The sequence below is a fragment of the Dermacentor silvarum genome, chromosome 1 (assembly GCF_013339745.2).
Source record: "Dermacentor silvarum isolate Dsil-2018 chromosome 1, BIME_Dsil_1.4, whole genome shotgun sequence".
NCBI lineage: Eukaryota > Metazoa > Arthropoda > Arachnida > Ixodida > Ixodidae > Dermacentor > Dermacentor silvarum.
The window spans coordinates 163,038,490-163,320,907 of NC_051154.1; the positions used below are offsets into that span (position 1 = coordinate 163,038,490).

The following is a 282,418-nucleotide window of genomic DNA, read 5'->3' on the forward strand; positions in this document are numbered from 1 at the left end:
CTTAGCTTCCCTGCCAGCGGAGAGACCTCAAGCGACCTTTTAAAAAGTGATTAGCGCCCATCAAGAGTGTATACCGTCATCGTTTACACCGGCGTCAAAGCCTTCATCTCCCCTGTGGTGCCTGCGACAGCCTCAAGTGAATTTTACTATTCCCGGATCGAATCACCAAGAAGGCCGATCATCCATCGCTGGCTCTGAAGCAACTGACGCTCCTATTAATGCACCAGACATATCATGACTACATACATATATATACCGACGGCTCGACCTCACCTACCAGCTCAACTGCCGCGTTCGTCGTTCCAGCCAAGCAAGTTAGTTAAATTCAAATTGTCACATATGACTACATCTACGTCGGCAGAACTTGCAGCCCTCCATGCAGCTGTGACCTACGTCACCGAAGAGCCGGCACAGAAATGGGTCATATTCTGTGACTCTAAGGCAGCCCTTCACAGTATCAAGTCAGCCTTACATCACAGAACTTACGAGCAGATGATATCCGACATCGGGGAAGTACATCACCTTATGGTGATGTACTTCACATTATGGGTACATCAATAATGTACCCATAATGTATCCTACGTCTGGATTTCACTTGGGTACATTATTGCGATAAGCTAAAGGTATCATCTGCACTGCATTCAGAATTGATGCGTCCCGATTGAACATTTCAGATAAGCACATATTTTATGCAGCAAGGACAAAGATGCGGATTTGAAGCTTACGTCATGACTCGGTGGCGACGCGGTAGCATGTCTGACTCGATATCAGAAGGTTGCGGGTTCGAATCACGGGGCGGTGTAGCACTGCACTGCATTCAGAGTGAATACGTTCCGATTGTACATTTCAGAAAGCCATATATTGCATGCAGCAAGGACAAAAATGCAGATTTGTAACGCTTTCACTTCTCGCGATAACGATAACAACCTTTTTGCAAAGCCAAAACTGCACACGTTCAGCTTATCCAAGCCACACATCCCGATTTGCTCACAAGGAACAAATTTTGTTCCACTTATTTCAGGCTTTAAGGTCGAGATTGCAAAGTTATGCAATTTTGGAGCTGTCTATAAAGGTTTGAGTAATGTGCGGTTAAACAATTTTATTTTAACCTTGTGTTAAAAAGAAATCCTTCTTTTTTTGGCACAAAATATAATTTTCACTCTTTTCTTGCATTCAGGGGTGGGTGGGTGTGTAAACTTTATTGATTCACGAGATAATCATGTGAGGCGGGGGGAGGGGAGAAAAGGAAGCAGGACGACGATGGGCCCCTCGGGCCACTCTTGATGGCCGGGCACATTTGTGCTTCGGTGACCCCTCTGGCCCAGCCCAGTGTCCGAAGCTGTAACTCCGGTTGCGAGCTGCGCAGAGCAGCCTCCCATCGCTCCTGGTGTTCTGACCCTCGCCACGGGGGCTTGGGCTTGTTCGGGCAATTTAGAAAGATGTGGTCAAAGTCGGCTCTGGTGCTAGGACACGAAGTGGCAGTGAGGAGAGCTTTCACCGCGGGTAATAATGGATAGAAGGAAAGGGGTCGTAACTGTGGCTGTTTGAAGTCGGCGCCACAAAGCCTGGTCACTTCTGGGATAAGATTTACGCGGGGGGGGGGGGGGGGGGGGGGTAGATTATGTTGGAATTTCTGTAAAACAGGGTGAGGTCATGGTAGCTGAGGAGTCAATCTCTGGCACTGCGAGACGAAGGCGGGTCGCTCTCAGCCCGGTTGACGAGTGCTCGGGCCTGGGTGTGAGCGGCCATGTTGCCTGGGTGTTCGCTGTGTGCAGAGACCCCAAGTAGGGTGATAAGGCGATTAGGAGGGGGAATTGATTCGTGTGGCATTCAGGGGGTTTGAGTTATTTCCCACAATATTTCTGCATTCGAGTGCATGATTCTGTTTTTCGAAGCTGCCAGGTGACTTCGCTTCATCCTTGTGCCCTTCTTGACGCATTCGGTATGATGTCTGTCTGTTTGATCGCACACTAAATGCAAACTCTCCTTGACTTTATCGTTCTGCTTCTGGTGGCTGATCCTGAATGCTACACCTTATCTCAAACAATCCTTGTCTCGTTTTTCCGCAAACTTCGTTTTTTCAACCTTCGTTTCGCTTTTTTGTCTTTGTGACACATGTGTAACACCTCTTTAGCAGTGGTGTCCGATAGATGGATTATCAGTCCCAGTTAAAGGACAGCTGGGGGTGTCTTCAGGGCAGAGACAGCACCCACTGACCGACACAGCGCAGCAGACCAACTGACAGGGAACAGAATTCCACATTGTAAAAGGGCTCTTGTAGCACAATTATTCAGATTTGTCTCTGGATTTCGGGGATTTTGGAGCTAGGACTGTTGCCTCTGCCATGAATCTGTTTGCTGTGACAATATCACTAATCAAGTAAGAATTTCTTGCAGCGTTTTTTAGACTGAGTTTCTTAGCTTCGTCATTATCAATGGGCATCCACTCATCATGTGAATAAACCCAGCTCAGTGACCTACTTATTAAAGTCCCTGTTGGCATATAGTATACATTCCCAGTACATATATATACAGTGGTTTCTTGTCTAATTTGGCCAATCAAACCTCAAGCTTCGCTTAAGCGCAGCATATGTCCAATTCAAGGTATTCACAAGCCTCTACGTCACTCTAGTTGACTAAATAAATAGTGTTATGAATGTGGTGGTCTAGTTTGTTCAACTCCTGTCGCATCAATTCCATATGTAAGCAAACTCAGTTAAACTTACCAACAATTAGTGACATAGATGAAAGTTCTTCATCACTTTTCTTCGCGACTTCTTTGATGTCAGCATGCAAGAACATTCGCATAACTCTCAGCTGCTCAATGTCCTGCATTTCAGTCTTTTCTCTCCCTAGGGCACCCGTGAGTCCACAGCCAAGGATGCTACATAGTTCATTTGTAAAAATCAGTAATCGTCATGGTTCCTCTATCTTTAATACTGCTGTGACAGCACTGGCTGCTCGAAGGGCAAAGCTTCCGAAATTCAGATTGGAACACCTCAGCGCAGCGTTCCAGCCTTACAAACCTTGGAGTGGCCGTCAGGCTGAAGGTCTAGAATATCGGCAGGCACACAGATGGTGATATCAAGGGCTAGGCCTACACGATCAGTTTTCGGATGAGACTCACTATCCCTGCCTTGCGAGCTATGGAGCAGTCATCATTGTGATGGCAAGGTACGTCTGCATTATATGTGCTGTTAACTTTGAGGGCTAGGCCAACAGGATGGATTTCAATGAAGGAATTCATCGCCCAAGCCTTGCAAGCTTCGAAGTTGTCATTGCAGTTGTCCTTCACATCAATAGGCAGGCCATCAGCTCCTCTGAGGGCTGGGCCAACAGGTTGTGTCATTCATCTGCGGGGGCATCCCAGCCTTGCGAGCTCGTCATGCTGAAGGCCAAGGTCAGAGAGGAGCTGAAGCAAACAGAAGGTGCTCCCGCCTCACGAACCTGAAGATGACGCCGGCAGCTGCAGTATGAGTCCTGTGTATTACGGCACCAAATTTAAAGAACCGAGACAGATGCTATCTTTCCAATTTTCCTCCTGAATGGAACTCTAATGAGAACCGTGATGATAGGCGAGAGATGTTACCTTCTTCTTTTTCAACAGGCACACAGGATGCAAGGCAATAAAACAGGAAAATTAAGGAACCTATAGTCGGGTACAACTTTATCTTGCGTCGCTGGCACGTGGAACATGATCGAACATACTGTCGAACATAACGGTACATGCCACGCCAGTAGTACCGAAGCCGAATACGTGAATACGTATTCAGGAAACCTGCGTGACCACATTGTGGGTCGTCGTGGAAAGTGGAGCAGATTTCGGAGCGCAGATGGCGGGGAATGACGAGGAGCCACTTACGGCCGCCGGGGGTGTAGTTCCGGCGGTACAGCACGTCTTCCCGAGTGGTGAAGTGCTCAGCCTGTCGACGCAACGTCCGACAAGTGGGAGCAGAAGTCCGGCCAGACTGAAAGTCTCGAATGGAAGCCATCCACGGGTCCTTGCGCTGCTCAGATGGCATGTCAGAGATCGCAAGAGCGGTGGTATCACAGGTAGTATTTGTGAAGCAGACAGGGTCGGGAGGCAGGGGCGAACGGGAGAGGGCATCTGCATCCGAATGTTTCCGACCAGAGCGATACACGACGCGGATGTCGTATTCCTGGAGGCACAATGCCCATCGAGTGAGGCGACCACTTGGATCTTTCAGTGACGACAACCAGCACAGGGCGTGGTGGTCGGTAACTACGTCGAATGGGCGCCCGTACACGTAAGGACGAAATTTCTCTATGGCCCAAATTATGGCAAGACATTCTTTTTCAGTGACAGAATAGTTGCCTTCGGCTTTGTTGAGAGTTCGGCTTGCATAGGCAACGACATACTCTTCAAACCCATCTTTCCGTTGAGCAAGAATAGCGCCTAACCCGACACCGCTGGCGTCCGTGGGGATCTCAGTGGGTGCAGAGGGGTCGAAGTGTCGCAGTATAGGAGGCGACGTAAGGAGACGGCGCAATTCGTTGAAAGCGTCGTCGCAAGCAGGAGACCATACTGAAAGGTTATTAGTGCCAGCGAGGAGCTTGGTCAAAGGGTTGATGATCATAGCGAAATTGCGAATAAAGCGGCGGAAATAAGAGCATAGGCCGATAAAGCTTGCGAGATCTTTCATGGTACGTGGTTTGGGAAACGCTGAAACGGCTGTAAGTTTGGCAGGGTCGGGGAGAATACCGTCCTTCAAAACAACATGCCCTAGAATCGTAAGCTTTCGAGCGGCGAAGTGGCATTTCTTCAAGTTCAGTTGTAGTCCTGCAGCTGAGAGACGAGCGAGCACTTGTTCGAAGCGAGTTAGATGGGACGCAAAATTGGAGGAAAAGACCACAATGTCGTCTAAATAGCAAAGGCAAATATGCCACTTGAGGCCTCGAAGGATCGTGTCCATCATGCGCTCAAAAGTAGCTGGCGCGTTGCAGAGGCCGAAGGGCATGACTGTGAGCTCGTACAGGCCATCGGGCGACACAAAAGCCGTTTTTTCGCGATCGGCCTCCGCCATCGGTACCTGCCAGTATCCCGAGCGCAGATCTAAGGACGAGAAGAATTCTGCTCCCTGTTGGCAGTCCAGCGCATCGTCGATGCGTGGTAGAGGGTACACATCCTTGCGCGTTATTTGATTAAGACGTCGGGAATCCACGCAGAACCTGATGGATCCGTCCTTTTTCTTCACCGGCACAGCTGGAGAGGCCCAGGGACTGCTGGAGGGCTGGATTATTCCACGTTTCAGCATATCGTCTACCTGTTCATCGATGACACGGCGTTCTGCAGTCGACACACGGTATGGGCGCTGGCGCAATGGTGCTTGTTGACCGGTATCGATGCGATGAACAACTGCTGAGACTGGCTGTGGTCGAAGGAGGCTCGAAAACGCTGCAGGAGTTGCACGATCTCCTTGTGCTGCGAAGGTGTGAGGGCGGAATAGACGGCATTTAAGAATATGCCGACAGGATCATCGGTGCCAGCGGCAGGAGCGACGGCACAAATCTGTAGTGATGCCTGATCTCTAAGCATTGCATCCTCGAAAAGGCAGTCAAATGTCTCGAAGCTCCCCAGACACTCGCCGCGTAGTAGAAGTGACGGACATGCAGATACACTGCACACGTAGATAGCCGCAGAACCATTGCAGAAGGTGATGACAGCCCACGGGAGGAGGAAGTTTCGGCGACGAGCAGGAGCAGCAGATGGCGAAAACAAAACAGGTGAGTTGGTGGCGGCAGGCGAAAACACGGGCACCAGAACGACGGACAAAGGGACGATGTGGACATCAGTCGCGGCAAACACTTTAGGGGGAGTGTGGTCGTCGAGGTCAGGGCACGGCGTCGTCAATGTGAGTTCGGCACGAGCGCAGTCCACGAGGGCTTGATGAGTAGATAGAAAATTCCATCCTAGGATTACGTCGTAGGATGATCGGAGCAGGGCGACAAACTTAACGGCATACATAACATTTTGAATAATGACACGGACTGTGCACTGAGCGGTAGGCTTGACGTGATGCGAGGTCGCCGTACGCAGGAAACATCGGTCAGCCGAGTGGTCGCTTTTCTCAGATCGCGGCACAATTTTTCGCTAATTATAGAAACAGCTCCTGTGTCGACAAGTGCACGTACGGCGATACCTTCTACCAATAAATCAATTTCGTTAGGCAGGTAAAAATGAGATCTTGGAGAGTTCGATGACGGCGCAGTTCTTGCCTCGGGAACTGCGGCTGTTAGTTTTCCTCTCGTGCGGGGCTAGGTCGGCGAAGCATCGGGGAGATTGATCGGCGACACGGAGAAGACGACCGGCGTGAGTCGTACGGGCTGCGTGTAGAAAACGGGTCGGTGACAGGAGAAGAAACTCGTGGTGAATGCTGAGCACCTTGATAGGTTGGTGAAGCCAACCTATCAAGGTTGGCTTCACCAACCTATACACCGTTTTGAGACCGGAAGCTGCGACGGTGACAGTGGCGGGCTATATGGCCCGCAAGACCACATGCGAAGCATATGGGCCGGTTATCAAAGGTACGCCACGGGTTCACAATAGATGGCCCGGTGGGCGAAGAAGGATGCGGCACCGTGCGTGAGGGTGGCGGCGACGTGTAGAAGGACCCGGTGGCCCGGTAGGCGCCAGAAAGAGATGGGGACTGTGGTCTGGCAAGAACGGCAGCGTAAGTTAGTGGCGTAGTGACAGGTAAAGCCGGAGGGGCAGCTGGTAGTGCCTGGGCGACTTGCGTCTCAATGACGTGACGAAGAGGTTGGTCTAAAGATGACGGCGCAGGCTCAGGTGTGTGGGCGACAAGGGAAAGTTGACGTGCAACTTCCTCGCGGATGAACTGCTTTATCTGAGGTAACAAACGGTGTGATCAGAAGTGGCGTCGTTGGCAAGGCTGGAAATGTCTGCCGTATCTTGAGCAGCACGGCGCGTCGACGCACGCTGCTTTCGCAGCTCGTCGTAAGTCTGGCAGAGTTGTATCACGTCGGCTAACGTCTGGGGGTTCCTAGCGACAAGCATCTGAAATGCGTCGTCGTCGACTCCTTTCATGATGGGCTTTATTTTTTCCCCTTCGGCGAGAGATGGGTCGACGCGCTTGCACAGGGAGAGAACATATTCGATGTAGCTTGTAAACGTCTCCTCCCTGCGTTGGACTCGACTGCGCAAGCGCTCTTCCGCACGAAGCCGGCGCACGGCGGAACGACCGAAGACCTCTGCGACGGCTGCCGTGAAGGTCGACCAGTTCGTGATTTCGGTTTCATGGTTTTTGAACCAGAGGCCGGCTACATTAGTGACGTAAAAGTGAACGTTCGTGAGCTTGGCGCGGTCATCCCATTTATTACAAGAGCTCACTCGTTCGTACTCGACGATCCAATCCTCGACGTCCTGGTCGTCGGTGCCGCTAAATATAGGTGGGTCGCGTTGTCGGGGCACGCCAGCACAGTGGATTGTCGTTGGCACGGGAGCAGCTTGCGATGGGCCAGGATCAGTCATGGTGAAAGCTGATGGTAGCGTCCGGCTGCGAAGTTCCAGGATGAACAGTACCCCGCACCTCCACCACTTAAAATGGGGGTGTTGGTCTTCGAGCAGGCTTGGACGTGGCGTTGGAGAAGGCTATTCGAAAAGCAGGTCTGGTTACTGGCGCGCGCGAGCTAGAGCGTCAACAACAACCACCACTCATCGTCGTCGTCTTTTCCCAGACATCGAAGCGCGGTCATTCGCCTTCAGTACAATATATTTATTTTGCTCTATATAAAAGCTCGTTCCGCGCTTTTTGTGCCTTCATCCAAGGTTGTGACCCCAGGTAAGCAGTAGTTCCCGTATGAAGCTCCACCGGACGGCACCAGCTGAAAAAAAGTAAATTACAAGCATGTTACATTTACAAGCACGTAACAGCATGTTACAAGCATGTGTCATTTTGGTATTTAGACATAGGAATACTGCGTGTAGAGGCGAAACGTGCGAAAGCGGTGAATGGGTGGCATAACAAACAAAAGCAATTCGCTTTTACACACATGGCGTAGAAAATACCCGACTCATCCCAAACAATACCATAAAATATGAAAACATCTGACTTCCAAGCATTCCTCCATTTCCGGGCATTATTTCCTGCACTTTAGCAGCACAAATACAGGGGCGACTTCGCGTTTCCAAAACTTGGCCACGGGCGACGCGACGGTGCGCTATATATATATATATATATACAGAGACGGACGCAACAGAGGCTCCCAGACGGACCATGCTATACTCGGCGACAGCTTTTCTTGACAGCACTGCATGCGCGCGCGCCAGGAAATAGTACCTGTTTTGTTTTCTGATTCTAAGAGTTACTTGGCCCGAATAAATATAACTTTCTTAATTATCAATATAGAACAAGTATGGACAGCTGTTCATATTTTTCTTTCTTTTTTATTTCTAGGACGGCACCACGTTTTCGGCACCGCCTGCTGGTGGCTCTCGCAGTAAACATGGCGTCCCCGGTGCCGGCGGTACCGTGTGTGGCCGCAAACTCTCCTTTTCGTTCTCCGAGGAGGCTATACTCTAAATGTGACAAGAAGTGGGTCTCCAAACAAACCAAGCAGGTTATCTGCAATGTCTATGCTGGAGTAAGGCGCCGTCAGCCCGAGCTGTCGACGAATACGTTTTGCTAAACATATTAGCCCTGCGAGCTAGCGAAAACCGAAACTGGAACTGAAATCGGCTGCAAGCTGCCGGACTATTTGCGTAGTAACACAAATGTGCGGAGGCCCCGCCTCCGTAGCCTTCGCTCCAATTTCAAGAAAAGCTGTCGCCGAGTATAGATGTTCGCAGAATGCCCTCTATTCGCACTCAAGACAAATGCGTGGGTGCAAAGCGCCTGTTTTCAGTCCTTTAGAAGACGGAATTTTCGAATGACAAGTTTCTGATATGTTCCTCGGCGTTATCTTTTGCGCGTTCATCCGGCGCCAGCAACACACTCCCATATGTTACCACTCTTGGCAATCGCCCATCGCGTTTTCAACAGGCGTGAGTACCGAAAGAAGGTATATGTTTGCGGGGCCACAAAAAACGTCACAAACTTGTCCCTCTATAAGATTCATTACACGCCAAACTAACTTTGTCACCACGGCCGAGCGGCTTATCGCTAACTGTGTCACAGCGCGCTGTGCGGCCAGCGTGCCTCAAAAGTACCTCAGAAAGTAACGAAATTACTTTTCAGTAATGTCTGGCGTCAGAGAAAGCGGCACGAACTTATCCTAGCAAGATGCACTATAGACTACGCACCACGGCTGAGTTGGTTCTCGCTAACTGCGTCCCAGCGCCCTGTGCGGCCAGTCCCACGAAACACACAAGCAGCTATTTGATGTCTAAAAGATGTCTTGAACGGATAATTCAAAAGTCTAATAGCTGTCCTGGTCAAGACATTTTCTAGCCGTGGACGTCTACAGGTACTTCAGTAAGCCGTGCTAACGTTACGCTAAAAGTTGGCTAATAAACATCTCGACAATAACAACTAAGAATTGTATTAGACGTTCCCAGAATTCTGTAATCATGGCTTCGGAAGCATTATGCAGGCTTTTATAAAACATCTTGACAAGGACAAGTTAAGAACTTTATTAGACGTTCCCAGAATGCTGTTATAAATTATAGCAGAATTCTGGGGACGTCTAGCAAAATTCTTAAGCTATAAAAGCCTGCGTATTGTTTAAGTCATCAAGCATAATGGCTTCAGAAACAATATGCAGGCTTTTATAGCTGTGTTTAAAGCAGCATTTATAGATTGTCATCCTACAGTGACGTGGTAAGCAAAATTAATGGCCACTTCAGCATACCATGCATCCGTATGCTAGCTTCATTGTACATATGTTACTATATAGAACTGAAAAATAAATTGAAGCATTACATTATATTATTTATAACTTGCATTAAATGTTTTAACATATATCAAATGTGCATAACAACACGCAGAAAAAATTACAACCTGACATTGTGAGAAAGCGGCTTTATTGACTAATAAATTAAAGGACATGCAGAATGATTTTACAAAATTTTTAAATACAGTAGTAAAGGTGACCACATAAAATAAGACGCAGCTGCAGTAACCACAGCAATCCAGGTCCCTTCCCTCTTGGATACTACTGGCTGCCCACAGAAGTTTGCTCTGTAATACAACAGTGAAGAAAAAAGTGAACAAAAAGCACGTAAACTAGCTATATATCAACACCACAGTTGTCAGTAAACAGCAAGCATTTTCAACAGCCATACAATTATAGTTAAGCTCTGGCTTACCATGACTAACAGAAATGGCAGCCAGGCAGCCACATGGTGCCAAATAAGAAATAACAATACACAAAAGAGGTGCATAGAAATCAAAAGAAGCCACTTGCATGCTCCTACAGGTTTCCCTTAAGATTAATTAGGTATGCATGAAACTGTGCGAAACAAACACCATTTAGCCCCTGTTCATCTGTTTGCAGAACATATGCCCTACAGCAAGATCAACAAATTTGTAGCAGCATACACATGGTCAAATGCCAAAAGTAGGGAAACAATGCAGAGATTGTGCACGCACATAAACAAAGTGACCGAATAAGCATACATTCAGGCTCTGGCTTGCAACCATGCAACTTACCTTGACAGTCTTGACTAGACAAAAACAATGGAAGCCAGCAGGCCTTGTGGTTCCGTTAAAGAGTAAAATTGCTCCATAGGAAATAACAGGAGACAGCCAACAAAACAGTCAACGTCTGGCTTGCAACCATGCGACTTACCTTGACTAGACAAAAACAATGGAAGCCAGCAGGCCTTGTGGTTCCGTGAGAGTAAAATAACTACATAGGAAATAAAAAGAGACAGTCAACAAAACAGTCAAGCCTAGCATGCTTCTATATGCTTCCCTTAAGTTTGATTGATGAGCACAAAACTGTTGAAAAATATGGCTGCTTAGCCACCGTTGAACTCTTTATTTCCGTTCCAACATGTGCTGTACAGCAAGATAAAAAACAAATTAATAACAGCATACAAACCTTGACAACGACATATGGGTGACAAGAATGTAAGAAAATTACATTTCATGACCTCCTTCACACTTCAAAAGATGCTCAGCAGTTTGTAAAGTTGCAGCCCTGATGTTTATTTTACGTGTAGTTATGCGGATTAATTTTTAATTGCACAAAATCTTCATAACACTATTGAAAATATATCTGCCCTGGACACACAAAAGATGCACGGACCCGCAAAAGCATAAGTGGCGTGTAAGTTGCAAGTTGTAGCAGGTAAACGTATACGTACCGTAAGGAACTGCACCGTATCTGCGGGCGCTGGTCAAGGCTTGAACGTAACCAAAAGAGCCACGAGCGGTGCACACGCTATGCAGACTCGATAGAACTCGGGAAGAGAACCATGAGCACCGGCGAGCGAACGCTTGCGAGCCATGTGCACGGCCCTTTGAATCGCTCGCGGTTAAAGCATAGAGTAACATACAAGGATAAGAGAGTTAAAGCATAGAGTAACATACAAGGATAAGAGAGGACACTTCCATAGGCCCCTGCGGCCGATTTTGCCGATTTTGGTTCGCAACGCACCTAGCGGGTGTGTGGAATCTACGCAAACTCAGATATTGGGACCGCAGAAAAACTAATCTCGAAGGCTATCTTCTAGTGATTAGAAAAATTACACTGCCTCCAAGATCGCTTCCGTGAGAGTGCTCGTCCCGGAGGCTATATTTCGATTCTTCTAACGCGTTGCTTGCATGCATCGAGTAGCTTCGTGTAAGCTGTACCGCCAGAGCAGCAAGCACACGATGCCATGGCGTGTTTATGCAGACATTTTAAATAAACATGACAAGTGTTGGAAGAGACGAAACATTTTATTTTTAAGTCATATTCTCAGTTAGCACATACACACTTCTTTTTCGCAACGTTCGATGAAAGCAAGCACAGAAAGTATTGCACTGCAAAGTGCAAGACATGTCAATACAGGTGCCATATGTTGAGAATAAATTTCACAAAAGGAATAAACAGGCGATAATATTGTTACGACATCGGGAGAGGGTTCAGGGAGCGTTTACTGATTGAGACACAAAGATGTAGCTCCTTGGGCTATGCTGGCTGGAGTCAATCGAAGGAGCAACGTCGTCTTCTTCTTTCTCCCTCCTCGCTTCCCTCACTTTTCACTGGCAGTGACCACGGCGTAACATTCCTCCGCTCCCAGACGAAGCCCGCCGGGCGAGTCACTCCTGCTTCCTTCGTGTGAACGGCTTCAAGCGGGCGACATGCGTCACCTCAGTCTTGCATGAACGACGGCCATTTGAAGTGAGACGTGCAATTGTGTAGTTCACTTCGCTTAGACGATCAAGGATAACGTACGGCCCGGCATAGTCTGCAAGTAGCTTTTGGCTCAAGCCACGTCGGCGTATTGGAGTCCACAGCCACACGAGGTCACCGGGAACGTAGGTAACATGCTGGTGTTGACTGTCGTAGCGTGTTTTAGAGTGGTCTTGCGCGGCCAATGTACGTAAGCGCGCAAGTCGACGAGCCTCTTCTGCACGACACAATGTCTCTGCGATAGACAAATCGTCATGGATCACAAAAGGAAAGATAGTGTCCAGCGTATAGCTTGGCGCGCGTAAAGAAGGAAGAAAGGGCTGAAACCAGTCGTTTCGTGTTTCGCAGAGTTGAAAGCGTACGTCACGAACGGTAATACTTTATCCCAGTTCTTGTGGTCCGAAGCAACGTACATTGATAACATGTTGATCAACGTTCGGTTTGTGCGCTCGGTGAGGCCATTAGTTTGTGGATGATAAGCTGTTGAGTGTCGGAACTTGGAGGCACACGAACGCAGCAATTCCTCCACAACATCGGCAATAAATTGGCGACCACGGTCACTTATTATCACGCGAGGTGGCCCGTGTCGGAGTATGATTGCATGAAGCATAAAATCGGAAACCTGCGCAGCAGTGGCGGAGGAAAGGGCTGCGGTTTCACAATACCGCGTCAGGTAGTCGGCACACACAATTATCCACCGGTTTCCTTTCGAAGAACGCGGAAACGGCCCGATCAGGTCTATGCCGACTTTTTCAAAAGGGGAACTGGGGGGCTTTACTGGCTGTAGGTGACCGACTGGAGCTGAGGTAGGTCGCTTGTGGCTCTGACACTGCGTACAACTGACCACATAAGTGTCAATTGTTTTGCGCATTTGAGGCCAGTAGAATCGTTCCTTTGTGCGACTAAGTGTTCGCGCGGTCCCTACTCTACCAGACCACTACACTACCAGAGGTCGGGTCATCGTGCGTAACGCACAGAACAGATGTTTGAAGAGACTGCGGAACCACAAGTAGAAAACGGGCGCCCGTCGTTGATAAGTTCCTCTTGTAAAGATCATCTCGGACGCAAAATCGGCCTTCGGATATAGGCCCTTGGGTGACAGAGAAAAAAGCGTTCAAGCTTGGGTCTTTGCGCTGCTCTGCGGCGAATGTCAAGGCATCGGGAAAGTCAGGCGACAGCGAAGCGATAAGGTGGTCAAAGTTGTCGGCTTCACAGTCCGTCGTACGTTGTGGCATCCTAGAAAGGCAATCCGCGTCAGCGTGTCGAGAACCACTCTTGTACGAAATAGTGAACACATATTCCTGTAGATGAAGGGCCCATCGCGCGAGGCGACCGGATGGGTCACGAAGATTGACCAGCCAGCACAGAGAATGGTGATCTGTGACGATGGTGAACGGGCGACCATATACGTACGAGCGAAACCGCTGCACGGCAAATACTACCGCTAGGCATTCTTGTTCCGTCACAGTGTAGTTGCGTTCCGGCTTGCTTAAAGAACGGCTTGCGTACGCGACGACATGTTCTTTGTTGCCAGAGCGTTGAACGAGAACGGCACCGATGCCGACGCCACTTGCGTCTGTGTGAATCTCCGTTGGAGACGAAGGATCGAAGTGTCGGAGTATTGGCTGTGAAGTTAACAAAAACTTCAGCTGGCGAAAAGCGTCTTCACACTCAGGAGTCCACTGAAACGGAGAGTTCTTACGCAGAAGATTCGTCAGGGGTTGAGCGACATCCGCGAAACCGGGTATGAACCGACGGAAATATGAGCAGAGGCCTACGAAGCTACGAAGCTGTTTGACAGATTGAGGTTGCTCGAATGATTCAACGGCTGCCGTCTTCTGTGGGTCGGGTCGAATTCCATCTTTATCGACGAGATGTCCTAACACCACTGTTTGGCGCTCGCCAAAATGACATTTCTTTGAATTCAGCTCAAGACCAGCTTTTTCAATACAGTCGATTACAATATTGAGACGAATGTTGTGCTCCTGAAATGTCCGTCCAAAAATTACGACATCATCAAGGTAGCACATACAAATCTGCCATTTTAAACCACGCAGAATAGTGTCCATGAACCTTTCGAATGTAGCCGGTGCATTGCACAATCCGAACGGCATGACGTTGAATTCGTACAGCCCATCCGGCGTAACGAATGCCGTTTTTTCCTTGTCATCTGGGTGCATCGGAATTTGCCAATAACCGGCTCTCAGATCCACGGAAGAGAAGTAGGAAGCGGAATGCAGGCAGTCGATGGCGTCATCAATACGGGGCAGCGGATAGACGTCTTTCTTGGTTACGGAATTCAGTCGGCGATAGTCAACGCAGAATCTCCACGTACCATCTTTCTTCTTCACAAGAATGACGGGAGCGGCCCAGGGACTCGCGGATTCTTGAATTACTCCCTTTCCTAGCATCTCCTGCACTTGCTCGTTGATGATGTTGCGCTCAGATGGTGATACCCTGTAAGGCTTCTGCCGTACGGGATGCGCTGAAGCGGTGTTGATCCGATGACGTGTTCGAGACGCTGGAATTAAAGGCATTTTGCCGCTTTTTGAAAAGTCGAACACTTTCAAGTGTTTGGAGAGAACGCCCAGGAGTGTGTCACGTTCGCTTTGGCTGAGTGACTTGCTGATCATTTGTAAAAGTTGTGAATCGGCTGAATCTTGAGAACCGACACGTCCATTCTCGCCTGTAGTATCAACAAGTGCAACCAGCGTGGTAGAGGATTCTGGTTTGAAGACAGCAAGTTTCATGCCACGAGGCAAAACTGCAGGCTCCATTGAACTGTTGATTGTCCACACACCTGCGCGGCCCTCAACTACAGACACCACGCAATGGGGAACTAAAATGTTCTTTTTCACACAGGTCGCATGAATCGGTTCAAGCGTCGCGTCGAACATGGCAAGGTCGTTACTGCAACAGATTACTGGAACGCACGCAGCAGAGAAGGCAGGAACGACCGTGTCCTCGGAGACAAAAAAGATGCCTTCATCACGGGATGAATTTTCCAATAGAGCAGCTGGGAAACTACCATGCACGGAAAGGTGACCACTTCTACAGTCAACAGTTGCCCCACACTCCCGCAAAAAATCGATTCCCAAAATAACGTCATGCGTCGATCGTGCAATAACCGCGAATTCTGTGGGAAACACTTTACCGCACAAACACACGTCCACAGTGCAAACTCCCACCGGACACAACGCATCACCACTCACACCACGGAATGTCGCACCACGGCTTATACAAAACATCACTTTCAGTCCAAGAAGGTTCTTAAAATTCACACTCATCACAGAAATTGTCGCGCCTGTATCCACGAGTGCCATGGTAGGTACGCCATCAACAAGTACATGAACTTTGTTCTTCGGCATAAACACTGACGGGGGTATATCTGTCGAAAGTGTCTGGTATCTTGCGGCCTCACCCCCATTGGCCGCGCCGACTAGTTTTCCGGCGGCGGTGACTGCGTGCGTCGCCGCGGCGATGGGGATCGTCGAGCACGTGGAGCTGGTGGCGGCGTTAAGCTTCGATCAGAGGCCGGTGAGGGGTAGCGTAAACTGGTGGGCGCGCGTGGTGGCTGTGACGTAGAGAACGGGCGGCCGAAAGGCTGGGGAGACATGAGCAAGGGATCTCGCTGGTATGTAGGGGGGTTGTTGCAATATCGCGAGATGTGACCCGGGACGCCGCAGCTGTAACACACCGGCGGAGGTCGAGACACCCGTGGCAGCTCGGAGTGACCAGTCCTGTCAGAAGGCATTGGGTAGCAGTATCGCTCTTCATGGGGACGGTAGCCAGCCGACGTTCGTTGACTGAAACGAGGTGAGCGAAAACGCCGTTCGTAATTGGAGGGTGTCCGATCGGAGTACTCAAGTGACCGCAGTGTACCTTGGCATTCATCGACGTGTGCTACATTAACTGATGGCTGCCATGGGGCCGGAGCGGCTGGCGTTCGCGCGCGTGCGGTCTCGCTTGCATAGCCGTCCTGAAAGCCGCTGGGGCAATGAGAGACTTGCTGACATCGAAGCAATTCTTCCCGTACAATCTGGCGTATTGTCGACGAGAGGTCATTAGGCGACATACTGTCGACACTAGCCACTGTTGGCACGTTTGACAGACGGCCAAATTTCGGAGCTATCCGTCGCATCTTCAGCGTTTCAAATGTGCGACAGTGCTGCATCACGTCAGACACGGAGTTCAGGTTTTCCTTGCCAATCAAGAAATTATATACGTCTTCGGCTATTCCCTTCAGAACGTGTCCAACCTTGTCCTCTTCAGTCATCCTAGGATTCACTATCTTGCACAGCTTCAAAATTTCTTCGATATATGTGGTACATGTCTCCCCTGGAAGCTGCGCCCTCTGAGCCAATGTCTGCTCCGCTCGCTTCTTCTTCGCGTTAGAATTGCCGAAACACTTCTGTACTTCCTCAACAAAACGACCCCATGTGGTGAACATGTCCTCGTGGTTTTCATACCACATGAGAGCAGTGTTTGTCAGTGCAAATACAACATGGCTAAGCTGCGCTGCCGAGTCCCAGCCGTTGCTTCTGTTCACCCGCTTATAGTTCTTGAGCCACTCGTCAACGTCCTCCCCTGAGGTCCCGCCAAAGTTTGGCGGCACTCGGTAGTACGGCCAGGGACCCGTAGGAGCCGTAGGAGTTGCCCCCGATGCATCAGAGGTCGGGAGTTGGGACATCATCTCGATCGGCGAAGGCGGAAGTCCGGCAAGGCGGCGGCTGCGGCGAAGACCAGGGAGTAGAGCTTCCGTCGTTGGGTTCGTATTACCCAGCACCGTCCACCAATCTGTTACGACCTCGGGAGAGGGTTAAGGGAGCGTTTACTGATTGAGACACAAAGATGTAGCTCCTTGGGCTAAGCTGGCTGGAGTCAATCGAAGGAGCAACGTCGTCTTCTTCTTTCTCCCCTTCTCGCTTCCCTCACTTTTCACTGGCAGTGACCACGGCGTAACAATATGAAAAACCCCACAGAACAGTAAAACTGCCGAAGACAGCATTAGCATTAAAGAGGAAAATAACGCTCGTCATTTGAAGCCTAACCTTCTTTATTAAGTGGTAGTTTCGGGCTGTATAGCAAACAAGGAATGAAGGCTGCTCACTGCAGTTGTCAGCCAACCACGCTCTCTCCCTGTCCTGCCGATGTTACTGCACCTCGCAACACAGCAATAATTCCCGTAGTACTTGACTATGGTCTTCATGACCTGAAAAAAAAAGTATTGGTTATGTCTTCTCTCCCGCCGTCGCACAAATTTTCCCCTACGCACTTCAGATCGTCCTTTCGCGAAAAGTGTCACGTGCAATTGTCGCAGCTAAAAAAAAAAAGAAAAAAAAGCAACCTTCGGTGCCATGCGTGCGCTACTGAGGCAGGAGTATTTATTCAGAATACGTCGTGGCCACAGCTTACAAACATTCTTCTCAATTCGCAAGTTCGCTCTAATTGCGCTCGTAACAAAGGCTTCAAGCAATCTGCGCATGCCACGAATAACGATCCTAAGCATAACTGCATTCTTTCACACAATTGCACACACGTGCATTGTATTCACACTACGTATACCGGCATGTGCCGACTCACTTTCTCGCGCCAAGAAACGATTTTCTCGTAAACGTGCTGCGCAGCATTCCAAATTGTTGTTTCTTACATAATGTGAAGCAATCCACAAGCATCATGCGCGAAGTGAAGAACACAAAAAGCTCTCTGCGCCGAACAGCAGAATCTAACAAATGCCAACTTACGGCTGAAGTGACAAATACATAAACAATTTGCAAAGTAATAGACAGTTTTAGTATTGCGGAAATGGCACCACGCTAAACGCAATAAAATAGCGGGGTCAGACTGCGCATGCTCAGAACGCTATTTCAGTTTTGCGGATAGCGTGCGTCCGCTATTTCTGAAATATAGCGGAGACGCTAAACGCTCGCTAAGTTTTTAGCGTTGCAAACATGGTGGCACCCTCGGCTCGAACGCTTGACATGCAGGCTCGTTTCAAGGCTTGGCGTGGATCAACACGGCTAGTTTGGTTGTCGAGCTGCTCAGTTTGCTGCTTTGACTACTCGCAGCTAGATGGTTTTGCGCTTAGCGGCGCATCGTTGTCTTACGCTATACTAAAACTCTATCGAACAGCGTTCCGCAAAGATTTAGCGTGCGTAACACGCTAACGCTAACGCAAGCATTTTCCGCAATACTAAAAGTCTCTATTGAAGGGAAAAAAAGAACGTAATCAAGGCCTTCTTACCAGATCTTCTTACCAAGCAGCAGCCAAGCAGACAGACGTTCTGGCACACGAACCCAGCAAAGACCACGCAGACGTTATCGCATATCTTTTGTAGCGTCGCCTTGCCTGATCACACCACGGCCGATATTTTGTAGCGATGCGTTATTTTTTTTACTAGTCTTATCATCCACCGCTCACGGCCGGCTGATCCCGTTGATAACGCCTACATCTACAGCCACATAGACAAGTAGACGTATAGTGCACTATAGAAAAGTTACTACAGTAGATAACTAGTACGCGGGTTCCCTTGGAGACAGGGAGTGCTGTATTGCCCTCTAGCGGGTGGCATGAAGCTGCGTAGCTCGGCCGCTTTTAGGCTGGAGTGGCCACTCTTGTAATCCGTATGTTACTCTATGGTTAAAGCCCCTGGAAGCTCTACTCGCGGTTAGGGAGCCTACATGGAAGTAAATTCCCTATATAAGAAAAGTACCGCCATCTACTCTTTCCTCTGCCTCCTCCTCTCCTAAAGCGCTTGCTTTTTTCTTTACTTTTTGCTAGCGAAAGCCAAGTCGACGGTGGCGCACCTGGAAAGTCCACGTTGAAGCTTTCAGGCCGGGCGCGCGCCGCCGCCGCCGCCTGCGGCTGCGCAGAGGACTTTCAACATGGCTCTGGGGCGGAAAAAAAGGAAGATATAAAGAAGTGAAAAGCGCGCGCTATCATCGTCCAATCGGAGATACAGGAGAGAGAGAAGCGGCGTTTATCAAAGGATGGCGGTACTTTTCTTATATAGGGACTTTACATGGAAGCGCTGGTAACGTCAGCGCGCTAAAACCCCTATATATAAAAAGTAGCGCCACGCTTTGAAGAATGCCGCCGCCTCCTCGCACACCCTGTCCGAGGCCGACGCCGCGTTGGTATAGGCCTAATGGCATCACGTGGCATCACGTGGAAAAAACTATCACGAAACATCGCTACATTCCCTTTCTTTTATATAGGGGCTTTACAGCAGATCTGTTGCGCGCGGCCAGAGATGTCGGCGACGATAGCTGGTATCGCAATTCCGGCTTCACCGCTTGTTCACGCAAAGGGAAAGGGAGGCACGGCTCTGATAAGGACGGTGAACGGGCGCGCACGTGTGCGCCCGGCCGTTTTCTTTTTCTTTTTTTCTAAACTTTGACTGTCGTGACAGACCACGGTGTAAGATATATCTTACACCGTGTGACAGACTCACCCGTATCATGCATCGCGCCGTGGCACGGATGAGTTTTGCTGGCCGCGCGGCAAAACGATCGGAAAGGAATCGACGCAGCGATCGGAAAGGAATCAAATAAAATAACCCCACAGGATTTTTCTGCTTATTTACCCAAAGGGGGAAAGGAGCGAAAGGCTACTTTAATGGAATGCATATGGCTTGTTAAAGTCGGGCACGCGCATTTTAAATCTTTTTCACTTTCACGGCGCACGCCCAAGCATGTCGCACATTTTCTGACAAAAACATCTAAATAAGTTCTTGAGTTAGACGCTCTCAAGACGTTAACCACTGTGTACTCCGGTGACGCCAGAGGTGGGATGTTACCACAGCTGAAACACAATAGCATATTTGATAAACCGTACTTCCTGCTACACAATGTTTCCAAGAACATCTGTTTAACGTCTTCGCGTAGACCAAGACGTTTTTAGCCGTTTGAAGCCGTTCCAAGAAGTCTTTAAGACGTTTTGTCTTTCGTGGGGTGTGCCTCAACAGAACCGAAATAAGTTGCAATAATCCCCTAGGAAGCTTAGAAACATCTCCCAGCACGATTCGTTAACTCAAATTAACTGCGCCAGGATGGCCGAGCTGTTTTTCGCTAACTTGGTCCCATGCCGTAAGCCTAATTGTGTAACAAGATTTCACCTTGCCGTAGCCCAATAGTGCAGTGGTGTCTTGTCCCATTGCAGAAGGAACGCAAGAATACGCTGGGAGCCCAAGAAACCAGGCTACATTTTAAAACAAGGAGACAGACGGGTCGCGGCGCGCGAGCGCTCAAACGCATGCGCAGCCGTCCTCGCTGGCTTCGGGTACCCCCTTCTAGTACACTGTACCATAGAGTAGCGTACGGATTACAAGAGTGGCCACTCCAGCCTAAAAGCGGCCGAGCTACGCAGCTTCATGCCACCCGCTAGAGGGCAATACAACACTCCCTGTCTCCAAGGGAACGCGCGTACTAGTTATCTTCTGCAGTAACTTTTCTAGTGCACTATACGTCTGCTTGTCTGTGTGGCTGTAAACGTAGTCGCTATCAATGGGATCAGCCGGCCGTGAGCGGTGGATGATAAGACTAGTATATAGAATAAAGCATAACGAATCGCTACAAAATATCGGCCATGGTGTGATCAGGCAAGGCGACGCTACAAAAGATGTGCGATAACGCCTGCGTGGTCTTTGTTGGGTTCGTGTGCCAGAACGTCTGTCTGCTTGGCTGCTGCTTGGTAAGAAGATCTGGTAAGAAGGCCTTCATTACGTTCTTTTTTCCCTTCATTACTTCGCAAATTGCTCATGTGTTTGTCACTTCAGCCGTAAGTTGGCATTTGTCGGATTCTGCTGTTTGGCGCAGAGAGCTTTTTGTGTTCTTCACTTCGCGCATGATGCTTGTGGATTGCTTCACATTATGTAAGAAACAACAATTTGGAATGCTGCGCAGCACGTTTACGAGAAAATCGTTTCTTGGCGCGAGAAAGTGAGTCGGCACATGCCGGTATACGTAGAGTGAATACAATGCACGTGTGTACAATTGTGTGAAAGAATGCAGTTATGCTTAGGATCGTTATTCGTGGCGTGCGCAGATTACTTGAAGCCTTTGTTACGAGCGCAATTAGAGAGAACTTGCGAATTGAGAAGAATGTTTGTAAGCTGTGGCCACGACGTATTCTGAATAAATACTCCTGCCTCAGTAGCGCACGCATGGCACCGAAGGTTGCTTTTTTTTTTTTTTTTTTTTTTTTAGCTGCGACAATTGCACGTGACACTTTTCGCGAAAGGACGATCTGAAGTGCGTAGGGGAAAATTTGTGCGACGGCGGGAGAGAAGACATAACCAATACTTTTTTTTCAGGTCATGAAGACCATAGTCAAGTACTACGGGAATTATTGCTGTGTTGCGAGGTGCAGTAACATCGGCAGGACAGGGAGAGAGCGTGGTTGGCTGACAACTGCAGTGAGCAGCCTTCATTCCTTGTTTGCTATACAGCCCGAAACTACCACTTAATAAGGAAGGTTAGGCTTCAAAGGACGAGCGTTGTTTTCCTCTTTAATGCTAATGCTGTCTTCGGCAGTTTTACTGTTCTGTGGGGTTTTTCATAATATCGCCTGTTTATTCCTTTTGTGAAATTTATTCTCAACATATGGCACCTGTAGTGACATGTATTGCACTTTGCAGTGCAACCATCTTTATGTGCTTGCGTTCATCGAACGTTGCGAAAAAGAAAAGTGTGCATGTGCTTGCTGAGAATATGACTTGAAAATAAAATGTTTCGTCTCTTCCAACACTTGTCATGTTTATTTAAAATGTCTGCATAAACACACAGTGGCATCCTGTGCTTGCCGCTCTGGCGATACAGCTTACACGAAGCTACTCGATGCATGCAAGCAACGCGTTAAAAGAAAATCCAAATATAGCCTCCGGGACGAGCACTCGCACGGAAGCAATCTTGGAGGCCGTGTAATTTTTCTAATCACTAGAAAATATCCTTCGAGATTAGTTTATTCTGCGGTCCCAATCTCTGAGTCTATGTAGAGTACCGCCATCCTTTGATAAACGCCGCTTCTCTCCTGTATCTCCGATTGGACGATGATAGCGGGCGCTTTTCACTTCTTTGTATTTTCTTTTTTTCCGCCTCAGAGCCATGTTGAAAGTCCTCTGCGCAGCCGCAGTCGCCGGCGGCGGCGGCGGCGCGCGCCCGGCCTGAAAGCTTCAACGTGGACTCTCTAGGTGCGCCACCGTCGACTTGGCTTTCGCAAGCAAAAAGTAAAGAAACAAGCAAGCGCTTTAGAAGAGGAGGCGGCGGAGGAAAGTGTAGATGGCGGTACTTTTCTTATATAGGGACTTTAAGATCGGCCGCAGGGGCCTCTCCTATCTTTGTATGTTACTTTATGACTGTACTTCGGGGGAGTGTCTGGCGGATGACGCATGCATCTGGCGCGTAATTGGCCTGTCGCTAGGTAAGGCAAGAAAAATAAGTCGCAAAGTTTAAGTTCATTTATACGCAAAGCGTTTTAGTTTTCGCGGCAAAGAGTTTAAAAAATAAATCAATGTCTGTTAACTCAATTTCACTTTCTTTTTTTTTCGATGCTCGCGGCAGCTAACGTTCGGCATATGGTGACGTGTTTCCTGTTGCCAGTTTTTGCCGAATGTCCCCTCTTGTTGAATGTCTTTCTCTGTGATTCCAGAGTAATCGCTGGTGCCAGCGTGTCTTCCAGAAAGTACTACACGATTCGCGTCGCGCATACATGCAATCAGATCACGCAAGGTTCGCTGACAACAGACAGCGAACAGAACCATCGACAACATTCGAGAAACTTCCGCTACATGCGTCCTAGCTGCGCGGAGCGATAACGTTTGTTAGACAGTGAAACGTAGTCACCCGAGAAAAATAAACGAGTACACGCTTTAGTATAATACCTTTCTTCATTTGATTGCAGTTCTGACGAAGGCTATTGGTAGATATTGTATGCAATCAGAATCCTTATTCGAACTGCAAGAAGCTTACACCTACCTCGCAGCTGTACCTAAATGCATGCGAAAAAAAAATCAATTTGCTCGGCATCCACTGCACCGTTCTTGATGGGCTAATTTGTTGCATTTTGAAAGAAAACTTTCAAATGATCAAAGTGTAGGAAGCAGAATCTTTATTAAAGCTGTCAATCTTTTTCATACAAATATTGTGAAACTAAAACAAAAGGCAAGCATTAAATTTAACTATAAGTACTAAACAAAAATGTCACAAGTTTTTATACTGCAATAATCTACTGGGATATCTACAGTGCGCAAAATTGATGTTTTATACACTGCTCTCAAATACACCCAAAATTTCTTAGCAGGAATTTTCCCAAATGTTCGTAAACATTGTAAATATTTCTTCTAAGCTGTACATTGATATATAACATTTTCCCGCTCGAGATGCTCTAACAGATGCAGTTCACACAACTGTGATATCTGTTTTTAAAGCAGATTAACATATTTCTAAGCTTTGTTCCGTTTTTTCTTTAACGCGCTCTCCTTCGTGGGTTTTTGTAAAGAGTACAGCTAATGTCTGAAATCATAATTCTGCTGCTCACAGTTGCTTTCAATCAGCATTCTCTCTTAATTGCAGCTAATTTCGCCGTCATTATCGATAAGACGCGAACTGACGCCGTTTCGTCAGTGACCGCGGTGCCGGTGTTTTATATTGGTTAGATATCAAGGCACATTCGGCAAAATAGTCGTCACCACGTCAGGTCGAAGAATTGGTTTCATTCTTGGCACTCTAACTTCTGTTCCGTTATGTGCCCGTAATCTCTCACGATGAAATGAGGCTCAAAGTGAAGCTCGCACATAGTGCAATCAGTGCCAACGAGCTTATTAAGTCTGTATCCATTTCTCTCCCACACAAGTCGTCGCTCTTCATCTCTGGGAGTTTTAGAAAGCGATACCTTGCGCCCTTGGTCCGTGCGAGCGTACCCAGTCTTGCACCCAGGAGCATACAGTAAACGCTGCTCCCCCACCCCTTTTTTTTTTTTTTTTTTTTTTTTTTGAGTCACAAATGTACGGCAGAGCTCGCACGCGCGCACGCACACACCCATCACAGGCCGGAGCGCGTCAACTTGCGTCAAGAGTGGGCGACGCCAGCGCCACCGCTAATTTCTCCAAAAGAGGGGACGTGGTATGCAAGGTGCGCCGGCTTCGGTCGCGCCCACTGATCTCCACTATAGTACAGATCAGTGGTCGCGCCACTCTAAATCGAGTACTAGCACGGGTACGGTGGCTAGATGGGTAGGTGTGCCGACCGGCGCCTCTGGAGCGTAGTTCACCGCTTCTCCGCGTCATGACGCAAACTTGGCGCTGCGGTCAGTAGAACGGTTCCGCAGCGCGCGTCGTCTGCTACAGGGGGCTGGCGGACTGGCGGCGAGCAAAAAAAAATAAAGCCCGTATTGGAATAGTTGTATGTCGTCTGTTCGTGTCAGTTTCAAAGGTGAAGAGCTCCGCATCTCTCGTACTGTTTGTAAGTTCCTAAGCGATGTGGAATGTTCCAGGTCGGAAAAAATGACCGGCGAGATTAGCGGCGGCGTTGCTCCACCAAAGAAGACCACCAAGGAGACCTACTGCTTCGCTCCAAACTGCAAGTCGAGCTCTAAATTTGTGAGAAAGACAGCGGAATTGTTCCGCTGTCTGACAGCGGAAATGTTCGCCCCGAGCTGCTCAGTAGCTTGCTCAGTATCGGTACGGTGGCTAGATTGTATCGGCGACGTTAATGAGCAAGCGGTACACCGAAAAGCGTACGTCCATGAGCTCCTCGACGTTGGAAATTTGTAAGCCGCACATGAGGTGCTCAGTGCGTGCGACATCGAGCACCGCTGCGCTGCTACAGGGAAAAGAAAAGTGATTCTAGGCTGATATTCTATATAGCAGGCTATGTAGCAAGGAAGTTCCTGCAAAGAACCAAGTGCTCCGATTGCTCAGGGACATTACTGAATTCAACAGAATCAGTAGGTCAGGGCTGTTGCTCCCTTCTGAAGCACTAAAAAAACTGGTAGCATCGCTCGAAGACGCCTTCAAGCTGTGCTTCAGTTTAAATGAGTTACGAAGGAACAGTGTATCGCCGACTTTGCATCCTTTCTGCAGCTGAATCCCCCGAATTTGATCGGCTGTAAGCGGTACAAGAAAGAGCTCACAAACGATGTTGTGAAGTTCTATTCAATTACAAGCCTTTACTTTCTTGTCAAGGGCAATAACACGGCGCGCGAAAGCAACAGGGAGAAGAAGAATCACCTGAAGTGGAGGCGTGTGCTGTGAATAATGTTATGATGTGGTGGACCAACGTTGCGGCCTTGCTGGCGCTAGGCTATTTATGTTGGTGCGTTTGCTGACTCAAGTTATGAGAGCGTTTCTTGTATTTTAAATATATTAATGAATTTAGCCCAAGACGTATTGCTTTATTTTATTGCAACCAAACAGTGAACCATATGCACTTACCAACACAATTCGTCTCGTAACAATTTAAATACAGTAACTGAGGCAGCAATAAACACAATAGCTGGATTTCTCGAAATTGAAACATTAGAACTCACTAAATATCACGTAAACACGTTTCCATGTATCGTATAAAACCACTGCAGTATTGTTTTATGCATGGAAAAAATGCATCTACGTACTTAATGCAATGGGCTGGAGCGCCGCGTTTATACCAATAAATGTGACCAATCGCCAAGCTAGAAAATTAACTTCAGCATATCATGTCTTCTGACTAGACGACAGCAACAAATTCTTCATTCTGGCTTTGCCTACACTGCTCAAAATGGCATTGTATAGCGCGTACTTCAAAGCTAGAGCAGAGGCAGCGATACTATCAAACACGCGGCTCGTCTACACAGCGCAGCCCACGTTGCGCGCAGCTCAGCCGTTATATAAAGCCCCTATATAAATATAGGGGCTTTACCGTTATGCTGTCCGCAGCGCCACTTCTGCGTCATGATGCGGAGAAGTGGTGAACTACGCTCGGTCGGCACACCTACCCATCTAGCCACCGTAGCACGGGTAAAGACAGCGGCAGCCATCTTGCGGGGGGCAAGAAACGGCCTGCCAAGGGCTTCGCAGCGCTGTTCGCCGACTTTTCCAACGGTTTTTAATTGCTTAACGGATTTTCAAGAGGGAGGAAAAAATAACTTTATTCAACCCGTTTTACAAAAGAGTGGGGGGGGGGGGGGGGGGGGGGTCGAAGTCGCTCCTGCCCCCGTCACCTAGGAGACGGCCGCGATATCTTCTGTCTCGGCGGCTCTGCTCGTGGTGGTCTGAACCACGGAGTAAGACAAGACATGAGCTCCGACTCCGCTCGTCTAGAAGGGACACATTCTGAAACGCCGGTTCCTGCTTCACAGCGTGTTCGCCAGATGGCGCTACGAATGAGGAAAAACTAAAATCCCTATATAAGAAAAGTACCGCCATCTACTCTTTCCTCCGCCGTCTCCTCTCCTAAAGCACTTGTTTTTTTTTTTCTTTTTTTTTTCTTTTTTTTTTTTCCTTGCGAACGCAAGTCGACGGTGGCGCACCTAGAAAGTCCGCGTTGAAGCTTTCAGGACGGGCGCGCGCCGCCGCCGCCGCCGGCGACTGCGGCTGCGGCTGCGCAGAGGACTTTCAACATGGCTCTGAGGCGAAAAAACAAACAAAATATTGTTCCGTCCGGCGGTTTGGCGAGGAAAAGCGGCGAGGTTGGGGTGACGGGGAGCGACGGCTATGAGGCGACGGCGATCGCCCGGAGGAGCGGCTGTTAGGGGCATCAGAAGTAGGGTACGGACGGCGAGGTGAGTAACGGCGAGCGTCGGCGTATGGGCGAGGAGCAATATAAAGAAGTGAAAGCGCGCGCTATCTTCGTCCAATCGGAGATACAGGAGAGAGACAAGCGGCGTTGATCAAAGGATGGCGGTACTTTTATTATATAGGGACTTTAGGAAAAACCTAGACACTTTAGGAAAAACTCTGCAGCAGAGAGGCGGGCCCAACAAACCGAAGGAGCAAAGGCGCGGGTGAGCTAAGCCTAAAAAACATAACAAGTTCGGGACACTCTCGCGGCTCCTGCTTGCCTACCCGTTTTGTCACCTGCTCCGCGCACGCCCTGACGCCTGTAGCGCGCATAGCTCTTGCGGTTCACGGAGTGACGTTAGCAGGAGAAACAAGTGATGTACCATTTTATTTATTTTATACAGGCAAAATGTAGGGCATTTGTCAGGTGGCCTACATGGAACTTTACAAGGCACAGGAACAGAAAATAAACAAATTACGGAAACTAAGACGGAAAGAAAAACTATAGCAAATGGTAAGGCGATATAACGGCAGTTCGGGTGGTCTCAAGCAATGACAGACGACAGCGAAAAGAAGCTTTTATGCAAAAGCTGACGTTTATCATTCTTTTTTATCTGAGCACGCCAAGTGTTAAGATGCTTCGCTTGCTTCTTTGTTTCTCGCGGGCTTTCCGTGTCGCCCGGTTTTCTTGCGAGCAGAATCGCCACATTCTCATTAAACATAATAATTGGGAATTCCTGCCAGTGTTTCCTTCTTATTATTTCACAATAGAAGCTCTGATTATGTGTCTGCATAACTGGGGGAATCATCTCGAAGGCAAGGCTGAGAATTTACAGGGTAGCTGCCGGTATTTACACTGGCTAACCTTTTTGTCTTTCTTTCCCTGTCTTTCTGTCTCTCTACATTACGGCATGTCTCTGGACAAGGAAAGGCACCTGCACTGCGTGTAGCTGTAGACAAATTTAAATTGAGCTCCTCCCATCCTTCCGCATTGGCGTCTTCTGGTTCCTCCTGGCATTCAGCATCATTGAGCTACGCCAGGCTTCCTTAAACAAATTAAAGGAACGGCTCCGCTTGGAAGTCGAGGCACTTTCTTTACATCTAGTAGGACATCGCCTTTGTCTTTGCTGAAGTAGCTATCAAAAATAAGCTGTTTCTCGAAGTGTCACGCACATATTTTGTCCATTGCTTTAAGCGCTCGCTTACTTTCAGGAATTTTTTGACGCCACTGGTGCAGTAGTTGAAGTTCAGATGGCGCCGCGAAGAGCGAAAACTTCTCGCGTCCTTTGCCATACCCAGATTTACAGCCGGGAACAAAACACTGTCCTGTTGCTCATTCTCTTCACGCACAAGTATCAAGATACCTTGTTCCGTCAGGCATGAATAAATATACTGCAGACATGGTAAACAAAGCGAGGAAGACGAAAATTTCGCACCTTCGCTTCCGCGCAGACGTTGAGGAGTAAAAAACAAGTGCTTCTGTTGTGTCTTTTTGTACGGCATCATTTATCGTCTGTTTCCTTTAAAAACATGTAAAAATGTTTCGCATACGTGCATAAAACCACTACCGCGTGTTTATTATTTGTGCGCATATATATATATATATATTATTGCTGTCACATTGAGGCGAACGAGGGCCCACGTTTCTAGCAGACGACAAGCTCTACGCGTGCCGCCCTGCCGGTTCCGTGCTACCGTTATGGTGGCTACCGTCGCCACCGGCCTCCGCCACTCAGCGAATGCGCACATGGAAGCAAGTTGTTGAGTGTTTTCCACGTGCCTCGACAGATGGCGCTACGCGATGACTAATTTAGCGTTACACAGTTTGTCCCGAGCGAATGCGTTGCGCGGCGGCGGAGTCGGCGCTCCTGTTTATCTTACTCCGTGGTCTGAACTGAGCAGCAGGGCTTTTCAAGTTCTGATGTGACAGGCGAGCCGTATTGGAGGTCTCCGGATCGCAGATATCCGAGTACTGGGGCATTTTTACATTTTATCGGAATCAATATTCAGCTGCCGCAAAGTAGAAAAAAATCGCGTAATAATTAGCGTTTATTCACCTTCTTTAATGCAGCGTATAAATTGATCACTCATGAAAGCTGTCAGAACAAAAAACAATTAAGAATTGAAAATGTAGCATCAGAAATGTAGTACATGCAAGAAACATAAATTATCTTCATTAATGATCATCAGGCGTTGCCGGTGCTTCAGTATGCGCATTGCAAGGAGGTTCTCAGAGCTTTGGTGGCGGTCGTTTCCTTCTCGGCCGAGATATAAAATTTTCCTTTATTCTAGAGCAAGGCAATGCTAATCTGCAACCTTATTTATATGAGAAGGATAACGCTAACATTTCAAGTGCTTGCACGTCAACTTAGAGTTGACTAAAGCGAGTTAGAATCTAGCTCACTTTAGCTGTGGCGACTGGCGTGCTTTTGCCGCCACAAGATGGCAACGCGGCGGCTTCACTTGAAAGGCGCTCCTTCCACTCCAGCAGTTTTTCTTAACCTCCTTGGCCGAAAAACGTCACGGACGTTTGGTTTTGTAGCAACATAAACAACGTATGATAAAGATAAAATCATAGTGTTTCATACAATTGTAGGAAACTCTACGGATAAAACAAGCGCTGGATAAAATCTCTAGCATAGAATAAAGAACACCATGACCTCCGCACTGTCCACTTGTTATTTTGTTCACCTCCTACTGTACTACTGACCTGACCAGCGAGCAGAATGCCAGCGCGCCTGTTCTAGCTCATATTTCTGCCACTACGAGCATTATGGCGCTACTAGTTACCCCATCTGCGGCGCACTTTTGCTGTCGTCTGCTCGCGCCAAGCCGCGACACTTGCTTGGGTATGCACTTTGTACGACGAAGAGGAGGAGGAGGAGGAATAAACTTTATTTGAAAAGAAAATTAGGCGAGCGTGGTTGGGCCCTTAGTCCAGGGCTCCACTGGCGCGAGCGGCTCGCTGGGCTTGGTCCAGGAGAGCCACTTGGCTCTCCTTTCCCTCGTCCGCAAGCCATGCCTCCCACTGCCTATTTAACATGAGTGGTTGTGATGTTATGTACGGGCTAGTAATATGTGAAGGCCTTTCCAGGCATTCCCATGTGATATGTTGTAGTGTGGGTTTGTTGGAACACCATGGACAGACGTCCAGAAATCTTGTTGGCTTATTTTACTGAGTTGATGCAGGTTAGGGAAGCTGTTTGTTTGAATGCGCCGCCAGTCCCTACTCTGCTGTCTGTTAAGGGCCTTGTGTGGATGACCGTAGACTCTGCGTTCTTCCGTTGTTGTAGAAGAATATCACGAGTGCTTGGAAGAAGTTCCGCGCAAGGCCCGGCCGCAGCTCGGTTGTTGAATCCTCGAGCTATACGGTCTGCCGCCACGTTACCTTCCAAGCCCTCGTGAGCCGGACACCAGATAATGTCGTGGTGTTCTTTCAAGGTTTGTCCCAGAATTCTGCGTACCATTTTGGGTACCGTCCCATTGAGAAACAGCCGACATGCCGTCTGCGAGTCGGACAGTATGACTGCCGACTCTGTACGACGAAGAAAATGAGCAAAAGTACGTTGATTGAGTAAAATCAACAATAATTCCGCACTGCTACGTGACTTTGTGCAAATCACGGCAAGGTAAGACGCCTGGCATACGCCTTACGTTGAGTTCCCGATTTACGCACCTGGGTGAAAAAAATGGATCAAGGCATGCATTTTCTAGAAAAGGTGAGGCTGTCCTAGTGTTATTTGGCGGCGTGCCGAAAATGCAGCTACATGCCTTAAATTGTTATACGTAGGTGTTATATGGTTAAAGAGATGTGCCCGTACGTTTATTGTCGCTTAGTGGCACTTCCCGAATACCTTTGCCACCGGTATCAAATTTGCATTGCGAGCATGCGAGGCAAGGGTTGTACGGAATATTATTGCAACAAACATTCGTGCAAATAAGTTGTGCCGCAGCAAAAAGAAACTATTACCGTTAGTGGCTTATCGCGTACGTTTTCATTATTTATTCGCCTCTTTTAACGGCCCGACATATTCCCACAATCCAGTTAATTCGGATTGCAGCGATATAGCCTTTACTCCACCTAAAATGGTTTTAGGCCAGAATATGACATAAAGACTGACGGCAATCCAATTCTATCCATTGTACCCTAGGTGCACGTGTGGTGCCTGCCGTGCGAAAAGCGAGCCGCATGTAATCAGCAAAAAGGAAGTGGAACGAGGTGCAAGCACGTACGTTATACAGTCCAGTTTTATACAGTATATAAACGGTCCTCAGTCGTATACATTACGCGCGTCGCAAAGCCTGTCACGGAACGACAAGTCATGAATTGGTACAAACAGATGCACCGCTAATCATCAATGAGAGTTTAGAAGATTGCGAAGTTGACGGTGCCCAGACTTGGCCACTGGGCCTTGGAATTTTATTGCAGATTGTAGACTTTCCTGAACAGTACAAAACACCAATTAGACACTCTCCGGGACCCAAAATATTTGTTAAAGGGTCGATCCCTAACTAATCTAGCAACATGAAAACATTCAGCGCCAACTTTCTAGTAAGAGTCGCAGAAGATACAGCGATATTTCAGTGGTGTGTGCATGCTCTACCATCTTAGCTGCGACTGCGGGTATCATTAAGACATGGAAAGGTGGGCTGCCGTAACCGAGACAGGAGTTCTCTTTTGTATACGCACGTGCATGAGGTAGATGCTAAAGCTTATGCGGATTAAGAAAGACAGAAAAGAAAAAAAAAACATTTCAACTGCTCTCAAGCGACAGCTGGAAATAGTATTTACACACGATAGCTCAACTGAAGAGCGCATAATAAGGTTCGCTAAGATCGTGCGCGACAAATAAGTCCATTTCTCACTTGCACGATCAACAAAAAAAAAAAAAAAAAAGAAAAGAAAGAAAGAAACGTGCGCAACATCAGTTATTTGCTGAAGAACAGAATAGTGCACCAGTTTTGGTGCAGTCGCTTCTTTTGTAAATAAACGCTTTGAAATGTTGACTGAAGTGTACATAAACATTCTCGCTATCACAAGCATTGCAATAAATCAAAAGCACGTTGCGTGAATGAAACACTTGTACAGCGCGCCCGCGTGTGCTGTAACCATTGCACAATCGACCTTGCATTGCACGCTCAGGATAGATGGATGGATGCTATGAGCGTCCCCTTTGAAACGGGGTGGTGGATTGCGCCACCAAGCTCTTGTTATTATTTTGCCTAATGCACTACCTTTACTTTTGAGAAACACACAAATACAAAGAATTCCAGGCATCAACCTTTTTGATCCAATACTGGGAACTCTGTTGCTGTACGTCGCTGTTGTTTGTGGTCTCCCTACTTTCCTGCCACCAAACCTCCAACCGCCTCTTACTAATCCGATCTACAGCGGACATCAGGGGCGTAGCCAGGGGGGGGGGGGGGGGGGGGTTCAAACCCCTCCCGAAATTTTTTCCGCAACCCCCCCCCCCCCCCCCCCACACACACACACACTTACCCACCCTTTGTTCTCGTCGCTTCGCGCTGACATAATTCATGAAACCGGTGATACTATCACAATTTCATTCCTGGGCGCTTCCGTTTGGCTTGGTAATTTACAGCGAATCATGTCTGCATATGAAAAAACTGTGACGGTGTTTGTCAAGGCTTTGACACTCTGTGAAGTTTTGGGCGAGAATGTGGCGGCCGCATTCTGAAGCAACAAATGCGCAACAAATGCGCAACAAATGAAGCAACAAATGCGGCAGCCGCATTTTAGATGATGGCGAAAACGCTCGAGGCCCGTTTACTTAGATTTAGGTGCACGTTAAAGACCCCAGGTAGTCGAAATCTCCGGTATACATTTCCGCCGCTTCCCTTCAGGTGCCGGTTAGGCCGCGCTCGCGCAGGATCTTTTAGTCTGCGCGAGAAACGTCTCTTGTTTGCGATTGCGCCCCTACGGAAGGCTGGTAATTACTGTTGTGTTGTTGAATCCCAAACCAGCAATTACGGAAGGCTGGTAGTTGCTGTTTTGTTGTGGAATCCCAAACCAGCAATGTACCCACGAAGGGGTTGATGACAGCAGTGAAATTCCACCGACTCGCAACATAATACACGAAACAGACAGCCGACAAGCATGAATTACTGCTGTGCGCGCAGTACAGCGTAAGTAAACCCTTGTTGCAGGCGCTGACAGTTCTCGTCGGAGTTCACGCGTCCTGAGAAATTTATTATGTGCACTATGCACTGAACAAGACCGGAGTTCATTCCTGCATCACTAGTACACCAATCAGTCGAGATTCTGTGAGGTACAAGGCCGCTTCCTGTTTGCACCGGCGTAAGTGAAGCAGAAATGAGTTGCACGCACTACTTAAAATGCGTACACATGCCATATCTATGCTCTGCGGTGAAATATTCTGTGCAATTCTGAATCTGTTGACGTAAAGGCAAATGACGGCTGCACGCTCGCACACAGCGGAAGACACAGCGGCCCATGCACTTGCCGCAGGAAATGCAACCCTCTCGTATGAGGGAGCAGGGCGACGAAAGATTCGGAAAAAAAAGAACCTTACGCGTTTTTGCGCGTATTTAAGTTTTCTAGCGCAAAGACGCAGCGAACAAGCTATTGCTATGGGAGTATATAGGTATAGCCTGGTCACACGTGCATTTTCACGCGTATAGCCGTCCTTGACTTGTGAAACGCACTTCGCCCCGACGAGGACGACGCCATCTACGCTTAACGTAAATGAACAATTAATGATGTCTTCTCCGATCGCACGGGTCGTCTCAATGATGCGTTTTTGAAGACTGGTCCATTCAGTGGCGCGATGAGAGACCGTTGCTCCAAACGCCCACTGTACCTGTCGTACTTACTGTATTTACGGACCTTACTTTTTACTTCATTTCTTCACAAGCACACACGTGAGGGGGGGGGGGGCAGTCCCAAGTCTTAGATATACATGTATGGAGTCTGCTTAAATTACCGATATTTATTATCGATCACGTGACGTAGAAAAAAGCAGAAGCTTGCCCCCCCCCCCCCCCCCCCCCCCGAGAAAAATTTCTGGCTACGCCCCGGGCGGACATGTTTACTTTGCCCGTGCTTTCCCTGAACCCAAGGACTTCAAGGAGGTCAGAGGAGCCTAGACTTGCAGCTGCGTAGATTTCTTCACATTCCAATTAAACATATGCCACCGTTTCTCTAGCTTTACCACAGCAAGCACATGCGGCGCCGTTCTTGGTGTACTTCGCTTTATAACTTCGCGTTCTAAATCATCCTGATCTCGATTCGAAAAGTAAGGAGCTTCCCTTTGAGTTATCATAAATTGTTTATTTCCTGATTTCCTTTTTTCCTTTGAGGTAGTTAGTCATAGCAGGTTTTTTTTTTTTTTTTTTTTTTTTTTTTTTTTTTTTTTTTCCATTGCCGCCACCCATAACCTTGTCTCAGCCTCTCTCACTTTGCGTTTGACGTTCTTTGTTGCCGTGTTGCTGGCCATACCGGTCGCATATTTGCTGGTAAGCTTCCTAGTTTTTTTGCTCCACTCTGAGTCAATGTTTTGCCTGTATAAATACCTGAATACTCTTGCACCCCATCTACTTTCTTCCATTTTCCTCAGGATGGATGGATGTGTGAGGCTGAACCCTTTAAATCGGGCGGTGGCATACGCCACCTAGCCATGACTATTAACATATTTTGTACTTTGTGGTGGGTGAAATTTCACCCCTGCCTTGATTTTAGCCACCAATCAGATAACCTCCGTTTGGTTATTTTTACCCGCTTAAAGTCTATACCTGCATTGATTTTAGCCACCAATCAGATAACCTCCGTTTGGTTATTTTTACCCGCTTAAAGTCTATTTTGCCTTCACTGTCCCTAAACGCCAATGCTTTGAAAAAATCAGCCCCGTTGCTTTGCACTGTAGGGTTAAGCTCTTTACAGAAAAGTATGAGGTGTTCAGCCGTTTCCTCTTCTTCTCCACACGCACCGCACAACGTGTCTATACCTTGGTACTTGACTCGGTACATCTTAGTCCGCAATACTCCCGTCCTGGCTTCAAACAACAAAGAGCTTCCCCTAGAATTATCATAGATATTTTCTTTCGCAATTTCTTGCTTGAAAGTTCTGTATGTTCCCAGTGCTGATTTTGTCTGCATCCCTGTTTTCCACAGACCCCTCTCTGTTTCCTTAACCTTTTTCTTAACCGCTGTTTCCTGGTTTGCACCCCTCCTGCAGTCCAAATATTTGATTTACAATTTTCTGGTCAGCTTCCTCCATTTTGTGTCAACATTCCTCGTGTACAAATAACTGAAAACTCTCCTTGCCCACCGCTTTTCTGCCATTTCTCTCAATCGCTCCTCAAATTCTATCTTGCTGCTAGCTTCCCTGCCCTCAAATGACGTCCATCCCATGTCACCCTGTACCCCCTGATTTGGTGTATTTCCGTGTGCTCCCAGAGCAAGTCTACCTACCCCTCGCTGCTTAACTTCCAACCTTGCTCGAACCTCTGATCTCATGCACAGGACCACATTGCCGAAAGTCAAACTAGGGACCATCACCCCTTTCCAAATCCCTCTCACCACTTCGTACCTATTGTAATTCCACAGTGCCCTATTTTTCATCACAGCTGCATTTCTGTTACCTTTAGCCGTTACATATTTTTCATGTACTGTTAGGTACTCAGCCCCATTGTTTATCCACACTCCGAGATATTTGTACTTATCCACCACCTCCAGCGTCCTCCTGTATCCTATGCTCGCTGCACTGATTAGAGAGGTTTAGCTCGTCCGGTAATCGGGTAAACGTGAGCGGACCGGGCGTTGGGGCGTTTTGCCGGAACCGTAAACCTGAGCGGCCCGTATCGTGCTGCCACCTGGTGGCGCAGAAATCAAACAGACAAAAAACAGCTAATATTGCAGTAACCATGTGTATTCTACTTCTCTGCTGGTGTAAATTTTCGGCGGCGACACGATTACGCCACTGTCGAACATTTACACCTGCAGCGAAGTAGAATACACTTGGTTACTGCAATATTAGCTGTTTTTGTCAGTTTGAGCTCTGCGCCACCAGGTGGCAGCACCATACAGGCCGCTCACGTTTACGGTTCCGCTAACACGCCCCAACTCCCGGACCGCCCGCGTTTACCCGATTACCGGACAAGCTAAACCTCTCTTATCATTAAAAATCATGACTGCCGATTTTTCTTTAGTTAACTTCAAACCTAAGCTATCTCCCTCTTTACCACAGATGTCCATTAATCTCTGCAAGTCTTCCTTGCTGTCAGCCATAAGTACAATGTCATCCGCATACATCAGTCCTGGTAATGACTGTTTAATCCATTCTCCTTGCTTGAAAAAGGAAAGGTTGAAGCCAAGTCCGCTCCTCTCTAATTTTATTGCGATAGCAATTATATGAACACTTCAACCGGATTTCTGCCGTCGTCGTCGCCGTCGCCGTGAGGTTCCGTATAGATAAAATCTTCGCCGCGCGCCGTATGCCGGAGCATAGCCTCCTTGATAAACTCTGTGCCTGTCAAACGGCGCTCGAGTGGCCGTCGCTTTTCCCTCTCCCTATTGGTCGTTTCCACCGAGAGATGGCGCCACCGACGTAGACTAGCTCCTGACTCCTGCCGCATGCCCGCGTCTCAGTCTCTACCAACGTCTCTGCGTTACCTCCGCTGGGATCGCAAGTCGGGTTCATTGCTTTTGTCGGTTTTTGTCGTGCAGCATGGCCCACGTATTTTAAACCTTCTTGGTGCTGTGGTCGTCGACCTGAGCTTAACGCTGAGCGACCGTGATTGCACGATGCTCTTGAAGTGCAATCACGTCAAAAAAATGCGAGAAATGCAAAAAAAAAAGATTCGAAGAGATCACGCAGGTTCCCAGCGCGGGTAAGTACCGTGAACTTGTTCATGTGGATACATGTAACTTTGATCAAAGCATGTAGTGACAGAAAAGCACTCGGGATTTTGTATGTCTGAGCTGCATGCATCGTTCAACAAACCGTTTGCAATAAAATATTTGCTCGCATATTGCTTATTCAAGGCATGCGGCACTTTTTCTTGGTCCTTAAATATTTGTTTCTATTTTTCCTGGTCGCCAAGGCACACGGACGTGGTAGAAGGTGTAAAGGTTTCTGGGCCGGTATGAATATTCACGTCGGCCACAGCGCTCATCTGATGCAAAAGAATGTCGGGAAAACTTGTGTCAAAGTCGTAAAAATAGTATGCTACTAACGTGCGCCGATGCCCAAAGGAAGGCTCAATCTCAATCTTTATTTCGCGTTCATTCATTTAGAAAAATGAACGCTGGGACAAGAACTAAAAGCTGCTTGTTTGCAGCTTGACAAGGTTCTTGCCGCTATTCATGACAACGGGGACATAATAAAGTTTGTACACTTTAGTGTGTGCAGTGTACAATCAATGACAGAGTATAGGTGAAAATGTGCAAGGTGAAATGTGCAATAAGTGTTGCAAAGCGGTGTATTTAGTCAGTACAAATGGCATGTATGGATATACAGTATATAAGAGACATACATCATTATTTTCATTTGCTGAAGGTAAAAAAAATTATATTACATTCCGTTGACATACGACAACACAGACAGAAAATAAAGGTTTCTATAAATGTCTTGCAGGTTACATCCTATGTGCGAAAATGTTATACACTGTAAAAAAAGTAAAAAAAAAACATTTTTGTTGAGGTACAGATGTGAAATAGTAGTATTCTAGCTTGTATGTTATTGAAACGCAAGAACACACAAGTAGTGACTTCCCATAGCCAAACGTATTTTATGCAAATAATTATTCAGTTTGAATTAGGAAGTCTAGTATCGTTTTCCTGGTAATGTCAGTTATCTCGACACCGTTTTCATGTAGTTTATTTAATAAGGATGAGACGCGATTGGGATGGGATGCTCACTATAAGAATGAAGGAAGAAGAATATAAGCAGGACGGCTGACTTATAGAGCAGCTTCACAAGCAGTTTTTGACAAGATATAGCTGCAAGAACGCTGGCCGACTTCCGTATTTTCTGCACTTTACTACGGTAACTAATGGCGTATTAACCGCAATGAACAAACTCGCGTTTTTTTTTTTTTTTTTTTTCTTCTACCGGCGAAGCACAATCCGCTTTGACGCTACAGTTGCTGCAAGCGCGCTCGCACTTTCACAGACTGCATTCGAGACACTACTATAGTGCTCTACAGCGTTATAAACAAGGCTATGGTCACCCAGTGGATCGTTGTTCCATCATCTAAGCAATTAAAGCAGCCGGCGTCCTGCCGCCGCGCAGACGGGATCTAGTCGCGGCGGCACTCTACGTCGGTGGCGCCCTCAGCGAAATGAACGGCGGCAATTTGCAACTCTGCCGACGGCGCCTCCCTATTGTTGTCTAGGCGTCTTGACAGGCACAGAGTTTATCGAGGAGGCTACGGCCGGAGCGGAAGCGTGCGGGGACGCGCGCTATCACGGAGAGCGAACGCACTCAATCTCCCACGCGCAAGCAAGGAAGCGGGAAGTCAGCGCCGGAGGGAGCGGGGGGGGGGGGGGGGGGGGGCACTTCTACTCTGCCAACAACCGCGCTCGTCGCTCGCCCGCACCGTCTCTTATCTCCACACGGCTCTGACCTTCGTATGCGCTGTGCATTCGCCGCTCAGTTTCCGTTGAAGCGATAGACCGCACGTACCTTCGCCCGCTAGCTGCGGCGTATGCGCTTGCTGCCAGCGTTTTGACAGTCGTTGTCTGCAGTCATTCAGTGTGATCTATTCATGCTTGTTTGTGCGCGCTCACACCACGCTTGTTCATTCAGTTAGTAATAGTCGGGTCACATTTTCCAACGCACGCTACACATGCCATGCTGCCCGGATCGGCAGTGCAGCGCTACAGGTGTGTCCCTTCGCACGCGCGCTGCCCACGGGAAGCGCTTCTCATCAACACCACCGTTTCACACGCGCCTTCTCGTGGTCATCGAGTCTCTCTTCATGTCGGCCTACTTACGCCGCAGCACACCTGATTACTTAATCAGCTCATGTTTACTACAATTCATATTGCTACCAAAGCCGCTCACCTTACTTCGTATGACATTGCTGTGTTGCTATCGCATTCATTGCTTCGCCCTTAGGGCGAAACTGTGACATTTTTTTTTTTTCTTTCTAATCCTTGTAAATACAGCATGAACAACAGAGGTGACAGAGGGCACCCCTGCCTAAGCCCCTTCTTTTCCCATTTTATAAGCGCCATGTTACTTTTATAGATATCTTTTAAAAGATTACTTACTCCATCTTCCACATCTAGAGCTCTAGAGTGCCCAGTATGTCCCACAAATCCTTTTGGATTACACTGTCATAGGCTGCCTTGATATCCAGAAATGCGCCCCCTTAGCTGTGTGAGCGCTCCCTTAGCGGCGAAGTCTGGAACGAGAACTGGCGCAGGCGGCTCCATAGAGAGCCGCCAGCTGACCAGGTCAGTATTTGAGTAGGTCGTGATGTTGTTTTTCTGTGAGATGGCGCTGTAAGCGTTCGCAATGGAGGACGCCGCAGAGCAAGCAGTTCGTAGGAGGGAAATTAGAAGAAAGAAGATATTGGAAAACTCTGATGCTCGATGGATGAAAATTATGGGTCAAGAAAAGCACCGTAGTCAAGGTTAATGCTCCTCTTGTAGTGTACTTTGACGTGTTGCTCATTAATTAGATGGTTTTGCCTTTACGATCGTGTAAGCCTAATAGTGGCCCCAAATCCAGAGTCGCATCTTCGCAACCAAACAGGGGCAGCCGTACAGTGGCTTGTTTGTGCAGCATTCCTTGCTGTAAATACGTATTCTGTTCCAAAAACATTCTTGCACACGTTTCAATTGTAGAAGCTAGCAGGGTACTTTTGTACGAACGTTGCAGGTTACAAACGGTACGGCTGTTCGATCATCTAGAGATGTTCTTTTTCTCCCCAGCACTTCCTTACAATGCAGGCCAGCTTAAGAAATTAAGGTGTTTTTTGCGTACTGTAGATTTTACAATAGAACGTTGTGTGTTGCTCGTATCGGCAATGGGCTAGAAATCATGATACATCGGAGGTTCTATACAAGAGATGCGGTCTTGCTACGTAGCGGTATTTTATTTATTTTTTTTAAACATGGATTAGAAGCTGGTTTGTTGTTCTATCTTGTGTTGGGGAAACCGTGGTGTCTTTGTGTTTGTGTATTTGAACTTTAAAAATTTGCCCTTCATGCGGTTTGAAAAATATTGTAGTGTTTAGCAATGGGGGAGGGGGGGGGTTCATGTTGAACGTCCCGATTCTGTGTGGGCGCTATTTCTCTCGATTGCGCTCTCAATTGATAGTTGAAACAACTCGGACACGTGTTGAAATTTGCACGCATCTGATTGAGATTTGAAATTGTACTTTCAGAATTAAAAATAATTCTTAAGCAGGATTCTATGCTTATTACTCATTTAAGTGGGTACATTTATGAGTACTTGCCATGCGGGATCAGTTTAATAGCATTATGTGACACTTTTGCACATAGGCGACAGAAATTCACCTAGTTTCCTAGGTGAAATTTCTTTTTTCGCTTTCAGGCGTGCGCGCTGATTGGCTGGTTGAGCAAAATTTAATGACGTCGGGCTCAACCACCCAATCAGCTCATCCAATTTTGCTAAAACAGCCAATCAGCGCACGCCTGAAAGCGAAAAAAGAAATCTCGCCTAGGGGGGGGGAGGGGGGACGTTTCAGAATACGGCCCCAGATTGCTCATTCTTGTGGCTTGATCCTTTGGTTCTGGAAATCTAGAATTCGTCGCCTGAAAGTGGTATGAGTGAGTAGCCAATATCGCAAAGCCGCAACAGTATGTACATCAGTGACATATGACCGGTTGTCGCACGGAACAAGGACCCTGGTTACTCAGTCACTGTGTGTGCCACGTCTCTTCTCTGTACTTCGTCTTTTGACTGGTTTTTACTATTCAAATGACCAAATTTTGATATGTTTAAGGGTAAAAAAAAGCCTGCTGCAAGACCTTCAAGAATATTTTATACTGCTCTTTACAGCAAAACAGATCATGCGTCACGCCAGTTTTAGTGTGTGCTTGCTGCCCTCATAGCGACAACACTGGGGAGACGTCGCTCACATGGGGTTCGACTTGTAGGCGATGAGTGGATGCGACAGCCATCTATATTGTGTTGCTTGTTGCTGTCAAGCTCAAGGTCACTTACATGGGGTTTATACTTGACTTGCGTTCGCTCCCATTCACCGGCACTCACTCACGTCCATATTAGCACCCATTCAAAATCAGTCACTGACATTTGTTCGTGTCAAAGTTAACCAACATTCACTCCTGTTTATGCTCACATCCACTCAGTTTAACTGGCAATCATTCCCGTTCATACTGTGTCTACTAATTAACACCTTATCTCACGCTTGTGAAATGAGCGAGTATTAGTCAGTGTACTCGTGTCTGAGTATGTTGACCTATGCTTGCTCAATTATAGGTGACACAATGAGGAGGCTTGCCTGCATTTAAACTTGCTGCAGGATTTTCGAAAGGTAGCAAAGCCCTGCTATGTGAGCGCATTGTATTATGCAGTATCTACTATGTTATTTGTTACATGCACAGCCCTTGCCAAAACTATTGAAAAATATATTTCTGGGGCCTTACTTGCCAAAAGCAAGACCTGATTATGAGGCATGCCGTAGTGGCGTATGCTGGATTAATTTTGACCACTACCATCAGTGGTTCTTTAATGGGCACTTAAGTACATGAGCATTTTTGTGTTCTGCCCTGTTGGAATGCAGCCACTGTGGCTGGGATCAAACACAACCTCGAGCTCAGCAGTGCAAGCCATAGCCACTGAGCTACTGCGGCAAGTGCCAAAAGTCATGAAGGCACTGTATGCATGAACTGTAGCTGTGTGCTATGTAGCTATGTGCTAGGGCCCAGAGAAGTTTGTGAGTGCTTGAGTACTCTTGATGAGTGGGGGACAGTTGTCACTAACTTTAGAGCATCAGGAGTGCTATGGAGGCCCTGCAGAACAAGGGGCTGTATTCTCCCCTGATCACTTTCAGGATTACTTGGGTGATGTAGTGGCTGTCTGTGTCTCACAGGAGAGATGAAAAGAGACAAAGTGTTCTGACTGCTAGCTTAGCCAATGACAATCCATTGAAAGGGATTGATCCAGAATACAGAGCCCAGCGACAGTTTTTGTTACTTGTGCGCTGGCTTCAGAACTTTTGGCAAAGTGCATACAGACCTCAACAACTGAAACATGATATTAGGGAGTTTCAGATTTTTCTTACCCAAACAGCTTTGGGGTACCCAAAGGGAGCTTTGCACACCCAAATCGCCATGTCCTGCTTACATTCTTCAGTACCCCTTTTGCTTTCTTTTGTATACCTTTTTGCATTCTTTTGTAAACCCAGTGGCTTGTGTCCCCAAATTTGAGTACGCAACATCTAAAACTTCCTATTGAGAGTGCATGGACTTCTGTACCCTGCACATAGACCTCAATAAATTAAATATATTGAGGGTGCATAGACTTCCTTGCATTGTGTGCCCCGAGTTTCAGGCATACTTAAAGGACTACTGACAAATTTTTTGTCCTGTTTTTATTACTTTATTAGATAGCCCTCGACCCAGAAATTACGTTATGGAGTCTCAATTCCTTAAGAGCGCAGGAAATAATTAATTACATTGGCAGTAAGTACAACCATTTCAAAATGCACACCAAGAGAAGCATAGCTTTGGACATGAAATAGATTACCTATTTCACACACACACTGTGGCCGTGGCACCTAGAAGTCCATTCAGTACTCGATGGGACAATAGGGGAGAGAGTGTCCCCCTGCGTTTCCAAGAGAAGCCAACCCTCGGAGGGGTTGGTTTGGCAGTTTTCGGTGACACAGTCGTTGTATGGCCTTAAACCACCACACCCTGCAACCTCTGTTTTTGGTGACATGAGAAGTAACCTTTTCATGTCCGAAGCCGCGCTGTGCTTGACGAGCGTTTTGGGTAGGGCGTACGAAAGGTGCTGTAATTATTCATTTATGGTGCTCTCGAGGAATTGATACTTCATACTGTAACTGAGTCGACAGCTACCTAAAAAAGCAAGGGAGACAGAAAATTTTCGTGTCAGTACTCTTTTAAGGTGACAGCTGTAAGGGTGAATGTGTTAAAAACACTTCAACCATCTTCCAAGACTTAGATTTCACTGCATGATAGAATGTAGCAAAGGTCTTTGCTGCTTCCTTGTGTATCTGGCATTCACTCATGCCATAGGAAGAGAGAGTTGGACTGTGCCTAGTACAGCAAATCGAACACCTTTGCTATGTGGCCAATCATGCACAGCCACAATGTGCTTATTGTATTTTTAGCTGACATGTCTTTGACCATGCTCTGTTTTCCTAGTCAAGAAATCCTGCTAATGGTGACTTTAATTTTTAATAGCAATGAAACATAACGAAGAATTGGGAAGAACAAACGGGCATTGCATGGCATCACATAAGTATGGATGATCTATCGACTTACTAGGTGGCCTTAGCTGGCATTTTTAATTAAGTTAGCGTGAATCCTTTGTGATTGTTAGCGTGAATATTTTTGGGGGGTTTCCTTTTTTTCATACTAGAAATTTCATTTGTGTTTGGCTGTTGATTCTTTCGATTTACATTATAATGTCACACATACGGAGTATAAAGACGTGAAGCACCATCGAAAGGAATAAGTTTAATGACATTTCAGCTCCCATATAGGAGCATTGTTCACAGTCATATACCAGTTGCTGCATATCCAGTCAAACTCAAAGCTTAAAAACTTAATGGCGCAGACTTTTAATGCCGACTGGTCTGTTTATGTCCATAAGGACATTATCTTGGGTCTCTTGTAATTTGGCTATAATTGCACCTACCCTAGCAGTTAGGATGTCTAAGATTGGTCACCACTTCTGTTCAGTTTCACATTTGTCAAGCTCATTCACAGTTTATTTACAAGCTTTCTCCAGCTCCTTGTGATTATATCCCAGGTTCATTTGACATGACCACATTTGTTACTGCAAAAGATGAAATTCGTGTATAGAAAGCATAAAGCATTTATTCTCTGCCATGAAGCAATGTGACATCTTTGTTACTTGAAGTATTTCTCACTATGTGCAGCATGTGTTATTGTGCAGGCCAAGGAAAGATTGTTAATGAATTGCTACAAACTGAATACAGCACTGCTTGTATTGGTTAATTGAGGAGCCATCATTATTTTTTCAGCTAAAGCTTTTCTATGAGGAATATCTTTGTGAACAGTGCTTGGGTTAGAGGGGCATATGTAATGTCTAGTATTTGCTTGCAATGTTCTGAACACTCCTAACAGTGTTCAGGAGTATGCTACTGTGACTCCTATTGTTATTTGAGACTGCCTTGCATGATCTGGTTACCCCGTTGCTGTATTGTGAGTGCTGACCTTGCACATGTGTGTCATTGAATCTTTATATGTTTGTCATTGGCTTTAGTTTAGGTGGCAGTTGTATTGTTTCTAAATGTCTTCTGGGGACCAGTTTTTGTTGTTCATGTTTGTGGTTGCAAGGTTGCAAGTTTTCAAATATTAACATGATGGGCCTAAAATTGGCAACATTTTGTGAAGACTAGAATTCTGGTTTAACAGAATTTAGAGAAATATGTCTATTTAAAAATGCATTTAAATGGCTTCCAGCTGCTCACTGTATTGTGCTTTGCTATCTAAATTCTATGTGTTGCTACCAAGTCTAGTGACTGTTGAGTAAAAGCACAGCAGTTAAAGTGGCCATGAAGTTATTATACAGATATTGCGACTCTTGATAGCACATCTTTGATGCTTTCACTGCCATTATTTATAATCACTTGTGGTGCTTGTTTGACTACGTGTACACATGGCAACCAGAGCCTAGCCTTCGGAGTGCCAACATGTAACCTTGCCAATAATGGCAGTGGTTATTGCTTGACAATGCTGAAGGTATTTAAGGTATGATGTTTCTTAACAGATTTGAGGTCTGTAGACTAAAAATCTTGAGATGACTTTTTAATGGAGGTTGTATGCGTATGTGTATTGGTTGTATCTGTCATCATCTTGACATTTTTTTATTCATTATTTCTAGATACTCCGAAAGAGGCAAGCATTTCTACACAGATACAAACAAAGCAGGAACCACTTCTGACGTCATCTGAAACTAGGTGCACAAGCTTAGGAGACCAAACGAGATTGTCCTACTCGCTGGGCGATGTAAGTGTTGTCACCACATAAAGTAGCGCTCTTCTTGCAAGCTTTTTTGTTCTTATTCTTTTTGTGTTGGCTAAGGTTCAAAATTTTTGAGTCATGTTACAAGTGAAGGGTGTGGCTGATGTTAGGATGTGACTGATCCTGTCTTGGTTAAGTATATGGCTTCATGAAATTTGAATGCCTGGGTGTGTCCGATTGTACTACCCAGTCTTCAGAATTCTTACTGGATTTTTTTCATCACTTTGTGTGGTTTCATTGGTTTGTAATAAAGGTTGATTTTCTTTTTATTAAAGAGCAACTCTGGCATTTTTTTTTTTTACCATATATTGTCATTTTCAAATGGCATTGACAGTCCTGTCACCGGTAGGGGGGTTCAGTTTGCTTAGAAACTCATCAGTAATTTTAAATAACTAATAAACAAGGTGCTTAAACCTGCTTCGTGTGATGTCTACGATGAGTCGATGACATCGGATCCTGCACTACTGTAATGTAAACACGCAGCACACTTGGTGCTAACGCCAAAAAAGTGAAGCTGACGATGTCTTCTGATAACACAGGGAGCTTTTCCAGCTCTTTTGAACTATACAGCGCCGATTTCAGCGACAATATGAGCGCTGAAGGACCGCCATTTACTTTTGGTCTGCTGCCGCCGCGTGATGTAGCTGACGAGCCCCAAGCTCAACACATTGTGCTGCGGCATGACAGAGAGAAGCACCGTTCATCACGTCTCAAAACGATGATTGTTGACTGTCGTCTTGGAGAAAAAGGAGCCAGCTTTGTCGTTTATGGGTGAAGTGGCAGTGCAGACTCTGATGTCACATGCACATGGTGGCCAGTAAAAAGTCATACATTCGTGGGCATGAGTCGGGAACATGCAACCAATCTTTAAAATTCATGTTCAGGAAAACTAAATGACTTGCAGTCATATCGTTTGGCACAGATAATCTGAGTGCAAAAGAGAATGTATATGGTATGGTATGATAAACTTTATTCAGGTCCTGAAGATCAACCCTTAGGATGACGCAGGCAGCTCCCACGTCAGGACAGTAAGGTTTAGTGTTTTCAAAATTTTATTAAGGGCAGTGGACATCGAAAACTCACCAGAGTTGCCCTTTAAGTCACTTAGCCAATCTTGTGCTGAATTTTTGAATGGACGAAATCTTTACACTAAAACTTAACAGTGCCTGCAGAAGCTAGAGGAGGAAAACAATGGTGGGGTTTTATTGTGCAGCCATGTAGCACATGAATTGAAACTGGAGGTTGAAATGCGCAACATTTTAGACGAGACACACAGATGAGGAACACACACGACAGAGTGCTACTTGCAACAATTGATTTATTCCCTTGTTAGCGGAATAAATACTGTAAGATACTCAAAGGGGGAGAGCGACAAAAAAACTTAACAGGGCCATCCACCAATACCAAGCCGGCTTTGTTGCGTGATCAAATTTTTTCCTGCACTCGACATCGCAAAAAAGGAACGGTCTTCAACCTTGGCGGATGAACTGAAAGCAGACAGCAAGGTTTAAAATTCAGTGTGCGTTGAGGTGCAATATTGCAGACTTAAAGAGCTGCGTTATACACACCATTTCCAAACAGTACATTATGCTTTCGAAATCTCACCTGATCACATCACGCGGCTTGAAGATGTCCAGACTTGCTACAGAGTGAAGCGTCTGAAGAGCACATGCTGTCCTAGTGCAACTGTAACAATCAGACAGCAGTGCTTGTCACGAGAAGCATAAAAAAGCATTACTAAAGGAGATAACATAGAAGCCTGCATGGATTCCATCTTGGAGCCTCAATGGCTACAATTTATTGATTTGTGTAACTTTTAAAGATGCAACCCTGCTAGGTCTTGGCTCTAGTTCAGTTTTACTAGTACCTGATTCTGTTCGATTTGAGCATTCAACACTACTGTAATTGACAGTTTTATAAGAAACATCAGGATAAGTAGGAACTTTGTGTTATGGAATTTCAGCTGTGCTGTACTTGTGTTTTTGTGTGTTTTTCACATAATGACGAAATGGCAGTGGTTTTGTTGCACAAGTGTGCGGGTGCTCCAGGTAGGTCTTGCTGATGCTTATTTGGCAATGACATTAAGGTGATAGCTGGCCAGATTTGTTTCAAGGTATATATATATACATACATACATACACACAGGGTGTTTCAGCGAACACTTTCAAAAATTCTTAAAGGTTGCCTATGGCATATAGCACAATCCGAGTTCATGAGCTGGTCTACTCGAAGAGGCGGACATTACTTGAACAAGAAATTGAAATGCATAATCGAATAAATAACAAAAATTTACTAATTAAGTTTTTAACTAATCACCTGATGGCCCATATTGTAATTTACAAATTGTAGCCATGCAGTTCTCATGGCAGATCCACTTGGAATTAATTCTCAGGGTGACACCAGTTTCGAGATATTAATTCCCGAACTTTGCAGAGAAATGCATTGGCGTTCCAGTTAACCTTGTGCTTCAATGCATAAAGCGACGTTTCTTTAAGAAACTTACTGGAACGCTATAGAATATAAGTTTCAGTTCGAGTTCAGCTACAAGATGGTGGAAAAAAGTTCGGTTTGGTTCTGGGGCAGCTCTGGTTCTTGGTGCTATTATGGTTCGGTTTGACACCCTGCTTCTGCAGGCTTGCTCAAGTTCACTGTATTGCTGTGTTTCTTAGTTGTGAAAACACTGATTCCTCCGAATATAAATTTGGCGTCACTACAAACCTTGATACTTACTTGCCCATAGTCTATATTATAAGAAAATTTTTTATCTCAAGATTTCTGTGCACCATTACATGTATGTTGTATTGATTACATTGCGAGTGTAAGCTATCCTTTTTTTTATTATTTAATTAATGTCATGGTTGATGCAGCAACTGTTAAGTTGGTTTCTGTTGTGGTAGCAGCCTTAACAGTGTATCATTATGCAGGCAGCATCGCAGTTCTTGTCTGAAGACATCTCTGGGACTGTAGGTGGCAGCACTGTGAGTGGCTCTCGGTTGTCTGAATCACGCACACGGTCATTGGATGAAACAGCAGCAGCAGCAGCAGCAACAGCAACAGCAGCAGCAGCAGCAAATGGAGCACCACGACTAGCATGCTCACAGCGGTCAGCCTCGTATTCGTTCCCCAAGAAGGTGTCGGATGCAGAGTCACGGTCCTATGCCCGTTGCCGATCGGACACCCGAGGCACAGATGAAGGGACATTAAACTGGCTTTTAGAGCTGCTGGGCCCCTGCGGCCCAAGTCTGGTGCGAGCCTGGCTGCTGGGCCTGGTAGCTACATGCACACGGCTCTGGCTGGCTGTGGGTGCTGCTGCTCTGGGTGGCCCACAGGTGAGCCTCAACATGTGATAGCACTGCACCTAAGCTAAATTTTAGTGTTGCTGGGTGACATCTGTCGGGCTGCATTACCACTCGTCAAGCTCTCCTTCCCTTCGGATAAACCTCGCGAGGAGTTGGGGGGGGGGGGGGGGGGTTACCTCATGGACTCCAAATAAAAGCCCTTAGCAGATTTGTGCAAACTTTCATAAGCATATCACGTCAGCATCAACTGTTAAGCATCACTCTTCCCAACTTCCCACAATCTGCCGCTTTTGTTTGCCATAAGTACTGCAGAGACTGAAATTGCGAAAGTTTTCATCTTATCTACTTAACCTGCAATCTGCGCGGGGGCATGAAGAGTACTTTTAAAAAGAGCCTGCATGCCATGCACTACGAGAAAGGGGGGGGGGGGGGGTGAATAGCCATTCTGCTGCTGTCGTGACCTATCGGCGTGAATGAACGCATGTTTAAGAGGCAATATAACATTTCTTGCAGTTGCATTTGTCTAAAGTCTGCCCTGACATTTAGCAGCAAGGTGCAACCAGTACACTACGTGAAATATGTAATTGGCTAAAGTATGTTGGCGGGCTAGTCGGTTGGGATTCATGATAATAGTGCAGCGCAACTAGACAAAGGACAGAGAGGAAATTGACACATGCACAACGCTACCAGATAATTGAGAGTGGTTGTGTGTGTGTGTCAATTTCTCCTCTGTCCTTGTCCATTTGTGCTTGATTGTGTAATCACATGAAACATGGTATGCTTGATCTGTCATAGCCTTCTTGTTGTGCCACTCCTTTGGCATGACTTTTTTTTTTCACAGCCAGGAGGTCTTGCCCAAAGCATGACCAGTTTTATGCCTAAGCCTGAGGTTTGACATCACACGGCTACCTGAGCTCCGTCGTGCTGATGTCAGTCATTTAAGTGCTTATTGTCTTAGTGACAACCAACATACCATATTTTCTGGTCTATAAGTTGCACCTTTGTATAAGACGCACCCCCCTCAAAACGGCAGTTTTTTCTTTAAAAAAACGTAAATAAGTCGCACCGGTGTATAAGACGCACCTGTTCGTTCGGTAAGTGATAAAAAAAAAGTGACGTTTCACTCCGTTAACGCGGGTCCCGTGCAAGTGTATGGGTGCCATATATTTCCACTCCAGGCACATTTCTGCTGTCGTGGTTGCCGCGATGTACCATATAAATTTTTCCAAGGGCATTAACATCGTCCCCGCGCGCCGTATGCTGTATGTGCGAGTGAAAGCGTGCGACGGTGAGCCGAATCGCACACAAGAGAGGAAAGCAGCGCGGAAGGAGGGGGCTTGTACTCTGGTAGCAACTGCGTAGTTTTCGCAGCGGCGCACGCCGTATCTTGACAGCGATCTGCAGAAGCGACGACTTCGGGGTCGGTCGACCCGCCGCTTGCGTTGCTGCTCCGTCCTTATCGCACGGCGCTCGGGAACTCGATCACGAGAACCCGGCACCTCGATAGCGCGCACAGAACCCGTAGCAATTAAGTCAACCAGCGCACGTCGCGTGGCTATGACATCGAATCCGATTTTGATGGCAGTTTTCCACACAAAAAAAAAAAACGTACATAAGTCGCACTGTTCTATAAGACGCACCTACCAGCGTCTCCTCTATACTTTCAGTGCCCGGCGAAAGAGCGGAGAACAATAGCCCACCGCCGTCGCCGATAGTACAACACATTGCCACTAGGTGCCTCCACCTAAACAGGGTTACCGACGCTGGTTTACCAGGGCAGCGGAGGGTGGTGCCCGTGGTGGCAAGTGGCAACACAGCGGATAAAAACACAGCAACATGTATTCTCCCGCTTTGTGTGCCGCAGATCTGGATAGGTGATGATGTTTATTTCAACATATCTTGGAGGCCCTACGAGGAGCACTGAGTAAAGGTATCAAAGAAAAACACAACTGAGAAAAACAATTAACCGAAAGACATCCGAAGCAGATACAGGATATTACAGAATGTGAATGGATATGAAATGCAGCTGTCTTTTTCTGGGGCCAGTTGATCCATAGAGAATTTAGATTTACTGCATTTCTAGCAGCAGAAGAACAGACTAAGAATACTCAATTCAATCATCGATGTCGGGTTAGAAGAATGCACACACCATGCTTTAAAGCTCCTCAACAGAATCTATTCAGTGAATTGTCAAGTTTACAGAATCCGAACAACATGCAAGGACCTTCTAGAATGAAGTCATATAAAAATGACCACCATGTAACATATAGTGTGTTCAGAAAGAGCCTCTCTGGCTTCTTCAGTGGCCTACCTGAAAAACAATGGAAAGTGCGACACTTATTCAAATCTGCAGAATAGATCCACTCAGAAGTGTTTCAAGTTTAATGAAATACGTACAAGGAATGTTTATTTTCAAACTGCTTTCGCTTTTTATCTTTATGTGCACAATTGTGCAAAGATCACCTGAATAAGTGTTACACTGCTTATCACAGTTTGGACTCTTTCTTGAAAGTGGCTTTTGAGCAAAGTACTTGTAAGCGTCGTACTTGTCTGTGATGCTAAATCCATAGTTTGCAAGGAGAGGCCTCACAAAACGCATTGCAATAAGTTCCATCAGCTTCTGTTGGTGCATCATGTCATTCTCTTTACACTGCAGCAACTTTGAGGCACACAGAGCTGGAACAGCGTGTGCCACTAAGGTAGTCATGGGTCTCTGAAGAGCTGGATTTTCCATCGGGGCTTGCTCAGAGTAAACACGCAAGCTGTCCAAGACAAAAAGCAGGTCGTCAGAGGGATGGATATAAAAGTCCCCACGGTCTTGGCTGCGAGTGAACGTCTGCAATGGCTGATTAGTTAGTAGCTTGGATGGCGATTGCCACACAGTTCTCTCAGTTTATCTGCTCACTGATGACACGAACAGTATAGCCACCGACATAGACGGTCGCAGGTATCTGCAGGGAAGGCATGTACACAGGCAATGCCAAGGCAATCCCTCAATGCCAAGTCTGATGGAAATTCATGAAATGAAAGTCCCCGAGTCTTGTTTTGTTCATCCGACTCGCACAAAGGCACGCAACAGTACGCCATGTCAGTCCAAGCGAGATGTGTCGCAAAAGCACGTATTTGAAACCAGCAGAGCACGTCGCCAAATCCCAAATGGCCAAATCGCGCAAGCCATCGGGAGATAAGCAAACCCTGCTTACGTGGCGCCTCCTCGCGGCTGCCAAGCGCGCTACGTGAACGGAGACGCGACGGCGCTGAGAGCGTGAATTGCCGGGCACTGAAAGTATAGAGGAGGCACTGTACCGACCAAAAATTCTGAAAAAAAAAAACACATCTTATACACCGAAAAATACGGTAAGCATCTGGAGGGACCACCCAATTTCTGTGCGAAATTTCAGCCCAGTGACTTGTTTTCTTGTAACAATAATTTAAGAACGCTCAGTGCTATCTAAGCAGTGTGCTGTGCAGTTTCTTGATTTTTAGCATTTATTAACAGCTTTTAGATCTTAACTCAAGCTTGATGCAGCTTATGATGCAGCTTATGAATTTCTACTTTCAACAATGTCTGCACAAACTCTAAAACCCCCGGTTTTCACTCCGATGTTTTGTTTGATCGTCCCAAAACAAGTGTATGAAGATTGAGCATCTTGAACCATTACAGTTAAACCTGCTTATAACGAACTTCCATATAACGAATTCCTGGATATAACAAAGTTTTTCTGCGCGAGCAGCAACCGGAAGCACCTTCTCCGCCGCAACAGAATGCGAAGCGAGCGCACGTGCGTGTGCGAGGGGGGCCTGCATCCCTCGACCCGGCGATCTTGCCACCGCGGGCGTGACCTTTCCCCCTCCTTTCATTCAAACCTGATCCTGCCACTTGCTGCAGCTGGTCTAGCCCGCCAAGCCGGCACTCTCTCCTTTTCCAGTTGATGTTTCCAACGCGCTGGTACACGCTGTGACACATCACACTAGATGAGCGCGGACACATGCTCTCAATCGCCGGCGGCGTGTGGAAGCGCCGCTGGAGAAGCGAGCGAAGTGACCTTCGTGCTGTTGTCTATCGCTTCAACGCAAACTGAGTGCCAAGAACACACGGCCCGCACAAAGCTACGAGCCGCTGACGCATCTACACTGCTAGACTCTGCCCCAAAGCAGAACGCTTTCAAGATATGGCCCGCGCGACCGCACGCCGCCATGCAGTTCGCAGTTGATGCCCGAGTACAGTACAACACCGCCCCGCTATCCCTCCCCCCTCGCTCCCTCGCCGGTGCCTCGAGCGCAACGGAAGAAGGCGCGTTCCTCTCTACTTTTCGGGTACGGTCACGGTCACGGGGTAGATTTAGGGTACGGCCACGTCAGCGGCAAAAGCGGCAGGAATCGGGGGTTTTGCGGCGTGCCGCGCGAAATGGGTTCGAGACCCATTTCTGCGGCAAATGCCGCGTGCCGCGAGATGAAGGACCAATCAAGGAGTGACGAGGGTGCGGTCACGGAGCCATCACAACCGGACCGCCGCCGGTCCGTGCCGGGTTTTCAATCGACGATCGTCGTCTCTCGCATGAAACAACGAGCGCTCGCGGTGTTGCTTGCTCGTTCGGAGAGCGTGGGAGAACTTATCGTGCTGCCGCGCGGCGAGGCGCGCGCGTTTTTTGCCGCTAGCGTGGCCGTAGTACCCTTAGACGCGGTCGTCGGCTCCTCTCGCACGTTCTCACTCGCACATACAGCATACGGCGCGCGGCGACTGCGTTATCACCCTTGGACTTTATACCGAATATCTATGAACCAAAACCAATTTTAGGGCCACAACGCGTCATAGACACCATCTTTATAGCAAACACGGATCTCAAGGACCATACTTTTGCTGGCGGAAACCGAAAATACGTCATAGTTGTCGCCCCCGGCACTTTGGGCGGCCAATGCCATCGTCAAGCCACCAAGCCAAGCGACATGAAAAGTCAAAATGGCCGCTCGGACCGGCGCGGGGTGGCAGTTCGCAACGTATTATGCGGGAACGGTCCCACAGTTGCGACGCAACAGCGGGGTTACCAATGCATTGGGTTCTATGGGAGCTGTGCCGGGACAGGCTGAAAACGATGTAACAGCCGGGAAAACGCAGCAGCCCCCGGGAACGTAACAGCGGGGTTCTACTGTAACACTATACGACGCTACGACGCCATCGTGATGCTCGCTCGTCGTTTCCGATGCCTTGCGCTTGTGCGAAATGACACGCGTCCACGCATCCGGTACCTGGTGTGACATTCCAAGGATGAGTGCTTCGACGAAAACTGAAAACAGGTGCGCGTTACAATTGAGGGTGCGTTAGAATCGAGTAAATACGGTAAGCGTTTTTTTTCCCGAATTTTCGTGCCGAACCTGCATATAACGAAATCCTCTCTATAACGAATTTTTTCGGGAATTTGTCAATTTCGTTACATCCAGGTTTAACTGTACATGCTTTCACAGTTTAAGTTAAAAACTTGCAGATCTCTTTTTGTCTTTCATTTAAATTATTGGCACATAATCTGGGAAACCGTAATGCAGATAAACCTGCTCCGACTCCTGAATGCTCAAAACAATATTTTATTCATGATTTCTTACCTGAATTAGTGAATTAGCTTATAAAGCAAGGACGGAGTTCTGGAAGGTCCCAACATGTCATTCAACATACGGCCTGCAATTTTTGGAGAATATTCTACTTCATTAAATGGAATGTGATGTGGCAGGTCTGGACATCACTCAGGTAGGGATGTCAGATTGAGCTTGTGTACTGTATTCACTCGGGTGTCAGGCGTCACGCGCATGCCCGTGTGCATGGCCTCTGAGATAGCACCGGTGCGCCGTTGCGATATTGGAGGCCACAAACGTGTTGGTTAATTTCTGCAAGGCAGTATAGCAGTGGCACTAGTTGCTGTCCTGCTGACGATGGCATCGTCACAGTATCCCTCTGGATCACAGTCACGCAGATCACGTGGCATAGACTGTATAGATCCAGCGTGCTTCAACGGTATCTACTGTGCTGACGCATATTGTTTAGCTACATCGTGCTTTAGGCTACATTATGAAGACACTACTGCAAGAAATCTGCGCGTGGATTTTGAATGCGGGGCTTGCAGTTTTGTTTGAGACTGTCGAGAATCTAAATGGGAATGAAAGCACAGAGCTCAGCCAGCTTTGGGAGAGTGCCAATGAGGCAAGTTCATCAAACAATGAGGGCAGAAGAGGCGAGGGTGGGCTTAACCTCAGTATGGATGATGAAAAGGCCATGGTGTGAACCCGAACACTGTGTTTTATTTTTTAATCACGCGCATTTCCTCTTGCTCATTCGCGGTCATCCTGTTGAATGACTGTGAACAGTCACATATATATGAGCTAAATTCAACAATCTTATCTTAGTGATGTCCAGACCTGACATGTCACATTCGTTCAATGAGGTAGGTTATGTTCCAGCACTTGCAGGTTGTACGCTGAAGTGCATGTTGGGATCTTTCAGTACTATGTCCGGTGTTATTCTGTATAGAGTCTGAGTGCAGTTCGAGGCTTCAGTGTGTAGCCATAAGCCTGCCTCATCTGAGGCCCTCACTCTGTAAAAAAATGCCCCCCCCCCCCCCCCCCAAAAGAAAAGTGCAAGCACTGCATGAGTAAATATGGCATTTATTTCCTAATGTATTGCTGTATAGTGCGTACAGTGCTCAAAGAATGAAACACGTCAGTTGAGGCCTAACTAATATACACATACTTTCATTTCCCCCTGTCTCCATTTCGTGTTTCATCAGCGTAGATTTCGCCCTTTTGCTTAATGAGAGTCCATGACACTTTTAGCGAGCAAATGCGTATTGGTGTGACATGGTACTCTCAAATAACTGCACTTATTTAGTATTCTATTCAAAAATTTCCATGTCGCATTTCATTCCTTGAGTATAGTACACTTGTTGCTACTTGTTCTCGCCTCTATACATCTCAAGTTGCTTTTTGCTGCAACTCTCTGTACTGCTATATTTTGTGTGCTTTCTTTTATTTACTTTTTTTTTTCCATCGCAGATGTATTTGACCACAGTTTCAGGTTTATGTCTGATGTTTCTGGTTCTTATGAAGCTATGTATAAGTTGTTTTCGTAATCTTTAGGGGTGTGCGAATAGCAGATTTTGAGACCACATCACATACGAATCAAATAGGGCCATAAGCTAATTGAGTAGTGTCAGATGTGAACTGAATCGAGTATCGAATACTTTTCAATAGTTTGCAAATGATGTGCAGCCTTCTCACCAACAATTTTCACATCCTGGAGTTCCCAACAATGAAAAATTTCTCTTATTACTCTGCACGTTACAAAGTATGCTTAATTAAAAGCACAAAGGGAGCATTAGAAACAACTAAGCAGATTGTTCGCAAACTCGGGGCTCTTCACAACATGCGTGATCATGCATTGTCATATAAAGTTTATGAAGGTAACGTTATGGGCCAGTTGATGTCTTTGTATACCTTCACGACCAAACCAAATGTGTGTCATCTGTGGCGATGGCAGAGTAAAAAAAAAATAAAAGAAATTGCTTGTTAGAATGGTTACGGCAGATAGTGCCACTATTCTTTAAAGTATGTTGCAATGAAAGGTGTCCTGGTTTAATCTGATGGGAGGACACAGGTGGTGCATTTATAAATAGGGTTTTTTGTTTTTGGATAAAACCCGATATTTCTCCATTTTTGCACCTCGAACAAAAGTTATTAAAATTGGGTTAAACCTGATTTTTCCCCGAAGCACACCTCTCGTAAAAAAGTATTAATAAATACTTGTATTACGAAACTAATGAAAGCTGCCTACCTTTTGTGAGCAAGTTGTCAGGATATATCATGTTTTAAATATTATTGATATGTGATAATGGTATAAGCCTCGTTTTCGCTTAAAACTCGAGCGAAAACAAGCATATATAAAATATTATATATTCAGCGCCTTGCGGCGTTGAGTGTTGAAAGCTTGTTGCTTTTTTGGTAGCTGTGTTTACGTGAATACGACAATAGCACACTACATCTGTCACAGACCCCGTGAACGAGGCGCAGACGCCGGACTAAATTCCAAAGCCGAATTATCAGCTTCCGAAAATAATCCCACGAAAGCAAGGACAATTAAGAATGGGCCCTCTGGTGCGCCAGCGAACGCCGGTTGCTGTCCAAAGACCGAGTCAGAGCCCAGAGTTGTCAAAACACAACAAAATATATTCTTCACACAAGGCAGTTACACACACACTTGCACACTTAGGCTAGACACAACACAATACAAATAAGATGGGTATTAAACACAAGAAAATAATTCACGACAAGCACTAAGAGTCCAACACGTGAAGTACAAAATAAATAGGAACACTAAGTGTCCAATCGTATTCACCATGCTAGTTGGTCTTAGAGTCAGACGATCTCGGCGTAACTTGGGGGCAAATCTCGAAGAAGGAACTTCTTCCGGAAATGCAGACGCTCGAAGAACCCTAGCTTGCCGGGGAATCCCCTTCTTCCGCAGACGCTCGGTCTTCACGTTACATCACTTCACCAGTGCGGACTGAACTCCTGAATTCCTGGATTCCACTAAACGATTCTCGCACGGCGGTTATATAGCTTCCACAGGCGTTCTCGAACATTCTTATCGGTGTCGTGATCTCGTAGCACGGCCAAAGTTTGGGAAGCTTCAACTCTTTTCTCGTACCTTCGACCGCAGCTGTCGGAATATTCTCGAGGGGGGGTGATGATGACTCATGCTGTTGGCGCGCGCGCTCACGCTGTAGTTATCTCTCTCGACTCGCCGGGTAAGAAGGTGTCTCGGCGCGCGCGTGTCCTCTCTCTCTCTCTCTCCGGTTAACGTCGCTCCGTCGAGTCTCTTCCAGACGTTTCGGCGCCGTTGTTAGCGTTGCTGTTTGAGGCGTATGCGCTGTCCGCCTCTGTTGAAGTTGCCGCGGGGCCGGCGTGTTCTTTCGCTGGCTTGCGTGATATGCGGCGCGCGCTTGGATTACGCGCTCTTTTGTGACAGCATCGCTTTGCTGTATGTTGCATACATGTAAATAGTGGTACTGTGCTAGCTAGCGAATTTATACAGTCTTAACGTTGCTCTGCATTGTAGCTTTGTTATGTTATGTTACGGTAGCTTTGTTATGTTCAAAGAAGCATGGCTAATTCGTTTAGTTGGTATTTTATTAATTTTGTTGCAAAAGCTTATAATGGGAACCAGTAAAGCAGGACGACAACAAACAAGGATGAAAGGCCGGAATGTCTATGGACAAAATGCTCAAAATGAATATGATATTGATAATGTATGTAAGCAAGGGCTCATAAGACGAGGAAAAACATCTCACCTCCTGCAAAGGAGGCCTGTGGGTACTACGTTTCATACTTTTTTTCTTTGTTAAATAAGTACAGAGAACATAGTAAATTAGGGATCGCCAAACCCATCTTTATTTGTTGTTTTTAGTAATGCGGTTTATTTTAAGTGTTATAATAATGCCTGACAACAAAGATTTGTAGATATGAGTTTGTCACATAAAGTGCAAGCAGCTCTCTCTAGCATTATGTGTTCCTGTGAGGGATTTCGCTTCTTTAAATTGAATGTTCGAAAGGAGACCATTGCCTGTGTTAATAGTTTGTAAATGTTACCAAAACAATCCTGGACTTTGGGTGGCCAGATAATACTCCCAATTTCTCCCCGGTTTTCCTCATTAAAAATAACACCCGATTTTACCCCCCCCCCCCCCCCCCCACTTTGCAAAATATAAATAGTACCAAACAATAGCAACTGCCGAATGCCGTGTCTAAACAGCGTTTTATTGCAAGAGATCGTATTTAGCTGGAAAAAATCTGGCTGTCTGAGCGACATAGCTTGCTCTAGTAGGATATGTACACCCGTGAGCAAAAGTATACGGACTGGGATTGCACGATAAAGCCATTTTTTTCCTCTGCCTTTGAACGCAACTTGAAATTGAAGACTGTAGTCCAAACTTAGCATTGCGAACTTTCCAGTGTACTCGTCAATTTCAGCTTGTGCTTGTTAATTACGAAGAAAGTCAGTTTTTTCGGTGATCCTGTGGTCCGTATACTTTTGCTCACGGGTGTACACAATGGATGGGATGAAGGTTATTTCACTTTCCCTTCAATTTCATGCTTGATTGTGTACATTTGACGATGTAAAGTATTTGAAAACATTTGTATTTTCGAGTGGCAACTATTTGATTCGAGGACTGAATCAAATAGGACAATATTCGATTCATTATTCGAAAGTTCTGCATATTCACACACCCCTACTAGTTTTGCTTCTATCAAGGCAGATATAAGGTGTTCATGTTTTTTTGTTCTGCCATGTTAAAGCTGCCATAAGGAAGTTTGATTCCTCAAGCATTCATTGTGGCTTTTTGCTCAACCCCCTCAATTGATTTATGTAAATTGCAAAAAAAAAGTTTATTGATTTGACTCAAAAGTGGTGGGCCGGAGACCAGAGTCTGCTGGCCAGAATATCCTAAAGTGAATGCTTAACAGTTGATGCTGTAAAAAAAAATCTGCGGTGCAGAAATAGAGCATTAATAACATGAATACTCTTCAAACAAAAGTAGCTGGTACCGAGTGTTGCAGTGTTGTCAAACTTATCCTAAGTGCAGCTGCAGCTAGGTTAATGGTTAGCTGTATAAACACTGTTTATCCTACTGCAGTAATATAGGTCATTTATTGAGTGTATTTTTCACGGGACCACAGGAAAAGAGTATAAGAGACGAGAAACATAACATAATGACACGTGTCACATGTGATACACCACATTTCCAGTTTAACAACATAAACGCCTTTCTTTCCTTTAAAATTTACTCTATGCAGCGTGAAAAACCACAACGAATGTAAGAAAAGTGCACGAACATTAACTGTCAAGTGAAAGATTTTACTGAAAGCACAAAAATCTACAGAACTTGGAAGCGCACATGACGAGGAACGAAAAAAACAGTCCAGCAACTAATGTCAGAAAGCAGAGTGAGTAAAAAGTGGTTAGTGGCTTGACATAGCATTTAGTAACTTTGTAGCCTTATTCATAAAGCTAATTTTTGGATTGTATGAGAACGCAGAGTAGCGAAAAGGAAAAAAAAATATTCAAAGAACAGTTCTATTGCTTTGCAGATGCAGTGAAATCTCATTATTGGAACACTACAAAAATAAAACTTTTCGTATTTCAGAAATCCTGTGCTGAGTGCTGATAGTTTTAACGTAAAATTTTTGTCAGTACTATGAATTTCAAAATGCTTGAACTTGTTAGAAAAATTTGTCTTACATCAGAGGAGCTCCCCGCATGGAATCTCCAACCGCTTAAAACTCCTCAGGACCTCAATAAAGTTCTTGACTGACTCACATAATTTCTGTGGTATGTTAACAATGCCTCAGTACTACACTCGTATTATGGAACTTTGGGATTCTTATATTATTGTGCATCCTTCATGGCAAATGAAGCAGTGGGCTAGCAGGTGACAGAAAGTACAAAACAGATGCCTTTCAAGCACCTGAATTTACATACTTATAATACTCGTAGGCATGTGCAAATAGTGATTTTTGAGACAATAGTGCCAGAAGCACCAACACTGGCCTGCCACATCCAGTCAATGAGAATAATGGCAAATTCGGCAAACCGCACCGGTGCACATCGGGGTGCCCCGCTGAGCCATTTCATCAAATCATGGTCACACCCGGCGCCCCTAAAGTCCCTAGATATTTTTTCTAGGGACTTTAGGCGCCCCAGTGGGCACACGTTCGCATCGGGGCGAACTGCGGCTGGCGGTCTGTAGTTCACGGACCGCCGGCCGACAGCGAGATCTGCCTCTCACACAGCACAGAGGATTTCCCTGCAGCACAGCGACGTGACCACTCGGCGACAGAGGAGTGGTCACGGCTACGCTTTGGCGTCGCCGGCAGCTTCACCGCTGCTAATCACTCGCCACCGATATCGTCGCTAGGCCTTTTCCAGTTCACTTCGAATCTGTAGCAGACGGCGCTTCAGAACGAACCGCTGAGGCTCCCAAGCATCAAAGTTTTGTTACCGTCATTGCCGCTTTACCCTCTCCTCGCAATAATTTCACACGATGAAGAAAACATGCTGATATTTGCGCTGCCACCAGCTGCGATGCGAGCTTGGCCGAGCCGCGGTTCGCTGTCCGCCGTCGGTAGCCATGCACTGCAGCTGAGCTTGACTTGTATCGGAACTCTCATTAGTGCTAAACGTTTCACCGTGGACATGGTTATTAATAAAGTGAACATTACGCGTCACTCTACTCTAGCGGACATAATTTTGCCTGAAATAGAAGCTGCATAACCAATGTTCGTTTCGCCGGTCGCGGCGACGCGTCAATGCAGCGTCGATGCGCTCTTTCTGTAGTTGTTTCGGTGGTTTCGAGAGTGATAAACACCACTATCAAATCTTTGGCTTAATAAAGTTCATGTTCGAAAAAAATTTAATGCCATTCTCTCTGCGCTTCTCTTTTTTTTTTTGGCGGGAAAATTTTGTCGTTGCCATCTTGAATTTTGGTGCCGTTCCGGGATAGCGCCCCCCCCTAACTTTGCCGGTAATTTCGACTTGCTTGAGGGGGTGCGTTTGCTCGGTATTTTACGGTAATTGTGAACTGCACATTAGAAAGTTCAAATATTTTAGCATTCAAACCCTTTAGCTATTTGTAACTCTCGAATCATAAATCAAATATTGTACTATTCGATTCAAGGACTGAATCAAATATAGTAGAATGTCTTTGGAACAAAATGACCTATTTAAGGAAGGATTGATTATGCCCCGGCCAAATTTCTATATTTCGTATGTATTGTGAACTCCTCTACAACATAGACCACTACAACGAATTTGCCTGCACAACAAAAGAATTTACCAACAGCTTATCTGTTTCTGTACAACCAATGCCATGTACCGTTGCTGCCACTGCCCTCTGCACACACCACTTGGCTCAGCTGCGCTTGATCTAGCTCTAACGGCAGAGCTAGCAATGAACCTGACGAGTGCACCAATGTCTAGCGAGTGTTGCAGTCCTGCTGCACTGGTCCAGGAATTGCTTAACTTGTACGCTAACGGTACTTGTAACCTGGCGGCAGGTGTGACGACTTATGAATAAGTTGCAGTTAGGCATCTACCTAACCCGCCCCCGGTGCGCAGAGCGGGGGGCGGCTGCAGACCAATGAATAATAACACGCTGTTACTGTGAATTTTTTTAATTTTATGCTTCGTTGTTATAGACTCTCTATCAGCCGCTGTGATTGTGTTTGGACAAAAGTTAAGCGGCAGTTCTCATGTACTAGTGTGCATTGCCATTGGCTAGAGAAAACAGCAAAGCGTGTGCTCCTCCGTAGTACCTAGGTGCAGTCCCCACATTTTCCTCTTGCAACTCACACATGCACACAAGGGTCAGGCAAACACTGCGTAGCTCTCGTGTGTCTGGGCCCATAAGAAGACAAAAATATGAGCAGTAAAACGGGTGTTTGGTTCCGTGGGCAACCAGCTGGCAATTACCACAAGAGCATGTACCAAGTTTGTCTGTTCACTTACTGGATAGAACAGGTTAAGCCCGTGTGTAGGCAGGAAGCACTGAGTTGAATTTGCACAACAGAGCCGAATCCAGAAAACGGGAGTTATCGAAATGTCCCCACAGCCTTGGCTGTTATTAAATTTTTTTGATGTAAAAAAGGATAAAATATTTTTTGCATCATTTTTTCTTTCACTGATTATATTTGTTCATTTCAGTGTACAAAAAATCGGTTTTTGACTGTATTATGGTTTGTTTTCATGCTTTCAATACAACATTTCAGAGTAATAAAAAAATTTTCATGATTCCCTGAAGTTCATTATATAGAGATTTCACTGTACCGATTATTTTGTGTACATGTTATTCACGCTGGAAAACCATTTTGGTTTATTTGTACTAATGCAAATATAAATTGATGGCTGCAAGATTTTTTTGCTTGAAGTTGTGTAATGAAAAAAATTGCTGAATTGCTTACTGGGGGGGTATCTAAATTATCTTGACCTTTCGCTGGTGTATTAACCGTGCATATGTGTTTTTGATTGCAGACGATACTGCTGCCTTTCTGCCTTTTGGAAACAGCGATGTATAGCTTTCACAAATTTGGCTCAAAAGTGAGTTCCTGCACGAACACTACTTTGACATGGCTATAGTCTGAATTGTAATGCCGTATTTGCATGAATATAAGAGAAGCTTTTTTCCCTCTCAAAATTTTTACCTCGGCATGCACCTTGTGTTATTTGTATTCAAGTTCGTGACACAAATATAACATGTTTGGCAGAGTGGCACAAATATAATGTGACACAAATACTATAATGTGTTTTGCACATTACAAAGTATATAGTAATGCTTTGTAATGTGTAGTATTTAGAGTAAGCTTTTGAATACTAAGGTGTTAATACTTTCCTTTTATCTAGTGATTCAAACTGCAGTGAGCTAAACCACCAGACACCACTGTGATTCTACCGCGTACGGAGCCCTCCTACGCGGTAGTGTTAACGCCTTTTTCCCTTTATTTTCTCTAGTGAATCAAACTGTAGTGAGCTAAACCACTAGGCACCACTGTGATCGTTACAGCGTATGGAGCCATCCTACACGTGCCACCGCCGCCCATGTGCATCACAGTCCACGTGGGCGAGCACTGCGGATTGTGCCAGATTGCGCTGCCATTGCAAAAAGAAAATACCAGAACGAAATGGACTTCTAAATGTGACCTACAACTTTCGTATTGGCACTTTCTTCGTGAAGCCAATATTTAAAAAGTTAGGCAATTAGTTTATACTAATTAATTGACTTTGAAAAATGAAAAAGATATCGCAGACTAGGACACGCGATCCTCAACACCACTGAGTTGGTTTGAGCCTCCCAGCACACTCCGTCATTTTTAAAACATTGGCTACTTTTGGCTGGGACACCCTGTATAATTCATTGTTGTACCCATGCCACTTACCAGCAGGGAAAGTCACCGATGGGCTATCAGAATTCGCAGTACACCCAATGCTCACCATTGAAGGCATCATGCATCCATTTCTTTCGCGTAGACCCAATTACGATTTTTTTTCATGCTAATATCAGTGTGTATGCCTATAATGAATATTAAGTATAACGATGGCATGGCATTTTTGTGTCAGATACGACTTCGTTGTAATTAGGTTCGAGTGTACATACAGCATGTCGAGACAAGGATAGAGGCAAGAATAACACAGGGTGCATTGCTAAAAACTGTTACAGTGGAATCTCGATGATACGAATCTCACGGGGTCACAAAAAATATTCATATTAGCCGAAATTCGTATCTTCGAAACACAATTAAAACTAGCTAAATTGAAGAGTCAGAGGTGAACTCACTCACGCTCACGTACGTAAAAAGCATTTACAGTATAGACCTCTTCTAACGTAACTGTTTATAGTGCAGAACTGGCTACAACGTAGCCTTTTCCGACTCCCCTTTACCCTCCCATAGAACTCCATGTATACGCATACCGCTTACAGTGCAGCCGTGTGAGACGAAATACCGGTTATAATGCGGCTTCCGCGGGAAAATCTCGCCGACAAGGGCGGTAGCAAGCACGCTTCTCAACGAAGTGCACCCACCGATGGGAGAGAAGATCAACGAGGGCGATGCGGACGAGGAGCATGAGACATGGAGCATGAGTCCAAGGCCGATAAATTGGCTGCCGCGCGCCGTATGTGCAAGTAAAAGCGCCAGGGGACGCGCGCCTTCACGGAGAGAAAACGCGACTTCCGTACCGCGAAAGGCCGTGGAGGTATGAGGGAGGGAGGGGAGGCAACGCTGTGCTGCAGCACCAAATGCTTATCTTGCAACCGGGCGCAAGGGTAACTGGCGACGCTATCTCCCCCGCGAAAGGAGCAAAGCGGGAAGGCAGCACAGGAGAGAGGGAGGGAGGGGGGGCTTCTACTCTGCCAACAAATGCGTTCTTGTACTTTGCGCCTGTGCCGGCTGTCGGGGTTGTCGCGCGCACCGTATCTTGAAAGCGATCTCCACACGGCTCTGACCATTGTATGTGCTGTGTTTACGCCGCTCAGTTTCCGTTGAAGCGATAGACCGCACGAACCTTCACTCGCTGCGGCGGTCGCGCTTCCCCACGCCTGCGTGGAGAAAAGCACAAAAGCAACAAAAGCGCCACCGCTTCAAACTCTTCGCGCCGTCGCAGAAAGCGCGTGACTGCGTGCTGTTCTCTTTCGCGGCCGTCGGTGGGGCGGCGTTTATTCGTATCAACCGACTGCGGGTCGAAAATCGATTCGTAACAACCGTTCTCTAGCACGTTGCAAAGTAATGGGACTCGGCTGGGACCACAGAAAAATTTGTATCATCCGGAAATTTGTATCAGCCGTGATTGTATCATCGAGATTCCACTGTACTTTATTCAGCCACATCCCTGGCTACCCAGACAATGCAATAACATCCTCAGGATGTCCTGAGTATGTCACCCTGAGGACGTTATGATGTGCTCGGGACGTCCTCTAATGGTACTAGAATTGCACTAATCCAGTCCTGTTGTCCAGCCTCATAACAACCTCAGGCCGTCCTGGAAACAACTTTTCAGGACTTTTTCAGTTTGTTTTGAGTATGATACTTTGCAGGGCTGGTTTGGTACTGCATTTCATAAAATCTTCTGTAATTGCTGCTTATAATCTGTTTTCAATATTTTTTTCAGTGCATTAAGGGTCAACGTGTTTCCGGAAGCTTTTGTTGAAATAAGCACTGCCCCTAGAAACGCACGTAGGCACGGCTCAGTTGCTGACATAAACCGAATTAAATGAACATAATCATTTATTTGTAAATTATGACATCGATCGTGTTGGCGACTTCTTTGCCCAGCGTAGTAGTCCGCAAAGGAACGTAGAAAAAGAAAGCCAATAATAAGTCAGTACAATCAAAAGTAGAACAAGTGTATATGCTGTCCCTGAACTTATAAGATTGTGTGTACTACTACTGCAAGCAATTACATTAGGTTGTTCCCGTCCTTATGGTAAGATGATAACATGTTATGAATAAACACTGCACTGGGTCGGCTGCGCCATGGAACGAACGAAGTTCTACCATTATGCCTGCAGCTTGACCCGCAAGTGTAAAGCAAAGTTGTGGCAATGTGATTGATCAGCTGGCACCACGCCATTGCTATCGGCCGTTAGCACACAACTTACACGTTGGCATTGTTCCAGTGAATGCGGTGAAGGGTCCAAGCTTATTTGCTCAACATCCGGCTATGGAATTTCGCCGTGCATGCTACAAATCTGCCAAGGAGCCCAAGGTGGAAACATGGCGAACTAAACGAGTGGGAGGATCACACAAGTGCCAACTTCAGTGCCAACTGAAGGGTTCATTCTGCACTCAGCAAAATGCAGTATGATAGAGACAGAGAGCACCCAAAAAAACTCGTGGCAAGTGGCAGTCATTGTGATCACGAACACCAGCAAAGACGGCATGACACAAACAACAGTCGAAAATGGCGGCATTGCAAGACAGGCTTCCGTGTCAAGGATGAAGCGAAAAGCAAAGAAAAACAAAGCACAAGTACACACGTCTGGCGAGTGGGAATCGGGAACGAGACAGGAGATTTTACCAAGTACAAAATAAACCCCTCAGTTCCCATTCAGTGCTTGCGCCGTCCAATTGCTCGAGCGTCCATATCTTTTGCGCTGAAAGTCAACTTTACTTAATGCTGTAACATTGTCAATGTGTTTTGGCACAAAACACCACTCGACAAATTCTCGAAATAGAGCTCATCTATCGGCAATGTCTAGCATCCATAAACGCTAATCTTGCTGATGCATAGGAGCTTACTCTTCTATCTTTAATACACAAAGAAAATATGAGAAGACTCACCTCCGCCTATGCCTCAAATGCATGCTGCCATCTCGATTTCGACAGTTGCTTGGCTTGGCAGGCTTGATCCAATACTAGCTGTGACAGATTGGTAAAATGTTGCTAGCGACTAGTTTCCTCTTTCGTTTTAAACTTACGGCCCTGCTGTTTCAGAATGGAATGCGGGCGCACAAACCGCTTACCCAAGCAGGGGAGAATTAAAAAGAAAAGAAAAAACTTTTGACAATCAAAGGGCGCGGTATGATTCTGATAATAGCCAACGTATCTACAATTTGACTTTTTCATAATACGTATCTGCTTGCTAAACAACGAATGTGACAAATCGTATTTCAAGCTGTTATCATCCCCAGTACGTCCCCACAAGGATGTTTTCAGGACATTTCATTGTCCTCAGAAAGTACCCGAAAAGATGTTCCCGAGGACGTTGTCCTCAGTACGTCCTAAAGACATCACAAAATGTGCGAGGACTTTTGTGCCATTTGAGGACGTCGAGTGCTCTCTGGGTAAATACAGAAAGTAAAATTAAGTAAGTAAAGGGGAAAGACTGTCATATTTTCTGATGTAAAAGTCGCACCTTTATATAAGACGTGTCCCCTACCGTGCTTCAGAATCTCATGGGCCTTTATTGTTTACCTTGTCAGCTGATTTTGCCGCTTCAATAAAACATCATTACAGTTGAACCTCGTAACAATGTGGCATCGGATATGAAACTACCTTCATAGAGATCGACAAACAAAATTATTGCAATCATATCTCTGCTGAAAAAACTGTTCTAACGGGCCAGCAAAGGGTCTCCTGCGGACTTTGAGGACCCATCAACATCGTGCCGTGCCAATACAAAGCACGAGAACAATAATAAATTAACATACAGTTAAACCTGCTTATAACGAACCTCCATATAACGAATTCCCGGCTATAACAAAGTTTTTCTATTCCCCGCCGTTACTCCATAGAACCACATGTATTTGAGACCTCTGTGTAAAGAAGTGGCAGCGGGAGACCCCCTGGAAATAAAAAATTTTCCCCGCCAACAACCTAGAGATTTCGCCCCAAATTTTGTCATTTTGCGCGAGCAGCAACCGGATGCACCTTCTCCGCCGCTACGGAATGCGAAGCGAGCGCACGTGAGCGTGTGCGAAGCAGGCCTGCATCCGTCGACCCAGCGATCTTGCCGCCGCGGGCATGACCTTTCCCCCTCCCTTCATTCAAACCTGATCCTGCCGCTTGCTGCAGCTGGCCTAGCCCGCCAAGCCGGCACTCTCCTTTTCCAGTTGATGTTGCCGACGTGCTGGCAGACGCTGTGACACGTCACACTCGATAAGCGCGGACACGCGCTGTCAAAACGCTGTCAGCGTGTAGAAGCGCCGCTGCAGAAGCAAAGTGACCTTCGAGCTGTTGTCTATCGCTTCAATGCAAACTGAGCGCCGAGAACACACAGCACGCACAAAGCTACGAGCCGCCGACGCTCCTACACTGCTTAGACTCTGCCCCAACGCAGATCGCTTTCAAGATACGGCCCGTGCACCGCCGCGCAATACACCGCCCCTCGCTCTCTCGCCGATGCCTCGAGCGCAACGGAAGAAGCATGGAGGAAGGAAAAAAAGAAGACGCGCTTCCTCCCTGCTTTTCTTCCTTTAGATGAGATGAGATTTAGACGCGGTCGTCGGCTCCCCTCGCACGTTTTCCCTCGCACATACAGCATACGGCGCACGACGACTGCGTTATCGCCCGTGGACTTTATATGGAACGTTTATGGGCCAAAACCAATTTTAGGGCCACAACGCGTCATAGACACCATCTTTAGATAGCAAATACGGATCTCAAGGGCTATACTTTTGCTGGCGGAAATCGAAAATACATCATAGTTGTCGCCCCCGGCACTTTGGGCGGCCAATGCCATCGTCAAGCCACCAAGTCAAGCGACATGAAAAGTCAAAATGTCCGCTCGGGCCGGCGCAGGATGGCAGTTCGCACCGTATGATGCAGGAACGGTCCCACAGTTGCGACGCAACAACGGGGTTACCAATGCATTGGGTTCTATGGGAGCTGTGCTGGGACTGGCCGAAAACAACGTAACAGCCGGGAAAATGCAGCACCCGGGAACGTAACAGCGGGGCTCTACTGTAATACACTACGACGCCATTGTGACGCTCGCTCTTCGTTTCCGATGCCTCGCGCTTGTGCGAAACAACACGCGTCAACGCATCCAGTACCTGGTGTTACATTCCAAGGATGAGTGCTTCAACGAAAATGGAAAACGGGTTCGCGTTACAATCGAGGGCACGTTAGAATCGAGTAAATACGGTAAGCATTTCTTTTTCGAATTTTCGTGCCGAACCTGCATATAACGAAATCCTCTTTATAACGAAGTTTTTCGGGAACTTGTCAATTTCGTTATATCCAGGTTTAACTATATATGCACTCTGCACCACCGCGAATACACAACTGTGTGATAGGTGTTATCGTAAGGGATCGGCAGGTTGGCTTGCCAACTGCGGTCCAACCAAGCCAAGCTAGCTTGCTGGCCAAAACGTGCATGTTGCCGACAGACTTTTTGGACACAGAAAGGACCACACACGGATTCATGCTTTGCTACTATGACCATCAGTCTAGCCTGTACATCTGATCTCACGCTTGATTGCCGATAAGGCCTATGAGTGTGAACACATTGGTGGCGAGCTTCCTGCGACAGCTTGTCACAAGCCGCTCCGCCAGCTGCTCTGGTTAGGCCTAGTGGCCTAAGCAGTGCCACTTTGTCAAGAGTTGCCAACCAAAGATATGGTTTTGGGTCAGTTGACACAGCGGCAAGTTTATTCATGGCCGCCATGTTTGCTGCATCACACATGCGCTTCATGCTTGAGACACCGTGCTCGATTTGAAATTTTGGTTATTGTCGCTATACCCTGGTGCTAAGTTTAACTAGCGATGCCGCAGGAATTGTACAGGTCCAAAAAAATCTAGACGTCTGAAAAATCAGTTGGGTACTGCATTTGGCATTTTTGTTGCCAAAACATATATTTTAAGGCATGTGAAAACTAAAGTTTGCTTTGCTATGACCGATGCTGGTGTCAGTTCCGGCATTTTAGATTTTGTTGTAGCACGAGAATATGCCACTTAAATAACGCATGACCAGCCAAACATTATATTTACTTCGTTATATCTGATAATTCGTTATGTATGTGTTTGTTATATCCATATTTAATGTCTGCATTTGATAATTAACTTATGAATGCCGCAATCGAATGTGTTTTTGTCCTTTTGGGATTGCGTCGTATTTAACTCAAAACAAACGATTGATATATGCCTTGAGCATTTTGTTAAATGCAACAGTCAGGATTTATGAAGAATAAGTTCTCTTAACAAAAAAGTTTTAAAGGTGTTTTAAGATGGGGCGGCATAGCAAGACAAAAAAATGCAGATAGAGAAGGAAAAAAAAAATTTGATTGTACGTGTGCTACCCTTTTGTGGCAGTGCAAGACACCATATGGTAGAGGGGTGCTTGCTTCAAAAAAAATTATTCGGACAAGTTCTTGAAGCAGGCCAAATCGACAAAAGCAGTGTTGCTGGAAATGCCACCGATTTTAAAATAATCTGTTGCTTGTCAATCTCTGCTGTTCCATCTTCGCTGCTGCTTGTGTGCTGTATCTAAAAAATTGTTGATGGAGTGTGTATGTATCCTACAGAATTTGCATGTTCAGTTAAGCTTTAAAAAAGGCGCACTATTCCCACCTTTTCCTAACTTCTTCCATCTGCCAGATTTCTACGAATTGCCTCAAAAATGCCTTCGAACGAGTATGGGGCCTCCCAGGAATATAATCGTTTTCAAAAAGGCCTAGTAAAAAGTATACACCACGAAAGCAATATTCACCTTTCCCATTTTCCCTCAGCGTTCTCTGTTCCGAAGGAGTGGGGCAGTGCCAGTGGTGGCAAAGTTCCTGAGAAATAAACTTTAGTAGTACCATTCTTTGATGTGGTGTGTCCGCTCTCCTGTGCATTTCATTGGTGGCTAATTAAGTTAGGGGGGAGGGAGCGCAATCACACAACGCAACAATGCAAGAGACTTTATTTCTGAAAATGCAGCTTAGGGGTGCTATTCTGGATACTTGTTAAAATCCGCCATATTGTTGAAAACTCAAGGTCACCTCATCTGAGGCTCTCGGGCTGCTCAGCCAATCAGATTATGCAACCTTGAGATTTTAACAAGGCAGATTTCAACAACTGTCCAGAATACATTGAAAGCTGGTTACTGCAAACACCACATTAACAAACTTTTCAGATTAACATACTTATCAGAAATCCCCTGCTGACTGCTTATAGTTTCAATGTAAAAATATTTCGTTACTACGAACTTCAGAATAATGATCGCTGTTTAGTTTCCGTGTCAGGTTAACAGCACCTCAGTACTACGAACTTATATTCCAAAATCTGGGGATTCTTAGATTTCCGTGTATCCTTCACGGCAGCCGGTACGTTAGGCTAGCAGACGACTAGGCGTAGAAAGTGGACGCCGTGGCGTATGATCTCGGAAAATCCGAGGTGGCGCCAAAGAAAAGAAAGAAAAAAATGGCGGGAGAAGACTTTTGTGGAGGCGTTGACGCATTGGGTTTTGCAAGCACATGCTCCGCCTAGACAAGTGTCACCTAGCTACGAAAGCGCGACCCTTCCTTCTTTCGCCCTTATTTTTGCGCATGCCTCTGCGCGCGGTGAAATGTAACCTCCATGCTCCGGGGATGCCACACGGTCGCACTTTCCGAGGTCTAGTGCTGTGATCGTCTGCGTTTACCGCCAGCTTCGCGGCCTGCGTTTGTGGCTCGTGAGCATATGCGGCTGTTTCTCGCTGGCATCCATCCTTACCCTAACAACGCGCTTCTGGAAGCCGGTTCCTCGCGCTCGTAGCTTCCACTGCATAGGCACAGAAAGTTGTCCCTGAGTACAGCAAACTTGAAGCTTAATATCAGGTGGGCGGTGGGCGGCAGGCGGTCATAGAGGTGGGCGGTCGGCAGGAGTGGTGGGTAGCAAAACCACCGCCGCGCGCTGTGGGGAGAACCCTGGCGGGGGTTAGAAAATGGCGCCCGGTGAAAAGTGTCGCTCCAGCAGATTGGACGGGCTGATTCTGAACCGGGGTCATTGCAGCTTTGTGAGGTGTGGGGAAATGGGCTCCATAGCCGCAGAGCCCACAGCTCCTGCTAGTTCTTGCAGCCGGATTTTCTCTGTAGACACCCTAGACAGCACTGCGGCAGCTCTTAGGAGAGGAGGCAGAGGCGAAGGGGTGCAGTTGGCGTTACTTTATTTTTCAGGGGCTTTAAGTGGCAGTGCCCTGCCTATAATGTTGCAGTGAGAGGGCTCATCTAGGCACCCCGTGGTGGCCGCAGTATTTACGCTACTCATTTACGTGCAACTGTAGTGCACGGCAGGGCTGGAATGTGTGCTCATGCTCGTGTGTTCCATCCAGTCTGGGCTTGCTGCGTGGTGCAGACCGGCTTTATCCTGCACAAATAGTTGGCAAATCCAGATAGCACATTTTTAAACTCCATCAATAGCTCAATACAAAGCATGTTTAGCCAAGAGTGACCGGTAGTTAGCGCACGCTGGCACGTATCCTTTAAGTGCCATTCCTAACTGCCATTCCTTGCGAGGCGCGGCAGACAGTAGCGTACATGTGCTCTGGATTTAAGGTTCATATGTTTAGGGGCTAGTTAAATGTTTAGAGCTAATTGAAATTAATAATACTCTACGGCTACGACACCAATAAGCAGTGTGCTAAAGTTTTATTCGTCCGGTGGGGGATCGCATAAGTAGACAATAATCTGCTTCTTCAGGAAGTGCATACTTCTTATTGAAATTCGAAGTGCAGATTTTCGCTTATTTCAACCTGTTTAGTAAACTGTTAATTAATATACGCAGCAACAGCAGGAATAAGCACACTGATCCAAACACCCTTCTTCATTGATGTCAACTATCAATAGCAGCCATCAGTGGAAATCTTCCATATGATGACAAGAGGCCGGATTATTAATCATTAAGAATGTGCTTTTTAGGCGCCAAAAATAGGCAGGGAAGACAGCGTTTTAGGCGTCCCAACTTCGTAAATATAGGCTCCATAAATTTTAGCAAAAATGCAAATAACTTCAAACCAAGACGTGCGCAACCTATATCTACAACAGGAAAAGCAAGAACTTCATGATTAGTGATAATGCAATGGCACCATTAGTTGAATATGGCTGTTTAATTGTTTCATAATACTGTTAGACTAGTAATGGCCAATTGGCTTAATTCGGCAAATGCACTGCTCACATTCATGTTCAATTGCCACTTATTCTTGCTTGATATGTTGCATTAGTGAAACAGACTTGAGAAAGAATGCTTGAAAACTTTGGAAATATTGTTTGAGAAAAGTGCAATTTTATGTCTACCTGATGCAAATAAATATCAACACAACAAAAGCAGACACAAATAATAAGCACAGGAGAGACGACAGTTTACTAAAAAATTAACAGGTTGCACGATGACTGTAAGGTACATCTCTTACAATTTTCTCACCCACAAAAATAATATCTGGATTGTATACACTCGAACCTTGTTATAAGGAAACAGGATATAACGAAGTAAATTTAATTCCCATTGAAATCCTCATAGAGATCCATGTATATAAAACCTCGTTTTAACGAAGTGAAATTGTTCTGCCAAAGGATATAACGAACTAAATTCATATCCGAAACCAAACAATAGCCTACTGTTGCGCACCAAGTACATTGCTTTCCGCGGGATTCGGCACTCGTTCGCCGCGGTAGTCTCGCGTCGTCGAGCAACACTGGTCTTTCTCACCGCCTTGGTAGCTGCGCACCTGTGCACAAACCACACCTCACTATCGCACTTCTTCATAGACCTCTCTCTCATGCCTGTGCCTGGCTGCGCAAACCCTGTCACAGTGCGTGGTGGTGCGAAAGATTAGTGTATTCACTTCTGGGCACCGCGCAGCTGGGCGTACCTCCAAGATCTCCCCAGCGCAATCTTGGGGATGGGAGGGGGGGGGGGGGTCACGTGCAAGCCTGCGCGAGTTGCACCATGCTGCGCGGCCACATGTCGCGGTGCGAAAGATTAGTGCATTAGCTCCTTTCTCTACGGTGCATCGCGTAAGCAGCCGCAGCTAGGCCTGTCTTCGGAGACCTTCTGGCGCAATCTTGTGGGTCACACCAAGGCCGCGCATTCACTTCTACCTCTCCCTGCGGTGTGCTGTGCGGGCTGGCAGCTGGGCTTGGCCTCCGAGGTCGCATTAGCATTGGTGCAATCTCGGAGGGTGCGGCAATGTTCGCTTGCCTCCTCAATCACGCAGTGGAGTTCTGTGTTTGTGCCACGGGCTGCTCGAGTGCGACGAGTAAAGTGGAAAGCGGACACGAAAGACCATCACAGTGGAACAGAAGGCAGCTCTCTAAAGGCTATCGCGTCAGGTGCTAAGTCGTGTGGCACACGCCGAAGACTCTTGTTTTATTCAAATTTCATTGCATGCATGGCCGTGTAGCGGTTCCGCGGGCCGCAAAGCCGACTCCTTATTTTAGTGTTTACAATTGTGCACCCCATTGGCCATATATTGCAGTAAATGGCAATAATGGACATAACGAAGTAACAGATATCACGAAGTAATTTCGGCTCCCCTTCAACTTCGTTATAACAAGGTTCGAGTATAATGCGTTCCAACACTGCCGAATAAACTATCACATTTTTCAAAAGATGTTATGGAGATTTTCGATGAAAAAGCGTATTTTAGGTCCCATCGAGCGTGTGCATTTTAAGGTGCAAAGAAATGCAGCTACACAGTGATGTTTCGCCATTGGGTCTTCAACTCTGCTGTGATTCCCTCAGAGGCATGTCAGATATTCAAATGCTACGTCGAAAATAGACTTGGATTTGAATATGCTTATAGTAACAAGGCTGCAACTGCACTTGTGTGCAGAAATCTGCTTCGAAAGCACGCGGAGCATAGTAAAAAAATAACAGTTCAAATTGTAGAAACAATAGCAGACCTGCACCATCTCCAGATCCTTGGATTCAAAGTTATGCTTCTTGTCCGCTGAGAGCAAGCGTGTATGCCAAGAATGAACACTCTATGTCAACAGATGTTATTGGAGTGTAGTTATACTTGAGAACATTCGTAGCCTTAACCAATATCGGAATCCTAGAGTGCTCACTGGCAGGAACTCCCGATATATTCTTTCAGGACAAAAATCCTTCGTTTTTGTCTAATACTGATTGTAACTTCGACACCTACCTTTTCAGCTGCTGGTCCTTTAGGAACGGTGGCGATACGTTGCTGTGCATCGAGAATTAGCGCAAGGTTTTAGTTAGAGTATTGCCAGAACTTTCATGTTTTTTAGATTGTTTGCGAGGGATGTGAAGCAAGCGCACAAGTACACAAGGTCACCTTGGAGGCTATCCTCGGAGAGGGCAGCTTGAGCTTTCCTAACTGAAGCACTCTCGTCACCAGAAATGGTGTTGATCACTGCCTTGACTTCAGAAAATTTGGACTTGTTATACTCAACAACTTCTAGCCATGTTTCCCAACATGTGATGATGGGCTCTGGTGGAAGAGGTACGTCCAGCAACTCCTCCTTGTACGAGCACACGCAACAGGGCCGCCTTCAGGAATACAGCCTTGGCTGAAGCAATAAGCTTGTTAACGTCCCTGAGGTGCTTCCTCACTTCTTCACAAATGCAATGAAGTGCAAGTGCTAGGCATATGGCATGCACCATCTGCGCGTAGAAGGCCTTCAGCAGATTAACAGGCTGTGGCGTCTATGTAGAGTAAGAGAACATTAGTGTCTTCAACTCCTGCAGAGTAAACTTTGAGGAACTGGTTTACAAAGTATGCTATAGACTCCCCATTTGTTCTCTCCAAAGGCTTCGACCACACTAGGAAAGGCCTTGTCTTCTCCTATGCTGCAAGCTTCCTAGCTACAAATTGAGCGACAAAGCGCTTCTTCACGTTTGTAATCTCATCTACGAAAACTCAAATGAAGAAGTCACCAAGCTCTTCTCTGAGTCTTCCTAATATTTGATCATACATGGGCTGGAGGTAGTTCTTCCGCAATGTAAACTCGGATGGCTTGCTGTGGTTGCAATATTCCTGTAGGAATTGTTTCAGCAAAGGATTTTCAATTCAACTGCACGGTTTGCAGAACAAGGTCTCTGCATCTGAAATGTAGCACGGTGAGTCAACTGTCCACTGCTGAATGAATACACTCTTGGGTGTCTTTCTTTTCGGCATGGCTGAGAAGTGCAGAGCAGATTGCCAGACCGCTATACTACCATAACAACAATAACGCAGACTGGGCTGGAGCGTTGTGGTTGAACCCGATAGAGTTCTGAACAACCAATGTTGCTAGGTAACAGAGTCTTGAACTGCACTCGAAAGCGAAACTGTTAGCTAAATATTGTTTTATAGACGCCAATGTTGAAAATAGGCATTTATAGGCCCTAATGCCAGAAATAGGCATTGTTGTGTCTGGCGGTCCCTCGGGACAAAGGAAGCCTCATCGATATATGTGAAGCTATCAAGTGCGTGAATGCTTGTCGTTTCTCGTGGCCGGGAAGCGTCACTGTCACCTGGGACTGATGGATGAGGAATTAGTCCCCAGGCTTCAATGAGTCATCGGCCTCGTGAGTTGCTAAAACGGCAACGTCGCTCTTGGTGTATTTCCGTGAAGCACCAGCGCCCGCCCGAACTACGACGAGGCCCGGCGCCGACTGTGACGTGCCAACCTGGAGCCCCCTTCCGAGACAACAGCCACCGCCCTCCCTGGAAACGGTGGCTTCCGCAAAATGGCCATCACAGAGAGGTGACTAATTCTTGAAAGGGGCCAGCGTCGACCATTCCCGTGGGAACCACATCAATGTTTGGTTCCCAAGGTGTCACCCGTTGCCTGGTGTGCGGGGGCGATCATGCAACATTGGAGGCGGAGCCCGGTGGCACGGGGACACATCACAGGCGGGATGTGGCAAACTGGTCGAAGATGGTTATTGGCTAAGAACTAAAGCACTTTCCCTCGTCGAGTGAAAGAGGGAAACGAAAGGGATAAAAAAGCGGGACTTGAGTGTTGTGGGAGACGCTCGGAGATGTAAACGCTAGAACATGCAAAGACGATAGCATGTAGACTCCACCAATATCATGGAGTCCTTCGTGTAAAAAGATGCATATTTGCATATAAAACCCGTTTTCTGATCTCCCTGGACCTCTCCTCCTCCCGGTACCTGGCACATCACCATCCATAGAACCTTCGTGGCTGCTCGGACCTCGAACTTCGCAACAGCATTATAAATACAGTGCTAAAGGTTTTCTTGTCACCCAAATTGTGCTCATATAAGAAACGCTTAACCTTGCACTCGGCCGCGCAACGCTTGAAACAGTGAAGCTGGGCGATCATAGCCCAGCATTTTCCAGAAGTGCGCACGGACTTTTCATCTTCTTACTCATGATGTTGATAATTTCTTTTCGCGCATCTCGGACTTACGGCCGTCACTGCGCATTGCATACCGCAGCTTGCAACACCGACACCGTGTTCTAGGACCCGCTCCGTGAATGCGTCTCTCTCGCTCTCATAGCACGCAAAACCTCTTCAGCTCGCAGAGCACGAGCGTACGAATGCGCCAGCTGTGGACAAATACGACGATGCTCGAACGCAATCATATGGTTTGCATAAATGCATGTTCTGCATGCATGGCTGTATAGCCTAGTGGTTACGCTTGCTTTGGGGCTGGGGATACGTGGGTTCGAATCCCGCCTCTACAAGAAAGTTTATTTTATTTTCTTTCTTGGTAGTTTCTTGATACACACCACAAATTACGGCTGGCTTAAACAGCTTCGCTGTTAAAAAAAAAGGTTGATTATGAGGCAAGGGAAAAAAAATAGGCATTTGCCTTAAATCTGGTCTGTAGTGATGACATAAACAAATCCCCGGCAGCTTTAAAATGGGTGAGGAGAAAGCCTCCGTATGAAAAGAGGGTGTTTTCAAAAAAGGTGACTTCACACTCACACTCAGCTTGTGAGCTCTACGCATTGCACACGAGGGCAAAATTTGGCTGAGATGTTCATAGCAGTGTACACTATCCACAGAATGTTTTTTTAACCAAGTTTTTCACCAGGTGTGCCAATCAAAGTCAATACTCATTCTGGTAAATACAGAGTAAAGTGCAGCTTCCTTTAAGTGCAGTGAATGGTGCTTGTAGATGCAAAAGAAAGGCCTGTTCTGGAGAAATACTATGCACCAGTACAATCAAGTTAAATTTAACCTTTTTGCACTTAGCATTTTGTGGTGGGTGCAGGAGTGTAAAATCTAGTACTACAGCGAATGTTTTAGGCCTCTATACAGCCATAGTGCAATTACCATCTGCCTTTTACCACTTCATACCATTTTTCTTGGTGCTCTTTGGCCATCCCTTGCCCTTGTGACAATAAAATCCATATATCATCATCATGAAATCTAGTATTTTACTGTTTTACTGTTTTTCATGCCTTTATTCAGTGGTTAGCTGCCTCTGACACTAACTTTATATATTTGCAGCCCAGCGTTTCCCAGCGGCCTATGCGATCCACAGCTGCACCGCTAGCGTTCCTGGCTACAGCCTTGGTTCTTTGTGGTATTTCCCCAAAGGTCTCGTCACGAACCACGACCTGCTTACAACTTGTGGCTGATGTGATGGTGGACCTGATGGTGTACACCTTTTCCTTTGTTGTTTTTCATGTAATTTTGGACGATTGGGTCGGCTGAGCAGTGCAGCTGAAAGGTGCCATGAAGTACATCTAAACTGTGCAGCTCATCATTGAGGCCAAGGAACAAACTGCATCAGTGTGCCTACTGAATGTCTGCAGGGTTTATGGCTGCCATAGACTACCACAGGCCAAGGTGACATCTGTGCTATGTTGCAGCAGAATTTGACTTGCAGTGAAAGAACCGTGAGATGTTTGTGGCAGCCATGAGTGTTAGTGTGTGTAACTTGTGTGTCATGACTACAAGAAGTCTATGTGCTTGCAGCATGTGGAACAGAATAGTGACTGATTACTGTACAGCCACTGTTATGAGGATTGTTGCAGGGCATTTATCTTTTGTGCTAAAAAGAATGAATGACATGCATATGGATAATGTCAGCAGCTAGTCTGTATTTGTTCTTGTCTATGTAACATTAAAGAAAAAGTTCTCATTTCCCCATTGTGTTTTGAAGACCTTAAAATACTGTTCTAATGTGTATGGGGGACCTCATGTGGTTCCTGCATGCTTCAATGTTCCAGAAAACATTAGCCCTAATTATTGCAAATGTAGAACATTTCAGGTAGTGAATTTTTTCCACAGCATTCGCTCTAAAATAATGGTTGTAAAGTTATATACAATGAACAAAGCTGCTGACATGATCCCTTGACATCTCTTGCTTAGCACAAATGAGATTATGTACCAAGCTAATGAATAATCCTGAAGTTCACTTTCTTGCCATTGTCATTTGCTCTGCAGGTATTGTAAAGAAATGATATGTCCTTTCGGCATTGTGTAGCAAACATGATTATTCCTGAGTGAAAAAGTAGAAAATTGTGGAACTAACGAATAGTCATGCCTTGTTCATTTGATTTTGCTGCCTGTTTCTAAGTGATGTTTCCCATCTCGTGCAGTAACATTGAAGGACGCTTGTTCTTGCAGGCAGCTTACTGCAGATTGCCATAGGCTGGACAGGCAACAGTAACAGATGTAATATTCAAGGCAATATGTACATTGTTTTGAAAACTCCTGTGTGATTTAAAGTGAAATTAGTGTTAATGAACACTGAAGCAACTCAACCTCTAGAAAAATTTACTCTGAAAAAAAATATGCTTTGTGGTTGCAGTTTAGAGTTCACTCATACAAATGGATCCACTTCTGGCCCTCATGCTCACAACTCTGCGGTGATTGATTCAATTCGGAAGGAATTTTGAAAGTTGACAAAGTTTTGAGTGGATGAAGTACGTTGTAAATGAATGAGTGCACAATTGCATGAACATGCTTGAATCACCTCTAGGTGAAATTGTGATCTAATGATTAGACACAAGAACTGAGTGGTTCCATAATTAAGTGCTCTTGAATACGGCTTAACTCTGAAGCCTTTGTTGTGTGTGCTGAATCCAAGACGGCACCGTTCTGCCTTGCAGGATAACAAAAACAACATCATTTGAATGCATTGTGGCTTTGCTATATTTAATGCTTCTGGTATAATGTGCCACTAAACTGGCATCATTTGCAGTGCTGTGATGTGGGACCAAATGAACGAAAGAAACCCTTGACAGTCACGTGGATTCGAAACCTGTTCTAAAATGAGAGTATAAGTTCAGCTGGAGAGTTATTGGTGAGAGAATTCATGATAAATTAATAAGCTATTTTGGGTGTATGCATTGGTGTATGTCAATGCTGTGTGTCTCTGGTTGAAGTGTTAACACTAATTGAAAGCATTACATGTGAATGAATGATATACGAAGCAGGATATGGGAGCATGAGTGAAGCTGCTCTTGGTCTGCCATAACGGAGTCCTGTCATTTCCCAATAATATGCTGGCTAATTGTTTTGACAGCTTCATAGTAATTGTGATAGAATTTCCATAAATTCTTTCCTAGCATTGATTACTTGCAATTTATTTATAATGCAGGACATGATGTGAAAAATGTTAAAGCTGTGATTTTTTTGTCGTGTGTGTTGTATATTGCATGATATGGTTAAGCTTCTTGATAAATAAGGTGCTCTCTAAATTCTGAGCCTGAGTTTTTGGCGGGCTAATTATTTTTTTGGAGGCATGTTAAAAACCTTACCATTTTTTTTCAAAGGCACTTATATGTGCTACAATAATGTGGAAATAGCTCACGATATGAACTGCTATGTTGTTTGTTGAGCGCGAAGTGACAGTTGTACGGGTTAACTTTTTTTTTCAGTATGTGATTTTTTTAAATATATTTAATAAAAAAGGGTGAGTTGATCAAGCACCATTGTAAGCACTGCGAGAAGTGTGCATGTGTCTTCAGGCAGCAAGCATAATAACTTGTGTTACAAAAAATTGCTGGTCATTCCAATTCATTATTTTTTTAAACTTGTCACACTATTGGTATGGTTTTGCAAGGGAAAACCGTCTTTAATTAGCTTAAACGTCCTTGCCCAGTACATTTGTGTGCATTTGGATGTGTGTGTGTGTTCTTTTCCTCTTTCTTTTTTTGCTTGTCGGTGCACAGTTTGCTGTCATGCAGTATAAATCAGGTTTTAGGGATGACTTCAGTTGTTTTCTTTAAAATTGTTAATAGAATTTGTTATTTGTTACACTAACACAGGTCTGATTGGGCAACACATACCTTTAGTTTTTGTAATGAAGCAATATTCAAAGCACATACTCGCACAGGAAAAATATGGGGTGGAACTTTAAAAAATTAGTCGCACCTGAGGCCCTCCATTTGCTGCAGCTGATCACTGTTAGCACTGTCTTTCTGTATTAAAGGAAAAACATAATCTCAAGGGCTTCATTAAGATTATGTTTTGGTGCTTCTATTATGCCATATTTATTGCCTGTATACATGCAGATCACTAGAAATGCTTATTTTTTAGTGAACTGTTCACAACAGTCATAACGTAATGAAACAATGAGATGTTCATCTTGTAATAAGTAAAGTAAAAGATTCATGAAGACAACTACACAACTAAATTCCTTTCACTCCCCATAATACATGCTATAGTTTCTGTGACACTCCAATGTCTGAATTTGTTGCCAAATTGTGCAAAAGGCAGTGTGCGTTGCAACTGTCTCTGCATGTGTTTTGTCATTCATTCTCCTGTCCCTCACAATATGAAAGCTTAAGAAATAGATGATGATAAAAGTCATGCTATCACTTGTATTCTTGACCAGTCTGATTTAGCAATTCCTCCATTTTTGTGTGATGCGTAGCATCAGCGTGATCTCCTATTGTATCTAAGAGCAGTGTGCTTTGTTTTGGTTGGCCACTTTGTCTGTGCTCATGAAAATTGAAAAACAATGTGAAAATGGCAAAAGCTGGAAGTGGTCATGCCATGAAGTGGTTCACTTCTTTTTTTTTTTTCTGTGTCCTCTGTTGGTTGGTTTGGCCAGCAGGCCTGCACCGCAGTCATATATACAAAGTGGCTGGCCAAGGTTATAAGCACAGTATTGTTTTATTAATTGGACACATTTAACCACTTCAATAAAATCAATAAATATTTTTGTTCTTGACAAAGGCAAAGCAATATTTAGTTTCGTTACTTTATAAGATTGGCTAGGAGTAATTGGCTCCTTGCAAATGATATTGCACAAGTGTCTTAATGCAATTCAGTTTAAGATATTCTAAGCCATTATAATAGATATTTTCATTGGGAGCTTATATATGTTATACGTGTAATGGAATTGCGCTGGTATGTTCGTGTAGGAATCGCGTTAATATACTCATGAAATTTTTTTAGTTATCTTAGTGCAGTGATTATGATACACTAGATTTAAAGCAGTTTGAATAATGTAAAAAGCCTTTATGTGATTTTTTTTATGTTGTATTGTACTCATTAATTTACCCTCCAGTAATTGACAGAACAAAAGGAAAAACTTCTTTTCCTTAGTTCACCCCAACATTGGTAGCCACTAGGCATGTAATGGTTACGTTTAAACTACAATAATGATTCACAGAAAAGCAACACAGCCTTTCCGTAGTGTAATTAAGATAACTGCAAAGCATGAATTGCTTTTTTTTGTTTTGCCCATTTTTCGTTCCTTAAAGGGAAACGAGTGTTTTTTAAATTGAAGGATTTGTGGTGTTTTGGGAAGCTGCCGCATTATTAATCACGGAATAAAATGATAGTTGTGTGAACTGGGCTCCAAGAGAGAGAGGACTTCAATGTTACGTGCCTTCTAGGACAGATGGCGCGGGACAGCAGGGGCCATTAATTTGTCGGGGTCCTGCCGGCTTCCATATATGCATTAGGAACATAGGTCGGTGCACTCACTCACTCGCACTCATTTCAAAGACGTGAGTGTGAGTGCAGGTGAGTGCGTGTGAGTGGAGGTGAGTGCTAGTGCAGGTGAGTGCTAGTGCGAGTGAGTGCCTGTGAGTGCGAGTGGAAGTGAGTGCCAGTGACTGTGAGTGGAAGTGAGTGCGCGTGAGAGTGAGTGCCAGTGAGTGTGAGTGGAGGTGAGAGCCAATGAGTGGGAGTGGAAGTGAGTGTGAGTGGAGATGAGTGTGAACATGACTGAGTGCTGTGTGAGTAGAGCTGAGTGTGAACGTGACTGAGTGCTGTGAGTGTGAACGTGAGTGTGAGTGCAGGTGAGTGTGAACATGAGTAAGTGGTTGTGAGTGTGAACGTGGTGAGTGCTTGAACGATAAGCAGAGGTGATATCGGTTCACCTTGCTTGCGGAAAAATGGAAGCACGTTGTGTGCACAAGCTCACTCGTGGTGATGACTTATCGCACTAGCAGATTGTGCACGCCAAGATTGAAACCACTCACTAAGGTCGTCATAATCCAAGGATCAGGCATGAGTGAGACGTAATGAGATGAGCGGATATATTATATTGCCATAGCAATTATATGGACACTCCAAGCGAACTTCTGCCGTGGTCATCGTTGTGAGGTTCCGTATAAAGACCAAACACGGTAAAATCGTCGCAGCGTGCCGGCGGTACGCTGCGTGTGCGAGTGCAAGCTTGCGAGGATCAGCCGACACTTGCTGCTCAATCTCGCGCGAGGGAAAAGGCGGGGCGGAAGCGCCCTGCTTCTCTCACGCGTCAGGCCACGGTGTAAGACCACCGTGGCGTCAGGCATTGAGGGGGCGTCGTCTTCCTCCGGCGGCGGCCGCGTGGGTGTCGTATCTCGAAAGCGATCTGCGACGTGGAAAAAGGGCGCGCGCGCGCCTCCTCTTCAAAGCGATTAGCGACGTCAACTATTTTCAACCAGAGCCGGTAACTTCGTATGCATCGTGTTTTCGACGTTCAGTTCACTTTGAAGCGAGAGGCACCACGAAGGTCAATTCGTTCGCGGCTATAGCTGTGCCTCCTTACTCCAGCCTTCTGACAGCGAGTTTCCGCGGTCATCGAGCAAGATGCGTTCATGTTTACCTGATCACGCATGACACCGTGCTTGTCTATTTAGTTAGTAGGCGAATGTTTACAAGTTTATACGGCCCATTAAACTACCTATCCTTGCTTCGTATAGCTCTCTACTAATTTGCTATCGCAATCGATGCTTCGCCTTTCGGGCGAAACTGCTACATTTTTTTAATACACCAGGGAATATGTATGGGCTGGAGCGCTGATGGCAGACATATCCAAATCATCACCAGCAAATTTTGCCATGACTTCCACTGAGTGAAGACGTTTAATACCGTGTGATTTGCTACAGCTTCCCTGGTCATCCGCCTTCAGAGGGTGGAATGGCTCCTCATTTTCTTCCTGCTTCCCTCTTAAACTTACATGTACAGACTCCTTATATAAACAGGCAGAGCGGAAGAGGGACTAGCCAAGTTAGCACAGAGTAACAGACATGCACGCTCGCATACATCAAGAAAAAGCGAAGATGCAATGATAGATACCGCTTTGTTCTCCCTTTTGTGTTTGTTTCAGCGTTAAGTGGCTGACTAAGTATACGGACAGTCAGTCTCTCCCTCTATTTCCCGCTCTCTTGGCTCAATCCGACCGAAGGCGAGCTTAGCGAGCATGGGCGGCAAGCTTGCACACCTCTAATGTCAATGACAGAGAGAGTTTGGGGCTGACGTCAATGTTTATGTCACCATGATAAAATTGAAAAGAAAACTTTAGTAGTGTTAGTTTTGCTCTACTTTGCAGTGTTAATAAACCAGCTCTCTTTAATAATTTAGTCAATGAATCTGTTAATTTGTATTTATTAAAACAACCTTATTGCCTTCCTCTGCACCCCTTCCATTCTTGCAATGAGTTATTTTGTGTACGGAAACCAAACAATATTGGCGTGCTCCAGCACTGTTCGAACAAGCATTTTGTAGGCCAGCAAATTTTATCTGGGGGCGCAAGACGAAGGTGTCTTCTCAGAAAGAAGAGTCGGTTTAGTGCTCAGCATGTACATTGATTTCTACTTGGTTATTTTGTTAACATGGCTTTCCCATCGGAGAGCATATGTTAAAGTGACACCGAAATATTTACGCTGAAATGCTCAAGTGAGAGTTGTGTCATTAATAATGTAAGTAAACTAAGATATCTGTTTCTTTCTTACTGTTAGTGTTACAGATTTTTCGGCATTTAGAGTCATCTGCCACTCCTGACACCAAGAAAAGCAGAATTTTGTGTATGGTGATTATCACTGTGTATAATTTCGCGGTACGAAATACAATAGTCAGCAAATAGACTGATGTTACCATGTCATCGCGAAGGCAAATCTTTTATGTATATTAAAAATAAACCTGGGTCCAAAACACTGCCTTGGCGCACTTCCGATGCAACAGGTGCTAAATTAGAAGCTTCGTTATGAATATACACGAATTGTGAGCGGCATAGATCGGCACAGTGACTCGTGAGTGTACTCACTCACACTCACACTCATTTCAAAGGGGTGAGTGCGAGTGAGTTCCAGTGAGTGTGAGTGCAGGTGAGTGCGAGTGAGTTCCAGTGAATGAGAGTGTAAGTGAATGCGAGTGCGAGTGAGTACCAGTGATTGTGAGTGCAGGTGAGTGCGAGTGCCAGTGAGTGTAAGTGGAGATGAGTGCGAGTGAGTGTCTGTGAGTGTGAGTAGAGGTGAGTGCGAGTGAGCGCCAGTGAGTGTGAGTGCTGTGAGTGTGAACGTGAGTGAGTGCGGGGCCTGGAAAAAATTATGGTGAGGTGAGTGTGAGTGAGTGTTCTCCCACACTGTCGACCTATGATTAGGAAAGCACGCCGAAGTATAATAAGTAATAAAACACATTCCGAAACTAATTTTCTTTCTTTTTGAGTGCTGGCTATGGACATTTCATGCTGAGAAAAGTGTTGTGGCAAATGTATGTGTGCAAAATGGCCATAAAAAGAAAAGATATCCGGGTGGCTGCTTCACTCGATGGTTTGTAATATGTTAAGTTATCCTCTGATGTAATAACGACGACCGCAAAAAAGCTAGAAACACAAATTTGAAGCAACCAAATGCCTATGCTAGAGCCTTAGTCACATGACGGTTCCGGGGAATCGCAGAAAGACACATTTACACATAGTGCAACATGCAGATGCCACATGTACTGGTGTGATCTTGTGCTGCTGCAAGACGAGGCAAAGAGTGCTTTATGCAATTGTTTATGCGGAGATGTGTTTTCTTTTTTTAAGGGGTTGTAACGGCCAAATCTATGCTGTCACTTTTTGCATTCAATAGCTGTTCCTGCATCTTAAATTATTATTATACGTCGAAGGAGCCTGGTGGGCATTTATTGATCAGTATTACCTGTAGTCTATCCCGTATTGTTGCGTAGATTTGAACACCTGCATGCTGGGAAACTCACATTCGCTGTTGTACAAGGCATTGGCTCAAATATCTTTTTTTAGTTATGAATGATTAAGTCCCCGTCATCAACAAAGTTGGGAATTTTCATTTTCCCCAACCACCTTCGAGTCCGACCTATTAAATCATGCATGGCTACTCGCACAGTTTCAAGGAGGGTTAGGCTGTCGTTACATAGTTTAGTTCACGTGGCAATCAAATTAGCTATAGCCCTTTCAGGCGTATTCCTTATCCATGCCAAACAGGGCACTCGCGATAACAGAAGTATCAATAGTGTTCAAATTGAACTTGTGTGATTTGATGCGACGACCTAAAACCACTACATCGCGTGATTGTTTCGGGGGCACCTAGGAGAGTACAAGCGTTTACTAAACATAGACAACATGGGTGTTTGCAGATGCACCCGGCGTGCGGACACTACAGAGAGCTCCAGAACATCTACAAGGTGATTTTATTGGTGCGGTAAAACGGGAAAATACCTTGCACATTGTAGCAGTATACTAGATTGTGCTACGCTCTCCATTGATTGCACACTGCTTGGTTCTCGATTCCTTCAGCCTGTCGGCTGAAAGAATCGACCCTTCCTCGGGAGTGCACGCACTGTTCATACAATCATTGTCTTTTGGCACCAGAAACAACTTTTCCTTGCACGACTTGCACCCCGTATTACGATGTAGGACAAATATAACTTTTTCCACTTTATGTGCAAAATGACCATGTGCTCTCATTTTCCTATAAGATTACCGTATTTTCTGGGGTATAAGACGCGGTTTTTCTTAATTTTTCATCGGTGCGTCTTATAAAACGCCAGCGATAGACCGCACGAACCTTTGTTTGCTGCTGCTGGCACGCTTGCTCACGCCAGCATTTTGACAGCGGTTGTGTGCGGTCATCGAGTGTGATCTATGTTTGATTGTGCGCGCTGACACCATGCTTCTTAATTCAGTTAGTAAGCGAATGTGTCCAAGTTTATACAGCCAATAAAACTACTATCCTTACCCCGTATAGCTCTCTACTAATTTGCTATCACAATTGATGCTTTGCCTTTTGGGCAAAACTGCGACTTTATTTTTTTTTTAATCGCTTACCGAACGAACAGGTGCTTCTTATACACCAGTGTGACTTATATACTTTTTTTTTGTGTGTGTGTGTAGAAAAAGTGTCGTTTTGATGGGAGTGCGTCTTATACAAAGGTGCAACTTATAGACGGGAAAATATGGTAATGTAAAAAAGCCGGCAGATCCCACGCTCTCTGGGAATCGATGTTATTCGAAGCAGTGTGCGGGGAGGGGAGCCTACCATGTTAAAGAAACGACCACGAGAGCACCAAGACATAGGTGGCTGTTTCATGACCTACATGACACACGTCATGATGTTCATGTCGTGACCTATCATTAATGTTCGTCATACACTCTCTTCATACTATGCCAATTTCGGTACCCACCAAGTTAACGAAACGACCATAAGAGCAAGACGTAGGCGGCTGTTTCATGACCTACATGTCGTGATATTCCTGTCACGACTTATCATTTATGTTTGTCATACACTCTTGTCATACTATGGCAATTTTTGTACCCACTGTTAACGAAACGACCATGAGAGCACCAAGACGTAAGCGACTGTTTCATGACCTGCATGACCACGTCATGATGTTCATGTAATAACCTATCGTTTATTTTCGTCATACACTCTTGTCATAATATGCCAATTATGGTACATACCAACTTAACGAATCGACTATGAGAGCGCGCACCAAGACATAGGTGGCTAGATAGATGGATACTTTCAAAGTGGCAAACGTTCAAGAAATGCTTCACATTTAAAGCCCCTGCGGGCCCCGAACTACTCGCGCGAGCTACCGGCTGAGCGCCAGAAATTATAGCAGGTGGCGGACACGCTCTGCTCTCTCCATGGTTTCGCAGCGCATTCATACTCGTTCATACAGCTCTCGTATTCTTCCACGTTGATATTAATCAACTACTGAAATTATTTTCTCGTTTGTGCGTGTCGCTGCGCAGATATCGCTGATCAAATTTTCGTCTCATTTTCGCGCCTCTTGCAAAGCAAGCCCAGCGGACATGTAGGAAGGAAAGCTTAGGAGAGGCCCTGGGGCCGTATTCTAAAATGTTCCACTTCGGCTATATTTTTTTTTCGCTTTCAGGCGCGTGATGATTGGCTGTTTTAGCAAAATTGGATGAGCTGATTGGCTAGTTGAGCCCTACGTCATTCAATTTTCCTCAGCCAGCCAATCAGCACGCGCCTGAAAGCGAAAAAGAAATATCGCCGAAGTGGAACGTTTCAGAATACAGCCCCTGGCGAGCTGGAGAAAGTGTGGCTGAAGTCGCGTGCCTTTTGCGCAAAGAGCACAGTGGGCCTCTTCGATTATGCTACAGTGTACTAGAAGTTAGTACACTAATTTTGCAGTCCCGGACTGCCCGCAAACCGTCCGTGGCTTCCGGTCTGACTAGGCTTGACTATAGTGTCTTTGGTCCAACGTTGCTTTGGTCGCATATTTTCATTTGTATTTTTTCTGCTAGGGGCGCTCAACCCGGCTCAATATTTGTCAGAAGTAAACAGAACAAGGTTGTGAGAAGTAAACAAGAAGGACAGACAAGCAGCGAAGAAATTTTGGAAACATCTCAACTCCTTGAGCAATAAGACTACCTAGAGCAGAGGTTTATACAGTGGAATCGATGATACGATCACGGCTAATACGAATTTCCGGATGATACGAATTTTTCTGTGGTCCTGGCCGAGCCCCATTACTTTGCAACGTGCTAGAGAACGGTTGTTACGGATAGATTTTCGGCCCACGTCGGTTGATACGAATAAACGCCGCCCCACCGACGGCCGAGAAAAAGAACAGCGCGCAGTCACGCGCTTTCTCCCTTTCTCTTTTGGTGCGGAGGCGCGGATGCGTCGCCGGACAACGCGGAGGCCGCGACTGGGCGTGAAGAGTTTGACGCTGACGCGGTGGCGCTTTTCTTGCTTTAGCGCCCGGCCGCCGCAGCAAGCGAAGGTTCGTGCGGTCTATCGCTTCAACGGAAACTGAGCGGCGTAAGCATAGCGCATACAAAGGTCAGAGCCGTGTGGAGATCGCTTTCAAGATACAGTGCGCGCGACAACCCCGACAGCCGGCACAGGCACTAAGTACAAGAACGCATTTGTTGGCAGAGTAGAAGCCGCCCCCCCCCCCTCCCTCCTTCCCTCCCTCCTGCGTTGCCTTCCCGCTTTGCTTTTGCTCCTTTCGGTAGGAGATTGCGTCGCCAGTTACCCATGCGCCCGGTTGCAAGATACGCATTTGGTGTCCCGCAGCACAGCGTCGCCTGCCCCCCCCCCCCCTCCCCTCCCTCCCTAGCTCCCATACCCCCCCCCGGGCTTTCGCGCGACGGAAGCAGGGCCGGGCTCGACTGGCCCGCCCGGCCGCGACGGAAGTCGCGTTTGCTCTCCGCTGTGCGTTCGCTCTCCGTGCGTGAAGGCGCGCTTTCACTCGCACATACGGCGCGCGGTGACGATTTTATCGCCCTTGGGCTCATGCTCGACGTCTCATGTTCCTCCTCCGCGTCTCCTTCGTTGATCTCCTCTCCCGTCGATGGGCGCACCTCGTTGAGAAGCGTGCTCGCTACCGCCCTTGTCGGCGAGATTTTCCAGCGGAAGCCGCATTATAACCGGTATTTCGTCTCACGCGGCTGCAATGTAAGTGGTATGCGTATACATGGAGTTCTATGGGAGGGTAAACGGGAGTCGGAAAAGGCCGCGTTGTAGCCAGTTCTGCGCTATAAACGAGATTTCACTGTAGTTACAGCTCAAGGTGTTCGGCTAGAAGGAGATGAGGCAATAACATATAAGAACAATGATGACAGAGAAATTTAAAGAATGAAACGTAGCCTGTGCTCAATCAGCTGGCGAGGATAGAATAGTTATTGCAGTGGCTGCACTTGAACAAAGCGAGTGGGAAAGGACAGAGAAGAGGGTTCCTAATAGCACGTCGACAGGTGCTGATGGTATCCCAATTATGTTAATAAAGACATTGGGCCCAAAATCTAAGAAAGCATTAAGAGAGGCAGTGAGCAAAATGATAATGGACGGCAAAGCCCCTGACGGATGAAGACTGAGCAGGATGAGCATGATATATAAGGGAAAGGGGACAAAGACGACATAAACAACTACCGCCCCAAAACAGTGACGTCAGTGGTTTACAGGGTGGTGATGCAGATTATAAAGGACAGACTGCAGGCCTGGATGGAAGGCGAGGAGGTGCTGGGGGAACTACAAAATGGGTTCCGGAAACAAAGAAGGTTAGAACATAATTTTTTCTCATTGACGCAGTGTATTGAAATAGCAGAAAAGGAACACAGGCCCCTATGGCTCGCATTTCTGGATATCAAGGGAGCCTATGACAGTGTAAAATCCAAAAGGATTTGTGGGACATACCGGGCACTCTAGATGTGGAAGATATACTAAGTAATCTTTTAAAATGTCTATAAAAGTAACAAGGTGCTTATAAAACGGGAAAACAAAGTATCTGAGCCTATAGAGATACAGCAGGGGCTTAGGCAGGGGTGCCCTCTGTCACCTTTGTTGTTCATGCTGTATTTACAAGGATTAGAGAAAAAATTGGAGAGGAGCGGACTTTGCTTCAACCTTTCCTTTTTCAAGCAAGGAGAATGTATTAAACAGTCATTACCAGGACTGATGTATGCGAATGACATTGTACTTATGGCTGACAGCAAGGAAGACTTGCAGGGATTAATGGACATCTGTGGTAAAGAGGGAGATAGCTTAGGTTTGAAGTTTAGTAAAGAAAAATCGGCAGTCATGATTTTTAATGATAATCAGGGCAGCGAGCATAGGATACAGGAGGTTACGCTGGAGGTAGTGGATAAGTACAAATATCTTGGAGTGTGGATAAACAATGGGGCTGAGTACCTAACGGAACATGAAAAATATGTGACGGCTAAAGGTAGCAGAAATGCAGCTGTGATGAAAAATAGGGCACTGTGGAATTACAATAGGTACGAAGTGGTGAGAGGGATTTGGAAAGGGGTGATGGTCCCTAGTTTGACTTTCGGCAATGCGGTCCTGTGCATGAGATCAGAGGTTCGAGCAAGGTTGGAAGTTAAGCAGCGAGGGGTAGGTAGACTGGCTCTGGGAGCACATGGAAATACACCAAATCAGGGGGTACAGGGTGACATGGGATGGACGTCATTCGAGGGCAGGGAAGCCAGCAGCAAGATAGAATTTGAGGAGCGATTGAGAGAGATGGCAGAAAAGCGGTGGGCAAGGAGAGTTTTCAGTTATTTGTACATGAGGAATGTTGATACAAAATGGAGGAAGCTGACCAGAAAACTGTCAATCAAATATTTGGACTGCAGGAGGGGTGCAAACCAGGAAACAGCGGTTAAGAAAAAGGTTAAGGAAACAGAGAGGGGTCTGTGGAAAACAGGGATGCAGACAAAATCAGCACTGGGAACATACAGAACTTTCAAGCAAGAAATTGCGAAAGAAAATATCTATGATAATTCTAGGGGAAGCTCTTTGTTGTTTGAAGCCAGGACGGGAGTATTGCGGACTAAGATGTACCGAGTCAAGTACACGTTGTGCTGTGCGTGTGGAGAAGAAGAGGAGACGGCTGAACACCTCATACTTTTCTGTAAAGAGCTTAACCCTACAGTGCAAAGCAACGGGGCTGATTTTTTCAAAGCATTGGCGTTTAGGGACAGTGAAGGCAAAATAGACTTTAAGCGGGTAAAAATAACCAAACGGAGGTTATCTGATTGGTGGCTAAAATCAATGCAGGTATAGACTTTAAGCGGGTAAAAATAACCAAACGGAGGTTATCTGATTGGTGGCTAAAATCAAGGCAGGGGTGAAATTTCACCCACCACAAAGTACAAAATATGTTAATAGTCATGGCTAGGTGGCGTATGCCACCGCCCGATTTAAAGGGTTCAGCCTCATCCATCCATCCATCCATCCATCTGCCTGGTCTTTTGGGTCACGTCAAGCTACATATGTAGCTTTTAGTCCAAAATGACCGTCCAGCATGTAAACTGGACAATAAATTGATTTGATTTGATTGATTTCGTCGGACACTTTGAAAATTATTATCTCGAAACTGGTTTAGTCCTGAGAATACGTTTCAATTAAGTGGATACCCCTTGCGAACTCGGCGGCTATAATTCGTAGATTGAAAGATGTGCCATAAAATAATCACTTAAAACGTTAATTAGCGTCATTATGTTAATTCTTCAATTAGGCGTTTTGATTTCTCGTGGAAGTAATGGCCACCTCATCGAGTAGTTTAGATCAAGGATTATAACTGTGCTATCTGCCACAGGCAATCTTTAAAAATTTGGTTCAGCTAAAATGAAACGCCCTGTATATTTGCATGCTAAATGACATCATAGAACCATATCGTACAAATCAAGGTAAGTGCATGCATGCCAGTAGCGCACCCAGGATCTCTGCCAGGGGGGGGGGGGGGGGTGACAGTTTGCCAATACCACCTAAACAGCACTAATTTCGATTCTTTCACAGGAAATTGTCAAAAAATGCGCTTTTTGCGAGTGTGCAGACGATTGCGCGTCTTACATCTTAGTTGCAGTACTCAAATGCGCAAGGAAGAAGAAGAACGTAAACTTTATTATCAAATCGATAAGATTTGAGTCCGGCGTATTTTTAGTGGGTCTGGGCACCCACCGCGGACGCGGTTCCGAGACCTTGTCTCGAAGCGGCTTCCTCAGCTCGCTGGACGGCCCAGAGCTGTACTGTCAGGTTCGAGCTGAGCAGTGCGGTCTTCCAACGCGAGCGGAGGCTGGCGGTGGAAGAGACGGAGGTGTCGACACTGCCCGAATTGTTTGTTATGTCCTGACATTCCCATAACATGTGATTAAGTGTGGCAACCTCGCCACAGGATGTGCATCTGTTTGTTGTGTACATATGTCTGGATACAATATGGCGTGCATGAGTCTTGGGTTTATGTAAGAATCAGTTTGTAATTGCCTGTAGTGTAGTGTAGTGTAGTGTACAAGGAAAGAAAAGGGGTTAAACAAAAGGGGGGGTTAAGTCAGCCTCAGGGGGGGGGGGGGGGTTACAACCCCCGAATCCATTGGCCCCGTCGGTGCGCCACTGGTGCATGCGCACCACCAGAAAAATAGTAGCACAGGTAATGGGCCGGATTACTAGCTGATGTTCCCGTGGGAGAAACAAAGATTTCGGCCTTTTATTGCTTATATGCTGCAGCTGATTAAACCTCGAGAAGGTGAGCTAGGCTGACAGATACGGTACAATCTGTAAGTTAAAAAAAAAAAAAGAAGAATTTTTTTCTTACAGGCCGGGCCTGGTCATGCACACGCGGGCCCTAGCTAAGCTTATATAATGAACGCGGCCCGGGCCGGGCCCGGGCTCAATAACACGGGCCCGGGCCGGGCCCGGGCTGGTTTTGGTACGTCATGTACGCCCGGGCCCGGGCCGGGCTCTGTATTACGGGCCCGGGCTGGGCTCGGGCCTCGTAAAGCGGGCCCGGGCCGGGCTCGGGCCGAAAAATTAGGCCCGTGCGGTGCGTGTGGAGAAGAGGAAACGGCTGAACACCTCATACTTTTCTGTAAACAGTGCAAAGCAACCGGGCTGATTGTTTCAAAGCATTGGGGTTTAGGGACAGTGGAGGCAAAATCGACTTTAAGCAGGTAGAAATAACCAAACGGAGGTTATCTGATTGGTGGCTAAAAGCAAGGCAGGGGTGAAATTTTACCCACCACAAAGTACAAAATATGTTAATAGAAACGGCTAGGTGGCGTATGCCACCGCCCGATTTAAAGGGTTCAGCCTCATCCATCCATCCATGGAGGTAGAAAAGTTTTTCCTTCCTTCATGCATCCATCCACCCATCCACCCATCCTATTTTATCTATTAATGTTCATATAATAACCGACAAACATAGTTACGGTGTCAATTTTTACAAAATAGGGTCTTTATTGTTTTTATTGGACTTATGTGAATAAAGTCTGTGCTTTGTTACTTGAATAAAGGTTTTGAGCAGTTTTGAGGCCTCACTAACGTGTAATAAGCAGCAGCCCACTGGTATCGATTGCAGTCCGCGCCGTTTGTTGATTCAAATCGTACGGCGGTAACATTTGCGAATGGGGTGGTCGTTTCCTTAGATTAGCATCACGCAGGTTCGTTTCAATTAGTAGATATCAATAATATCTCAGCCAGTTTATGCGTCCAACATTCGATAGCTGCCGCCAAGAGAACGTGTTTAAGGACGGTGAACTTTATCAGCTGCGGCGTTTCACTGGCATAACCGCTGCATGCACGGTTTCCGCCGTTAGTGATCTGCCGCGTCACGACGTGTTGCTTGTAAAGAAAAAAAAAATGTGTTAGCCAGCGCGAAAATTCATCGCTGGAACCGAGCACAGTCTGCTTGAAGACTACACCACGAAGGTAGATTAACCTTGCGACCCCTGGGCGTGTGCGCCGGTGAGTAAAAAAGCAGTGCTTCGTATTTTCAACTTTGAATTTCCTTGCGTGTAAGGCGCATAAAACAGATTCCTGTAGTCATTTCTTTAAAGTGGAAAATAGTAATAATTATAAAGTTATTGCTCTTCAAAACCAATTCAAACGAGGCTCTAGCTATTTTACCACACTGCTAAAATTCCTAACATGGAGTACAGCATAAAAAATAAACAGTTTTGGCTGTTTCTGCATAAATGATGAACCACGATAAATTCACTGCACATTAGTGGCAAATGTACTTCCGGCAATACAGTTAGATTAGTTACATTTGGAACATAATACATTTGGGACATAATAAAATGACTGTGTTTGACATAATAAAATGACTGACTAGCATCTGGCAGAAACAATTGTCATCTAATCGAGGCTTGACTAAGCACAGCCCACATAAGGACATCATTGAAAGAAATGCACACTCAAAACAGTGTTGTGTGCGAATGGGCTTTTCTGTCATGGAGCGTTTTGTGCACTGTTTTTTGCCATACATGAATCACAATCTCACCCACACTTCCACAGTAGTAATTGAAGCTCTTTAATTTTTCTTTCCACTCCAGCCTCCAAGACGCTGCTCATATTTGTTCAACCCTGTGGACTCTATAGTCTCTGGACGTACAAGTCAACAATAAATGTGTCACCACTGGAAATAACATCAAGGGCCAGAATCCTCACAGGGTATGTTTCCAAACACTTCAACTAGAACCGCAATTTGTTCATTTATTGGACTAACTTTTGTTTCACCATTCTTTGCTTGCATGTTTGTCATGGCTTCGTCATTTCTCTTTTCAGGAAGACTGACAAAAGAGAGATTATTGGTGTGCAAGCTGCCCACAGCCAAGCCATAAGAAGCTGAACGGTCACTATATAGACAACAGGTCCTCTTGAACTACGTGCCTCACCATGAAATGTTCGCAAGTTTACCAGGTAGAGGGGTGTGAGCCCTAGCAGGAAAGCAGCAGTCTATAGTTTTGTATCGTGCCGACTGGGAATGCTAAAATTTAACATACAATCGGAGAAGTAACATGTTAAGTCCGAACTTGTTTCTTTCCCGGTCATTATACCCATGACGACCAGAACAGAAACACTGTAGCAAGCTCCTACACAAACTCTGTTGTCTGCTCTTTGCAAATCAGCTTGACGGGCATTACCACCACTTATCACATGCTCCCTCACAACATTAATTTGTTACATGAAAATGCTAAGAATTTTAAAACGATCAAAAGTGCTCAATGTAATTTTAATGCAATTTTGCAGAAATGATACTTCATGTTGACTGAAATTGTAGCAGTCACTCTTCATTTTATTATTTTATGTTTTATTTAGAGTACCTTCAGGGCTACTGGCATTAAAGAGAGGATTGGTTACAAAGTAGTAGAGTAAAACAAACAAATGAAGTGAATTCTGGTAACGTAGCGATTCTCCTGATTATACAATGTTAGCTAATGTTCTGCAAAAACATTTCTTATCTGTGATGGCTACGATACTTGGTGGTTCCATTCCTGAGGTGTACGGTTGATGAAAGATTAGAAGAAAGTCTTCATATATAACATAAATCAATTCCTACCTTACTGCGATGATGGACCAGTTTGAAATGTACTGAGGCCGCAGTATGAAGTGGTCGTGCAGTGTGGTGTGATCGAAAATTTTATGAAATAGCAAAACACGGGCGACTTTGCGATGATTAACTAGTGGAATAAGTGCTAGGTTAGTTTTCATTGAGGTTATACTTGCGGTACGGTAATAATTAGAAAGAATGAAACGAGTAGTTATTTTGTACAAGTTCAAGTGAAGTAATAAGATTAATGTGACTGGGATCCCATATTGCAGATGCGTATTCAAGTTTCGAGTCTATTAGAGTCTTGTAAAGCTGTAGTTTTAAAGTAGACGGTGCTATGGAAAAGTTGCACCGTAAGTACCCGAGCATGTGATGAGCATTGTTAATGACGTCCAAATTAATGGTCCAAATTAAGTTATTTGTAAAGTGTACACCAATATATTTATAAGACATGACAAAATCTAAGGAAACGTTAACATGGTAAGTGCTAGGATTAAATCTGGACACGCACATTATTTTACATTTGTTAACTACAAAATACTCATGTACAGTTTGCATGAAATCAATAACTAGGCTAGCCCTGTACTATAAAAGATAGCTAGAAAAGGCAAGCTCACACAACTGGCCTATTTCACACTTCACAAACTGGAGAAATCTTTAAAAACAATTTTTCTTTCTCTTCAAACAGCAGATAACAAACCTAGCTGAGCACAGTGTGCTCCCAAAAATGTTTTGAAATATACTCGCAGAATAAGTTCTTCAGCGTGGGAACTTCGTCTCGGCCCTCACAAATATGTTTGCTTGTTGAAATGTTGGCTCCAGGCTGAGGCTTCCCTTGCTCACCTCTGTTACTCAACTATAGTGTTCGTCTCCTTGTAACCTCTGCCTTGTTTGAATACATAAGCCGAGATTCTTTTTCAACATGAAACCACAAATTGCATGTTCCAAGAATCTGTCAACACTAATTGGGCTTGCTTATATGTTTAAGTGTCGTTTATTCAGAAATCCTTGTAAGCACTGTTGTCTCCATAACATTCCTTGGTTTCCCTACGAATACTCCACTTGTGTCAAAGCATTTACTGCCGCACCCGGACACTACATGTGCAGCAGAAATATCAAGAGCAGACAATATGTGATGCAAAGTTTATCTTAACGTTCCCCCCCTACACTTTGTGCCTCTTGCCGATGTGTTATGAAAACAATGGGATTGCAGCTCGAGCTCATCTTGCTGACAGTACATCTTTGCCGAGCAATTTTTTATGTTTATTTCTTTAATCTAATTGAAATCGTCGAACGCATACAATATACGTATAGTATGAAATATGTCAAGCAGCACTCTACGCAATATAAGTACGAGGGGAGCTCAGCGTAAATATCGCTGTCTGAAGCTTCGTTCACCCTGCTTCAGCGGCACACCGAACACGATGAGAAAACTTAGCTTGATTTCAGCTTTGGATTCCACTAAATAGATGGCTATCTATGTTTCTGTATGTTGTAAACTCAGTGACGGACAACATTAAGACCACCTGACCTGTACGAAAATTGTGAGCATGTACTGCTTCATTGACCATTGACAAAAAACAATGTAAGCTTACTTGTTTGAAGTGTTTTTTTGCCAGTTGAGGCCTCTCGGTCACCTGGCGACATAATAAATATATCTGTAGTCATGTTAGAGTACTGTACAGACGAATACCGCCCTGAAAGCAGTAACAAAACGCCCAAAACCAGCGAGCCAGCAGCAGCGCGACGAGTGAAGCGGCCACCACTACTCTTATTTTCGTTTCACTGTGGAAGGTATAGTTTCCCTTCTCCAAGTTTGTATAGGTGTTCTGTCGTTGCATACTACGATGGCGGCCTTGACACCGGCTCTTCCGAGCGTGAAAGCAGCGACGATTCCAGCAATGCGACGTTGGGCGACGAAGCTGGTCACCGTCTGGACGTGCCGTTGCGCGAACCGTTCGGGCGTCCCGCGACATCACATGGATGTGGCATTTCAAGTGCGAGTTTAGCGAACCAGTAACACCAGTGCAGCAAGCACTACGCGATATCGGAACTACTGAAACTCGAAAGCGAGCGGCGCAGAGTCGAGCGAAAACGAAACCTTTACACCACCCATGTTGTTGAAATTATGGGGTTTTACGTGCCAAAACCACGATCTGATTATGAGGCACGCCGTAGTGCTAAAGTGAATTACTAAGTAACCAAGAATAATTACGATAAATTAAAAGTAATTAATGGTTGTAAAAAGTAATAGAGACTACTTAACATCAACTCGAGGCTCCGTGTTAAGACTGGTCACGCCAAATTAAGACTAAGAGTTTAAAAGAGCAGTTACATACTAATTAGGATCAATTAAAGACTCCGTAACAACAAGAAAACAATAAAACGAATTACGACCAAACAGTAGTTATTCAATTAACCTACATAAGCAAACAATCACAAATGAAGTGACGTCAACACATTAAAGCTTTCGCCGTCAGTCGTCTAAGCAATCGATATAAGACCCCAAGGAATATCGTTGGGTGCCCTTTGGCGTTGTCATAGGGGGCTGTGCGGATGCGGTCTCTAAAACGCTGTGTGCGTGCATGTGCACGCGATGGAGCATAAGCTTTGCTGTGCGTGCGGGTTACTGGGCATCGGCGCCTTTTAAAGCGAAACGCTTAACTGGCTCATTAGTCGCGGAATGTGACCATCGTGGACAACACTCCGGAAATTTGGACCACCTGGGGTTCTTTAACGTGCACCTAAATCTAAGTACACGGGTGTTTTTCGCATTTCGCCCCCATCGAAATGCGGCCGCCGTGGCCGGGATCCTTTACCCATGTTGTTATCAAGGGTAACGCCAAAAAAATGTTTTTCTAAGAATCTAATAGAAGTAGGCAAGTAGCATTTTCTTCCGTCTTATAATCCAACAAAATTACATTCTTAATCTGAATGGTTGCGTACTAGTGACAATTTTTTTAGCAGTGCCTTCGTCACCGGGTAAGTACCTGAATGTCCCTGGGGAGTCTCTTATCGTGTCCTGGATTTACCTCAATTTCTCGATTACCAAAGCTCTGTTTGCGATAATATTGACGCCTTAGGCATTCTAGAGCATTACTCTATCACTTTAGCTTGACTTTTTATTTGTCTTTAGTGTCCCTTTAATGTACATTACATCGGTACACAGGCATCTGAAATGTATACATACAGCTGCCAAATACACCGAATAAGCCGAAATATGCATAATAAAAGGCATTGTGTATTAACTCAAATAGTCATCACAGTTATTGTAGATATTAAGCTGCATCAGCGTGAAGTGATCCATATGATGATGATGCGCATCAGTGTGAAATGATGCAAAAATGATGCATATAAGCATTTTAATAAATCTTGCTCAGCTTTTTATGATGGCCTAACTGAGGCATAGACGCATATAAACAGCAGAAGCCCGATATTTATTAAAAAGCATACTGTCTTACACATCATTTGTGTGCATAAAAACATTTGGCATAGCAAAAGCTAACCTGAGCCTGAACACGTTAAACACAAGCCCACAAGAACCATCAAGAATTGAAAATCACAGAACAAGCCAGCAAGAGTATATGTTAACTTTAACAAGATCAGTACAGGGGCACACAAGAGAAACTGTAAATGCGTATTGAAGTGACCTTAACACAAAAATAAATCCTAATGTACAGGTGCCCACAATATAACTCGGAACGCCGGACCGGTGGCCTTTCGCCGGCGGAGCGCGCCGGTGAAAAAGTAGTGCCAGGGTCTGCGCATTCGCGGTCTCCCTAGCAAGCTCGCCTCGCTCCCCAGTGCATCTAAATAAGTGTTGCCTTGCACCAAAGGAATATCGTTGGGTGCCCTTTGGCGTTGTCATAGGGGGCTGTGCGGATGCGGTCTCTAAAACGCTGTGTGCGTGCATGTGCACGCGATGGAGCATAAGCTTTGCTGTGCGTGCGGGTTACTGGGCATCGGCGCCTTTTAAAGCGAAACGCTTAACTGGCTCATTAGTCGCGGAATGTGACCATCGTGGACAACACTTGCGGCAGCAAAAATCAGAAAGCGGCATACTACATCTCTACCGTTCAATAAAGCATGTAAAAGTGAATTAAGCACCCCGTAGCTAAAAGTAATTAAGAGTAATTAAAGAGTCCCAAAGACTAAAAAGTCCCAAATGTAATTAGGATAATTAACAAGACCAGAACACGGACATCATACGACACCTTTATTAAAGCGTGCTAAAGTGAATTACTAAGTAACCAAGAATAATTACGATAAATTAAAAGTAATTAATGGTTGTAAAAAGTAATAGAGACTACTTAACATCAACTCGAGGCTCCGTGTTAAGACTGGTCACGCCAAATTAAGACTAAGAGTTTAAAAGAGCAGTTACATACTAATTAGGATCAATTAAAGACTCCGTAACAACAAGAAAACAATAAAACGAATTACGACCAAACAGTAGTTATTCAATTAACCTACATAAGCAAACAATCACAAATGAAGTGACGTCAACACATTAAAGCTTTCGCCGTCAGTCGTCTAAGCAATCGATATAAGACCCCAAGGAAGTTTTTTTTTGTTAAACATTCAACTCGCACAGCTGAACACCCCCTTGATTAGCAACGTATCACCACACTGAACGAAAAATTGAATGTTCGCGCCAATCAACGCAAACACGCGATCAAATGTTAGAGTACTCCCTATTAAAACTGCAGTGAAGCGGCCAGAATTCGTAAATAAATAGCGCACAATATATAGCATATGCTATGTTCATTGTGACTGCGAAGCATTGAAGAGAGCTTTATTACAGTGCCGCATGCATAAAATTAATTCCTGTGCATGAAATTGGCGTGTTGGAATACGCCATATGTTGTCATTGTGAAAACGTTTATTACTACACGCAGTCATCCTTGTTGAAGGAGCCGATCGTGTTCTGTCAAAGTTCTGTTCTTATTATCAAGTACTAAATGCGGCTCGGAATACAATTGCACAAGGACTAAAATAGATCGCGCAACACGATAATCCGGTTGAAAAGTGCGCTATACAGTGCTATTATAGGCGAGCCGTGGCGCTCGCCCACATGAAAGATAAGCTATGAATTCATAGTTTCTTTAGGCGAAATGATTTACTCAGATATGCAAGACATTAGGTATAGTTAAAAGTTATAAACGCTTATGGATTCCATCCATGCAAGCTATCCAGAAAGCATGACTATCTTTTTAGAATGAATGCAGATTCTGACGAGAGTACGCCACAAGGATTACGCGTGCGTTTAGAGATTACGCTGCATAGCCCGCGAGCACGCTGTAGCATACAGGCCCCTCCCCCCCCAGATGTGTTGTCGCAGCGCTAAGAGGGACAAACCGCAAGTTTTTTGGCGCAAGGCAATGCCTATTTAGATGCACTAGGGAGCGAGGCTTGCTTGCTAGGGATGCCGCGCACGCGCAGACCAAGGCTGTATTTTTCCGCGGGTGTGCTTCGCCGACGAGCGGCCACCGGCCTCGAGTAATGTACTCCAGCCTTCTCCATTCATTTACTTGTCAACTTAATTCAGTGATGTAAACATGTTTTTATGAAGGAAAATAAATTGATGATAAAATGATTGCATTAACACCTCAACTATAATGTAGTTGGTAAATCTGGTAAATCCATAAGCAAATATTCACTAGAAGTCCACCGTATCAAACTGTGCAAGAACTATGTCCCCTGTTCGTACCATGGATATTGTTTTCTGGACGTGGACGTTGGGATCTAAATCTGGTTTTCACTGGATATCTGTAGTTCATTGGGTTCACCCTAACCCAAATTAATTATGATTACATTAATTTCACCCAATAAGATTAATTCCAACTAATTAGGTTGACCAATTTGGTAATTGCAACAGGTCATTGCAACACTTGCAGCACATTGCGTCATCTTGAGTGCAAAATGAGCGACTGGAAATAATGCTTACACATTATCCGACAAGTCCCATTGGGGAGTTTCTGCAGTAGCTCTTATAGAGGTGTTATTTGTTTCAATATTTGACGGCATATAGAACGTATGGTGGGTGTACCTATGTGCTGATCATCTCAAATTGCCTAATGAACTCATACAAATATCAGCACTGCTTAGTTCAACTTTTTGCCAGTAGCACTATGTGTTATATGGGGAAAAGCCATGCAGTGGAAAATATTGCTGAGGCTAGTCAGTGACACGTGTACGTAGTGCGTGTTAATGTCTACTTCTGTTTTGACGTTCGGTTGTTTTGCCGCTGAACACAGCTTAGCCGTCCGTTCATAATTAAGATGGTGCGGTTTCATTGCTATAACAGCGAATTTGTGCGCATTTACAGTTTGTGATTCTACAATAAATGAATTGGCCAAGCAGGGAAAGTGTACTAACAAGGAAGACAGCGAGATAGACCATATACATGCAAGTAGCGACGAAAACATTGTACAAAAGGTTGATGCTGTAATATGCGTCTCAGTTCTGACTTATGACAAGTTACGTATAAGCAGTCACGGAAAATGCCAAGATGTCCCTCATAAACGCACAACACACAAAAAAATACGTATTCTGTGAGCTGCGACAGGCGATAACAGCCAGAGATTAACGTACGGTGATATGAAAAACTTTCCGTCGGGCACGCTGCACTGTGATGCAAGCAAACTTATGATGCGAACATCAGCGCGCGCCTTCACAGTAGCAGGCGAAACGCCGTAGGCCCCTCGTTTGGCTCTCCAACGCGCATGTGCAAGCAGTTCGTCCAGTGGATGCATGTGGCGCTCCGCGGAGCACGACAGTGATATGTAGAATGGCAATGCAAGCCATAAAATTAGAACTGTTGAAGTGGGTGGAGAAAAACGATGTATTGGGGGAACTAGAGAATGGGTTGAGGCCAGGCAGACGCTTAGAAGACAATATGTTTGTACTAACTCAGTGCATAGAGATTTCAGTAGCTCAGAAAAGACCTTTATGGATAGCATTTCTAGATATTAAAGGAGCTTATGACAACGTAGACAGGGAATTGTTGTGGGATATTCTTCAATACGAAGGCATAGATGACGATTTCGTGGAGCTGCTGAGGGAGATATATCGAGACAACCAAGTACAAGTGGCATGGGAAGGCCGAAAAGGAAATGAAATGGTGGGAATTCACCAATAATTGAAGCAAGGATGCCCTCTGTCACCATTGTTGTTCACGCTTTACGTCAAGGGCATAGAAAGACGACTGGAAAACAGCGAATTAGGTTTTGGTTTATCTTACATGCGTAATGGACAAATGGCGCAACAGAAGGTCCCTGGACTGATGTACGCAGACGACATTGTGCTACTAGCGGACAATAAAAAAGATTTACAGATACTTGCGAATATCTGTGGGAATGCAGCGACAAATCTAGGTCTTAAGTTTAGCACAGAGAAATCAGGAATTATGATCTTTAATGAACACACGAGTAACTTCGTGGTGTCAATTCAACAGCAAGTAATACCCATAGTGAAGCAATATAAGTACCTCGGCGTACACATAAACGAAGGAAAGAATTACTCAAGCAACCACCAAGATAATCTGAAAATAAAGGGGAAGCGGAATGCAGCAATAATGAAACACAGAGCACTGTGGGGCCACAATAAGTATGAGGTGGTGTGTGGAATCTGGAAAGGAGTAATGGTGCCAGCGCTAACATTCGCAAATGCCATTATATGCTTAAAATCGGATATATTGGCGGGTTTGGAAGTTAACCAAAGATCAGTAGGCCGGTTGGCTTTGGGAGCCCACGGTAATACCACAAATGAGGCAGTGCAGGGTGACATGGGTTGGGCCTCTTTTGAAGTCGGAGAAGCACAGAGCAAAATTAGTTTTGAAGAAAGGCTCAGGAACATGGATGAAAATAAATGGGTGGCTAAAGTGCATAAGTATCTTTACATGAAAAGGACACAGAATGGAGGAAGAGGTCAAGGAAGTTGACAACCAAGTACAGGATAATTGAAACTGTAAATAGACAACCAGGAGTCATCAGAAAGAAAGCGAGAGAAACAGAGACCGTGAATTGGATGCAAAGAATGGAAACAAAAAGGACAATGAAGATTTACAAGAATGAGAAGAAAGCAATTAGAAGGGAAAATCTGTACGATAACACAAAGGGCAGTGCCTTGCTATTTGAGGCTCGAGCCAGTTGCCTAAGGACGAAAACATATCGGAACAAATATTCGGAACTAGATGAGACATGGGTATGCTGCAGTAAAGCTCCAGAAACCACTCGGCACATCCTGATGGAATGCTACGGGATCCACCCAGCGAGAACCGTAGGTAACGTGCAACTCCCAGAAGCGCTTGGGTTTAAAGTGGAAGGAAACATAAACAGATCAGCCGTAGAGATCAGCAAGAGACAATTAGAGTACTGGTGGAAAAAAAGCAGGGAAAAGATGGATACGACCTGATCTGTTAAAATCATAGGCAGCGGTACAAGGTAAATTTTTGAAAAAGAAAAATAATAATGAGAGGTATACAAAAATGCTAGATAAAGAACATGTATAGAATACCTGATTAAATCAAGCAGGCTAGGTGACTATTTGTCGCCGCCCCGTTTCAAAGGGAATGCCAATAAATCATCATCATCATCCGCACGCTCGCATGTTTTTCTTAAGAGTGGACGACCCTGTATGTACACTTTGTGTGCTGTCAGAACCGTCTTCCAAATGGCGACACAAGCCAATAACGTCGCACTTCACTGAAATCACTCGCCAAAACTTCTGATGTGCTAACATTGCTTACAAATAACACCTGCGTTAACTGCATTAATAGGGGCTGCACTTTCTGATTTTTTGTTCGCACGAACTTAAAAATGAAATGAAAATGTGCTCCAAGCTGTATTTGCTATTGATACTGTTGTGTTGGCAACCCTGTGTACTGAAGTGCAGACTGTGGGCAACTGGCAACCAGTACTCCTGTGGCCAGTATGGCGGACAGAGCCTCGCCTAAGCCTTCCTGGCGAAGTTGTGTCATGAACTACATTATGTAACCTTGGTCTGCCGTAAGCTAGCGGCTTGTTAATAAATATATAACAGATACCTTACAGATGATACCTATGAGCTCGCAGCAATGTAATCTACCAGTTATTTCGAGTTAGAATTTTTGTGTCAGTACCCCTTTAAGGGTATAATGGTGTTAGCCATGATGAAACTAGCACCCTTGGGTGTAAAAACTTTTAGAATATGGGTATGTGCCACTTTTCAATGCACCTCTTTGATGCCTATTCGGGTCACTGGTGCTTGTGTCTGCAAGCAGCAGTGCAAGCTCGAAGAGGAAGTAGATGACTGTCAACATTAATTCAATTGGATTACACATCACATTCATCTGCTGCACCCCAGAAGTAACCTACAACATTCTGCTCAGCTGTACTAAGCAGTAGCGCACCCAGGATCTCTGTCAGGGGGGGGGGGGGGGTTGACAGTTTTCCAATACCATCTAAACAGCACTAATTTCGATTTCTTCACGGGAAATTGTCAAAAAATTCGCTTTTTGCGAGTGTACAGACGATTGCGCGTCTTACATCTTAATTGCAGTACGTAAGAAAAGAAAAGGGGTTAAACAAAAGGGGGGGTTAAGTCGGCCTCAGGGGGGGGTTCCAACCCCCGAATCCCCCCCCGTCGGTGCGCCACTGGTACTAAGTGTACATTGGCCAAACAGGCCACTGCCACAAACAGTAGCAGGAGCCCAAAGAGGAAGAAGACTCGTCCAGTTGTAGATACGTCTCATACATGACATGTTTTGGCGGTGGCAATACACACACCTGTGTGGTGTGTTACTACATTGCTTCAATGCTAATCGTATTAATGTTGACTTTTCTTGTGGGATGGGTTCTGCCGGAAGTTTTTTGCATACTGGTTAAAGGGCATTTCACGCTATAGAAACTGGTTCTTTGTCATCGATTTCTCAATTCATCAACAGTTCATAAATCTCTCTGTCTGTCAATGTGCACTGACACACTGACAGCACTAAGACATTGTGTCTACCTGCAGTTAGAAACTGAAATGTGCTTCCAAATGGCGACACAAGCCAATAACGTCGCACTTCACTGAAATCACTCGCCAAAACTTCTGATGTGCTAACATTGCTTACAAATAACACCTGCGTTGATAACTGCATTAATAGGGGCTGCACTTTCTGATTTTGAAATGTGACAGCATAACTTACAAGTTTTTGTGTGTATATGACTCTCCATACATAGCACAACAGGTGCGCAATGTTTTTTGCCCGAGCTGCTTTTAGAGAGGAGTGTGAAAGTAGGTGCCCCGAGTTATCTCGGGAGTGGCAGTGAAAGGGTTAAGGAAAGTAAAGACGGGCACGGTTCGAAAACTTGCGAAACTGGTACTCTTTTCCAAATTTACGAGTTCTGGTAAGGCATATCTACAGATTGCTATTTGAGGTGCAGCACCAGAAAGCGAGCCACAGCCTGCACCCAGCACCGAAGCAAGTTTATAAGCATGCTACTCGCTGCCCTCGCAAATTTTCAGCAATGGATGGGGCCAAGTGGAGAGCACAGAGAACGAATAGTAGACTCTCTCTTGGAGACTTCTTTGTCAGTGGAATTTCGAATTGCCCTACCCAAGTTCCCCTCCCTCTTCATTCCTTCCTAGATAGTCACCACCAAAAAAGGGAGGTCCATGTCCATTTATTTTCAACAAAAAATTTCAGAAGTGACAGACAGAGGTGACAACTTGTAGGCTCAAGCTAATCGTCTGAAGATCCTTTGAAGCATGGTCAACGTCGGCACTTCAAGTTAATTATTCTCAAAATGTCTGGTAACCACTGTTCAAAGGTGCGGCCCTCAACTTGGAAGTCGATGACGAAAAAAACTTCTAATCGCTTGTTCCTGAAAGAGAAAAGAAACAAAAATTGAAATAGAATTGTGTGATCTTCAAACACCATGTGCTGGCCTGGGTTAGAATAAAAACAAGAACAGTAGGTACGCACAGGACAGCCAAGCTACGCATAACTTCTGTTGTAGCTGAAACAGGATCACGCTCCACGATCCACTTTGCCGCCGTGTTGACTTCTGCTTCTGCCATGGCAACTTTGCTGGTGAGTTCTGACAAGAAAAAGCAAAAGACAAAGTGCTTCGACACAAATCAACCCCTCCCCCCTCCCCCCCCCCCCTATTTTAGAGGCAGTTCAATTTCACAGACACGTATGTATTTGGTGCTAAAAGAATGCTATACAGTGGGGAGCATTAAAGATCATGACTGCTGATGGTCATTTGTAATTAAAAGGTTACTAAATGCTGCCTTTCACATTTCAACAACTTGGCATGGCCTTGGCCACCCACAGAACCTGGTCATTTGTAATTAAAAGGTTACTAAATGCTGCCTTTCACATTTCAACAACTTGGCATGGCCTTGGCCACCCACAGAACCTGGTCATTTGTAATTAAAAGGTTACTAAATGCTGCCTTTCAGATTTCAACAACTTGGCATGGCCTTGGCCACCCACAGAACCTGGTCATTTGTAATTAAAAGGTTACTAAATGCTGCCTTTCACATTTCAACAACTTGGCATGGCCTTGGCCACCCACAGAACCTGGTGCCCTATGCCGTCAATGGAAAACCTGGCACCGTAGTCAATGTGATGTGGCATGAGGACTCAATCACATGGGCATAGCTGCCGTATCAGAACCTTTAGCAATGCCAAGGCAGCAAACCACAGTGTCTAACACTGTGGTTTGCAGCTCACCTATAATAAATAATGAGATATCAAAAAGAATTCAGAAGTAAAGACTGAATCATTGTGAAGGGCTATCGCATGTCTCTGTGGGTGACGAAGTCTCTATCAGCATATCAAGAGTATTTCAAACAGCTCCAGAAGCATTCACACAATGTTTGCTTTTGTCCAACCAAATGCTCATACGCTGCGACCTAAAGCCCACAATAGGGTGCAAATATGTGTGTTACGTATGTACCATTGTGGAAAACGGGAGAAGAGCAGACAAAACACCGCAGTGTCTTGGTGGCTCTTTATTGTCTACTGCTTCCTCAATTTGCACGCATGCACAAAAAAAGATAAAGGATAGGGGGGTTTCATGTGCCAAAACTACAATTTGATTATAAGGCATGCGGTAGTGGGGGAGACTCCGGATTAATTTTGACCACCTGGTGATCTTTGACATGCACCAAATGCATGGCACACGAGCGTTCTTGTATTTCGCCCCCAACCAAATGTGGCAATGGCGGCTGGGGAAACAAACGTTAATGGTACACACGCACTGAAAAATAGTGAAATCTCCTTGCTCTTAAGTACAATTTCTTGCAGTGAGCAGCTGCTGAGTTGGACACACATTTCAAGCTCTTCAGGTCACTTTTTGAAGTTTAATTTCCCGTTGTAATCATGTCAATCACCTTCTGGCATGATGGTTAGTAGTGTCCGCCTTAAACCAAAGATACTCATCGTGCATCTTTCTGTAAGTTTCTTTCACCGTGTACCTTTCGCCTAGCATTCCTAGAGCTTAGGGCTCGGAAATGTAGCCATAATGGCTGTGGTGTGAACCAACTAGCAAAACAACAAAATGCTGGCACGGCTTGGTTGTTTCATTTGCCTTGGCGAAGCTCCACGATGGCAACGGTGATTTAAACGAGCCTGTGGTTGGTGGATGTGGACTCACAAAATACTAGGATTGTTTATCAATGGACAGTGTCCATGACATAGCCCTTATGCAGAATTTGTTACTTTAAAACTGCCTCTTGATTTTTTTATACATTTTTTCTTATCTATTGTTCCCCCTTTCCCAAATATAGGGCAGCCAACCAGATTCGTTTCACATACGACTTTCCGCTTTTTGGGCACAAATTTGTCGATACAGTTGTGAACAAGTTTTCTAAAGAAACACCATAACTGTCAACGGACACAACGTGGGATTCAGAAAGAGATGCAAATTCAGAAAATTTTTTGTCTAAGGCATCAAGTATGCCGACATCGCTAGCGCGCGAGAACTCGGGAATCGAGTACTGAATTTTAGAGGGTTTTAATCTGAAATTTAGCTCTAGTGTAAGGCATATCATTCTATGATCTGAAATTCCCTGGAATATGTCGACACTCGGATTACGACTGAGGACTTGGTCATTTACAAGAATGAGATCTATATGTTTTGTGCGCGAGTTGGTTGTTTTACCAGTTGAGTCAGAGCATGGAAAAGAACGATGTCAGTTAAAGGTTCTGCTGCTGCGCAAAGGGCATCAGGGAAATCAGTTGACCAGTCCACTGACGGGACGTTGAAATCACCAGCAAGCAAAATATTCTTGCAATGTGTGCCAGTTGTACACAAAAATTCATTCAGAGCATCGAAAAATACATCGCAATGCGGTGGGCGGTAAAAACCAGCAATTATAAGATAGAAATCGTCCAAAAACACTTTTGCGACGACGCATTCAGTGCCGGCAATATCAGGTAACCTTTGCACTTGCAAACAGTCTTGAAACAACAAGGCGACTCCGCCTCCACGGGAATCTCGATCTTTCGTGTACATTTTGTACCCTGGTGGTGTTATCTCAGAGTCCAGGATACCAGAATGCAACCAAGTTTCAGTTATTATCATTACATGTGGCTTATGCGCCACTGCAATGCTTTGCAAGTCGGAAAGTTTGTTTACGATACTGCGAGCGTTTAGATTAAGGCAACGGAAGCTTTTTGAGTGCCCAAAGAAGTTCACTGTTTCTTCTTAGATTTTTTGGTGGGTGCTGAAACGGTAATTCTTTTCATTTCAGTAGCATCCCAGGCATACACATTTCTCCATTAATGACGATTTTGTCATGTACAAGCTTCACTCTTTCGCCGCCCTTTCTGATATTTGCAGAGCTTTCCCATACATGCCTTCCGATTTGCCTAGTTTCCGCCGAAAAGTCTTCTGCAATGGATATTTCCTTTCCTTTTAGCTTAGAGCAGTTTCTGAGTACGTTTATTTTTCACGGTGATCAATTAGTTTGAGCACAACTGGCCTATTTTTGTTTCGCTTCTTTTGTCCGATTCGGTGAATTCTTTCGACTGTTGACACCTTTACCCTGAGTGTATTCTCAAATATTTCGGAAACCACAGTGTTCGTTAGTGATTAGAACGTTTCATCAGGACGTTTCGGTAAGCCGGACACGAGAAGATTATTGCGCCTGCTCCTGTCCTCGAAGTCGATCAATTTACTTTGCATGGTTTTTATGGTTGTCTCAAGGCTAGAAATGTTGGCCGTAAGTTCTGTAAATACTACTGTGGAATTTTCGACCTTGGATTCGATAGTGCTTGCATGGTTTTTTGACCATCAAGTATTTGACACAACAGTTCCTCTGTGCTCGGCCCGGGGTTCGATTCTATGTCACCGCACAGCATGAGTAATGAAAACGCAACGTCTTTCACATGTGAAACGTGAAAGACGTTGCGTAACGTGAAAGACGTTGCGTTTTCATTACTCATGCTGTGCGGTGACATAGAATCGAACCCCGGGCCGAGCACAGAGGAACTGTTGCGTCAAATACTTGATGGTCAAAAAACCATGCAAGCAAGACTTGACACTATCGAATCCAAGGTTGTCGCAAAAATTGATGGTTGATTGTAGCATGCAGGATCAAAGTTCCAGGGTGGATATTTTCAAGATACCCAGCATCTCTACCAATTCTTAAATGGTTTATTTACTGGGATTAGCACAGCAGTCAGGAACAGCACACTGAGAGCGAGCTCGAGCGGCAATCTCGTGCTTAGCGCTGGCAATGATCTTTGGTCAGCACTCATATTCTTCACTAAAGACATATTTAATGCATTGAAGGTATCACAGATATTAACCTATTTACCATCAAATGAGTGGAGGAACATGTTCCTGCAGCCAGCTGACACTTCTGCTCTTGACCTAAAAATAGTGCAGTGTGCCTGCGTTAACTCCAATTCTAATACCTTGAAATATCGGTTAAGTCGAACTTCTTCCTTGCTATGGTGTCAACCCCTATGTGTTTTTCACTCCTTATCTAGAAATGTTATTGTGCTGGACTCGAGGTTCTCGAAATCTTGGCTGCGAAAACACCAGGGAAAAGTTGTTACCCAGAGGTTTCCATACTTTTTGTGCAGCTACAATATCACCAAAAAGTGTAAACAGAGTTCTGCGGCCACGGCAACTACTGATTGAAGGCGCCAACAAACCTTGGCACACACCTTGTGGTTGCACCGAGCAGCGCATTCTCTTGCAGGAAAGGCCCTGACGTCACTCCCAGCAAAGCATGTCTCCGCACTTTACACTGTACATGTTCCACTATTTAACAACATACCACGGCCCTAATTTTGAATAGAACAGATCTTAGATATAACGAACCTTTCACGCTGGATTATTAAGCTCCATTGCAACAAGTGTCGGCTGTATATGTGATCTGGCATAACATACATCCACAAGTTGTAGTTGCAATAATATAAAACAGTTATTCCGTACAAAGCGACACAGATCAAAAACAACTGCACTACAAAGGCATGGAACTAGACTGCTATGACTGCACTCAAAGCAAAGATTCCAAAGCATTTCCTGCTGAGTATGAAATGGAGTACAGATTGTGCCTCACTTTCAAGATCAGCATCATCCTGATCCTGGTGGCTGTTCTCAAGGGACTGGAGGGATTCTTGGAGGATTGCAACTTTGTAGTTATTCATCATATCAATGCAGGCTGGTGGCTTCTCAGCGGCTGTGGCCATTTTATAAGGAACAAGACAGTCCCGTGCTTCTGTGTGTAGTTCTTGTAGACTCATGTTAAGAGTTTGAAGTTCTGGCATCAGCTCCTGCAGCTCTGTAGCGCCGGATGTCTTGACCTGCACACAGGATACACACAAGAGTCTCCAAATGCCGCCCTTGCATCATCGTCATTATCATGATGGCTCAATACAGCATAATTCACTGACATGTAGGAAATCAAAATTAAATTCAAGGGTTTTACATGCTAAAACCATGACTTGATTATGAACGAGAAGAAAGGAAACTGAGGGCCTGGTTTTTATTAGTTATATCATAAGAAGCTTATGACTTGATTATGAGGCACACCATAGTGTAGGAATAGAAGCGGCCAAGAGTTTTGGAGCAGCTCTGAGAGCAGCAAACTTGGCGGTATAGAGCAGGATTTGTCCATTCTGGAGCAGAAGATATGCATTTTGGAGCAGCTTGTTAAAGTTCAATATGAATGAATTACATGTACATAAAGAAAAGGTGTTTTTTGTTTGACTGTGTAGAACACTATTAGGTGTTCTAGACAAAATGACGACTGATATTCTGGACACCCAACGAAGGTTTATTCCAAGTTTTTGGATTCAATCTGCACAAGTCATGCCGTGAACATTGTTGCGGAAACGCAAATGACAGAATGTGATTTTTGTCGTTCGAGTTTTCGCCGACCTTTTACGACCGTTGTTTCACCGCTATGGTTGACTAAAACCAAAACTTTACATCATTAACTTGCATTCTGCGGTAGCAAAAGTCTGATTTTTGGTTGGTGTGGTTGTGCAGTAAATAGAGTAGCCAGTTTAAATTTGAGTGACGATTATGCTTGCCATTGGATAATTTTTGGTCAAGAAGTTTCACGGATGTAGGCAGGTAGTTTGTTGGCATGCTGCACTATCCTCCCAGTAACCGGACATGGTGCATGTGCAAATTAGATTTGGTACAGTTAAACCTCGATATAATGAAGTCAGTAAATTCGTCAATTTGCTTCAGTACATCGAAAATTTTTTTTATATTGAAATTTGACCTTTTATGCAATTAAGTACAGCCGCCAGTGGATTTTTCTTGCATGGAAGGGGCTGAAATATTTTTCAAATTATCGGGCAATCGGAAAAAGTAAACTTAATGAGAAAAAAATTCATTTTGTTTAATCTGAGAGTACAAGTACGGTTATACGGTTACAAGTAGTGTCGATGATATCTTCACATTGGCGAAGCCAGCCACGCTCTTGTCTCCACTCTGCCCTCGCGGCTGATACTGTCGCCCTCAGTGGGACGACACTATCATGAAAAGAGCTGGAAGTGGGGAGCAAATGCTTTGTCTGCCTCTTGCTTCAATGCATCTCTGAAAGTCGAGATTACGCAACCTCCAATGCTAAACACACGGGAAGACCACGCCATCACGGCACACCCACTCTTTGCAGATGTAGCAGATTACCTCTATAACAGGGCACACTTGCTGTGTATGAGCTCAGCCGTGCTGACAGCCATGCGAAGATACGACATTAGTGTTTTGGCACAGGTTGGTGCAGCTCAATGGTTTGGCACAAGATGGCGCAATTGGCACAGCACTTCCATCCCTGTAGTGGGGGTCTCCAGACTTTTGACCACCTGGCCACTAGAGAAAATGAAGGCTAAGCTTCTCTTTTGCGAACTTTATGCCAAAGCCTCAGCGTTCGTACGTCAGTGCGATGTGGACTATTAAGTATGTATTTTCTCGTACCTGGCTCTTTTGTTTCACGATAGTTATCAAAATTTGCTAGATTCACCATTTTGTTCACCTAGGTTCACCATTTTAGAACACAATTGAATCTTTCATCAGCGATAAACAGTTAACTAGACCCAAGTAGATGCTGTCAAAATCCATGACATCACAGCGAGCAGGAGCTGGAACTTCAGGGTGGCATAACCACCAGTCTTCTGATTTTGCATCTTTTCTGGCTTACCTAGTCTCCTCTCAGAGTAAGACGGGCCATTTTGCTATTGCAGAAGCATAATTTATGAATACTTAACTTCATATTCTTCTGTAGTGTCCCAATTAGAAAACATTCAGCAAGACCACACTTGTGTTTTGGGAATGCATCACTGTAAACATGGAATCTTGGTTTCACATTTCATGGCACCACCTCACAGACATAAACATGACAATAATGCAGGGGACTGCAAATCTTCAATTAGGTAGAACTACCCATCTTTTGTTAGTTAAAACTTTCAGGCATGAAGCAGCATGCAATATCACCAACACATTTAATCAACCGATTTTTACAATGACAGCAAAATCTTCTACACCATTATTAGAGATTCATTACATACTGAAAAGGCATGCACAATGAACAATCAATGCTGACAACACAATCTGTTGTTTGCCCTCTCTCTTTTGCTGTCTAGCTGATAAAAAGAAGACAATAAGCACTCGGAGGTGATGGTAACATGCAAACTATCCTCTCTAAAAGGTATTGCAAGCAGCATGCAAACAGACCACGCTTCAGTAATTTTATTCCAGTGAAGCCTGTTCCAATCCAAAGGTCAAGCATTATGAATCACTTTCCTGGAAAGCATATGCCTAAAGCATTCCACTTACATGTATAATTGTCTCATGCATTCTGTCCATGAAATCCTTGTTTGTGGCTGAGAGTTTTATGGTCACCTTTTCAAGCAAGGCCTGCATGTTTGCAGAAGCGCAGATTTAGTAACCTGTGACAACTTGCGAACTTTGGAATGAAAATCAGTGGCAATAGTGAACCCGGAGGACACCACTGCAGGGACACCAACACAATGTTTATAAACTGTCCATCTAAACTTCAATCTAATGAGGTTCATGAGACACAATAATTCGTTCGGTGAATCAAGAAGTTTGTTAAACCAAGAACATTTAAAAGACTTGTGCAAATTACATAATTATTCAAGAGTGAAAGAAAGTAGCTATTTTTGCTTCTGGGAGCTTCATCAGGCTAAAGAATTGTGGACAAGTACTGCACTGACAACAGATGTATTTCAATTTGACGGTTACAGAGCAGCTGGAGCCATCTGGTAAGACAACTCTACCTCGCAATGCTGAGCCACTACAAGCTTTGTAAAAGCAAAACTGTTCGACCAAAACTGGCATGGTAATGAATGTACTGTAGCAATACTTGAATTAATTCGATGCATTTTAAACATTACAGGTTTCCTGTGACCAAGGGCGTCGGAACAGGGGGAGCAGGGGGAGCGACGGCTCCCCCTCATCTACAAATGAGGGAGCATGGCTCCCCCAGTGAAAGGGTAAAATTACAAACACTTCTAAAGAAAATTTATGTGGTTCCACACAAAATATCTGTTATTCTCCTTTAACTGAAATCTGCAGGTGAAAAAAACAGACCATTTCCATTTTTGAAGTCAGCGCTCTACAGATGATCGATCATGTGTATTTTTTTTACACAGAGTATGGTTTTAAAAATGCATATCATTAAGTATTAAATTAACCATATTTTTCAAAGTGAAGTAACAATAGTTCCCCCTGACTAGCAGCGTCTCACGTCATTGAAATTTAAGTTTTTATTTTCTGATGTGTCATAATATTGCATGTTTTGGCTGTAGCTTGGAATATGTTATTGTCGCTGCTGAGGTATACAGATTATAACGCCGAAGAGCGAACAAGTGAAAAGCAGCCGTACAGGTTTACTTTCCTCTTTTCTGCACTTATATCCATACACGGGTGTTTTTGCATGTGTGCTCTAGTTTGCTGTCGCTCCCCATGCTACCTCAGCGACAGGCATACCATGCCACAGATTTATTTATATACAGAGTGTTTCAGCGAACACATTCAAAATTTTAAATATATCCTGTGGCAGGTAGCACAAGTCTATTTCATGAGCGGGTCTACTGAAAGAGCCGGACATTACTTCAACAAAAAATTCAAATGCATAATCTACTAATTAACAAAAACTCACTAATTAAGTTTTTAACTATTACCTTATGGCCCATATTGCAATTTACAAATCCTAGCCGTAGAGTTCGGATCCACTTGGAACGAATTTTCAGGATGACACCAGTTTCATGATTTTAATTCCCGAACTTTGCAGAGAAATGCATTGGTGTTCCACTAACTTTCTTAAATAAACGTCGTTTATGCATTGAAGCACAAAAGTTACTGGAACGTCAATGCATTTCTCCATAAAGTTCGGGAATTAATATCTCTAAACTGGTGTCATCCTGAGAATTCGTTCTAAGTGGATCCGCCTTGTGAACTCCACAGCTAGAATTTGTAAATTGCAATATGGGCCATAAGGTAATTAGTTAAAAACTTAATTATTGAATTTTTGTTAATAAGTATATTATGCATTTCAATTTTTTGTGCCAGTAATGTCTGCCTCTTCGAGTAGACCAGCTCATGAGCTAGAATTGAGCTATCTGCCACAGGCAATATTAAAAAAAAAAAAAAAAAAATGAAAGTGTTTGCAGAAACACCTGGTATTCCTCAATGCCAGCTCTCTTATGTTTAATCACATTGACATCTCGTTTACCGCAGGTAAACAGAATCGCGTCAAATGATGAATGTACATAAAGATAGCCTGGCAATATCTATAGAATAACGGTAACAAAAACTTCACAAAACGTCGCACAAAACGTACAGTTCAGGCACTATGTTTTTAATTATTTGCTGCAGTTAGTAATTGCCGCAGGTAGTTGTAGTTTGTTTACAATATTGCCTTTATGTATGTGTGTTTATTGTGTTTATTTATTAAATGTTGGGCACTCAAGGAGAATAAATGATGATGATGATGATGTTTTGGCAGCGGTTTTTCTTTCGCGCCCCCAGTCAAAAGGAGGTTCCGACGCCAGTGGCTGTGACGTTTCTTTACCCACACTTTCCCCCAATTAAACTGGGCAAGAAGTTCACTTCATTGTAAGGATTTCAGTGTATTAGGCTCTATGAACGTGAGTTGAGGTTATGAAAAGCACTTTGTCAAATTTAGTAAAGTCAGGTTAGGTAAAATTGAGCCAAAATTGAGAATTTATCCTTGAAGTAATATATGTGATGTAGGTGAGTTTTTTTCTCGCACCAGTGTGGTCATGATGACAGTGCCACTACACTTGCTAGTTTTGTTGCCAGATAACAGGTAATTTCAGTATCAAAAGTGTACTATTTCCAGCACTCGCTGTGCTTCCAAAATAGACCAAAATTGCTGAGTAGGCAATGATTCCCCGCACAAAAAATCTGACACATGCCTAGAAGTCACACATCACAACCAACAATTGTGTCTCTGAACACTACAAGCAGAAACAGATGAAAGCTGAAATGTAAGCACATTTGCTTCTTTGACAGTTGCAATTGCATAAGATGTGGTTTGACATGATTCAAGCAGCATGAATAACAAACAGAAAGCAAACAAGCGTCAGGATGGAGCGCTGAGTATGCTTACTTGTCTAGCCCAGCTGTCTTTAACATTGCAATGCTTGAAACCCTTCTTATTCTACAGACCCTTCTTATTTATTGTTTGGCTGCATTATGTCCGATGCTCGATTAAAAAAAAAAGTTACATACTGTAAACAAATAAGCTTTTTGCCATTTTTGCAAGCGGTCTATCACTTACAGGAGTTTTTTTGCACATAGATCTGTGCCTATCTCAAAACACACATTCTGATGATTATTTCAAAAGTTACATACTGATGATTATTTAATGAGCATGCATTTACAGTACACAATGTGTGGCACTTGCAGTGCTGGTATTAAAAATGATTGGAAGCTTCAGTTGAAGAAGTTGCACTTACTATGTCCTGCTGCAACTTTTCTTCCTCCCTTTTATGCTGATCAAGACCCGACATGTGATCTTTTATTTGCTTGCAGACCTCGCCTCTATTGTCCAACAGCATTTTTCTACTGTGACAGTTCTTCGAGGCCCACACCGCACTCAGCCTGAATTTCCGCCTGCAGGAGACGTGCATCCAGTTTCTGTTAGTTGCTCAGCTGCAGCCTGAGGTGCGTTGAAAGTCTTACACAGTAAAGTTTAAGGAAACAGAGGGGCTCAATCTTTTCTTAAGTACAACCACACGAAGCCAGCAGACACTGAAGCTACAGAATGCATAGGGGAAATTAACTGCTCTTTTTAATTTAAATGCAGAAAATAGTAGGAAAAACAAAAATGAAAAACGGTAAGCAACTTGCTGCAGGTAGGAGCCAAACCCACATCTTCCGCATTACGCGTGCAATGCTCTAGTGCAATGCTCTATCAATCAAGCTACTGCAGCAGCCATTCTCCCATCTACTTTCTTGGGAATTTGTGTAGGTGTAGTACTAGATTTAGCCCTGAAAGTGCTAGCCAGCGTCACCACTCACAACCATGGCAGCGGATGTGGAACATCCTTCCAACCACAGGCGTTAGCTTAAGAGAAAGCAACTGGCCAATAAGCCCTCATGTGCTATCTCATGGCACTATGTGGAGACCCTCACCATGCAATGAGTCAGATGAATAAGGGGAACTGAGGGCTTTGATTTTTTGGTTGCTACAACTTCATGAAGTCAACAAACAATGAAGCCAGGAATATCACAGGAGAAATGTGTTACAGGAAGAACAGTTCACAGACACTTTCGTTATAACAAAGTCAAACTTTATAAGCGGTTTCTCGTTGAAATTTTAGAGGCTCTAAAAGCACTATAGTAAAGCGGGAAAGTGCCCTCAACAGTGGGGGAACTCTTAAAATGAACATACCATATTTTCCGGCCTATAAGTTACACCATTGTATAAGTCGCACCCACCTCAAAGCGGCAGCTTTTCCGAAAAAAACGTACATAAGTTGCACCGGTGTATAAGACGCACCTGTTACATCAGTACTCTGTACTGATGAGCAGATCATTCCATTCACTGGTGTCACACCACTGAAACAGTACGTACCACGGACGCCACACGCTATGTGTTAGAAAAACATTCTGCTTGTTAGCCCAAGGGCATGGTGCTCTGCTTCGAAATCTATCAAGGCAAATCATTTCTCAGATATGAAAATTGCAAGCACCTAGGCGTAGGACCCAGTGGCATCCAACGTTTGGCAGAAACACAGTGATGTGATCGGCCTGAGCCACTTTGGAGCAGCCTTTTAAGCAGCTAAAAGTATGTTTGGTAACAGAAAAACATGCTTTCGGAGCAGGCATGCGTGCATTGTGAAAAGTTACGACAAGTCACTTGTATGCAAAGCAAATAAAGATGTTTATTTGAGAACTGCAAAAGTAAATGAATCACAATAAGAGGCTCCCACAGTACCACGGGAAACTTAATATATTAACTACTAGATCCAGAGTAACAGGCTCCAACAATGTTTCAATGTGACAGCATTCCTCAATAATGGCAAAAAAGACTAGAAGCACAAAGTGTACATAAAAGCACATGAAAGCATAAAATTTACAAAATAACAGACATCCCTCTTTTTTTTTTTTTTCAGAATAGGCATCCGATAAAAGCATGATAATATTAGGAATCACAGTAGTTGCAGGAACTGTAGCAGTTAAGTGCTATGACTCGCATCATGAAATGAAATGTTTCAACAGGCTGCCTCTGATGACTAGCTTGCTCTTTTCTTAACACGAAGCCAGTCTTGTCAACGATGAATTAAGCCTGGGCTTGCCTTCTGCTAAAAGTGAGAGACCATTTTCGATATCACCAAAGTCCTTTGGCTTTAGTCCGTGACCAATAAGGAGTTCCGCATTGGTTATCATTTTTTTACCGTCTCCATTTCCGACATTTGCAGCCTTTTCATCGTCATCGTTTTTAGATGTTACAGTTGAATTGAAATGCCTCCGCTTAGCTGGGAGCTCTTCTGAAGCAACATGCTCTCTCTACCTCTTAGAAGATCCTTGCACAGCATTTATGACACTAGGTGTGACCACAAACTGACTTGGGTCTCCTTCAAACCGCTTGGCATATGAATGAACCTGTTGTATGCCGTTAACACTTTGAATCGTCAAGCGAGCCCTTTCAAGGAGTATGCGGCTGTTCTCACTAAAGCCTCTTTCAAAGTCTGCATTACCGCGAAAATGCAGAGCAATGCTTTTACTACCTTGCTGAGCAAGGGAAACTGTTGATCTGTCAGCATTTGTGAGCTCAAAAACTTTCTTCCAGTGTTTATCAAGACTAAGGGACAAATCTGTTCCAACTGGCTCGAGCTGAATCTGTCTTTAGCTTCTGGGTGAAGGCAACGGAGGCTTTGCAGATTGGCATTGTCTAAGGGCAGGCTTGACAGCAGATGCTCCGTGCATTTATTATAAAAACTTCTAGCACCCAACCTGACAGCTTTTCTTCTGCTGCCTCCCAGCTGGCCATGGCAGCTTCAGTATCATCTCCTATCTCCACCTTAGACTTACAGTTTGCAGATGACTGAGGCTGCAGAGAGAGTACATTCTTTCCAATCTTCGAGTTGTACGAGTCCATTTTCATGAAACGCCCCAAAAGTTTGTGAACAAGTGCCAATATTTCACCAAAAAGACGATGCACCAAAGGTTCACTGCTTTGAAACAGTGACAAAAAGTCACTGAAACGATTAAAAGCATTCGTCACGAACATAAGTTTAGCATAAAATGCTTTGTCCAAAAATGCTTCTGCCAAACGTGCATGCATTTTCCCTCCCGACCAACATGCAGAGTCAGACAAGACAATGTTTATGACCGCATTAAACTGTTCGGCACGACTCCATCAAATCGGCACGACTCCAAATGCTCCACAACAACTCCTTTTGTCAGAGGTGAGAAGTAGCTCACCACGACAACTAGCTGCTGACATCGCTGCTCCAGTATGGGTGTTTCATCGACAGCAATGTTGTAGAAAGTAACTGGTTTGTTCAACTCATCAACGATGAGTTGCTTTAAGTGAGGGCTGAGATCATCAGAAACAATATACGGAGCCTTCGTTCTTCTGCAAGAAAAACTTTTTGCAAGTTCAGAGACAGGAAACATCTTAGGATACAGTGACGTGGCGGTGTCAGCCCAAGAGTATGGAATCCCCTTCAGAGTGACCTCGAGCACAAAAAGAGTCTCTGCTTGTGTTGCACGGTCACTTGGTGATGTCACCATTTTAAGTGAAAAGTCCAAACTTGACTGAGTGGTCGTCGGTGTGTTGAGAAGCCCAGAAGTATGCCGATGTTCTTTAGCACATTCAATGTGCCGCTTGCCTGATGCATGTCTTTTAATGGCTGTGACCCCATGCTGTCTGCAGTTGGTGCTTTGGCTGCACAAGATGCAAAAGCCAGTGTCTTCAGACATTTGACAGCACCACATGCTGTCACCATTTCCATCCGTGTCTTTCAGGACGTCTGGTGAACTTAGTGCACTGACCTGCAAGAAAAATACAGTACATGGCTAACGTGAGGGTGTTGGGAGACATGACTATGCATGTTCATAAACTTCTGAAACATGAAGCAGTGGCAAGAAGTTCCAACCAGCTGAGTAAAAAAACAACTGCAAAACCATTTAGACGAGTATGATTAGCTCAATGTTTTAGCCGAAAAATCAAAACTGCGAACATTCAGGTTTCCAAAGTGCGATTCAAGGAGGCCCTGAGCTATGATTTCAAATACCATGTGTGTGTGTACTAAGTGCAGCCGTTGAGCGACCGCACAAAGCAAGCTAATGCTTTCTCACATAGAACGTAACAAAATACTGTTCCAAGCAGAGAAGTACGTAGCTTTCCTATTTTCCCGGAGGGGGCGACCCAGATGATGATGATGCCCCCGTGGTACTGGGCAGGGGGGAGGGGGGGGAGGGATGGTGAAGGAGGGCTGGAAGTCGAAGTAGCCGAGTATTGAGGGAGGCGCACACAAAATAAATCAGTGTAATGATTAAAACAGTCATTCCAGCGGTATACTACGTCTGGAATCAATTCAGCCGGTAATTAGGGACCTTAAGGCTTTTGGCAAAGAGGGGGGGAGGCAAACGCTTTCGGGCACGTCCACACGTGCCTTCAAAGGCTAGTGTAGAGGTGCCTTTGGCACATCCGCACTAGTGGCAAAAACGGGCGCAACACGCTGCTCACTGTGAGCGTTGCTGTCGCGAGCGGCAAGATTCATGCAAAGCGGCAGCAACGCGCGGCCACAGCGCAAATGGGTACAAAAACCATTTTTCGCGGCAGCCGCAAAATAAGCACCAATAAGAAGCAAACCGCACAGTCGTGGCACCATCTGTATCACAAGCAAACAATCATAATGTATGGCCTCTGAACTCAACAGTGACACTCTTGTTGTTTCGAGCGCATGCAATCATGACGCTCATAAAGGTGCCAATCAGAATAACGTACACATTTCATTAAAAAGTAAATAATACCGTATTCGCAAATATCGTGACTTAGCACCAACACCGGCAGAATGACTTTATTTTCGCCGAGCGGTTCCGAACAAAATCACACAGCTCAATAGCAAAACAAAGAGGAGAGAAACGGAGAGCAATTAAAATTGTTAGGCTTCGACACCACACTCTACTTCGTTCTGCTATATACCACCTTCCGCTCCATTAAACTTCCAGTTAACTAAACCATACTGTATTGCACTTATGTTGAATTATTTTTCACTTAAGCACCAAGTTGGTGCTGAACCTTAGAAACATCATAATGAAATGATGCAGCGCAAGTGGTTTCTCTTACCTTTAGAAATGAATGGCGCCATTTTCGATGTCACATGTGACGGCTATCCAAGGAACGGGTCGTTGCAGTTTCGCCTTGGTCCTGACCGTCCTGACAACGCACAGTGGCGTTATCCAGGCAGCAGCGATGCACTGAACATTGGCCTCAAAGTAGAGCACGCCTCACGCTTCCAGGCCTCGTGTGCTTAACCACACTAAAGAGCAAGCAGTCCTCGCGACGCGGCACGCCAGCAACAACAAAGATGGTTGTGTCATTTATACGCACGAAGCAAATGAAGCGAACTTCATGCCACGAGCCTGAAAACAACCTTGGCGGTGAGGCTGAGGCTCTAGTTTAGGTTTTCCGCGTGCAGGAAAACGAGTACTCCAGGCACTGGCTTACACGAACTCATGGCGCAGGCTTCGCGCAGATTTCTCATATTTTACTGACTTGTAGCAGCATGTAGCAGGATTTGCCTCTTGGCGTAGTTTGGCACAAGTGGCGCAGCTATCACATCATTGAAATATTGAACTTTTGGAAGAAACATTGCCAGAGGGGTCATCAGTGTTTATCGACAGATACTTTGAAACGCTGCCACTTCTAGAAGCATTGGAAAAACGGAAACTCCGTGCAATTGGGACAATCATGAAAAACCAGATTCCAAAAAAAAAAAAGGAAAACTATAACGATAGGTCAATGACCAGAAAAGGGAGAGGCTCAAGTTGCCAAGTTTTCAGTGCCTTGTCAAATGCGAGCCTTGTGAAGTAGATAGACAATAAGCCGATGACACGTGCCTCAATCACACCGGGAAGGAGCCAATGTAAAATTGGCGGTGATGGTCAAAGAAAGAGAGCCTACAAAGATGTTGCACGACCAGCAATACTTGAAGAGTACAACCAAAACATGGGAGAGGCTGATCTCAAAGACGGGATGGTCAGCCTGTACCCATGAACATCATAGACCTTGAAGCCGTCAATTCATGGATGCAGTACAGAGACGACTCAAAGCTATTGCAAAAACCAAGAAAAGACATCCTCGGCTTCCTAGAGTTAAAGATCAATCTAACCCAGCACCTTTTGGCCCAGGATAAAGGGGACATTGATTCAATTGATCAGGCACCACAGAAGACGAAGTTGACAGTAACACCCCTGCTGACCATTTATTCAATTGATGAGCCACTACAGAAGACGAAGTTGACAGTAAAGGCCTGTTTATAGTCCGACGCTATTGGCGCACGAGCCAGCGTCGTTTGCGGCCAGTCACACTATGCCGATTGCGCTGCGCCAACCGAGATGCCAACCCCTCTATACTTCAACGCGCACGCCATCCGCAGCTATCTCGTGCAACTGCTCGCGCGATTACGCCGAGGGACGGCAACGAGGCAGCTGTGGTAAAAGACGACGACGAACGCGCGAGCAGTGGCATGCTCGCGTTCGCGCGGTGATGCCGACACTTAACCCAGAAACGGGCGCCTACGAGCCAGCTGTGGCAGAAGATAACACTCGCGCGTTCAGGCGGTTACGCTGAAGCTTAACCCAGGAATGGGCGCCCAACAGCTGCGTTCTAAAGCTACTTATCCAGTTTGAATAGTAAGGAGTAGTGTTTATTTCATTCAAAAATAACACGGAAGGGAGGAGTTAGTAAAATGCACAGCAGATAAAATATCTTCAAGAGAAATGGTAGTTTCACTGCTTTAAAGAGTTTATTTTCGTTTGGGTGAGCGACACATGCATCTCGGCGTCAGCCAACACCTTTCTGTTCTTTAAGCTCAAGCTCTTTCAAAGAAGCGGCGACATGCTTCCTTTCACGTTCATTCCTCAATGCGTCAGCCCTTTCTGTTCTCGTCCTCTCCAGCTCCTCCTTCCACCGTGCGTTCGCCCCATGGACCATTTGAAGCATCCTCTTGGTCAACTGTACACTGGCAACTCCTCCAGCAGACGACACAGCGTCAAAGACGATTCGTTGGGCGACCAGAGATTGTTCCTTCTGATTTTCGACAACACAGCCCTTGTTAATAGAAAATCCCCTCTTGACAGATGCATTTCCGTGCGAAAGAGAGAGTAATCTTGGCAAAAGTGAGTAGTTCCTTGTTTGAACCACAGATGCCTACCCAAAGGGCATCCAGCCGATCGGTGCTCCTGTCAAAATTTTTCAACGCTGCTTTCAAAGTGCACTTGAACGCCGTCATACTTGTCACAACAAACAAAGCTTGCCTGCGGCGCCAGTGCAGTGATTAAAACTAAGTCGGCACAGCACGGCATCACTAAACACTCGACATAATTCGTTACTTGAACCTCGCCAGTGTCGGCAGATCGCGGCAGCGCGCGAATATTCCACCTCTTCTGCGCTGCCCGCGTGCGCCTCCTGAACTTTTATAAATGGACGCTTCCATCAAATCATTGCGCAGGAAGAGTTCATTTTGGGCCCGTAGTGGAAAGTGGAAGCGCCGCAACTAGGCACGTATTCTGCGATGGTACTATTGCCATCGCGTGACATAGCGCTCAACCAGCGAATCAACTCATCCGATTTTGTTCAACCGGCAAATCAGCATGCGCCTCACGGCGATACTACCGCCTAAAGCGATCGTCGCAGAATACGTCCCCTAGTCTAACCCGCAACGTTTTCTACCGCCTTGCTTGAGCTCTCTACAGTCCGAGAAAGAAAAAAAGCAAGGGGGGCGGCGGCCATTGAAGAGCTCACATGCGAGCCGTACGAAGCGCGTTCTCTGCATTACATGGAGTAATCGGTGACGGTGAGGGTGCGCTCTTTTCGCCTCTCTGCTGGCACGGTCTTTAGACAGCACAGTGCAGAAGGCCGGCGGTGGCTGTGGAGAGGACGCGCTTTTTTACGAGCTGTATAAAGTGTGTCATCTCTGTTACTCGAGCCAGCATTACCGCAACTTTCGTTCCCTTTCAATAAAATTACAGCTAATTTTCTCTGATAGAGGCACAAATTCCCCGAGTTTTCCCTGAGTATTTCCAGAATATTCAAAATCCCTGAGAATTCCCTGTTTTCCCGGTTGGTAGACCGGGAAAACAGGGAACCGTTGCTTATTTCGTACCTATTGAGACCCAGTGTGTGTTATAATGCATATCGTGCTGAGTGAAAACTACTGGGCAAGTGGTGCAAATTTTTTCCCCGCATTCATCCTGTCATAATAGCTAAAGAATTGCCCATATTTTCTATGTGACCTAATGCATTCTTTCTCGGGTCTGACGAGGAGATGGCTCTCTGCAGTGGACAATATGCTGTTTTCACCATAGTGATGCATACAGTTACACAGCTAGAAGCAAGTGAACCACTGAGGCGTACATTAGCCCTAATTTTTTTACTACCTGAAAGCAACCCTTCTCTGACAGCGTGTCTGTTGCTCACTTTTCTGCCTGTCTTGCATTTTGCTGCGTGTGATGGGCTACAATTACAGTTATATGGCCGGTTTTAAGTTAAATGCCGTGCAATATTGATTGGAACATGGGAATTGTGCTGCCGGAAGCCACTTCGGTGTTGAAGTTTGCATGCGCTACTGGCGGAAGCAGCACAACATGCTGCTCACTATGAATCGAACATACCGCGCCGTCCGGGGGTCCAAGACCTGAAATGTTATGTGGAAAAAGAAGTCCTCAAATATGTCAGGAACCTGAGAAAGGAGGGCTGTGCTATTTCACCCGAAATGATCAGGAGGAATGCACAAGCACGGCATCAATCCTGCAGCCTGCAGATGTGTCCTGGATCAAGCCCTTTAAGGACCATTTTCGACACATACGGGCCAACTTCATGAAGGTAGGAGCAATCAAGCCACCTCAAGAAGCCCTCCAGACAAAACGTGATTAATTTGTGGCAGAGGCTTGGGCTGCAGTTTCCGAAGACATAGTCCATCAGTCTTTCAAGCGGTGTGGTCTCTCCATTGCCCTCGATGGCTCGGAAGATGGCGGGCTGAACGAGCAACTGGCATCCACAAATGAAGCTACAGCTTCAGCGCTTGAGTCGGAACACGGAGAGGGGTTAGGGAATGAAACCCTTAGCTCTCTTTTTGATTCGGAAAGCGATTTTTCCTTTGATGGTTTTTTGACGAGGACAACGAGTAAATAAAGGTCTTCTCGGATGCCAAACACAAACGTTTTCTTCCAGTTCTTCCACGAAAGCCATTCATGATTCGTCACGCTTGGTTTAGGTGGAGCCATGTGTCATCCACGCCGCCCAGACACCCAGTCAGCCACCACTATGTACACATCGCACGCATGCATGCCAGTTTTGTATGCTTACAACTCTCTTCCTTACCTGCTTTCGGCGCTCGTCACTTTGCTAGCTTGTAACTCGGATGCATTTCTCCCTCGGCCTTTTCCCGGTTGCTCATTCCTTTTTTCCAAATTTTCGGTCGACGGTTTTCTTTTTGTTTTGTTTTTGTACTACGCTCGCTTTCGGGCACACGTTGATCGCAGTCAACGCTTCAAATTGTGCTCTTCTGGAGCTGCCCTCGCGTGACACAAGCAGTGCATCTTGCGGACAATAAAATATCGTTTTATGAGTCTTATGAGCAAGATAACATCCCGTGATAAAAGTTGAGCGGATCTCTTGTCAAGCCACACTAGATGCAAACAAAAAAATGCATATTTTCTAGATTATTCTCATTATTTTTTGCTTGGTCCCCAAGACATGGGCCACCCAACTTTTTCTATGAATTTCAGGTGGCAGGGGGGGATGGGGGGGGGGGGGCAATGACCCGGGATAGTACAGCAATTGTTTGAAAACATTCTGTAAAATATTATTAAAGAGTGCATTTGTTCCGACACTTTCAGCAAGAAAAAAATTAAATTAAATTCTGGAGTTTTACGTGTCAAAACCATGTACAATTGTGAGGCACGTCATAGTGAGGGACTCCAGATTAATTTCGACCACCTGGAGTTTTTAATGTGCGCCTAATGCATGGTACATGGGCGTTTTTGCATATCGCCCCCATTGAAATGCAGCCGCAGCAGCCGGGATTTGATCCCACTACAACGCAACGCCCAAGTCATTACACCACTACAGTGGGTTTCAGCCCGACACACCTGTTGGTTATGGTGTAAGGTAAGCATGAGATAAAGCAAGTACTAGGAGGTAGACTATCATTTCTGCCAGCACCAAAACTGGGGCAGCATTACTGCATGTTGATGACATGTTTTGCAACTTGTCAATATGACACAACAGGAAGCAAAGATTAGTCTTGGCATAGTAAGGCCCTAAACAGGAGGAGCTCAACATTTTCTCACCAAGGTTTTTTTCTCTTGGTTCTTCTTCTGCTGTGCTCCAGAATCGTGACATACTCCATCCAGCACTGCAAAGTTGAATGCATTGATCATTAGATACGGAAAACCGTTTGACAACTCTTAACTGCAAGAAGTGAAAAGAATTGAGAAAATTGAAGGGCACAATTTCTAGTAAGAATTACAGTAAGCCAACCAACACCGGTATTAAGGAAACTATGCACAAATTGGCGATAAACTTGTCCATGGCGGGAGCTAAACCAGAACTTACTGCATGACGCATGTGGTGCTCTACCACTTGAGCTTCGGTGACAGCTGTCTCGTATTTATGCACATGTATACACATTCGAACCTTGATACGCAGGCATCACCTTTAGGCACAAATTAACAAATACACTATAGGAAATTTTTATTATCTGTTAGATTATGCAAAATGTGGTCTAAATGTAAACAGAGATAAAAACATGCAGCATAAAAAAATTTCATGTAGCGTACACAATTGTGCATGTGGCACGTTAACTTAAGCCAGCACTTGCACCGTTGTGGCAGAAAACAGGACTTTGAATGCTTCCTTGGCCCATTTTATATTTTGAAGCTATTTTTCTTTTTACATGGCAAGAGCTGCAGTGCTCTACTTTTTGTACAGAAATCGAAATAGCAGTCTCAGCCTGCGCACAGGCACAGGAGCAACTCACACCTTCGGCGATGAACCAGCATCCTGCTTTCACCAACTTTTGCGTTTTCGACAATTCTGTTTGAACTTAGAGTCCATATGAATTGGCCATTGAATACTACCATCAAACCTGGTAGAGTTTGTTGGCATTGTCCTTAAGTTGTGCATCTGCCTCGGCGGTGCACGATGATGATGATGATTTATTGGCACCCCCTTTGAAATGAGGCGGTGACAAATAGTCACCTAGCCTGCTTGAGTTAATCAGGTATGCTATACATGCTTTCCATGCTAGCATATTTTGTAAATGTCTCCTTAATCTTTTTTTGGATGCACAAGCAGTGGAGCTAGAGTGCCCCCTTCTGGGTGGCTCAGACTTGTTACTTGCAATAAAGCTTTGCACTATGTTAGACTTAAGAGCCACAAAATCTTTTATCTTTTTTTTGGGGGGGTAGACCTGTGCTGGCTACGTGGATGTATGCGATCCAACTGTTGTACTGCAAAAGAAATGACATAGGAGATGACCACAACTGGACACTTCCTTGTCCACGAGGACAACGAACAAAGTGACATCAGAAAGCCTAGTTTGTGAACATCTCCCATGAAGCAATTAGAGTGGACCTCTGCACAGTCAATTTCAATACATTTCTTTAGGGATCTTTGCACTTTCGGTTTTGTGAACCTCTTCATTGGAAAAATTGCCTTTTAAACTTTGCCAAGATCCCATCTTTACTTCTTGTCAGTAGTGCGTTGGTTGAAGAGACAGAAGCCTTGAGATGGCAACTGCCATGATTAGAGCACTGCACAAGCCCTGGCTGACCCGAAAGCCCAGGCCGGGCCGGGCCATCCGAAGCATTCTTCGGTGGGCTCGGGCCAGGCCCAGGATTGAAGCCGCGGACCCACTCATTAAAGGGCCTAATTTGGGCCTTCGAGCACATACAAATGTTATGCATTGCATGGTGCAAGGCATTCTGAGCCAAGCTGAAGTAACACGTGCAAAGAGCTGGATCTTAGTATACCTTAGCACAGAAAATAGGAAAACAGACGAAGTTCATATTTTTTTCTTTTCCACTAAAACGACCATTGTTTCTGTGTCAGGAAATATAAATGGTACAAAAAAAAAAAAAAAACGCTCTTCAAACCGTTTCCCTGTTACCACTTTTGCAATTGCAATATTACCACTATTATATTACTTTAACGCTAATACAAGAGGCGTGCATTCTACTTGTGCATTTATTTTATGCTATATGCTCTTGAATGAATTCGCCTGTTTTTAAATATATATATTTGTGTGCTAAATGAGCAGGAAGAGGCATTCATCCTTCAGTGGACATAAATATAGGCTGATGATGATGATGCTAAATGACCTTATAGGACCAAATTGTGCGTTCAAGGTAAATGCATCTGCACCAGCGGAAAAATAATAGCACAGGCAATAGGCCAGATCGCTGATGTTCCCATCAGAGAAACAAAAATTTTGGTATTTTATTGCTTATACACTGCAGCTGATTTGACTTCGAGAAGGTGAGGCTGACACATTCACTACAATCTGTAAGTAAAAAAAAAAAAATATTTACTATTACTTTTTTTTTTTTACTTACAGGCCGGGCCTGGTTATGCACACGCGGGTCCTGGCTAAGTTTAGCAATGAACACCCGGGCTGGGCTCGGGCTTCATAAAGCGCACGCCCGTGCAGTGCTCTAGTCGTAATCATTAAGCTCTATAAGCCACAAATGTTTAAGTACTATTACAATACTGCAAAGCACTACTCATATACGTAATGAAAACGAACACCACTGGTGAGACTAGACTGCCTGAGGCACTACGTACACAGTTGTGTAAGCAAAAGTAGACAAATAGGTATAAAATGTTTGCGAGCATAAAACAGTTAATTATTACATCATACGAAGCTTAGGACTCGCCCTTAAGCACCATATAATTTTGCTGAAATGAATATTGCACTGACACTAAATTTAATAAAAATAAAAGAGGTTACGCACACGTCTTCTCATAGAATGTCTAGGAGGCGACCTCGATTGAATGTTTATAACTGAAAGTCCTGCTGCTGACACGAGATGGCACTGAGAAAGCCTTCGCTGAGAAAGTGAGCAAAAATGTACAGTAAAAGCTCGATGATACGATCACGGCTAATACGAATTTCCGGATGATACGAATTTTTCTGTGGTCCTGGCCGAGCCCCATTACTTTGCAACGTGCTAGAGAACGGTTGTTACGAATCGATTTTCAGCCTGCGTCGGTTGATACGAATAAACGCCGCCTCACCGACGGCCGCGAAAGAGAACAGCGCGCAGTCACGCGCTTTCTCTCCTTCTCTTTTGGTGCGGAGGCGCGGCGCCGGACAGCGCGGACTCCGCGACTGGGCGCGAAGAGCTTCTTGAAGCGGTGGCGCTTTTGGTGCTTTTGTACTTTTCCTCCTTTTCTGCGAGCAGTCAGATGGAGTGGCTGCTGCGCTTCGGGCCGCGTTCTTCGTGTTTGCGCCATTTTGCCTAGTCGCAGCGAGCTATGTCTCGCAAGCGGAAAGCACTCTCCTTTAAAGAGAAATTAGACATTCTTCGAAAGGTCGATGAGGATCCCAAGAGGAAGCGGACGGAGTTGGCTAAGGAGCTAGGCCTCGCAACGTCAACACTGAGCACAATTGTTGCACAGCGAGACTATCATGAAAAACGTGCTTTCGTTCCAACGTCAACGCGAAGCAAGCGAATTCGAACACGCTTATTTCGAACATACCGCGCACCGACACTGCTCTAAGCAGCGCGCCAAATCACGCGGCGGCGCCTCCGACCGGCATTGCTCCGACACCGCCACAGAGCAAAAGCTCAGGAGAGACCCCTCAATGCCGCTGCGCGAAGGAACGGGGAAAAAAAAAAAAAAAAAAAAAGAACTCGCGGCGGAAATTTCCTTCTCTCTCAAATTGCCAGGTCGCCGTTTCTGCATCGCGCCGGAACAAGAGTGTACGACCGTACGTGCCGACTAGAGTGTTCTAGACAACCGTATTCTAGCACACACTAGTGCCGACGTCTCAGCCCTCAGCCACGCGGATAAAATGGCAGTGAACCCTTCTCTATTTTCTAGTCACATGTTGACCTTGCACGCTGCAGCAGCAGCGCAGAGGGAAGCAGCGGCGGAGGCACAGTCGGGCCAACGAAACTGCCACGCCCGCAAACGCTCGCTTCCCGATAACGGCAGAAAACAAAACTTCAGGGGGCGGCTAAAATAAGCTGGCGCCAGCACGGCGGCGGGCGCGCACGGAGATGTGCGCACGGAGTCGAAGGTGAGAGCTACAAGGGAGTTGAGAGGGAGGGCGAGGGGAGCCACCGAAGCGGCGGAGTTGACGCGGCCAAATCCGCTTCCCGGCCGCCCTCCTCCCTCACCTTCGACGGTCTCCGCGCGCACCCGTGTGCCGGCGCCGCCCGCTCGCTCCCTGAAGCTTCGTTTGCTGTCGTTATCGGGAAGCGACCGTTAGCCGGCGTGGGCAGTTTGTGGCCCGCGCTTGCTATGCGCTTGCGCGCCGCGATATTTCACGACTCGCACCGTTCGTGCGTCGTACTATGGTGCACGAATACCTCAAAAAGACGTCCTTTTAATTCGAACAAATTTTCGGGCCCCTTCGTGTTCGAATTATCGAGATTCGACAGTAGTTTTAATTGTGTTTCGATGATACGAATTTCGGCTAATACGAATATTTTTCGTGACCCCGTGAGATTCGTATCATCGAGCTTTTACTGTATATCCGGCACCTCAGAGAAGTTGAAGTAGATGGAAATGCAGCTCGTGTCTCCATAGTTTGCGTACACAATTGTGTAAGGCACTGCTGAAGGGTATATAACGAATTATCACATCTGACAGTAAATCTAACGGGTGGTTGGACGTGCTTTATTGACCAGGGATAATATCGGCTACAGCAAAGCAAATATTTGTTTGGCTGCAGTTCGAAAGTATGTATTCTGGCAGTGAAAATGATGTCAAATACTCAGCAAGAGCAACTTGAAACGGCAAATTTTGCATGTGCATGCACATTTTAGCCAACAGCTTGGTTTGGCTGGTCGGCAGCTGGAAAGAGAATGTGCTGATCCCACGTGACCACACCTTTCACACGGATGCATTTTAACGATGGTCCAAAATGTGTGTGTAATTAAGCATTCATTGAGTAATCGAGCCAACAAGTGATCAACATTGACAGGGGACCTTTTCCTGGCACTACACTTGCCTTTCTATGGCACTTTTTTTTTTTTTTCGCCGATATTGGCATGTACACACTTATATAGGACAGCAGAAACATCTTGGTTTTGGAACAGAATATTTTGAATTCGGAGCAAGCCAACGGGGGAAATAAGGACATTTTTAGAGCTGCAAATCACAAGTTTGGAACGGCTTATTTGGAGCAGAACACACTAAATATGGAGCATCTCAATAAAGTAAATGATCACAAATTTCATTCTAGTGCTTTTTTGCATTAACTTCTACAGTCATAGATACTACTTCAGAGGGCACAAAAGACTGCCGTCTTCCGATTTCTAGTGTTTACCAGATACAGTAAAGTCCCTGTAATTCTAGCTCTGAATAGGTAGACTTTAACAGGCCATTCAAACAGCATTTACAGCCCCAAATTGAGAAAAACTCGGTATTTGAACACAAAGGTGCGAGACCGTTATTTCAAGCAAAATTCTCTTTTCAGCCTGCTGATTATCACGGAATCACGATGCCTGAACACGAATTGAAATTCTGCTTGAACACTATGACGAATGCAGTTGTCTTAATTTTTTTTTTAATGCAATGACTTTCCAGAGCATTTCCAGGCTTTCCAGTGAATTTCTGGCATATTCTAGAGGAATTTCTGTGTACCGCATATTGACGAGCACACCCCATGCTGCTGGCTACACCAGTAACAGCAGCGTGCCTGCTACTTCGTTGACGTTAGAATACATGGTTGCTTTGTACACCGCAAGCATTCTTCCAGTAATTTGAATCATAATTTGTCCAAGAATGCTTTGTAAACCAATATGTTTTAAACCATCAGTAAAGATTTCGCGAATTTACAAACATGCTATTCCCCCATGGATGTAGCTGACGTGCAGCAGTTTGACATTCATGCCATGAAAGACTGGACATGCTTGCCGTTACCCTGAATTCCTTTATCAGCATCACCAATGCATGTGTTAGTAACCACAGTCAACATGGTCATTTGGGGTACATTATCAACCCAGTCAGGTTTTCAGTGAAAGTTCCTTCGCGCATTATCAGTCTCAATTGGCAACGTGTTCATGCACTTCGCTCTTTTCCATTTGCATTTCGACGTTAAACATAATATTTCTATGGCTTAATGATCGTTGCAACCACCGCTTGGCCAAAACATTTGCGGAGAGCATTTGCGGAGCATTTGCTGGCACACCAGAGGGCCCCTTATTAATTGTCCTTGCTTTCTTGGGGTTATTTTCGGATGCTGATAAGTCCGCTTTGGAATTTGGCCCGGTGTTGGCGTCTTGTTCATGGGGTGTGCGACAGTAGCCAATAAGTCTGCGACAAAACACAAACACAGGTTCACGGGGGTACTAATATGGTCGTGCATTATTGCACTGAATACAGCGAAAGGCACGTTGAAATGGTGCAGTACTCTACAATTGTGACAACTCCCAATATCCCGAGGCTGAAGTTAAGAAAACCCTGGCTATTTGCCTAGCTGCCACTTTCCTCTAAAACTGGCCTGAACATGAACCCTTGGTGGTTGTGCTCAGTGTTTCGGAGTGGCTCTTGCGCAATTCAAGGCACCTTTACTGTTTTGGCGCAGCAAGTCACGAATGTAACAATCTGGCAAAATTGGCGCAAGTGCACCACTCATGCTTATAACAATTATAGGATATAACGAAGATATTACACTTGAACCTTGCTATAGCTAACCGGGATATAACGAAATAATGGATACTATAATGAAGTAAATGAAATTCCCCTTGAAATCCCCATAGAGATCTATGTATTTAAAACGTCGTTTTAACGAAGTGAAATTGCTCTGCCAAAGGATATACCGAACTAAATTCATCTCCGAAACCCAGAAATACCTTACCGTTGCGCGCCGAGTACATTGCTTTCCGCGAGGTCCGGCACTCATTAGCCGCGGCAGTTAAAAACTCCTGCGTCCCCGCGCCTGCGCACAAGCCACAGCTCACTATTAGGGTGGCTAGAATCAATATCGCACTTCTCCATTGACTTCTCTCTCGTGCGTCTGCCTGGCTGCGTGAGCCGCCTCACGGTGCACGGTGGTGCGAAAGATTAGTGTATTCACTTCTGCGTGGCGCGCCGCGTAGGCATGTACAGCTGGGCGTAGCCTTCGAGATTTCCCCGGCGCAATCTCGAGGAAGGGGGGGGAGGGAGGTAACGCACAAGCCTGCACGAGTCGCACCAAGCTGCGCAGCTACCCGCAGCAGTGCAAAAGATTAGTGCATTAGCTTCTTTTTCTATGAGGTGCCGTGTAAGCAGCCGCAGCTGGAACTATCCTCAGAGACCTCCCCGGCGCAAGCTTCTGGGTCACGCCCAGGCCGTGCATTCGCTTCTCCCCTTAACCTGCGGTGCGCGCAGCGGGCTGGCAGCTGAGCGTGGCCTCCGAGGTCGCACTGGCATCCGTGCAATCTCGGAGGGTGCGGCGAAGTTCGCTTGCCTCCTCGATCACACAACGGAGTACTGTGTTGTGTACCACGTGCTGCTCGACCGCAACGAGTCAAGTGGAAATCGGACGCAAAAGGCCATTACAGTGGAACAGAAGGCAGCTCTCTAAAGGCTGTCGAGTCAGCTGCTAAGTGGCGTGTTGCACACGCCAAAGATTCTTGTTTTATTCAAATTTCATCGCATGCATGGCCGTGAGCGGTACCGGGGGCCGCAAAGCTGACTTCTGCACCCCATTGGCCATATATTGTAGTAAATGGCAATAATGGACATAACGAAGTAACGGATATAAAGAATTAATTTCGGCTCCCCTTCAACTTCGCTATAATATGGTTCAAGTGCATTGTGTCAAATGCAACTTATTTATAACGAGGTTCGACTTGTAACCTAGCGTCTTAACCTAACCTACATCTACAGTAGCGGATGTAGAATATCTATATCATGGATGCAAAGTTGGGTTGCATAGTTTGAACAGGACACATACGAAGCAAATCATACGTTTCTTAATGTGTCTTAGAACTATGCAGCACCTACTTCACATCCATGATCAAAAACCAACTAGCTTACATGGAGCCATTTATTGCAAATCTATACTTTTACACTCCAACAATACTATTTCCTTATGCTTTCCTTGGCTTTACAACTTGTTGGCATCGTGTAGTCGTCAAATAACACTTTTGCAATAATAACATCACAAGAACAATTAGACACATTTGTGTACTAATCATCATTCCCGCGGTAGCTGAACGACTACAGCGCCATAGATTCCTCTAGTAATTTTTGTAGAAAGAAACTGGTTGCCACTATGCGAGAAGTTGTTCCGTCGCCATCTTGTGATGGCAAAGGCAATGATGCTGTCTAGGCTAACTCTGACAGTAGGGGAGTTGTGAATGTATTTTTGGTATGCGTCCGAATGCACCACATAGGCAATTTTCGGATAAATTTCTTTGGGAAAAAAAATGCACTCACTAGAATCAACTAAATACTGTAATTATTCACTGTGAGCTACCATTCTTGCTTCAAAATGGTTTTAGGGCAGGCTAAAAATAAGCATTTTCTGCAGAAAATAACATGTTCCTACACATTCACTTTCCTTAGTGCCACCAAGACAGGCACTGCAGCCATCAGAGTCACTAGTTGGGTCACACCAGTGAAGCCCCAAGCGCATTCAAAAATACCACTCAATTTCGAATTGCCCGGTGGAGGCCTATTTCAGGATTGAAATAACTGAAGTTTTAGCCCATAGAAATGATCAAATTAGCCGGAGTTGAATTAATGAAAGTCTACTGTACTCTTAGAATTTTTCATTAGATTAAGCTAGACCACAAGGTCAACAAAAGGTCGACTAATACCGCTGTCACACTGGAGGATTTAATGCCATTGCAGCTATGCCATTTATCCAGTTCCGGTGCTACGCATGGAAAAAATGTGATTCAGTAATGACAGCAATAACGACCAGTTTAGAAAAACTGGCGAGAAAAGCAGAACAAAGTAGGTGTAAAGTGAAAAGGTAATTCATTCACTTTAAATCGGAGCACTGCTTTATTGAAGTAAAACCTTTTAATAATGCATATAGATGTTCCATATTGAAATTTCTAAAAATTTATATCCTGATAAAATGGCCAAGTTACTTGGCCACTTATGGTGCTTTTTTTTTTGCTTCTTTGCAATAACAAGAAGACTAAAGCTCGGCTATGTTTCCACTACCATTGTAGATTATGAAATTCGTGTCTGTGCCACAGATTTACAGAATTGGAGGCAAAGAACGCACCTCAATTAAAATAGCCAGTACACAACAAGAACTGTACAACAGGGACGTAGCCAGGGGCTGATGGGGCTTCAGCCCCCCCCCCCCCCCCCCCCAAAAAAAAAAAAAAAAAATTTTTCGTGCTGTCATGCACCACCGACCAAAACAACCACCGGCACCGGGAATCATTCTGGATTTTATCTACAATGTCTTTTTCATGCTCGAAAAGACATTTCGGAACGAACATTGCGAACTCGGGCTGGATTTCGTGGCAACGCCCATGCACCTGGAGTTGCATAACGCAAGGAGCCCCATCCGAGCACAAAGTTTCAGGGCTTTTCGATAGCGAGCGGGCACGTCGCGGCGTCTCGCAGCGGTTGCGAAATCTACGGAGGGCATGAATTTCAATTCCGAAACTTTATGGGTAAAAAGTTCTCATTAACTCTTGACTCTAAAGGAGTGCTTTAGATTTTCAAAATTCTGGAACTTTATGGGTTTAATTTTCCTTTAAACTTGGGCCAACATGCGCGCACTGGAGAGCCCTAGTGTTCAAGCCGTTCCAGAAATGGAAGCACGCGCTCGCAATCTTCCACACACCCATAAATACTAAATATCACCGTGACTGTCAGCTTGTAGCTGATAATTTTCTCCAAACATTTTCAGGAAGCGCGCCCAATGTGATCGATCAGCTTGATCAGGGCATGTAAAGTAAAATAAGAGAAAACAGAAGAAAGTTAACGGCGTATTATTGAGACAGTTCTTTTTTGGGGGCGACAAGATCTGGTTCTCCGTGGCCATAGCAACAGTGGTCCTATGGTTTTAAGCAAAGCCCCCGCTGAAAATACTGGTATTTTCAGAGCACTTCTTCGCATGCGAGCTGATTGTGGAGATACATATCTGAAGAACCATTTGGAAAGTTGCACCTAGTGCCTCGTATTTAAGCGCAGATGTACAAAACCAAATTATAGAAATTTGTGGTGGTGAAATTATCACAGAAAGGCTAGACGCAAAAGTAAAGACTGCAGGCTGCTTCTCCGTACTTGTTGACGAAACGAGGTATATTGTTGGAATCCAGCAGCTTACTGTTTGTCCAAGGTACCCAAACAAGGATGCCAATGACATCGAAGAAATGTTTTTAGGTTTTAGCACTGGAATAGATGCTCTCAATGCGACTGCAGGTTCTATGTAAATGTGTACAAACTGCTGAAGATTGTAGTCACCCTTCCAGTGACCACTGCCAGCGCAGAGATAATATTTTAAAACATGAGATTACTATAAAACTATTTGCGCTCTACAATGTCTGAGGAAAGCATGGTTAGGCTGGTGCTTCAATGCGCCCACAGAAACGTCGGCATCAACGTGTGCGAAGTCATTGACCGCTTCGCTTAACTTCTCCGCCGAGTGAAGTTTGTACTTTGGATAATGAAGCCGCAAAAATCGATGCAAGTAAAAAGCTCTGTTCCTTCAGGTACATAAGCTCGTAATTATGAAAACAGATGACTGTTCATTAGCTTTTAAAACCGCAGAAATTTTTGCCATTTATTGTAATAGTTAGCATTATGATTAAAATTATCATGTGAATTTGAAAATTACGGGGACATTAATAGCCGATTTTGACCGACCTTGCTCATTGAAAGCCCGGCCCACGCAGTGTTTCCCAACAAACACACTCGGATACTGGGTAGTTCAACTTGCCGCATCACGTGTGGCTTTCGTTTGCCCTTTTCTTTCCTTTTTAACTACCTGATTTTACTTCTTTTTTGAAACGAAGCAATACCCTTCTTTAATTTTGGGTGCAGAATAATTGTTGCCGCTGTGCAGGCAGTTAAAATACACATTTTCGTACTGATTTCAGCATCTTCCTCTATTATTCTACCCATATAGAGCAGGACGGTCCAAGTACATATCACGATTTCTGCTATTATAGTTTTCTTCTTGCCTGGATTGTCTGTCTTTCTATATGTTAAGTTTACTATCCGTGACTGCGCAACATGTTTATTTGTTTTGTTTGACGCAACATATACAGTGACGTTTGCTTAGATACATAGATTTATTGGTGACTTATACGTATATTTCAATATCTTGTTGCGAGATTTTGTGTATACAAGCAGTGAACTTTGTTTCCAGCGACACTTTCTTTGCCCTTTATCAAATTGTACCTTCACATTTGTATAGTGCATTTTATCTTCGCATTTCTAATGTATATTTTGCAGAACTCCTGCTTTTTATATGTACTCACTTTTGCAACTATAATTTCAGTGCAATTACTCACAATACACGGCCGGTAACAGCTGATCCTGCGCAATCCATTGCAACGAAGGACAGCATCATTGGCCGTTGCATATGTACAAACACGGTTCTTGAATGACATATATTCATCAAAATATTTCTCCTCAACTTATTAATTTTATGGCCTTTATTTACGTTTTTCATATTAGCTGCATGCACTGCTTTGCTGGTTTCGAACTGATATAGGTTTGAAGTTCACGTGATGTGTTCTTTGCTTATTAAATAGACACGAAAACGCGGAAGCATTGATACCAGTTATTTCAGCCACAATTTTTGGGAGATAGGAATATATTGTTTTATGAAAAAATACATATTTTACTTGTCATGAGCGTGCGTAGCGTTCAATAATTCATTTGCAGCATCTAATATAGAATGGCATTGGCAACGGCAATGCAGTTATTATTCATATATTTGATCCCTCGACAAATTCTGTAAGGATGAGGCCGTGATGCAAGGTGAGCCCCCCACCCCGAACAAAATTTCTGGCTATGCCACTGCTGTACAAGTAAATTTACGCTTTGAAGAACACTGTAGTGGAGAACTTTCATTACCTTAAGTTGGCAGTTCTCTCATACAGATTGAAATATACACTTCCAGGCATTTTTCCACTTTGCCTTTATAAAAATGCAGCTGAGAATAGCATCCCGAAGCTTTCCCCACCAGTGCATCATCATATACTTTCTGAGCCACCGCAATAAAACAAGACGCACAAAGCATTTAATGAAAAAATTGAACTGCATAGTACCGGGTGCAAGGGATATTTGAAGACATAATGAAGACTTCACGAATAGCAACAATATTTCAGGCAAGATTCGATATATTCTTTCCAAATATTTTAGTGTTTCTTTTGCTGCTTTTTTTTATAAGACTGTTAAATAAAACCATCTTCAACCTCAATTATTGACTGACTTCAGCTTTGATAATAGCTGCATGCCCTCATCAAATAGCACATGTTGCTGTTGGGCAGTGCTTCCACAATAGCAGCCTTTATCGAGTTTTTATCATTGTGTAACTGCTTGTTAGTCTCCCTCTCAGTGACTCCTGCCACACATAGCATAGCACTGTACAGGTTTAGATATTCGGAACTAGGAAGCTACATTAAGGGTGACGTCACCGCACAAGTTCACAACCAGACATCCTTGGGTTGCGCAGATGCTGTGGGAGCAAGAAATCTGTTACTTTAGAGTGGTGCTCAATGAAATCGTGCATAGGAAGCTTGAATATTCACTGCAACTCGAAGCCGCTTTGGAATGCCCATAATCGATTTTTCAGGGTTCTCACTCATCATGATCTCCACCTGCTGGAGAAACTCAACTGCCTGAATGGCACCTGACTATGGGCAGTGTCAATTTGTCATTTCAGATTATATTGACCAAGAACTCTTGTCTCACGCCAAAAACAACTGATTTCGCAACATTCAAAGAAAGTGGTAATCTCCAAGAAGCTGTGGTTGCCATGTAAGGAGATTACGGGTATGTACCGCTTTATCTCAGGCGTCATACTGAAAGCTGATATCCTGGAATAAATGTGCTAGATAGATGGCAGAGGGGTTGGCATGCATGAAGTAAAGCACTTAGACACAAATAAAGAAAATGTTAATGTTTATGGCTTTTCCAAGTCGTGTTCTCAAATACCCTGCGCACCTGGTTGGAAAAAAAAGCGTGCCTTGTCTATATATCAATGCTTTCAAAAATGCGGTCACACTTGTGCCCATACGGTAAACAATCTGCAGCATGACAGCATGCAATACAGACTCCCTATTTTAATTTTTTCACAAACATGCACAGCATATTCGTAAAATTAATGAAATAACACAAGCAACCCATACTTATAGGCGCCCAAGTATACACAATATAGGTAACAAGCGGAGAAGCGGTGCCCAAATGCCGCTGAGACATAGAGTAAGAACTTTGTGATAGCCTGCAGTATACAGCTTTTTTTTTTTTTTCCGTGAAAATAATAAATGCCTTAAAGGATGCAAAAACTGTTACCTCTTGCCATAACACAATTTTCAAATGACATACTTTTTTGTTTTAGTGTGTGTGTGAGGTAGAGGTAAACATTCACTTTGAATACAAAAGGGAACGAGTTTCTCTAACTTATTCGATTCTAATTGCACTAAATGTATCTGTGTAGCGATCAATTATTCATCAATCAATTCAATGCCAATGTCATTTTAATCTAATGACATTAAATCTTCCAGTGCGACAGGTATATGAGAGCCCATCAGCACTTACACTTTTTTGTTCCTGTGCATTGTCAACAAAAAGATTGCACTACAGGTAACTTATTGGATCAATTATACAATACTGATAAACATGAATTGTGTGCCACTCATGACAAAGCTACCTAAGCACTATTATTCTTGTGTTACTTAGAACAGCAAAAACTAAGGCCTGATAAACAACCACGGAAGAGGCATTGTACAGATATGAGGTACTACACATATCAGTGAAGGAAAAAAAAAAACAATAATAAACTTGGATGCAGATAACAACACATACAGAGGAAAAATGGCAAGCTTTTGCGGAGCTAAAGTAGTCGGCAAGAAAAGCAGGTTTTCATTTTCAGACAACTCAAATAAGGCATGCTAAATTCAAGGGAAGAAAGCACGCACACGAAAACGAAGACACTGAACAGAGCCCAAGTAAAGTATATATAGCACATATGTAAATCACATTGCTTTAGTAAAGTAATGCACATAGCTCTCTGCTAATAGCTTCAATAGCTCTCCATGTTAGGCTATTAGAGAGTTTTAGAATAGGTTTGGGGTCCCAAAAAGAATTGCGGGTGCTAATATTGGGGCATGAATGAGTGAAGAGTTTTAGAATAGGGCTTTGCGTTTGCGGATAGCGTCTTGCGCTTGCAGCGTCACTACAGCGTCAAAGAAAAGCTATGATAAATATTAAAATAAAATATACCATTTTATGATAAGAAGAGTAATTTTGACTTTCGTGTTTTTGCATTTGATTCCAATTTAGATGTTATTCTATTAGCAGTAAGCAATTTGTTGCGCTTAGTTTTGAGTAACCAACTTTACATGCCTTCACTAGCAAAGTCAATCCATGTTAGGCCTACGAGCCATGAAATTGACAATCTATTTCAGAATTAGCAGCATCTGATGAATCAATGTTGATTACACACATTAGTCGAGAGAATGCGATAACCGCAGTCACTTCTCCTAGCCTACAACCATCACGGGTTACCACTAATCGAGCCCAGTTTCGTGCTAGGTTAGAGCCGTCGCTTTGATGGGTGCCACCATGTTTGTTGACACAAAGCTTTTGGGGCAGCTTTTGAGGTTCCCACTAAATCAGTGAAATAGCATGCCCAACGCAAAACCTAAACGCAGTTCGCGTCTCGTGCAGTGGCTTCGACGCTATTTATTTAGGGCCCCAATACGTTTGGGGCCCCTATTCTAAAGCTCTCTATTAACTGTAAAAGTACTGAAAGTTGGGCGAGTTGGTAGCTATTCATCTTGAAACTGCAGCGCGCACACAAGAAACGAGGACAATAAGGCAAAAGTAACAGACTGTTACTAAACAAACTGTTAAAACACTGTTAACACTGTTAAAAGTAACAGTCTGTTACCTTTGCCTTATTGTCCTCGTTTCTTTTGTGCGTGCTGCAGTTTCAAGATGAATCTCTATTAACCATCTGATTAAGAACTAATGATCAATGTCTAACATAAAAAGTGGAACACACTTGAAAATGTAGTACCTACAAGGTCAAGAAAATTTACACCAACCACAGTGCACACTTACTCTAATGGATGTCTTCACGGAATTTTCAGGAGTTGCTACAATGCTGCCTTGACAAAGGTGACGAATATGTGTGCTGCAACAGTGGTGCCAATAAATGAATGACTTCATTGAAAGCATAAGGCTGGCTTGCAGTCTAACTAAGTAAGAGGAGGTGGATTGTTTAATGAGAAAAAAAGAGGGGGCCCCACTGACGTGGTTTGTATGCAAAACATTCAAAAGCTATAGCAAAATATTTTGACCTCTGTATAACACTTTCATATCAAAGGAACAAGGAAAGCTAAGGCTAAAGCGCTATCCAACATATACTACAGTGAGCCACTTAAGGTTACTTTATTAAAGAAGAAATTTCACTCAGTGTCAGTGATGCAATGAATGCCTTTCTTTTTTCCATAAAACAGCTCTAAAGTGCACTGAGAAGTAGGCATGTGCAAATAGAGATTTTTGAAACCGAATCTAATACGAACCGAATACTGCCAGAAGCGAATATCGGATACTATTCGAACGGTTTTCGAATAATGAACAGCCGTTATCACAATTGCTATAAAACAATGTTCACATTCCAGTATTCTTAAAGTTGGCAAGCTTCTGTCATTACACAGTACGTTATGAAGCGTTGTTTACTAAAAGCACAACTGGAGCATTAGAAGCAATCGATTAGTTTCTTCACACACGCAGGACTCTTCAGAGAGTGCGAATGATTGCTGTATAGCCAGCAAAGAATGGCTGCCTAAGTGACGTAGCCTGCTCCACTATGCAAGTTCTCAATGCTTTATGTCTATACTATGAACCGCGGAGTTGAAAATTTACCATACTTTTGCTCCAATTCTATTTTTATTTAGGCGCAGTTGGCATTCTGAAATTTTGGAAAAGTATTAGAAAAATATTCACATTTAAGAATAGTGACTATTTGATTCGAAGACCGAATCGAATAGGACACTATTCAATTGGTTATTTGAAAGTACCGAATACTCGCACACCCCTACTGAGAATAAGAGGATGCAACTTTTTGTCAGTTACAACCATGTGAAGCAAACAGATAATGCAGCCAGGGAAAGCATAGGAGAACTAACTTATTCTTTAATTGAAATATAGAAACAAAGAAAAGTAAAATGAAAGTTGGCAAACAAGACAACTCGCCTGCTATCGAATGGATGTTCCACATCCACCACCATGGCCATGTGTGGTGCCACACTGGCTAACACTTCAAGGGTTATATCTAGCACACATACGTGAAACCCAAGAAAGTGGAGAGGATAATGACTACTGTGGCAGCTCAATGATGGAGTGTAATGCGGAAGATGTGGGTTAGGCTGTCACCTGCAGCTAGTTGTCTTTCTGTCCACTTTGTGGGGATTGAGGGAGGCGCCGGTGCCATTGCGCGGGCTCTGCCATCCCTCGCCATCGTTCCCCGCTGGCCTCCTTCTCCGCCCGCGCCGCCTAACCGGTTCCCGCGGTGGCGCTGCGCACGCGGCGGTTTGCGGTGAGGGTGGGGCGCTGACGTCACTACGCGGCCGGTTTTCGGCCGCTAGCGGCGAAGCGTGGACTTCTCTCCGGGACCAGCGCACGGTACGTTCATGCTTTCCTCTCGTCCGCCAACACCTTTGTGACTAGGACTGGAGCTCGCGCACGGTGCCTTTGCCCGTGCGGGGAGCGCGTACTTTGTGCTGATCCTTTCCCGACGCTAAGCCGACGAGCGGTGCCATTAGTGCTCGCGCGAGGTCGTACCTCGCCGAGCCGCACTTGCCGAAAGCCTAAGCCGAAGGGTATTGCCCGTGCTCTCGCGAGTGACCCATTCGTTATCGCCAGAGCAAGTAGCATAGCCGCCGGGACTTTTCCTAGCGGCGTGTCCCAGCTTGAGCCTGTGCTCTCGCCGCGACGTGCTATAGGCACCTGTTATTGTATTTTCGCCCTGGTGCGGGACCCCTTTGGCTCCCCTCCGTGCGGGCGTTTGTGCAGTGCTGGTGCCGACGGTTTCAGTAAACGGTTTCCGTCAACTCAGGGCTTTACTGTGTTTTTGCGTGCGTCGCTCGGTAGCCCCTTGCGGCCTCTGAGCTCGCGCGCGAGCGGTGCTGGAGGCGACGGCTGACGCGGCCCTGTGGCTCGCTAAGCTCGAACCCGCGGTGGTTGGTCTCCTGTGAGACACCAAGAACCCACAACTTTCACGCCCCTTATCCATATTTCTACATTAAAAAAAAAAAGAAACTTTACTTTATGCTTACCTTAGCTGAATTGTATGTTTGCTTGATATGGCTGTACAGTTGACATATTTTTAACCTGACAGGTTAATTTGATCTGCTCTTTAGTTTGGGCACCATTGAAAAATTCCAAAAGGCACCCACACATGCCGAACCATTCATTTAATTCAAACATTGGATAATTCAAACAAGTTTTTTATGTCCCATCAGTATCGCATCAATGGAAGTCAACAGCAGTTAAAGATTCTGCTGGCGTCATGTAAGATAGCAAAGCCTGTTGCCTTATTTTGCTTATTTTGCTGCTAGCTGGATTAATGAGATGGGACTTCATATGGCCAGCATCTGTGTTGCTGCCAACTGCGAGTAACAAATGCAATGCCAGAAGTAAGGACTTGAATAGTGTTTACCTTTGCTCCTGTTGTTGCCTCAAGACTAGGTCTCCAACAGTTTCGAGTGTTGCCATGTAAGCGTCCTGAAATGTATCACATCATGCGAATTTAAAAGTGTCAGGTCACACAAACTACATCAACACACAAGCCTATTAAATGAGTGCCAACAAACCTGGGTAATAGTATTTTAAAAAGTCCTGATATAAAGTACTTGCCCTATCTTTTCTTTTCCTTCTACAAGCCATTAACTGAGTTATCATGCTAGGCAGGCTCAACTGCTCCATCAAGAAAAGAATCGTATCATTTAGAGTGACAAGCTTCAATTGATGTAGCAAACCTTTCTCTCCATCTAAGATGGTTTTAGTGGGATTCTATTGTGATCATCATGGGCTCTTTCATTACTGAGCAAGCAGATGCTATTACTTTCAACGTAACGTACCGTATAACTGTCACTATGAATGACTTTCATTAGCAATTCTAAGTATTTCATTCTATTGACGTCAGAACAAATAATTGGTAGTACAGAAGGCTAAGACCCATAATTGTAATTGCCAGGTAGGTTCCAGATAAAAAAAAATAAAAAATTATGGGGTTTTGCGTGCCAAAACCACGATCTGATTAACAGTCAACACTTAAAGCCACAAATATACCTCTATTCAGCGTAATTAAGAGCTGTGTAGTTATAATCCTTTACATGCCCCCTGGACGGCAGTGCTAAGAACTGAACTAACAAAAAAACACATATGACGATTTTGACTTGACCATGTTTTTCGCACTTCGAATGCTGTATAAACAATAATAAATTATAGATCACAATACAGAATCTGTCAATCCATAATAAACTGATGAAAATATTGCTTTACAAACTAGCTTGAGCTGTTTAATAAATAAAAATAAAAATGAGTCCACTGCAATTAACAGAAGTACGCCACAGGAAAATGTTGGCAGTAAGGTTTTGGGCAGCACAAAATTAGCTGCTATAACATGTTCAAGAGGTGAAAATGGCTACCAAGGTTAAAGCAATGTCATAAGTTAAGTGAAATGCCTCCATTCCTTGCGATCACCTGCAGCACAACAGCCATTACTTTAACACGCATGGTGCCCTGATCTTGTGACGTCACCTGGCTGCTGAAAAATGAATCTACATTGAAGGAAAAGCTCCAGAAGTGCAATTAAGGAGCATCTTAGGAACTTCTATGTCGTACTCTACAATTAGCAATGGTCTTTCAATCATGACATGATTTTAGAGAAGAAAGCTGAATATTTTTTACTTAAATTTCAAACTTCTAGTTTGTAGCAAAGAAACAAGCCAGCATTTGACATTCCACTCAGCTTGATGCTTTTTTAGAAGCAGGTGAGGACGCTGATCCTCCTGAACAATGAGCAAGGGCAATTTGTGCTGAACCCTGCATCGATCATTTTTGTGCATCTGCAAGTGGCGCAAAGTCTTGTGCTGGCTAAGAGCAGATGAAGGAGTCAAAAGCAAGCACACTGTGCCCCACAAATAGCGTTGTACTCTGCTTGGCTCAGAACCAAACGTGTTGAACCATGGCATGTAACAAAACAGATTTCGCATGATGTTTACAGCCGCAGTTTACCGCTCACTGAGAAGGTAACAGCAATCATTAGCGACCGCGGTGTTGTGGTTAAAATAAGTCATGCAGCTGAACTCGTTGATATCTCTTCTCGAGGACATCGTCTTTTCCGCTCTCCATGTTTATCTAGATTTAATGACAAGTTGACTTAACAGCCGAATTGGGTGTGTCAACAGAAATGCTGATTCAGCAAAGCATCTGAAACAACTTTTCGACCGCGGAACAGAGCTGGCATGGCTGACTTCAGAAGTGCAAGCGTCTCTGCCAAGGTGGCCGTAGTTACCAGCACATACGCATTGTTTATCCCCATTCTCACATACTATGCAACTCGTTAGCAGTAACAATCTGCTTGTAGGATGCACCGACTGAAGTAGTAGTTATTAGAAAAATCCTGCAACAATTAAGCACTCGTGGTCGCCTTATATGCTTGACCCGCTTCGTGCCGAACCGGTAATCACTCCTATAATTTCTTTTTCTGGTTCAGGTTTGGTTAGGGTTCAGGTTCAGTTCAGCCCAAAATTGCAGTTCGGGTATGGTTTTCTGTTCCGGTTCATTTCGACACAAAAAGGTTCATTGAAGAGCGGCACATACTCAGTGGCCCCAATGGCACATACCCAAGTTGGTCTAACGAGGTTAAATGAAGAGCGGCACATACCCAAGGGAACAGCCCAGATTTTTGACTGCACTATCTTCGAAATCGGCACATGAAAATGGCCAGAATTGACGCAGAGTGCATGGTGTTGCGAGTGATGGTGTTGTTTGTTGTTGTCGTGATAACCAGTGACCCAAACAGGCATGACAGAGCTTTATTGAAGAGCGGCACATACCCAGTGGTCGTCCATGAGGCACATACCCAATCACACATACCAAAGTTGTCATCAAAGAGGTTCATTGAAAAGTTGTGCGTACCCACAGAAACGGCTCACATTATAAGGTTGCACTATCTTCAGGGCTGGCCCACAAAAACGGCCACTGTCATATCAAGAAACTGGGTTGAACTAAGCAAGAATGCTTCACATTAAAAGACTTGCATGTTGCAGTTCCTGAAATATATTTTCAAAGCCTATTTGGCACTCACCAAAGCAGACTGCTCTGTATCACCAACAGCGAAGTCTGGTTCCCTGCACATGGATGATGAAGCAAAAATAACTGCATGCGCTAATGGCCATTGCTGTCAATTTGCACATCCTGCCTCATTAAAAGTTTCAAGATGTATGCAAATCCAAGCAATTCATAAGGAAAAGACAGTGAAGCTGTATAAGGAACTTTTTTGTATCACCAACACAGTGATTTTATTGGCCAAGGTCATTTTGGAGCAGCAGGAAAACAGGCATCTAAAGGCACATTTAAATGTCAGACCATTCCTTTGAGAGAAGCAAGAGAGCTTACAGAGGAGGAGTCCCATTTTACCAGGAAAGAATCACATTTTTACCAAAAAACATTTGACTCAAGATAATGTTGTGGTGCTGAAAAATGAGAATCCCATGTATGACAATGAAGTAATGATGACAACGGTGTGACGACGAGTCCATGATGGCAATGGGATGACAACTGACTGCGAAAACGAGAGTGTGACCAAAATTAGATGAAGTTGGAATAACGATAGAAAGACTACTACAGCATCATGATGGTAGTATGACTACAAACCTCTCTAATCTCTATTTTAGCTTACCAGTTTGCAGGAGGCTGGGTGCAAGAATGGCTGGAACTGTAGAAGGGTGCATAGAGACAAAATTTTGAGGAAATTGGCCATGGAAGAGTGTTAGGAGCGTGCAATGCTCACTCACACCACCCACAAACAGCAAAACGGCAGCAGTGCAACAAAGAGAAACAAGCTCAGTAGCATGGGCAACGACTAGCATTTAACTAAATTTTCTGCCATAACATGCCCATTTGACCAAACCACCGCAAAGTCACATCGCAAAAAAGGCTTCACTGTAGAGTGGAATGCTTTTCCGTAAAGCATTATTAAGAAAGTTGTATGCTCTCCCCTCTTCGCTTCAAAAGCGTCATTTTAGCAATGAGCGGAGCCACCACATTTCAAGCGCACAGTAGCCCTACATTCGCGCCCACGTTTTACTTTTTACTTCCTCCATGCGCGCTCATGATGAGTGCATGTGATGGATGATGATGCTTGTAGTTAGTAGGGCATCTCGAACTCGAGAGATAAGTTTTGTTTTTTAAAGTAGAAGAAAACAATTTTTGGCGCAACTTTGGAGCACATTAGTGAAAATGTAGTAAAATGTAGCAGGATTTGCCTTTTAGAGCAGTTTGGAGCAATTGGAGCAGCAATCACATCACTGCCAACTGCACCAGCTCAAGTCCACAGAAGGACAACAGTCTCTCCCAGAGCTCACAAACGACCCTATCCTACACCAACCAAATACAGTTTATACAAACAAATTTCTTGGTCTCATCACTACATCTAATGCTCTGTTGCCTTTAACTGAATTTGCCTTTCTAATATCAGTATCACACGGCCACTTTTAACAGCGATCGAGCCCCATCGAATTTCTCGACCGAGATTGGCTCCCTCCCGTAACTTGCGCAAAGAAGCCAATTGTGACCAAGAAATTTAATCCCTATTGGGCTCGATCGCGATCGAAAGTGCACCGTGTAACACCAGTTAGTGCCTATGCTGAACATAACTGAAAAACTCACTTTGTTCCAAGCGTTTCATCTGAATCCTCGAGCTGTGAAGAACCAGACATCTGAAAGAAAAAAAAAAAAAAAAAAGATTCCCATGTTGAAGTTTGTGAGCAAAGCTGTGCAAACACTCAAAAATTTTGAATACCATCGATTATTATATTTTTTATATTAGTATTCAATTCGAAAACTAGGAATTCAGACATTTTTGAATGTTCAGTAGGATACAAATATTTGAAACAAATCAAATATATTGCTGGCTATGTGGGAGGAGACACAATTCTTAGTGTTTGTTTCTATCTGATCTAAGGATATGTGTCTAATTTTGTGATGAATTGTGTGATGATTTCGTGCTGGTGGCTGAATTAAGCTCGTAAAGTGCACCCATCCACCTAACGTCGAAGCTTTGTGGGAAAGCCACACCCGGACTGCCGAAGCGATCCTTTTTGCCAATGAGCATTGCGTATGTAGCGTCTTGAGCAGTCTGGGCAGTCTGGGATGACAAACCAAAGAGGCCCAGTGAAGGTTCACTTAGAGCTCAGATGAATGAGGATAGGGGCGATTGTACAAAGGAATCAAACTGCAAGAAGAATGCTTTTTCTGTAAGTGTTGGTTCAATGGGGCGATCCTCAACAGCAATACCCATCCATGTGGCCTCACTACGTGAACATGCCAGCTCACTGACGAATTCCCATGTCACGCCTCAGCACAGCGTATTGCATGCGTGTTACACTTCAGCATAGAGCGACGGGCAATTCAAACCACGATACGCACCTGAGTGGGACACGGGACGTATACAGACCTCGTGGGTGATGGGCATTACCACAAAGTCTATACGCATCACAGTATGCTAAAAGGCATTACTAAATGAATACAGATGCATAATGTGCACTTACTTAGGGTTACACTCAAAACTTCTTTTCGCGTGCAATCAAAAGCGCCTTCTTCTTCACACTTCGCATTATTTTTGTAGCTGCTTTATATTCTTGCAAATGCAATACTTGGACAACAGTGAGTGGGTTGAATAAAAACAGTTGAGAAAAACAAATGAAGGAGCTTGCCACACAGGCTGTGCTGCAGAGGTCCTGCTTGCATGTGGCGTGTAATGGAAAAAATAAAAAGAAGCACTTTGTTCTAGCAGTTCTTTTCTAAGCAATGGTCATGGAAAAGAGTACCACTTTGTTTTGGTTGGGTGCAAGTGCAGCTTTTCCCCGTTAATTTGTTACTTTTGCAGGACCACCCAAAATACAGAATTTATTGCTTGACAGCAAGTGTGATGAGTGACAACTGGTGCAGGACCAAACGCCTCTCAGTATATGGGCATTTGATGCTGTACAACAGGCAGAGGTTGGCAAGACCAGGCAGATAGTGTGAATTACTCAATTACAAAATTAACATGAGTCAAGTAAACAAGTGTATACGGTATACTGTAATGAATCACTAGTTGATCTCTTACCTTTGACAGCATATATCCGCAACATCTTTAAGTAACCATACATGCTAAGAAATGCATGTGCACATCATTATTTGATATTCTAAGATAAGTATTCATATTCGATTTGTATTCAAAAATGTTCATATCCACACACTCTTATTTGTGAGTCATATTTTCAAAGCCACTCACCAAAGAAGTCTGCCCTGCATCGCCACCAGCCAAGTCTGGTTTCCTGCACAGAGATGATGAAGCAAAAATAACTGCATGTGCTGATCGATGGACACTGTTGTCAATTTGTACATTTTGCCTCATTAAAAGCTTCGAAGGTGTATAAAATTCAAGTAACTTGTACATAAAAAAAAGTGAAGCTCCATAAGCGACTTCTCTGTATGTCAACATCACCAGCACTGAAGGTCCACTGAAGGACAAGTCTCTCCCAGAAGTCACCAACTACCCTGTCCAGCACCAACCAAACTCATTTTATACCGGGTGCACGAAGTATTTGAGAACACAAAGTTGCCTTCGGGCAGAGAAGAATACCTCCAGCAAAAAGAGACATATTTTCACCGAACTTGGGGAAATACAGTGTAGACAGCTTATAACGTAAGTCGCCGGAGTCGCGAATATCCGCACTATAACCAAAGCAACAATTTTTAAGGCCCGCACAAATGCAAAACATGTGCACTGAGCCACCACGCATATGCGACAGTCAAGGAATGCAGCTAGAACGTTTGCATTCAATTTACAGTCGAATCTCGTTAATTTGAAATAATTCACGTGGCGGCGCCTCCGACCGGCATTGCTCCGGCACCGCCAAACAGTAAATGCTTAGGAGAGACTACTCAATGTCGCGCGCGAACAAAACAAAAAAAGAAAGAAAAAAAAAAAATGCGGCGGAAATTTCACCCTCTCTCAAATGGCAAGGTCGCCAATTCCGCGTTGCGCCGGAACATGCGTGTACGTGCCGATGTCTCAGCCACGCTACCGTAGCCACGCGTAGAAAATGGCAGTGAACCCTTCTTTCTGCTTTATGCTTCCTTTACTTTCTAGTCACGTGTTGACCTTGCACGCTGCGGCTACGGTGCAGAGAGACCGAAGTGGCGGAGTTGCCGAGGCGAAATTCACTTCCCTGCCACCCTCCTCCCTCACATTCCACGGTCTTCGCGTGCGCCCTTCGCCGTGCCGTGTCGGCGCCGCCCGCTCTCTGAAGTTTCGTTTACTGCCGTTATCGTGAAGCGAGCGTTGGCCGGCGTTGGCAGTTTCGTGGCCCTCGCTCGCTATGCGCGCCGTGATATTTCCCAACTCGCACTCAAGATTCTGGTTTCAGCCTCACTGGCTGTTCGTTCGCACCACGTGCCCTTCTCCTCCACTTCGTTTCTCTTTCTTCCTCGAGCACTCCTTGGGGTGCCCGTTTGAGGGGAGCGTTCGCCATCTCCGCTGACTTCCGTACTCCCAGGCAGCCGCACTGTAGCCGGTATTTTGTTTCCCGCAACTGCACTATAAGCGATCGTGTATACATGGAGTGCTATGGGAAAATTAACGGGAGTCTGAAAAGACCGCACTATATCTGGTCCTGCACTATAAGCGGTTATGTTATAAGTGGTCTATACTGTACTTCTCTTATGGTTTATTTCCACAATTACTCAGAGAATCCACCATCCACAGCAATAACCGATTCAATTCGGCTTCAGAAACGGCTACATGCACGGATCAGGTGGTCCTTAGAGATGTTGGCCATTGAGTCAGCAATGGCGGCCTTCAGCGAGTCTTTTGTATTATGCGGCTGTCTGTTGGCCTCTCTCTCAACGATGCCCCAGAAGTCGAGCAGATTTAAATCTGGGGAACTAGGATGTTGGCCATTGAGTCAGCAATAGCGGCCTTCAGCGAGTCTTTTGTATTATACGGCTGTCTGTTGGCCTCTCCCTCAACGATGCCCCAGAAGTCGAGCGGATTTAAATCTGGAGAACTAGGAGGCCACAAGTTGGGCGTGACATGGTCACAGAAGTTGTCAGCCAGCCACACCTGGGTGACGCAGGCGGTGCGGGCGGGAGCCACATCTTGCTGAAAGACATAAGGTCTTCCTTTCGAAACAGTCTCTATACAGGGCTTTACAACGGTGGCAAGCACCTCCACGTACGCGGCAGCATTAACGCAGAGTTGTTCTGCAAAAAAGTGTGGCGCCATGACGTCCCCCGACGACGGCATCACAGATGCCTGAAATTTTGTGCGCATCACTGTAGGCACCTCATCAGCACTTGCGCAAAGTCACTTGTCGTCACGGGGGTTAACTTTTTGGTCCTGGTCAAAGTTCTTTTCATCTGAAAAAAAAAAAAAAAAAACAGAACATTCCAGGCTTCTCAGTTCTCTTCAACTTGCTTAGCAAGTGCTTGACGATTCTCCCGAGTTTTATCGGACATGAATTAACCCCTCCTCATGACATAGGAATGGTACCTCAAGTCCTCATGCACAGCGAGCCTGACAGTTGACTCTGCGACTTGGAGCTCCTTTGCAACGGCCCGCATTGACTTCCCTGGGTCGTCACAACTTGCAGTCGCCTGAGAAAATAAGGGGTTCCGACGACGTCTGACCGCTGACTGTGCTTTTTGCTTTTTGCCACAGATGCCACGTCACTGCCAGAACACATCAGTTCTGTCCGCACCCTGTAAACGAAAGACTTCGCTACGTTCAGAAAGGTAGCAATTTTCAAGTCGCTGTGGTGTGCGGCCAGGGCGACGAGTATAGAATGGTGTTTCATTTCCTGCATCAACTGGTACGCTTCCATCTTTAAAGAAACTGCGCAGTATGAATGACAAGGGGTCAACCAACAAGAAGCCGCACGCCTAGATAGATATGATGAGCCTGCTTGTGTCTATGGCTATAAGGAGTAGTGTTCTCAAATACCTCGCACACCCGGTATGTGCAAATTTCCTGGTCTCATAATCACTGCATCTAATCCTCTATTGCCCTTAACTGCATTTGCCTTTGTTGGTGCCTATGCCAGATATAATTGGAAAACTTACAATGTATGCGGCTTTTCATGAGAAGATGTCTCGAGCTGCGAAGAATGAGATGTCTCGAGCTGCGAAGAATGAGATGTCTCGAGTTGCGAAGAATGAGACATCTGCAAAGAAAAAAAAAAGACCAGCTTGTTGAAGTTTATGAGTCATATTTTCAAAGCCCATTTGACACTCACTGAAGTAGCCAGCTCTGCAGCACCAGCAGCCAAATCTGGTTTCCTGCACATAGATGACATGAAAAAATAACCGCATATGCTGATAGTCATTGATGCGAATTTGAACAGCCAGCCTCATTAAAAGCTTTGAAGATGCATAAAAATCCAAGCAACTTGCGCATCAAAGACAGTGACGTTGTATAAAGGACTGCTCACACCCTTTGGAAGTCCTACCAGTCTGATCTACCCAAGACTTTGCAAAGGTTTCACAACATCAGGTGCAGTTAATTAGCTGTACCCAAGCTTTTCCAAGTGCTTCCCTATATCTAGGAAGGAAGGGAACAACAACCAATCGTCAAGCACTCCCCTTTTTTTGGTGCAATGGCAAGCCTACTATCTAAGTATCTATACCCACAGCAGTTGATTCAGGAAACATGGAAATTTCTAAAACATATTTTTTCGATATACAAAATCTCTTCTACTATAACTGTATATGGACACCAGCAACAGTGATAACTCATATCAATGGCAACAGCATGCGACAGAAACATGCTGGTTAAGCAGCAGAATAGCTCTTGTATATAATGCTGCAATCCCTTTCATAAAAAAAAAAAAGTCGCAGTCTAGCCCAAAAGGTAAAGCATCGATTGCGACAGCAAATTAGTGAACAGCTAGACAAAGTAAGGATAGTAGTTATCAGCCATAAAAACTTGTAAACATAGACACACGAACTAAATTAACAAGCATGGTGTCACACGAGCACAAGCAAACATGAACGCATCTCACTCAATGACCGCGGAAACTGGCTGTCAACAGCCAGCGAGTCAGCACAGCAGCAGCAGCGAGCGAATTGAGCGTCGTGCCGGCGCTCGCATCAACGCGATCTTAGCCGCGAAAACACAGGGAGGGCGGACTCTGCACCCGCCGCAGATGGCTTTCAAGATACAGCCGCACGCGGTCGCTCGCAGCGCATAACGCCTCCCCTCCCCCCGAAACCTTCCGGCCCGGCGGGAGCGGGAGGGTGAGGGTGGCTAGAATGCTAGCCGCAGTAAAGCGTGGCCCCTCCACCTACCCACCTTTCTCCCGGAGAATTCCCACGCGGCGGCAGCACACAGCGCTGAACAACCAGCTCGTGAACAGCTGTTTACGTCCGCCATGTCTCCTTGTATTGAACTTCATAAACCGCTGTTGCGCACTCCAAAACAAATTAAACTTTGAAGCATTTTTATAACACAAAACATGCGTATTATTTTCTCCTATTAAAGACTGGTCAATAATTTTGTAACGCACATATGTTTCCATTACATTTGAAATATTACACGAGTTATGCCACAAAATTTGGCAGCAAACAACCCTAGGCGTCGCATCAGTCGCATTGTTGAAATCGCAATCATGTGAATTGAGCCCTCAAAAATCGCATTGCGACGCGTGCGATCGCACCGATTTTTTTTTTTTTTTCGCTCCAGTCGCAGCATGTGCAACAGCCTTTAGTACAGAGTTGGAGCGATCGGACGGCCACGGCCAACAGCTCAGATTGCGCGGGCCTATACAGGCGGCATCGCCATAGGGTCGGTACCTCGCCGGTCCGATCACCGAGGCGATCGCTTCTATTGTCGCTTACAGTGACTTAAAAATCACCCGCCGCGGTTGCTCAGTGGCTATGGTGTTGGGCTGCTGAGCACGAGGTCGCGGGATCGAATCCCGGCCACGGCGGCCGCATTTCGATGGGGGCGAAATGCGAAAACACCCGTGTACTTAGATTTAGGTGCACGTTAAAGAGGTTAGGAAATTCGCAGGCGCAAGTTGGAATACGCTAGCGCAAGACAGGGGTAATTGGAGATCGCAGGGAGAGGCCTTCGTCCTGCAGTGGACATAAAATATAGGCTGATGATGATGATGATGAAAGAACCCCAGGTGGTCAAAATTTCCGGAGTCCCCCACTACGGCGTGCCTCATAATCAGAACTGGTTTTGGCACGTAAAACCCCATAATTTAATTTTTAGTGACTTAAAAATCGGCTACAGCGGGTTTCTAAGATGAAACAGTTCTTGATAGAAAAAAAATATTTCGAATTTATGCGTGTTTCGCAAAGCTGCGCCTAGTACTAAACCACTGGCGTGATCGGGAGCAACGATCCGACGGAATTTCATCTCGCAGACGGAAACCAAGCACCGGCTGTCTCAGCCAGGAGGCTCGGCTGGATTGCAAGTACTACGTTTCGTTTGCTATTCGCACTAACGACACCGACAAATCCAATTAATTTAAACCCACGTTAATCGTGTCGTCAAAAATGTTGCAGTTTCACCCGAAAGGCGAAGCATCTATTGCGATAACAAATTAGTAGAGAGCTATATGGAGTAAGGATAGTAGTTTTATCAGCTGTATAAACTTGGACATGCAACAGCACCAGCAACGCGTAGAACTGTTGTCGCCGCCGTCGGCATTTTGCCCGCGTTCGAACGCGTGCGCCGTTAGTGACTGTTGCCGGTGCCGTATGCGGACTGCTGACAAACAACGATTTCTTTAAACATGGGTGGGACAGCTGAAACAATGGAGCAATTTCTGGAGAAAGAAAAACTTGGTTTTGAAGCAGAATACTTTTATTATGGAGTAGGTTAATGGACATGAATGAAAAAAACAAAACAAAAAAACGGACATTTCTGTAGCTACTTTACTTTTATTCTTTTACTCTATAGTCCTTCCTTTTGGCATTAGTTCCCGCTGTCATAAATCACGGCTTCAGAGGGTGCAAAAGACTGGTGTGTTTCACTTTCTATAGCGTTTACCTGATACAGTGAAATCCCAATAATTCCAGCTCCCATAATTCAAACAGAATTTTGGGTGCCGTCATGGCACCAGAGATGTAAGTTCAGAACAACTCAATATTTGAATACATAAAAGTATGATACGGTTATTTAAAGGAAAAACTACCATTTCCGCCTTCCGGTTATTGCGGAAGTATGATGTCCAAACACAAACTGAAATTCCGGTCGAATGACAGGTCAGATTCCTATAAACTGAAAAACTGTTAGTGGTACCAATATTTAAAGAATGTAACAGGAAATTTAATTAACTACTGGCCTATATCATTAACATGCATATGCTGTAAAATGATGGAACACATTATCACGTCCCATGTTTCCATCACCTAAAATCTAATAACTTTTTTTCCATAATCAGCATGGATTCAGTAGAGGTTTGTCATGTGAGACACAACTACTGGAATTTATGACAGATTTTCACTTTAACATAGACTCGAACTTACAAACTCACTGTATCTCTTGATGTTTTTAAATCATTTGACCGTGCAGCCCACTGTCGCCTATTTGTAAAATTATCAGCATTAAAATTGAATTCACTAACATTATCTTGGCTTTGCAATTTTTAAACAGGCAGCAATTCATCATTGTTGACAATTTCTCTTCATCCCTCTCTTCCTTAGGGGAGAATTCTAGGTCCCCTACTGTTTATTATCTATATTAATGTCCTTCCCAAAATCATATTATCTGGCCTCGCGCATATTTGCTGATTGCATTATATATTGTCCCATTAACTCTTTAAGGACAAGACACATAAATACCCAGAAAGAAAAGGTTTATTTTCTAACTAAATGTGGAAAGCACATTGAGAATAAGCATAATCAATGAAAATAAAAAATATTTTGTGGAAAACATTTCAGCAATATTGGGGAAAAAAACCTGGAAGTGGGCTTCGCCCTAAGCCATCTATGGCTTCGTTTGGAATTTGTACAGGCAGCTCTTGTTGTCGAGACGGGAGGAACGACGCGACCTTCGGCTGAGCCGGTAACAAACGAAGTGCCCGGCGGTGTTTATTCTCATGGTATATATACAAGAATGAAATGGAACCACTTCAATGGCGCCCTCTGTTAGAGGGGTAAGCAGCGTTAGTGTTAGTGGTGTTAGTGGCACCACCGTGGGCTGGAATACAACACAACACTACATCTTCCTTTCCGAGGTCACATTTACAAGTTCAGACTTTGGGTGGCACCACACGCCTTCCCGACCTTGTAACCTTTTCGGGGATGTCACTCGTGTCCCGCCTGGCACTACTCTCGTGCTTGCCGGGTGATGCTTGTTCCTGGCTTGGCCCCGGGCTTGGAAATAAGGTGGGAGATGTCAGATTTGGTTTATCAGGGGATGATGCTCTTGAATCTGGAGTGGGCTGTTCGGTTGCAAAAGACACCAGATGTCGTCGGTTTCTCTGCATTACACCCCTGGGTGTTTCCACGATGTACGAGCGTGGCCGCTGGGCTCTGCTGAGAACCTGAGCACGGCACTCGGCATCTGTTACCCACACTTCGTCCCCTGAAGAGAGGTCCCGAAGCTCTCGCACCCCGTGGCGACGGTTAAAGTTCCGAGCTTGCCGTTTCTTGGCGGTGGTGTCCTTTTGGGAGAACATGTCTGGTGGTGGTATTTCTGGAGACAGCTTGCCGTGGTCCCTGGGTACGCGTGTTCGTAACCACCGACCCATGAGCAGCTGCGATGGGCTGTAACCCGTGACGCCTGGCGTGTCGCGATACGCTAGCAGTGCCAGGAAGCAGTCATTGCTCTTGCGGAAGAGGTCCTTCACAGTGTGCACTGCCCGTTCTACTGGGGGTATCCAGGACTGCTAGTAACGTGACTGAACCCATAGTTTTTCGCAAAACTTGCAAACTCGTGTGACGAGAACTGGGGTCCATTATCACTTCGGAGCACTTCCGGTATGCCGAATCGAGCCATGACACTCTTGATAGCCGAAATAACCGCCTGGCTGGAAGTGTTGCGTAGTGTGATGACTTCAGGGTAGCGTGAATAGTAGTCCACAAGCAGCAGAAAATTTTGTCCCTCCAGGTGGAACAAATCTGCCCCCACTTGTTGCCATGGGCGCTCCAATGAAGGTGTTGGTAGCAAAGGCTCAGCCCGCTGAACTCTAGTAGTTGCGCACCGTTCACATGATTGAACCATTGACGCAATATGTTTGCCTATGTTAGGCCACCAAACAGAGTCGCGGGCACGTGCCCTGCACCGGTTCACGCCCTGATGGCCTTCATGGATTGCATCCAGAACGTCCCTCCGCAGAGCTTCCGGAATCACAAGACGCCCTCCTTTAAGAAGCAATTCCTTGCATACCGTCAGCTCCCCTTGGTACTTCCAATACTTCAAGAGGTTCGATGGAACCTTGCTCTTTCGGGGCCAACCTTGTCTGCAGTATTTCACAAGAGCGACACACTCACCATCCATCGACTGGTGTTGACCCACTGTTTTAAGGTCGACTGGTGTGTCTTGCTCGATGCTGCTGACAACCTCACTCACATACAACTCTACTTGGTTTCCCTCAGCGGTGGATGCTGGTGTGATAGGGGCTCTTGAAAGAGTATCAGCCGTTGCCAGCAGCTTCCCCGGAACGTACAGAATCTTGTACTGGTACCTCATGAGCTTCAGTCGAATCCTTTGGATTCTTGGCGGTAGAGCATCGACATCCATGGAACCCAGCAGTGACGTGAGCGGTAAGTGGTCAGTTTCGACGGTGAAGTATAGACCACAGACATACTCGTCAAACCACTTGACTGCCCATGCAACGGCCAAGCCTTCCTTTTCCGTCTGGCTGTACCTTTGTTCCGTTGGTGTGAGGGAGCGTGATGCGTAGGCCACAGCTCTACGTTCCCCACTCGGCTGGTCTTGTAGCAAAACAGCACCTAAGCCAAACGAGCTAGAATCTGCGGATATGATGGTCTGGTGCAGTGGGTGGTAGTTCGCCATGCAGATGTTGGACGACATCAGATCCTTCAACCTCTGGAACGCATCCTGCTGGGCTGGTCCCCACGCTCATTCGCTTTTCTTGTTGAGCAATCCACGAATGGGTGCCGTTACCTCTGACAAGTGTGGTAAGAACCGTCCCACGTGGTTGGCCATGCCCAATAGTCTGCGAACACCACCGACATCGACCGGAGGTTCCATGCGCCTGATAGCGGCAAGCTTGTCTGGGTCTGGCGAAATACCACTGCCACTAATAATTACCCCAAGGAACTTGACGCTTGTAACACCGAATTTGCATTTAGACTTATTGAGGGTCAGCCCGGCGTTCCTAAGACGACCCAGCACTGCTTGAAGCCGGCGGTCATGCTCTGCCCTGTCTCGGCCAAAAACCAAAATGTCGTCGATCATATTCACGACGCCGTCCTGGCCTTCAAGAATGTAGCTCATTTGGCGCTGGAAGTATTCTGGGGCGGACGTTATCCCGAATGGCAGCCGACGGTAACAATAACGTCCAAACGGTGTGATGAATGTCGTTAATTCTTGAGATTCTTCTGCCAGCCTTACTTGATGAAAGCTGGATGTTGCGTCGAGCTTCGAGAACACTTGCGCATTACCCAGAAGTCCCAAAACTTGATCTACGGTGGGCAAGATGTGACGCTCTCGCAATACTACCTGGTTCAGCTTGGTGAGGTCGACACAGATGCGGTATGAACCTGACGTCTTCGGTACAATTACCATACCGGCGCACCACGGCGTAGGCTTTCTCAAGTGCCTGATCACGCCCTCCTTTTCGAGTCTGTCGAGCTCTGCCTTGACGGCACCGTGTAATGGAATGGGCACCCGTCTTGGGACTAGCAGCGAGTAGGGGTCTGCGTCTGGTTTTAAGCGTATAGTGTACGCTTCCTGTAGCTCGCCTAAACCGCAAAATAGCTGGTCTGATGTCGCCTTGTTGTTTTCAGTCTCGACCACGGGATCTACAAACTTGACCACACTCAGCTCTTGGATTGCAGGAAACCCCAGAAGAGGCACGATCTGTGACCAAATTACGTACAGCCGCTGCTTCACCAGCTTGTGCTTCCATTGCAGAGTGGCTACAAACGTCCCTAGCACGTCCAATGGTTGCCCCGCCGGTCCCGCGAGCTCCCCTTCTGGCGCCTCGAGATGCGGTGGAATCCCAGAAAATGTACTGGGGACCACTGTGACCTCTGCGCCGCTGTCCACTTTAAAGCATAGAGACATTCCGTCAACTTTTACGTCGACAAACTTGGCCCGGGCTCCGCTGCTCGAACCGACTGCACTTAATTCCACAAGGGAAAGGTTCTTGCCAGCACGGCACACTGCTGCGAAGTGTCCCTTCTTACTGCATTTGTTGCAGGTCGCTCGGCGCGCAGGGCATTCTGAGCGCGGATGAAAAGACCGTCCGCAAAATCTGCAAGGCGAAGAAGAAACATGCGCTGCGTGGTGCGTCTCTCGCTCCTGTGGGCGGTTCTGCATGACTTTCGTCGCGTCCACATTTATCAGCCCGGGATGCGTTATCACTGCTGGCGAACATGTCGAAAGATTTGCTCTTTCCCTTTCTGCGTCTTCCGCCTGACGAACACACATGAGCGCTTCATCTAATGTAAGTTTCGGATTCCGGCAGAGCTTGTCCGATAACTTCGTGTCACGAAGGCCAACAATAAAGCGGTCGCGGACCAATCGCTCTTCTATGACACGTGAAGCGTAGTTGCAGCGCTTCACCATGTTTCCTAGAGCCGTGAAGAACGCATCAGCAGTCTCGCCTGCCTGTTGAACGCGTCTGTGGAACTTTGCGCTCTCGTACAACTCGTTGGCGGGGTGTACGAAATACCCGTCGAGCTTACCGACGATGACACTGTATTTTGCGGAATCTTCGTCCGGTACTTGCAACGAGCACAGGATGTCCCGTGACCTGGTTCCCATGCAGTACAGCAGCGTTCTGACGCGAACTTCGTCGCCTGCTGCGTGAAGACTCGTAGCGAAACTAGTCCTCGAACTGTTGGCGCCATCTTTGCCAAGCTGCCGGGTTCTCGAAGTCGAATTGAGGGGGCGGTTGCAAGTGGGGTGCAGCGACTACCATGACTCCCTTGCCGGCAGCCGCAAGTGGCTCGCTGTCCTTGGTGTTGTCGTCCCGAGACATCGTCGTCAATTCGGAACAGATCCCACTTCTGACACCATGTCGAGACGGGAGGAACGACGCGACCTTCGGCTGAGCCAGTAACAAACGAAGTGCCCAGCGCTGTTTATTCTCATGGTATATATACAAGAATGAAATGGAACCACTTCAATGGCGCCCTCTGTTAGAGGGGTAAGCAGCGTTAGTGTTAGTGGTGTTAGTGGCGCCACCGTGGGCTGGAATACAACACAACACTACACTTGTCATACATGAACCATAGTCTAGATGTACATTGCATTTACTTTACATCATGCGTGTGATACCACTGGAGCCGGAGATTTTGCATCAGTCTGTCTCCTCTGACCACGCTTTCAAAAGAATGCAAATTGCATGCCAAACTTCTTCCTCATCCTGTGTTCCTGCTCTAAAACAACAAATAATGCTTGCTGCCTGTCATTCAGTGCTGGCTGAAGACATTTAGCCAGAAACTTTGTACTCAACACCAAAACTCGGCAAGTAAAAACATTTTTTTAGGTATGCTGCCTGTAGACAACACTCGTCCATAAAGGGTTAACAGACCTGCTGACCACCACTCTTCAAAAAGACCTCGACCTAATTATTGATTAATGTGGCCAACTGGCTAATGAATTTAAGCTCAACTAAATGCAAATTAATGTATTTTAGCTGAAACAGTTCTAATTCTATATTATCCTACGACATAAAAAACACACTATCTTGGGCATTATCACTTAAATATCTCGGTGTCACCTTTACACCGATCCTCTCCTAGATTACTACAAGGTGCGCCAATGCATACAGATAATTAGGGTATTTATGCCAAGACCTTCAAAACTTGCCTTCTCTTATCTGCAAGCGAGCTTATCAAATATTAATCTACCCACAACTTCAGTTTTCCTCTCCGATCTGGTCCCTTTAATAAAACTATCACGGTTGAAGCAATTCTAAATAGAGCCGCTCATTTACTTTTTCAAAATTATGACTACCCCTGAAACATAACCCAAATTAAACTTTCTCTTTTCCTTTAGCTGCAAGGTAACTGCCGTGATGTAGCCCTTGTGTCATTTCATAATTACCCATGCGTCAATTTACCCACCATTTTTTATGCCTGGAAACAATGTTGTACACATCACGTAGATTACACAATCACCTAAACTCCATGTGCATCTACAATAATACTGCATTTATCTCTTCAGCACTTTCACGTGCCACATGTTTGTGGAATGACCTTCCCGAAGCACAGTTGCAGAAACTAACCCCAAAAAATTTTTAGCAGTTCCTCAATATGCATACTATCAGTTTATAGTCTTTATGCTGTATTTTTTGCTGATGTTGTTTCTAGTTTGTTTCCACGGATTCAATTTTCATTTATTTATATGCATTTTTTATGTTACCTTTTTATTACTTTTATTTGTAAACTTGTACAAAGTCCCTCTTACTCAATGCCCAATAAAGGGTAAGGTACTTTTAAATAAAAAATATAAAGCACTACAATGAAGAGATGTCAGAGAAACATTTTCGTAATGTCTCTATATGAAACAATTTTTATTAGTAATACTTCAATTAAATTAAACCTCTTTTAGAGTTTTTGAAAATACATAATTTAGTCCTTGGTGGGTGTGGTTAGTCCGTATGCCAATATTCATTACGTCATGTTTTGTGATGTATAAGATTTAATTGTTAAATAAGAACGCAATTCTATGATGCATTTGTGCCTTATCCTTTTCAGTCAGTGTTTTCTTCATTGACGTTTTTTCATCAAAAAGCGAAGCAGTCACACTGCACACTGGTGCGACTAATATTCGAGACACAAATAAACATAATGAACGCCATCTAATATGAATTGGCGAAACACTACTGAAGAAAAAGATGTTTCAAGATAGATGCCTCCACGTTTTACAGGAGCTCTGGTGAGTCGCTGTTCAAATTTCTCTTTTACCGCAGCCTGTTTTATGAAAAACAGGAACTCAATACTTACAGTTCTGTTACTGAATAGTTTTCACCCCTGTTTTGATCCATGTCTCCATACGGACACACAGTGACTTACTCACTCTTCCTTTACCACGCCGGCGACCCATACGCACCGCGCGAAAGTTTAAAACTACTGACACTTTTATGGAGTTGTTACGCCATCTAGTTGACTATCAAAGAAATAATTTTTTGTTTTTGAGTACTCTTTTTATTTTCGAGTGGCAGCAATTTTAAAATGTGGGACAAAGATCGCCGTACACACTGTTTGATCGTGTAGATGGTAGACGCTCTTGTTGCCAGACCAGCGGGCAAGTGACGTCGCTCTGACATTTATGTCGTGTCGTCGAGTGGTTCTTTGGATATCAGTGACTCCTGGTTTGATGTGAGATCAATAGAATTTCATTCGGGCGAAGCAGACCCGCAGAACCTACCCAAACTGTTGTTGTTGTATTTGAGAATTTTGTCAGCGCTGAAATATAGCATTTCTTTTAATTTCCTTTCCCAACAGCTCATTTTAAGTCACCGTACTTGCTCTAAATGTGTTGCGACCATTTTTGTGTGAGGTACATTGCGAAGGACCACTGGCCGTTTCCGCAGCGGTGCAAGAGTATGAGAAGTGTGTGGCGAAAACCAGGGTCCGCTGTTGGAAATGCGATGTTTCCCTGTGCATCGCAGCTCAGAAGGACTGTTTCTTCCAATATTACAACCTGTGAACCTATTGATGCACCAGTCGCACAACCTTGAATAATTAATTTCCTTCTTTTCTGTAAACTGCCACAGCGTACTTGCAAAAAAAAGGTTAGTACTGAGTCATGATCTCTCCATATAAGGACGCGACAGAATTTGCATAATAACTGCCCTAGACAGGTGAAATGTTTTTCTTCGCGCTCCAGGCACCTCAAACATCAACACCGGCAAGCCTTAAATTTTTCCTGCAGAATATAATTCGTAGCTGAAAGGGTTTACAACTGAAAAAGACATATTTCACAAATGTATTTAACTTTTATGACACTGAAACTTGCCACGGCCCTCCCGATTTTAGGGCCTTCAGCAGTTAGTAAACGACACCTAACCCAACAGTGAAAAGGTGTCTGCCCTTTACCGTCCGTGCCAACCATGGTTGACCCGTGTTGTGCTTACGATTGCGTAAAGAGGTGAAATTGAGGCACATGATGCGCAGTTTGCACTTTTGTCTGTCACCTTAACAAGCTGACAATAACCCACGGAATACATTTGATATAAAGACAAGAAATCTCTTCTGTTTTCTGCAGGTAAGCTGGTGAGCGAAATTTTTAAGCAATAGAAGATTGCCGTGAAGCACAGTATGGCCTACTATTAAACTGAAAATATTCAATCCAATATAACTTCTGTTTATTTAGCTTCAAAGGCAAAAAAGAAGCACTTGTTTATGTTCAACAGACACTTTATTGATTGAATAAAAATTTCAAGACCTTCATAATGAGCTGAGCTGTAATCAGTGCTGGTATAGTACTTATTTGGTGTTCCCTTAAAAAGACTAGGCATACAGTACATCTAAATTCCTAAGTTACTAAAAGCAAGCAAAATGCTTATGCAATGAGGGCAAACTCCCAAGCATGTGCAGCACCTGGTTTGTCTTGCATAAAATTTGTAAGCTGTGGGGGCGCTTGACTCACATGTGTCCCCTGATGTTTTCCCCGCATGGCTCTCGCGTCTCCTACAATCTGGCTTCTCCACACATCTACGTGGCGGCAGCGGCCAGTGTAGTTGCAGCATATTATGAGGAATGGCATGAGTGTTCCGTTACTAACGCCACCTATCGGTGGGGTTACTCGGGCGCAAAAGGGAGTAGCCTCCTCCTCTTTGGTTTGGGGTCGGCGGTGCACAGATGTGTCACGCACCTGGCAGCATGCTTCACAGGACTGTCCTGCGCAAAGCTTCGGAGCAGGACACCCATATAGATGAACATGATCGTTCCAACAAGCCACCGTTCGCGTGTCTGTATATGCAAACGATTAGGCGTTGGTGTCTAGCATGGGGGCGAACATTTCGCTCGATATCCTGTCACGGTGAGTCGGTCTTCCTCGATTCATCAGCACCAGTCGGCATGTTTTCTATTGGTAGTAATTCAGCTAGCTGGCATTGGTGTATGAAAGGTGCAATAAATGCTCTTGGGATTGTTTGCACTACTTTGTAGTTGTTCCTTTGTCCCAAGAGCACGCTTGAGACCCACACAAAGCATTACACTTTGTGTTAACTTTTGCGACATGCAATATTTCATTTGATATTTGGCTTTCTTTTTTCTTGGTTCAATTCTGAACCAAGTCTGATATGTGTCTATGTGTCTATGTGTCTAACCTATGTCTAATAGTTAGAAAATCGCTCGCCAGCGCTGAACTACCCCACGATTGGAAACAATCCATCATTACCTGTTTCCATCAATCCATCATTACCCATCATTACGTAAGCTGGGCTTCCTACGTCGAAATTTTGGCCACTTACCTAGTACACTGAAAGAACGACTATATTTTACCCACGTACGTACGGTACTTGAGTACGCGTGTGTTTGTTGGGACCCTTATACTGGTGAGTCAGTTAATTTACTTGAAAAAATCCAGAATAGGGCAGTCCGATTTGTATTGGGAAATTACAATAAAAACCTCAGTATCACTGATACTGAGGTTTTTATTGGTGAAACTGAAAGCAAGCGTAAACTGAAAGCAAGCGTAAACTTCAGTGGCAGGATTTAAAGGACAGAAGAAAGAACCTTAGACTTAAATTTTTTCATAATATATATTATTCTAAAACAGGCATTGAAAGAGAAAAGTATATTAGGCCACCATCGTATATTTCACGCAGAAGGGACCATAACTTGAAACTTTACGAACTTCCTTTTAAAGGTGATGCCTTGCGATACTCATTTTTTTGTCGAACCACGAGGGACTGGAACGCTCTTCCGTCAAATATTATAGGTATTGAATCTAATGATGAATTTTACCGCGCTTTGTGTGTTTAAAATTGAAAAACAATTTTTGTCGCGATTTGTATACCCCCCTGCTGTAATGCCTGCAAAGGCGATGCAGGTACCAAATAAATAAAAAATAAAATAAATACTCCCATTCCAAATGCAGACAAGTCACTTGTGTTGTTGTATAGGCCTATTTCCTTGCTCTGCATTTGTGCTAAAACACTTGAGCATATCATATCCAAACACCTGTTGACATTCCTCGAACAGAATGACATCATTGAAAACTGTCAGCATGGCTTTTGCCGAGGTATGTCTATCATTACTCAGCTACTCGAAACTATTCATGACCTTACGTTGGCTATCGATAAGTCCAGTCAAATTGATATCATATTTTTAGACTTCGAGAAAGCTTTCGACTGAGTGTGTCATTCTAAGCTGCTCTCAAAATTAAGACCAATACTTAAGAACGACTCATTACTCGCATGGTTTGCAGCCTACTTATCCTACAGGTCTCAGGCAGTCACCGTTGGCCACACAACTTCTAAATCTGCCCCTGTGCAATCTGGAATCCCTCAGGGCTCTGTACTAGGGCCTTTATTGTTTTTGATTTTTATAAATGATTTGGTTAGGGATCTTCCTGTTGTGGCACGGCTTTTCGCTGATGACTGCATTATTTATAAAGAAATCCGCACTCCGGCAGATCAGGAATTATTAAACAACGCATTAAATTGCATACACACATGGTGTTCCACGTGGCAAATGAGTATTAACATCAAGAAAACAGTGGCAATGCAAGTAACATGTAAGGTTCAAACCTTTAAGTTCACGTACGTCCTCAATGGTACCACTCTATCAGAAGTAACGAGTTATAAGTATCTTGGGCTACTAATTACTCATGATCTTCGCTGGAATGATCACGTGACCTATATAGTTAGGAGAGCTATGCAATGCTTAGGATACTTACGCAGATCTTTAGGTAAATCAACGACAGAAATTAACATCCAAAAACTAACATCCAAAAACTCGAGAAAGTACAGAGGAAATCGGCTAGATTTATTTGTAACTCTTATAGTTGGAAAACATTCCCTACAGCCCTTTTTCAGACAGCCAACTTGGAGAGCTTGGAGACAAGGCGGTATCGTGATAGACTAAAACTTTTCTATTTATTGTATCATGACAAATTAGGAATAGATAAGAATTTATGCTTTCAACCAGTACAGCGACGGCAAACTCGATCCTTCCACTCCAGGAAAGTCAGTGAATACTTGGCCAAAACGAATGCTTTTAAAAACTCATTCTTCCCGCATACAATCCGTAACTGGAACGACCTACCCGCTGAGGTGGTCGAAAGCCCCACTATTTCGTCTTTCATGTGCGCGCTTGAACCTTTGCGATAAGTACTTCCCTTCTATTTATCATGCGTATTTGTCATGCGTTTTCATTCATGTGCATTCGTTCCTTTTTTGAACAGCTGCGATATCGAATACGGCTTTGTCATGTGCAGTGCCGAGTGCTGTCACACGTCACGCGCAACGTTAGAATGCTGTTGGTACGGAAATTTTGTATCCTTGTATTTAAATTATTCTTGTATTGTTTCTTGTTTTACATAAATGAGCTGCGACTTCGTATGCTCAATTTGTTATGCACAGTGCCAAGTGCTGTTACGCGCAACGTTAGCATGCTGTTGATATGAAATTGCTGTATCCTTGTATTGTTTCACCTATTCTTGTATTATTTCATACCCACTCCTGCCCAAGGCCTGACATTCAGGCTGGCAGTATGTACCAAATTAAAAAAAAAAAATCAATACTCGATTTTTTAAATCTACTATTCGGTACTTGCACTCCCCTAGTTTTATGTGGTTGCCAATAGACACCGCATAGGACACACCTGGGAAATGATAACAGTGCAGTTATCACTTGGCATGAAATTAAAGCACAGATGCCAGGCTACACAACAACAAAAATACTTCAGAACCATGTTCCATGTAGTTTCTGCTTTATAAATATTTACCTAAAGTTCAGTTTTGTTTGTCACTATGTCCCGATGACAACAAAGCACCTCAATGTAACCACACAAGGAATTCAAAGTAGATCAAAGATCACTCACGGCTTGAAGGGATGTCCATGAAGAAATTCAATTTTTTCTCCACACTCCAGAAAGTCTTCAAGCTGAAAGAACACTGCTTGTGAGCCACCCGAAAGGTTGGCAACAGAAAGAAAAGTGCTGACGCTCAAATGAACACAGTAGGCCAAGCCATAGCTTTCTGTAATTTTCCAATGCCTGCCTGGTGACGCCAAAGGCAGGGGTTACTTAGAGGAAGCCACTTTCTCAGTCAGTTGGTGATTGTCTATGTTAGGGTCACACCAATTTCCCTTCACTGCATGACATGCAGAAACAAAGAAGCAGCAGCGCATGGCAAAAGTTGTTCATAATGTAATATAAACTGGAATAAAATGTCTGAAAATGTGGTGCCACCACAGCGGACCACCAGCTCCCATGCAACGTGGAGGCAGTCATTGTAAAAATAAACAAGGCTACGGCCAAACTAACAGACAAGTGCATGTTCTGCCTCCTGAAGAGTCTCTGTGCTGTCGAATAAGAATGAAATGCAATCACTGCAGCATACAATGATGCATGCGCTATGACAATGTGAGCTAGTGAGTTGCAAGATTTTGCCGTAGCAGCTTGGGAAACAACTTAAACTGTGTCTCTAATGACAGTCGACAATGTGTGACTCGAATGCATCATAGGAACAGCACAACGAGACAAAAGACAGGAGAAGGAGAGAAGGAGCAACCAGTTTTCCTGCATCTAAATTTGTACCACTGGACCGTTCCTATAGTGAGTTCAGAAACAACACACCAATTGGCTTACTTGTTACGAGTGCTACAGATTGTGCAATGTGACTAATCACAAACGGTCGAACCTCACCTCACACTGCCTTAGCTAGAACGCTAGACTACACCAGCCATGGTTTCCTCATTAATACCGTATTTTTCTGCATATACCATGCACCCACAATTACAACAACCCGGAAATTAAAAAAATATGCGTATAACCCATGGAAATAACTGCATAAAACAATGCTCAAACCTTTTCAAAAACAGTCTCCATTCGCGAATGGATGACTCATCCACATCGTATCTTTGGCCAGCAGCTCTGTTCCCCTGTCTTCGGCGATGCTGATAAAGCTGGTTTCACATGGCGGACATGATCGCAGACGAATCAGTCACATGACATGTGACATGAATCGGATAACTTCACAGCTAGCATTTACATGGCAGAGGCAGACAGTGCGAACAGAGCAGCTCTCGCATGGGCAAGGGTGATGAAGCAAATGCGACCGAGCCGACAATCCTAACAGTGATTTGGTTTTCCGCCGTATAGCGGAGCACTTCACGCAGACTGAAGGAGCACCGTAGGAACGAGTGATGTATGAGTTTGCCGGTGCTGCATCCATTATTCGCTAACCACTAAATGGAAAATGGCAACCCATAAAGAGGAGAATAGGCAATCATGAAGGAGGTAGAAGGGACATTAAACACGCAGGGAAAGGATGGGGTTCCCTAGGAGATAACAAAACTTAGAATAGGAGAGAACCTTGCTTTGAGGTGTGGCTTCACAGCAGCATACACCACGCTGCCATGAGCCCCACTTCAAAGTGAAATGTGCATATAACAAACACTCCAACTTTACTGCTAAAGTTCTTTTCATTTTTGGTGTGGGTTGTACTGCGGAAATACGGTAGCTACAACACTTACATTTCCCACCTTCTGCTGAATGTGAAAAACAGAGAATGTTAACAAACACAGAGGCTGCAGTTCACAAAAAGCACTATTCCTTTCATGTTTTAGTTTCCTAAAAAGCTAATATTTTGATGTTCCAGTTATGTAACACTAGCTTGCCTAACAATTCATTGCCTTTTACTCATTTTTTCAGTGCTTCATTTTTGTATTGTATCAAGTTTGTATGAGCTTTAGTGACCCCATGTTTGTGGAGTTGAGATCCAATTCATCAGAAAAAGCCAAGAATATGGGCTCAGTCACCCCTCAGCTTATATGTCATGCTAACCAGTAAATTTTGTCTAGTTGAAAGTATATTTACAAAGGGGCTGTGCCTTATGCTGCATAGCATTCAACATGAGAGTGGCAGTTTCCTTCTACCAGTAAGCATAATAGAGGGGCAAGGAGGGGAAGAGGTAGGACTGTTACATCCCTGATTCTGCTGCCCAATGTGCACCGACTCTCGAGTGACCAGAGGGTACAAAGACAGGCCAGTTGCCAGACAGTAATAGTGGATTTAACAACAAAATGAACAAGGAGACAGGAATCCATTCTGTTTGTGTTATCCACTTAAGGGGTCCTGAACCACCCCTCGTGCTTGGTGAAAAAACACAGCCCACGGATAACATACGCTGCTGTGAACATCTCAGTCAAATTTTGCAGTCGTGCGCGGCACATGAATCTCGCAAGCGGAGCGCGAAGTCACCTTTCTCTCAAACGCTCTCTTTTCAACAGAAGCCAGCTCCTTACTATTTTCTGGATGCTTTATTTCATAATATAGCTGATTCCCATAGGCGGCTGCTATTGGCCAATAGCTGGCATCAATGAAGAAGGGTATTTGGGTCGGAGCACTTCCTCCTACTGTTACTATGTATATTTATTGATGCAGTTTAATAAATAAGTTGAAGTAAGCGAAAATCTGCTTTCAAATTGAGATAATAATTACGTACTTCTGAAAGAAGCCGCCAATTGTCTGCTCACGCTCAGCCGCAGCCACCCGTGTAGGAACTAACCTTTGGCCACAGTACTTATTGGTGTCGTAGTCGTCTGGTATCGCTAAATTCGATTAGTTCTAAACACTCAACTAGCCTTGAACCATGTGAAACTTAAAATCGGACCACACAAACGCTTGCCAGTGCGCATTCATTCCTGGCCACTCCTGGCTAGATGCCTTGGCAGACTGAGCTATTCATACTGAGCTATTGAACGCGCTTCAAAATGCCCAATTTGGATGTGACTACTATCCGTCGGTCAAGCTGGTACAGGACAAAGCCAGTCCACACCCCGGAGCACGGCCAGACTAGAGCACACGAGCGCGCACTCCAGCCCTGTCGTGCACGTAGCAAGTGCTGCACGCAGTCACATGTAGCGGGCTGCCATGACGAGCCGGCTCGCTGAGGACAACCGCGTGCTCTAAGGAGTCTCTGTGGGTGACATGGCTCCAGGTGTGTGATAAACCGGCGTGAGCGGCAACATCTGACTTGCAACATCCCGAGTTGCACACCTTTGAGGTGTGTCGCCATCATAGTCTAAGCTAATTACGTTAGGAATTCTTTCAATGCGAGTCCGCAGTGTGGCATCCATCAATTACTTGATGTGGGCACTGTCGACGTTCTCACAAAAGCGAACATAAAGGCGACGTTTCGTTCAACCCTCAAAACTTGTGTGATTGCCGTAGAGATAAGTGCACAAATAAATTTGCTACTAGACACTCACGGCGAGAAAACAGCTATCTGGTACACTTTAGTACAGCAATGGGACAAGACCTCGTAAACTCAACCATAAGTTGAGGGATAGCCTCGGAGTTTGACGCGTCACAGGCACAAAAATCGGAAGTAGAGGCGTCTACGTGAATATCCAAAATCAAATCAGTGACGTTCAGTAGATTGAGCGTTGTGGGCATGCCTCACTTCGCTCTCGCCTTCACAGTGCAAGGCATTGAAGAAGGAACGGGAGCACCGCGAAGCAGTTCAAACGTAATCTTTGATAGCCAATAACTCTGCTTCTGCTGAACACATTGCAGTACTTTTTGCTGCAAAGCATTCTTGAAATAGTCTATTTTAACGTCATTAACATTTCTCAAGTTCGATAAAGTGTTTCAGAGCCCCTTTAAAACTAGAGAAAAACCCTTAATTTAGACTGATAACATATTCTTCCTGAACTCTCTCTTATACAATTCACAGTAATTGACCGATTATTAGAAGAGAAAATGAAGATCAAGCTTCCCCTTTTGAATGTCATGCCACAACTTGGCTCAGAACCGATACGTCAAGGTGGCGCCATAGATTTCAAAATGTTTTCCCAAATTTTGGCCGTTGTGACTTAACGAAATTTTAAGAGACTTGGTAAAATTTGCTTTCGGTTCCTGCAGAATACTATGCAGCGCATTTAAAAAATATCAGTTTATTCTACCTACCATTGTTTCATGTGAGAAACAAACTGTAGCCAATGCCTGTCATTGGCCGAGGCGACATACTCCGGCCAGATGGCCAGCATGAGCAAGAAGCTGGCTGCATTGGCAGAAATATAGCTTGAACCCTTCACTCGACGACAAGAAAATCTTGGCGTTGTGCAGGGCAGAGTTTTGTAAATGACCTAATGCGGGGAAACTGCAAGTTGTCGATAACCAGCCTCAATAAATCGCAGACAGCAAGGCATCGTGCGGCTAGTGTGGGTATACGGTTGCCGTGTAAAGTCCATGCCAATTTATTCTTTTTTTTTTTCTGTGTTCTTGCGATTGCCTCCAAGTTCAAATAATCAAACACTATACAGTCCCCAACCAATAATTCGGACATGCTTAATTATGTGAACAGCTCTGTGGCAATGCCACTAGTTTAAGGACCAAGAAAATTTCGGACAACTTACAGCGTGCCGTGGAATAATTCGGACTGCGCGACTGTATGTTAATGAGGCCACTGAGTCGAGCAGGACTAGTGATATTTTAGTTTTGATACGTCACCAGCATAGTCATCAGCCATGTTGCCAACACTTTCTCTAAACCAAAAGTAATGAAGCCTACTAGATCTAGTGGTCACCGATGAACATTCAGTGCATGCACTGACTGCACTTTCATCTATCTGTAGCGACAGCCTGAAAATGGTTGAGATTTGGGCAGCAATCTTGTAGTGATGCTTTCCGCTTGATTCTATGCCCCTTTCATAACCGGCTGATTCCATTGATAAGGCATGCGGAGCTTCACTCTCACCACTGACAAAGTGCCAAAAGTGTATGTAAAAAGGAATAGCATAAAAGGCATCGCTAGAAAATCACGGCCGTGAACTGTCTAGGCGAAAAACTGCATTTGCACGCAGCAACACGTTGACAAACATGGGCCATATTCTTTGACTTTCACTCTTCGCGAAATTTCGCTTGACTAGCACCGGACATGTCGACGGACGATGCTGCACAGCATGCTTGGCACTGTGCCAAGAATGCCATTGCTCAGTGATGCCGATTCGTAACGCACTAGGCATACAAAAGATAGCACGCTTGGCATTGTGCTAAGAATACCATCAATCGTAGACGCGATGGATCTTGCACTAGAAACGCAAAATGATGGTATCCATGAAAGCAATGATTTGAAAATAATGCACGGCTATTTTGGCCGCTTATTTTCAGCCGAATCTGATATTTAGGATTTATGATTATTTGCACTTTTCGGCAGTCCCCATCGAGTCTGAATTATCAGTCAACGACTGTACAGCAGTATATGCGAAGTTCCGCCATTTCTTAAAGGGCCCCTAAACCACCTCAGATATCTTTTAACATTGCAAGTAAACAGGCGCATCGAGTTCAGAATGCCGTCACGATCAACGATGCCAAACGCTGCAGCGCTACGCGCCGCGGGCGTGCCACAAAACCAAAAAAACAATGCCGTCCTCCTCCCCTCGCCTTTCCGGAACCCCAGCGGTCGTCGTGACGTCAGCAGGGGGAATCTGGTGATGTCAACGGCGGAAACAATGTCCATTGGTCGAACAAGAACCTACGACTTCTGGTTTGTCTGCTAGCAGGTACGCGCGCTCCATGCGCGTCCTCGCCGTGTTGCTCGCTTGTGCGCGCTTGCGCATAGGTAATTACAGCCCGCAACGCAAGTGCCAAATCGCTCGTGTTCCAACACAGTCATGCTTAGCGGTCTCATTAGCTGCGCGAACAGAGTGCGACAGTGTTGGCCTTTCCAGACGTGCGCGTAACACAGGGTCTATAGCGGCACGCGCTTCGCATAACACGCTCCGGCACCGCAGCAACAGCGGGTAGCCGAGAAGCGCCGAGTTCACGTCCACGTTACCGGCACACTAACTCGCCGCACGCCGTTTGCCATTCGCGGGCCGCCGTTCGACAGCGGTTTTGCTCGTGAGCGACGAGATTTCCTTGCCGTACGTAGAGAGGATGAGACCGGGACTCATTTGTGCGGCAGCCTCACCGCCGCTGATCGCACGACGGTGCCGATATTGTCGCTCGGCCTTTTCCGGTTCACTTCAAAGCTAAAGCGGACGGCGCTTCGAAATGAATTACGAACGCTTACAAGCCACAATATTTTATTATCGTTGTTATCGCTCTTCGTAATAATTGTACACAAAGAAGAAAAATACGCTGATATTAGCGGCGCCGTCGGCTACGATGCGAGCACAGCCGAGCCGGTAGTCTCCCGTCGGTAGCCTTTATTTGTTGGTCTTTATGTTGGTAGCCTTTATTAGTTGGTCTTTATTTTATGGCCGTGCACTTGGCTGCAGCCGATGTTTTCGTTGCCGGTGGAAGAGGCGCGCAGCCTCGCGGTCGTCGATTGGCCCGTTGATCGTGCAGGGGGCGGGGCGCCGGCCGAACTGTCGTCTACTTTGGACACCTCTCGCACGCGGCAGACTGGAGGCTGTATCGTCGTCCACATATGTGCCGCTAGCATGGCTAGCGTCGACGCGCCTTAAACGGAAGTAGGCAGTGTTTTGAGAAGCGCGTTGGCGATGACGTATGTCACGTGACATTTGGAGCAGCAATTGGCGAGGAGGAGAGACCAGCCGTAGCGAAGGAAAGAGCGAAACGAGCGAGGGCTGTTTTTCGTTCATCAAACACGTGTAACTCCGCTATTACGGCACCATTTCGAAAAATTCTCGCGGCTAAGTGTTCGTTGTAGACTTGTGCACAACTGCAACACCACAAATAAATTTCGACCTCTGGGTGGTTTAGGGGCCCTTTAACATACCGCGGCCCTAATTTTGACCTTTCTCGCTAAATTATTACAGTTTGTTGTAACAAGCACAGGCTGTATTAGAAGCGTTATTTACTAATGCACATAAACTTATTTTTCTCTTTAGTGTTCCTTTAGCAATGCTCAAAGGCCTGAATCATTCATAAAATTTTCTCTCGTGGCAAAGCTAGTAAATAAAAATGTTAATTAGACCAAAAAGCTTTTCCAAGCCACTCACATATTCCAGTGCCGAGTCATAGCCGCCACTAACAGTCTGCTCCATCCTAGAACGACAACAGAAGAAAATGTGCATGAGACTAGACAAAATAAAGGAAAACTTTTCGACTACGTCAGAAGAGTACTGCAACATGCCAGTCTTGCATTTGTCTGAAATATTAACTTGAAGCCGTCTCACCATCAAACATAAACATACTACTACATTATGATGGCATCTAAACAGCAGAAGGGGACACAAACATATTTACGACAAACACCAACTTCAAAATAAAGTTTAGCAAAACTTCTTTGGTGCTGCGATTCCATGGTAGAATAGGTGAAAAAAATGTCTGTGTGTTCGTTGCTTATGTATAATTTTTGTACCGATAATACCATGGAACTCAGATTTACTTAAAGGAATGCTACTGACATATTTTTGAAGTTGAAGAAACTCCACCACTCACTTCTTGAACATAAAAGGACGACATTTAGCAAATATGAAGGTTGGGTAATATAAGATATTGTTACGTAGAAAGACGCAGACGAAAAGCTATATACAAGTATATTTACAAGCAAATACGCCACACTTGGCCAAGAGGCAACAGCCCACACTAGCCTCTAATCACCGTCGTCGTCTTCACACTGCTCACCTCTTTGTCATCGCAAATACTGTTTCGTAGCATTACCCCCAGCGGCAAAAGCGCCGTCCCGGAGCGACTAAAGGCTGGACTCGAAAGCAGTGTTGTAGGCCTTGAGCCTACTGACGTGCACGACATCACTAGATGCCAGAGTAGATGGCGAGGTCGAACTGACCGGAGCAATTTCGTACGTCACAGGCGTCACCTGGTGCAGCACGCGGTAGGGCCCTGTGTCTCGCAAAAGGAGCTTCTCTGAAAGTCCGACGTGACGAGAGGGCGACCACAGGAGCACGAGCGCACCAGGCAAAAACTGTACGTCACGGTGGCGGGCGTTGTACAGACGCTGCTGAGTGGTTAGCGAGGCCGTCAGTCGAGTATGGGCAAGCTGGCGTGCATGGTCGGCGAGGGCAATGGCGTCGCGCGCATACTCGATTGTTGGTATCGCAGCAGGAGGAAGTGCTGTATCAAGGGGCAAGGTCGGTTCGCGACGGTACAGTAGATATAATGAAGAAAATTCGGCGGTGTCGTGCCGGGAAGAATTATACACAAATGTGACGTAAGGAAGGGCAATGTCCCAGTCGTGGTGGTCCTTGGAAACGTACATGGACAGCATATCTGTAAGGGTACGGTTTAACCGCTCCATCAGACCATTGGTTTGAGGATGGTATAAGGTAGTCAGCTTGTGTTGAGTGGAGCAGGAACGAACAATGTCAGCGATAACTTTCGACAGGAAGTTACGACCACGGTCAGTAAGCAGCTGTCGCGGGGCGCCATGAAGCAAGATAATGTCACGCTAGAGAAAGTCCGCGACGTCAGTGGCGCAACTGGTAGGGAGAGCCCGCGTGATAGCGTATTGGGTGGCGTAATCAGTTGCGACAGCTACCCATTTGTTTCAAGAGGATGACATGAGAAAGGGGCCGAGGAGGTCTAATCCAACAAGAAAGAACGGTTCCGCAGGGATCGGCTGGAGATGACCAGCAGGTAGCACCTGAGGTGTTTTCCGACGCTGGCAGGGATCACAGGCAGCAACATAGCGTCGGACGGAGCGAGCGAGACCAGGCCAATAGAAGCGGCGGTGGACGCGGTCGTACGTGCGGGTTACCCCAAGATGTCCTGCAGTGGGTGCGTCATGCATCTCAAAGAGCACAGTCTGTCGTAGATGTTTTGGCACGACAAGAAGATCAGATCCATCAGGGAGGAAGTTCTTTCGGTACAGAATGCTGCCCTAGAGGACATATCAGCGAACGGAGGCGTCGGTAGGTGTAGAGCGCAGACGCTCGATGAGTGCTCACAGCGATAGGTCCCGGTACTGCTCAACGGCGATGTTAGCGACATCAGACGCAGAGAAAATGCCGTTGGCGGTACTACTCTCAGCGTCGTCAGGCTCATCTACCGGATAGCGAGACAGGCAGTCAGCGTCCTTGTGTAGTCGGCCAGATTTGTAGGTGACAAAATACGAATATTCTTGGAGGCGTCAGTGACAACAGAAAAGGGTCGGCCATATAAGTATGGGCAGAACTTCGCAACCGCCCAAACTAGGGCCAGACACTCACGCTCAGTGATGGAATAGTTGCGCTCCAAGGATTAGAGGAGCCTGCTGGCGTAAGCGATAACACGGTCATTGCTGCGCTGGCGTTGTACCAGTACTGCACCAATTCCGTGGCCGCTGGCGTCAGTACGAACTTAGGTAGGCGCAGAAGGATTGAAATGGGCCAGAACGGGTGGCGTTGTGAGAAGGTCGATTAGATGCGAGAACACAGAGGCCTCGTTATCGCTCCACTGGAAAGGGGCGTCTTTTTTCAAAAGCTCGGTTAGTGGTCCTGCTATGGGTGCGAAATTGTTCACGACACGACAGAAGTACGAACAAAGGCCGATGAAGCTGCGCACATCCTTGACAGACTTCGGAACAGGGAAGTGCGTAACAGCATGGATCTTGCCTGGGTCTGGTCACACTCCGTTCGCATCAACGAGATGTCCAAGGACCATAATCTGGCGATGGCCGAATTGGCACTTCGATGCGTTGAGTTGCAGACCGGCTTGATGAAAAACGTCCAGGACTGCTGAGAGGCGCTCGAGGTGCGTAGCGAACGTTGGGGAGACGACTATAACGTCGTCTAAGTAGCACAGGCACGTGGCCCATTTGAAACCATGAAGAAGGGAGTCCATCATGCATTCAAAAGTGGCAGGAGCATTACATAGACCAAACGGCATCACTTTGAATTGATAAAGAGCGTCGGGTGTTACAAAAGCAGTCTTCTCGCGGTCTAGATCGTCCACGGCAATCTGCCAGTAGCCGGAGCGAAGGTCAATAGAGGAGAAATAGCGAGCACCATGGAGGCAGTCAAGGGCGTCATCAATCCAAGGTAGGGGATACACGTCCTTTTTGGTAACCCTGTTAAGGTGCCGATAATTCACGCAAAAGCACCATGCGCCATCCTTCTTTTTTACCAATACAACAGGTGACGCCCATGGACTACACGACGGTTCAATAATGTTCTTGGCAAGCATTTTGCGAACTTCTGTGTGAATAACTTGACGCTCAGCCGGTGAAACTCAATACGGGCAGCAATGAATAGGAGGGGCATCGCCGGTATTAATGCGATGTTTAACAGCTGTTGTTTGGGCCAAAGGACGATTGTTAAAGTAAAAAATATCGTGGTGGGAAAACATAACACGGTAGAGCTCACGAGCGTGCTCGGACGGCATGTCGGGCGCAATCATTTTCTGGAAGTTGGCGATGGTACAAGTTGCCGATTGCGGTGGTAGAGGAGGATCGGCTGAATTGTCATCTACTGCAATAGATGCTACTGAGTGATCCTCGAATGAGCAAAGCTGGGCCAGAGACATCCCGCGTGGCAGCCCTTGTGTCAAGCCAAAATTGACCACTGGCAGGCAGACGCAATTCACCATAATAGATAAAACTGTATGAGGTACTGTGATTCTGTGTGTAAGAAGAACGTCTTGCATGGGAGCCGCGATGTAGTGACCATCGGGCACTGGTGGGGATGACACTAAGTCAACGTAAGTCGGTGCCGAAGGTGGCAAGCGAATGAAGTCGACAGAACTGAGGCGACTGGGATGTGGTTCAGCGGGATCCAGAACAGGCAGGTCAAGGCGGAGAGTGCTGGTGGAACAGTCGATGAGAGCAGAATGCGCGGAGAGGAAGTCCAAGCCGAGAATGATGTCGTGGGGACAGTGGGCGATGACTGTGAATAGAACGATAGTGGAGCGATCGGCGAAGCAGATGCAGGCGGCACACATACCAATTACGGGGGCTGTTCCGCCATCGTCGACACGGACAAAAGGCGCGTGGCGGGTGTGACTATTTTCTTCAGCTGGTTACGAAGGTCAGCGCTCATTACTGATAAATGCGCCCCAGTGTCTATAAGAGCAGACACAGAAACACCGTCGACTTGCACGTCAAGAAGGTTCAGATGAGTGGGCAATGTCAGTAGAGGATTTGGCGGCGTAGGGAGCAATGCAGCGTCACCTCGAGGAACTGCATCATCTAGTTTTCCAGCTGGGAGGGGCGTCCGAAGGGAGTCGGCGAATAGGAGCGACGGGGCTGGGGAGATTGAGATTGTCATCGTTGGGGCGAAGGCGAACGAGAATAGGGGCGGTTTGGCGCAGGAGAATCAGTGGCGGCATTATCGGAGTGTGCGGCATAGGGACGAGAAGGGCCACCTGGGCCAGAGTAGGCAATATAAGTAGACCGGGTCAGGGAACTCCAGCGACTGCGACAGTGGCGAGAAATGTGCCCGATTCGACGGCAGTGAAAACAAATGGGTTTGTCGTCAGCGGTGCGCCATTCAGATTGGTTGCGGAAATGGGGTGGGTAATAATATGCGGGAGGGGGCGGAATCGAAAAAGCCGGGTAGGTATCAGGGCGATGAGCCGAGCAGACGGTGTGAAGACCCATGTTTGCGAACTCCTGGCGGACAACTGCCTGGATCAGGGAAACCGTGACTGTAGGTGCTTTGGAGGAGCAGGAGTCGAAGGCAGCCGGATAGGCAGCCTCAATCTCACGCCGGACGATCCGGGTAACATCGCCAGTGTTGTTGGGACGAGGAGTGTCGGCACAGGAGGATGTCGCTGGAGTGTTGGGCAGACGGGCAAACTGCTGGTCGATACGTCGGCTTTTAGCGAGTTCCAGGCAGTGGCACTCTTTTATAACTGCATCCACCATTGCCACATTATTGAAAACGAGCAAGTTGAAGGCGTCATCAGCAATGCCTTTGAGGATGTGGGAAACCTTGTCTGGCTCAGTCATGTGTGCGTCAACTTTGCGACACAGAGCCAAGACGTCCTGAATGTACGTGACGTAGAGCTCTGTTGACATCTGCACACGGCCGGATAACGCCTTCTGCGCGGCAAGTTGGTGACCGTAGGGGTTATCGAACAAGTCTCGGAGCTTTTGCTTAAGCGAACCCCAACTGGTGAGCTCATCTTCGTGTGTCTGAAACCAAACTCGAGGTGTGCCACCGAGGTAAAAGACTACGCTGGCGAGCATGATAGCAGGGTCCCACCGGTTATTGCAGCTGACGTGTTCGTACAGGCTGATCCAGTCCTCGACATCTTCGCCATCTTTGCCCAAGAATACGCCGGGATCACGGGGAGCGGGGAGAGCGATGTAGGTCATCAAAGTGGCAGCAGGTGTCAGAGCCGGCTGAATCGAGCTGTCGTCACCGGGAGCCATGACGGAAGGCTCGACGTACCGTCCACTGTGAAGCTCAGTGATAAAGTAGAGGGAACGTCCACCTCCACCAGATATGTTACGTAGGAAGACACAGACAAAACGCTATATACAAGTATATTTACAAGCAAATACGCCGCACTTGGCCAACAGGCAACAGCTCGTGCTAGCCTCTAACCGTCGTCTCGTCTTCACACTGCTCGCCTCTTCGTCATCGCAAATACTGTTCCGTAGCAATATTAAAGTGAAGCTTTCTTTGTCTCTTCCTTAGGCTTTTCCACTGCTGCTGCTGTCTTGCACGCCGTGATGGGGGTGGTTCAGAGTGTGTACAGTCAACGACCAATTTTACAGATGTCCAATTTTTCGGCCATGCTTGACAATTCAGATGTCTTCGCGGCACCGCCACGTAACCCATAGAGTCAATGTATCCCAAGCAACAACGGATATCCTTGGGACGTCCGCCACAAGTTCGAACGTCTATCCATCTAAATGCCTATCACGAACGTCCATAGGACGAACAAGAAATGTCCATATCACGTTTTGAATGTCCCCTGGCTGTACAAAAATTAGCGTGCCTAGGACATAAGTTAGGACACAGATCAATCTCCTCACATGAAAAAAATATAGTTGGAAATTCTAAAGGTTCGTAATTCATTTTACATTTTCATGTTTCTGCACTCCATTGAACACATAACCTGAGTTATTTTTGCAAGGCAAAATGAGTAGCTCACACATCCTTGCCACTTAAGACGACAGTTATGCAGATTTTAATATTTGGGCAAACCTACTGTAGCATGAAGCGTAACAGATCTCAAAGGCTATGCTTTCACTAGCTGCATGAACAACTACAGAAGCAAAAAAAGCCTCGAGCGACCAGTCGCGCGGCAATTCTGTGTGTATTTGCGGGCTCCTTTCACGCTCAGAAAAACACTTTTATGTAGCACGTACTGAGCAACAGAAAGCTGTATCGGGAGTTTTAGGGGCGAAGCTCCTTAGGGTGTGGGTCGTTCCCTCCTCTGTAGTAGTAGTAGTATTAGTAGTATGTAGCCACCTCTAGTTTTTGAATTGCTCAATAGATGGCGTAAGTGGTAGCCACCTGTAGTTTTATGAAGTGTTCACCAGATGGCGTAAGTCCGTAGCTCTGGTTGGCATGGAGACCGCTATGTATGTATGTATACGCATATATAGATATATATGTATATGTATAGTATAACCGGAAGCCGACTTCCGCTTCCGTTTCCACTTCCGGTTCCGCTTTCGGTTCCGCTTCTGTTTCCACTTCCGGTTCCGGAAGCCAGCTTTCGGCTTCCGGAGAACGCTTCCGGCATTTTTCTCTCTTGTCCGTAGCTAGGTGCGCTGCGGTGCACAAGGGTGTTCCTTCCCGACGCGCATTCTCTTTCTCTCTCGTTCCCGACGCGCGCTCTCTTTATCTCTCGTCCGTAGCTGTGGTTTACCCGAATGATCCCCCGGTGCTTCGCCCACTCATCATCATTCACTTTCTGGATATGCTGTGATTTTTTTTCATGTTGCTCTACAATTTTTTCATTGACACTTTGATAATTATGACAGTGCTTCTCAAGTTAGCTAATTAATTACAATAAGCTAATTAAATATCAGTAACGAAAAAATTACTGGCGGCTACTCCACTGTACTGGAAACAATACGCACTAAGTTTGCTTCGCGTAGCGCCGTTCCTCCTTTTTTAAATCGTGCTGCGTGATAGCTGGGACACCCTTCCCACCTATAATAAAGATATTTCAACAAAACTATTTATATTTGCATTGATGTGTCGAAAAGCTTTGGCAAAGCATGCTGTTCGACTACAGTGTCCTGCAGTGATCCAATGCAATCCAAGTTATAGCCATTGTTCCTTTATTTTAATGGCGGTAAAGTGCTGGTGCAGTGCCGGTTCGTTTGCCATCTTCACAGCCTGCCCGAAGTCACCTGCTCAGCTATTGAGGTATGACAGATACATCTATCCCTATTTGAGCCATTGGAGTATCGGACCGTTGAGGGAAAAGTGAGGGAGTTCCATTGGAGTATCGGAAAGTGAGGGAAAAGCCATACACGCGAAAGAAAGATCTCGCGTCGGCAGCCAGCAAGCAGTCAATAGCCGGAAAAATCACAAGTCGAGAATGGTGCAGTGGTGCATGTATGCCACACACATACGTTAACATGTGTTGTCCTATCCGTGCAAACGTTTGTGTGCCTTTGGATGTTTGCCACTGTACAGAGGCAGCATCCAAAGTTAATGCCGATGATTGTAGCATGACACAAACCCCGACCTCGGGCTCAGCAGCAAAATGCTGCAGCCACTCACTAGCGCAACGGGTATTAAAGGTCCTCATAGCATTAAATTTAACGTATTTTTGGTGGTAAAAATCATTTACCATTCTGCGGTTAAGTGAAATTACTGGCTACGCTGTTATTAAATTCATTTGTGGTGGAAATTTCCACATCTAATTATGCATACGCGTAATGGCTGTCTCAATATATAGTTCATCTAGCCAAAGCTCTAAAAGTTCGCAATTACAAGAGTTATGCACTTGATTTCTTTCTTACTAAGCTTCTGAGTGAAAAAAATGCTCCTTGTATGCATAATAATAAATTTTAATTGTAATTACTGTTAAACAATACATAAATTCATCAAACTAACAGAAATGGCAGTGCTTTCTGTGTTAAAGCTTTCCATCCCAATGAGTTCGCAGGTGCGTCACATTTTACGCTTTTTATATCCTTGAAAATGCATTTTATTTCTGACATGTTGTACATAATTGTGTTTGAATGATATCGCACATTATTATGTGTAGAATGTTGTTTATGTCTGTGTTAAGTAATCTTCTTTGTTCAGTGCAAAACGAGACAAACGATGGCAAAGAAGGTGGGGACGAAGACAGTGCTTGTCTTCGTCCCACCTTTTTTGCCGTTCTTTGTCTAGCCCATTCTCATACCTTAGTGAATTAGGTAAGCCTTGATGATAACACTTCCATTGTGGTTTCTGCCATGCATATTCTTGCTTGCGAGTTTTTTTTTTTCTTTATTTTAAAGCATGATGATGTGTGGTGTTATATAGCGCAAGGGCCAGGGTATGGCCAAAGAGCGCAATGACAAATGGTAATGTTATCGATGAATTGTGGATGGCGCAGACAATGAATTCCTAATGGTATATGTGACACGACTGTAAAAGGGCCTTAAAACTGTTGCTGTAAAAGATATAGATACGAAAATAATGGCACTGACGAATTATAGAATTCGGCTATGGCAGTTTGGTTTCATTAAAAACATATGACGCAACAAAACATAACAGTTGCACTATGTGGGTTCTTAGTGTCTCACAGGAGACCAACCACCGCGGGTTCGAGCTTAGCGAGCCACAGGGCTGCATCAGCCGTCGCGTCCAGCACCGTTGCGCTTGAGCTCAGGCCTCAAGGGGCTACCGAGCGACGCACACAAAAAACACAGTAATGTCCTGAGATAACGGAAACCGTTTATTGAATCCGTCGGCACCAGCACTGCACAAATGCCCACGCGGCTGGGAGCCAAAGGGGTCCCGTCCTGCACCAAGGGCAAAAATACAGAAACGGGCGCCTATAGCACGTCGCAGCGAGAGCACAGGCTCAAGCTGGGAGACACCGCTAGGAAAAGTCCCGGCGGCTATGCTACTTGCTCTAGCGATAACCAATGGGTCAACTCACAAGAGCTCGGGCAATCTCCTTCGGCTTTGGCTTTCGGCAACTGCAGCTCGGCGTGGTATGATCTCGCGCGAGCACTAGGCACCGCCCGTCGGCTTAGCGTCAGGAAAGGATCAGCACAAAGTACGTGCTCCCCACACGGGCAAAGGCACCGTGCACGAGCTCAAGTCGTAGTCACAAAGGTGTCGGCTGACGAGAGGAAAGCATGTACGTACCCTGCGTCGGTCCCAGAAATAAGAGAGCCACGCACAGTCACTCGCAGCCGACGTGGCCGCGTAGTGACGTCAGCGCGCCGCTCTCACCGCAAACCACTGCGTGTGGAGCGCCACCGCTGGAAACGGTTGGGAGCGGACGGGGATAGGCGAGGGATGGCAGAACAGGTGAAGCCCGCGCAATGGCGCCGGCGCCCCCCTCAATCCCCACAACTATCATGTGCTAAATATTACCTGGCCAAATGATTTCCAGGACATTTGTTTCGGCTTAAAAGTTCAAAACAGTCTTCAAGTTAAAAAGCAGTTCATTACTCAGAAAAAAATGATGGATGCAGAGGGGTGTGTTCGCGATATGCGGAAGCGAAAAACTTTTTCCTCTCCGCTTTTATAGCAGGGCACTGGAGAAGAACATGAATAACTGTTAGAGTATTGCCACACTTACTACATGCCGGAGGAATGCTTCCCATCAAGAGGTAAGAGTGAGTGCCTTAAGTGTGTCCTATTCTCAATCTGCAAGCAATCCCTTCCTTGTATTCTTGTTTTCTCCCATATCTAGTACCTTAGCTTAGGTTTGATCAGGTGTAGTTTATTGCATACCTGGGTATCCCACTGTTTCTGCCACGGCTTCTGCAATGTATGGTGTAAGTATGGTTTAATGTCTGTGGATGGAATGGGTATGTTTGCGTCGGCGTCGCTAAATGCTACTGAGGTAGCATTCTCATCAGCAGCTTCATTGCCTTTATGCCACTGTGGCCAGGTACCCAGCGTAGGACGATGACTTGTTTACCCGTATAAGCTGAGCACAGCAATGCATACAGTTGGTTAAAAACTGTGTTCTTATGTTTTTGTACTCATTAGGGCTCGGACTACACTCAATGAGTCCATGAACACAATAGCCCTTGTGAGATTCATTTGCTTTACGTGTTTAACTGCAGAGAGTCGCGTATGATTCCGCCATAAAAATACTTGTATTTCTTTTTAGCATTGCAGGTAGACTACACCTACTCTACAGTTATCTAACAGAAAACTCGAGGTGCGTTGAGCGTAAGCAATTGCATCACAGGATGCGCAAAATCACAAAAGAAATATGAGGTATAGAATCATCACTTTAATAAATGAGGGCGTGCAAGGTCACCCTTGATGCACATGCATGTAGCTGTCGAGACTTTACTATCATCACAATATAAGTATATGTTATTGCATACTTAGGCAGGTAGCAGTGCTGAAATCTGGCCTAGCTTTTTTTTTTTTCTCGGCGGCAGCAGCTGCATTTCGATGAGGGCAAAATGCAAAAACAACCGTGTACTGTGCACTAGGTGCACATTAAAGATCCGCAGGTGGTTAAAATTAATCTGGAGTCCACAATGGCGTGCCTCATAAGCATATCACGGTTTTGGGACGTAAAATCCAGGAATTTGATTTTGATTTTTTTTTCTATACCACTGCATACTGAAAAATATTAGTAAAGGATACACGCATAAAAGATGCACCTCAAGAGGTGTTTGGTGTTTGGAGGAAGGAAATGGCTTGTTAAGTCTTACCTTGGACTCTCAATGCTCGAAGAATGCAGAGAAATATCAACCTCTGGAGACTGCAGGTCTGCTGACTGCAACGCATTTAAAAAACAACAATTATACTGTGATTCAACTATTACTCATACTATAGAATCCTGCATTGTGTTACTGCCAGAATCCCTAATCAGCCACGTCAAATACTGGGGTCTATTAGAGGCACAAATCGACAGATGACAAAGTTTCAATATGTGTAGGCATGGTTCCCAAATTTAGCACAAGGGCAACAAAGGGGCACCGGCTGCACTTGACAGTTATTCGTGCTTTTACATTGACAAGTATTACTGCAGAAGGGCTATGAACTGGGTTGTTGGTACATAATCTACATGAATACTTGGGGACAGGGCAAAAAAAGTAGGATACGACTAGACAACACAAGCACAGTTGTATAGTTTTGTCCCTTTTGTTTTTCTGATGTCGCCAACTAATCACTAAGACTAGTACTACTACTAATCGTCTGGGAAGGCCATGCACAGGTAGGACAAACATAGATTGAAAAGAATGTTACTTTTTAGTGCAATTAAATACTTTTTACTGTTTGTTTGCGCAAATGACTGATCTTGTGGTCAAAGTAAATTCAGCAGAAAGGTAAACATAACATGCTTGGTTGCAATAGCCATCAAACCATTTCAAAGCGAAAGCTAATAAAATCCCTGGATCCATCATGGCTCTACTCAGCAAAAATTTTTCCACAATGAGGAGTGCTACAAGGATGCTTTCTGTGTTTACATCCTCAATTGCACCTATTTAGCACCTATGCATACCCAAAACACCCTACAATGATATATATGCAAGAAAATGTAAAAGAAAAAGAGCAGAAATAAAAACAAAACCAGATTATTACTCATAAGAGTGCGAAATATGTGCTTTAAAATGTACACCCATTGACGCAGGGTGTTCATGTGCACCCTATAAGATGGGTGTTCTTCCACCAATTACCGTGTTTACTAATGCTGAAATTTGTTTTTGCAGCTCCAAGGGGTCTAAAGGGACACTAAAGGAAAATATTAAGTCAAGCTAGATTGAAAAATTAGGCTTCTGTAATACTGAAATTGTCAATCGTATCAGCACTGGCTGATTCACAGATGGCGGCAGAAAAGAAGACCTTGAGGGGATTACATCAACTTATCTGTTTTGGCGCGGGCGATTGAAATTGAAGAGCAGCAGCGAGACCTTCAGTGGTGACTATTCACAGAAATCTGTCAATCTATCTCAGCTTAACATTTTCTTTTAGCATCTCTTCAAAGACAGGTTTCAAGTGTAATGAACATATTTTTTTTCAATGCAAGATACAATCTGATAAAAGAAGCAGTTTGATAAAAAATTTTCTTTCAAGTGCTAAGCACTTTAGGGGCCCGGGCTGTCAGCGGTGTCCGTAGCGTGTGATCTGTTGTGATCACGCTCACAAACAAGTGCTCAAAACAGGGTCAAAACAAGTGCAGAACTGATCAAAACCGGTTCAAAATAAACTAACATGATTCAGAATCATTTAAACAGGAATAATCAAGCATTAAGCATATTAATTAGCAGAAACTCGTTAAAATCGGTTCTGAAACACCGAACTAGTACCAGCGCAGCACAAGAGAGGGCGTCATTACCCTACACCGGCGCATCACTGCTTCGCACTTCCCCAGGTTTCACGTTAGTGGAGCTGCATTATCGCTGGATTTGAAATACACAAGTGCAGGATTTGAGCAGAATTGGAGCTACATTAAGCACTAGATTTGAAAGATTTCAGCTGGACTGGAACTGCATTTGATTTGGGGCGCAGAATGATATCGAAGTTGTTCGGAAGTAGTGGCGGGAGCCGGCGACGCGGCCGGCGCATCTCTCGGGGCAAGCTCTTGGTGTTCCGTGGCATCGAATCCCGGCCACGGCGGCCGCATTTCGATGGGCGCGAAATGCAAAAACACCCGTGTACTTAGATTTAGGTGCACGTTAAAGAACCCCAGGTGGTCCAAATTTCTGGAGCCCCCATTACGGCATGCCTCATAATCAGATCGTGATTTTGGCACGTAAAACCCAATAATTTCATTTTTAAAATGTTTTTCCTGGCGTTAACTGCGGACGCGTCGCGCGTCGCTGCCGTTGGCACGGGAGGAGGTGAGTTTGCAATAGACTCGGCTATGGCATTGACAACCTTCAAAGGGAAACCAGCTGCCATAAGTTTTAGGAATAACTAGTTGGTATGATAAATACTCATATTGCAGGATACCTTGCATGTAAGTACATTTATTACTTTAGGGCTGTTTTCTTTCTTCAATAACCAACACCTAAGTTTTCAGATTGCTTTACTAGACAGACATAGCAATGAATCATGAATCACAATATGCACCAATGTTTCGTTTCTGGCCACTTACGGCCAACTCTAGCGCTATTATCAAAAGTTTTGCTGGACTTGGGCAGCGCAGAAGTTGCAAAGAAACATCCCGCAAGTTTCAGTACAAATTATATGTGCAAGTACCAATGTCAGAAGAGCTGCAACATGTCTGCTGTGTAGCACAGTGGATAGCGTCTGGCTTCCACATTTAAGTTCCCAGGTTCGAATCCACCTCTGTGTATATATATGGGAACATATTAACTATTTGTCGTTTAACAGAGCTCACATGGTAATGTAAAATAAAAACATTTGAAAGCACAACACACTTACGAACATTTTTATTAGAATTTTTTTCATTACGCTCCTAATTCAACCAAACACCCTTCCTTAACATGGAACCATAAAGCTAAGGGACAAACCTAACACACTTGCTGTCCAGTTTTTGACTGGCAAAGCCAGCTTACTACAGCTGATACTGGTAGTAGGTTCAGCTTTCCGACTAGTACACATTTTCCAGTTTTACAGTCGTGCCCTGGATGAGCAGTTAAGAACTCACATTTGTTTGAAAGTGGATAAGAGGACGAAGTGCAATGAGTGAATTTTGAACTCTAACACCAACTTAGTAAATTTGGTGAATGCACATCTACTTTAGACCCACTAGCCAACTATATTGCATGTTGCAATTTCACAACATTCATATCTAATTATGCAGTGTTTTCCAGGTTAATAAAATGTGCCACAACTTTAATGCCTTTTTTTTTTTTGCTTGAATATATGACATTTCAAAACTAATATAGAACTACTGCAAAAGGATGGATAGTTGGGCGAGTTGGTACGGTATAATATTCTTGGTTGAAATGCGAAAGAACACGAACGGTAATGCTTGTCCTGTCTTCTTCTGCCACCGTCCGTGTTCTTTCGCGCTTAAACCAAGAATAGAACTACTCAACCTCTCACTGGTTGCCAGTTTTCCTTGCAGTGACAATGACAGCAACCCATACTTGGTTCCCACAAACTTCATTGATGATTGCAACTAGGTGCACACATCCTCGTTAAAATGCATAATGATAAAAACAATCGAAACAGTCTCACCCGTGACTGGTCAAACTGGTGCAGGTCGTCAGTTCTGAAATGGAGAGAGAAAGGAATGAGCTGCCATACATACATTCGGGGAGAGGCAGGGGGGACATTAATCAGATTATCGAGTCATTTGCCAAGATATCTAATGCTATTAGTAACACAAACCACCTTCTGGAAACAGTGATGCCCTACTAAAGTGTACTAAAACAATTTTTCTTCGGGTGCTCCCCCTTGGTTCTCAATATCACCTTCAGTCACTAATTATGATCGACTGTCGATAAATGTATGGAATTTACATAATTTTATGCCAAGGAGCTGCAGACTCCATCAAGAGCAAGTCAAGGTGGTAGAATGACTCTTTCTGCACTTAATGAGTCACCATAATTACAGAGTGATTAAGCATCTAATTATTGTGCTCTCAGTAATGATACATTTCTTCAGAAAAAAAGAATTGAATCACTAGCACGAATTACTTGCACAAGTTAATTACTGGTTGCAAGCATTACTAGAAAACTTGCACAAGTTAATTACTGGTTGCAAGCATTACTAGAAAGAAAAAATTATTTCACAATTGCTACAGAAACGTCCCAGGTCACACCTCCTGTTAAACAATGTATAGTCCCTTCTTCAAAGCGATCTTCAGTAGCGATAGATTTCCCTCAGAAGTAAAATGATGGTATTTGAGGTAAGCAGAACGTTCAATTTACCCTAATCTTAATTTTTGACGTCTATTTCTTGCCGCAACTGCACAGAAATGGCAAAAATAAGTAGAGTCGACAAATGTGTACACCGTGACTGGATATACTGTGAATTAGAGCTCAATGTGCACAGTGATAAAAAGCCCGATACAGTTGAAGAGTGCAAGCGAAAACACAGTCCAGGAAAGTTAAGCAAGGTTACGTTTCTCCAATGGCATCTTGCAAAGCTCCCAGGAACTTGGTGAAGCCTTCGAGTACACAGTCAAAGCGTTGCAGTCGTGCAACTTTTCGCTCCAGGTTCTCCATATATTGCTTAAGTTTAGCTCCTGAAAATGCAGATAAACACAGCTTAAACACAGTGTCATTGTTTCCATACAACTCTTGCAAAACTAAGCACCATGTTTGCCAGCACGCAACTGGAGAATCCACAAAGCATTACTACTGGTATTATGATGTTAAAGGCAAACAGCAGTATGTAGCACAACAGCGCAGGAGGATATGTAGATTAAATGAAAGAATTCAGACACACACCATCAGGTGTGCCTAAACATGAACCACATTCAAATGGCGACATTGAAGGCAGGAATTACATTCACTATTCTTGTTTCAGGGCATATAGCATGAAGCAATTGCAACAGGGCAACACCAGGCAGGGACGAGCACTAACTTCCAACTGAAACTTGTCCTCATCTGGTGTTTTATTGTTAGTGCTTCGCAGTATGCCCACAACAAAACAATAGAATGCCAATTAACCCAATCAGCCACCCTTCTAAATTACATTTGTAAGTTATGTGCTGTGCATACGAAAGAAGAATGGGAACCGAGGGGCTCGATTTTATTAGTCATAACCACATAAAGCTAACAGACAACATAGCCAAGGAAAGCATCGGGGAAATTAAGTGTAGTTGAAATTGGAATGTAGAAAATAATGAAGAAAAGTGAACATTACGCATGCGTTGCACTACCAATTGTGCTATGGCGACGGCCATCAATTCGTCCACTCACTTGGGTATTTATGTTTACTAGATCTAGCCCCAGGAGTGTTAGCCAGCGTCACTCAGAACCATGGTGGGCAGATGTGGAACATCCTTTTTAGCCCGATGGCGTCACGATACACGTGAACTTTCACGTGTATCCGTACCTCGTGGCGGTTCCATGAAGGCAGATGGATGCAGAAACTGCTCTGGCAAAAGTGAATTTTGACTTGCACTCAAAGAGTTTGTGCTGTCGCCATTTTGTGCTGTGGAGCTGCTTTCTTCAGCAAAAACGTTGTTGCAAGGCATATTCAAACCTTGCTCTTCACTGAACTAATCCTTGTAGACTCCAGGCTGCAAATCATGGGAATCATTATCTTCCTGAAGGCAAGGCTGAGAACTACCATAACGGCACGTGCCTGAATAAGGGAACACGCCTACAGTGTGTGCACTTGTAGACAAATTGGTGTCCTTCTGACTTTCCAGATCAACGTCTTGTGGTTGCTTTTGGCATTCAGCATCAGCGAGTTGCACCTGGCTTCCCTCGAAAACCGTAGAAACTGCTTCCTTTCGAAGTCAATCAAAGGACTGTCTCTTCGTTTAGTAAGACATTCCCTTTATGTTCTCTGCAGTACTTATCAGAAATCAGGTGCTACTAGAAGTGTCATGCATATGTTTTGTCTTCTGCTTTAGGCAGTCACATACTTCTAGAAATTTTCTGTCCCCACTGCTACAGCAGCTGCGGATCAGTTGGTGCTGCGAAGAGAGAAAACTTCTCCCGCTCGTTACCATCACCAGATTTATTGCGGGGCACAAAACATTTCATAAATTACTGCTCTGTTGTTCCGCCTTTTCAAGCACGAGTATCAACATACCTTGTTCCATCGGGCATGATTAAGCATACTACGCGCATCGTAAACAAAGCACCGAACAAGAAAAGTATGTAGCACATAACCTTCACTTATTCGGACGTGAAAAACATGTATTTCTGCTGTGCCTTTTCGCACAACTTTATTTTTCATCTGTCTTCTCTAGGGACATGTACAAATGCTTCGCATACATGTAGAAAAAGCAGAAGCAGGTATTCATTTGTTTCTTTTATTTGTGCTCATACAATTTTGTGTTTGATCGCTATCAAATCGAGACAGCCGAGGGTGAGTTTCTAGCAGACGACAAGCTCGACGCGCGCCGACCCGCCAGCTCTGCGCCGCAGCCATTCTCAGCCACTATAGTACATGGGCATATGGAAGCAACCTGAGGAATGGCTTTCACACATCTTAGCAGATGGCGCTACCTAAGGAAAGTAGTTGGTCGGGCTTGGAAGAAGAGGAGAAAGCATGTGCAGACGCTAGGAAGTGGAGCAGAGGGAGAGAGCAAACAAGAGCCTGACGTCCACGTTTCACGATTTGTCCCGAGCGAATGCATTGCACGGTGGCAGAGTCAGCGCTCCTGTCTATCTTACTCTGTGGTTCAGGCTAAAGCTCTCCAATAATAACGCAACCAGATGCAGACTTTTTAATAAGTCTAAGGGCTGTTTGCCGAACATATATTGTGTGCACTGTTCTCAATAAATAAATGCAAAGTACGCAGATGAGCGACACTCCCCACTTGTTTACCTCGTAGACATGGCAAATTGCAAACTTGAATGTTATGCCAAGTGGCAGTAAGTATACTGAACCATGAGTGAACATCCTGCAATGCTAAATGGCCAGTTGCATTTGCTACAACTTGCAAGATGGACAAATTTATAAGCATGTTCATGCAGTGATGAGTATTGGCTTGCAATCTCCTTTGCGCGAGTGAACAAGGGAAGGCTGGGCTTGTCAGGAACACAACCATGATTAGAACAGAACCTTGCTTTCATTGTTTTTTTTTGTTTTTTGTTTTTTGATCATTTGTACACCAACTGCTTTTAGACTCACCTGCCCTGCAATCAACCAATGCCGTACCGATAGGAGGTCCCCCCCTGACAGTTTAGATGGAAATTCATGATGATGAGCAAAACGAGAACAGGATAAAAGTAGAAGCCAACGTTTCGACAAGTACACTTTTCTTCGACACTTGTCGAAAACGTTGGCTGCTGCTTTCATCTTGTTCTCGTTTTGCTCACCTGTATACTAAGAGCCTATGAATTTTTATGACGACAATAAACTTAAAACTTCGGCTTATGGTGGCCCTTTACCTAATATTGTTTCATTCCTACACACTGCAGCAAAGGTTCAAGAGGGCAGACATTTGGCTTGGCCAAAATATTGACCCTTTTCGCGGTGATCCCGTGCTGCCATGTTTGAACATGTGGCGACACGTCCATTGCTTGCCTCAACTGCCTCCGTTGCCTCCTTGTTTACAATGGAAGTGTATGACGCCGGCGCACCTCTGTTTTCGGAGATATCGTAGACGGTGACTAGGTGGACGACACGAAGCTTTGATCACAGCTTCACAGAACATGCAAAAGCGCTTTCGGAGCTGATTAAGCTATGTCCAAACGGCGCAAGCAGCGTATATGGTGCTTGTTCCAAAAGCGGGGCTAAATATGTATTCCAAGCTATCCAAGCTTCCCGATTATGAATTCATTCAGGATTAGTGTGTTTTGCTCTTTGTTCTTTATTCTTGCTGCGCACAAGGCTTGAAACGTAGCTGTTTTGTACATTGGGTACCTTGTAGCAAATATATATTACAGGTAGCAACTCGCTTACTCTTGTGGACCGTCACGAAACATTCAGCTTTGACCATTCGTGCACCATAGGTGTAGTCCGTCATTTATTGTGCGTATACAGTACGCATATATTCAAGTGCGCGCCCATTCACTTATTCTTGATATGGTGGCGATAGAGTGGGCGAGTGGGCGTAATAAGTTTTCCTGCCATTTGGGACAGATGTGTATAGATAACGTGCGCGAAACCTACTATGACAGGAAGCGGCGCTACTCCCTTTGTCATTGTTTAATGAGCGGTACTCACTCTTGCCGACGTTCTGGGGATGAAGCCCTTTCTTTGAAGGTTAGCGATACAAGGCTGGCGGATGAGCAAATTTCTGTATCCTCGAGGAAAGCCGTACATTACGAAGTGCCGGTAACATGTTCGAACAGTTGCAGCAGCCGTCCGCGAACTTGGCCAAACAGATTCATTCTATTCCTGAACATGCCAGTCACTATTTTTGCAGCCAACTACTTCACACATCTTCAATCCACATGATTCAATCTAGCATGATTGGAGCACAGTGAGTTAGCGAAAACTCAGTTGCATTTCCTACAGCTGATCGCACAGAAGCAAGGTAGAAGCGGTAATGGTTTCGTATTCGTGCGCGGTCGCTGAGGAGAGGTATGGCGCGTCGCCGTGAGTGCCATCTCGTTTCTCTAAAACAAACTGCTCCGCGAAAAGGGTCAATAAGAACAGAGGACTAACAGTAGGAGCAATATCCCCTATTTAAAAGACTGCACAATACTCAGGAAACCTTCAACACCCAAAATGATGAGAAAACAGTGGGTAACATGATGGGGCGAAGTGCAAGTTTATCAAAAACTAAGAAGCCATATAGAAACGCGGCGTAAATTACAGAAAAGTGCGCTGGCATGGCTGAATTGGTCGTCGACGCTTTTGCCACTGTGTGGTGGCAAGACCTCTCACCATTCCAGTGACGTTCACGCACTGCTTAACAAGTCACGACTACAATTCAATCAATTATGGGGTTTTACGTGCCAAGACCAAGACCTGATTAAGAGACACGCCGTAGTGGGGGACGCCGGAACAATTTGGACCAACTGGGGTTCTTTAACGAGCACTTAGATCTAAGTACACAGGCGTTTTCGCATATCGACGACTGCAATTGATTGCCATCGCCAAGGGCTTAAAGCTACTGAGAAAATAATGTTAATAACAACGCAACATGTTGCTATTAGGATAAGTCAATGGACATCACCGGCGTTTTCGGTTACAAAAAATTTTGTCGGAGACGGGATGATCAGGCCAAAGATTGCGAGCAGGCCACGGTACAACGTGAGGCTATCGTTCAATGGCAAGATGGTCGACCTATGGTTGATCCGCGGAATGGTACGTGAAGCATTAGTAGGAGTAACAGGCCCTTGCGACGCGACTTCTATGCTGGCAAAACAAGCACTGCGTTGTTCGACTTTTGAGCTATAAAACCGTTAACACGCATCAAGTCAGGGTGTCAGAACACATCTTAATTTCCTGTCAACTTTTAACAGCAAACACACGGATTCTCAATCTCGCGAGTGACTTACCAGAGGCCCCCATGACTCCAACAGTACGCGAAGTTTCGCACAACAGGCCGTTACAGGGCGTCTATACACTGAATACGGAGTACGAGATCATTTCCTTTGATAGCTGCGTGGAGGCGACGGGGTGAGAAAAACACACTAATGTTCAACAAACCCCGCACGGCGTTCATTCGACTCAAAAGGTAGCGTGTTTTCTGTGGTAGCGTCATAGAATAAAAGAACGGTAGCGTCTCGTACGCCGCGCGCCTTCCCAGACAAACCAACTCCGGCAACGCACGGAAGTGACGTCACTATAATAAAATTAACTAAAAACAATCAAAATACATCAAATCTTACAATACAATGCGTTGAACTTACGTTAATGCGTTAATTAATGTACAAATTTTAATTAAGGACATCAACAATCTATTACTGCGTTGCTGCATAATAATAGGCGCGAGACTAAATATTGACCGCAACATCGCCCAAGGTTAGCGGTATAGAAAACACCATGCTGGCAACTATGGAGTTTTTTGGCCGGCGCTACGGTGGCTAGATGGGTAGGTGTGCCGACCGAGCGTAGTTCACCACTTCTCCGCATCATGACGCAAAATTGGCGCTGCGGACAGTAGAAAGGTTCAGCGGCGCGCAACGGTGGCTGCGCTGTGTAGACGAGCTGCGTGTCTGATAGTATCGCTTGCCTCTGATTGTATCTTTGAAGTGCGCGTTATAATACCGTTCTGAGCAGTGTAGGCCAAGCCAGAATGAGGAACTTGTTGTTGTCGTCTAGTCAGAAAAAACGAAATGCTGAAGTAAATTTTCTAGCTTGGCGATTGGTCACATTTATTGGTACAAATGCGGCGCTCCAGCCCATTGCATTAAATACGTAGATGCATTTCTTTCCATGCATAACACAATACTGCAGTGGTTTTATACGGTATATGGAAACGTGTTTACGTGAAATTTAGTAATTTCTTATGTTTCAATTTCGAGAAATCTAGCTATTATGTTTATTGCTGCCTCAGTTACGGTATTTAAGTTGTTACGAGACGAATTGTGTTGGTAAGTGCACATGGTTCACTGTTTGGTTCCAATAAAATAAAGCAATACGTCTTGGGCTACATTCAAGAATATATTTAAAATACAAGAAACGCTCTCATAACTTTAGTCAGCAGATGCACCAACATAAATAGCCTAGCGCGCCAGCAACGTCTCAACGTTGGTCCACCACATCATAACATTATTCACAGCACACGCCTCCGCTTCAGGTGATTCCTCTTCTCCCTGTTGCTTTCGCGCCCCATGTTCTTGTCCTTGACAAGAAAGTAAAGGAGCATAATTGAATAGAATTTCACAACATCTTTTGTTAGCTCTTTCTTGTGCCGCTCACAGCCGATATTTGGAGGATTCAGCTGCAGAAAGGATGCAAAGTCGGCGATACTGTTCCTTCGTAACTCATATTTAAACTGAAGCACAGCTTGAAGGCGTTTTCGAGCGATGCTACCAGTTTTTTAGTGCTTCAGAAGGGAGCAACAGCCCTGACCTACTCATTCTGTTGAATTCAGTAATGTCCCTGAGCAATCGCAGCACTTGGTTCTTTGCAGGAACTTTCTTGCTACATAGCCTGCTATATAGAATATAAGCATCGAGTCACTTTTCTTTTCCCTGTAGCAGCGCAGCGCTGCTCGATGTCGCAGGCGCTGAGCACCTCATGTGCGGCTTGCAAATTTCCAATGTCGAGGAGCTCATCGACGTACGCTTTTCGGTGTACGGCTTGCTCATAAACTTCGCCGATACTGAGCAAGCTACTGAGCAGCCCGGGGCGAACATTTCCGCTGTCAGACAGCGGAACAATTCCACTGTCTTTCTCACAAATTTAGAGCCCGACTTGCAGTTTGGAGCGAAGCAGTGGGTCTCCTTGGTGGTCTTCTTTGGTGGAGCAACGCCGCCGCTAATCTCGCCGGTCATCTTTCCTACCTGGAACATTCCACATCGCTTAGGAACTTACAAACAGTACGAGAGATGCGGAGCTCTTCACCTTTGAAACTGACACGAACAGATGACATACAACTATTCCAATACGGGCTTTATTTTTTTTGCTCGCCGCCAGTCCGCCAGCCCCCTGTAGCAGACGACGCGCGCCGCTGAACCTTTCTACTGTCCGCAGCGCCAATTTTGCGTCATGATGCGGAGAAGCGGTGAACTACGCTCCAGAAGCGGCGGTCGGCACACCTACCCATCTAGCCACCGTACCGGCGCTGTGACTTCAGGAAACGGCTGAACACCTCATACGGGGCTGATTTTTTCAAAGCATTGGGGTTTAGGGACAGTGAAGGCAAAATAGACTTTAAGCGGGTAGAAATAACGAAACAGAGGTTATCTGATTGGTGGATAAAATCAAGGCAGGGGTGAAATTTCACCCACCACAAAGTACAAATTATATAAGTTAATAGTCATGGCTAGGTGGCGTATGCCACCGCCCGATTTAAAGGGTTCAGCCTCATCCATCCATCCATCGTGGGCTTTCTCCGCTGCGGAAGCCGCGCCAAGGCGGCGGGCGTCTGTTACGAGCCTGATATTATTGCGATAGCAATTATATGGACACTTCAACAGTATTTCAGCCGTCGGCGTCGTCGTCGCCGTGAGGTTCCGTATAGATTCCAAGGGCGATAAAATCGTCGCTGCGCGCCGTATGCGCGAGCGAAAGCGCGCGGGGGACGCGCGCTATCACGGAGAGCGAACGCTCGGCGGAAAGCACACGCGACCGTTACCTGCTACAACTTGCACGCCACTTTTGTTTTGGCGCACCCGTGCATCTTTTGTGTCCAGGGCAGATATATTTTCAATAGTGTTATGAAGATTTTGTGCAATTAAAAATTAATCCGCATAATTACACGCACAATAAACATCAGGCCTGAAACTTTACAGACTGCTGAGCATCTTTTGAAGTGCGAAGCAGGTAATGAACTGTAATTTTCTTACATTCTTGTCACCCATAAATCGTTGTCAAGGTTTGTATGCTGTTATAAATTTGTTTTTTATCTTGCTGTAGGGCACATTTTGGAACGGAAATAAAGAGTTCAATGGTGGCTAAGCAGCCATATTTTTCAACAGTTGTGTGCGCATGCACCAATCAAACTTAAGGTAAGCATGCTAGTCTTGACTGTTTTGTTGACTGTCTCTTTTTATTTCCTATGTAGTAATTTTACTCTCACGGAACCACAAGGCCTGCTGGCTTCCATTGTTTTTGTCTAATTAAGGTAAGTCACATGGTTGAAAGCCAGACGTTGACTGTTTTGTTGACTGTCTCTTTTTATTTCCTATGCAGCAATTTTGCTCTTTCACGGAACCACAAGGCCTGCTGGCTTCCATTGTTTTTGTCTAGGTAAGGTGAGTCGCATGCTTGCAAGCCAGAGCCTGAATGTATACTTATTCGGTCGCTGATTAGTTGAAAGTGTTTCAGGGTCCCTTTATGAAGAGAATGGTTTTATTGGCATGTGGTACAATACCGCAGTGATATTGTAAGAGACACTCGGAAGGAGCAGTTGCCGGCCTTGATTGCCAGGCTAAGCCCACCTGTTGCTACAACCAACCAACACGACTACCTAAATAAAAGTAACATACTCTTGTAAGAGATTTGCTTGCAAACCATCTAACTGCTAATGACCTACTGCAAGTCGTGTGTGGATTAAACCATTTGCCAGTTTAATTTCACTCTACAGTAGCTTTTTCATATCATATCTGCAACTTAATTCTGAATGTCCTCGTACAGCATAAGATTTTGAGAGAAAGTATTGCTTAAATTTATAAAGTAAATGTGACCGAGGTAAAACGACGACACATATTTTGCTATTTGAAATACCGAATTGCACATCTTTATTGTAAATAAAGTGTGGCTTACTTTTTTCTTTACTGTTGTATTACAGAGCAAACTTCTGTGGGCAGCCAGTGGTATCCAAGAGGGAAGGGACCTGGATTCCTATGGTTACTGCAGCTACGTCTTATTTTATGTGGTCACCTTTTCTACTGTATTTAAAAATGTAAAATCATTCTGCATGTCCTTTAATTTATTAGTCAATAAAGCCGCTTTCTCACAATGTCAGGTAGTAATTTTTTCTGCATGTTATGCACATTTGCTTTGTATGTGTATTGCACATTTGATATATGTTAAAACATTTTATGCAAGTTATTATAAATAATATAATGCAATGCTTCAATTTAATTTTCAGTTCTATATAGTAACATGTGCACTATGAAGCTAGCATACGGATGCATGGTATGCTGAAGAAGTGGCCATTCATTTTGCTTACCACGTCACTGTAGCTATAGGACGACAATCTATAAATGCTGCTTTAAAGACAGCTATAAAAGCCTGAATATTGTTTCTGAAGCCATTATACGTTACGACTTTGGAAAAAATATGTAGGCTTTTATAGCTTAAGAATTTTGTTAGACGTCCCCAGAATTCTGTTATAATTTATAACAGGATTCTGGAAACGTCTAATAAAATTCTTAAATTGTTCGTAAAGATGTATTATAAAAGCCTGCATAATGTTTCCGAAGCCATTATTACAGAATTATGGGAATGTCTAATGCAATTCTTGAAGTAGTTCTTGTCGAGATGTTTATTAGCCAACTTTTAGCGTAACGTTAGCAGGGCTCACTGAAGTACCTGTAGACGTCCACGGCTAGAAAATGTCTTGACCAGGACAGCTATTACACTTTTGAATTATCCGTTCAAGAAATCTTTTAGACATCAAATAGCTGCTTGTGCATTTCGTGGGTTGGAATCGGAACAACCTCTCTGTTGACCACATGGGTGAAACCGCGCTGAATGAAATGTTCTTGAAAGTGTCTCTTGCACACAACTGATTTCGGCAGCAGTTGCTTGTCCTATTGATGAAGGGCCAGTTACGTTTCCTAAAAAGGTCAGGGTCTTTTGGTGCCTAAAACAAGGCTATTTTAGGACTCTTCCTCAAATATTTAGAACCCGACTTGCAGTTCGAAGCAAAGCAATAAGTGTCCTTGGTGGTCTTCGTTGGTGGAGCAATACCACCACTAATGTCGTTGGTCAATTTTCCGATCGGGAACATTACACATCTCTTAGGAACTTTCAAACAGTAAAAGAGACCCGGTGCTCGTCACCTTTCAAACTCGCACAAACACACGACATACTATTCCAATACTGGCTTTATCTTTTGAGCGCCGTCTGCCACGTGTAGCAGACGACGCGCTGCGGAACCGTTATACTGACTGCAGCGCCAATTTTACGTCATGACGCGGAGAAGCAGTGACCTACGCTCCAGACGCGCCGGTTGGCACACCTACCCATCTCATGGTGACCCATCTAGCCACCGTAGTCGTGTCCCCCCTTAAAATATGCACTGATTGAAGACAGCACAAAGGAGGCTTCCACGCACCTTTTGTGGAATCTTTCAGAATGTTGCCCAAACAGTTCATGCTAAATCATCACACAGTAAAGCGAATGCAGAACACACCACTTGCTGAGCCAGGAAGTGAATGTGCAACCTCTCCATTCTTGAAATGGGTCGTCTGGTGGCGACACAAATTCATCAGTGCCAGCATGTGCTAAGAGTAGCCAGTACTGTTACCATGCATATTATTGACAAATTACTGTTATAACTTAACACCCAAGATGTGCATGCCACAAATTTGTGCACAATACCATAGACAGATCACCACTAAAGATGCTGATAAACCAGAGCAGAAGGATGGCACAAACCCATCAGATGTCGAAGTCAAATACTACAACAAATTTAGAGACATTACACGCCTATTTCATTCTACAGAAAGACGAGTTCATTGACTCTGTCGAGGTGTTCACTGATTGTTTGATTTATTTATTTACGAGGTTTAATGTCTCAAAGCAATGCCAGGGCTATGGGGATGCCATAGTGGAGCACTCCAGATTAACTCATGTTAATGTGCATAAGTACACGGGCATTTCTGCATTCTGCCCCCATCAGAATATGGCCATCACATCGGGGAGGCAGACCTGCCACCTTGTACTCAGCAGCAGAATGCTATAGTTTTTGTGCCACCACAACAGGTCGGTCAAAGTGCATTCCTACGGGAAGCAGTAAGTGGTTGAAGTGTGAAGTGACAATTCACTGATGAATTGAGTGATAGCGAAAGGTAATAGCAAAGGTAAGAGAAGTTAAGCAGCTGTTAAAGCAATGGTAAAGCCAAGTGCAAGCAATTAATTTAATGACTTCAGTGAGAAAAAATTAAATTCGGGGGTTTTACATGCCAAAACCACAATATGATTATGAGGCACACCGTAGTGGGGGACTGGATGAATTTTGACCACCTGAAGTTCTTTAACGTGCACTCAATGCACAATACACCGGTATTTTTACATTTCGCCCCCATCGACATGCGGCCGCCATGGCCGGGATTCGATCCCACGCCCTCAGGCTTAGCAGTGCAACACCAAAGCCACTACGCCACCACGGCGGGTACTTCAGTCAGTACTTTTGTCAGCTACAGCTGTCGGTGTGATGGCAAGGTATCATGTGCAACTCAGGATGTTATGCTTAACATATTTAAAAGCCTAGGTGTCAAAACAATTTCTAAGCATTTGTTGATGTTCCCTAGCACGCAAAAAATCACTGATTTCGTGTAGCATAAGTTGATGTTAAAGACTGCATACCTAGCCAGCCTTTAACCACTTCAGGCACCAATTAATTCTGCGAGTAGAAAATGTAGTTTACCACATTTCTTGCGTCTTCAGAGTCACGAAACCATAGAGATACCAAATGGATTAAGTTTTAAATTCCTCACCGAGTTCTGCTGTTTACGGAATGTGGACTCCATGCAAGAACTCTTAAAAGGAATGTCAGACATGAGAACCTATTTATGTCTTAGCATACTAGGAATGCACCTACCCACCCACTTGAAAAAATATGCCCGATTTAAAACAATGTGAAAAACAAAAGAAGTGAACCCGCTACACAATATACTGATACTGAGAGCAAACACCCAGTCATCTTCCCAACTTGTTTTACTAAAACACTTTACACATGTTACTCAAATTTGCAGCACAGCTCCAATCAAAAGTGTTATTGAGATGTATGCAAGGCATTTTAAGTAAAATTATTTTCAACAAGAGTGTTTACTTCTGACGCACTATCATGGCATGCTTAATTGTGCACGCCACGTCTGTAGGGGATAACTGCATTACAGTGCAATATTGCACAGGTTCCTATGACATGCTTTAGATAGTATCAGATGAAAAGCTATACACTACATAGCATGATAAACTGTACTGCCACTTGCCTGGTGAAATGTTGACTCTATTCTCCGGGCAATCGAAACTAGAACTAATCATTGCAATTAAAATCAGAATTATGCAATTCAGCAGTGCGGCTAAGGCTAACAGAAACACATTGAGGCTTCAGGAAATGGGCACACAAGAAGTCTATGTCGGGACTCTCAATCCCACTTTGGGCAACAAGAAATACATAATCTTTTTAATACAGCTGCCTTCAGTGTATCTTTTATGTTCCAGCTTTCTCAAGTCACAATGCAAAGTGAGTCCAGGAGCACATGAGCACATATTCAGGGAGGTTTCGCAACAGACTTCTCTGTAAAAAGCAACGAACAGAGGGCTTGGGATTTTGTACAATCAAATGCTGAAAAATGGTTTGAAGATGGAAGTCTTGGGTGAGGTGACAAGATTCATGTTGCAGTTCTACTGTACTATACACATAGCACAGTGGTATAATGTCATCTTGACATCTTCTGGGGTCGCTTGTATGTTCTTGGCTGGTACTGGGTCACGGGCTGCCTCACTGCTGCAAGCTGTGATGGGGCAGGGGGTGTAGCGAGCAAGCACTGACCTAGGTCTCTCTCTTTGTCTCTTTCCATGGCTCGCAGCTTGGCTTCAATTGCGTGAATCTGGCTGTTTACACTGCATGAAAACATACAACATTTAAATGCAAGCAAAACAGGATCCCGTAGCAAAAACAACCTGCCTGGTATAGGAGGCTCTAGTTTGGTCAATGTCAGTCACATTTCAGCTAAATTGGTGTTACTTTATATGCAACACACTATAATATACTTTGTAATACGTGCAGCCATGCAGGCTGCAAGACCAGCAGTTTGCAAATACATAAGCAGTTCCGTTACAATAGGCATGCAGTGCAACAGTAACAGAACATCGTAATCATCTTAGTCAGGAGTCAATTATGCCTGACAAAGTTAAACAAAGTCTGTTACAAATCCGAGGAGTCGGAAATCTCGGAAGTAGAATTTCCTTTCTCTGTGCTGCTGTGTCGGAGAAAACTAGTGTGATCATTGCAGAATTCATTTGTCAGCAAATAGGAACTCGATTTGTCCTGCGCTGTGTATATGCAAGTATAGTGCAATGCAACTCGTGAAAATGAACGTCGTCTTGCTCTATATAGCGAATAGTCAAGACTGGCGGTTGCACGCGCTGTAGCTGCAAGCATGGTCAACATGGTGTTGTTGGCTAGCACGATCTGAACGCAGCAATACTGTCGCTGACGGCTCCTTGTGCGATAAAAAGTTTCTCGGTGTGAACGTGCCATAAGAGTACCACCAGTGATTTCCCTACACTTCCTGTAGGAAGGGGGGGGGGGGGTGCACACACCCCCTTGTTCTTCTGAATTTCTGTCCCTTATCTCATAACGATGTTGTTTTATGTGCAACAGGGAATTTTGTTTAATATCGCCGGAAGGAGGGCATGTACGCGAAAGGACACATCGTCCATGGTTGGCTTATGGTGGAAGAAACCATGACTTCCACGTAAAGGAAAGTATGGCAAATAGGATGACCGCCTGGGCTTCAAAGTGCCAGGGCCAGGGCACAAGCATGGGAAGCGTGCAGCAGGACAGGAGGAATTTGAATGCGGAGTGGAACATCTTCCAACGACTGAAAGAGGATTTGAAATCCACAGCATTCCTATCTTAGATTCTCATTGTTACCTACTTCGATCATCGCTGTATGTTTCCCCAAGTTGCAAGACGTTGTAGGTCATCTTTTGATGCTACCGATCACCACAGCCACCGCTGAGCGCTCCTATTTGGCCCTCAGCCGGGTATTGTTTTCAGAAAGAAGCAACCTCCTCCCTAACCACATGAATGAGCTGCTGAGCATCACCAATAAAGGCCCGGAACTGCCACATGCCTGCCACTGACAATGACCAACATGTTTTTATCGATCTTATTGAAAAAGTTGTGGGAAACCCAGGCAAATGTAACCGTTTGGAGTGTGGTTGAGAAATGCGCATATATATATATATATATATATATATATATATATTTGTGGTGGTTTAGCTTTTTTATTAGTAGGAAGTATATAGATGTCTTGGTTTATAATTTTTTTTACTAATTGTTGTGTGAATGGTCGCGGGATGTGCAAAGTGTCTGTGCCTGTACATATTCAACCAATTGTTCTGTGTAGCAGCCGTTGGCATCTAGATGTGTCAATGTTATGCAAATTGTCATGGCTCATATCATAATTCCAATATACACCTTCTGCGTGTGTGTACATGTGTTGAGCATGAATTAGACTCCCTGATGTTTATGTAGAGGACACATCTTATGTAGCAAAATCATTCTTCAGTTTTGTCTGTTTATAAATATGACTTTATTCCTTGTGTAAAGTGAATTAATTGTTCACAATCTTTGTCATGAGGGTTGGAGTCTTAAATGTTAACATGCTAGTGCTATGCGACACATTGACACAGATAAATTAAATATGGCTACCACCCCCTTAATGTCAATTCCAGGGGAAACCACTGCATACCACCTAGACATAGCATATCTCTTATGTCAGCATGCTATATTAAAAGAGCTACAAGTGGCTTAACATTACCTCTTCTCAAGCCGCAGCATTCCCCTTCAATTTATATTCCATGCCACCATGGCTACGTCACGCTGCTTTGACCATAACGTGCAGTGATATGAGTGTTGTCTTTTTCTAGTTGACTTAAACCGAGTGTGATCTTGTATCTCTCTACGACACAGTTTTTCTTATTACTGTGGTGATATCGGCTTGAAATGAAGTTTACGTCCAGTACTCGCATTTTCTACAGCACGAGGCCACTGTAGTTTACTTACTACCTGTACACACCTGCAGCACAAAAAAATGAGCGCTGGTTGATTATGCAGTGCTGGTACCACTCATGTCTGCCACCAGAAGGAGACAATCTCTATGTGTGCCACAAGCAGCCATTAGCACTGCACTGTTAACTTTGCCGAATTTTTTCTCCCTCTCCTTCCCTTACTCCATGCAGCCTCACAAGCCTACCACAGAGCACAGCTTTTTGAAGGACTCTCTTTATTATTCTTTTTCTTGCATGAATGCACGCAAAAATGCACATAGCAGACAATCCATGTTCTCAGGCAGAAGTGCGCCATTGGTCGGAAGAAACATCTACATTTAGTGAATTTGTGTTTACTATTGCAGTACATATATAATATTAAAAACCTTAGTGGAAGTTAAGTTTCTTCTCCTCCAAGTCTTCCGGGCAGATCACTGTTCAAAGAATCTTCGTCACTGTCCGGCGACACTTCACACTCAGGGAGGCCAACTTAGGAAAACATTATCTTGTTATAGGACAAAGTAGCATACATCGACTACCCTCGGCCAATTATTGGCTCGCTCGCCTCCCTCTTCTCATTTCTGCACACTCTTTAAATACCCTTGTGAATTGAGGTGGCACCCTTATTTTAGGTCTCTTCGCTCAGTCAATCAGTTCTTTTCAAAGTAGGTGGGACCATCAACAATCCACACTGTGACTGCCCCCCTTTAGTCCAGTTTTTGGAACACATTTGGATCAACATCAATTAAACGAATGCCACATGGCCCACTTGCTCGAGGTTCACACACCTTGGTGCAGCTGGCCTGGTGCAATAGCATGCCCAACGAACACATAAATCGCCCCGTGAGCCACTAACCCCGGACAAGCTGCAGAATCAGACTCGCGTGCAACGTTGCTGCCAGGTCTTCGAGGCGGCGTTGCCACTCGTCTTTCTTTGTTGCGTCTTTTCTCGCTTACCAAGCATCTTCTGGAAGTAACAGGGGTGTTTTTGGTATTGTACAAGGGTAATTTCCTCTTGAGTGTCCCTTTAAAACCTAATCCTAGATTGCCATGGCTTTTGCAGAAAACAAGGATTACAAGGACCTACTCTACCGACTCAGGGCATTTGTGCAAAACCATAAAAATAATTACAGAGTCCCATTAAGTGAATAAAGAGCCTTACGAGTCTTAACCCTTTGTGGTCCGGTGTCGGGCAGAGCCCAACAACGCAACACGGCCGTAGCGGTCCGCTGTCGGGCACCGCCCGACAAGGAGGTTCGGGGGTTAAATTTCGCGGTTTTTCTCACTGCGATTCGAGCGCATTCTTTGTATACACAATGCGCCATCTCTTGAGGGCTAAATAAACTTTGTTGAAGCTTACTTCTCTTTGCACTAGGGTGCAGCACAATGTTCGGCACGGCTTCTGAATATTGGAGCGTTCTCACTTGTGCAGTAACAGCACGTTCACGCGGTTCGTTGAGAAGCATGACCACTTTTTCATCGCGTGCGTTTTACGGTGGCGCACTTAGTGAAAGCTTCTAGAGGTTTCCCTTGTCAATAGCTTTATTTTGAGGCGCACACAGCGACACCTGTAGTACCGCCGCAATCTCTTCTAACAGCTGGTGGGTGACGTGAGGGCTAGAGCCAAAAATCGGGGCCCGTCTGCGCGGAAGGAGTACGAGGAAAGGCTAGATGGGAGGAGCCATTTCAGCTACAAGCTCCCAGGCCGAAATAGCAAAGAGTGTGCTGTTTGTAGCGACCGAAAAACAAACGGAGGCAGGAGGGAAACTGTTTTTCTGCAAAACCTGCAGTAACAACCCTGGCCTGCACCCAGAAAAATGCTTCGAGCGGTATCACACGCTGCTCAAATATCGGTAGAGGAGTTGCCTGCAGAATGCAAAAGAAAAAAAAATATCCTATGAGTTTTTTGTCCACAGTTTGTGGTTTTTCATCGCAGCGCTATATAAACTGGCAAAATAGTTTCCGACCGGGACAGCCGGAAAGTGGGTAAAAGTTTCGGACTGCAAAGGGTTAAAGAGACACTAAAGGCAATTTATTTCAACGTGGACTGTTAGAATACCATACCAGAAACCTCAAAATGCTTATTTCGTGCCAAGACTTATTTTAAGAGAAAATTGTGTCTGAAGCATCTGCGTACCTCTAACGCAATTCAAATCGCCCGCCCGAGCGAGGAGTGGTGACGTCATGGCCATACAGTGACGTGCCGCTGGTGAGTAAAACGGCACCCGCAAACAGCGCTACGGCTTTTTTTTTTTTCCTTTTTTTTTGTGGAAAGCGCAAACGTGCGGCCAGAAACAGAGCCAAGACAGAGCCGATGGCAGTGTGAAAGCGGAAGTATGATGGCTAGCCACCATAGTGGAAGGTAAAGCGCGTGCTGAATCGTGAACAAGGTGATTGTCGACGCTCGTCGCAATGGACCAACTAGTTGACGACCCTGACAACGACACATTGGTTCGCGATGCTGGGCTCAATTTTAGCGATTTAAGCTCCAATGAGCGTGACATGCTGCTGAGGGCTCGCGCTGCCGGCGTCGTTGCCTACTACGACGGCGGCCTCGACACCGGCTCTTCCGAGCGCGAAAGCAGCGAGGACTCCAGCAATGCAACGTCGGGCGACGAAGCTGGTCACCGTCTGGACGTGCCGTCGCGACTCTCAAGCTGCTAGCAAATTCAAGTGCGAGTTTAGCGAGCCAGCAACACCAGTGCAGCACTACGCGATAACGAAACTTCTGAAACTCGAAAGCGCGTATGGCGCAGAGTCGGAGAAAACGAAACCTTTTGACCGCCTCGAGGTTATCAAGTGTAACGTCAAAAAGGTATTTTTTGTAAGAATCTAATAGAAGTAGACAAGTAGTATTTTCTTTCGTCCTATAATCCAAAGAAATAATCTTTTTAATACGAGTGGTTGAGTACTAGTGACATATCTTTCTTGAGGAGTGCCTTCGTCATCGGGTAAGTACCGGAATGTCCCTGGGGAGTCTCTTATCATGCCCTCCACTTACCTCAATTTGTCGATTACTAAAGCTCTATTCGCGATTATATTGACACCTTAGACATTCTAGAGCATTGTTCTATCACTTTAACTTGACTTCTTATTTGACTGAAGGATGCTGTGCTTACCAATATTCAGCACGGCGTATGGTGCTACCGTGAAAGGCTACAGAGAGATGAATTTCTCTAAACGAATGTCCCAGTTTATTATATGCTGCACAATGCTCCGCAGTATTGAGACTAAAGACAGCAAAGCTACGAGCCTTTGACATTTTGTCTCATGAACAAGGTGCTACATTGTTGACTACCTAGGGAAAGGCATGTCTCCTTTCTAATCTTGTCAGGTTGCTGGTCCCATTCAGAGGGATAGCTCTGACAGTGGATACTGAAAAAGCCTTTTTGCAGAGCACTGTCAGAGAAAAAGAGACACACTGAAATTTCTATGGTTCAAAAGTTTACCTTTGAAATAAACGAATGGAAGAGGGTGTGCCATTTATAACCAAGACTAACCCTTTCCTACTTAATGCCACCCTAAGACATGGCCTACAAAAGGCCGCTGAAGGACCCGAGCCCAGGACAGTTGCGATTCTTGTGGATTCTACAACTACAGCCTTCTGGTGGGAGCAGCAACAGAGGACAAGGCTGAGATTTTATTTTAGACCCATAAACATTTTTGGGCCTCTTGTGGCATGAAGCTAGGAAAATGGTTGTCCAACTAAAAGTGCTCACAGGACTTTTTGCTCTGCATAAAGAAGCCACTGACTCAAATGACACTTGTAAAGGTTCTTGGTCTTATCTGAGGAGGATGCTACTACGGTAAACACAAAATATGCGATCATTGTCTTGTGTAAAGAACGAATGTAAAAAAGTTCTTCGAACAATCACCAGGATATCACCAGGACAGTGGGAAAAATTGAACTCTGAGCTTACTGAACTGTGTTTACTGTACACCACTGGATTCTGCTAGACCAGACCATTGTTTCCCAAGTAAAAATTGTACACTGCACTATTTACGTGTGCAGCCTCTTATGAGAAATGTTCTTGTTGACATTCCTAGAAATTACGGTATGACCAGGTTTGCTCCTAGTAATACACTGACAATGCCAAAAATTTTTGCCTCTGGAAACTGCTCCAGCATGCAAGGCTTACAATTAAATTTGATATGTTGGAACAATACAATTACATTGTCAATGTTGCAAAACTAGACTAGTAAGCTGTTTAAAACATTGTGCATTTGGCTCATGTTAACTTGGAAAATTTAGTAATTCCCACAAGCTCTCCTCGCCAGCCTCAGCCTTATTATACCCCGCATCAAATTCCCATAAACTCAGAGGGCATTTGACCCTGCGCCAGTCATCACGCATCACACTTGCTGTCAAGCAATAAGCTCAGAATTGGGGGTAGCCCAGAAAAAAAAAAAAATAAAAAAAATACTGCGCCCTTGCTGTCTGCAAGCCCTTGCTAATGAGAAGCTGGCTTTCCCGCAAAGTTTTGATGTTTAGTGGCTAAGTGTGCTTTACAGGCGAAATTTCAGCAGCAGCACAAAAGTATAACAAAATTCAGCAAAATATTGCCCCCAATATTCTCAGATTAGATAGAAACAAATGCTACGAACCGTGTTTGCTCCCGCACAGCCAGCAATATATTCCAATATTTTCAAATATCTATTTTCCGAAACAAACTCGAATATTAAAAATATAATATTCGATAATATTCGAACTTTTCGAATATTTGCACACCCCTATTTTGCGGGAGTGGGTTTGGTGGACCTGCAAAAGTAGCTTCACGGACCCCCATTTGAGAACCACTGGTGTAGACTATTAAATTGCAGATGTAGCTGGTGGAGGATTCGCAGAATAAGAATTTTAGGCCAGACTTTACTTGTTATAGCGGCAGATATTGCTTCCATGCTAATGTTCTCTTGAAAAGCAAGAGGCTCTCGTCAATGGATGCATCCTGCTCAGGCACATAGGCTGCAAGGAAGGCATCATTCAGCCTTGAGATCACAGCTTCCACAGCCTGAGGTGCGGATGGGTATCTTTGTCCATGGTTTTCATGTTGAAGAGAAGGTAGCACATCAACGCCTGTAAGCGGTTCCTGCTTATGGCTTTTCGGAACACAGGTGTCGCCAAAACTTTTGTTGAGCAGTAAATCTCAATTTGAGATTATGCAATATTGCAATATTATGAGTACAAGGAATACAGTCAAACCTCATTAATACGTAGTCGGCCGAGAACAATGTTTAGGTAAGCACTTAACGATGTACGAATTAACCGCCAATGCCAGTTTAGCGGCTACTTACCGGCCGGAAAAGAACTACGTCATGATGCTTTCAAACACACTCACTCAGACAGGCTATATTTGCGGGTAGGCAGCTAAAAATCGGTAATCTTCACTTGTCGCCATGGCGGCCTTGCCGCGACGACGGCAACTTCGAACTCGATAAGGCCACGACCCACTTTGTCCATGAGGTCCCGCTTCACTAACTGAATTAGCACGGTGTAACGCGTGCACATGTCTCGCTCAATGACAGTGGAAATTTGGTATCAAAACGATGGAGTGAGGAGGCGCGGCAGCAGCAGCGTGCGGCACTCTCGCTTCAACGTGAACTAGACATCGAAAGCACAATGCATACCAAGCTACCGGCACTAGTTGCACGTTGTCTGCAGGCGCGGGCGCGCACTTTTTTCACGTCGCAGATCGCTTTCAAGATACAGTGGCCGCCGCCAAAGTGAACTCCTCCCTTGCTCGCCTCCCCCGCAACAGAAGCGAGCTTCCACCCCGCCTTTCTCCCTTGCGCGCGCGAGATTGAGTTGGTTGACTGGTTGACGCTCGCAAGCTTTCACTTGCACAGGCAGCATATGGCACGCGGTGACGATGTTGCAGTGTTTGGACTTTATACGGAACCTCAAAGCGATGTCCACGGTGACGGCAGAAATGCGCTTCGAAATAAAATGTGCTTCAGCGCGGTTACTGCTTGAATTGGATCCGACGGCGACAGCGACTTCGCACCCACTACAGGCAGCTTCTCCTCATTACCGGGAGCTAGTCTCGAGGGCCATGCTTTTGTGCGCAGCAATGGGCAGCAGCTGTATGAGCAGGAAAACGTCACGGTGGTCATGTTTGAAGTTCACTATCGCTGGCGACTGTCGTACGGGCGTCGCAGCTCAAGAATCGAACGTCTGCGCACAAGAGATTTTGCCGATTTTGTGCCTGTGCGTGTAGAACAAGAAAAAAAAAAAAAAAAATGTCGCAGTTTCGCCCGAAAGGCGAAGCATTGATTGCGATAGCAAATTAGTAGAGAGCTATTCGGAGTAGGGATAGTGGTCTTATCGGCTGCATAAACTTGGACACATTCGCTTACTAACCGAATTAACAATCGTGGTGTCAACGCGCACAAGAAAACATGAATGACCGCAGACGACTGTCGAAACACCGCAGCGGGCGAAGGCTTGCGTGGTCTATCGCTTCAATGGAAACTGAGCGGCGAATGCACAGCGCATACAAAGGTCAGAGCCGTGTGGAGATAAGAGACGGTGCGGGCGAACGCCAACGCAGGGCAAAGTGCAGAGGAGTTGTGCAGAGGAGAAGTTGTTGGCAGAGGAGAAGCTGCCCCCCACTCCTTCCCGTGCTGCCTTCCCGCTTTGTTTTCGCGTGGGAGATTGAGTGGTAAGATACGCCTTTGGTGCTGGAGCATAGCACCGCCCCGCCTCCCTCCCATACCCCCACGGCCTTTCGCGCGACGGTCGCGTTTGCTTTCCGCCGTGGGTTCGCTCTCCATGATAGCATGCGAGGGAGTTCGCCCTCCGTGATAGCGCGCGTCCTCCGTGATATTGCGCGTCCTCCGTGATAGTGCGCGTCCCCCGCGCACTTTCGCTCACGCATACGGCGCGCGGCGACGATCTTATCGCCCTTGGAATCTATACAGAACCTCACGGCGACGGCGACGGCGAAAATCCGGTTGAAGTGCGCAATAAAATAGTACGCACTAACCGTTTGGTGGGCAATGAGCGACTACAGCTTAAGCGGTCAGCCAATACATGGGGTTCAATGGGGGCTGGGTAGGGGAATCTTCGCGACTACGTTTAAACCGCAATTACACATTAAGCGGGTACGCATTAATGAGGTTTGACTGTAACATCATCTCATCGTGTCCACCGGTTTACATGCAGAACCCAGAGCAGCAAAATATGGGACCGCTTAAGAGTTTGCCTCGGTCCCGACAAGGTCAATAATGTCCCAGTGAGAATGTCTTTCTCATCGGTGGGCTGGGGCAAGATCCTGGACACTGAACAAAAGGGAAACCGTGGAGGCATAGGCAGCGGATTTTTGGGTGTTCATGTGCTGCCACTCACGCGCACTAACCAGCACTTCGTCGGTGTCGTAGCTGTCCCTTTCTGCCATATGACACCATCTTGTACTCGCAAAAAAGGGCGGAGTCACTCTCAGAGACAAATTTAAGGCCTTCAGCAGCTCTGCTGTCAGGACTACTCCAAGGAGGAGCTTTTTTTCTAGACACACTACTGCCGCCGGCATTCATCCACCACCATTTCTCACGATAAAGGCACAAACTCACGATAAACTCATGATAAAGGCACAAAACACAATTTGATGATGATGATGATTTATTGGCATCCCCTTTGAAACGAGGTGGCGACAAATAGTCACCTAGCCTGCTTGATTTAATCAGGTATACTACACATGTTCCTTATCTAGCATTTTTGTATACCTCTCATTATCTTTCTTTTTCAAAACTTTAGCTTGTACCGCTGCCTATGATTTTAAGAGATCAGGTCGTATCCATCTTTTCCCTGCTTTTTTTCCACCAGTACTCTAATCGTCTCTTGCTGATCTCTACGGCTGATCTGTTTATGTTTCCTTCCACTTTAAACCCAAGCGCTTCTGGGAGTTGCACGTTACCTACGGTTCTCGCTGGGTGGATCCCGTCGCATTCCATTAGGATGTGCTGAGTGGTCTCTGGATCTTTACTGCAGCATACACGTCTCATCTAGTTCCGAATATTCGTTCCGATATGTTTTCGTCCTTAGGCAACCGGCTCGAGCCTCAAATAGCAAGGCACTGCCCTTTGTGTTATCGTACAGATTTTCCCTTCTAATTTCTTTCTTCTCATTCTTGTAAATCTCCATTGTCCTTTTCGTTTCCATTCTTTGCATCCAATTCAGGGTCTCTATTTCTCTCACTTTCTTTCTGATGACCCCTGGTTGTCTATTTACAGTTTCGATTATCCTGTACTTGGTTGCCAACTTCCTTGACCTCTTCCTCCATTCTGTGTCCACGCTTTTCATGTAGAGATACTTGTGCACTTTAGCCGCCCATTTATTTTCATCCATGTTCCTGAGCCTTTCTTCAAAACTAATTTTGCTTTGTGCTTCTCTGACTTCAAAAGAGGCCCAACCCATGTCTCCATGCACTGCCTCATTTGTCGTATTACCGTGTGCTCCCAAAGCCAACCGGCCTACTGATCTTTGGTTAACTTCCAAACCCGTCAATATATCCGATTTTAAGCATATAATGGCATTTGCGAATGTTAGCGTTGGCACCATTACTCCTTTCCAGATTCTATGCACCACCTCATACTTATTGTGGCCCCACAGTGCTCTGTGTTTCATTAATGCTGCATTCCGCTTCCCCTTTATTTTCAGATTATCTTGGTGGTTGCTTGAGTAATTCTTTCCTTCGTTTATGTGTACGCCGAGGTACTTATATTGCTTCACTATGGGTATTACTTGCTGTTGAATTGACACCACGAAGTTACTTGTGTGTTCATTAAAGATCATAATCCCTGATTTCTCTGTGCTAAACTTAAGGCCTAGATTTGTCGCTGCGTTCCCACAGATATTCGCAAGTATCTGTAAATCTTTTTTATTGTCCGCTAGTAGCACAATGTCGTCTGCGTACATCAATCCAGGGACCTTCTGTTGCACCATTTGTCCATTACGCATGTAGGATAAACCAAAACCTAATTCGCTGTTTTCCAGTCTTTCTATACCCTTGACGTAAAGGGTGAACAACAATGGTGACAGAGGGCATCCTTGCTTCAATCCTTGGTGAATTCCCACCATTTCATTTCCTTTTCTACCTTCCCATGCCACTTGTACTTGGTTGTCTCGATATATCTCCCTCAGCAGCTCCACGAAATCGTCATCTATGCCTTCGTATTGAAGAATATCCCACAACAATTCCCTGTCTACGTTGTCATAAGCTCCTTTAATATCTAGAAATGCTACCCATAAAGGTCTTTTCTGAGCTACTGAAATCTCTATGCACTGAGTTAGTACAAACATATTGTCTTCTAAGCGTCTGCCTGGCCTGAACCCATTCTGTAGTTCCCCCAATACACCGTTTTCCTCCACCCACTTCGACAGTTCTAATTTTATGGCTTGCATTGCCATTCTATATATCACCGACGTTACTGTAACTGGCCTGTACGAGCTCGTCTTATCCTTATCTCCTTTGCCTTTGTAGACGAGATTCATCTTGCTTTCACGCCATCCAACGGGAATATTCTTTGTTCTAATCACTTGCTCTATGGCATTAGTCAGCAGTGCCTTGCTTTTTGGACCGAGGTTTTTGATTAGCTGTATTGGGATTTCATCGGGTCCTGCTGCCGTGTTGTTAGGGACATTTTCTGCTGCCTTTTTCCAATAAAAGCTTTCTATGCTGAATTTTGATCTCTCAAGCCTCTCTGTTGTTGCTGGATCTGTTGTCTGAACTACGCTTTTTCTCGTAGCTGAAGTTATGCCTGATAACGTCTGTGATGTACCGCAGCGCATCATCGCCTTCATAGATGTTACCGTCTTCATCCCTTATAGTTGCGCGGGTTTGCGCGTTTCTAGTTGGAGCTCCGAGTGCTTTTATATGGTCCCAGAATCTTTTTGGGGCGCCTTTGTCTCTTTTGTGAATGTTATGCACCCAACGTTCACTTGCGCATTTAATTTTCTCTTGCACGAGCTCACTCGCAACCCTTTTCTTTTCTCTGTATGTATTCCATCTAAGGAGCACCTCTTCTTCTTGTAATCCCAACTTTTTGGCTTCTCGATGAACCCTAGATGCCTCTTTACGCTCTTCTATAGCTTGTTTAATTTCCTTGTTCCACCACTTACGTGGTTTCCTCTTTCCAATCCAACAATTGTATTGCCGTGTCCGCCTTATTTCATGCTGCATAACCTCCACCAGTTCCTTATATTCCCAGACTGCTGTAGGAAAAGCCTCAATTTTCTTCTCTATGTTGTTTGCGATCTCTGTTATTTGCTCGTCATTCATTTTTAAACACTCTGAGGCTATTGGTTCATGTTCTGCGCTGGTATCTCTCCCAAACTTTAATGCTAAACGTCTATGATCGCTTCCCAGGCTATTTTTTCCATTTTCGTCTATTATCATTTGGTCCAGTTGTTCGTAGACCATTTCTGAGACTAAGGCGTAGTCGATACATGACTGCCTGTTTCCGCATTGCCACGTTACCTGTCCATGACACTTATTCTCCCTGTTAACTACTATAAGGTTCTGTTCATCACACAAATCCAGCACTAGAGAGCCGTTGTAATCAGTATATCCGTCTAAATCGTCCATGTGCGCGTTCATATCTCCCACTAATATCACCTGGCCCGAGTTACTGAACTCATTAATATCGCTTCTAATGCAATCGACCAATTCCTTATTTTTTTCCCTGCTATCACTACCTGTCCATAGGTAAGCTACTCCCAGCCACGTCTTTTTACCTTGCCATGTACCACTAATCCATAAATGCTCTTTACATGTCTCGTTTACCCTTCGCCACTTCAGACCTCGCCTAATTAGTACGCCTACGCCTCCGCCTTTCCTTGACCCGGTCATTCTGTTGCACCCTTCCCATACAAAGTTGTCAATAACAGGCGGCTGCTCCAAATCTCGTAGATGCGTTTCGGTCAAGGCGTACACGCTAATCGCTTCATCATTCAGTTACGTTTGAATTTCCAGCCATTTTTCCTGCTTACGACCACCCTGCATGTTAATGTAGCAAATTTTACCTTCTCTATTCTTATCCTTTCTGCGTCTTTTCCTGACTCCTGGTCGCCTAATTCTGCCCTTTACTGGTGTTTCGCTATGTTCAATACTCAATCCTGCTTCCTGATTGCCTGGGGCCCGCCTTTTCCTAGAGTTACTGTATATGCTCCCTACGGGAGCAGAGTTGCGCGTAGGTCCGCCATCTTGCCTGGCAAGCAACCAAACCTATGTGGTGAAGCCGAACTCCGTTTTTGCAGGCGATATGCCCACCGTGTCGTCGGTCGACCATGGGCGCTTTTCCATCGCGTGTGGACCGCTTTTCCGTCTAATCGCAAACAAAGCGCATGGAAACAGCTCACTAGATAAAATAGTCAAGAAGAAAAAAGGCACTGCTGATTTTTAACGCGCGGCGTGAGATGGAGCGCGAATAATATTAGTTGTTTTTTGGACTTGTGCGTTAGCTGTGCACCTTCTCGGAACTTTCCGCTTTCCGAGCGATTGGTGCAGTTGGGAGCAGTGCACCCGGTCAATTAGAGAGGTTTAGCTTGTCCGGTTATCGGGTAAACGCAGGCGGACCGACCGTTGGGGCCTGTTGGCGGAACCGTAAACGTGAGCGGCCTGTATGGTGCTGCCATCTCGTGGCGCAGAGCGCAAACAGACAAAAACAGCTAATACGGCAGTAACCAAGTGTATTTTACTTCGCTGCTGGCGTAAGTTTTCGGCAGCAACACGATTACGCCACTGCCGAAAATTTACACCAGCAGCGAAGTAGAAATCACTTGGTTACTGCAATATTAGCTGTTTTTGTCTGATTACGGTGGAATTTCGATGGAACTACGATTGAACACCTGTGAGATATGCTGCGCACGTTGTGTTGTTCCGCAGCTGACACGCACGTAACAGCGAACGCCAAGATCGACCAGATTCGCTTTGAACTTGGCTAGCGTTAACTTGCGTCAATCCAGTTCGCTGCAGCGGCGGCGTCGGGAAATACAAGAAACTGGCCGGAGCATCAGCTTCTCCTCAGTGCATGGTTGCTTGGAACCCACGTGATGGCGTTCGGCCAATGGAGGCACGATCGGCGTTCATAAATCAGACGCGCAACTCTGCTACCTTTGGTAGCATATACAGTAACTCTACCTTTTCCAGCCTTCTAGAGCCCTCTAGTGTTGAAAGTTGAAACCAAAGTCGATTACTGACTGTAACTCGTCTTTAGCGATGGGAGTAGCACAATATGGGGCTGAACGAGTGTGACTTGTCATCGGCAATATTGGTACAATCTCCCATGATGAGTACAGCTCGAGATTGGGGGTTAAAGGTTTAACAACACTCAGTGCCATCTAGCGGCGCCAGTGCGAAGCCTGCACGTCGGCTCCTAAATGCGTGGCATGCCGGTGTGTGCTTACGCTGAGAAATGCATCATGTAGCGCCAGGCTCCTTTCTGGATACGCTGCACCTCTAGTGGCACTGCCTAGAAGTCCGCGCGTGGCCTCCGAGACAATAAGTGTAGCATGTCAGTGCATGTGAACACTGAGAATGGTTCCCTCACTTGCCACACACCCAATGGCAAGTAAGGGAACCCAGTGACACAGAGTAATGCAAGTTGGCGAGAGGTTCATTGAAGAGTGGTGCACATGCAGTCCATTCATGGCACAGCTCGCTAAAGTGTTGGCGTGAAAGACGTTCATTGAAAAGTGGCACATACCCAGTGCATATGTGGTGTAGCCTGCTAAAGCGTCGGGTTGCTGTTCTTGAGGAACCTGTGTGAGATGGGTTCGATTGCGCCCAGCATCGGAGAAATTTTAAGGATCTTTTTCGTCATTGTAGAGCGGCACACACCTACTGGCACATACCCAGTGATCCAATTCGGTGTCAAAGAGTTTCATGGAACATACCCAGTCCTGCATCTAGAGTGGCCCATGTCAGCGAAAAAGAGGTTCATTGAAGAGCGGCACATTTGTACACACATACTCAGTGACTCGAGTTGGTCTGACGGTTGGTTTTGGACCACCGTTCCCTCAGTACAGCAGCCCGATGCTCTAACCATTTGACCGTGGGACTACACAGTGACCCATTGGCGGGAAAATGGTTCGATACAAACATGCCGTATTTATTCTACTCTAGGCAGATCGTTTTTTTTTTCTTTCAGATAATCATATACCAAACTATAGGGTTGGCTTAGATTCAAGGATTTTAAAAATCGCGCCAGTTTAACTGCAATTGATAAATATGGTGCGTAGCTAGCCCCATCTAGAAAAGTCAGTATTGTAGCCGCTACTAGCCACGCCAGTAGCCAGCTGAAGTACACAAGTGACGTCACCATTTTGACCTTTGTCGTATCGGCGTGCGGTGTCGCGTTATGAATGGCACCAAACAGGCGATGCCACTATAGTGCCGCTTTCAAACGAAAAGTTGTGCTAGCCGCAGAGGTATTTTTAAACGTTCAAGCCGGGCGGGACTTTGGCATCGATGAGAAAACCGTCCGTCGTTGGAAGGGACAACGGGAGATGCTTTTTGTGTGCGCCACAACGAGGATGGCATTTACCTAAACTTCGATTGTGCGCTCCTTCAAAATGTGCAGCATCTCTAATGCGCTTTATGGCACTGAATATAGCGTACTGTTTGAAGATGACAGCGATAAGGCAGATAGCGACGACGCTAGCAGCGATGATGACGTAGAATGAACTCGGCATGTTCATATTCAATAAATAATGTTTTCATTTTGTTAACGCTGTATGCACTTTTTTGGTTCGCCTACATTCAAGGTAAGATTTTTTTTTTTCTGGTTTTGGACTTTCGGGTGTCGGCTTAAAATCGAGGTAGGCCTAGATTCGAGTAAATACGGTACATTGATAGACAGATAGACAGTTAGCCCCCGGAAAGTGTGTGAAATACCCTAACAATGCTAATGCATTGAAACGTAAGAAAGCCCACAAAAGAATTGTGAAGCCGTGAGCCAGCACAAGTCAAGCCCTGTAGCTAATAATTGCGTTACAGCAGTGTGCTTGACTGCACTGCCAAAGTTTATCTGGATCATGTAAACCTGTGAACATACCAAGGATCATCTACGCCTGGCTTAAAATCACTATGCAGATATTAGAAGAGACATATACCAGGTGGACAGTGGAACATAAAGACGTTGGTGCATTCAGTCTGTCTATGTGCTGTCCTAGCTAAAGTAATAGTTTTCATATTTTCAGTGCTGTTTATAATGTGTTTTTGTGCCATCTTTAAGAGCTCACAAGCATGCAAGTAAAGGAACAAGCTGTTATCAGCAAATGCGTTAAGAGAATCAAAAGTACACTTGAGTCTGCAGATTTCTTTTCCTTCTCTTAGCTGCTATGGACAGCACTTATGAGCCCCTGATGATTTAGTACATTTAACTACTCCTTCACTATCTTGAAAAGAAACCCCAACACGGTACTCTAGGAAAACTTCGAGTGAAGTCTAGTGCCAGTTGAATAACTCATGGACAATGCAAAGAAGCTCTTTTTCAATCTAAAGCAGCAAGTAGCTTCCATGCAACAGCATGCTGGCGCTGATTTATGTGTCAGTCAATAAAGTGTTGTCATGTCATCACCGTGTCGCCATGATCACTGTGCTGCCATCATCATTGCTGTCACTGCGGTGCTGTGACACTTACCGCTGTGCCATTGTCATCATCAATCTGGCGGTTTCTTTATTGCTGTGTCACTGCCGCCATACTGGAGATGCTGTCAGCATTACGTTGTTGTGTCATTAACTGCTTTTTTAATGGGGCCCTAAAACACTTTTTATTGAAGTCAAGAAATGCATTTGAAGTTAAACTAGACTATTTCAGAAATACTTTGCAGCAAGTACTACTTTAATGTATTCAGCAGAAGTGTAGTCATTCGCAATCAAAGATCACCTTTGATCCCCTTCGCGGTGCTCCCGCTCCTTTTTCAATGCCTTGCACTGCGAAGGCTACAGTGAAGCAGGGCGTGCCCACAACGCTCTGCCTACTGAACGTCACCGTGGCGTGCAGTTCAAATTTAATTTTGGATGTTTGCGCAGACGCCAATATTTCCGATTTTGGCGCCTACAATGTGTTAAATGCAGTCGTCCTCAGCGAACCGCAGTGTGCTCAGGAAGCGGGCTCGTCGCAGCACCCAAGCGTTGGCCGCGGTATCTAGGCTAAGTAGCAGACCACAGCTGCATGCAACTGTAGTGCATATGCGCAGCTTTTGCTTTGTGCATGACAGGGCTAGAGTGAGCGCTTGGTGCCAATGTACTTAGGGCATGCTATGTGGTGCAGACCGGCTTTGTCCTGCACCAGCTTGACAGATTGATGGTAGCCACCTCGAAATTGTGCATTTTGAAGAGCTGTCAATAGCTCAATATGAAGCGATGTCTGGTAAGGCATCTAGACAGAAGCAGCCAGGAGTGAGTGCGCACTGGCAAGTGTACGTATGGTCTGACTAAGTTTCGCGTGGTTTGAGGCTGGCTGAGTGTTCAAACTAATAGAAATTAGCGAGACCCAACGGCTACGACAACGATAAGCAAGGTGGCTAAATTTTAATTCCTATGGAAGTGGCCACAGCCGAGTGTCAGGAGATGATTGTCGGCTTCTTCCATAACTGCGGAATTCTTACTGAAATTCGAAAGCAGGTTTTCACTTACTTCAGCCTGTTTATTAAACTGTGCCATACACAGTAAGTAGGAAGAAGCAGACTGATCCAAATACCCTTCTTGATTGATGTCAGCTACCAACCAATAGCAGCATTTATTGAATATGAACATGCCGAGCTCATTCTACGTCATCATCGCTGCTAGCCTTGTCGCTATCTTCCTTATCGCTGCCATTTTCAAACAGTGCACTATATTCAGTACCATCAAGCGCATTAGAGATGCTGCACTTTTTGAAGGAGCGCACGATCAAAGTTCCTGGGTAAATGTCATCCTCCTTGCGGTGCACGCAGAAAGCTTCTCCCGTTGTGCTCTTTAACAACGGATGTTTTTCTCATCAATGTCGAAGTCCCGCCCGGCTTGAACGTTTGACGATGCCTCTACAGCTAGCACAACTGTTAGTTAGAAAGCGGCACTATAGTGGCATCGCCTGTTTGGTGCCATTACGATAACGCCACACCGCACGCCGATGCTACACCATACCGATACTGCCGATACAACACGGGTCAAAATGGCGACGTCGCTTGTGTACTTCAGTTGGCTACTGGCGCGGCTAGTAGCGGCTGCGATACTGACTTCTCTAGATGGCGCTAACTATGCAGCATATTTATCAGTTTCAGTTAAAAACTGTCGCATTTTTCAAAATCCTCGAATCTGAACCGACCCTAGAGTTTCATATATGATTATTTGAAAAAAACTATCGGTCTAGATTCGAATAAATACGGTATGACGACATATAAGAGCCCCTGGCAGCTTCGGAGTGGGCGAGGAGAACGCCCCATTTTAAAAGAGTGCTTGAGAAATATATAACTTCACGCGCTGCTTGTAAGCTCCATGCACTGTGCACAACTGTAAAATTGGGCTGAGATCTTCCCAGTAGCATATGCTGTTCGCGAACTGCGTTTTTTCACCAAGCCCGAGGGGTGGTTCAAGACCCCGTTAAAGCCTTTTTTTATGCGCTGCACCTGAACAAAAGTGTGATGAATTAATGAATGAACACGATCAACCCATTTCCTATCTCACGACTGTTGTTTGTAGCAAAAGGGACTGGAGGGACAATGCAATACTAGGGATGTGTTGAATGACTTTGCTTTTATCCTTATCTTCAATGCTATTTGATTGTCATGGCTACAGCAATGTCAACTCATAGGTTAAATACTCCACGAATTACTGAAGGAACAGATTTCATTTGGGCAGGAATTACACATCTCGTAAGGAACAATAACAGTGCATAATAAGTCACACAAATGCAACAAGTGAAGGAAAGCTGCAAAGCACATACAGTAGAACCCCGCTGTTACGTTCCTGGGTGCTGCGTCTTCCCGGCTGTTACGTCGTTTTCGGCCGGTCCCGGCACAGCTCCCATAGAACCCAATGCATTGGAAACCCCGCTATTAGGTACGTTGCAACTGTGGGACCATTTCCGCATCATACGTTGCGAACTGCCACCCGCGCTAGCCCGAGTGGCCATTTTGACTTTTTATGTCTCTTGGCTAGGTTGCTTGACGATGGCATTGGCCGCCCGAAGTGCCGGGGGCGACACTTATAACAAATTTTCGGTTTCCGCCAGCAAAAGTATGGCCCTTGAGATTTGCTATCTAAAGATGGTGTCTATGATGCATTGCGGCCCTAAAATTGGTTTTGGCCCATAGATGTTCCGTATAAAGTCCAAGGGTCCAAGGGTCCAACGCTGTCACCGCGCGCCGTATGCTGTATGTGCGAGTGAAAGCGTGCGAGGGGAGTCGATGACCGCGTCTAATAAATCTCGTGCGCGAAAGAAAGAAAAGCAGGGAGGAAGCGCGCCTTCTTCCGTTGCACTCCAGGCACCGGCGAGGGGCGAGGGATAGCGGGCAGCATTGTGCTCTGGCATTAACTGTGTACTGCGCGGCGGCGCGCGGTCGCGCGGGCTGTATCTTGAAAGTGATCTGCGTTGGGGGCAGAGTCTACGCAGTGTAGGTGCGTCGGCGGCTCGTAGCTTTGTGCGTGCTGCGTGTTCTTGGCACTCAGTTTGCGTTGAAGCGATAGACAACAGCACAAAGGTCACTTCGCTCGCTTCTGTAGCGATGTGCTTAAATTCCTCATGCCAGCATTTGACAGCGCGTGTACGCACGCGCTCATTGAGTGCGATGTGTTCATGTTTGCCTGTGGGCGCTGACACCATGCTTGTTAATATAGTTGTAAATATTCGCTTATTTTAATTTTATTTTTTAATTTTTATTTATTTTTTATTATTTATTTATTTTTTATTTATTTTTATTTTCAGTTTATACGGACGATAAAACTACTATTCTTACTTTGTACAGCTGTCTACTATAATTTGCTATCGCAATTGATACTTCGGCTGTCGGGCGAAACTATGACTTTTTTTACACGTAATAATTAAAATAATATTGTGTGCAGTTCAACACTACTCCCATTTCTCATTTTTTCCTGTTTCCCGACTCTTACGCTGTTTTTTTTTTTTACGGTCCCGTGAAAAAACGTATCAGCGGGGTTCTGCTGTATGATAAATATGTACAAAAACGTAAAATTGAATGGTTAAGGTACTCATTGTGGCTGCAAGTGAATACTATAGACTTTAGCTATAAGAATGACTTGGGTCCATATCTATATGTTTCTAACAGGTGTGATGAGAAGTATGACCAGGTTGAATAACAAATAAACCCAAGAAAATGCAGAATGTAAACAACTACATCAACAGAAACTTACTTGAGAACTGGCTTCTGCTCTTTCTTTGCAACTCCAAGACTTAAGCCTTGCCTTCGTGTTGCTAGGTCAACCTGGTGAACATATGATGAAGATGCAGGTCAGGTGCAAACAATAAAAACCAATAAACATTTAACACGTAGTAGAGTCTTCAATAACAATGATTGGACTACAAATAGCTGTTCTGCTTTACATAAGCATGTTATCACAGCACTATGACACCACGCTCAAAATGTACGGCTACAACAGCAACCAATCAATTTGAGTTAAAAGAACATTTAAGAATAAAATGTTTATTAACCTTGGGATAACAAGAAGTTGCATCACAAGGTGCTCTAATTTGGCTATATTCCATTTGTAAACTGGCGCATTGCCATAAAAAGGTGACAACCGCCTCATCTTTATCCCAAATCCCTCAGTGCCTTGGCGACACTATCAAAATAGCAATGAGAATTTCAGTGGAGCAGTTAAGGCATTGTGTGTCACTTACATGACTTGAAAAACAACTAACAGATATTGCCATCAGCAGTCTATAAAGGTGGCTGAAGCCTTTCTTCAGTCACTTTTCCCATCTATTATTGCTTAGCTTTAAATATTATTTCCATCTGCCTCCCAAGGGCCACCATAGATGGCTGGCTCTTACAGCCACCAACACCTCATGTCTACACACCCAGTATTTGACCAATATAGTTGACCAATGTAGTTGACCTAATAGCCTAGCAGTCTTCAAGCAAGTTTACGGTAATAAAACTACACAAGCAGATGTCTTGTGTTAATATTAATGTAAGCGTGGGGGAAACCAGACAAACACTACGCTTTAATTAGCATATCTGACTTCACTGAGTTTTGTCTTGATGTGAGCAGAGTGCATGCCGCAAGGCTACAAACCACTCAATGCATCTGCTATACTTGTGCGAGAGAAAAAAAGAAAAAGAAAAAAAAAATGCTACAGCTCTTTTTTAATTTATGTGCCTTAGACAAACCAGGTGCTATAATAAAGAACACAAGTCATGTGGCCCAGGTAGGATGCATCATATTAGGCCCCCTTGTGAAAACTCGATGGAAAAGCTGTGCACCCCCCTCGTTGCGAGTAGCGGTTGCAATGACTACTGCTCAAATGGAGGCAGAAATGCAGCTTAAACAGTGAGAGAAACAGAGTCAATGTGTTGTGGCTAGTTAACAAAAGTTCACAAAATTACTCAGATCAATGTTAGTTTATTCATTTCATCTACTTCTTTTCACAGACAAGCACCACATGGCCTGGAAGAGCTGTGATGCAGGCAGATGAAGTAATGCTAGAAATTGGCACAATATCCCAAGGTGCTCTAGCTGATTGCTTACACTAAAATAATAAACAGCTGCTACACTAAAATAATCAACACAGCCAGAATACCTGTCAATAACTACACAGGCGACATGACAAGGGGCCACAAGGGTGTAATGCCCCGTTGGCCCCACCCAAAGGTTGAACATCTCAGTGGAGAGACAGCTCGAGGCAACACCCCATGGCAGCCGCAGTATCTACACTACGCTTTTTATTTCCGAGGATACAAGCAGCAGATGCAGCAACACACACCTGTTGTGCGTAAAACGGCAGTGCAAAGATGAAATGGGTTTTCTGTGATTTTGAGATCGCAGACATATATATTTTTCATCTATTTAACTCAAATGAGCAATAATTGTATTACTGCGAATGTTCTCGTGATCACAAAATCAGCCAATAACGGTTAGTGGGTCCAGCTGCTTGCAATGACGCAGCTTATTGCAAAGCAATGAGCAAGCGATTCTTGACTACTTTTGACACGAGATTGTAAATTCCCTGCTGCACGCATGGCAATAATATTCAACTCACATGTTCCCAAGAGCCTCACAGATCGGCACAGTTTTCTTTCTTTGTTCAAAAAGTATTTCAGGGCCCGTTGAACTTGCCTCCAATGCATGGTGCACGGACGTTTTTGCATTTCACCCCTAACAAAAGCAACCACCGTGGCTGGGATTTGATCCTGTGCCCTCAGGCTTAGCAGCGCAATCAATTAAATTCAGGAGGGGCATCAAGGCAGGTACTGCTATTACTGAATATGCAAATAGGCAATTCAGGTAAGTATTGACGAGGGTTCTTTTTAGAAATTCACACACTTCCCTTGAAGAAAACCAAACATTACCACAACACGACCAACTACAGCAGCCAATCAGAAGACTGTGAAGACATTAAACTACAACAAAGCGAACTAATGCTCGACTCCGCCTAAAGAAGCCTACCCTTTACACATGCACATACTTGTTGTTGCAAAAGGAATAAGTTTGCTGAAGTGCAGTGCATTCATGCGCATTTTAACCGCTTAACCCCCAATCTCAAGCAGTACTCGTCATGGGAGGTTGTACCAATATTGCCAATGACGAGTCACACTTGTTCAGGCCGATGCTGTGCTGCTCCTACTGCCAAAGACGAGTTATGATCGGCATTGAGGGAAAGCTGCCATCGAGAGCAGCTTTTGTTTTTTTTTAAATTATTTTTCTTCTAAACAGAAACCAATCAAGTTATATATGTTCAGAATCTGAATGATAGAAAAAATTATGACAATAAAAATTTGGGAAATCTTGCACATTTTTTTGGAATTAATTTGGGGAAGGATTCAATTTTGTACGAGAAAATTACTTCTCCAGGAGTGTTATAAAAAACATTTGCTGCCATAAACAATGCTATAGCATGCAATAAAGCATTATAAATTGTAGAAAATTGGTAAATACATAAGCAGCAAGAATGAAATATTTGATGAATGGTAAACAAAACGTTGTGAACTTCGACATTCTAGTGTCCACAAAAAAAAAAAAATAATTGATATATCTAGAAAGAAATAAATGTCAAAAATTCAGAATATACATGTTACAAATAAATATTTCAAGAAGACTTCTATAAAATAAATAATTGGCAACAGTTTGCCAGATACAAAACACAAGGAAGTCAGCCTTTCCGGCGCCTGTGCTATGCACTGAAGCAGTCCCAATATATTGCATGAGACAAAGATAGACTGTGCACTTCTGGCAGCAAAAATTTGTTTTACGTGCGAAGCACTTTAGGGGCCCGGGCTGTCGGCATCTAATGTGATGTGATGTCGTCGTGTTCACCGCGCAAAAACAAGATCTGCCAAAAACTCGTGTCTCGTTCACTTCGTATACTATACCGAAATTGCCATGGAAGGGTACGAATGTATGACTAACATGACTGATAGGTCATGACATGAATAACGTCACATGTTTGTCAGTTATGTCACGATTAACGAGAATAAAATCACGTGTGGCGCATACCCACATTTGATATGCGGGTATGAGCCGGGATATGTGGGAATTAGCAGAAACTCGTGAAAAATCGCTTCCAAAATGCCAGTCTGGTACTAGCGCAGCGCAAGAGAAGGCACCACCACCCCACAAGTGCTAGATTCCTCCTCACTTGTGCAAGAATAGCACAAGAATAACATAAGGGAAAGACCGGCGCATCACTGCTTCGCACTTCCCCAGGTTTCACGTTAGTGGAGCTGCATTAGCGCAGGATTGCAGCTACATTACGCGCAGGATTTGAAAAGGGCTTGCACTACACAAGTGCAGGATTTTTTTTCCTCTTCAGTTTTGCCTGAGTAGTTCATCTGGAATTTTTTGTTCTACACTGCACTCCAAATAGCCCAGCTTGCAGTTTTGCTTCTTCTGCATCTTACTGGGTTGGTGTTGAAGTTCTGGCATTGGTTTTCGAGTAAGGAGGTCTTCACAACATTCACTTCACACAAAAACTTCACAATAACAATACCTGAACAAAGTTAGCTTTTCTCTGAAGATGCAAGTGTTCTAACCCTGCATGTAGGGCATGAAGTGTGCTTGAGAGGAATAAAACCACTCAGTTGAAACCTAAACTTACCGACAGACAGTTGCTAACTTTTGCTTCCAAATATTACTCATCAGCACTGCAAGATCATAAATCTAGCAATATAATGTCACCCTCTGACTCACTGCAGGTGTCTTGATCATAAACATATTGTCACGGTAATAACAGCACAAGCAACAACCGGTCACACAGCAGAACAGCTCCGATCGAGCAGAACGTCTTCTTCGTCGTCTTCGTCTCTCCCGCCCGAATCCTTCGCGGCACGCAAAATCTGACGTGCCACAATCACGAGCCGCACACTTTTTTTTAAAGGCAGAGGTCACTTGAATTTTCGCCACAATGTGCATGCCTCAGAAACAGAACCGAATCTGGTTCTGAAAACCCTTCTGCTAAGCTACCTACTGAATAGAATTATGTGTCTGAGAAACAGTTTAAAGGGGCACTAAAAGCAAATATTGAGTCAAGCTAAAATGATAGATTAGTGCTCAAGAACGTCTAAGGCATCAATATTATAGCGAACAGAGCTTTAGTAATAAAAAATTTAGTTAAATGAAGGACATGATTAGAGACTGCCCTGGGAAATTCGAGTACTAAGCCAATGATGAAGGCATTCCTCATTATAATTCTGTCACTAGTACTCAACCACACGTAATAAAACAATTATTGTATTGCATTATAAGACGAAAGAAAATGCTACTTGACCTGTTGTATTTGATTTTTAGAAAAAAAAAAGAACTCATTGAAGTCACCCTTCACAATGACACGGGCGGCCGAAAAGTTTCGTTTTCTCCACTCTGCGCAGCGCGCGTTTTTGTGTTTCAGTAGCTTCATTATCGCGTAGTGCTGCCCTGGTTTTGCTGGCTCACGAAACACACACAAACTGAAAGTAGCAACGAATACCAGGTCCATGTGATGTCGCGGGATTCCCAAACAGTCCACACCACTTGACCCCCCCCAAGAGCAGCTGCAGCAACAAATCCAGCGCTCTGTCTTGGCTTGATTCCTCCGTGGCCGGGTGTTTGTGTTTTTCGCAGAAAACTGTAGCGCCGTCGTTCAGGCGCCATTTTACTCACCGACGGTGATGGCATATGCAACGTTACCACTCCTCCGCTCAAGGGTAGGAGATTTGAATTGCGCTAAAGGTATGCAGACCCTTCAGATGCAATTTTCTTTTAAACTAAGTCTTTTCTTCTCACGAAACAAGCGCTGAGAGGTTTCTGGAATGGCATTTTCACAGTCCACGTCAACTTAGTTTTTGCATTTAGTGTCCCTTTAAATAAGCTGAAATCACAGATCAAAATCATTATTCACCGGTGATTAATTTGAATAGGCATGGCAATGAAAGAGTTAACAAAGCTAACCTCTTGAAACTGTGTTAAGACTGTGACCACGTAACAGCTACAACAATGTAACTGATACAAGATATTCTATGGCACAAACTAGATGCAGACAACGAACACATAGGACAGGATGGGCACCTCCCTGTACAAGTTTTCTGTCCCATCTAGTTTGCACTATAGAATTTCTTGATTATGACAAACCAACAAGCTCAAATCCAGATTCTGCACATGACTGACTGCACAAGACTTACTAGAAGCACTGCGACATCTGGACGATGAGCGATTGGGTGCGGTTGTTTGCGCCCACTGGCAGTCTGAGTATGAAAGGTACTTTTGCACGACCACTCAGAGCAACGACAATGCCCTGCACCGCACTGGTGGCCTTTCAGTGCCACAGCAGCTCTGGCACAGCAATTTGCGTGAGTATCAAAATGGCACCGTTGGCACAGGATTCCCACCCCTGATATACGCAAGGCCCTATTGTTTCCGACTAAGGAATGCATGCTGTTTACTTAACCTATAAGTAAAAAAATAATGCTTACTTTCTTGAGCTTAAAAGTAGATCCAGATCCCCCCAGAACAAAATCTGCTGTGCATACTCACACTTGGGACGTTATTAGCCCATTTTGCCACAAGTGTCTTTGAGAAAACCAGTTTTCCATGCAAGCAGCTCAGAGCACGCTCAGCCTGTTCCTTGGTTTCATAGGTGACAAAGCAGTAGCCTCTGGGGTGGCCCTTCAGAGGACCAGCCTTGTGAAAGAGGAAGTCAAATTTCTTAACATTGCCATACTTCTTCAGTACTTTAATGAGTTGAAACCTGAAAAAAAAAATGAAAAAAAAAAGAAGGTTCTTGGAAATATAATCAAGCGCTCTCATGAGCCATAATGTGGATGCACATATCTTTCAGGAAGCAACCTCAGGACACCCCCATGATCCCTGAATTTTTTTGCATAAAGTCTTTAGGCACAATATTCATATTGCAAAGAGAGAGAGAGAGAGAGATCAATCTTTATAAAGGTCCTCAAGAAAGAAGATGGCAATTTAAGGGCAATGACAGAAACATAATATTGGAGGCCTTATCAAAAGGAGCACTATGAAAATAACTTGTGAATATTTTAACAAACTGTGACATCATCAGGTTTTCTTGTAGCCACATGCAATTCATGCATGTTGTTAACAGCATGTCTGAAATCACAACGTGTGAGGCATAGCAGGCACAATAGTGATACAATGGTACCACTGTAATGCATGATGAAGCACTATGAGCACTGCATACAATCTATCACATGTCCCGTGCGCAGTCATTGGACAGAGTGGACATGGGAGCAGGGCTGTTACTATGTCACCTCACGTGCCTCTTTTTGTGCAGAAGCTTTCTGGGTGCTTTTTGCTAACGTTTGGATTAAAATTGTCCACAAAGAACATCGCTGGTTACAAGCAGAGTTGAAATCATCTGTATGGCCAGATGTAGGCTTCCCCCACGGCACATAACAGCAGGAACTACTTGTGGACAGTGTATTCAAAGTGCCATCTTTGCGCACCATGATGTCACCAGAGCAAATAGCGGCGTTCCATGCTCCTTGGCTTGAAAAGAGGCGCCAGCGGTTAAGTTCTTCAGTGGCCACATCAACAGCACCGCGACTATGTCGCCTCACGTCCCTCTTTTCATGTAGGTCAGTAAATGAAAATATGGTTTTTACAGCGATTATCTTACAGCGAAGCTGTTTACGGTTAGGCTTTCGTGCATTTTTTTTTGTGTGTGTGTGTGCAAAAATGTGGGCCGATCCTGGTGATAGTGCAGAAAAGGTCCAAGTGCAATGTCACATACCCCTGTGGACTCCAGGACCTGTAACACGCCTTTGAACTACCCTTGTCACACCTGGGACCCAAAGAGGCCCCAAAAACAAGGGTAACAACAGATACTACGATCAGATCTTAGCCCAGAAGGCCGACCCACGTCGGCCATGTCTAGGTTCGCATCACCCTCTTTTTGTCAGCATTCCAATTGCTTGCATGCCTAGTTTCCTGCCGCTCTCCCGGGGCGGCGGCACCATCACACATGTATGTAAGACAAGGTGCCATTCTCCATTTTGAATTTCACTTCTCTCGTCGTAATGGGGAGGCCGCGTGTAGTGCACACTCCCAGCGACAATTGCCTTGTCTCTGTTCCTGTCGTCGCTCTTCGTAGGTATGTTGCTCCTTGGAAGTCCAGACTATACGCGGCCTCCCACTCCGTGTCGCTTTTGTGTCGTGTGCTAAGCAGCTTCACTGGTCATCCACGTTCACAGAGTGGAATGGCTCAATTTTTTGTTTGGTAGTGTTGCCATGTCAACACTCTGTTCTGAATGATATAATGGAATGTTTCTCAATGGCAGGCCTGTCAAAAAAGCTTTCTAGTGACAAAGAAAATCCTATACTTCCTAGACTTACTGTAAACTGCAGGTATGATTATAGAAAAAATCCTTCAGATGCAAAGTAATCTTATCTAAAATGTATGAAATTCAAGAAAAGCAAGTGTCCACTGATGCAAACTTGTTTGAAATGCAAAGCAGGCTTGTAACCATAAAAAATAAACTGGAAAGCTTGGCTGCAGTCTATAACAGGCTTGCCAAGCTTGAAGACTGTCTTGGTAAAAATGACAAGCAATTTATGGTGAACTCCATAGGTAGATCTGGAGCACCTTTTTTCTATCCGTGGCAGAGAAATCGAATTCCACTGGTCGATCTAGAGCAAGTTTGCATTTTCCACATCTTGGTTTAGATCAGCCCGCTGCACGACAGAGTGATCAACGTTGATCTGCTGGGCAGAGACAGATTTCCCTGGAACTCCGACGATGTGTTGCTGTCACTTCCGGATTGGCCGGGTGGCTCACCTGTCTTCAGCTCTTATTTGAGGTGTTTGATATGGCGGGTGGATGCGGGGCCCAAGATCTCCTGTGCTCCCTGCCAGAGCAATGCTTATTTTTTGCTGGTCGGTCGAGATTGGGTAGCCCCGTGCTGGATTTTGTTGCTCTCTCCCGGATTTGGCACCCCGCTCTAGATCAACCACTGGAATTCACTATTAGTGTCTTCCACCGAAAAGTCTTGGAAAATCGTTCAAGGGTAGGGATTAAAGAAGGAGGAACTGACACTGAAAGTATTTTGAAGAAAAAGGTTAATGCTGACACCTTTGGTGGTATACTGAATCATAAAGTTATCAGTACTGAGCAAATTCACTGGCTCGGTAAAAAGATTCTTAGTAGAGAATGTCCTGTCCTATTTAGGGTTGCAGAGTTCAGAGACAGACAAAACTGAAATCCTAAGCAACTGTTTTAAGCCTAAATGATCCCAAATAAGCATAAGCGAGAACTTGAAGGAAAGAATTGTAGCAATCCAGTAAAGTTTATTGCTTTCTTCATCTGAGATAAGGTCGAGAGGAGCTAAAGTTGAACTGGTTTACAACAAATTAACCCCTTCAGGCGCTATGTGCGCGAAGACAGTGCATCAAAATCAAAAGCACAGATTAAAATTATATTTAGAATGTGTTGCAAAGATCTTGAAAAACTTCTGATTGGACTTGTGCTGCAAGTGTGTATGTGTGTGTGTATATATATATATATATATATATATATATATATATATATGTATATATATACACACACACACACACACACACGCATGCACACACACACTTGGAGCATAAGTCCAATCACAGGTTTATATACAGGGTGTTTCAGCGAACACTTCCAAATTTTTTTAAAGGTTGCCTGTGGCAGATATCACAATTATGGTTAATGAGCTGGTCTACTCGAAGAGGTGGACATTACTTGCACAAGAAATTGAAATTCATAATTGACTAAGTAACAAAAAATCACTAATTATGTTTTTAACTAATTATCTGATGGCCCATATTACAATTTACAAATTGTAGCCATAGAGTTCGCAAGGCGGATCCACTTGCAACGAATTCTCGGGATGACACCCGTTTCGAGATATTAATTCCTGAACTTTGCGGAGAAATGCATTGGTGTTCCAGTTACTTTTGTGCTTTAATGCATAAAGCGACGTTTTGGTAAGCAAGTAACTGGAACGCCAATGCATTTCTCCGCAACGTTCGGGAATTATCTCGAAACTGGTGTCATCCCGAGAATTCGTTCCAAGTGGATCCGCCTTGCGAACTCTATGGCTACAATTTGTAAATTGCAATATTGGCCATCAGATAATTAGTTAAAAACAGTGAATTTTTGTTAATTAGTCGATTATGCATTTCAATTTCTTGTGCAATTAATGTCTGACTCTTCGAGTGGACCAGCTCATGATCTAGAATTGTGCTATCTGCCACAGGCAACTTTTAAGAATTTTTGAAAGTGTTTGCTGAAACACCCTGTGTATATATGAGGCTGCGTGGTATGAGGGCCACCTCTCCACTGAATGGAGATACTATTGTTAAATTGTAACATGTGTTATAAAGTAATTAATTATTGGCCGATCCGGCCTGCAGGTAAAAAAGGAGCAGTCCAGCACCACCATGCGCTAAGCGAAGACTTGCTACCCACACGCGTGAATTATGATACTTGTGTGTAGCACGCTCCTGGGAGCTACAGAAAGTTGATTAGTGATTTTTGTTAATTAGTTGCATATGTGTTTTGATTTCTCATGCTAGTAATATCGGCCTCTTCAAGTAATCCAGCTCAAGGGCAAGAATTATGCTACCTGCCACAGGCGATCTTTTTTTAATTACGGAAATTTCACAATGATCTACCCAAACATACTAAAAAAAAAGCTAGAAATAAGAATCCCCAGATTACTAGACAAATAATACAGGCAAAAAGAAATCTATGATGAAAGTGTAATATGTGTACAAATAACCCCAGAGTGCTTGAGATCACTTAGCAAAGATCTCAAGCAGCTCGTGGACAACCATAAACAATTTTTTTTTTACGTCACAGTCCCTAGGTTCCTAGGCAAGGCACCTGACAAATTTTGGAGGTGTCTATACCAATCCGAAATGCAACCTTCTGCTGAAAGTTCTATTAACTACTTTACATCAGTTTTCACTCCAGATAATGAATGGCACTATACCGAACATCAGGTCATCACATCAGCAGATAGACTACCTATAACAGATGTTGAAATTTCTGAGCAAAGAGCAAGGAGTGTTTAATAATTTATTAAACTTAAAAGATAAAGAAAAGCCCCCCAGGACTAGATAGCATCTCTAATGAATTTCTGTACTGGTACACCGATTCGGACTCAAAATACTTTGGTTTTATTTTCTGCTCCTCCCTTAGCAATGGCTCTTTTCCCAAGGCATGCAAACAAGCAAAGCCTGTTCTTAAAAGCTGCAGTAAAAAACAAAAACAAATTATCAACCAATCTTGTACACCAGCACCCATTCATAGCTGAACATATCTTGACTTATAACATGCATAATTTGTTACCTGTCAACCACAGCTCTATCTACTACCTCTCCGCTTATCGAATTAGTTCAGTATCTTTTGGAAATTATAACTCTCACAGCCAAATGGACACATGTATCACGGATTTTGCAAAAGCATTCAATAAAGCTTCTTAGGAAAGATGATCAAAAATAAAATTCTGGTTCAGAATGCTTATCTTATGCAGTGGTTTTTCTTATTTACGTGTTTGCGAACATTACGTCCAGGTAGAAAAAACAAAATCTAGACTTTCATTTGTATTCATCTGGGGTACCTCAGTGTACTTGACCCCCCTTTTATTTATATTCCTTCATTATCTCCTGAACATGAGAGGGTACCCTCTTTTAAGGCAATGTACCAATCAGACTTTTTGCAGATGATTACATTTTCTAGAGTAAAACAGAAACCCATAATGATCATGAAGTGTTATAACTGTAACTTGCAGAATACCAAGAAAATGGTGTGATGACTGGAAATTGGAGCTAAACGTAGTTAAAACAGTAGTTATGACTGTTCCTAGAAAGAAAACACTTCTAGACTAACAGCATCGACAATTATGAACTAACGAGAACCTCAACACAAGTTCTTAGATTTGCTATTTAACCCTGATCTGTGATGGAATGACCATACAGATTATGTATGTGCTAACAAAGCGTTGTGCGTCCTCAGGCACAGCTTGTATCTTGCAACTCAAGAAATAAAGAGCTTAGCCTACAAAAGACTAGTTAGACCAATTATTGGGTACGTGAAGATTGTCTGGGATCCATAAACAGCAACCAATATCTTGAAAACTGAAAAAATCTAGCGTCTTGCCACCAGGTTCATGCTAAACAACTACTGCCTCTCCGACTCCTCTGCTTGAAGTGCTAATCTTCATTCCTTACAATCCGGAACTAAATATGAAAGACAAAAATACCTCTACCTTATTATTTATAATCATGTCCATTTCAACTGGCCCAATTATTTTGAGATTCATTGCAATGAAGCCTCTAGACATCACCATTCAATGTTCAACAGTTTTTGCTGCCTGAATTGATTGTATTAAGTCTAGTTTGTTCACTATGAGTAATCAATGAGTGGAATTCCTTCCATGTGGCTGTTTCATCTTATGAAGTCCACGCACTTAAGACTGCATTAATGGCCTTGTATGTAACAACTACATAAGAATTAAGGTACAAAGCGTTTCTCGATGAAGCTGTCATTTTGGTTGTTGGTGCTTTACCGCAGCCTTTTTTTTTTTTTTTTCTTGGTTCTACTTTCATTGGTTTCTTTGCTTTACTGTCTGTTTTTCAGGTACACGCATTTGTTAGCCAACCTGATAAGACATGCCATTTTCTGTTGACACAATCGTTGGTGTTGCTGTCACTTTAATATATACATGCAGTGTTATCCACTTCTGTAACTGTATAGGGCTGACAGTATTCGTAAATAAATTTCGTAACACCAAATGACGTCTTAAAGCCATAGCCAACATAATAACATCGGTTTCAACAGAGGAGCCTGGTACGCACATTGATTTAGCGCAGCGCTTAGTAAAACAGTAATGAAACATTGTTTAACCACTCAATTGTGTTGCTATGCAGGCAGTGAGTTGCCGTTGCCACTGGCCTAAGCAAACTGCGGGTAAATCTGCAGTGTGAGTAAATGTAGCAACGACAGTCACTAAGCTAGCTTTGTAAATACCAAGCACAGAGACAAGCTGTTACGAAGATGTTTTAAACAAGCTTGACGCTGCCAAACTTACTCGGTCAGACGGCTGTCAAGGTTTCCGACCCATATTCGTTTGTCGTCTGTCTCATTGGGTAATGGTTCCACGGGCAGCGGTATCCTGGCGTCCTTTGCACAGGCGAAAAATCGAAACGCGATTATTATAGACACAGACACTACACGGACCAGGTAAACGAACCGTAAACATGCAAGAGCACGAACACTGTAACGCGAACGCAGCTATCGGAAGAGATGACCTAGGGAGATACCAATGAAATTCAGATTCGCCTTACCATTTCTGTTCAAGCTTTAAGTTCTTGTACAAACGTCATGCAACATCACTACGGAAAAAGCGCAAATTCTTTCTCGTTTCTATCGCGTTCACGCTAAACCATTGGCTAAACTACGTTAAACAAAGCTGGCTCAATGACAGAAACGGACAGGGTTGCCAGGTACTCGCAGAACAACCCGCCAAATTCTGGCTCACTAGTAACCCAAAAGTAGCCAAACGCAATCCGTAAAGATAGCCCAAAATAGCCAAAGACAATAAATCCCAAATATATGTTTTTATTTATTATTTATTTATACAGAGAGGGTTTATACATGAACGAAATGAAAATACGATTCATTAACAAAAAATCAAGCAAGATTAAAACAAGTGCAACCAAAATAAGTCACTTATTAACGTGGTTCCATGTAGAAATTTGCCGAATGGCATGAATAAAATGAAAAGACTATGCAAGACGATACAAGACAATGCAAATGAACAAGTCAAGCAAGATTAAATTCCAATCCAATTAACGCTCATTGTGGAAGCGAAGCTTAAGCAAAGCGGTAAACTAAATGCTTTACAATTAATCGCGATGCGTACAATTTGGTGATGGCAGGCGTAGGCACAGAAAAAGTACGACACGTATCAAGCAACATTTCGGACTCTTGTGTGACAGTGGACTGTAACAGTGGGACATACATAGCCGTTCTAGTACACTGTAATGTCAGATATACCAAATTTCTAAAACAAGGATAGTAATAACGTAAAACAATGATTGTGAAATATAATTCCCAATTTCATTACCAGATTGGTGTGCTTTACATAGGGTATGCTCCTGCGAGCGGACATTATATGTGCAGGTGTTATGCACATCCTTGGGTAGCATACACGGCTTATTAAGCCACTTTGCGGGTACGTTCATTTACCCTTTGTATTTAAATCCACATATTTACCCGTCGAGATAGGGACCTACTCAGCAGACACGCGAAACCCGGCAAAGTAGCTAATGAAAGCTTCGTTTTAATAGGAAGGGAAGGAATTCGTTATTACTGACTGCCGTAACCATAGAGTTTCTTATTTAGAAACTCTATGGCCGTAACTATCTAGCACAGGTAGAGATATTCTAGGTTACTCTAGCACAGGCTGCTGACAGCCTGACACCTGAACTAGAGTGTACTAGACAATGGTCGAGTGGGCCGAACGGCGCTCTGCCGCTGAGGCGCCGCGTGTGGAAAAATAGTGCGAGGGCGCTGCGAGCGAACTGGATTGGGACGGAGCCGCGCTCCGCGGCATATTCAACGTACTTTCGCTGCGGGCGCCGAGGCCGATTGTGCATAGTACGATCTTAAAATAGTGCTTTATTTCCACTGCAAATTTATGTTTACACCATTCTGCCAAACATATATATTTGAGGCATGGATTATGCAACGCGACGTCTTCAATTTTGCTGTCGTTGTCAAGCGCGTCGTCTGCTAGCGAGCGCGCGTTCGCTATGCGGACGCTGGCAGACGCCCAGTTTTTCTCGCAGAACCTCTGTGCAGTACATTTTTTTAATGTTTTAGTTGCTTTGGTGCGCCTATGACTCTTGGCGGCCGGTACCAAATGTAGCTTTAGCCAGGTGAACTGCTGTTTTTACCACTGTCCTCTAAAAGTAACTGGTATCTCTGCACCATGAAGGCTACGTAAGAAAATTTTATTATTGATATCGTGTCATTTTACGCACGCTTCTTGTTGGTGGATATTGATCAGGGACAATGATCGAAGAAAACCACATTAGAGTGAAATAAACCAGGTTTATTAACTGCGTGGCGCGAAGATGGCCAATGTATTTCTAGGTAATTAAATCAAAGGGTACATAGACATATATATTCACGATATATATGTAAAGGAAAAAATAACAAATATTCTAAATGCAATAATTAAAAAAGTGAGATCTCCCGACCGGAATAAGCGCACGTGTTTGCAGTAACAAACACACTTATTAGTGAATACTATAAATAAAACTCTCATTCGCTATAGCAGGCAAAACCATCTTATATATATATAGGGTGTCCCAGCTATCACGCAGCACGATTTAAAAAAAGAGGAACGGCGTTACGCGAAGCAAACCTAGTGCGTATTGTTTGCAGTGCAGTGGAGTAGCCGCCAGCAATTTTTCGTTACTGAGATTTAATTAGTTAATTGTAATTAATTATCTATCTCGAGAAGTAGTATACTAATTATCAAAATGTCAATGAGAAAATTGTAGAGCAACATGAAAAACTCCCGATACAGCTTTCTGTTGCTCAATACGCGCTACATAAATGTGTTTTTCCGAGTGTGAAAGGAGCCCGCGCTTTGCGTGTATACGCGGGCATCTTTCACGCTCGGAAAAACACATTTATGTAGCACGTATTGAGCAACAGAAAGCTGTATCGGGAGTTTTTCATGTTGCTCTACAATTTTCTCATTTTCTCAGCAAAAAAAAAAATAAAAATTGTAGCCAAATATAGCCATTTTTATTTGCAGTTTTCTCTGTGTAAACATTTTCGCATTCGATTACGGTAGTCCTTTTTCGCACAACCCGTCGCAACAAAAATGTCCGTGCCGCCGTTAGGGTGGCTAGAATGGGTGGCCCCATTCTAGCCACCCTACTGCCGTAGCGGTCGACCCTTGACCTCAACAACAGCGGCATCATGCTGGCACACAAAACACAGTTCCAGCGAATCGCTGTACAGGGCGAAATCGAAGTGCTTTTATTTTACGACAGATAGTACTAAGTTATTATTTTGAGTTATATAGAGTAATATTAACTGCCCAAGCAAAAAAAAAAAAAAAAGAGAGAGAGAGAGCTCGGTAGCAAATCGGGCCGACGCCCATGGCCAGTTAAAGAGACAAAGGCCCAATCTCGGCCATCTAAGTCGGGCCGGGCTCGGTTTTTGCATGTGGCCGATCTGTTTGCACGTGGCCGATCTGGCCGATCTATCGGGCCGACGTCATGTCCGCCGGTTACTTCATTGTGACCGTGGTTGGCCGCCATACGGGCCGACGACTTCCGCAGGCCGATCTGTGTGCCGACCACCGGTGGTCGGCAATCGGCATCGGGCCGACGTCATGGCCGCCGGTTACTTCATTGTGACCGTGGTTGGCCGCCATACGCGCCGACGACTTCTGCAGGACGGTCAAAACGTGGCTTGTCCACGGCCAGTAGTAGTAGTAGTAGTAGTAGTAGTAGTAGTAGTAGTAGTAGTAGTAGTAGTTGTAGTAGTAGTAGTAGTAGTAGTAGTAGTAGTAGTAGTAGTAGTAGTAGTAGTAGAAGTAGTAGTAGTAGTAGTAACAACGTTATTTATCCTTTTTACAAGGAAAGGGGCAGCGGGGTAGAGGGGGGAAGGGGTATACTCGAGGTAGTCCTCCACTACCCTCTCAGCCCACCCCAGGATGGCCTCCTGAACGTCGGGCCTGGAGCTGCGCAAGGCAGACCCCACTGCTCCTCACTAGTAATTAAATTATTAAGGGGAGGGGGTAATGAGTGTTGAGGGCATCCCCACATTATGTGGTCGAGATTGGCCTTGGCCGCTGAGCAGAAGCGGCAGGCCGGGGAAGGGTAGAGAGAAGGGTGAATGACGTGTAGAAAGTGAGGGGAGGGAAATGTGCGAGTCTGTAGCTGCCGCCACATGATCTCGCGTTTACGTGGAGAATTACGTGCCAAGGGAGGAAATGTCAGACGATCGAGTGTATAATGTGCACAGATGTCGTGGAATGTGAGAAGGCGATCTCGCGCGGAAAACGGCCTCTCGAAAGCAACGATTTGCGACTCACCTAATGCCCGCGCCCGGTCCGTTAATCCTCGGGCGCTGGCGTGAGCCACCTCGTTGCCGGCGAGACCCGCGTGTGCTGGGGTCCAAATCAGGCCTACGTCTTGTGTGGGAGGGCTAGAGAGGGTTAGGGAAAGGGCTTGCCTTGACACCCTGCCCGCTCCTAAATTGCTGATGGCTCTTTTTGAGTCGCTGACAATGACGGAGGAATTTGGAATAGCGAAAGCCAGGGCTATGGCCGCCTCCTCCGCCTCCTCCGGAGAAGAAGCATAGACAGAGGCGGCCGTAGCTAACTGGCCGTGCGAATTTATTACTGAGAGGGCATATTTGGAGCCAGTGCTATTTTCGGTGGCGTCGACATAGAGCACGTCGGTTGAATTGGAGAATTTTCTGTGTAGGGCCTTGGCCCTTTGCCTCCTGCGCAGGATGTGATGTATAGGGTGCATGTTTTTAGGGAGTGGTAGAATGTGTAAATTCGCGTGTATGTGTTGTGGAATGGCGTGTTTGGGGTGAGTGACAGATGGTGGAGAAATACCTAAGGAGTTGATAATGTGTCGTCCGGTTTTCGATTTGGAAAGACGGGTTTGTTGGGAGGTGAGATGGGCTTCCACGTGCTCGTCGAGTGTGTTGAAGGTACCGGTCTGCACGAGCCGTTCTGTGGACGTGCGTAGTGGGAAACCTAGGGCGAACTTATAGATTTTACGAAGGAGGGTGTTGCCCTTGTCAGTTTCCTTTCTGAGAAGGTGTAAGTGTGGGATTGTGTAAGTTACCTTTGTGATGACAAAGGCCGGCCTGTATTAGTCGGAGAAGATCATTTTCGAGCAGACCGCCGTGTCGGTTGGACACGCGGCCGAGCAGTCTGGGAGTGTTGTCGACGGTGGATTGGAGTGTCTGGAGGGTGTGAGTGTTGTGTCGATTGCTCTGAATATGCAGACCGAGAACCCTGAGCTTGTCTACCCTGGGGACATGTTTGTTGCCGAGGAGGATGTGGATGTCGGGAGTGTGTCTAGGGTTGCCGGTGTGGGCAGGAAGGAGAAGGATTTCAGATTTCTCGGGGGAACAGACGAGACCCATGCGTCCCGCAATGGCCTCCACCTTATCGGCGGCGGCCTGCAGGACGTCTTGAATTTCACCGTCTGAGCCACCTGTGACCCAGAGGGTGATGTAGTCCGCGTATAGGGAGAAGTTCAGCCTTGGGATGGTCTTAAGGGAGCGTGAAAGGTGGAGCATGGCGAAATTGAAGAGCAGGGGAGATAGCACGGACCCCTGGGGCGTGCCAAAGCTCCCAAGGTGATAGGTAGGGGATTGCTCCGCGCCAATAAATATTGTCGCGATGCGGTTGGAGAGGAATGCGGCAATGTAATTGTGGATCCTTTCGCCTACCCCCAGAAGGTTTAGCTGCCGAAGTATGACGCAATGATCCACATTATTAAAGGCGCCATGAAGGTCAAGGCCCACAATTGCTTGTGTGTCGTGAGTAGGGTTGGGTGTCAAGATGTCGTGCTTCAAACGAAGCATAACGTCCTGGCACGACAGGGAGCGGCGGAATCCCACCATCTCTGGTGGAAAGAGGTTGTTGTCCTCAATATATTTATTGAGGTGGTTGAGGATAATGTGTTCGAAAGTTTTGCCAATGCATGAGGTGAGTGAGATTGGTCAGAGGTTTGACGCGTTTACCGGTTTGTGGGGTTTGGGAATAAAGATGACTTTGGCATCCTTCCACGAGGATGGAAGGGTGCCAGTGTCGAAGCAGTGGTTGAAGTATGTTGTGAGTGTCGTTACAGAAATGTCGTCCAGGTTTCGGAGAATTTTGTTATTTATCTGGTCGGGGCCAGGAGCGGAGGTCGTGCGGAGGTTAGCTAATGCGTGGCGCACCTCGGCTTCTGTGATCGGTGTAGCAAGGTCCGGATTAGGTATGCCGATGTAGTGGGGAATGGAGAAACGACGTGCGGGGGTAAGGTGTTTTTCTCGAAGCTCAGCAAAGAGTCCCTTTAAGTTGTCTTTGTGAGCGTGTAAGAGTTTGCTTATGTGATGGTTGTGGTGTGTGCGTGAGGTGGTGGAATCTATGAGGTGTCGTAATAGTTGCCACGTCCGCTTACTACCAAGCTGACCGTGCATGCTATCGCATATTTGGCCCCACTGTTAGTTAGTCAGCTGGGTGGCATATGTTTGAATTTGGAGATCGAGCTGAGCAATTCTAAGTCTCAACCTTCGAATGTGGCGGCGCTTTCTCCAGCGTTTCAGGAGAGATGCCTTGGCTTCCCACATGTGTAGGAGCCGGGCATCGACTGTGGGGAGCGGTGCGTCAAGAGGGAGGGTTGTGGTGTGTACCTGTGTATCGGCGTGGAGTTGTTGGACCCATTCCGTGATGTCGGCAATGTCGGCAGGGGCGGACATTTGCCTTGCATCGCGGAACTGGTCCCATTTAGTGAGATTGAGGGGCTTTGGTGCGAGGGGTTTGTGGCGGAAGCGTAAGGTTGTTTGGATGATGTAATGATCGCTGCCGCGGTTGATTTGTAAGTTAGTCCAGTTGGCGTGCTGGATTCTGTGTGTGAGTGTTAGGTCGGGGGAGGTATCCCTGGAAACGCTGTTACCAAGTCGTGTGGGTATGTCAGTGTCGTTATGAAGTGTAAGGCGGTGATTTTGTATGTGTGCCCAGAGGGCTCTGCCCTTGGGTGTACTGCTGGAATGACTCCATAATTGGTTAGGGGCATTAAAGTCTCCTAGATTTAGGAGGGGGTGTTTACCGGCAGCGGAGAGGGCATGAGCGAATAGTCTGTCGAATTTGTGATGTTTGTCTTTAGGGCGACTGTAAACGTTCAGAATGTATAACGCCGGAGTGCGAATTTTGCGAGGAAGAATTTCGATATAGTCGTGCTCTATGTCAATGTCTTCGAATTTAGAGTGGGTGGCGGTTAGATGTTTAAGTATGAGTACGGCTGTATTAGGTTTGGTGTTGCATTTTGCTTGCATGATATTGTAACTAGGGGATCGCACAGTTCCGTGGGTTTCCTGTAAGGCGATGACGGCAGGCGGATTGTTGCAGCTGGCAATGTACTGCTGAATGCTGGCTTTCTTACGGCCAAACCCTCTGCAGTTCCATTGCCAGACTACGAGTTCGGAGCGGGCAGGACTACTCGCCATCACTCGGGAGCGGGGGGTGGGGAGTTAGTTGGGGGTGGAGTGATGGCTTGGGTGAGAGTGGCTAGTTGTGCCATGACGAACTCAAGAAAGCGGTCGAGTTTGTCATTAAGGGCAACAAATTGCGCGGTGCAGCTTTGTTGGAAGGCCATGAAGTCTTGTTGTAGTTGGTGGGCTTTGGATTCAAGAGTGGTTATTCTATCGTTAAACCCAAGGGGGGTATCGTCTAGGCGATCATCCGTGCGCGGCGTATCGGGGGTTTTGCGTTTGTTGGGGGGAGAGGGTGTCGTAGGTGGCTGAGATTCAGGAGCAACATCCATGGGAGAGGGCGATTCGTTGGACGTAGGGGTAGGTGATGGGAGTGATGGTGTGAGAGGTTGCGATGATGGGAGAGTATAAGGTTGGGAGGGGGAGGGTGGCTGGGTGGACTGAAGCAACAGTTTTAGCTGGCGAATCTCCTCCTTGAGAGCGGTGTTCTCTCGAAGGAGAGATGTTTCGAGATTGGAGGGCTGAGATGGCGAGGAGCAGGTGGAGGCTACCCTAGCCCAGCTTACCTGGGGTGGGGGTGTTGCTTGCTTTGAGGGAGGCGGCGGTGGTGGTGGTAGGGCGGGCCAGGCCCTACCACCAATACGTGCAACTTACGAGTAAATGTGGACGTCCGTAGGAGGTGAAAATCCGCAGGCTGGAAATGTCCATTTTTCGCCAACAAGAAGCGTAGCGCCATGGGCGTCTTGCGCTGGAGTACCCTGGAGTGTACCCTGGGAGGTAGAGTGTAGCCCTGGGGTCTTGCTGCTGCTCCTGGCGCGGGCTTGGGCAGGATCTGTGGCCGGGAATGAGGGTGCTTGTTGGCTCCTGTCCACGGCCAGCTTTCCTTTGCCGGCATTGATATGTAGGTTTTTTTTACTAACATGCACTGAGTGCTTTTTTTTATGTAGATTTTTTAAGCCCCTGGCGCAGATACCAAATATACCGCTTCTTCAACAGAGTTACCGTAACTGCAGACATTACATTCTGGATAAGTTTTGAGTGCAGCAACATTTAATTGAAAGAGTCACGCTAATTATATTCTTAATTATTCGCTTTAAGGTACATGTTGTACTGGCGGAATTAGAGGCCGTAAGCTCGCAGGACCTACTGAATCGGAACCAATTTTGTAACTAGCACCAATTTCGAGATATACGAAGTCAAAGTCAGCAAAATGAGTTGGTGTCCTGAATACTACCCTCGAGCATTGCATATATTCGCAGTGCAGCAAGAAAATACAGATCAAACCAAAGCATTTTTGCCTCATACTTTGACGTACGTATACCTTGAAACTGGTACTATAGTTACAAAAGTGGTTTCAACTGAATAGGCCCTGTATGTTAACAGGCTTATTTCCACCATTGCAACATGCGCACTTAAGTTAATAATTAAAAAGATAATTGGCACGATTTTGTCAATTAGCAGCTTATGCTCTATACTACTCAATTAGAAAGTAATGTCCATCTGTTAAATGCAACCCAGGTGAAGAAACGGAATACTGGTATCTGCAACAAGAATAAAAAAAATGGCGCAGTTTCGCCCGAAAGGCGAAGCATCAACTGCGATAGCAAATTAGTAGAGAGCTATTCGGAGTAGGGATAGTAGTTTTATCGGCTGCATAAACTTGGACACATTCACTTACTAACTGAATTAACAAGCGTGGTGTCAGCGCGCACAAGCACACATGAATAGATCACACTCGATGACCGCAGACAACCACTGTCAAAACGCTGGCAGTAAGCGCAGCCGCCGCAGCGAGCGAAGGTTCGTGCGGTCTATCGCTTCAACGGAAACTGAGCGGCCGAATGCACAGCGCATAAAAAGCTCAGAGCCGTGTGGAGATCGCTTGCAAGATACGGCGCGCGCGACAACACCGGCAGCCCGTACCGGCGCAAACATAATAAAGAACCATGCGCAATGCGCAAAGTACATAAACGCATTTGTTGGCAGAGTAGAAGCCGCACCTCCCCCCTCTCCCTCCCGCGCTGCCTTCCCGCTTTGCTCCTTTCGCGTGGGAGATGGGAGATTGCGTCGCCAGTTCCCCTTGCGCCCGGCTGCAAGATACGCATTTGGTGCCGCAGCAAAGCGTCACCGCCCCTCCCTCCCTCCCATACCACCACGGCGTTTCGCGCCACGGAAGTCGCGTTTGCTTTCTGCCGTCGTTCGCGGTCGCTCTCCGTGATAGCGCGCGTGGGACGCGCGCTTTCCCTCGCACATACGTCGCGCGGCGACGATTTTATCGCCCTTGGACTTTATACGGAACCTCACGGCGACGCCGACGGCAGAATTCTGTTTGAAGTGTCCATATAATTGCTATCGCAATAAAAAAAGATAGTTTGACATATAAGAATTGGACACCCTGTATAATTCGCTATTTAATTCATGCAAACTTTTGTGTCCTTAAGCGCGCTATATAATGAAGGCGAACGCTTTGTAGACAAATTATCACTACAGTTGATTTTGTCGACTTTTATTGAACTATATAGATACAAACACCACAGAAACTGGACTACTTTGTTGTGAAATGCTGTAATAGTAGGTTAGTGGTTGTGACAAACATAAAATGAATTAATCAATGACAGTCTTGTATGGGTACTTGAAAATATCCTTCCTTGAATTGCGTAAGCCCAATTACGAGATAACTCTGCAGCCAGATCACTTGACTGATTCTGCTATGGTCCCGCTCTGGTATCTGAAATACAGACATGTACTACGTAAGTTTCAGAAATGGGACATGTATAACTATTGTTTGGGTGCTGAATATTGGACCAGATGCTTAATTCGTGGCCTCTCAATAACTCTAAGCGTTGTACTTAATTATGAATAGGTTCTGACAGATCCAAGATTTTTCATGACAAACCTTAAATACGCATCGCACATGCAAACGCAATCTCAGATTATTTAGTCTCAAAACAAGCGTCGCGAAAATCTGACGCTAGCGGGGCGAAATTCGCCTTTCTTCAAATTTCCTTCACCACGACTGCAACGCAGTACATGCATCGTGCGCACGGCATATTACAGGGTGTCCCAACTATCATGCGCACTAAGACTTAAAAATATGCAAATGCCACGTAGCTGGACAGAACCGAGGTAATGTTGTTTTCCGTTGCTTGGAGATAGATATTCAGATTATTTTTTGCATTCCGCCTAATTACATATTTAGTCCTAATTATTTTATCAGCTAGCTTCTCAAATATTATACTCAGATGAAAAGTGCGAACGAGAAAATTGTCGAGCAACATGAAAAACTCCCGATACAGCTTTCTGTTGCTCAATACGTGTTACATAAAAGTGTTTTTCTGAGCGTGTAAGAAGTCCGCGAATACACGCAAAACTGCCGCGCGACTCGCCTCTCGAGGCACTTATCTTGTATTCGCGGGCTTCTTTCACGCTCGGAAAAACACTTTTATGTAGCACGTATTAATTGCAAAAGAAAGCTGTATCGGGAGTTTCTCACGTTTCTGATTGACACTTTTGTAATATTTGAGAAGTTTAACAATTAATTAAGACTAATTATGTAATTAGGCAGAACGCAAAAATAACCTGAACATCTTCAAGCGACGGCAAACAACATTACCTTGGTTCTATCCAACTACGTGGCATTCGCATATTTTTAAATCTTGGTGCATGATAGTTGGCACCCCCTGTATATATAGTATATGCTAAGGGCACTGCATGCACACATCGGTGTTCCATGCACATCATGACGCACCCAGTCTCTTAATTCACTTGCACGACAACTTTGGCATATGACCGCTTGCACATTGAGTGCAGCTCCAGAAACCACGAGACATCAAATTTTGGCAGCGCTATTATAATGTCGTTTTCAACAGATCGACAAGCGCTGACGAGCTCTCGAAACAAAGAAACGCAGCATTACGCGCAGTCTCCTTCCAAATTAACGCTACAAAATATAGCCTCTAATAGCATAAATAATACGTGCAACTTACGAGTAAATGTGGACGTCCGTAGGAGGTGAAAATCCGCAGGCTGGAAATGTCCATTTTTCGCCAACAAGAAGCGCAGCGCCATGGGCGTCTTGCGCTGGAGTTTGAGGTATAGTAGCGGCACCTGGCGGCGGCGAGAAAAGTTATTTGGGTAGTACTAGAGTGCCCAGGCGCGGATCCAGGGGGGATGTCCGGATGTCCTGACCCCCCCCCCCCCCCCCCCCCTCAGATTTTTGCATCGCCCCTCGCTGACAGGGCAATGGGCTTGTCGCTAAAAAATACGGCCACCAGCATTCTTCCAAGGTATTTTTCGCAATTTCCAATGGTAGTAGTCATGTAGAAGTAATTAAGCTAGCTCGCTCACAAGCATAGCTGTTTTCCGTAGGGGTGTTGTGTCGCTAAGTTACCTTAGTTAATTTTTCTTATGCATCTTGGACCTCCTGGCGCCAGCCGTGTTTTACTCGTCCCGTCCGCGGCGTCGCGCGAACGAGAGCACGTCCCTTTTGTGAAGTACGCCGATGTCCGCGCGAGCACCTTCGCGCCTGATTAACTAGTTCCCCCTTAGGAGTTTATATATTTAAGTTTTATGTTGTCTCCTGTCAGAGTGCCCCAGTGCCATCGGTTGCCTCTTACCGTTACCTGAAAAAGCCAGGGGTGTAGCGTAGCGCGTTCACGCCGGATAAAAAGCTAACCAATTGGAGAGGCGTCGGTAGCAGCAGCGTGAATACAGACAACGCGAACACAGGCAGCGAACACAGACAGCCAGAGCGGGACCATGCAAAAGCGGAGAATGCGTCGAAAGACCTGAGTCCGAGGAAGAACGTCGTCTGCAGTCGCGCACGGCGGAGAAACTTCAGGTGATGATGATGATGATGATGATTTATTGGCATCCCCTTTGAAACGGGGTGGCGACAAATAGTCACCTAGCCTGCTTGATTTAATCAGGTATACTACACATGTTCTTTATCTCGCATTTTTGTATACCTTTTTCAAAAATTTAGCTTGGACCGCTGCCTATGATTTTAAGAGATCAGGTCGTATCCATCTTTTCCCTGCTTTTTTTCCACCAGTACTCTAATCGTCTCTTGCTGATCTCTACGGCTGATCTGTTTATGTTTCCTTCCACTTTAAACCCAAGCGCTTCTGGGAGTTGCACGTTACCTACGGTTCTCGCTGGGTGGATCCCGTCGCATTCCATTAGGATGTGCTGAGTGGTCTCTGGATCTTTACTGCAGCATACACATGTCTCATCTAGTTCCGAATATTTGTTCCGATATGTTTTCGTCCTTAGGCAACCGGCTCGAGCCTCAAATAGCAAGGCACTCTCTCGCGCAAGGCATAGGAGGAACGTCTTGCCGCGCCTCCGCTCGGGAGCAACATGCAACACATCGGCCCGCGCTTTCCTTTGAGCACACTACAAAATCATCCAAGCAGAGGCGCGCAGGGCCGCACCAAGCTGAGACCACGCCGTCTTTCTTTGCGTTTTATGTTGTCTCCTGTCAGAGTGTCCCAGTGTGCAGTCTAATGTTGATCAACTTAAACAGTAAATAGATCAACCTAATATGTGCCCCTGTCCTCCGTAGTTCGCCTATCTGCCCTTCAATGCAGCGTAGCGATTGCCCGGAATTTTGCGCTACAATGTCACAGAAGAAGATATCGACATTTTTTTCTCCTCTGTCCAAGCGTTTGTTTGAAGACACTGGAGCCAGCAAAGGTAAATCTGCGTCCCCCCCCCCCCCAAAAAAAAAAAAAAAAAAAAACGTATCAATACGCTCTTTGTTTTCCGGGTTTTCTTTTGCTTAATTCTTTTTGTACCGCACCCATAGAGCATCTATAGCCCCGCTATCGATGGTTTGAAACGCCGCTTTCGAGACCTACCGCGCCGCTCCTAGATACACTGCGCTATCGGACGTGAATTAGAACGAGAACTATTGAACCTTTTCGCGGAGAAGTTTGTTCTAGAGAAACGAGCAGTTTGTTCTAGAGAAACGAGACGGCGCTTTAGGCGTACGTCGCATCAGCGACCGCGCACGAATACGAAACCATTACCGCTTCTACCTTGTTTCTGTGCGATGAGCTGTCGGAAATGTAACTGAGTTTTCGCTAACGCACTGTGCTCCATCAGGCTGGATTGAATCATGTGGAATGAAGACGTATGTAGTAGTTGACTGCAAAAACAGTTACTGGCATATTAAGGAATGTAATGAATATGTGTGGCCAATCTCGCGGACCGCGGCTGGGACTGTCCGTACCGTGTTTCGGGCACTTCGAGATGTACGGCTTTCGAGGATACAGAAACTTCAGCCACGGTACGTCGTCAAGAGTGAGTACCACTCGTTAAACAATGATAAAGGGAGTTATAAATAGCTCCGCTTCCTGTCATAGTAGGGTTCGCGCAGAATACCTACACACATCCACCTCAACTGCGCCGGAATCTTACGCCCACTCTTTCGCGAACGTGTCAAGAATAAGTGAATCGGCGCACACTTGAATGTATGCGCACTGTGCGTTCAATATATGCGTCGAGTTGAAGGGCAACTGTGGCGCTGTGGATCAGGAGCCTAATTTCAGCGTCCTGGAAAAGTCCTGGAAATGGCGGCAGCACGCTTGCAGCACGTTTGCGCGCCTTCTATGCGTCGCCGCGTGGGTTCAGTGCTTCATTCCACATCGCTATCGGTCCAACTAGGCTAAGAATGCGTTAACAATACATTCTTAGAAATTTCAGAGCATCCCCCATAATTTTTTATGACATACATCGCGTTAATAAATCTTATATGCCGGATAAGTGCATTCAAACTGCTTTTTGTTTATGTATTACATAAGATATTGAGTGCAGTAGTTCCTTCAGAAAAAAAATCAAGCTTAACCTACAAAAAACAGCGATTTTCCCCATGGTAGAGAAAAAGTAAAGGTAAGCCCACGCCAATGTATATATAAAAAAAAATCAAAGACAAGTTCCCGTTGTACATTTTGAATTTTACTTGTCTTCTGTCGTAGTAATGGGGAGGCCTCTGTGTCGTGTACTAAACAGCTTCACTGGTCATCTACCTTTAAAGAGTGGAATGGCTCAATTTTTAGCGCACTTCAATGCGGATAACGTTTTTTTGGAAAACGTAAGCATATTTTCAACTAGTCGCCTCTGCCTTTTGCCTATAGCCTGTATGCTTTGTTTGCAAACATAATGTCGTCTGCACAACGTATCCTATTCCCTAATAAAAAAGAAAAATAAAGAAAGGAAAATGAAAAGGAAAAAGGCATCTTGTAAATGATACGTTCTACTTTCCACAAAAAGATACTGTTTGTTCACATACCACAAGGCATATAGTTTTAAAACGCAAGGCGTAGGTACACTCGTATCAACTGCATTCTTTCTGTTTATTTACGTAGCTGTCGCTCAGGTGAAAATGTCTTTATTTCCATTGAACACTGCTGCAGTGAATACTTCCCGAGGCCCATCCAGTGCCTCCCAATCATCTCGCGGACAAGGCACAACGGTGCGCCCATCTGCTGCGAATGGAGAGCTACCCCCACAGCTATGCATACGGGACCTCGGTTACATTGTCGATGGCACACTCAGCTTAAAGGCGATGTCGGACGACGAGAAGATACAATTCCTAAGGGACCCATTTGTACCGTCGACGGGTATGCAGCTGCTGACCCAAACTGTTAAAAAAGGCGATAAAGGTCATCAGAAGAGGCTTACCTTCCAGAGAAGCTGGTTAGAGAGGCACCGTTGGCTCGTTTACAGCAAGCACTTAAATGGCGGATTGTGCAAGTTCTGCATCTTGTTCCCTCCAAAGACAGAGCGCTCGTCCTACAGCTCTAACGTATCTGTAAGGACACCTATGACAAACCTGTCCAAGGCATGTGGAAAAGAAGGATCCCTTCACTCCCATGAGTCGAGTGTGGGTCATAGGGATGCAATGCTACAGGCAGGCACCTTCACCGCAGCAGTGGAGAATCCTATGAAAACGGTTCCTGCTGTACTGTCTAAGCAAAGCCAGGAGTTGTACGAGAAAAACTTGCGCATTCTTAAGAGCATTATTGAAGTTGTTCTACTCTGTGCCAAACAGTCCATCAGTCTCCGAGGTCATCGAGATGACTCCGCAAGTGATTCAACAAACAGAGGAAATTTCTTGGCAATTTTGAACCTGCTTGCAAGTCATGATCCTCTATTGACACAGCATCTGCAAGACGCACCACGCAACGCGACAATGACCTCTAAAACTACTCAAATGAAGTCATTAGGATCACTAAGGACTTAATTCAAGAAAAAATTGCATTGCAGATTCGAGGCGGTCAACGGGTGTTTTCTATCATGGCGGATGAGGTCACAGAACCTTATTCAAATCGCGAGTTTCTTGCTGTGTGTTTACGATTTGTTGATTCCGCACAGGAAATTCAGGAGGTTCTTTTTGATGTTGCCGAACTTCAGCGAACGACTGGAGAGTCAATTGCCAACGCAATATTGAACTCGTTGTCCAAACAGCAGCTGGATGTCAAGTCGGTTAGAGGGCAGTCATACGATGGCGCTTCGTCAATGTCATCAGCGCGGGTCGGTACTCAGGGGCGCATCCGAGAATTATCTCCTTTGGCCCTTTACGTACACTGCCACTCTCATCGTCTCAACTTGTCGGTGGCTGCTGCTTGCAAGCTCCCTAGCATCAGAGCTGTTCTTGACACTGTAAACGAGGTGTTTGTCTTTTTTGACGCCTCACCGAAACGAACAGCTTTCTTGGAGTTCGTTATTTCACAGTCAGGTAGCGAAATAACAAGCAGGGGGCTGAAGGGCCTCTGCAAGACCAGATGGATTGAACGGCATACTGCACTGGAAAATTTCCAGTTGCTATACGTGTCAATTATGGACTGCCTTGGCGCAGTGGCAACGCCAGAAGCATACGGCATTGACAAAAGTGTTTGGCAGTTCGACGCAAGCTCCGTCACAAAAGCTTCAGGTTTGTCTAGCAGGTTACGAGCGTCCGACATGATTGTGCCCTTCATAATACCCAGGAACGTTTTGGAATTTGTCCGCCCCATAGCTGCGAAGCTTCAAAAACGAGACGGGGACATTGTTGAAGCCTACAACATGATAAACAAGACCATCGACCGTATGAAACACGTGCGCGAGCAAATCGAGTCCGAGTACGACGACTGGTTTCAGACTGCGGAAGAGCTTGCTTTGTCTGTGGACACAGTTATCACGAAGCCTCGGCTTCTAGGGTTTCAGCGCAACCGGGCGAATGCTCCAGCGGCAGACGCGCGCGAGTACTACCGCCTTAAGCCCGGCCCACATGGAGCGAACTTTCACGGCGAACTTCGCGCGGCCCGCACCAGCGCGGCTGATCGCCAGCGTGCCGCCGCCGTGCTGCACCCACATGCGGCGAAAAACAGGCGGCCGTCGCCGCCACGATTTCAGTGTTGCTAGAACAGCGTGATTTCGTTCCCAGTAAAATGCAGTGAAAAAATAGTTTTGTATCTGCAAGTAAACCATTTTTTATGTAATCGCGGTAAATAAAACGACTTATTATCTAGGTTTAATGTCCATTTGACAATTTCTGTCACTTTTTATCAAAACATGGACTGCAGGACGCGGAATAATCGCTGGGGCTGGCCACGCTGTGCAGTGGCAATCGTGTTCAGCCGCCGCGGTACCGTAGCCACAGATGCCGTAGCTACAGTGTACTGTACCGTAGCCGCGATATCCGCGGTTTTATGAGAGGTGCTGCGGTAATTGTGCGTTCTGCAAACATCCGTTCCCAGTTTGCACTCGAAGTAATTGCTCAAGAAGGTCGCGGACACATCCTTTCAGTAGTCGCAGAAAACGCCCAGCTGCGCTGTGAACCGGTCCGGACAACGCCACACGACGATCTTTTTCCGTGAGTTCTTGTACTCTGGGTGGCAGCAATCCCATAATATTGGTCGCGCCTGGACGGCTATGATCAGCCGATCGTTGTACGCGATTCGCGCAGCTTTCGTCGCCATGTTCTTTGGCTGGCTAGCCAAGTCAAATGTGGCGGCCGGAAGTCGGACGCGACCGCGCCCTGATTGGTCCGCGCCACTCGCCGCTTCCGGCGAGCGGCGGATCGCCGGCGAAAATATTTAGCCCACCTTGATCGTCGGCGAACAGCCGCCGGCCGCCGGGCGAACAGCCGCCGGCCGCCAGGTGGACGCCGCGCGCGGCCGTTCGCCAGGTTTTCGCAAGAAAATCGCTCCATGTGGGCCGGGCTTTAATGTTGCTGTCCCTTTTCTAGACCATGTTATTCAAAAAATGGACAGTCGTTTCCCAAAGAGCGATCGAGTTGGTCTTGCCCTGCTCCAGCTTTTACCGCCTGCTGTTACCTCAGTTGACCTGGAAAAACTGAGAAATGATTTGTTGTTCTGGGAAATAGACCTCCCGGCTCCATGTTCTCTCAAGATGGAGCTGAGAGAGTGGCGCAACTTTTGGTCCCGAGAGGGCGGCGCAGTGGAACGCAACATATCTAACTTGATTAAGTCCACTGACGAAGACGTGTTTCCCAACATAAAGTCATTGTTACGAATTGGAGGAACCTTACCATGCGCAAGCGTCGAGGCAGAGAGGAGTTTTTCTGCTTTGCGCAGGACGATGACATACACAAGATCAACGATGACCGATGAGCGGCTGGCAGGACTCTATTTGATTAGTGTGCATCGAGCGATGAACATTAATAGAGAGGAAGTGTCAGAAAGGTTCGTTTTGAAAAACCGGCGCAAAATGTTCCTTCACTGTTTGCTTTACGATGAAAACTGAAAGGTTGCCCGGTTTTACAGCAAAGCTGTTTCTGAAGCGTTCCGTGGATTTTTTAACTCCTTAAGCAAGAACTCAGCTCCCTCTCTTTGTCGTCGTTCCAACTGCTTGCGTGTCTAGTTTCCTGCTGCTCTCTCGGGGTGGCGGCACCGCCGTGCGTTTTGTTCTCCGTAAGCAAGAAATGTGTGTGTGCTCGATTGTCTACCGCCGATCAAGACCACGGATCAAGAATGAATGTGTGTGTGCGCGCGCGTTTGTGTGTGCCTTTCGTCGTGATTACCGCGGCCACTCAAGACAAAAAAATGTGTTCGTACCTTTGATAAAAATTATGTGTCACCTCTGTGTCGTGTGCTAAACAGCTTCTGGTCATCCACCTTCACAGAGTGGAATGGCTCATGATTTTCTTGCTTCACGCGAGTTCTAGCCAGTTTTACACAAAAAACTTCATACCATGTTGTTACGCAATTTGTATGTGACATGTAAATTGTATCGTGCGTTTCAACAAAAATGAAGAAATACCCAGCCGCTACCTCAAATGTATAACGAGCCTTTGTAAAATAAGTATAGAGGAAGCGAGGTCCACTCATCACATCTCGCTGTTGCCCTGCGTGGATTGTCAGGGAACTCGGGGATTGTCATGGAGCAAACAGTGCACAAATGCAGCAGTAATTTTTTTGTTATACGTTGGTTTATTCCCGTGCTTATTTCATTCTCGGTGTAAACGGTAATAAAATAATAAACTGTTAAGCTATGCCCTATTTATTTTTAAGAGTTGAGCGTTGTGTCAGACTTATTAAAAGGAGTGAGTAACTCTCCCCGCGCTCTTTTCACAACTCATCTGTTCTTCGGGTGGAGTATGCAGCTTTCAGTTTCACAGTTCTCAAGGTGGTTCCGCGACTGACCTGCTTAACGAAGTTCTCTCGCTGAAGTGTTTATAAGTAATAACAACTAACAACTAAACTAAGAACTACGCATAGGCAACTTTATTACCTAAAACGCGCAATGTGATCAATTACACATTGACAATATCCAGTACAAGCACAGTAACGTTCGTGCGCTACAAGTTTTGCATTATACGAGCTCGTAACTTCGGGCTGTTTTATTGTCGTACATTAAGCATAGGAGGCTCAAACCCGGCGGATCTGCTTGTCTGAGTGGGCGTTCTCGCATAGCAGGCGAAGCCGCGGCTGCGCAGTGGGGGAGCGTGAGGTCAGCGGCCAACGCCAGCGCGCGAATGGCGTCGCGAGGTAAATTAAATTTAAACGGGAGCAGATGCGCGCCTTGTGTAAAAGGATGACGTCGTGTGGGAAACAAAACATGAAGAAAAAGACGCTGGCTCGCGCTCTCGGCTAACAAGCCACATCGTTCTTCTTGTAGGTGGCGTCGTGAGTCTTCATACGCGGTGAATCGCATATCGTAAACAACCAGCGTAGTGGTTGGCGCGTTGGAGCGGAAGCGTTAGCCCTCCAAAGCTAACGAAGGTGTCTCAGCCGAACACAAAGAACCTTGTTAGGAACTCAAGGTGTCCCAACAGAACTCCAATGACGAACCCGTGCTTACGCACCTATAACGAATCTGCAAGAGATCATCCCAAATTTTATTATCAGAAACAATACAGACCTAAATATATTATCACATGGCTGTGTTGGGCAACGTCCTTTTCCTATAAGTTCGGTGAAACCGATACATGGCTTCGTTACAGGTGTTGCACTAGCCGTATAAGAGGCGCGCTAATCTTGAGCAGAAACGGTGAATTTTAGTAAATAAGATAAGCTACCATCATCATCATAATCATCATCATCATCATCATCACCGACAGAAGCTGACCCCCCCCTCAGCAAAAACCTGGATCCGCCCCTGAGAGTGCCTAGAATATGCTTACGTAAGCATAAAGTTGATTCTTTATTGTATGTAAGCATATTGTTACGGTGAAGGGAAAGAAGAAGGTGACGCGAACGAGAGGAAGACGAAGACTCTGGCCGTTGCCTGAACGCCATATTTCACGCCCCTTCTTTAACAAACTCGTCAGATTTTCAGCACTTGTCGCATTATTGGAATAGCAAACTCTGTCAAACGCGATCACTTGAAGTCGCAATCACTAAACTACGCTGCAGAATTCCATTTTTAAATTTTTACCTACACAGAGCTGGTCTGGTTCCCTCAACTAACTGTCCCTATTGTGGACAACATGAAACATTAGATCACTTTCTCATTGTCTGTCAAAGTTATTCTGAATTGCGAAAAAGAACCTTAGAAACACCGTTCCGCCTTCTTAGATTAGAATTAAATGTTCAAAATTTACTATCATTGGGGGCCTCTACGTACCCTTGGGCACAGCGACGGGAAGGTTGTCGATGCCATCCAGAATTACATTACAGGGTCAGAAAGATTTAGATGACAAAATCAGGGCTTAGGGTTCCGAAATATTTTTACAAATTTGATGACTAGCTGTCTACTTCTTTTTTTAGTTATCATTTATTCCTTTATTCTATTCAAGTCATTTGATATATTTTAATTATTCATTCTCAGATGCGTATATATTGCCACATTTATGTTTGTATTGTTTTATACATCTCCTTTCTGATTGTTATTTAAAACTACCCGGTTCTTGGCCAATCCCCCAGAGTGGGTATGTGCCAATAACTCCAAGGATCTACATAGGATAGGATAGGAATAAACTTTATTTGTCCAGCGGTTAAGGCTGTTGGTGCCCGGGGCTAGGCTACATCTACATCTACATCTGAACGCGATATTTCTTCGCTTGTAAATATACATTCTTCTACACTCGTGGGCCTGCTTTCTTCCTGCAACATTTTGATGGAAGGTGCTGGGTACAATCACGGAACTTCGCAGCGGACGTCATCTACCTGCCGCCACAATGACAGATCAACCGACACAACCGGCAACGCCTGAGCAGTCCACGCCAACGGTCATCCTCACTCATCTGCGGGACCCGGGGACATTTTGTGGCACGGACAACGCCGACGTCGAGGACTGGCTTGCGATGTACGAACGAGTGTGCGACAACAACAGGTGGGATCCAACAATGATGCTAGCAAACCTCATGTTTTATCTGACAGGAACTTGCGAAGCAATGGTACGATACGCATGAAGATGGCCTAACAAGCTGGGATGTCTGCAAAGAAAAAATGCGAGACCTGTTTGGCAGACCTGTCCGTCGTCAGTTGGCAGCAAAAAAAGAACTTGCATGCCGCGCTCAGACGTCCACAGAATCCTATGTCGTGTACATACAGGATGTGCTGGCTCTCTGCCGCAAGGCTGATAACACCATGACCGAGGCGGACAAGATTGGTCACATACTAAAAGGTATCGCAGACGACGCCTTCAATCTCCTGATGTGTAAGGATTGTGCCACTGTGGATGCAATTATAAAGGAGTGCCGGCGCTTCGAACAAGCGAAAGGCTGCCGCGTCCCTCAACATTTTGACAGACTGCCCAATACCGCCGCGACATCTTCGTGCGAAGACCCGCCGCGGTTCGTTCAGCCGACAGGATCAGAAGATATAACGCGTATCGTTCGCCGTGAGCTTGAGGCCATGGCTCCGGCTCCAATTCGTTCCGACTGTCGGGAAAGTGTGCCCACTATCTCGCTTATACAAGCGGTCGTTCGGGAGGAAATAGCGAGTTTGGGCATTCCATCTCTCTGCTCGGTCCGCCATACGAACACCTACCAGATTTCTCCGGCCGCTCGCTCCCAGACGCAAAGCTTTCCGCCACTCCGCCGCAACCCCGCTGACTGGCGCACAGCGGATGACAGACCCATCTGTTTTAATTGTTCCGGTATTGGACACATCGCCCGTCATTGCCGTAACCGCTGGTCGTCGTCTCCTCGGTGGTCGTCTCCGAGTCACTACCGCCAAGTACCAGACAATCGCACTTTCTCGCCCTACACGCCGCCTAGGAACATCAACGCCGACAGTGCTCCACCAAGATCCAGCCGCTCCCCGTCTCCGCAAGGCCGTCGGTCCCGTTCGCCTCTCGTTCACCGCTCTTCGTCCCCATCTGCTACCGGTCGCTTCCCTTCGGGAAACTAGGCGGTGCAGCTCCCGGAGGTGAAGCTGCAACTCCGACCCGGCCCATAAATCCTCTGTTGACCCTGCCTACACGTGGAAACCTACTGGACATTGAAGTTGATGGTGTTCCTGTTACATCTCTTTGTTGACACAGGAGCGCAGCTTTCAGTTATGAGCGCTGTTCTCCGCCGAAGGCTCAAAAAGGTTCTGACGCCCGCCGTACCGTGCACTGTGCGAGTTGCCGATGGGAGTACTTCACCTGTTCTTGGAATGTGCACAGCACGTGTGACCATTGCGGGCCATTATAGCGTTCTTTTATTTATCGTCCTTGAGCACTGTCCACACGACCTAATTCTCGGCCTCGACTTCCTTTCGAAACACTGCCCAAATTGACTGCTCCGCAGGTGTTGTACAGCTGGATCTGCCGCTTCCTGCCGACGCAGACGCAACAACTTGTGCTTCACCCCGCTTATGTTCTGCTGAGTTTGCAAGGCTGCCAATGTCCTCCTGACGCCCTGTCCTCCCGTACCTGATGGCGAGTACGTCGTGTCCCCGCTTACTGACGTGGTTTTGTCACGAAATATTGCCCTACCGAGCACCTTAATCCGGATCCTCGAAAACTGCGCTCGGGTGCCCATCCTCAATTTTGGATTTTCGACGCATGTGCTGCCACACGGTATTGCCGTCGCACTTATCACTCCTTTGGAAGAATTTGAGATTTCTTCTTTGGCCTCCGAATCCTTCCTGAGTACCAACGCACCTTTGTCACTCATTCCTTCGTGCTCGACGCCTGCGGACGATGTTTGTAAGATGATCTCCCCGACCTTCCTTCCGAGCAAACAACAGCTCTTCGTCACCTCCTGTCATCTTATCGGGATATCTTTAATTTGGACGACCGTCCACTTGGTCAGACATCTGTTGTCACGCATCGCATCAACACCGGTGACCCCAGCCCCATTCATAGGCGGCCATATCGTGTCTCCGCAACAAAAAGGGCCATAATCCAGAAAGAGGTCGACAAGATGATGGACAAGGACATCATCGAACCTTCCAGTAGCCCGTGGGCATCACCGGTTGTCTTAGTAAAGAAAAAAGACAAGTCGTGGCGCTTCTGCGTTGACTACCGTCACCTCAACAAGATAACAAAGAAGGATGTTTACCCCCTGCCTCGCATTGACGACGCTCTTGACTGCCTTCACGGATCCCAATACTTCTCATCAATTGACCTCCGCTCCGGCTATTGGCAGATTAGCGTCGACGAGATGGACCGTGAGAAAAACGCCTTCGTCACACCGGACGGTCTGTGCCAATTTAAAGTCATGCCCTTTGTATTATGCAATGCGCCAGCTACATTCGAGCGCATGATGGACTCTCTGCTGCGCGGCTTGAAGTGGTCTACATGCCTCTGTTACCTCGACGATGTGATAGTGTTTTCGTCGAACTTTGAGAGCCACCTGAGGCGCCTCACGACCATACTCTCCATGTTTCGCAGGGCTGGCCTTCAGCTAAACTCCTCCAAGTGCCATTTTGGTCACCGTGAAATTACCATGCTCGGCCATCTCGTAAACGCCGCCGGAATCCAACCTGATCCACAGAAAGTCCACGCCGTGCGCCATTTTCTTGTACCTTGTTCAACAAACGATGTCCGTAGTTTTCTGGGATTTTGCTCTTATTTCCGGCGATTTGTGAAGCAATTTGTCGACATCGCTCGCCCTCTCACTGACATTCTTAAGAAAGATGCCTCTTTCTCTTGGGGACCACTGCAGGAGCAAGCCTTCTCTACCCTAATCGAGCGGCTTACAACCTCCCCGATTCTCTCACACTTTGACCCTTCTGCGCCTACTGAAGTACGAACTGACGCGAGTGGTTATGGCATCGGCGCTGTCCTCGCTCAACGTCAACAGGGCCACGACCGTGTCATCGCTTACGCCAGCCGCCTTCTTTCCACGCCCGAGCGAAATTACTCCATCACTGAGAGGGAATGCCTCGCGCTCGTATGGGCGGTCGCGAAATTTCGGCCGTACCTTTTCGGTCGGAGCTTCTGCGTCGTAACCGATCATCACGCCCTCTGCTGGCTCTCTTCTTTGAAGGACCCAACTGGACGACTTGCACGTTGGGCATTGCGTCTACAAGAATATACATTTTCTATTATGTATAAGTCAGGGCGCCTGCATAAAGACGCTGACAGCCTGTCCCGCAATCCCGTGGATCAACCGGACGATACCGATGCAGACTCGGACATCAGTATTCTGTCCCTCTCCGGCTTTCTCCATATTGGCGACGAGCAACGCCAAGATCCTGTTCTTCGAACACTTATGGAACGCCTAAGCTTCTCGCCTAATGACCCGTCTCTGCGGATGTTCACCTTGCGCGATGGAACTTTATACCGTCGTAGTGTTCGTCCTGATGGCCCGGAGCTCCTCCTAGTCGTTCGAAAGCACCTTCGACTGGCCGTGCTCCAGCAACTTCACGACGCTCCTACTGCTGGACATCTGGGCATCACTCGTACTTACGACCGCCTGCGGCGCCGCTTCTTCTGGCCCGGCATTTATCGCTCTGTACGCCGTTATGTCATTTCTTGCGACCTGTGTCAGCGCCGCAAGACGCCTGCTATGCCTCCTGCTGGTTTGCTTCAACCAATTGCTATCCCTACAGAGCCCTTCTTCCGTGTGGGCCTCGACCTCCTTGGCCCCTTTCCTATTTCTATGAAAGGAAACAAATGGATTGCTGTAGCAACAGATTATGCCACGAGATATGCAATTACACGAGCGATGCCAACCAGCTGCGCTACAGATGTCGCCGACTTCCTACTATACGACGTCATCCTGCACCACGGCGCCCCTCGCCAGTTACTCACGGATCGCGGCCGCTACTTTCTCTCGAAGGTCGTCGATGATCTGCTCCGCTCCTGTTCTACAGAACACCAGCTCGCTACCGCATACCACCCTCAAACGAACGGCCTCACCGAACGACTCAACCGCACACTAACTGAAATGCTGGCCCTGTGCGTTTCCGACGATCACCGCGACTGGGACGTCGCTTTACCGTACATCACTTTCGCATACAACCCGTCCCGTCACGATACTGCCGGATTCTCCCCATTTTACCTTTTGTATGGCCGCGACCCCACCTTGCCCTTCGACACGTTGCTACCTTCCGCAGTACAATCATCCAGCATTGGTTACGCTCGCGATGCTATTGCCTTAGCCGCCCAGGCCCGAGAGGTCGCCCGTCATCGCCTCACAGTCTCGCAAGCTTCTCAAAAACGACGCTACGACCTTCGGCACCGAGACCACCATTTTTCACCTGGTTCCCTTGTCCTTCTCTGGACGCCTTCACGTCGCGTCGGCTTGTCGAAAAAACTACTTTCCCGTTATTCTGGTCCATACCAGATCTTACGACAACTGTCCGACGTGACATACGAGATCGCCCCAGTCGGTCAGCCTTCAGTGCCTCCCAACGTCACCAGCGATGTTGTTCACGTCGCCAGGCTCAAGCCCTATGTCCCCCCATTAAGCGACGCTCCATAACCTGCACCGGGACGGAGCTAACCCCACCGGGAGGGTCATGTTACGGTGAAGGGAAAGAAGAAGGTGACGCAAACGAGAGGAAGACGAAGACTCTGGCCGTTGCCTGAACGCCATATTTCTTCGCTTGTAAATATACATTCTTCTACACTCGTGGGCCTGCTTTCTTCCTGCAACAACATTATAGGCGGCCCTGCTTGGGTAGTATTGAGCTCTCGCTGTGGCGAAGCACGTTTCTAGGCCGAGTTTTGCGTCGATTCGCACTTTTTTCTGCCCTGTTGCGAGTGCGAAGAGGCTCGTCAATTCTCACAGACCACGCCGACCACGCCGCGAGCTGGCTGCAGCCTAGTTTAACGAAAACGGACTCTCCATGTGCCGTGGGACGTAACGCTGGAAGCAGAAGGAATCGGCGACGCCAATCCGGAGAGAGCTACCCAAAGGGCAATGAAAATACGGTGGGCATCCGAATTATATCCGGACGTCAGGGGCGTAGCCAGGGGGGGGGGGGAGGGGGCTGATGGGGCGTCAGCAGCCCCCCCCCCCCCCCCCCCCCCCGCGAAATTTTTTCGTGCTGGCATGCACCGCCGACCAAAACAACCACCGGCGCCGGTAATCATTCTGGATTTTGTCTACAATGTCTTTTTCACGCTCGAAGAGACATTTCGGCACGAACATTGCCAACTAGGGTTGGATTTCGTGGCAACACCTTCGCATCTGGAGTCACATAACGCAAGGAGCCCCATCCGAGCACGAAGTTTCAAGGGCTTTTCGATAGCGAGCGGGCGCGTTGCGGCATCTCACAGCGGCCGCGGAATCTATACGGAGCGCATGGATTTCAATTTCGAAACTTTATGGGTATAAAGTTCTTATAATATTTTGACGCGAATGGTGCACAGACATTTCCAAAGACGTGCTTTAGATTTTCAATTCTGGAACTTTATGGGTTTAAAGTTCTTATAAACTTGGGCCAACATGCGCGCACTGGAGCCCTCGTGCCCAAGCCATTCCAGAAATGGAAGCACGCGCTCGCAATCTTCCACAGAGACGAAAATACAAAATATCACCGTGACTGTCAGCTGGCAGCTGATAATTTTCTCCAAACATTTTCAGCAAGCGCGCCCTATGTGATCGACCAGCTGGACCAGGGCAGGAAAAGTAAAATAAGAGAAAACAGAAGAAAGTTAACGGCCTATTATTGAGGCAGTTCTTTTTTGCAGGCGACAAGGTCTAGCTCTCCGTGGCCATAGGGACAGTGGTCCTATGGATTTAAGCAAAGTGCCCGCTGTAAATATTGGCATTTTCAGAGCGCTTCTTCGCTTGCGAGCTGATTGTGGAGATACGTATCTGAAGAACCATTTGGAAAGTTGCCCCAGTAATGCCTCATATTTAAGCCCAGATGTACAAAACCAAATTATAGAAATTTGTGGTGAAGTTATCAAAGAAAGCCTAGATGCAAAAGTAAACGCTGCAGGCTGCTTCTCCATAATTGCTGACGAAACGAAGGATATTGCTGGAATCGAACAGCTTACTGTTTGTGCAAGGTACCTAAACAAGGATGCCAACGACATCGAAGGAATGTTTTAGGTTTTAGCACCGTAATAGATGTTCTCTCTCATTCCGACTGCGGGTTCTATGTAATTGTGTACAAACTGCTGCAGATTCTAGTCACCCTTCCACTGACTATACTGCCAGCGGAGAGCGAATATTTTTTAACATGAGATTACTAAAAACTACTTGCGCTCTACAATGTCTGAGGAACGCATGGTTGCATGGTATGCTGCTGAGGAATGCATGGAATGTCTGAGGAACGCATGGAACGCATGGTATGCTGCTCCTGCTGCTCCTGCAGTGCAGCAGGAGCAGCATACCAAAGGATAAGTTCAATTTTTGTTTATTTTTATTTGGTTGATAGAAGGGTTAGGTTGACCGAGCTATATATATATATATATATATATATATATATATATATATATATATATATATACCAGAAAAAAGCGATTCTGGATCCGGGTAAATATTCACAGTGAAGTAGACGCGCGTATGAAGCGGTTTACTGACGTTTCGGCTGGGGTCCGGCCTTCATCAGAATCTGATGAAGGCCGGACCCCGGCCGAAACGACAATAAACCGCTTCATACGCGCGTCTACTTCACTATATATATATATATATATATATATATATATATATATTTCATGCTTTTTTAGTTTCTTGGTTATTTCGGTTGGATGTTAGTAGGTAACGAATAGTTGTATTTTTTGTAAGCGGGTTGTGGCGCACGTGTTGTATGGTGAAAGCAGTGTAGGGCGGCAGTTTTAAACCGTGTTAAGGGAAGCTAGCGGAGGTAGGTGGTTAGCGAGATTGCCGCAGGGCTTACCGTGGGGCTTTGTTCAGGGAATTTTGGCGGGCTTTCTCGCTATAGGTGGTTGGGCGGGCGATGGCGCGGCAGGCTAGGAAAGTCCGTGATGATGGCGAGCTGGTGCAGTGCGAGGAGTGCAAACGTTGGTGTTATTTGGACGAGACGCACTTCGCAAGTTTAGCCGACGCTGAGGAGGCTAGCTTCGCGTGCAGGTCATGGGAAGGATTTAAGGGGGCTGTGCTGCTGATGGAAGGGGAATGGGCAGCTAGTGTGGAGGAGCTCAAAGGTGGGCTGAAGGTGGAGCGAGAGCGGTGGATTGAGCTCAAAACTCGGATCGGCGAGTTGCTTGACAGGGAGGGGGCCGAGGCCAACCTGGTAAAGCGAATAGCTGGCGAGCTACAAGAAGAACAGGAAAAGCGGGTCGTGCTGGAAGAGCGGGTAGAGGCGCTAATGGCACAGGCGGCGCGTAATCCCGGGTCGGAGCTGCGTTAGGTGGGCGGCGGGGACAGCGCGGAGTCTCAGGCAGAGGCATGCTATGAGAGCAGGGAGGGACCCCGAGGGGCCGTAAAACAGCGGGCGAGAGCTGGCGGCAACACGGGGGCTCCACAACGCTACAACGATGTAGCGCGGCAGGCTTCGGGTGGTACGGCACGAGCGGCAGGGAGCTCGTCGCCGCGTGTCAGTGGTGCTCGGCGGGTGGAGAACCAGCTAGTGCGAACTGGAGGACGGCAATCGCAGGCGGGAGGCAAACGTGTAGAGCGAAGGGTCCTAGTGGTGGGGGACTCCAACGTAGCGAGGGTTGAGGAGGGCGTCCTTACAAAAGTGAAGGCAGACGGGCGGGTGAGGGTGGAGGCCCAGTCAGGGAAGTGCATGGTTGACGCAATGGCAAAAGCTCAGAAGGTGGTATGGGACAACATGGAGCACGAAAATCTGGTCGTTACGCATGCTGGTCTCAACGATGTGCTGAAGGGAAGGAGCCAGAACCTAAAGAGACCGTTAGAGGTTGGGTTGCGTAAACTCAGAGAAGCCTCTGCGAAGGTGCATGTGACCATATGCACAATCCCAGAGGTCCAGGGCCAGGCTAGCGGGATGGAACGGAGTGTGGTTGAGGCTAACCGGGTCATTAGGGGTCTGAGCCGACCACTTGGATACGGCGTAATGGGCGTAAACCGGGACGTGTACGAGTCTGGCTCCCACCCTTTTGCACAGGATGGCATTCACTACAGTGGTGCCACGGGCGGGAGGCTAGATAGTAGGATAGGGCGCCAAGCTACGGCTTTTTTGGGGGGACCCAGAGCCCTGAGGCCACCAGTGTAGACAAAGACGGACCCAGAGAGGCCCCAAGATTCAAGAAACGTAGAGCTGCTAAGAGAAGAACAGTGGACGTAGAAAACATATCTCGATCCCGTAATAAAAGTGCAAGAACGAGCACTCAAAATGGTTACAAAATCTAGGCATGGTCATGCCAGTAAGTCACCCTATGGTAACTTAAAGCTACTAACATTTGACACCTTGCGCCAATTGAAAACCGTTTCTGTCGTAGCTTCTCTTATACATTATAACCACCCATTTCATGTGTCAATATTTCACTCCTCAGATCGCATCACCAGAATTGTTACATCTCGAAATTTTAACTTACCCGTAGCAAATAATGTATATGAAGAACGCCTAATACGATTCTCGGAGCCACACTTTGGAACGTACTTCCGCTTCATACAAAAAAGACGCTGCTCCTTTTCCGTCTGCCATAAACATATATTTTGTGCGTAACGTTTCAACAGATTGACTTTTTATTGCGATAGCAATTATATGGACATTCCAGGCGCATTTCTGCCATCGTCGTCGCCGTCGCCATGGTGTTCCTTATAAAGTCCAAGGGCGATAACATCGTCGCCGCGCACCGTATGCTGTATGTGCGAGTGAAAGCGTGCGAGGGTGAGTAGACAATGGTGGCTCGATATCCCGCGCATAAGGGAGGAAAGCGCGGAGGAAGCGCGCTGTTTTCCATTGCGCACAATGCACCGGAAGGAGGGACGGAGGGGGGGGGGGTCGTTCTACCGGTTCTACTCTGGCGGCAACTGCGTACATCTGCGATGGGGACAGAGTCCGCCGAGTGCTGATGGCTTCGTGTGCGCTTTGTTCTCACCGCTTAGTTTGCGTTGAAGCGAGAGGCAACACGAGAGTCAATTCGCTAGCTGCCGCCGCCGCGCTTCCTCACTCCAGCCTTGTGACAGTGAGTGTGTGCGGTCATCGAGTGAGATGTGTTCATCTTTGCTTGTGCGCGCGGGACACCATGCTTGTTAATTTACACCCCTGTCACACGGGCACTCGAAAGTCCTTTGAGCAAAAAGACTTCTCCCGAAAAATACTTTCGCACGCAGACACATGACATGGAGCGATCTCGTTTTCTGAAGCGGTCTTTTCTGGAAGCGGAGTTCGTCGATCTCTTTTACGGTTGAAAATGAGTAGCCTCGAAACCAGTGGGTTGCAGCAATTATCATATATTAAACAGAATAAGCAAATGCGTATTTTTCTGTTGCCTAGGCTCATCATAAAAAATAAAATTGTCTCGCAGAAGGTGGATAGTAAACCCAGTAACGCGAGAAAAGAAGCCCAATGTTGCCAGACAAACATGTGCACTTCACTAGCTGTGAAAACACTCTTTAAACTACTACAATAAATGTTTACATTTACGTTTCTTACACTGGCGTTGTTAAATTTATCTAAAAAACGTGTAATACAAGAAGTTTTCACTTTATATGTCGAGATACATCAGTTTATTTCGACCGATTTCGTTTCGAACGCTAGCGCCACGCTTTCGGTAGCGTGTCCAGATGGAAACACTAAAAGGACGTCGTCGGTGAATTGTGTCTGCTGCGCAACACCTCTTCATTAATAAGTATTTCAACTTGGTAAAAGACCGCTTACATAAAGGAGTTTTTGCGTGCTCGTGCCGCAGATGTATTGTTAGTAAGCGAATCTTTACAAGTTTACACGGCGGATAAAACTAGTACCCTTACTTCGTATAGCCACGACATCTGGATAAAAAAAGAAAAAAAAAAGATAAAAAACTTTTTTATTCAGCGGCCGTGGTATAGCTGTCTACAAATTTGCTATCGCAATCGATGCTCCGCTTTTCAGGAACTGTGACTTTTTAGCTAGTAAGCTTTTTAGTTGGTAGACTTTTAGCTAGAGGACTATACGCTTATGTCTAGGAGTTCCACGAGCGACTTCTAGCTGTCTTGTAATAGCTGAGGTTCGCCAATCACCGTTTCCAGTTATGAGAACTACAGAAACACACCGGCATTATTTTCTCTTCAAACACAGCATAAAAGCCACCCATTGGCTCTAGACATAATGAAACGAGATATAAGTTATGTTCATAAAGAAATTCAAGAAAATCTTCATATATTGCCAAGCAATGAATTTTGGAACTCAGATGGCTATTATCCTCCATGGCTGCTTACTCTTCCAAAAATTGAATTGACAGTATATGGGATATTCAGAAAAAGATACATGTTCATTCAAGCTGCTCAACAACTAGCATGCACTTTACCAGATATATATTGTAGCGAAGAGAGAGCTCGTGCGTATCCTAACCTTGCGGTTCTTCACGCTATATACCCTGAAAGGTATCCCAGTGCGGACTGCCCTGCCTGTGGACTAACGGCAACATTTAACCATGTGTTGTGGGAGTGTGAAGCCATCGGCTCCGCCTTCAGCGAGGATGGGTGGGCTGCGCTTTTGGGCAGCCCCGAACTCAACGACCAAACCCTGGCCGTCCAGAGTGCCCGCGATCGGGCCGTCAAGCTCGGCTTGCCGGTCCCTACGTGGGACTAGCCGGGTGGCGCGGGGTGACCCCTGCGTCTTCTCTGGACCTCAATAAAGTTATCTCACTCACTCACTCACTCACTCACTCACTCACTCACTCACTCACTCACTCACTCACTCACTCACTCACTCACTCACTCACTCACTCACTCACTCACTCACTCACTCACTCACTCACTCACTCACTCACTCACGCTAGTGGGTCCAGCTCTAGTCTGCCCAGACGCTAGTGGGTCCAGCGCTTTGGCTCGCAACGCCGCTCGTGCTTGAAAGCTGTGGCTCATTTGACTGTCGACGCTGCGCTGCTCCGATCTCTAATAAACCCTTTACAATTGGTGGAGCGTGCTGCGCCCTCAAAACCTGCAACCTGGAACTTCGATCCCACACCGTACCTTCGACCATGCCTGAAGAAGCCTCCCAACAAGTGCCTCCCCCTGCACCGGCACCTTGCTCTGGTGTGCCTCGCCACAGGGACCCTGCTATCTTCACAGGCGCAGATGACACCGACGTTGAGGATTGGCTAACGACCTACGAGCGGGTAAGCGCCCACAATAAATGGGACGAGACAGCTAAGCTCAGCAACGTGCTCTTCTACCTCGTCGGTGTGGCCAGCTTATGGTACAACAACCATGAAACCGATTTTCGGACATGGTCAGACTTCAAGACATCTTTTGTGGATGTTTTTGGTCGCCCTAGCTGCTGTTCGTATGCTGCGCGCCGAACAGCGTTTGCGGGAACGAGCTCGGCGATTTGGTGAATCATTCACAAGTTATATCGAAGACATCCTGGACTTATGCAATAAAGTGAACGCGACCATGACGGAGTCTGATAAGATCAGGAATGTTATGAAAGGCATAGAAGACAATGCCTTCAACATGCTGCTTGCCAAAAATCCTCGGACTGTGGCAGAGATTATTGCACTGTGCCAAAGTTACGAGGAGCTATGCAGGCAGCGGTCGTTGACCCGTCGCTCCATCACGCGACGAACACCTCGCTGGCTTGTCGGCCATTTCTGAGCAGTCAGCGTTGATGACAGAAATGAAGGCGTTCGTGCGCGAGGAAATTGCACGCCAGCTCTCCTTGATGTCCTTTGCACAACCGCCACCCGTACAAGAGCCGACGTCAAGTTTTGAGCCCCTGCTCCGCCGCGCCATTGCGCACGAACTCAATGAGATTATGCCTGAGCGCCACCAACATGTTCCTGTGGCCGCACCTCTCCGCTACGCTGAAGTCGTCGCCAGTCCCCAACAGATCTCTCCGGCTGCACCACTCAGCTACGCTGAAGTCGTCGCCAGGCCCCAACAGATCTCTCCGGCTGCACCACTCAGCTACGCGGAAGTCATCGCCAGGCCCCACCCCTTCCCTCAAGGTCGGCCTCTAACTTACGCCGACGTCTTCACTGTGCCCCGACCACAGCCCGCCATGCCACCATATCACCAGCCGACCCGCGCAACGCGTCCTCCTACATGGACGGGGCCCAACACAGCGAATAGGTGGCGTACAGTTGACAACCGGCCTATCTGTTTTGCGTGCGGCTACGCAGGTCACTTCGCATGCTACTGTAATCGCGTGCAGTCGCCTAGCGCTACAACATACGCGCCAAATCGTATGGTCGGTTCTCCCCGCCCATATTTCGACGACCCTTCGGCATCGTCACGTATACGTTCCGCTCAACGTCCAATACCCGCCGCTCACCTTCTCCACGCCGACGCTCGCTATCACCGATGCGGCCTCGTCCCGCAGCTCGGGAAGAGGAAAACTAATCGTCGCAGTCCACGAGTCAAGGGCTGCGACTCCGGCGAAACGCGAAAGTCCTCAGGGTAGCCAGACGAATGTGATAGATGTGTTTGTTGATGGTGTTCACACTAGAGCACTGCACGGGCCGATTTTTTCAGCCCGGGCCCGGCCCGGGCCCGTTCTTACGTTGGGCGGCCCGCCCGAGCCCGATCAAAACTTTTATGGCGAGACCCGGGCCCGGCCCGGGCCCGGAAATAATCTACGTTACCCGCCCGGCCCGGCCCGCCACCCCTCTACCTTAGGCCCGAGCCCGACCCGAGCCCGACTCGAAACCGGCCCGAACCCGGCCCGAGACCGAAAAATAATGTTTCTTGGAGTTGAGACGCCCGAGAATAACTCGCTGCACGTTAGATGCACACCACCAGAAAGCCCGAGCCCGGCCCGGGCCCGCATCAAAAAACCCGAGCCCGGCCCGGGCCCGAGTCAAAAAGCACACACCGTGCCCGAGCCCGGCCCGAGCCCGTGAAAAAACTGTGCTACCCGGCCCGGCCCGGCCCACGGGCCGGGCCGGGCTCGGGCTTTCGGGTAAGGCCGAGCCCGTGCAGTGCTCTAGTTCACACATCTGCACTCGTGGACACCGGAGCCGCCGTATCAGTTATGGACGCCAAAGTTTGTCGCTTGATTTGGAAAGTCACGATGCCCCTTACTGGACTGTCCCTCCGCACAGCCGGCGCACAGCATATTCACCCGTTAGCGGCGTGCACAGCTCGTGTTCTCCTTGAGGACAGTATACGCGATCGAATTTATTGTAATTTCGTCGTGCTCCCATGACGTTATCCTCGGCTGGGATTTTCTCTCCCGCCACAATGCCGTCATTCATTGCACACGGGCCGAACTAGAACTGTCGCCGCACTCAGATTTGACGCTCGCCGACAATGCTTCTCTTCCGAACAAACTCCTCGTCAGACAGGACACCATCGTTCCTCCCAACTCGTCAGTGGTTGTCTCTATGTACTGCAGCAGCCTCTCCGACGCCGTCGCACTACTTTCTCCGTCTGGCCGCTTTTCCACCAGAAAAGGTCTACTGCTACCTTTTGCGATGGTGAGCATCACACAGGGCTCGATGTAGTGCTATATTAACACGAAAGTGTTTTATGCCGGGGTCCACCAAGACTTCACTGACGTATTTCCGTCACGGAAATACGTCAGCTTACAATGTACACGAACATAATACAAAGAAAGAAACCAGAAGAAAAAGTTCCACAAACATGCAAAATTTGGAAATCGAACCCACGACCTCTCGGTCCGCGACGATAGATCGCCGAGCGTTTAACCCATTGCGCCACAAACGCATTTGCAGGGCATACACAGACGCGCCTTATATATCTAACACTCCTCCGTGTACCCGCGCTCTTGCTCGGGGCGGTGCCGCCGCCTACGAGCAGAAAAGAGAAGTACTGCATTATGACACTAACGCGCACCGACAGTGAACGCTTCGGTGGTCTCAGCACTACGACGCCTCGATGCCAGCATTCGAAGGGACGCTGGCATCAAGAAGCACTACCAACGCCACCTAGGTGGCGTTCACCGTACTCAGCACAGCGGAGCGTGGCCTCCGCAATTAGCTCTGAAAATGTTTCTGAAGTTGATCGCGGAGGCTGCAATTACGACGCGCTGTACGCGCTGATTTGACTCGGTGACGATTCAGTTACGTGCTTTGTCTTGCGCGTTGTATTAGTGTGTCAGTTACGTGCTTCGTCTTTCGCGTTGTGCTAGCGTGTGCAGCGTAGTGCAGCTTCCATATGCACGACGGTTGCTCATGGTCATCGACGTTGGTAGTCGTGATGGAGGAGACGTGCCACCAGGCGTCAGCGTGGGTGCATCAACGCCTAAGGGCGCTTTAGCCACAAAACACCAATAGACATTATATATCAATGTGCAATAAACATTACACTACTTCTGTGAAGACACGTTTCACTTTCGTGTTCTATACCGATTCCTATATAAGAGGGATCAACCCATTTTTTTATTTGTAACCCGTTCTCGTACCCTGTGTTGCTACTCCAAGGAGAATGTCTGGGCACTGTCGAAGCTATCGCAGAGGTACAAATTACGGACGTTCCCGAAGACCCATACTGTGCCCGTTGCAGTACGCTCGGCTCGATTTCTACGTCTGGCCCATTGCCTATAGATGTGTTCGATTCTTCTGTTGCCGATGACCTTACACCGGGCCAGCGATCACAGCTTCTGTGCCCCCTACAAGAATTTCGTGCTTCTTTCGACGTCGGGCAACCTTCCCTGGGCCGGACGTCAACTGTTACGCACCACATCGATACTGGCTCCCAATCGCCATTGCGGCAACGCCTATATCGTGTGTCGGCTGCAGAACGTCGCGTGATTAATGAACAAGTGGCCGATATGCTCCGCCGCGAAGTGATCCGACCTTCCCACAGTCCATGGGCATCTCCTGTAGTCCTTGTTACGAAGAAAGACGGTTCTGTACGGTTCTGTGTGGACTATCGGCGCCTCAACAAGATCACTCGTATAAGGACGTTTACCCGCTTCCGCGAATCGACGACGCTATTGACAGCCTACAAGGAGCAGAATTTTTTTCATCTCTCGATCTGCGCTCAGGGTATTGGCAAGTACCTATGGCAGATGACGATCGACCGAAGACAGCCTTTGTCACGCTCGACGGCTTATTCGAATTTAACGTCATGCCGTTTGGACTTTGTAATGCGCGCCAGCAACTTTTGAGCGTATGATGGATACCGTTCTGCGCGGCTTGAAATGGCACACGTGCTTGTGCTACCTTGATGACGTCGTTGTTTTTGCTCCGGACTTCTCCACGCACCTTCAACGCCTCCGGCGCGTTTTGACGTGTTTCAGAAACGCCGGCCTACAACTGAAATTAAAGAAGTGCCGATTTGCAGCGCGGCAGCTGACGATACTGGGTTGCGTCGTTTCCAAGGGTGGAATTCTCCCCGATCCAGCCAAGCTTTGTGCCGTCGCCGAATTCCCTAAACCTACGTCCATCAAAGAACTGCGAAGTTTCGTAGGTTTATGTTCTTACTTCCAACGCTTCATTCAAAATTTCGCCGCCATCATATCACCTCTGACGAAGCTCCTTGGATGCAACGGACCCCTTCATTCGTGGTCGTCAGAGTGCGAGGAAGCGTTCGCAAATCTCCGTCGTTTGCTGACCACTCCCCCAATTTTGCGCCACTACGATCCGACGGCCCCTACAGAGGTACACACAGATGCCAGCGGTGTTGGCCTCGGCGCTGTCCTTGCGCAGCGCAAACCTGGCTTTCCTGAATATGTCGTGGCCTATGCCAGTCGCACCCTTACGAAAGCCGAGACCAATTACACTGTCACGGAAAAAGAATGTCTGGCGATCATCTGGGCTCTTACTAAGTTCCGGCCTTATTTGTATGGCCGCCCATTTGATGTCACCGACCACCATGCACTATGTTGGCTGTCATCGTTGAAGGATCCTTCAGGTCGTCTTGCCCGCTGGGCACTTCGCCTGCAGGACTACGATATCCGCGTGCTGTACCGCAACGGACGCCAACATTCTGATGCCGACGCCCTATCACGCTCTCCCTTGCCTGACGACAATACCTGCTGCTCACTATCCCAGCTAGCTGTTTCTACAATCGACCTTGAGGCTATCGCTTACGAGCAGCGCCAGGACCCGTGGATTGCCTCGATTATAGACTTGCTTGCTGATCCATCACCACAGTCAACCACTCGTACGTTGCGTCGTCAGGCTCGCCATTTCGCGGTTCGCGACAACCTGCTTCACCGACGCAGTTATGCCGCAGACGGCCGCCAGTGGTTGTTAGTGGTTCCTCGCAGTCTGCGCTCCGAAATCTGTGCATCCATTCACACCGATCCACAGTGCGCACACTCGGGAATTTTCAAAACCTACCAGCGCCTTCGACAGCGCTACTATACTGGCGGGGAATGTACAAGTAAGCTCAACAGTTCGTTCGCTCCTGCCCCGACTGCCAGCGCCAGAAATCTTCACCCCATGGCTCTCGCCGGCTGGTCTGCAGCCTCTACCCTGCCCTACCCGGCCGTTCGGGCGCGTTGGGATTGATTTGTATGGGCCACTTCCCTTGACGTCGGCTGGTAACCGCGGGGCTATTGTGGCAGTAGATCACCTCACACGATACGCCGAAACCGCCGCTCTCCCAGCAGCTAAAGCACGCGATGTTGCCTCATTCCTGCTTCGCCGATTCATCTTGCGGCATGGTCCACCCCAGGAATTGCTCAGTGATCGCGGACGTGTCTTCCTGTCGGAAGTGGTTGAAGCCATTCTTAAAGAGTGCCACGTTATTCATCGCACAACTACGGCGTACCACCCCCAAACCAATGGCCTCACAGAACGCTTCAACCGCACGCTCGGCGACATGCTTTCAATGTACGTCGCCTCCGACCACACGAACTGGGACGCCATTCTGCCCTTCCTCACCTACGCGTACAACACCGCTACTCAGAGCACCACTGGCTTTTCGCCCTTTTTCTTACTATACGGTCGGCACCCGTCGCATACCATCGACACAATTTTACCTTACCGGCCGGATGCATCCGAGGGCTCACCTATTTCTGCCACAGCACGGAATGCTGAAGAATGCCGTGACCTCGCACGTGCCTTTACTTCCAACGACCAAGAGCGCCAGAAGAGCACTCGCGGCGACTCCACTTCCGCGGTCACCTTGCTTCCTGGCGTGCTTGTGTGGCTCTCTGTCCCGTTCACCACCCCTGGCCTCTCATTGAATCTACTCCCGCAGTATGAAGGCCCTTACCGTGTCGTCGAACGCGCATCTCCCGTGAATTTTGTTATCGAACCAGTTCAACCGTCTTCGGACCAGCGCCGTCGTGGACGAGACATTGTCCACGTCGACCGGCTCAAGCCATACTACGATCCTGTCATCCTGACGAGCTGTTAGGTCGCCCGACGGCTCGCTTATCACTCCCGGGGTAATTGTAGCGAAGAGAGACGCTAGTGGGTCCAGCTCTAGTCTGCCCAGACGCTAGTGGGTCCAGCGCTTTGGCTCGCAACGGCGCTCGTGCTTGAAAGCTGTGGCTCGTTTGACTGTCGACGCTGCGCTGCTCCGATCTCTAATAAACCCTTTACAATATGTGGTATTCAGGATACATACACGTCTATACAGATGGCTTCAGTGCAGCAACCTCGTCAACTTCAGCATTGATTATACCGCACTTCAATGAACAAGAACCATTTAAGTTATATCGTGCAACTTCGTTCACAACGGCTGAACTGTTCGCAATCCTATGTTTGATAAAATTTATTACTTCAGTAAGAGATGCACAAAAATGGGTAATTTTCAGCAAATCACAGGCAGCACTAATATCACTCTGCAGCACGAAAGCAAAGACAATCAGTGATAGTATAATATATGAATCAACACTTAAATACCTCACAAAGGCAAGCCAAGCGAAGCATGAAATAAGATTCCAGTGGATACCTGGACATTGCAACATTCCTGGCAACACACCAGCCGATGAAGCAGCACGACAAGTACACCTCAAAGATGATGTGGTTTTGCTCCGAATATAAAAAAAAATGAATTACGCTGCATAATAAGGGCAACGTCTTTCAATATGTTAGAAATACGTGGTTTGACCAGAATTCTAAGAGCTCTGATTTGTACCATATCGATCCGCTTATTGAATTCAACTTTCCATTGTCATTAGACAGAAATATGGAAACCCTCATTCATCAATTAAGGCTAGGCACTGCCTACACAAAACATTTCTTACATAGAATTGGCCATGCGCAAACCCCCGAACGTTATTGTGGATTTGTAGATGAAGATATACATCACCTCCTTCTAGATTGCCCACATCACGACACACCAAGACGCCGACTTAAATCAACTCTAATGACATTATACCGCAGACATTTCAATTTAAGGAAACTTTTGGGCCCTTGGTCAACAGCGGCCTTGCAGTAGAAGAGCGCTTTAAAAGAATAAAAAGCTCTTCTTGAAGACAGCGTCATTGTTGGCGGTTATTAACGCTTATAATGTTCCTTTTATTTCAACGTCGCTGTATATATGTATGTGTTTGGGGATTATGTTATGTTGACTATTCTGTTGTGACTATATTTGATAATGCATTTACGCGATGTAGAGACTGTATTATTAGGTGACAGTATTGTTGGTATTTTTGAGACTTTCTTCTGCAGTGCCATGGAGTTGTTTAACTTGTATATTGCATGTACCACGTATTTTTTTGCGTTGTAGTGTTATTGTGAACACGTTGCTTGACAAGTATTTTTTGTGCTTGTATGAGAAGGTTGTTTGACATGTAATCTTGAACCCTGTATGTTATAGGTTAGACCCATCCAAGAGGCTAAGGAGTAGCCGGCGCCTTATTTGTGCGTCAACATCTCGCTCCTTATATCATTTGAATAAAAAAAAAACGCGAATATTTACCAGTTTATACGGCCTATAAAACTACTATCATTACTCCGTATAGCTGTCTACTAATTTGCTATCGCAATCGATGCTTGAACGTACCCTCCTGTCTCCGTCACCTCCTCCCTGTGCCTCGCGCCTGAACGAAGACCGTGCGCTTCCGGCCGCCTTACTCTCTCGCGTGCGCTATAGATAAAGCTCCGGTTGCCGGCTCACCCTCGCACGCTTTCACTCGCGCACACAACGCACGTCGCGCGGCGACGATTTCATCGCCGTTGGATTTTATGCGGAACATCACTACGACGGCGACGGCAAAAATGCGCTTGGGGTGTCCATATAATTGCTATCGCAATAATAAAATATGTATACTCTCAATGTCACAATTAAGAAGGTGTATCCGTGTCTGTCGCCAACATCAGCTTGGTAAAATAACCCCTTTTGTATATTATTTATATAGCCAACTTTGCTTACAGGTGCTTGACTTTTCTCCTTTCTCCGTTCACGCTGGTTAAGTCTATATGATCTATTAATTGTAATCGTTTTTCTTTATTGTATTCTCTTGCCTTGTAAAGCAGCTTTTCTTACTTGCACTGACACAATTTTCATGTACTGGGCCTCCTACTAGCTACTGACTATGTGTCCAAACAGATTTTGTGTATGTTTCTATGACGTAAAAAGAAAGAATACATTGAATAAAAAAACGATCGGGTGCTCTTTTCGATCCCTTAAACATTTTCAGGGATGCGTACGAAATGACAAAAGTACCAGCAGAGAATCAACGGCGGGTGAAGTAGGGATTGCGAAGTGAAGCAAGTCACCAAGTTTGTAACATATAGTACAGCATGCAGCACGCATGCAGCAGGAGATGTCTACCAAAGTGGTCGATGTATTCCTACGCTCTCAATGGAACAAAAGTATTTATAAACAACATCGACTCCTCATTTGGCGGCACACTGCAGTGCATATGCGGCTGCATGTGGTCTTGGTTTTCGTACCACAACCATTGTGCATCAGACATAGCATGAAATAATCGAGCCCCCACATCTCAAGAAAAGGCGCAACATGCGTCGCACCAATTTCGCTTAGTGCTAAAGTGTCCCCTTTCTTTACAACCAAGTGTATTGTTTCCTGAAGAGTTTGCTAATCATTGTTAAGCTTCCATGTTACCCTTTTTTCCCCTATTATTGTTCCGAGGCGCCTGTTACGTTTGTATATATTCTGCGTTTCTTTCAATTATAATAAAAAGTTGAAAGGCGATTAATCCTCTAGTTGAAGTCGATCAAAGACAATGCCTTCCTGAGCGAGTTTTGGGTGAGAACGTGGCGGCGCAGTCACTGCGCACGGCACTCTATCGTGTGAGGGGAGTGGCAGAAGCGTCGCACTGCTTCATTTTTTTTATTTCACTATCTTCGGGATCGGCCCACATTTCTGCACATATCCACGAGAACGGCCTACATCTTTAGAGTGCACTATGCCCTCGTGATCGACCCACATTTTTAGACTGTGCCACCTTCGGGATCGGCCTACGAAGAAGGCTAGCTATAGAAACCCCCTATACGGAAAAGGGGGAGTAACTCGCTAAGAAATTGACATTGTCTTCAAAAAAATAGTTGTGAGTAAGCGCTGCTGTAGTCGTCCTTTATTTTGTCCATGTCCCGCTCTCTTTCGCTATCATTTAATTTTTATATAGAGAGAGATGTAAGCCATACAAGGCTGTTTCCTGGCTGTATAACTGCCGCTTTATTAAGGATATTTTACTCTGGGACGACACCAATTTTCAGGTGCTCATTAACGCTGTTCCGTGTGAGCGCTCGCCAGGATGCTACGATTGCAGAGGCTGGTGAACCGGTGTCAGCGAAGAGTTCGCGCCCACGAGACACGGCGGTGGCGACCACGAGAGAGCCGCTAGCTTTGTCTGGTAGAGTACTAGTGTGTAGGTGACCACGACGCCGACCATCTGCAAGAGGAAAAGCGATCCAGACGGTCAATATCTTTGTTTGCATGAATAAGGCAACAGCGCATTGCATCGTCACTCTGGTGCGTTGTATTCGTTCAAACGAGTGTATAATGCGCTAGGAAGACGCTATTCCCTTACGCTAAGGAAAAACATTACATCAGTTTACACTGAAGTTTTCTTTCAAAAATATATTTTCGTCATTCTCGTGCTGCTATAGGTTGATTAATGCACAGGAGAAAATGGAGGACGAAGTTCCATATATGGAGCTTCGGGGCCGAAACCCTAACTTCGGCACGTCAATGGGGCGCGTCAGGGATCTGAAACAATTTTCTGTAGTTGGGACGTGGTGGCTGAGTAAGAGTTGTCAAAAACTTGTGAAGTTCAGTATTTGGCTCCTTTCGAATACGACATAGTTCATCTTTACCGATAAAAAGAAACTACTAGGCACGAGCAGAGATGCCATCAAAATCCATGACTTTACGGGGAGTTAGTCCGGGAACTTGAAGGCGGCGTCGCCGCCCGTCTTTCGTGCCTCGATGCCAAACAAGGGTGGGGACAACGCTCACGACGTCGCCATCTTGGAGCAATCTTTACGGCGTGGGGCACGTCGCCGCTACGAGGATTGGGACAGTTTCAGGAGAACAAAATGCGCCGCGCCAATTTCTTACCAAATGTGCGCCGAATGTCGAAGTATGGTTCCAGGAGCTAATCAATCAAATGTTTATTATAGGGCCCAGCAACGGCTGCGGAGCCTTCATACTGGTGCACTTAAAAAGGGTACTGCTTTGGGCGAGTTGGTAACAATTCATGATAAATTTTGTTTGCACACCACTTGAAACGAGGACTAGAAACGACAGACATAAGCGCAAACTTACAACTGGTTTTAAGGGTAGGAAGTCGAGTGGTTTTATACATACATGTGCACGAAAAACATTATAAAATATACATGTGTAATCAAGAGAACACGCGCATTCGCAATAGCAAGATAGCCGGATGAATTCTAAATAATAAGTAAGACTCAAGGCACACATATCGATGGCCTACGCATCTGTGGCCCAGCTTTCGCAAAATTCAGCCCCGTTAAGATAACTAAGCTCTTTTTTTATAGTCCCAACGAACCATACCAACTCAGTTTTTCCCAAGGAGTAGATTTCTGCCGCTTCAATTATTTCTCGTGTCGTTTGATTATTGTGCCTGGTTATAACCTTGCAGTCATCGAACAACGGCTGACAACCGCAATCCCGACAATGCAAACCCAGATGCCCTTGCACCGTCCTATGTACATTATTGTTATGTTCCTGAAGGCTATCGTTCAGGCATCTGCCCATTTGATATATGTACTTTTTCCCGCAGTCAAGCGGGATCACATATACCACTTTCTCTGCGCAATCCACACACTCTTTCCTGTGGTCTTTACAGCGAAGCTGTTAAGGGTTCAGTCCCCGAGGATCGTGTCCGCGTGTAGAAAAAATTGGCCGCATGTCTGCTTGCTTCGCTGCAAATGACGTCGAAAGACGATAGTCTTCTTCCGCTCCTGATACGTAACACCCTCTCTTCTCCCCCTGTCCCACCCCTCACGCTCTTCCCCTCCCCTCTCACTCCTCCCATGATGGATGCAATGAAGGTCTTGCTCAATTCAATTCAAATTTCCCGCGTTCGCCCTGCTCTCGCGCCATTTGTTGGGACCTTTTATTACTGTTGGCTTAAAGTCGGCTACAGAGCAGCGGCTTCAGTCGGCTGGTTTTTAACGCGTAGTGTCTCTTCGACACCATTTCTAACGCGTTGATTTTTCATTTACTAACGTAAGCAGCAGTCCAATGTGTATTCGTAATTAAATAAACGCTACGTATCACGGTTATGTACATATATTTTGCCTCAAATAGGCCTGAGGTTTCCTTTGCGCTGTATAACATGGCATGTCGCGCCACCCGCTTTCCAATGGGAAGAGTAGGGAAGCCTAGTTCCGCCGTTTATCCGCGTTGTGGCGCGGCAAGCAGACATCCCGGCTATCGTAGCTGTAGTAAATCGTTTCTTATAATTTCCGCGCAGTGGCGCTGGGTTCGAATCCTATCATATGCAATCATATGGTTCCCATAAATGCATGTTCTACAAGCGTGGGTGTACAGCCTACTGGTTATGACGGTCGCCTTCGGACCGGGGTACCCGTGTTTGAATCCCACCTCGCCAAGAAAGTTTATTTATTTATTTATTTATTACTCTCGCTCTCTGTCTGTCTCTCTCTTTGCACCTCCTCTCCTCGTGCTTGGTTTTGGCCGGGCGGTTGAATCGAGTGACAGACTAAGTTGTTTGCGTCTAGGTAGCCCAAGAAAGACTATCGTCTTTAAAAAACTATGATCATCGGCATTGGCTCGAGCGTCGTCCTCTTTTTGAGCGCACGGCCCCTCCTCCCTTCCGGCCGGCTGAGCCACCGCTATCTCTCTTCTCTTGCACGAGTCGACCTTCTCATAGAGTAACATACAAGGATAAGAGAGGACACTTCCATAGGCCCCTGCGGCCGATTTGGTTCGCAGCGCACCTAGCGGGTGTGTGGAATCTACGCAGACATAGAGATTGGGACCGCAGGAAAACTAATCTCGAAGGCTATCTTCTGGCGATTAGAAATATACATGGCCTCCAAGATTGCTTCCGTGCGAGTGCTCGTCCCGGAGGCTATATTATGGCTATATTTTGATTTTTTTTAACGCGTTGCTTGCATGCATCGAGTAGCTTCGTGTAAGCTGTACCACCAGAGCAGCAAGCACACGATGCCACTGTGTGTTTATGCAGGCACTTTAAATAAACATGACAAGTGTTGGAAGAGACTAAACTTTATTTTATTGCGATAGCAATTATATGGACACTCAAAAGCAGATTTCTGCCGTCGGCGTCGCCGTAGCCGTCGCCGTCGCCGTCGCCGTCGCCGTGAGGTTCCCTATGACGTCAATGGAGATGAAATCGTCGCCGCGGGCCGAACGCTGTATGTGCGAGTGAAAGGGCGCGAGGGACGCGCGCTTTCACGGGGAGTGAACGCACGGCGGAGAACAAACGCGCGTTCTGCGCTGTTCTGCGCGTTAAGGGCTGCAGAAGTAGGCGTCTCTTACCTCCTCTACAATCACCATATATGTAGAGCAAACGTTGCCTTCTTCCGACGCGCGACAGGCTGTGGGGGAGGGGGGGGGGAGGGATGAGAGGCGACGTTTAGCTGCGGCACCCAGTGCTCATTTATATCAGAGGCTCCGGCAACAGTCATCAACGCCGCACGCATTTTGAGCGAACGCGGGCAAAACGCCGACGGCGTCGACAACAGTTCTGCGTGTTGCCGGTGCTGCTGCATGTCCAAGTTTATACAGCTGATAAAGCTGCTATCATTACTCCGTATAGCTCTCTTCAAATTTGCTATCGCAATTGATGCTTCGCCTTTCAGGTGAAACTGCGACAACTTTTTTCAGTCATTCTCAGTAAGCACATGTACACTTTTCTTTTTTTTTTTTCGCAACGTTCGATGAACGCAAGCACAAAAAGATGGGTGCACTGCACAATGAGAGACATGCCAATACAGCTGCCACATGTTGAGAATAATTTCACAAAAGGAATAAACAGGCAAT

At 45.6% G+C, this 282,418-nt stretch overlaps 4 protein-coding genes and 2 long non-coding RNA genes across 11 annotated transcripts; 2 read left to right on the forward strand and 4 right to left on the reverse strand.

Annotated features, from left to right (window-relative positions):
- Window positions 1-9,982: 9,982 nt before the first annotated feature.
- LOC125940683 (uncharacterized) lies at window positions 9,983-11,364 on the reverse strand. The gene is made up of 3 exons (XR_007463875.1): window positions 11,287-11,364; window positions 10,767-10,826; window positions 9,983-10,156 (listed from the first exon to the last, which is right to left on the reverse strand). It is a non-coding gene; the product is annotated as an uncharacterized LOC125940683 (long non-coding RNA).
- Window positions 11,365-39,539: 28,175 nt separating this feature from the next.
- LOC119436328 (uncharacterized) lies at window positions 39,540-81,520 on the forward strand. 2 transcript variants are annotated; one of them, XM_049657072.1, is made up of 5 exons: window positions 39,540-39,693; window positions 45,150-45,274; window positions 48,214-48,618; window positions 62,657-62,722; window positions 78,015-81,520. In XM_049657072.1, exons 1-5 carry the CDS (start codon window positions 39,576-39,578, stop codon window positions 78,219-78,221), a joined length of 921 nt encoding a protein of 306 aa, XP_049513029.1. In that variant the 5' UTR covers window positions 39,540-39,575; the 3' UTR covers window positions 78,222-81,520. The 2 variants fall into 2 exon arrangements, with proteins under 2 accessions (XP_049513029.1, XP_049513031.1); XM_049657074.1 differs by lacking the exon at window positions 78,015-81,520 and adding an exon at window positions 69,024-69,597.
- Window positions 81,521-106,644: 25,124 nt separating this feature from the next.
- On the reverse strand, window positions 106,645-196,481 carry LOC119436329 (uncharacterized). Of its 3 annotated transcripts, none has more exons than XM_049657068.1 (20): window positions 196,227-196,481; window positions 191,212-191,335; window positions 190,324-190,357; window positions 186,882-186,946; window positions 176,128-176,173; window positions 169,035-169,096; window positions 154,121-154,163; window positions 153,948-154,000; window positions 151,117-151,159; window positions 149,508-149,557; window positions 148,519-148,554; window positions 147,925-147,967; window positions 145,270-145,334; window positions 142,668-142,740; window positions 127,529-127,593; window positions 117,454-117,610; window positions 114,284-114,364; window positions 111,558-111,801; window positions 106,957-107,071; window positions 106,645-106,855 (listed from the first exon to the last, which is right to left on the reverse strand). In XM_049657068.1, exons 1-20 carry the CDS (start codon window positions 196,237-196,239, stop codon window positions 106,744-106,746), a joined length of 1,524 nt encoding a protein of 507 aa, XP_049513025.1. In that variant the 5' UTR covers window positions 196,240-196,481; the 3' UTR covers window positions 106,645-106,743. The 3 variants fall into 3 exon arrangements, with proteins under 3 accessions (XP_049513025.1, XP_037559081.1, XP_037559082.1); XM_037703153.2 differs by having other exon boundaries at window positions 153,948-154,048; XM_037703154.2 differs by lacking the exon at window positions 148,519-148,554 and having other exon boundaries at window positions 153,948-154,048.
- Window positions 196,482-198,743: 2,262 nt separating this feature from the next.
- On the forward strand, window positions 198,744-200,719 carry LOC119450692 (uncharacterized). The gene is made up of 4 exons (XR_005191456.2): window positions 198,744-199,161; window positions 199,255-199,462; window positions 199,531-199,587; window positions 200,129-200,719. It is a non-coding gene; the product is annotated as an uncharacterized LOC119450692 (long non-coding RNA).
- Window positions 200,720-203,692: 2,973 nt separating this feature from the next.
- LOC119436331 (probable RNA-binding protein 18) lies at window positions 203,693-237,432 on the reverse strand. 3 transcript variants are annotated; one of them, XM_049657082.1, is made up of 6 exons: window positions 237,176-237,432; window positions 237,014-237,105; window positions 230,457-230,670; window positions 224,643-224,713; window positions 207,081-207,259; window positions 204,042-204,135 (listed from the first exon to the last, which is right to left on the reverse strand). In XM_049657082.1, the coding sequence occupies exons 1-6, from the start codon at window positions 237,182-237,184 to the stop codon at window positions 204,131-204,133; spliced, it is 570 nt and encodes a 189-aa protein (XP_049513039.1). In that variant the 5' UTR covers window positions 237,185-237,432; the 3' UTR covers window positions 204,042-204,130. The 3 variants fall into 3 exon arrangements, with proteins under 3 accessions (XP_037559083.1, XP_049513037.1, XP_049513039.1); XM_037703155.2 differs by lacking the exon at window positions 207,081-207,259 and having other exon boundaries at window positions 203,693-204,135; window positions 237,270-237,424; XM_049657080.1 differs by lacking the exon at window positions 207,081-207,259 and having other exon boundaries at window positions 203,693-204,135; window positions 237,176-237,419.
- A 4,332-nt stretch (window positions 237,433-241,764) lies between these two features.
- Window positions 241,765-242,598, reverse strand: LOC119433669 (uncharacterized). The gene has a single exon (XM_037700949.1). It carries the CDS (start codon window positions 242,596-242,598, stop codon window positions 241,765-241,767), a length of 834 nt encoding a protein of 277 aa, XP_037556877.1.
- Between the last annotated feature and the right edge of the window lie 39,820 nt (window positions 242,599-282,418).

Coding starts and splice junctions, on each gene's coding strand:
- LOC119436328 (XM_049657072.1), top strand. CDS start 39,576: ATGGAGGACGCCGCAGAGCAAGCAGTTCGTAGGAGGGAAATTAGAAGA. Junction 45,275..48,213: donor TGTCCTACTCGCTGGGCGAT/GTAAGTGTTGTC, acceptor ATCATTATGCAG/GCAGCATCGCAGTTCTTGTC. Junction 48,619..62,656: donor CTGCTCTGGGTGGCCCACAG/GTGAGCCTCAAC, acceptor TTTTGATTGCAG/ACGATACTGCTGCCTTTCTG.
- LOC119436329 (XM_037703153.2), bottom strand. Junction 149,558..151,116: donor ATGCAGGGCAGACTTCTTTG/GTGAGTGGCTTT, acceptor TTTTTCTTTCAG/ATGTCTGGTTCTTCACAGCT. Junction 148,555..149,507: donor GATGAAACGCTTGGAACAAA/GTGAGTTTTTCA, acceptor ACCCTTCTACAG/TTCCAGCCATTCTTGCACCC.
- LOC119436331 (XM_049657080.1), bottom strand. Junction 224,714..230,456: donor GGGCTAATAACGTCCCAAGT/GTGAGTATGCAC, acceptor TATGTTCACCAG/GTTGACCTAGCAACACGAAG. Junction 204,136..224,642: donor GAGCAGAAGCCAGTTCTCAA/GTAAGTTTCTGT, acceptor GTTTTCATGCAG/TGTAAACAGCCAGATTCACG.
- LOC119433669 (XM_037700949.1), bottom strand. CDS start 242,598: ATGGTGGGATTCCGCCGCTCCCTGTCGTGCCAGGACGTTATGCTTCGT.